Genomic DNA, 288,358 nt, shown 5'->3' on the forward strand with positions numbered 1-288,358 from the left:
TTTGCTGTCCCCTGCCTGTTGATGACGCCTATCCTCATGCCCTGTTTTTCGCCTGTCTGCCTGTCCACCTGCCTGTCTGATCACTTGCCTGCTTAATTCTGTGATTTGTATTCCTCCTATTCAACTCCTGTTTGGAATTGCGGGCAGACTACTCCCCGACTGTTTGCTAGTTAGTGCCCGGGGCACTGAAAAAACTCCTACATACATAAACAATGCAGAGTTTTTGTTGGGTTAGGTCTGACAGCTTATTTTAACTCATTTATCAGTTTTTCCTTCTGTCATATTAAGTTGCTGAGATATAAGATCCTAGTTGTCTTAAATGAATAAGTCTGGCTGCATGTAGTTTGTAGAAAAAAAAAAAAAACATTAATATGCAATAATTCCAAGCATTGACACTTAAAATTAGAAATTCAAATATTATAGAACAAAATAGAATTTACAACGGTATGCCCATAGTTACAAGGTTAAGAGAAAAGTCAGCACTAATCTTCTCCTCATCCTATGTTAGTTAGTTAGTTTAGTTTATTGTTTAGCACATATTACTATATCAATAACTGTGCAAGGAGGGAGACGAAGCCTAGGGCTTGTAAAGAGCTCCACTCCTTCTAACCCCCAATTCCAACCCTTAATGCTGAGTGCCAAGCAGGGAGTCAATGGGTCCCATTTTTACAGTCTTTGGTATGACCCGACCAGGGTTTGATCCCACAACCTTCCAGTCTCAGGGAGGACACTCTAACCACTAGGCCACTGAGCTGGAGTTAGCCAGGAAATGATAGTCCTGACCTATTGGGAGCTGCACACCTTTCACCACTCAATTGTGACTGTACAAACAAATTTCCACATAGATGTTGATGAATCCAATTATAATCAGATTTGAAACATCTTTAGTTCAGCTAATTAGTGGATTAGCTAATCTGTAGGGTAAAATGTGGAGAAAATAACTAGGTGTACTAGTAAAATACTGACTGCAATTTTAAAGTAATTGTATTTTACTTTAATTTTATCTTAATCAGCATAAAAATATAACTCAAGATAATTCACCCCTCCCCCAATTTCTCCTGAGTGCGTTGTGAAAGCATCAACTTTTCAAACTCAATATGAACTACACGAGAAGACCTTGATGACCTTCACTCATTCTTCCCGTATTCACAGGTTGAGACCACTTAAAGTTAGGCCCTTCCTGTGGAATAAAAAGGTTCCGCTTTAATCTCTGATCTATGAGCCCCTTATTGTATTGCGTGGCTATAGAAATTCAAGGGTAATTTCACACATAAAAAACATGTTAATCTGCAATGATAATTGTCCAAATGTAGTCTCAGCATGGCAAAATATCTTTCTTCCCAGCCACCCTTCTCTTTCTGGCCTTGAGATCCACTCTGCCAGGTCTTAGACACCAGAGCGAGGGATGAATCACATTTAATTGTAAACCTTCCTGGCTGTGGCAGAGCTTTAGGGCTGTCTAAGGGACTCCCTTAGACCCTTTTAGGTGGGATAACCTTCAAATAGGGAGTTCATTCCATGAAGTCTAAGAGACTCATGATGGGTTAAGTCCTTTTCCAGAAAGATTATGTGAAAGTATCCAAAGAAATCATGTAATTTGACTGGGCAATATGCAGGTTAACAGAAGTTTATGGAGGAATATGTGACTAGAATTCTCCAAAGATCTAAAAATAGCTTACAAACCATGAAATGGCATTTGCCCCCTTTCCACTGCACAGTACTTAGATGGCATCACTGCCGTAATTCTAATGGTTCTTTTTAATTGAAAAAATAAGGTACTAAGGTTTCTAACTCGGGGATCCAAGCATGTGAAACAAACTACTGGTGCCTGCTTACTGGTTAGTTCAACATCACCAACGGCATGAATCTATATTTACAATGCTGTCCAGCTCTAGAGGTACAGTATTGTATTCCATAGTCTTCAGTTTGCTCTGCTTTTCTGGTTCCTTGTCCCTAACAGTGTCGTCTCAAATTAAATTGTTCTCCTTTCTGCTGTCAACAGCCACGTGCCGGGAGAAAATGATACAAGAAACTATTTTTCTCATCCATTGTCACTGGGTAGGATGTCTCCCGCAATTCAGGATGTCATAGCCTAGTAGCCTGGTACTGTGTAGTGGAAAAGGGAATGCAAACGACCAAATCTGGAATTTTGTTGTTTTAGTTACTTTTTCACAGCAGTCGTTTGATGCTTGTGATTGTAGTAGAAGATCATGCTCAGCAGGCTGGTCGACTACATTTCGGAAGCTGTGCTCCCGGAAACTCAGTGTGGCTTCCGGAAAACTAGATCCATCCATCCATCCATCCATCTTCTTCCGCTTATCCGGGGTCGGGTCGCGGGGGCAGCAGCTTCAGGAGGGACTCCCAGACTTCCCTCTCCCCAGCCACTTCGTCTAGCTCATCCCGGGGGATCCCAAGGCGTTCCCAGGCCAGCTGAGAGACATAGTCTCTCCAGCGCGTCCTGGGTCGTCCCCGGGGTCTCCTACCGGTGGGACATGCCCGGAACACCTCCCCAGGGAGGCGTCCAGGAGGCATCCTGATGAGATGCCCGAGCCACCTCATCTGGCTCCTCTCAACGTGGAGGAGCAGCGACTCTACTCCGAGTCTCTCCCGGATGACCGAACTTCTCACCCTATCTCTAAGGGAGAGCCCGGACATCCTGCGGAGAAAACTCATTTCGGCCGCTTGTATCCGGGATCTCGTTCTTTCGGTCACGACCCATAGCTCGTGACCATAGGTGAGGGTAGGAGCGTAAATCGACCGGTAAATTGAGAGCTTTGCCTTTTGGCTCAGCTCTCTCTTTACCACGACGGACCGGTACAAAGTCCGCATTACTGCCGACGCTGCACCGATCCGCCTGTCGATCTCGCGCTCCATCCTCCCCTCACTCGTGAACAAGACCCCAAGATACTTAAACTCCTCCACTTGGGGCAGGATCTCATCCCCGACCTGGAGAGGGCATTCCACCCTTTTCCGATCGAGGACCATGGACTCGGATTTGGAGGTGCTGACCCTCATCCCGACCGCTTCACACTCGGCTGCGAACCGCTCCAGTGAGAGCTGGAGATCACGGCCTGAAGAAGCCAACAGCACCACGTCGTCTGCAAAAAGCAGAGACGCGATGCTGAGGTCCCCAAACCGGACACCCTCAACGCCTCGGCTGCGCCTAGAAATTCTGTCCATAAAAACTATGAACAGAATCGGTGACAAAGGGCAGCCTTGGCGGAGTCCAACCCTCACTGAGAACGAATCCGACTTACTGCCGGAAATGCGGACCAAACTCTGGCATCGGTGATACAGGGACCGAACCGCCCTTATCAGTTGGCTCGGTACCCCGTACTCCCGAAGCACCCCCCAGAGAACCTCCCGAGGGACACGGTCGAACGCCTTCTCCAAGTCCACAAAACACATGTGGACTGGTTGGGCGAACTCCCATGCACCCTCGAGGATCCTGCTGAGGGTGAAGAGCTGGTCCACTGTTCCACGGCCAGGACGAAAGCCACACTGTTCCTCCTGAATCCGAGGTTCGACCTCCCGACGGACCCTCCTCTCCAGCACCCCTGAATAGACCTTCCCAGGGAGGCTGAGGAGTGTAATTCCCCTGTAATTGGAACACACCCTCCGGTCCCCCTTCTTAAAGAGGGGAACCACCACCCCAGTCTGCCAATCCAGAGGCACTGTCCCCGATGTCCACGCGATGCTGTAGAGACGTGTCAGCCATGACAGCCCCACAACATCCAGAGCCCTTAAGAAATCCGGGCGGATCTCATCCACCCCCGGGGCCTTGCCACCGAGGAGTTTTTTAACTACCTCAGTGACTTCAACCCCAGAGATTGGAGAGTCCGCCTCAGAGTCCCCAGGCCCTGCCTCCACAATGGAGGGCGTGTCGGTGGAATTGAGGAGGTCTTCGAAGTATTCTCTCCACCGACACACGACGTCCCTAGTCGAGGTCAGCAGCACGCCATCTCCACTGTAAACAGTGTTGACGTTGCACTGCTTCCCCCTCCTGAGACGCCGGATGGTGGACCAGAATTTCCTCGAAGCCGTCCGGAAGTCATTTTCCATGGCCTCGCCAAACTCCTCCCACGCCCGGGTTTTTGCCTCAGCAACCGCCGAAGCCGCGTTCCGCTTGGCCATCCGGTACCTGTCAGCTGCCTCGGGAGTCCCGCAGGCCAAAACGGCCCGATAGGACTCCTTCTTCAGCTTGACGGCATCCCTTACCGCCGGTGTCCACCAGCGGGTTCGGGGATTGCCGCCACGACAGGCACCAATGACCTTACGGCCGCAGCTCCGGTCGGCCGCCTCAACAATGGAGGCGCGGAACAAGGTCCACTCGGACTCAATGTCCCCCGCCTCCCCCGGGACCTGGGAAAAGTTCTGCCGGAGGTGGGAGTTGAAGCTCTTCCTGACAGGGGATTCCGCCAGACGTTCCCAGCAGACCCTCACAGAACGTTTGGGTCTGCCATGTCGGACCGGCATCTTCCCCCACCATCGGAGCCAACCCACCACCAGGTGGTGATCAGTTGACAGCTCCGCCCCTCTCTTCGCCCGAGTGTCCAAAACATGCGGCCGCAGATCCGATGACACGACTACAAAGTCGATCATCGAACCGCGGCCTAGGGTGTCCTGGTGCCAAGTGCACACATGGACACCCTTATGTTTGAACATGGTGTTCATTATAGAAAATCCGTGTCGAGCACAGAAGTCCAACAATAGAACACCGCTCGGGTTCAGATCGGGGGGGCCGTTCCTCCCAATCACGCCCTTCCAGGTCTCACTGTCATTGCCCACGTGAGCATTGAAGTCACCCAGTAGAACGATGGAGTCCCCAGAAGGAGCGCTCTCCAGCACCTCCTCCAGGGACTCCAAAAAGGGTGGGTACTCTGAACTGCCGTTTGGTGCATAGACACAAACAACAGTCAGGACCCGTCCCCCCACCCGAAGGCGGAGGGAGGCTACCCTCTCGTTCACCGGGGTGAACCCCAATGTGCAGGCGCCCAGCCGGGGGGCAATAAGTATACCCACACCTGCTCGACGCCTCTCACCGTGGGCAACTCCAGAGTGGAAGAGAGTCCAGCCCCTCTCGAGAGTGCTTGAACCGGAACCCAAACTGTGCGTGGAGGCAAGTCCGACTATATCTAGTCGGAACTTTTCTGCCTCGCACACCAGCTCGGGCTCCTTTCCAGCCAGAGAGGTGACATTCCATGTCCCAAGAGCCAGCTTCTGCAGCCGGGGATCAGACCGCCAAGGTCCCTGCCTTTGGCCGCCGCCCAGCTCACACTGCACCTGACCCCTTTGGCCCCTCCCACAGGTGGTGAGCCCATGGGAAGGGGGACCCACATCTCCTTTTCGGGCTTTGCCCGGCCGGGCCCCATGAAAACTAGATCCACCACAGACAAAACCTTTGTCTTAAAACAGTTAATGGAGAAGAGCAGATAACATCACAAGGACCTTTACATAGCCTTCATCGACGTCAGCAAAGCATTGGACACCATCAACCGTGAGTTGCTATGGAAACACCTCTCCAAACTAGGCGTACCACCCAAGTTTCTATGTATCCTCCAGCAGCTGCATGTTGGAATGCAAGCCAGAGTGCTCACAGGTGGGCTCCAGTCAGAGCCCTTCAAGGTGAATGTTGGGGTAAAGCAGGTCTGTGTCTGGGCTCCAGTGCGCTTTAACATCCTCCTCTCTACCATTACATGCCTCTTCCATCGTGGCATGGGTCATGAAGATGGTGTCCAGGGGCAGTACCACCTAGATGGAAGCCTCTTCAACATCCGACATCTCCAGGCCCACATAAAGACCACAACCTGTCGTATCTATGAGCTTCAGTATGCTGATGACCGCGCTGTATTAGCTCACAGCCCAGACTCTATGCAGCACGGCCTCAACACCACTTCCAGCCTGTACCAATCCTTTAGTTCTGACTCTGGGAACAGACACCAGACCTGTGCCAGACGATCTGAGAGGTCTGGATGGTTCATAAGGGATCAGCAAGTCAGAAATATACTTGGGCCCTACACCATTCAGAGCTTTATAAACCAGTAAAAGTATTTTAAAATTAATTATTATTAAGAAGCCAATGTAAGGACCTCAGAACTGGAGTGATTTATATTTTTTGGGTTTTAGTGAGAACTCGAGAGGCAGCATTTTGAATCAGCTGCAGCTGTCTGATTGACTTTTTAGAAAGGGCTGTAAAAACCTGTTACAATAGTCAAGTCTACTGTAAACAAGAGCATGGACAAGCTTTTCCAACAAGCTGGAGGCCTTCCACATCCGCTGCCTACAGAAAGATACTTGGCCTGACCGTGGTAAGAAAAAACACCAACTCCATCTGCATGGGAGCGCCGGTGGCGGTGGATTGGACACACCATGCCTGACGACCGTCTGCCCCGCCAAGTCCTCAACGTCCAACTGAGAGGTGCGAAGCGCTCTGTTGGGGGGCAAAAGCGGCGCTTTAAGGACTACACCAGGGACCTCTTAAAGCAATCCAACATCAACATTACGCAGCTTGAAACTCTGGCACTCGACAGATCAACCTGGCAGATCACTTGTGCCACTGCAGTTTCAAAAATACATCAAACCAATCAAGACAGACGATCCAAGAGGCGCATTCCACGACAGCTGGTAACCCCCTGGTATCTGGGTTCCCCTGCTCCCTCTGTGAGCGGTTATGGGGCTTAAGTATCGGACTCTACGCCCACGAGAAATGGCACCAGCGACATCATCGCTGACCCCCCCCCTGGAGCAAGCGTCATCATCGAACACGATGGACAGCTAAGAGAAGAGAGTGTGTGCGCGTGTGTGTGTGCATGTTTGCATGCGTGCGTGTGTGTGTTACACAAAGACAACAAAAAATATGGTACATTACACACCTTTTATAAGACTCTTCCAGCAAAGGGTCCAGCCACTTCAGTACGATTGTGTCCAGGATAGTCTTATCTGAACTTGATTTCAAGAGAAAGTCAAGTCAAAGGTTTTCTTTACAATATTTCCAACCTGCCACCATTCACGTAAACGCTGTATTCTGATTGTGAAATATGAATCAGTTGGTTTTTTTTGCAATTTTGCCTCGTACTGCCACTTGCTGTCGACCGAGGGGCCGTTTCTGCAAGGACACTTGTGGGTGAAAACACTCACACACACACACGCACGGACACACTCATGAGCCGTTACGGTCGTTACTGATCCCTTAGGCACTGTGATGTAATTTTCAGTCAACAACAAGTGAAAAAATGGCAGCCTCCTGAAGATATAAACAAGTGTTTTTTCCCGCTTAATTCATATTCCACAAAATTAAATATACAATACAAAACATCTTTCTTTACACTTTACAGAACATATAGTAAATTAATACAAGAACACATCACATAAAACATTGGCAATAATACAATCAGAAAAACTATCCCTACATAATGTATGCCTTGTTTGAAGCAGTTATAGATGAAAGAAGAGAGACTCAAAGTACCAATAGTGTGTTTACACTAAGGGAGGAGACCCCTAATGATGATTAAGAAAAACAGACTTTGTTTTCCCTTGTCCGGACGAGGTTCACTGGAGCCCCCGTCTGGAGCAAGTCCTGGCGGTTGGTGAGAGTCTGGTGGCCGGGCCTGTACCCATGGGGTCCAAACGGGTATAGTCGTGTCAGTTTTCTTGCACTGATAACTGCACTGGCGTATCTCCAACTTCAAGCCTGGCATGCTTTTTCCAAGATTTGTGGCAGTTTATGGGAATTGCAACACATTAATAATGTTGTCCTTTGTGAATGGAACATTGAAATAATATAGATTGCTAAAATAATGCGTACCTCAAATCACTGCTGTGAGTCACTTCAGGGACCATGAAGGTAAAAGCTGAAGAAATATGAATTTTTACCTCCTGCTTTAAACGGCAGGTGCTTGCAGAGGAGAAGCAAAGCTATAGGAGTAAAAAGGTGAGAAGTCTCCCATCATGACAAGAGTGTGGCCATTATCACGCAACAGCAATGGCTATTAAACTGAATTATTTCTGCCACTTCCAGCTGCCAGCTGGAGATAAGAGCTCTTTGGCCCAACCTCTGAACTAGTCAGCGTCTTCTGGCAGCTGTCCTCAGCGCAGAGGCACACTGTGGCTGGGTTGTGGATTGGCAGAATTTAAATTGAATCAAAATACAGTACTTACTGCCTTAGTGCTTGTGACAACAATCGGGGATTAATAATTTTTCCTCCCAATTCACCTTCACATAGACTTTAATTATTGTGAATTCTACACATGGCATTTTATCTTGTGGATATATATCTACCGACCGATCGATCGATCTGTCCATCATTCCATCATCCATCTATCCCACCCTAACCCACAAACCCATCCATTCATCCATCCTCCCCACCCATCCATCCATCATATATCCCACCCATTTGCAAACCCTTGCATCCGTTCATCCATCCATCCATCCATCCATCCATCCATCCATCCATCCATCCATCCATCCATCCATCCATCCATCCATCCATCCATCCATCCATACATACATACATACATACATACATACATACATACATACATACATACATACATACATACATACATACATACATACATACATACATACATACATACATACATACATACATACATACATACATACATACATACATACATACATACATACATACATACATACATACATACATACATACTTAATCTATATGAGCTAACAAAAATTCTCTAATGCTGATCTCTTTTTTCCTCACTTGGGTAGGTTATATGGTAAAATGTTTTTTTGTAAAATAGGGATGAGAATTGTCAAAATCAAATTAAAAAGTAGCCTTTTCTTTTGGTTGTCGGAGTAGTAATGGATGTGTCGTTAAAGTCCAGGTTGACGATATGCTGAAGACTCATTTTGCAACAGCTCAAGTGAAGGCTATACGTAGATTTCCTTTCCAGCCTGCTGAGCTCCAAGGTGAACGAGTGTAACTGCGCAGCATGGAGATAATAATGATAATAAAAATAGTCTAATGATCCTTCGGAGCCACAACACAACCTACATTAAACTTATTCATAGCCTGTCATCAAATACATTTCAAGCCTTATTAAGCACATTCAGTGACTTGTAGCACATACACAGAGACAGTATTACGGTACAAACCTTTGTGGCTTGTCTCAGCTTTATAAACCCTTTTTTACACAGTCTGTGGAAAAATGTTACTTTGCATCATCATTAGATAAAAATATAGTGACTGAAGATGAAAGTGACAGTGTAGGTCCCATGCACTCTAATGACATCCAGAATTGATGTCAGACTGGCAAGTACAAGTTTAACGCAAGAGAAAACTAAGTTCTGAGCCCGTTTTATTTTAATGAACTGTTATTTCACAACAGAGAATTGGAAGTATGCATTGACTGCCAGTCAATGGATAGATCGACTAATACAGTGATCCCTCGTTTATCGCAGGAGATGCGTTTCAGAACCACCCACAATAAACGAACATCTGCGAAGAATAAACGGTATATATATTGTTTAGAAATGTAAATATCGTTGTATTAAAATTTCAAACATAGTGTTTCTCTTTGGCCACTAGAGGACATGGGGGTATTATACGTCAATTAAAAGTATGGTGTAAAAAGTATGCGGAGTTTCCATCTTCCGGATTAACGCACAACGCTAACCCATGGAAAGTGAGTCACGGTTGCGTTGTGGTCCCATACACAATATTAAGGCTGTGTAACACCGTTCTGTGCCTGTATTGTACCTTTTCAGTAAATAAAAGTACAAACGTGATATTGTCAGATGTCCCAACTCCTGCACCGTTTGGTGCTGTTCCCTCGTGCATGGCCAGCTGCCAGCCTCCCGGGCTTGTCCTCAGTCACGTCCGCAGTGACGCACATTGCTCAGAGGCACGCCCCACGCTATCAGCGCTTATTTCCACTGTCCCAACTCCTTCTGCACGGCGGTGCATTTTTCCTTTGTGCGCGGCTGTGTCACGTCTCTCTTCTGCTCTCGCCCCGCTGGTCGGCTAACACACCATCCACACTAGACCTCAGGGGCGTGTGTCGCCAATGCAGAACTATAAAGACACCATGCGCCAGTCAGACCTCGCCGATTTGCCTGATCCGCCTTGTCGTGAGATGCCTGGACTCTTTTTGGGCCGACCTTCTACCTGTCCCCAACTACGAGTTTGTTTGCCCCTGTCTGCCACCTCGACACAAGCTCGTTGACCGGGTCGTCAGTCGCCTTATGTACCTGCTCTGCTGGCATTCCAGCCTCCCTTTTCACTGTTTTCGCATTCCCTAAATAAACAATCCGTGTTGCGCATGATTGTCCTGCCTTGTACGTGACAGGCTGGGTGCCGTGCTTCCCACGCTTCTCCGCAGTGGCGCACATTGCTCAGAGTCATGTCCCGCGCTATCGGCATGAATTTAAACTCCGTTCTCCCGTCACTTATAAACCCACGAAATAGCAAATCTGCAATAGGTGAAGCGCGAAATGGCAAGGGATCATATACCTCATATAATATATGTTCTATTATTACTGCATTACTGTGTTTTACTAATGTATTTGCTACCAAGGTTTAAAATCCTTGATAAAATAGTATTACTTAATTACTCAAGAATTAGAAGGAAGGCAATTGTGTCTGCATCACATGTGGCATTGAATAGGGAAGTGTTCTAGTCATGGTATGGTATGTTTGTTATCTCAATATACAGTGCAAACACCAGCCAATGCATATTTGGCTTCATTACCATTTTTATGATCTCATTATATCATGCAATACATTTGTCTGTAAGTAACGAAATGCACAGTACTTGTATTCTCCGAGTACTGAACCTTGTACTGGATTACTGCACTGAATATTTACTGTCCTCTGAGGCACAATAAGGTACTGTGCATATAGTGTGTCGCATTCATCCACCTCACATGTAGCAGTGGCACCAACCCCCATGAGAAAAGGTGATGAAACATCCCCCACTAAGCAGCTTAAAAGAAAACGTCAGTTTCCATAGGAACCGATCTAAAAGCAATTAGACGTGCTGTGAAAGAAGCTTGATGAGCCATCATTCCGAAATGATCCTCGAAATTCCATCTGGAATGTATTGAAGCCTTTTTGTGACTGTATTTTTTTTTTATTTCGCCTCCGTTTGGCACATGCGTTTCCTCCAACTAGCCCACCCTCTCATCTTCGCCACGGATGCTAGTTTGAAGCACACTTCCTGGTGTGAATTTTGTCCTCACATCACGAGGGCCCTCCTCCTCATCTGATCAGGCTGGTTCTCTAAAGTGAAGACATCGGAGTGCAAGAAATGGAATATTCTTCACTGGCCAACTCAGTCCGATAATCACAACCCAAAAGAGCATGCCTTTCACTTATTGATGAGACGGCAATACAACCAAAACAAGCAGTGCGTTAAGGAGGCTCTCCGTGGAGGCTGCAGCCTCTCCGTGAAGGCAACTCACATTGTAGTGATGACCATTCATTAGCCCCTCTCAGACAGCCTTAAGTAGGGCGCATGCAGAATTTCTTTCAAACTGACTCTGAAGCAGGACTTTGGCTTCTCTCTCATCTAATTAGATGCGTGCGAACATCCGTGCCAGCCTCTAGGATAGTGACTATTGCTTTCAATACAAGGAGCCCTCAACAGCAAGTGTCATGTGTGATATTTTACACTCAGTCGCAGTGCTATCCCTTTTGATACTATAGCAGAAGCATGCAAATTTGCTGGTTGACTCCACAAGTTATCGCTACCTTTCACAGAGGACAGTGGCCTACGAAAAAGACAGTTTTTTGTTGGGAAACCGCTTTTTCGCAAATAGTTATAATAATAATATTACGTCACTGATGGCATAACGGTTTACGTCAGACTTTTATGCAGGCCGTATCAATTGAGTACCCACTCAGAAAAGGTAAGAATGAGTGAGAATTGTTGTCTGACTATACTGTATGTGCACTTTAATTCTAGTCCAGCGTGTAGTCTGCCTTTCAATAGGCTTCAGCAGTTGTGATTGGTCGTTTCTTGATGTATTAATTGCTATGCAGGTGCTATTTCCCTTATACTGTGTTCTTTATGTAACCTTTATTCTGTCATGTAGGGCTAATGTCTCACACTATGTAAGCCTAAAAACAGGCTGACATTTTCCAAGTACTTCTCGAATTGTTCTGTCCAATGAAAAAAATTTAAAAAATGAAGCAGAACTAACAGACAAAGCGGGGCAGAAAAGAAGACGGCTGAGATGGCAATGAGGTGTAGAACCAATCAAATGTAATGACGGGGGACCTTCGGCTTAAGGTTGTAGCCCACGCCCCTTTAAGGCTCATCTGCATAAGGTTCCTGCTGTCCTCATTAACGATTAGTGCAGCGGCAGTAACATTTGACTAGGTGACAGTGTGATAGCACTCCCCCAGCCCGCCATTTCCCATTTGTTCAATCATCACCTTCTGTTTTTAGTTTTTGACCATCCCATCATCCCTCTTTGAATGACATCCCCACACTTTGTGTTGAAAATGCTTTCCAGATATAAAAGGGACTTCTGACATTCTGAAACAGGCCCCTCCTCTCACCAATGGTTCATAAGCAACTACAGCGCCATCATTTGTTGAGAGGTGTTCTAATCTCGTTGAACCACATTCCCCTCCTCAAGCAATAGCACTTCTTACTCAAGCATGGCTACCAAAAAGAGTTAAATACATTACACATAGGTATATTTTGTTATACATGCACTAATAATAATAAAAATAATAATTGTGTGAAGGCGAAGGCCTTCACACATATGTTATTCTACACCATTCTCTATTATTGTGTGAAGGCGAAGGCCTTCACACATTGATATTGTACTTTATTATTAAACAACTTATTCCTCCCACTTTTTTGACATCTAACTACTCCCACATGCTTCAACCCATTCACCTCGTTCAAACTTTCACACGTTCCAAAAATTCATGGCACGCTTGCCAGTATTTTTCGCGTTCATAACATTTACCGTTTTTAAGTAATTAGCAAATTTGTGCCTTTTATTTCCCCATTCATTCTTAATGGCAATGTCAATCCGAGCCAGTTTCCTGTAGTGGGTTCGATTCCCACATTGGGCGTCATTAATTATTTTACTCTTTATTCTTCCCGCTTATCATTTTCAACGCTTATCATTTGTAACTAACATTCGCATTCAACATTCATTACATTAAGCAATTTCCACCACTTTGATTACGTATTCGCATTCAACAAACACATTCATTACATTAACCAATTTCAACCACAACATAGTAAGGGACTCAATTAGCTCGTGGGAAACACAAGTGATTCCAGTACACGAGCATCTTTCCCGAGTGGTATCAAAACCCGCGTCAGTTCGATTCCCACATTGGGCGTCATTATTTATTTTACTCTTTATCCTTCCCGGTTATCATTTTCAACGGTTATCATTTGTAACTTTTGTCATTCGCATTCAACATTCATTACATTAAGCAATTTCCACCACTTTGATAACGCATTCGCATTCAACAAACACATTCATTACATTACCCAAATTCAACCATCACTGACGTAGGATCCTGATTAGCTCAGTTGGAAACACAATGGCTTTGTCAACCTGCGTCAGTTTCCTGTAGTGGGTTCGATTCCCACATTGGGCGTCATAAATTATTTTACTCTTTATTCTTTCCCCTTATCATTTGTACCTTTTTTGTAACATTTGTAACATTTCATTTTTAACGCTTATCATTTGTACCTTTTTGTAACATGTATTTGTAACATTTTCCCATTTATTTCACAATAATTTATTTTCCCTTTCTATTCTTCCCGCTCATCATTTTTAACGCTTAACGTTTGTAAATGAACATCTGCCTTCGCCTTCACACGCAATTTCTTCCGAAATTGCAATTCTAGTTGTGTGAAGGCGAAGGCCTTCACACATATGTTATTCTACACCATTCTCTATTATTATTATTATTCTCTTTTATTCTCCACACTTTTTTGACACGTTTCATCTTCCACATAATTCATCCGATTCACTCCATTCCACTTTTCACGTATTCCAAATATTCACGCGACGAGCGCTTGTATTTTTCTCGTTCCGAAAATTTTCCGATTCCGCAAAATTCCCAAAATTCCGACGAATTTTTCCCCATTCATTCTTAATGGCACATTCGACATTTCACATTTACGTCGTTCCAATTTGAAATTCACATCATTCAGCACATTCTAATCACATTCGGAAGGATTCTCGACATTCCCAAAATTCCCAAATTCGAAAATTTCACGTTTTCACGTTAAAAATTCCGACAAATTTTCACAAAATTTCGTTTTTCACCTCTAACTTCTACATTTTTCAACCGATTCAACTCGTTCCAACTTTCAACTGTTCATCTTTTGCCTACCTATTCCACAACGTCCCACTTACCAAAAACTTCACATCTTTTATTTTGAAATTCAACCAAAATTCTCTAAAATTTCGTTTTTCTACTCTAATTTCTACATTTTTCAACCGATTCAACCCATTCCAACTTTCAACTGTTCATTATTTTTCTACTGATTCCACAACTTCCCACTTACCAAAAGCTTCAAATCTTTTATTTTGAAATTCACACCCAATTCCTTTTCCCTTCTCATTTCTACATTTTTCAACCGATTCAACCCATTCCAACTTTCAACTGTTCATCATTTTTCTACCTATTCCACAACTTCCCACTTACCAAAAACTTCACATCTTTTATTTTGAAATTCACACCCAATTCCTTTTTCCCTTCTCATTTCTACATTTTTCAACCGATTCAACCCATTCCAACTTTCAACTGTTCATCATTTTTCTACCTATTCCACAACTTCCCACTTACCAAAAACTTCACATCTTTTATTTTGAAATTCACACCCAATTTCCTTTTCCCTTCTCATTTCTACATTTTTCAACCGATTCAACCCATTCCAACTTTCAACTGTTCATCATTTTTCTACCTATTCCACAACTTCCCACTTACCAAAAACTTCACATCTTTTATTTTGAAATTCACACCCAATTCACTTTTCCCTTCTCATTTCTACATTTTTCAACCGATTCAACCCATTCCAACTTTCAACTGTTCATCATTTTTCTACCTATTCCACAACTTCCCACTTACCAAAAACTTCACATCTTTTATTTTGAAATTCACACCCAATTCCCTTTTCCCTTCTCATTTCTACATTTTTCAACCGATTCAACCCATTCCAACTTTCAACTGTTCATCATTTTTCGACCTATTCCACAACTTCCCAAAACCTTCACATCTTTTATTTTGAAATTCACACCCAATTCCTTTTTCCCTTCTCATTTCTACATTTTTCAACCGATTCAACCCATTCCAACTTTCAACTGTTCATCATTTTTCGACCTATTCCACAACTTCCCACTTACCAAAAACTTCACATCTTTTATTTTGAAATTCGCCACAAATTCTCCAAATATTCTACATTTCTCAAGTAATTCAACACGTTTCAACATCGTTCGGCAGCATTCCCCGAAGAAGTTATTCATACATTTCGCCTTCACACGCAATTTCTCCAGAAATTGCAAAATTCTAGTTATTATTATTATTCTCTTTTATTCTCCACACTTTTTTGTCCCGCTTCTTCTTCCACAAAATTCATCCGATTCACTCCATTCCACTTTTCACGTATTCCAAATATTCACGACATGAGCGCTTGTATTTTTCTCGTTCCGAAAATGTTCAGATTCCGCAAAATTCCCCAAATTCCGACAAATTTTTCCCCATTCATTCTTAATGGCACATTCGACATTTCACATTTACGTCGTTCCAATTTGAAATTCACATCATTCAGCACATTCTAATCACATTCGGAGGGATTCTCGACATTCCCAAAATTCCCAAATTCAAAAATTTCACGTTTTCACGTTAAAAATTCCGACAAATTTTCACAAAATTTCGTTTTTCAGCTCTAACTTCTACATTTTTCAACCGATTCAACTCGTTCCAACTTTCAACTGTTCATCTTTTGCCTACCTATTCCACAACGTCCCACTTACCAAAAACTTCACATCTTTTATTTTGAAATTCAACCAAAATTCTCTAAAATTTCGTTTTTCTACTCTAATTTCTACATTTTTCAACCGATTCAACCCATTCCAACTTTCAACTGTTCATCATTTTTCTACCTATTCCACAACTTCCCACTTACCAAAAGCTTCACATCTTTTATTTTGAAATTCACACCCAATTCCTTTTCCCTTCTCATTTCTACATTTTTCAACCGATTCAACCCATTCCAACTTTCAACTGTTCATCATTTTTCTACCTATTCCACAACTTCCCACTTACCAAAAACTTCACATCTTTTATTTTGAAATTCACACCCAATTTCCTCTTCCCTTCTCATTTCTACATTTTTCAACCGATTCAACCCATTCCAACTTTCAACTGTTCATTATTTTTCTACCGATTCCACAACTTCCCACTTACCAAAAGCTTCACATCTTTTATTTTGAAATTCACACCCAATTCCTTTTCCCTTCTCATTTCTACATTTTTCAACCGATTCAACCCATTCCAACTTTCAACTGTTCATCATTTTTCTACCTATTCCACAACTTCCCACTTACCAAAAACTTCACGTCTTTTATTTTGAAATTCACACCCAATTTCCTTTTCCCTTCTCATTTCTACATTTTTCAACCGATTCAACCCATTCCAACTTTCAACTGTTCATCATTTTTCTACCTATTCCACAACTTCCCACTTACCAAAAACTTCACATCTTTTATTTTGAAATTCACACCCAATTTCCTTTTCCCTTCTCATTTCTACATTTTTCAACCGATTCAACCCATTCCAACTTTCAACTGTTCATCATTTTTCTACCTATTCCACAACTTCCCACTTACCAAAAACTTCACATCTTTTATTTTGAAATTCACACCCAATTCCCTTTTCCCTTCTCATTTCTACAGTTTTCAACCGATTCAACCCATTCCAACTTTCAACTGTTCATCATTTTTCTACCTATTCCACAACTTCCCACTTACCAAAAACTTCACATCTTTTATTTTGAAATTCACACCCAATTCCCTTTTCCCTTCTCATTTCTACATTTTTCAACCGATTCAACCCATTCCAACTTTCAACTGTTCATCATTTTTCCACCTATTCCACAACTTCCCAAAACCTTCACATCTTTTATTTTGAAATTCACACCCAATTCCTTTTTCCCTTCTCATTTCTACATTTTTCAACCGATTCAACCCATTCCAACTTTCAACTGTTCATCATTTTTCGACCTATTCCACAACTTCCCACTTACCAAAAACTTCACATCTTTTATTTTGAAATTCGCCACAAATTCTCCAAATATTCTACATTTCTCAAGTAATTCAACACGTTTCAACATCGTTCGGCAGCATTCCCCGAAGAAGTTATTCATACATTTCGCCTTCACACGCAATTTCTCCAGAAATTGCAAAATTCTAGTAATAATAATAATAATAATAATAATAATAATAATAATAATAATAATAATAATAATAATAATAATAATAATATTTTGATACTTATGTGACTTGTTTATATCTAATGGCTCTCTTTCATGCAGTGGGAATAAATCGCTCAGTGTGCTGCAGTGACTGGCGGTTCATTTCCGTCACTACTGACGTGTGTTGGGTAGCACCGTGTGCATACTATTAGCTAATTTGCCAAAAATAGAAAAGTTACAATTTGATTCTTAGTGCGGCAATTATGCTCTGTGAGCTGACCAGTGCACACGTGTTTTGCGCAGAGAAGTAAAAGGGTCAAACAACAATCACGTCTTCTGGGACTAATTTCCACAACACAACTCAGAGACCAGGAGATTTGGGGCTCCACCATCCAATAAGGGTTACATTGACTTGGAGCAGGGGTGTTCAACTCATTTTGTCAGGGGCCACATCGTAGTTATGATTTCCCTCATCGGACCATGAAACCAAATAAATGTTGCGTTTGTGAGCAACATGAAATGATGTAGCTTGCCTGAACTAACCCCCAGGCCTTGAGTTTGCCACCAGGAGAATACGTGCTGAGCCAATCAATAGATTTCCTCACATCTTCCTCAGTCTCAAACAGCTTTTTCCAACACCCCTCCTGACTTGTTAAACATCACTGATATTGTCTCATTGTCCCTCACACAAGCCGTTTGTTTTTACATTTCTGCACATGCACTCCGTGATGCTTTTTGCGTTCCTCTGCGGCTTCGTTCTTTCTTTGTTCTTGTATCTCTCTTCAATCCTCCTCTCCTGCCTCCCCATCTATCCGTGACAGATGTTGTTGCTTTGCTGTGTTTGCAGCCTACGCATTATCTGGGCATGAATTCATTTACTGCCATTAGGTGCCTCTCCACAGACCCTGCCCAGAGCTCATATAAAAAAGGGAAGCCACTTAAATGGCATAATTCATAACACTGTGAGCAGCGGTACCGATAGAGCAGTAATGTGCTTTAATGCTGTCAACTATCAGTAGACAGTACGCAAAGTGTGGATGCTCCAGTGTTATCGTTTCCACAGGATGTTCCAGTAAGCACTGCATTTTTGACATCAAAGTATTCCCCCGGCAAAAGTGACATTCTATGGGATTTGGGCTCCAACGCGTGCTCCTGCTGCCTACAAATGCAAATTCCGTCAGTTAGTCATTAGTGTTAAAACCTTTTTATCCAACTTCGCTTGATTCCCTGGCTCACGTTTGACATCAGCATATTTCTGTAGTCACCGATCCAGCTTTCTATTTTATTTACATCCTCTAACGTCCTCCACTCTATCTCATTTCCAGCTGACTTCCCACACTCTGTCCTTCCTCTGCTATTTGATGCTCAGACCAGCAATAAATAGCACAGTGATTTCCTCCAGCTAAGGCATCACAGCTTTGTCATCTCGATTAAGTCTTCATATCAGGACTCACACACAGGTCTACTCATACATATTAATTGGAAATCAAACTAAAGGACCTTGTGAACTCGCTGTTAATTTTGGCAGAGGTGTTAATGGAAAGTCGTTAACCCGCTAATGAACGCCATGGACAGTTAGTTAAATATTATTATGCATACATTGATTCTTAATTTTTTTTTGCAAAATACGTGAGACCTAAAACTTGCAAAGTAGAAATGGATTTGAGAATTCATTGGGAATGTTGAATTGCAAATTAATTAATGTCAACAAAAACCATTTTGTTTTAGTGGCTGGCGTGTGAAACAGTTGAGCCTTGAGTATGTATTTTACTGTAGTGTTGATGTTTTTGTGTTTGTTTTCCAGCAATATTGTTTCCCAAGATATTCTGCCATTCTTTCCGCCATTTTGAGTTTGTATAATTGTGCAGTGTTTGCCTAAAACAAAACAGCACATGCCTTACCCCTTCAGGGAGGAATGAAAACGAAACTGTTAAGATTTGTCCCTGGTTGTCATTGCTTCAAACTGCCTGGGCATTAGTGCACCACACGCAGCTTGGCTTAATGTCTTTTGACTTAACGCTAATGACTAACTCTGCATCTGTCTCCGCAGGGAGAAGAGCAGACGAATACACAGCGACATGTCACGCAAATGCTTATTTGCAGCAATTAAGGCAGCGATTCTCATTTCATCAGTTTTCTTAACGGATTTCTACGAGGAGGTTTCAGGTTCCATATGGTCCATTTCTAAGACATCATGTCCCATTAGAGTAGAGGAGAGAGCTCCTTCCCATCCTCCCATCCCTGTCTCAGCACCTCTCTATTCTTCCTTCAGCCGTCTTCTCGATGTGCTTCAGTGGATAGCTCTTGCATATTTAACGTAGCTGCATCTTCAAAGCTAGGAACTTATTCATTAGCATTTAGAGTGCTAATGAAAGCACACTGTCCTCGCACCCTCGCTGTTTCGTACACCTCCTCTTGACTTGTCTCATCCAACCCTAACAACACCTCTCCCTAAACATCAAACAACCCTCCGTGCTCCCGTTTCGGGTGACCTGTGCACTCAGCACAATTACAGTAAATGAGCGCAGTTGAAACAAAAAGTAACTTGTGGGCAAGGCACCCGAGTTTTCTTACTCTCATTGGCACATCTATTGCCGTCGTTAATAATGAAAGTCGAGTTTCATTATTTACCCTTTTCTGTCTTTTCTTATTGATTTCTTCCCTTTTCCATTGCTCCATTCAGAAGCTAGAAAGAGGGTGTGAGGAGTTCCCCTGGGTTGTAAAGGTATGTTGTTTGTTTTCTATGTGTCTCCTTTCTGCTGTAATCTCATCGGCAGAGCCTCGTGTTTACACGTTCAAAGAATGGACAGGAAGTGGTTGGACGATTGGCAAAATGACAGAAGGCAGTGTTTTCTGGCTCAGTGTGTGAAAGAAGTGAGAAGTGGATGCTGATTCTCACAGTGATGCTAGCCAGATGGCTTTGAGCCTGTGGACTCAACACAATGTCGTTCTAACAAAAAGGATGGTAGAACTTTGTTTCAGGCCCTCAATCAAGTCAAAAGAAATGTAACTATTAGACTCCAAAGCAACTGTAATTGTGACACTTTTCTTTTCTTCTAAAAAATAGTTGGTGTTCTTAAAACTAAAGTATGAAATTTACTACAACTTTTATTTGCATTTTTTCATATGCCAATAATGCTGTTGATATTTTCCAATCAGGCTTTAGGCTCTGATCTTTTTCTTCTTTTCCTTTCGGCTTGTCCCGTAAGGGGCTGCTACAGCGTACCATCCTTTTCCGTTGAAGCATTCTCCTCTCTAACACCAACTGCCCTCATTCTTTCTTCACTACATCGATCAACATTCTCTTAGAACTTGCTCGTTTGCTCTTTCCCAGCAGATCCATTCTCATCAGTCTTTTACTGATATATTCACTATCTCTTATCTGGATGTGTCTAACTCATCTAAATTGCCTTTCTCTAAAATTTTACCCAAAACATCTATCACATTGTGATGAGCTCATTTCTAATCTTATCCACACAGGTGACCTCAACATCTTTCATTTCCACCACCTCCAGCTCTCTTTGGTGTTGTTTCTTTTGTGACACTGTCTCTAATCTGTACATCTGTACTCATCACCGTCCTATCCATCGCTACTGCAAAGAGTAAGGGGCTTAGAGTTGATCCCTGATGGAGTCACACATCCACCTTAACTCATCTGTCACAATGTCACCACAGTAAGATCCCCCCACCCTCGCAATGAAGATGAAAATGGCATTTGCCTGAACATAGATGCTGGCAAAGTCTCAGCGCTGCTTTTGACACAGTTGACCATGTGATCAAATTAAAGAGGGCGGGATTTATGAGTTCAGATTAATACGTGGACTAAATGTCTATGAACCTGTGGGGTTCCACTCGGGTTTGACCTGTGGAGTTCCACTTGGGTTTCAGACACCTCTCGAATTTTTATTATGGAATATTGTGGAATATTTCTTCACTATTAATAGTAGATATAACAGATGGTCACTCACCCTGAATTTATGTGGCAAAAAGATGATATTTGATAATATAATAATGAAATATTATTATAAATATCATCTTTTTGTGACTCAGCAGTCAGGATGGGAAGGCTTACAATCTCAGTGTCAATTGAGCCATTTCCATCCTAAAGGAACAATGGATTGGCTTTTATATGGTTCACTACAGCTCTGTCTTTGCTTTAGATTCTCTGCAGCAACAACTTTCTGTAGTTGCTAGCAGTCTACAGAGATAATTATTCCTAAAAGATGAATTGCCCTCTCGCAGAGATATACAGGCCTTACTGCCTGATTGACAGTAAGTCGAGAAAAAGAGAATTTAGGGGTGGGGGTAATCGTGTGAGGCAGCGGAGGATTGAGGGAATGGACAGACAAGATAGGGGGTGTTGTGGTTGACAAAAAAGCAGGGTCTTGGATGAGAAATAATCTGCAGAGGAGCAGATTGGCTACCCATTTCTTCAAAGTATATCACAAATTCAGCACTCCGGTACACATACACATAAATACTAAAAGTGCAGAAAACCTTTAGCATTTTGTGTGTGTGTGTGTGTGTGTGTGTGCGTGCGTGTGCGTGCGTGTGTGTGTGCGTGCGCGTGCGTGTGTGTGTGTGTGTGTGTGTGTGCGTGCGTGCGTGCGTGCGTGCGTGTGTGTGTCTGGGCGTGTGTTTGGAGGGGGATCTAAATGACTTCAGACCCAGTCTACCTATAGCTGGGATTTTTTCAAATTGTAGATTTTTTGATATTTTCTATGGTTTGTCATGTCATCCACACCTCCCCCATTTCTGAAAAGTCCAGCCACATTGGATATTTGCCAACTTCTCCAGATCCATGATTAGCTGTGGAGGGTTGTAAATGTTGATTTACTTTGGCAAGGGACCAGGCCACGTGTCCTCAGTGTGACTCCAAACAAAGTGAAAACTGCTAGCAATAGTGCTATCAGGACGCCTAATCATTGATATTGTTATTGTTGGTATTGTTCGTTATCGTAAATAAAATTAAATTTTCTAATGAGACCAAATTATGATAGTGGTTATTTGCTATCAACATTTTAAGAAACTGTGGCCTGTAACTGGCTGGCGAACAGTTCAGGATGTAGTCTGCCTTTCGCCGGGATAGGTTTTCAGACCCCCCACCTCCCGTGCCCTTGAACAGGATGAGCAATGTTGAAAATGGATGGATGAATTCAGGAAATTGGCTTTCATTTAGGTTCTGATTGTACCCTAATAAGAAAACTGCTCCTCTGTCATTAGACCTTAGGCCAGGTACACAAATATATCTATTTTTTTCTATCGAAAATGTTTTATTTATTTTTTTATATTTTGAAGACCCACACATAAAAATTGGGTATTTAACAGTTTGGGGGTTATTGCGTGTGGGGTGCTTAGAAAATCTCAACAAAACTCCACACACACAAAGATGCACTTCTACCACCATTCAAGAATCCAGTCCTCGGAAGGAGAGCTCTGGCATGATCACACGTTACTTCACAAATACAAAGACGACCTGGCTCTTCTGGGTATGTGCCAAAGTTTGCCGAGTGTTGGTGAATATGACCAGAGATGCGAGTGTTGTAAGAAGGCAGTGTGGGCAATAAACACACTGACGTTGGATAATACTTCACACACTGACGTTGGATAGTACGAACGTGCTAACTAGTGCGCCACCGTGTCGCCGTCCTATATTTTTCAGCACAGGCTAATTAGCTGTATTCTTTCATGAGTCATTTGACAACAGCATAGCACATGAAAACACTTTGATAGTATAAAAATCGGCAATAATAAGAGAAAAACCCAATTGTGTGTGATACATTTTGTGTTGCGTTATCAAGTTTTGGAGTCAGTCAGTATTTATTCATTTATTTTTGTTTACACAAGAAGTTGAATTATTTCTTCTTTTTCAAGTGTTTTTCTTCACGCAACTATCTTCAATTCTACTTAAGTACAGAATGTCAGTACTGCCACCTCTGTCCTTTTGTCTTTCTTGACTCCCCCTGCCTTTATCATCTCTCTGTCCTCATTTTCAGTGAATTTCCTTGTAAGTATGCAGTCAGTCAAGCAACAACTAAGCTTATTAAAGCTCTTGACTAAATGAGCTCAGCTTTGCAGTGTCTGCAGGAAAGGTTTGTGATGAAATAATGCCATTCTCTCATCAAAATTGATCAACCACAATGATTTCCCAATGGCAAATATTTGATGCATGGTTTCTTTCTTGGAAGTATTAATTCTAATCGCAGAAATGTATATTGTGACGTGAGAACCATGAACTATAACCCTCTGTGTATGTGTGAAGAAAAGCTTTCAAATCCAGTTTCCAGAGTTGTATAGAGGTGTTAAATACTATTTCATGCCATTATTGGGCACAACGCTTCACTCAGTGCTTCTCAGCAATCTGCCACAAATCACCAAAAGTGTAAAGAAGGATTGACAGGTTGGGGTTTATGATAGATTTTTCTTTAACTACCCCTGTAAGCATGTCAGAGCTCATTTGCAGCGGCCCCATTTGCCCCACAAAACTATTTATATGATTGATTATAACTGAGATCCTAGTTTGAGACAGAATTTCCAGACAGCTGTTGTACTAAACTATAAGATAATGAGGCAATAAAACATTAAAATCAACTTACACGATCACAAAAGAGAAATCTCGAGCGGTAATTGAAATATAAATCTGTAGTATGAGAGCATAATGTCATATTTGGGATAGAACTAAATAAATATATACTTGGTGACTTGAAAGTCTTGGTTTGGCTATGTGGCTTGATCAGGATGGGTCAACTACTTCTATTGTAGATCATTACAATATGCACTGATTCAGATATGATCGTGTCGCTTCTAAGCACCAACAAAGCATCCAATAAAATTGCTGTGGAGATATTCTTACATTGGTCACAGCTGCTCGGGAAATCATTTGCCCGGTGTCGAGGTGATATACAGTGTGATATATTAATGAGAATCAAGCATCCACATTGGATTTGTGATTGTAATTAGCAATATTGGTTCTAAGTTTGGGGGTACTTATTCAATGATTCAAGGGTCCTATACAACTGTTGAAATCCCTGTGAAAATAATGGCAAATTTGTCTTGTGCTTGCATGACATGACAGTGGAACCTCTAAAGTCATAAACAATCCATCCCAGGACACTGAGCGACCTCTAGTTTGGTGAGATTTTAACATTAAAAACTGAGTTCATGAAGCAGTTAATGATTCCATGCTGGGTTCCATTTATTTTATGTGGTCTTTAATGGGTTAATAAGGTTCATTATTGTGATTTTATTGTATTGTTACTGATAGAAGTCAGCCATGACAGCTCAATTAACTGCCTGTAAATTGAGGTGATACAAGAGTACCCATAAGAATAATACAGCCGACTGTAAAACATTGACCTCACTGGGATGACAAAAAAATCTCAATCTTCACTCTTAAATAGTTGAAATGATTTTGGCACAATTCACTTCTCTGACACAATGTTACCATAAATTCCCTCTTTGTCATTAATTTTCTGAGTGTGTCGGTATTGTGACGCAATTGATGCAAAAGTTGCTGTCTGGTTGTGTTACCTGATGTCTTCTGTGGGTTCACAGGTATTCACAATATTTCCATTTTCCCGTCGGGGATTAATCATGATGCTGGTCGTTCTAATTTGTTCCCTGAAATTTGACATGTCTGTGCGTGGGGATACTCAATGGTGTGGAACTGCACAAGTATCGACTCTATCAATCAGTATTACCGCGGTAACATTATAAGAGCTTCACTTTCCCTGCTGCTAGTGGAGGGGGAAGGCAATTATACAGGAAGCAGATAAAAGAGAACACCTGAATTGCACTAAAAGGGCAGTGAGGACCAAAACATGTTTATTCCCTCACAATTTAATGTTTCCCGCTTTGTGCTATATGTTGTCTTGATAACTGGCATTAAGCAACTGACTGTGCTTTGTGGATATAAACGCTTTGTGGATATAAACGCTTTCTGTGGGCAAATAATGCTGAAAGGGCCCAACATGGAGGGTGACCATTTGTGAATGATTTGCATACTTAGGGTAATTGCATTGTATAATTCAGATAGCCTTAAAAGTAGTTGCATGCCTTAAATAACCATACCCAAACTTCCAGAAGGATAAATCCAATGACTCAACCCAGCTGCTGTATATTTATAACCCTCTTTCAATAGACTGTGATGGATTTCTACTAGTTTCACTACATAAACTGCAGTGGGAACATAAAGACCTAAACGTTTTTTTTTAACGTCAAGCTGGTTGCTCTCATAGCAGTACTGTACATACATATAATGTGCTTTCCATACATGGATTCAATGCAGGATCTGTAATAAAATATTGACCAGGTGATTTTATTTGGAATTCATTATGTGCTTTTCTCATCACTGTACACAGTATATTTATGATTTTAGTTTAATTACAAACGCTAAACACAATTCATGGCTTAAAGTGTTTCCTCATTAATTATCCTAGAAAATTAGTCTTTGGTATTTGGAAAGATGGCCATAAACTGACACGAGTAAATTTTTAAAGGTAAAATGAATTGGCACCAATTACCAATTTTGCTGTATTGCTGAAGACAGGGTTTAAAAAAAAAAAGAAAGTTTAGAATCATAGACCTTCAAAAATGAGAACCTTGTGTTTTATACCACATGGCAATTGTTAATAATGAAAAATAAAATAAATACAAGCAGCACATTATAAAAGATTAACTGCTCCTTGCTTTGTGCTATAAACTCTCCAAATGCCCAAGACTCTCCATAGTCATCTAATCTTCCTAAACTAGAAGACAGCCATCCTTTCTGGAAAGAACTTCTAAATCAATTATAAGCATGACTAATTACTGTCAATAACCCATGCCAATTAAGGTGTTGAACAGAAATCGGAAATCCACAGAGCTCAGGCCAGTCTGCTTCTTATTGATTTTGTGCTAATGTAGGGCATTTGTCCAAACCTGTTGTACGTCAACAGTGTCTGACAGTGAGGCAACACATGTTCGAGTCTGCAGATAAGGCAAGTAACAAGCTCAAAGTGATTAATCATTGCTTATGGAGTTGGAGTGCCTTCATGCAACTGACAGATACATCATCATCTTTTTCTCCTCTAAAACAATATTTTATAATTACACCAATGTTACCCAAAAGTCAATAAAAGCCCACAAGATGTCCCCAATGCCTCAGTTATGCCTAGAAAGTTTCTCCATTATGGCTATGAACAGAATGGTTAAATAGAGGGTAGCCTTGGAGGAGTCCAACACCAGAAACCAATCCGATCTACTGCCAGCCCCACAACAGCGGGTCAGGTGCCCCATACTCCCGGAGCACCGTCCCCCCACAGCGCTCCCCAAAGCGTGTGGTCGAATGCCTACTCGAAGTCAGCAAAGCATCAGAAATCACAAAGATCACACAGGTGTTGAGATCAGGGCTTGTAGTTTTTTTCTTTCACCAAAATTATCCATTCATACCTTTAAGGACATTGGTACACAAGAGGACCCTTCCCAAGCAATTCGCACAATGTTGGAAGTGTGCACATGTCCAAGGTGTCTTGAATGAATGAAATGAAGAGTTAATAATAAAAAACAACAGATCTGGACCAACCCCCAAATTATTTTTCATTTCATATAGAGGTGTGCATCAAAGTATCACATTCAGGGCAGATTATTTTGCTCACCTCTCCAAGCTGGACACTTTCTTTGGAATTAATAGGAGTTTATAAAAATATTTTTATAATAATAGAAAATAAAAAAAATAAAAATAATAATACTTATTCTTAATTTTTTCTTCTTAATTTGGTACACATTTTGGCCTCATTTACTAATAAATGTGTTCACTGTTCACACTGTGCACCAGTTGAGCATATATATGCAAAACCACCATTTGATTCAGGACATGTGCGTACCAGTCCATTTTGTTCACATGTGCGTATGTTGATAAATAAGAATCCTTTCTAAATGACAGCGCATACACATGCCACACCAATTTCCATAGCCCATGCCCATTTTCCCATCCGTTTGACGCATTTTGGCCAATAAGCGAGGTTAAAAACAAAAGAAAAATCAGTTGTTGCAATCGATCGTAAGGAATAAATACCTATATTACAGCAAACAAGCATTTGTCATCCTACTGGGTGATCAGTGGCCGATTTGGGCGCTGACTCTTTGGTGGTTGTCGTTTATCAACTATACATTTGTGGAAATGTTGTCCGAGGTTTGTAACATGCAGTTACTGCATCCATAGGAAAGGTTTGATGCCTTGGATTGTTCTGAGCGACTTGGATGATTTCCGGGTACAGGGTATGCATATGTAACAGGTGCTCAATTGTCACACACCACCAAGATACATTCAGATACAGAACAGGAGCATAGCCAAGCACTTGAACAAAACCAGGCTAAATATGACAAGTGTCCTGTTCAAGTGTTCATGTTTATTTAGGACAATCGACTCCGTAAATTTTCGATTTTAATAACTGCTGTTAAAATTCTTGTTTATGTAAATGACTGCCGTTTTAATACATTGTGCATCATGGGTGAAATGTGTTTTTTGATGGTTTGTTGGCAGCTGATCCTCCATTAGTTGTGCGTACGCAGCTTCAGCAGAGAATCCCAAACTTCCCTCTCCCTGGCCATTTCTTCCAGCTCTTCTGGCAGGATCCCAAGGTGTTCCCAGGCCAGCCGCAAGACATTGTCTCTCCAGCATATCCTGGGTCATCCCCAGGATCTCCTACTGGTGGGACATGCCCGCAACACCTCACCAGGGATAATAAGATATAATATAATAAAAAAAATATATATAGTAAGATGTGATTAGATGCCCGAGCCGCCTCATCTGGCTCCTCTCAACGCGAAGAAGCAGCAGCTCGACTCGCGGATGATCGAGCTTCTCAACCTATCTCGAAGCGGGGGACTGGACACCCTGCGGAGAAAAGTCATTTTGGCGACTTGAGGGTCATCATTTATAAAAAATAAAATGAAAATCCCGAACTAGACTTCCCATAGAAACTTACTTGAAAAACATTCGACCCTTTCACAACCCTAGCTATAAACCCCTAAACAGCTTAAGATGTAGTAAATGCATGGGTAGTGTGTGTCAAGGCTTTACTCTATATTGTATCATTGTTTCCCTCAGCACCTCCATCTGTTTGTTTTCTTACAATGTGTTTTCTCTATCTGATCTACAGTTTCGTCCTGTGTGGTATACAGTGTGACAGCATGGGTCTAGTGTCTCAATTAAAAGGAATAACATATGTATGTGCAAGTTACTCCCCCTCCTACTAGAGTGGAACCACAGGAAGGATTTTGACAGATTGGCCTCATTATTTGCTTCACACAGACTTCTGTTGAAAACTTCAGACAGACACTATGATCTATGACGAAGATATCGTTTGGTTCTTCCCTTTCTTTCTACCTGAGATATTCTAACATAGAACAAGCAATTGTCAGTATTCTACCTCTGAATAGTTTGCCATAATTATTACTGTTATTCTAAGGGCTATTTGCATTACCCAGGCTTAAAAAAAAAGTGGTTTCATGGTGCTTTGTACACTTGGAAAAAAACAATAGAAAATCAAGATGTTTACATATGCATTAGGCAAGCTTCTTGCACACAAAGAACAAAGCCAAACCCTTATTTTTAGTGCAACTTTGCTACTCCGTCATAATGCGAGAAGCCAGAGTTGAGGTTTTCTACTAATCTAGTTACACTAGATAAGGAATTAAGTACACAATTTTACCATTATTTCTGGTATTTTCATAACTTCATTTGTGTTGTGTAAATAATAAAACCTAAAAGTGATTCTACATAAAGAAAACAATTCAGCATTTTTCTGACAAATGGAGGCATGTCTTACTCTCATTTTCCTTAAGTCCGAATTTAAAATCGAAATATCACCACAGTGCAGCTTGCAGTCAATCCCTTGGGGTGTTGGCTCATGTTTCCCAGATGTATAAAAGCACGAGGGCATGTACCTTTTCTTTTGGAGGTAATTGGCTGTAGCTGTCTGTAAATACATGGTTTAAATAATAACCCCTCCCTTATCAGCAGCTCACCAGTTTTGCTCGCTGCTAAGGGAGGAAGGGAGCATGCAGAGCAAAAGTCAGAATTGTAACATGTAATTTAAAAGAACCAGTTTAAAGAGTGGACTCTTGAAAGATTAAATCCATTTTGCCTGGGAATGACTCCTCCCTCCCAAAGTGTAAAACACATTTATTTGTAATTTGAATGATTCCAGAATTTAAAATCGAAACTATTTTGTTTATCCTGTAGCCATGGGCAAGAGTTCCCCGTTTTTGTGTGTCTTTTAACTGCTCTTTAATCATGCAACTAATTTCAAACCCTGAACCACAAGGACTTTAGAAAGATGCTTAAGTAGTTAACAGTGATTCTCTGTGTATCCAATATCAATTAATTGGCCTGAAAATAATTTCTTACTACAATTGAATGTATATTTGTACATACATTTTTGCCAGTGACACATACTGATAGACAGAATAATTACTAGATAGCAAAACATACAGTTAAACTCTGTATCCACCTGTTGCCATTCTTACGACATAACGCAACCTATTTTTTAGCCCAGCACAAGCCTAGCACAAAGTGCAGTCCAACTGTTCGCAGGGGTGGAGTTTTCTTTCTCTTTGTAATCTCAGAGACAAGCGCAGGTAGAAATGGACATTTGTGCCGTTGTGGGAGTGACTATAGTTGACTTGATTCGTGGTCAATTGACACAACTACTACGTACTCTTTCATGCCCTTTAAAGTCAGTGCAGGAGTGACGTGCATGGTGGGAGCAAAACGGAGTCCGTGCAGGAGATTGGTGCATACAAAATACATTTATAAGGTAGTGCAAGAAGAACTCTACTAGCCGATGATGTAAAATTGGTTGCTTTGACGTGGGCACTTTGGAGACCACCTGCGACCTACCGACAGTGTGTCTGTGACAACACACTCACACAGACACGCAGATTGACCTGGCTGAATTGTGTGAACAGTTGCTTGACCCTTACCAAAATCCAGACAACAACAACAACAAAAAACCCTTTTAACAAGAAGGAGAAGAAAACAGCAGCTGAAACTGGAATTGAAATATTTTGAACTTATAGTTAATTCCATGCCCTATTAAGATCTTGGCATGGAAAAACGTTATTATACCTTCAACTCTTTAAAAGCACAAGCTCCCTTTTAAAGATTGCTATTCGTCAATAGCATTTCAAATTTTGAATTAAACAGTCCCGAAGAAAACAGTGCAACAATGGCTGGAAAGGTTTGCAGGATGAATGTGAATAAATGTGAATGAATAAGACCAAAGAGTTGTTTTTGCATTTTTACCTTCCCTGGGCGTGCACTTTTTTTTTTTTTTTTTTTTGCAGCACGCCAAACGCTGAAGACATTCTCCATCAGTACAACAGCAGAGGACAAGAGAGCATCAGTAGATCGAGGGAGAGCAGTAGAGAGGAAGCTACCTCCTCTCGCCATTTCCATCACCACAACCTTCATCGTCATCATTCTCTCTTTGAATACATGTCGGGGAAGATGATGTTGCGCTAACGAGCAGCAGAAGGAGTGCTGAAAGCACGAGAGGTGTTTTTAAGTTGAATACGCGGAGGAAACGTATGTATGTTTGGATTTCGGCTCTTTTCCCTTCGCCAATGCAAAAGGAAATATGCAGCGAAGCTTCAGCATCCTCTACACCAGTTTACTGGGGATGTGCTTGGCTTCAAGCGCAAGTTTCCCAAGTAACATCAATATAGGTAAGAATGGCGCGCGCGCACTCATCCTGCAAATCCTTTGTCTCCTTGTAAAATGATTGCTCTGCCGCTCTCACCCAGAGTCGGTCTTTTTTTTGTGTGTGTGTAATTTCATAACGATTTGTGTTCGGTGCTCAACAGGAGGATTGTTCCCCACCGAGTCCCATGAATATGAAGTGTTTCGCTTCGCCCTTTCACACCACCAGGACATCCCCAAACTGGTGCCGCAGGTTGATATGGTCAAAATGGGAAATAGTTTTTCCATGACATATGCCTGTGAGTATTAATTCATTGTTGTCCTCCGTTTTGTGGTTTGTTTTCTAAACAATATGTGTAAACCGTAATGGCATTAAGGCTGTATGTTACTCATAACTGTTGCGCGGGGACCCTTTTTCTCAACCTCTTGCTGCGTGAACGCGGTGCGCTTTTTTGCGCTCCGGGTAGGCCAACCTCTGCATAGGAATAGGCATCTATTCTTTATTTACATTTCCTGTCTCAATGCTTTGGAAACCTTTTATCAGCCCCCTCTGATCTTTATTTGGCTCAAACTAAAGTAAAAATAATGCATCAAAGCTAAAGTGGACTAAGAGAAAGAAACACAATATCACAATGTAGGCTGCATGATTGTTTTAAAATGTACCCGTGTATTCTAATATGAATGCAAGAAATATACCAACTTTTCTTTTTGTGACAAAAGAAACATGCTGGGGGAGCTGAAATAATGCCAAATTATTCCCGATGTCATTTTTAACAGTGGCTATGCTATTTTCCTTTGGCTGATAATGTGTCATAATGCCAGTCAGAGAACAAATGCATGCCTCAGAGATACAAAGGAAACGTCACAGTAAATTGTTTCTTCTTTGTTACTCTAAACTTACCCCTCCGTTGTATTCTGACGACAAGATCAAATTCTGTCCCACACTGCAATTGCAGTATCATAAATATTAGCCATCTTTTCATGCATTGGGCAGGCTTATTTAGCTCAGAATGTTACTGTTTGGAAACCATGATCTTACAATTCTCAACCAACTTTAAAGATATTATCTTGACAATGTTTTCTATTGTGGCGGCCGTGGCTCAGGCAATAGAGTGGGTCGTTCAGAAACCGGGGGGGCCGGCAGTTAGAACCCAGCTCCGTCTGAGCCACATGTTGTGTCCTTGGGCAAGAGACTTCACACACCTTGCCTCGGGGACCCTTGGCTAAATCTGGTGCAGTTACAGAAATGTTCATTGATGTACACTGACCTTGTTAAATAGAAAGAAATACAAATATTTAATCTGATGCATATGTGGAATAGCTGTGTCAGCAATGTATACTATGTAACATTACAACATTGCAACAAATTGTAACTGAGGATTTCAGCAACAACAACAAAAAATTGAAACAATGCGCAAAACTATATTTTGAAAGGTTCTTACAAAACGAAAACAATCTTATTCAAGCTGGGCAAAAATCTTTTTTATTTTCTTTTTGGTCTGAATGCATGCTTGCTGGGGCAACGTGATGTAACGGCCAGTATGGAGCTTGTGGAACTGGTGCATGGGTATGTAATTAAAAGTAAACACACAAAACACCCCTTGATTGATGATATTGTTTCCTCTCTGAGTGGAAATGAACGTGAATATGAAGGTCACAAAGGAAGAGGATTACTCCCAAATCAAACTCAGTCATGTTTGTATTGAAGACTAGAGTCAAGTTTTTGACAAGGACACATTATTCAATTCAGTTGTGAGTGCTTTGGAATGCTAAAGTCTGATCTGTCTTGTATTTCATCTGTAGGGTCTGGGTCTCTGCTGCATGTCAGCATTATACGGTACTTACCAAATCCATCAGAGTGGTGGTTTTGTTTTTAGTGTATTGTGTTTCCTGGGGTCACTGATGGTGTACTGGTACATTTGCCTGACGTCTGTTCAGACCACATTGGTTCAGTTCCACTCAGTATAATGGGATTGGTTGTTTGCTTTGTGTGGCACATGTCCAATCCATGGGGTCTGTCTTTTTTGCGATACTCTAGATTCCTGTTGTACCCTGAGAAGTGGTAAATGGTAAGGATATCTAAAATAGATGGATATTTTGTTTGTCTTGTCACACAGAAGTGAGATTAAAGTGGCTGCACTGTTGCTCCACCCTACCATTGCACCATATTGCTGCGGTTGCTATCCCACTGGGTGGTTGCAGATGTGTGTCTAGAACAGACCTAGAGCAGTTTAGTCCTTAAATCCCAAACCACAAAGACCAAAATACAGAGCATTTTAGGGAGGCTTCTTATCACATTGTTTTATCCGTGAGCACGGAACAATAAGTCCTCCTTCCTGCTTCAGTCCTCTGCCAGTCACGTTTAACTTTTTTTTTATGGTGTCACGCCGGAGTCCGTGACTATAGACCTGACCGTGCTAAGTGTGTCACAGAATGCAATATTGCCATCTCTTCCTGCCTTAAGAAGATTTTCTCTGTGAAGCCATGACGACATGTTTGTGTCATAAGCCAGAAGAGAAAAGCACCCTATTCCTGAGTTTCGATTTACTATGCCTAATTAGATGAGCGTGTGTGTTTGCAACTGGATGCCCACTCTGACATCTGTGTAGGATGTCATGAGTGAGTGACAATTCTCTGTGGGAAATTGCCCGGTAGCTCTCATGGCGCATGAGCGTGAAAAGCATTGGGTGAATGAGCCCTTGTGCACAGGGCATGAATAGCGCTCCGGATGAGGGTGATACTCATCAGCTGGCTCTTATGACTCGCCACTTCCTCGAGACGCGATCCCTTCCATTGCATGCTCGCACGCACGCATGCACGCACACACATAAACGCGCACACATGCACAGACACTGGCACCTGCCTTGAAGAACGAGGTCTTGAGAGTGATACCACTATTTGGCAGCTTTTTCATGGGTACTTCTTTGGTATGGTAAAAAGGTCGAGCTTGACAATTTGACTCTCTGCAAAACTGTATGGAGTGAGAGGAACATTAAGCCACTTGCCAAGAATAAAAATTATACATTGGTACATGTTCGTCATTGTTGTCTTTTGTTGAATAAATTACCACATTACATTCATTCAATGCTAATGTGAACATACTAAATTAATCTTACGCAACTGATGTACACATCCCCCTATTAGATGAACATTTACTGTTCGAGACCATACCTTGAGATCACTTGCTGTAAATGTTGGTTGATTTGTGGATTCAGATAATTCAATAATTGATGAGTGTGTAATTCATTATATGCCCTGTGTATTTATCTGGAAATTAACGATGGGAACACTGCTGCCATGTGAGAAGGCAGATTGGAGCTAATTTGGATTTCACTCTGCTTTCACCGAGTCAAAAAGTAGCACCTGTAGTTTCTCAGTCTCATCTTACTGGCAAGGCATCTTGCAAAGATGGCACTTCAGTGGTTCAAAATAACTGCCAGGGTTGCTGCGTGTACATGACAAATATTAGTCACTGTTCCCCACAGTTAGATATCACATTACCATAATCTGCTATTGACTGGGTTTATAATAAGGACAAACTGAGTTGCAAGCTTCAAATCCTCTGCAGGCTCATCCTTTCATGATCGACTTTTCTCTTTGATATCCGTGCGTGTGGGTGTGTGTGCAGATGGGTGTGTGCATGTGCACGTGTGCATGTGTGTGAGGGGGGGATTTACACCAGTCTTCAGCTATTTTAGGTTTTAAGCCCTGCTTTTAAATGACAAAATATACCACCAGGTGCCAAGCTACAGTGCCTTGCGAAAGTATTCGGCCCCCTTGAACCTTTCAACATTTCGCCACATTTCAGGCTTCAAACATAAAGAATCAACAACAAGTGGAACACAATCGTGAAGTGGAACAAAATTGATTGGATAATTTAAACTTTCTTAACAAATAAAAAACTGAAGCCTGAAATGTGGCGAAATGTTGAAAGGTTCAAGGGGGCCGAATACTTTCACAAGGCACTGCATAACTGCGCTATTTAAAACATTCATCTCGCTTCAAGGTTAGTAATGTGACTTTCATTTTATGTCCAGTTCAGTCGTTGTGGAAATAAACCTTTTGTTAAGACTAATGAGTGTTCAGCAAAAAGACATTTTGTGTTGTTGCTGTGACGCAAGTAGCACTGCTTCATTTGGTATCTGAGGCTAATTTGGTAAAGAATCTCTGATGGAGTCATCAATGAGGCCTGCCCAGCTAATCGATACAGAATACGGGGTAGTGGTAACATGGGAAGACACTTATAGGGTATTGTTGCAAGATTGGCTGTATGCTGGTCTTTGTCAAGGAGAAACTGTGCTGGCAGAAGATTAGAGATCATGTCGAAAAGTGGTCAACTGCAGATGAAAATCATGTTAGTGGCACTTAATGTCTTTCAAACACAGAAGTGGCTACTTCTACACAAGATAGTTAGAAGAAAAGCATCCTTACATAAATCACCACCATTCAAAAATTTTATAAATCAAATGTACAGTCATATAAAAAAGCCATAAAAATGCAATATCACTAACAGCATAACATTTTAATAGCACAAGAACAGTAGCGTCGGCATCTATGCCTCTTGATAAAGAGTAATGCTGTAATACAAGGTTGATTTGTCAGAAAAAAGGAGAAGGCTACATAACATCAATGAATTGTTATTTGTGCTACTTGTAAGCAGTGGGGAAATGTTGAGGAAATCAATGCTTCAAATTATATTCTATCAAAGCTGTTTTTATTTTGCTTTATTTAACCTTGATGTATTTCCGTGAGGCAATTGAGAACAGATTCTTATTTAAAATGCCGACCTGGCCAGGAGGCGACAGACAACTGAGTAAAACTAATCAAAATAAAAGTAAATACCAATACATAATGCTCTTGCATTCTCATAGCACATCCTGATTTTTGAGTATTTTGGTGAATTTGTTTGGATGCAAGCAGAGAGATTCTGCCCTCCATCCATGTATGTGTTATTTATCAGTATTGTATTTCATTTTCATTTATAAATATGACAACGGTTGGTATCAAACCCTCTGAAACGGTATAGAAATAATTTTATTGAACACATTATTATTATTATTGTTATTATACTTTTTAAATCATTCCACTGGCAGGTTCCCACCTATGGGAAGGCACATGAACCATCAGTGTGGGGATAGATAAATGATGTCCGACATATTAAATTTGCTAGCGGGTATCGTCATGAGCTCACTCTGAACTTAAGGCAGGTACTCACTTCCCTTGGTTGCTGCCACACCAGACAAAAGCAGTTGAAATGCTCCACTTATGCATGGATTGCTGGGTTTTTTTTCCACGCAGAGATGTCTCTGTGAGAGATGCCATTGTGCCCTATTTAAAGTGAATGAGAGGAGCTGCTATGATCAGCAGCGAATCAAGCGGCTGTGTTCACGCCAACCACGGCACAAGCCAACATTTTTAAAATACATCCTTGCATGCATATGCAAAGTTACAAACATCTTGTTTAACATAGCTGCACGCAGATTAAAGCTTCTTGCAACGCTGGAATTTTAGAGGCCACAACAAACCGTACAGGGTTATCTATTTAGTAAATGCCGCTGCCAGTATGGATGAATGGATGGATGGATGACTGAACCACTGCAGTCGTTGCTCATCAAAAAGCAAAATATCAATTTGAAAGGCTAAGCAGCAATATGATTATGTTAATTTCAACTATCCAACATAACAGCTTTCCAATTGGAACCGCAATGTACAGCTTCAAGCTGCAGTACTGGTTGAGTGCATTTTTTAGTCTGCCACCAAATAATTTCATCCCTGGCACACAAAAAACAACAATAAAAAACAAAACATAGGATTCTTCATAATTGCTATTCATTCACATGATGTCAAAATACTTCTGGTTGGAGATAGAGAGATAGGTAGGTAGGTAGGTAGGTAGGTAGGTAGGTAGGTAGGTAGGTAGGTAGGTAGGTAGGTAGGTAGGTAGGTAGGTAGGTAGGTAGGTAGGTCGGTCGGTCGGTCGGTCGGTCGGTCGGTCGGTCGGTCGGTCGGTCGGTCGGTCGGTCGGTCGGTCGGTCGATACTTTATTGATCCCTGGGGGAAATTCAGTTTACAGAAATTAATGATGTTTTTTTGTGTGGCTCAACAAGCAACTACCTAATTTCTTGTTTATTATCTGAATTGATGCCGACGACTGAATTAAAATCTGAAAGCGTATGTGTAAAGAATTCACGAGTCACACATGCACACAAAAACAATCGCTAACAAGAGATTGGGCAGATGTCTTTAATGTATTATTCAGTTCAACACATTCAAAGCAATCACTCCATGGAACTATGAATTTTAAATATTCAATAATAACCCCTGGAAAAGTAGCTCTATTAACGACTGTTATGCATAATTCTCCTCTAGAGGAAAGGGAAAAAGAAATGATTATCTCACTTCTACCTTCATTTGGGTGTGTTTGTCTATGTCCCCAGTCACCCCCCTCCCACCTTCAGGGGTACATATGTATAGTGTCAGCACTATATGTACTTGAATATGTTGAGAAAAGGGTAAACTGCTTTTTTTCCTTTCGGTCTGGTGACTGTCGTGGGAAAGCCTTGGGGTGATGTAGTACATTTTGTTGCTTGTCTGTCAGTGAGGTGCATCTTCGGCTTAGTTGACTGACATCCACAGTCCTTTCGTTATGAGAGGGATGACTAGGATTTAATATTGAAAAAGACTAGCAGGTCAGTATTCCTACATGACGGTTATTTGTTAAGGGAAAAACAAAGAATTGAGGGAGAAATGAAAAAATAAGATGCTGACAACCATTCTCTCAGGAGTGAAATTCTGGCAGGTGCTGCTTTGATAAATGAGTAGACAACATCGGGGATAGTAAATGGCCCATAGCAATCAATGTAGATCGGCCAAAATAGCTCCCCAAGCAGCAGAGTGATGGAGCGCAGAGCAGGCGGCGAACGCAGATTCTTTCTGTGCGCTGTGTCCACTTGTGTTGGTTTGCACAAGAAAGCCAGAGGAATGAGCACACGGGGCACAACGGCAGGAGGAAAGAAAAGGTTAGGAAAGGAGAAACTACTCCACCTGTCATTGTATTGCCTTTATGGATAACATCATCATCATACAGTGCGAACAAAAAACATTGCAGTGGACAATTGTGTTGCTTCCATGAATTTATACTATGTTGATCCATTAAAGTCAACTCCAGTTAATTCCAGCAGGTTGGACTTAAGCCAAAAAAAATAGTACACTGAGAAAAATGACGTGTTAAATTTACTTTATTTCATTCCATCAAGTGGTTGCACAAAATGAGATTATCTGGATCAAAATATATTTTTAGAGTACTTTTCTATTTGGAAATTTCCTTTTTTTCCGATGCGTTTATTTCCGCAGTTTGGTCACAATTATTAATCAATGCATGTTCTACAATTGATGATCACTTAATAGTCAAATAATCATTTCCCCTTGAAAATGTATTTGATTTATTCCTGTTCAGCCAACATTTGTTCAATCGACTTTTACCAGCTGTACTGATATTTAGATGTAATTGTTAAGTGACTGATGTTGATTAAAAAACATAAATACACAAAACAAAAGAAAATGTTATGCTAAATAATGAGAAAAATTAAGCAAACTTTTCACAACTATCTAATGACTGCATTCTTCTTTAGTTCTTGCCATAACTTGTACGAGCCTTTAATAGCCCTGTTGAAGGCCACAGAATTGAAAGTGAGCAAAATATAACTAGTAATTTAGGAAACACTCTTGTCTCATTGTCTTTCCTCTTTTCAATTTCACGTTCCTTGAACATTCCCGTTGAATTCTGAGATATTTGTGTTCCAACCTTCCACTGGAGCTGATGTCAGCTTCATTGTGATTTCCCCCCATTGTGCGCCAACGCATTCTCAGTACTCATGCTGCTTCTTTGTATTCAAACAGAATCCCCAGTATTTAAAAGAAATCTGTCATCTCCGGAGGTAATGGCAGCTGGGATGTGGAGGTCTGAGCTTGTGATGTGTTGGGCGGGCAATTAGAAAACAATGTGTTCGGGGACGCAGAGTGAGCGCGCCATGATGGCAGCTGTCATGTTTTTGGTAGCAAAGACAGCAGTGAAGTTGTTCCTTTGTCACTGACTGCACATCTCGGGAGCCTTCACATACTCTAATACACAGCAAATTCTACAAGTATATGTATTAAACAGTGTGACACATTGCTGCTGCTTTCGCCGCATAGTGCTGTTCTAACCCACAAAATGCCTTCTCTTGTGGCGCCGTATCAGAGCCGTGCCGTGTCGCCAGATATGAACCAGTTGAGGATTGTATATACATCCCACACACGAATTAGGTGTTACACACATGCAATATAATTTCTCGGCGTGAATTAAACTTCGGTGACTAATAGTGAGCCAGCCCGTAAGCAATACCACATTGTTGTTTGTAAATGCTGAGAGACTGCAACAAAACAAATGCTGAATGCCAAACACAGTGTTTGAAAGACTCCCTCTGTGTGCTATTGCACGGCAGTTTTAAGATAGAACTTTATTGATCCAACAATGGGAACATTTTCTTGTTTCAGCAGCCCAGTATAGGAAATTATTTTGCTAGGTGCGCTGCAACTGTAACCTTGTAAAGCTTGTTGCTTCTTGTACTGTATATAGAGAGCAGTTAAATTTTGGAAACACCCTCTAATTATTATCCATCCATCCATTTTCTGTACCGCTTTGTCCCCACGGGGGTCGCCTACCCCAGCTGTCATCGGGCAGTAGGCGGGGAACACCCTGAACTGTTTGCCAGCCAATCGCAGGGCACACAGAGACCAACAACCATCCGCACTTGGACTCACACCTAGGGGCAATTTGGAGTGCTCAATTGGCCTACTGAGCATGTTTTTGGCATGTGGGAGGAAACCGGAATGCGCAAAGAAAACCCACGAGGACACAGGGTGAACATGCAAACTCCACGCGGGGCGGGCCGGGCCGGAGGTGGAATCGAACCCGCACCCTACTAACTGTGAGGCGGACGTGCTAACCAGTGCGCCATCGTTATATATTGATTCCATATATTAATATTATAGCTTGAAATTCTTGACCTTGTGATGTGTTTGAGATCATTTGAATTTGAATGTGTTTCTAAACCTTTGACTGGTACTGTAAATAGCGTGTAGCTCACCCTAATAGGGACAAATGTAAGAAAATGGATACACCGATGGGAACAACTTCCGGAAATCTGTTAAATATGTTGGATGGAAAACGTTTGATAAAAAATATGTATTTTGAGTTTTGAGAAGGTTGTTATACATATAATACCTATATTTGAAAAACCAAGCGTCACCGTAATTACCTTTGTCTACTCTACTCCACGCTCTTTTCTGAGCACATCTACTCTAGAAAGTGTGGATGCCACATTTTTCTCTAATGCAGGGGCGTCAAACTCTTTTTTTTGTCATGGGCCGCATAGCTATGGTGTCCCTCGGATGACTGTGAAGCCATATATATATACTGTAAATGTATGATCCCCTAACATACAGAACTAATTTATGGGTAACTAATATTGAAATCAGAAGGCCGCCGCGGGTGTCTCATGGTTCGACCGGCCGTTCGGGAAAATCCAGACATTGTAGATTGGAATTTCACGTTAAAATACTTAACACTTTTAAGATACAATGTTCCTGTATTCCACATGATATGTACGGATAAATTGAATACAGTAAGGAACATTCCAGGACACAGTGGTGTAGAGTCATTGTCAGTTAATGTGACAGTGATACTAACTGACAGATACAGATTCTTCAACATAGCAGGCCAGGGGTAGCTACGAGATTTCTCTCATTCCAATTTCCAAATGAATTAGCATGCCGCTTGTGTTGCCTCTCTTCCTGAGCCCCACATTCACCCCCATCACTTCAGGTGTCAAGCAAATTGAAACTGTGAGCGAAATTTTGCCCCCGCACTTACTGACAGAGATGCAGATGGGGAGATAATTGCAAAAGGAGGATTGTTAAGGAGATAATTGGTATTTCCACACGGCGTGATGGGAGATGGTCTCGGCATGGGGTTCTAACCTGCTGGCCGGGTAAGTATTTCTTCAGCAGGTGGCAGGGCTGGGCTGCACACCACGGGAAAAGAGTGAGGAGGAGAGACAATAGCCGAGCAGGGGCGGGTTAGAGAAGAAGGGAGAGAAACACCCGATGCCGAGGCGAGTGTTCTTGCACCCTCGATTACCTGTCTAATGAGGCGATGCGGCGCCGTTGTTTTATTACTTAGAGGAAATGGGAGAAGTCTAGATTTCACCCAGCAATCCCCTTTTCCCACTGCGAGGCCGACATTTGTTTTCTCTGCGGGCTGCAGTCTCGCACATTATCTCCCCTCGCAAGCAATAATACATCAGTTCTGTCCCTCTCCTACCCACCAGCGTCTCACTTCTACTATCGACGTCTCAAGTACTGAGACATTCCTGCGCATTAACTTCCCATCAGCCCTGTTGATACGATGCAATCACACAATCATATCAAGCTGCAAAATTTGGTTGTAATTGATGCTTTCCCAGTATTTTTATATTTTCTTTTATGCGTTCCACCTTACTTTATGTATCTCCATCTTTTGGTCTCCTTTCCCTTTTCCTGCCCACATTTTTGTGATGTGCACGCACACACAGAGAGATCAGGAACAGCAGTGTCATAAACACCGCTTCATTGCTCTTGCATAAGGTGCAAATCTCCCTGGAGCCAGAGGAGCCAAAGCAGTTTATACAGGCGAATAGCAAGCACACCTCCCTCGAGCACAACACTCCAGGGGGCATCTCAAGAGAGTTGGGCAAGGACCAACTCATCAAACTCTTTGGGGGCACAAAAAAAAATCATGATTGGAGTGAAGTTTTTGCCTATGCACAGAGGTGCCATGAATCATTTTCTCAAAAGGACATCCAACCTCACTATGGCACCCAGTCACTGATGAAGACATAACCCTAACCCTATTCATGCAGAACCACGCTGGTGCCGTGTCCCTGTCTCTTGGGTCCCGGTTGTGTGCACACAGGGAGATTGATTGCACCGTGTGAGTCACGCCGGGTTGGAGGGCTCCCTCCCACTCCCTCCCACCCTCAGCCACCCATTACCTGAGGGTTTCTTCACAAGCTGCGTGTGTGAGAGGCCCTGTAAATAAGTTATTGACTTCCTTTGTTAGGCCGCTCATTAATGTATCTTATTATTCGCCACAAGATGGATGGGACCAGAGGCGGTACAACATGCTCTGTTTTGATTACACACATCATTTGACAGTTATCTGCCATGGGTGGCTGAGCGGAGCGCCATTGCGTACGTCTTCCGGTGTCTGGTGTCATATATGTTTATCTCCCCTCAAAGTGCGATGTGGTTGATTGAGTGACCCTTCACCCTTGTGGAGGAAGGAGACAGTGTGTATTACTCACTGATGTGACAGGAGATGCCCTTCCCTTGTCATTGTCTCCCCTTTAACCCTAAAAAAAAAATGAAAACAATATAGCATCGATGTGGCTTCTTCCAGCAATGGACAGATTTTTTAGTTAGGGCACAAATTTATATATGTTGATGATTTTGCACTACCAAAAGTAGTTCATATGAACATGAGCTCTGCCTTTTACAGGAATCCACTTTAAAACAATCTATAATTAATGCAATAACATATTCCACAATGAAATTCAGCAGTGGAAATGTGATTGCTGTAAGCAGTAATGTGAGAGAGGGTGACATTACATGTTTTCCTTCTCAGGTTACTTAGATTTTGTAACTTTTCTGGACTAAAAAGGAAAAATAAGATTGGCCATCTTCAGGCTTGAAAAGGAAGGCTGTGGCGTTGAGGCTGAAAGAATACTAAATCTCTACAGTTCAGTATGACTGTAGTAATGTAGATTTAATGTGTAAGAAGGTTTGCCTTGAATTTAATATACTCATCCTTCTGTGGGCCTTTCTCCATTTTGTCTTGTTTCATTTATTTCACTACACAAAATGCATAGAGAGCAGTGCTGTTGAGCATTCACATCACATGCCCTATTTTGTAGAGTCACCTGGCATGTCAGTCTTCTGTCAAAAGGCCCTGTTAAAAAAAAAAAAATTTGGATGACTGGATCGGAACCTTCCAATCAGTATTTCCTTTCTCCGGATGAACCTGACTTGCTTTGACTTTGAAATTCCCTCGGCTCTTCTGACATTAATGGTGCACATGATAATGGCAGGCAAGTCCTAGGGGAAGAAAATGGTCGCATACATGTTTGAGAAGGCACACTGTAAAACATGTTTGCTGTTTTATGAACATATAGATTGCATGTGCACATGTTTTCACTAAGAATGTATCTGAACATAAATGATCCCTCTCAACTTTACCTAATTTGGTCTAGCTTTATTTAAATGTATTGGTTTCAACAGAAAATACCTTTCAGAGGTATAAGATATTTACCTTTTTTACCTTTTAACTTGAGCATTTTATTTTTTTATTCTAATCCAAGAAGACATAATTTTATTCAGCTAGAGTTAGTTAAAAAAACAAAATTTTCAACATTTTAAGACAATCATTTTAACCTTTTACTTTTGTTGTCAGCAGATAATGTTGCTTATTTATGTTAACTGTAGTTCACTTGCAGGTCCAACATTAGCTTCGGTCTGACTAAACTTGCTGCCTGACCAATGTAACGTATCTCAGTTAACACTAATTCAACGTCACACACGATTACAACTGTAGTTCAATAAGTGGCTACTATCACTACAAGCTAGTAGTAGTAGTTAGCCAACATCAGTTAACGTTATTGTTGGAGCATTATAGCCATTGGTTTAATATTACGTTGTAAAAACCACCACCACACTTAAACATTAAAACGCAATCAGCACTTGTTTGTTTAGTGCAGGGGTGTCAAACTCTTTTTTTTTTGCGGGCCGCATTGTAGTCATAGCTTCTTTCGGAGGGCCATTATGACTGGCAACCCAAATAAATGTATGGGCACCTCATATTATATAAAGTAAAAGCTACAAAAGAAACAGACAAATAACTCATTTTCAAATCAGACGAGTAAAAACTGGTCAAAAACTCAGGGTGTTTTCTGCCCTTAGCCCAGTGTGCAGCACCCTTCGTGACCCTGAGCAGGATAAGCTGTGTTGAAAATGGTTGGATGGATATATCATAAAAAGTGACACAATGGCTGAAACAGAACAGTTGCATTCCTATTCATTTCATTGGGAAAATCCATGTTTCGAGTTACAAATAGGGACACGGAACGAATGAAGTAACCTGAGGTACCACAACATTTTACAGTGTTTGACCTCTTTTTCCAACTGTGTGATATGACACGAATGGCTATTAAGAATTTTAAATTAAGAATATTAAACACATTACTTCACACATGAGAGGCATGTTTGCAAGTGATTTACATGGTTACCTCAAAATTCTTACTTATTTCTTAATCAGAGGTCAATTTGGAACAGGGTGGCTTTCGGGACAGCACGTCAACAGCACGGCTGCCATATTTGTGGATTATGTTGACGCACACTTTTTTGGGAGGTGTCATTACAAGGTTTTGTTTTAATTTCATGTTAGACTGGAAATGAATAGCTTATTTTTAGGCTACTTTTAATGAAGATCATTTCATTTAACTACTCAATATTCACATTTTTATTAATAAAATCAATAGCTCCTAGCAACTATCGTCCATCATGTTTTAAATCAGATGCACTTGGGCTGTCAGTAACATGCCCTCCTTGTGCAGCCGACACAGACACTTCTGTCATTTGATATTTGGCTCATGCTAAGGAGAGGGACAGCTGCATGCCACAGGCAAGACTGAATAGGCAAGAACGTAAATGTGCGAGTTGTTTTTGACACACCCTCCCGTTGTGTCCCTCTAGGATTTAACATTTTCTTTCATGTGGCTTTGGAACTCTCTGGCCTCAGCTGTTGCAAATCCATGTGCTCTACCCCCGTTGGACATGCCGGAAGGTGCTAGAAGTGTAAAGTCTTCATAAAGCTTCACTGCATCTATATGCAGAAGGCTGATGTTTCTGGGGGATGTTTCTTTGAAATGTCAATGAAAATGTGATGCAGCGGAATTTCGAGTCAAATCCTGCATTATTTTGGATATTCTCTCTGGATTTTGTGAAGCCAAGTCACTTTGGCAATTTCACTAATTCTAGCAGAGGAATCCTAATTATGACAAAACACTCAATTTCCACTCCAGCTTTTAAAGTTATTTTTCAGGTTTAATTGCTGCCAGAGAACCTCAGTGCTGCCATGACAGCTAACCGATTAGAAAACATGTTGCTGGGGCACTTTTTGGATTTCCAGACCTCTTTTGTTTTTACATTTGAAGAACATGACTGTGCTTCTCCTGAGCAAGTCATACAAAGATGTAGCAACGTAGCGATGTTTAGGTAGCGGTTTCCTCAACCTGAATAATCCAGGTTTGGTTGTCTCTCTCCCGTCACCGTGTCGAACTGTCCCTGAGCAAGATCTTGAAACTCAAGTTACGATTAATGCTGCCATCAGTAACTACATTCGGGTTATGTGTTACATTGCATTCAGTTTTCCTCTTCAAAAAAATCCCAATTTGACTCTTACGGCCTTGAGTTTGAGGCCACTTCACTCCTATGATTTCCAAGGCACAAATCTCTTATCACTCACAATTTGAAGTTTTGCCTTCCCATTTAATGCCACTTTCGTTGCATATACTCCCCAGTTATTTTTCGGAATGATTCGAGCTTCAGGGTGTTTAAAATTGGAGTTGCTACAATATGTTTTGTGGAATACTCACATCAGATTAGACAACTTCATGCTTCTTACCATCCAGGAGTGGGTGGTCCGTAGCAAACGGCTCCAGCTTTCTCTCGCTGTCTATTTATAGGTGGAAAATAGTTAAAACACACGCTGTAGTGAGGAAAAATGAATCATGTTTCAGGTATTATGCTAATAGGCTGTATTGCAAAGTAACGGCGGCAAACAGGCAGAACATTAAGGCTACCGCAAAAATTGGATCTGGAATGTTATAAGTGCAAATGTATAGAAGTAAAATACATCAGGATGTGCATTTAAAAGCCAGAACATGTGCAAGCCATGAAGAAAGGAATCAGTGTGGCGAGGTGCAAAATGTCTATTTCAGGGCTTGCTTTAAGTAGGGTGAGTCACCAGGCTTTTGCGATACTCGAGGCTGCGTGTGTGTGTGTGTGTGTGTGTGTGTGTGTGTGTGTGTGCGCGCGCGCGCGTGTGTGTATACATGTATTCTCACATGTAGATCCCCTCACCCATGCCTTCGCCCTCTGTCTTCGTCATAGGCAAGAACACGCATTTGCCTGCCTGGTGGGTGCAGGTCTGTGACAGGTTAGGCATTTTGGATACAGGCCATCCTCGCTGCCTTTTCTCCGGCTTCTGGTGGTGAGCTGGCCCTGGTGCAGGGGACAGGCAGCAATATCAATCTGTTCCGGTAAATACTGAGATAAGGGCCACCTATTTTCACAGCAGAACTGGCCCAGACCAAAAACCGCACATGTGAATCTAGCGCGCTACTAATGACGAGACTGCAAATATATATGCGCTACTAGATATTAAGGTGGGAATGAAGTTAGCTTGACGGACAGAAAGTGAGTGAAAGAGAGGTAGAGAAAGTGAGGGATGAAAGCAAATGATAGATGGAAGCCGCCTACTGCTGCCAGTGAAATGTCAGTGGAACCCTGGGGATACATTGATTAACCTCTCTACACCTAATCTGCCTTCAGCTCCTGCAGCTTTCACTGACGGTAAACAGACAGGCTGTTCGAAAACAAATGGTTAGGGTTCCGCTTCCCCAACTGGAGCAACTGCTTTGGATGAATCCAAATATTTTTAGTTTTACTCAAAATAGCTTTTGGTTGTGGCAAAAAGTTCAGTTGCGCGCGGTGAACATGGTCTACCTATTTTCTTGCATTTGTCATTGGATTTAACAGACTGTATCACACAGGTCCTCCGTTTCATCCTCCTGTTTGTGTTTTCTTTTTTGTGTTGTTGTTTACAGATTATCTAACTGTATCGGCAACCACATGCACTTTCCAAGACTCAGTAATGGTGTGTCTATATGACATACACATTTGCCAACTGTATTATACCTTACATTATTTAGTATATTGTATACATTTTAATTGTTTTGAAATATATTTTTTTCTCTTCAAAGGTTTATTCATGCATGTTTTCTTTTCTCCTCTTGCAGTCTGCTCGCAGTTCTCCAAAGGTGTGTACGCCATCATCGGCTTGTATGACAGGAAGACAGTCAACATGCTCATGTCCTTCTGCGGAGCCCTCCATGTCTGCTTTGTTACTCCGTCATTCCCGATTGAGACGGCCAACCAATTTGTCATTCAGCTGAGGCCTGAGGTGCAGGACGCTCTTGTAGGTGTGATCGAATACTATGGATGGAACAAGTTTGTCTACATGTACAGTTCAGACTCCGGTAGGTACTGACTGTGTCTGTCAGTCTGTCTGTCTGTCTGTCAGCCTGTCAGCGTGTCCGTCTGTCAGCGTGTCTGTCTGTCTGTCTATAGATCAAATATGAGTATCTTTGGTAGTTCTCAAAGACATCCTGTGTAAAATGAAAGACGTTTAGTATTTCTACAGGTGCATTGTCCCAGTCTCAAGTGCTTTTTCCTGTTGGAAGTGGGTTGCACTGGACCCATTTAATGATTACGAGAGGCTGTGTATGTTTGTGAGTGGCTGGCGAATAAGCCACTGAGCAAAACGCCACCACCCCTGCCCCCAACACCACCTGTGGCCCAAAATGCACTGGGAATGGTTCCAGCTTACCCACAACACAAATAACACCAGTGGTGTTGAAAGAGGAAGGGTAAATATGGTAAATATGTGTCAGTGTTTTGGTAATAATTGTGAAGACTAACATAAATTCATTGCCCAAATGCGGTAGACAATCAGAGATTTTGAATTTTGTAGGCATCTACAACTTTAATTGTGGTGTGTCGCGTTTTTTTTTAAAGCACCCTTATAGACTGAGGCCACATTCGTCAACTTAGCCTCCATCGTCATGGAGACAGCTATGTATGTGGTGGGTGAATGAGTAAATGCCAGGCCATTCACTTCTGTGTAATTGTCTTTGTACAGTACTGGCCTACAACACTGAAAAGAAAACTGCACAGGCACTGACTGGCAGATAAATCACACAATACAAGCAAAGATTCGGCTTTTCATTGTGTTCACCTCAGCGAGAATTTCTGGTGCTTGAAAATACACAGACAGTACTAGAAAATCCATCTTCATGTTTGCTTATCTTCTGTCCTACAATACAACCATCTCTATCCTTCCCATGTTTTCAGGCCTTCTCCCACATCTTTTGGTGCAATGTGGGGGTTCTGTGTGACCAAAACACAGGTCAAAGACACAGGTCCACGGCATCAGAGGGTTGACAGTTAGCCAGGAAGCTTTGGTGGTTGAAGACGCAGCCCACAGTGTGTTAATGCACTATTTTCTACATATGAGGCTATTTCCCCTTTTTAATTTTTTTCATATCTCAGGTGTCTCCTATGTTCATTAATTATATTACACATAACATCATTCTATTTTATGCTCTGTTTAATGCAAGTGAGCAACTGGGCACCGCACACCACATCCTGCTTGGCCAATGTTAAAAGTTAAAGTCCCAACGATCATCACACACACATCTGGGTGTGGTGAAATTTGTCCTCTGCCTTTAACAAAATTATAACTGCTTATGAAAATTGCACCTTTACACATTAAAAAATCCTATCATTTATTTTGTGCATCAATATCATAAGGCAGGTCCTTGTTTGGAGTCCAAATTTAAGATAAGAGGGAAGCATAATATTATTGCCAGTGATGTCTAATGATTCAAGGATTACTTTTCCCACCCAATCCATAAAGTTTATGAAACTGTAGATTTGTTTACAATATTATCAGGTCAAATCCTCTTGACCCTCTTCCCTCCACCGTGAAGTAAAAAAGAATGTCTCTAACTTTTGGACCACTGTTGTGATGTTTGGTACCCTCTTTATAACGATAGTTGAAAGAAGGGTCGTAACAGTCATTAAATACAACAAAAAGGCTCACTTTAGCAATACTGCAGACACAAGTTGGGAAGATTGTTGTAGATGCCCTATAATTCCTTCATCCTCCACTCACTATGTGTTCATGTTTGTGCTCTGTATGACTACTGGGCCACCCCCGTGTGATTGAGTGCTAGAACTCAGTAGGTGAAAACCTTACCACACGTTGTCTGTTGCTTGGAAACAGCATTGCAGTCATCTTAACCTGCAAGGTTATTTTAAGACTTTAAGATGATAGCTTTGTGAAACTGGTTTGTGTTTGTATTTTGTGACCTTTAATTTGCTTTTTTATGTCCATCCATTCATTTTCTGTACCACTTTGTCCCCACGGGGGGACACCCTGAACCGGTTGCCAGCCAATCGCAGGGCACACAGAGACGAACAACCATCCGCACTCGCACTCACACCTAGGGGCAATTTGGAGTGCTCAATTGGCCTACCAAGCATGTTTTTGGGATGTGAGGGGAAACCGGAGTGCCCGGAGAAAACCCACGCAGGCTCGGTGGAGAACATGCAAACTCCACACAGGGAGGGCCAGAGGTGGAATCGAACCCGCACCCTTCTGACTGTGAGGCGGACGTGCTAACCAGTACACCACCGAGCCGCCAGCTTTGTCACTGTTGTTAATTTTTGTTTGTTTGTGTTGTCCTCAGGACAGAAAATCCAAGTGGCATTAAAAGGCACCGGTTTTGAAATACTGCCAAAAACTATACCTTATTTTCTTTGACAAAAGTTAAGATTTAGGAAAACACATTGGACAGGCTATTAAACCATCATAAAAATATAAATTTCTATCAATGAAATGGTTTCTTGAAGGTTTATGTCCTCTATTCTCAATTGTCTGGCGCCCAAGGCTGCTAGCGGGGCCTAGATTCCATTAAGATATTATTCTCATTTAGGAGACCTTAAAAGGACCATTTTACTTGGGCGTGTTCTACGAGGCCCCCTGTCAGCCTCTTTCTAATTCATTGGGGTGCATCAGCTACTTGTCATCATCGAAAATAAGATGTTCACTGAAAGAAATGTGACCCAAAATGTATGAAGGGGAAAATACAATTACAACCAAAAAGGGAAAAAACTCTTGGACTCTGCAATAGACCAAATATTTTAAAAGACATTAATGTGAATAGGGTTTTATTCACATTAATGTCTTTTAAAATATTTTATTTATTTATTTATTTTATTTATTTGATTTATGTATTTTCCGTTTGCATGATCTGACCTGATAAATGTCAGTGATGATGCAGATATAATGAATGACAAGCTGTATTAATAAAACATAAAAAGCAGTTATGAAAATTAACTTGTACTGTTGCAAGAGAAAAAAGTAACCACTGCTTTTTTCTAGAAACATTTTAGTGTATATTCTAATTATTTCGGAATGAGTTTGTTGTAAAATGTGCGATTTATGATGACTCAAAGACTTAATTGAAGAACAAATTAAAAAAAACTTATGTAGCAAATATATTTTACAATATATTTCATATATAATAGGAGCTATATGATATATTCTTATAATTACACTATCATATATATATATATATATATATATATATATATATATATATATATATATATATATATATATATATATATATATATATATACATACGTATATATTAAGCTGATTTCAAAAGCAGGAGAAAGTAGCCTAAATTACATAAACGTAAACTAAAGAAAATAAACGAAGAAAGGGAGTGGGGGCACATTAGTTGTGTTTTCCTTGGGTCCCAAGTGACGAGTTACGATCCTTCGCTGAGCCACAGACAGGTTCTCACACGAGCGGGGCTTTCTTCCAAATGGGTTTGTGGGGACCTACTGGCACTGCTACGCTCCCTGCTTCCCGAGTCCTGCCGGAGGGTGCGGAAGGGAAAACTAAAGCCCTCAGTTGCGCCGAGTTAACATGTTAGTGTTCAATGATTTCTGTCCCATTTGGCTGCTCTTTGTTTTGCCACATAAATGTTATCCCCTTCTTGGTTTTGCATTTCAAAGGTTTTTCAGTAGGCACAAAACTTTGACTCACAAACTGTGATGTGAAACCACTTGTTTCGAGACCTAGTTTTAACATTTGTATGACAGTAAACAATTGATTCAAATCTAAATCACATGGCAGCTGTCCTTGGTGCTGAAACTTCACTGCGACTATGGGGGGCACAATACCGTTTTTTTCCGTGTATAATGCGCCCCCATGTATAATACGCACGCTAAAAATGGCATGTTGATGCTGTAAAAAAGCCTGTACCCATGTATAATACGCACCCAATTTTCTTTTATTTATTTATATATTTTTTTTTTAAGTCCCAATGATCGTCACACACGCAGGGAGGCAATGGGTCCCATTTTTATAGTCTTTGGTATGGTCTTAACTAGGCTGGATGTATATTTTTTTTTTGGCGTTGATTTCTCCGACTGCCCGTAAAGGCACCACCATGATCAGTGCGGAAATGTGAAAAAGGCGTGCGGACATGTGAAAAAGGCGGCTCTGTATGGGAGAAACATTGAAGAGGAATAAAAACACCCTTGGAAACCAAAACTTGCCCCTCGTCGTGACTCGGAGCCGCAACAAATGTTTCGGATTTGTGTAGGGTACATTGTGACAGCAAACGAGCAGGTGATTGAGGAAGCGTCTGATACGAGAGCATTGCGTTCGTATGGAGCGTGTTTGAAGTGAACAGCAGAGACGAAAGGAAGAAGGCAAAGTGTTGTGAAATAAAATATTACCTGTAATACGCATTTTGTTATTTGCTGATTGAAACTGCTAATTAAACTGGGAATTGAAACTAATAGGAAGAAAACTGAACTCTCGCTCTTTATATAGCTGACGTGTCTTGCGCATCCGTTCTGCGCATCGGATCCATAGTGCGCATGCGCAGTGACACCGCCTCGGTATGACGTCCGGTCCGCGATGGACATTAAAAACCAAACAATATTTGACAATAACACACCATCAAGGATTGCACCACCGCATCAAACGATGTGTCGTCAATTATAAATTTTACTGACTAAGTGTGTTGGGCAGGATGGCTGAATGCGATGCGCGATTGACAACAAACAAGAAGAAAGGTGATTTCAAGTTTTATTTCGAGGGAGATTTGTCATGTCTCGTCCCCAGTTTTGCTATGTGTCTACGTTGCCATAGTTTCTGTTCGCGTCGCCCCTCCCTTCCTGTGTCACCTCAATCAATGTAACGTGTTTTGTATTTAAGTCCTGTCTGCCCCTCGCTCACTGTCGGATCATTACATGTGTTACTGTCATAATGTCTGTTTGGTTTCTGTTCCTGTCTTTGGTAATGTCACCCAGTCTTTTTGTTCCACGTCTTTGTCGGTCAGTCCTGTTGTGGGTTTTGTTGTACCATGATTTTCTTAAAAAATAAAAAATAAATAAAAATTGTACCCATGTATAATGCGCACCCCAGATTTTAGCACAATAAATGAGTTAAATTTCGTGCATTATACACGGAAAAAAACGGTATTTCTCTGGCTAGACGCTCTTGATTTTTCCTTCAAGCCTTGATTTACAACCTCCTACATGATTTTTGGACACATCAGTTTCAGTGCTGAATATGATCATTTAGGAAAAAGCCCCGTTAGGGTTCTCACTCTTTTGGTGTGCAAAATCGCCCCACTGAAACGCATCCCTTCTCGTCTGTGGATTTCACCTCTGGCTGTTCTATTTATTCACTCATATAGTGGTTATTTATGGAGGTTAAACGTCATCCAGCCTTTTGTTTCTTAAAGACTTGGCGTCAAATAAGCAGCATAGATTGCCTGCAGAGCAGTTGGTGTGCATTCAAAAATAGCCAAGGCATCATTTTCCAGAGGTGGTGACTGCATTTTTCATTTTTTCTTTGACAAAGAACGTTGTTGTCGTTGCCATTTTTACGTTTGCTAAAACTGTATTGAATTTCTAAAAAGACAAATATGCGTAGGGGTATGCAAAAACCTTGTCTATAGCACCCCCCAAAACCATTTCTATATTTCAAAATATGTCTTTTTTACTTTTGGTAACAGCTTCCAGTCTCTTGCTACAGTAAAATAATTACATTTGTCCCCTGGAATTTTTGTGGCTTCCAGTTTGAGTGGCTGACTTCCCAGAGAAAAGGAGCAAAAAGCTGTGAGTCCGAGCGTAGTGTGTTTTCTAATCCTCGTTTTATTCCTCTTTTAAAAAGAGTCCTTCTCTCACTGGCTCCACTCGCACTCGCTCCATCTAGTTCCATTGTCCAGGCAACAGTGGATTGTGGCAGCGTCACTTGTAATTGTTACTTGGAGGATGTAAACTGGGTTGTGACGGTGTCTTTGCCCGTGATGCATGGGCTGAGTGTTGGTGTAGAAGTGGTCATTATTTAGGCCAGCACACTTGGAAGTGCCAGTGTGCTGAATGGACTCAACCACTCATTACACTTTATCACTGGACCTTCAGGGGAGGTTCTGATAAATGGGATCGCTTCCTTGCCTTTGTTTCTGTCCTATAACGGTACTACGGGTGGGTTAAGGCATAGGAATTTACCGTATTTTCCGCACTATTAGGCCCACCGGATTATAAGGCGCACCTTCAATGAACGGCCCATTTTAAAACTTTGTCCATATATAAGGCGCATCGGATTATAAGGCGCATAAAATAGAAGCTATACTGCAACAAACTGAAGTTGACTAGGGTTGCGGTATGCATCCACTAGCCAATAACCAGCGAGCCCTCTGTAAACAATCGGGTTTCTCAAACGATCTCCGATAAAATGATCGGAACTGACTAAAGTTCGATCTAACACATTGGTCAAAGTCAAAAGTCAAAGTCTGCTTTATTGTCAACGTCTTCACATGCCGAGACACACAAAGAGATCGAAATTACGTTTTCTCTATCCCACGGTGACAAGACATATTACACAATAGACATACAAGTAAACGACGCAATATAAAAAACAAGAAGGCACAAACAATAAATAATAAGAGTAATAATAAATAATAAATAAACAGATAACACAACAAATAAGAGCCAGTGTGCATACAGACAGTAAAAGTACAGGACGCTACGCAGAACGGGGAAGCGAGTTCAGGATCCTAACAGCCTGGAGTATGAAGCTGTTTGAGAGTCTGTTTGAGGTACTGCTTACCTATGTTTCCCTTCCATATCGATCCGTAGATTTACTCGAAACATTAACGGAGCAGCCTATTTTGAAATGCAGCTATTCGGTGACGCCCCCTGACTACAGTTGCCGTAATGTTGGGGAGCGATGCGACCTTGTAATTTACTAGTCGTACTAAAACGTACTGAAACATTTTGGCAGAGCACTGTGTACAACAGTGCTTCTCAATTATTTTCTGTTACGCCCCCCCCCTAGCAAGAAGAAAACTATTCGCGCCCCCCCTCCCCACCGTGACTATCCTAACTTGTCTTGTAAGTCGTAAAATGTTGCACTGTCGCAAACCTGAGAGAAGTAACAATGAGAGCGCCACTGCCCCCTGCTGTAGTAAACGCGCAATTACACTTTATTCTAGTAGTGCCAAAAAAAAAGCCTGTTCCCCTGGGTCACACGCGCCCCCCCAGGAATAGCACCGCGCCCCCCAAGGGGGGCGCGCCCCACTATTTGAGAAGCACTGGTGTACAACCAGTATGGATCAACAAATTCATCAATTGATCCATATATAAGGCGCTCTGCATTATAAGGCGCACTGTGTTTTTTTTAGTAAAATGTAAGTTTTTAGGTGCGCCTAATAGTGCGGAAAATATAGTACTATTCAGTGTTCTGGCAATGATATGACTTCACAATAATTATGCAACATTCAATATAGTGGAGCAAAAAATCTGCAATTAACCACAATATTTTTGTAGCACAATCTGAGAATACATAATTTATCACAGTAAGCGACGATAAGAATCCATTTGACAGAAACACAAAAAGCAAAAATTAGACACAATACACAAATATTCAAATCTCAAGACTTTCGGGTCTGGCAAGCAATTTGCACATCCAGGACAATGACACAGCCAACATAATCTATAAATAATATACTGTATATTCATAGACGAGGCTGTCTTTAATCTGGTGATGAAGAAAAGGTGCCGGGGAAGAAATGTAACTGAGGTCCCAGCCCTTCTACTTGAATTTCTAAACGGCCTGTATGATATGCTTGTCCGACCTGATCATGGCATAGATAACCCACAGCGGGTCAACTATGTGATAATTTGGGACAATACTATAGTTATCTTACACAAGGGTGCCCAGATGCATGAGTAGTTTTAGGACCACCCACGGTTTTCTGTTCTTTCCCTTCCACCTTATTGTCCCTTCCTCAATCCCATTGAGGAGTTCTTGTCAGATTGGAGGTGGAAGATGTACAGAGCCAGGTCCCACTGCTTCAAGCCATAGAGGAGGCTTGTGGAGATGTCGGTTTTAAAGCCTGTCAGGGCCACTCTAGGTGGTTCTTCCACTGCTGTTTGGACTAGGAGGACATCCCCTGAATGTTTGATGTGACCCTCTGGGCAGACAGAAACCAAAAGCATGATGTCCTATGACTTATGGGGGCAGGGGGGGGCACTCAAAAATGAAATGTTTTGTCTGAAAATGTGTGTGATGTTTTCTGTTTGTCTGGGAGACAAGTGGGCATTGTCATAGATTCAGTGTTTTTCAGTTTTGTTTTCAGTGCTCTGTACATGCTTGGTAGTGTTCAGCCAAAAGCTTGGTTGTGTTTACTCAATGAACGCTATGTGCGTGTTATGTGAAACAATGGCCCTGTTTACCAAATGAAAATACAAGTTTTATTTTGTGAACCCGTAAAGAGATTTGTTGGCAAAGCTTTGTTTTGCAAAGGGATGCCAGGGTTTAGCCATTTGTGTGTGGTGTTAATGAGTTTGGTGTGTGCAGTTTTGAAAAACGTGTTTTAGCAACCGACAAATAACAAACTCATTATGTATCCACAGTAACAGTATGAAAGTATTTACAGCCAAGCATTTCGTATGGAAAAATAAAATCACAAACACTACTTCTGCCATCACTGTGTGTTGTACATACGTATATACGTTGAATGATTTAATGCTTGAGTGCTGAATAGACCACATGCATCAAGGATTGGCATTAAGGATATATCTGACAAATGATAAGTGACAAATGTTGATAATGACAGCTCAAAACCTGTGTAATGTCCCACGGCTCGTTTCTAGACATTAAATGGATCATCCCCCAAGGCCATTCTGATAACAGCTGTGTCTTTACATGACTCTTCTTCCAAATCACTCATTTTTTGTTTGGTCTCCCTACGTCTGTCCAGGGCTCTCTGTGCTCCAGAAGGTTTTGGACACAGCTGCAGAGAGGAACTGGCTGGTGACCTCAGTCAATGTGGAGACCATGACAGAGGCATCATTCTTGAAAGTGTTCCAAGATTTGGACAAGAGAAAGGAGGGGCAGATTATCATCGACTGTGAGACAGAGAGGCTCACTGGCATCCTTAAAAAGGTAAAGCGCTTTTCTCTTTCCAATACAATTACAATCCATTGTGCTTTAATGATCTTAAAACCTCAGATAAATAAAGTCCATCTGTTTAGTTGTTTTCTACTTTTGGACACGTGCGATTCATTTAGCGCAATTAGCTTCCTCAAAGGAGTCACAGGAAAAGTGGTTTTTGTTTACCTGGCTTTGCATGATTTAACAAGATCAAGGGAAGCAGTGATGCTCAACAGAAAATGATGAGCAGGAAATGACAGAATTTGTTTGGCTCTTGTTATGTGCAGTCTCCAAGCATCAATGACAAAAATGATACACAACACAGGTTACGCATTTAGAGCCAGCATCCTTCAAAGTTGCTCAAACAAAAATCATCCAGGAGTCTTAATTGACAGTTCAATAGAAAGACTTTCACACTCACTACCTTCAGAATAAAAATGGCTTGTCATCAAAATAAATGAACTGATTTGTTTAAAATATCCTCATATCTTGAAATAAATTAGCCAATTTGTCAGGACAAGGGTCTCTATTTTTATAATATGCTTAAGCGTGGCGCATCGTCTAACTACGCGGAGGCAGGTTCAACCTGATCTTGGCAACCGATAAGCACTGTCCGGCGGATTTACGAGAGGGAGGACCGTGCCGTTGTGAGAGTGGTCTTACCAGACTTCAAACCTGGCCAGTCAAAGTGTCCTCTTTAAATGTGGCACGCCAGTCGTATACTCAAGTATCATGTGCTTCCTGCTCATTTTTTGTGGCCTCCCGCAATGCTCCCATTTTTTGTTGTGCAGACCGAAATATAGAATACAATCTTCCAGGCAATTCTCTAAGACATTCCTTCTGTTGCACTGGCCAGTCCAGCTTGGCCCGTCAGCCAAATCGTGCTAATATGAAAATCAGGATCTGCCGGCATTTGCTTCATGGTGCAGGTGCGCTGTCAACGAACAGAGAGTTCAATATGTTAATTCAATTTCTTGAGCACCACTTTGATGTTTCAATGGCAAAATGAATGTATAAAAACAAAAGACAATCCTGTCATGTGTTGAAATTGACTGTCAAAAATATTCCGCCTGCCTGAACACTCACAAGTGCGCATTAACATGGTCAAATGTTACATTGTTGACTTCTTGTTTCTTTTTACAACCATGGGTAAGGGCATTTGCTGGCTCTGACTAGCTGTTTCTTCTTTTGTACACCTGCGTGGCTCCGCCAATGCTGTTTTGAAACTGCAGTGCACGACCCATGTCAGGATCCCACTCTGCTAATATCAGCAAGGCGAGCAGTGCTCTGTGTGTCTACTGAGAGAACATGACCCCCAAACAGCGGCTGACTAAAAAACGACGACGCTCTCAGCGACTGAATCAGTACATACCGGTATTTTGTCATTACGTGTGGGCTTTAATTACTTTAACTATGCCACAAAATGCAGACAAATAGTGAAACTACTAAATAACACACAGACACACAAACGTTTTCAGGATGGTACATATATGAGATGCAAAAACACACTTGTACTTGTAAACATATTTTTGCTACAACAACCCATTCACATCCATATCCACACCCACACATACAGTAGAGACTATTTTAGTTGGTCGTGAATGTTATTGATGGCCTGGTCAACAGTTAAAGTTATTGCATCAGTTCTCGTCTTTCAGAAGCCTGGACTGAGAAGTTTTCCACTTAGACAGTCACCATCAATCATCCACATCTGATCCTCGTCTCCATGGTGCCCCAGTTGTGCACCCACAGAGTTTCTGGCACCTGTATGCAGCAGTGCGCACAAATACACACCCGCCTGCCTCTTTCACCCTTTAAACTCCCGTGTTCGTCTCATTCATCTCTTACAGTACACAGATTCTCTTACGATAATGTCACTGGCAGTATACTATGGATGACTTTTCATAGCAGCTAAATGTTAATGTAGTCTCCTTGGAGAACATCCTTGGTGACAGAATTGTTACGAGAAAAATATTGGCCCTTTCTTTTGGGGGGCAGAGTCTGAATGCCATGAATTTGCATGGGTAATTAATGGGCACGCATGTCACAAACATTTGCATGTATGTGTGCGCGTGCGTGTGCATACATGCGTACGTGCGTTTGTGTGTGCATGTGTGTGTGTGTGTGTGTGTCTTCCTCTTACTTTTCCTTGCCCGAGGCTTGACTGTAGGGCCCGCCTTGTGCTGGGGTCACCATTAATAACAAATGCCACCTTCTGCCGTAACCTGCAGCGGTATTACGCACACGCACACACACGTGCACACACACATGCGTACGCACACTAAACATAAAACAAATGCTCACCCCCCTCAAGGGAATATGCTGAGAGAGCAAGAGGAGCAACAATGTGCTCACTAGTTCAACGTAGACACATGAATGAGCTGCTTATCGACTGTAAGAAATATTAATTGGATGGTGCACGACTTTAGACTAGAGCCGTCCGCTCAGGCCTAATTCGTGTGACTTCTCAGAATGCTTTGCTGACGCCAATGAGACTCAGTGGTTGAATCGTAAAACAGTCTCTATTTAGGCACGAGAGTTGCCTTGAGCGCCACAATGACGAGAGGGCAGCCTATTTAAACGTCAAAGTGGGGCCAAGAATACATGTATGAATAAATTGATGTCGGCACTATGCTCCACACCTCTTGATGTGTTACTTCATCTGGCCTGACCCTTGGGGTGGGGCTGACCGGTCAGCAGTAAAGGCGAGTGTCATTATGCTGTGCTGCCATGGCGATGAGAAATGAATGCTACACATTTTTTGTTTTGTTTGTTTGATCATCATGATGTTCCACTGATTGCTATGAATTATTTACGCATCAAATATCAAACGAGAGCTCTCAGTGATAGTAAAATAGATAGTAAAATAGTAAGACTCCACTAAACAATTACACACATTTCACTGTTTCATGATTAAACAAAATAAATTGATTGAATATTCTATGCTGAGAAACTTGATATGGGGGCATGGTTATTTTGTAAGGCAGCCCCTCTGTCACGAGCCGATGGTGGAAATGGAGCAGGGCGACCAAGTGCAGCTTGGATCAGGGTTTATTGGAGAACTCAAAAGGCAAACTGACATGACTTGACAAAACAATAACTTGAGTGACTGACCGGGACGTGAGACAAGCAGGACATGACGACAGCAACAGGAACCAAAACGACATCGCGACACCAACACACAACAGACACGCAATGATCCGACAGGGAGTGACACAGACAGGACTTAAATACAAGACAGGTCACATGGCGCTCACATATATATTTTTGCAAAAAAGAAAGCTCGACATTGTTGTTTTATTTTTATACCAAAACTACATGCACAAATGTATATATCCTTAAAAAATAGATATATTCTTAAGTTGTCATCTTTTCTATATTTATAACAAATATAGTAGTTGTGAAATAATTGTTAAAAATGCATACAGAAATCCCTTTTATCCTTCAATGTATTGTAAGCTACAGTATGTGAGAGGACAGTGTCAAAGAGTAATAAGATCATGTTAATTATCCCTGATAATAATCATACTAAGGTCATTCTGGAAAACAAATAATAAATGTAAATCCAGTGTATCCAGTGTTGTAGGTTGACCTAGTTTCTCATTTTGTGCCATTGCTCTAACTTGTACGGACCCACTTTCTTCCTTGCCTGTCATGAACACTCAACTAGGTATCGAATGCTACTTTGACGGTGGCTCACTCTCACATCTACGCTTGCACAACACATTGTTGTGTCTGGGTCATTTCATCCTTTATTCTTATTTTTCTTTCCTGCAGATTGTTGAGCAAGGCAAGAATGCAAAGAGTTACCACTACATCTTGGCAAACCTGGTAAGCATTCATCTTCCTCTGGTTTTCACAATGAATCTTCTGGAGAAGGGATGTCGGTACATGGACAAGAACCAGTTCGTCCGATTTATATAACCTACTGACCAATCAGACTGCAGTTCACAGCCTTTGACACTAAAAGCAAAGCAAATGGAGCTCCGCCTTTAAATGTCTTTTCAGATCTGTCACTGTTATGAGTCAAATGGACATTGCAAACAATTTAGCCATATTGACACAGTTTGAGCACGATGACAGGTTAGGCAGTCAATGTAGTTTAAGATTAGATCTATTACCTTAATTTGACTACTGCCATTTTTGACATGCCAATTCTCTGCAGATCACCCTACAGCAGTGGTCACCAAACTACGGCCCGCGGGCCGGATACGGCCCACGGGACTGTTTAATCCGGCCCGCCAACCCTGAACAAATTGTATTATTAATTTGTTTTTTGGGTCATTTTGCCTGCAATGACTGCGTTTCCCCAGTAGATGGGGAAGCGCTCGCCTGCGCATTTACTACCGGAAGCCGTGTCAGAAAGCTCGGTGCACACTCACAAGTGAGTGTACGTACTCCGTAGTACGGACATGGCGCACTCGCGCTCTATTTGTATCAGTCCCGAATTTAGAGCGGGGGCTGTGACGACAGCATTCTTGTAATTCGCGCGCTGAGCTTTCAGATGCAGTTTTGCGCTAAAGCCACCCACAAACCTTCCCCTGGAATCCTTCCATTAAAATGAGTCGCCCAAGGAAAAGCAAGGTGGACACAGTGCCAAGAGTTTAAAAGAGAGTGGCCAATTTGGCTCGACGTACGCGACGTGACGTTCAGCCACATGAACGTCAACATCAACCCGTCACAGATCGAGGTAAACGGACCAACACCTCGGATCTCGCCTAAGAATTGCCACAGCAAATTTTACTCCAGACTATGACGCACTAGCAAATTTTAACAAAAAAGACAGCGGTGTCTACAAGCCTACTGGAACCTACAAAAGGATTATAAGGAAGGAACACAAGAACTTTAAGAGACTGCTCATATGTGTCAGAGTGATTCTGCTCTGACAACTGAGCTGAACTTTTATCTGTTAAGATTGTGCATGGCACAACAGAAAGTTAATGTTCCATGGCTTTTTTTTCTATGAAGAACCCAGAGAGAGTTATTTAGTTATTATTTATTTCATTAATAGTGTAATTATTTGTTTCCTGCCTTTTTCCTGTAAAGAACCTGGAAAGGGTTATTAAATAACCGTTATTTGGTTATGTGTGGCTTTCTGGAAAACAACAATTTTTTTAAGATCCCCTACGATCGTCACACTTTTTCTGTTACAAACTGACACCGGCCCCCCATCAGAGAAGGGAAAAGTTATGTGGCCCTCACAGGAAAAGGTTTGGGGACCCCTGCCCTACAGCATTCTTCACATTCACTCAGTGACATGGAAGAGAATAATTGACATTGTAGTAATAACAGCATTAATATGCTGTACCTGGAAAATGTTCTCACCACTGCAGTTATTAGAATGGCTCAATCGTGCTTGTCTACCCCGAATGCAAGAATAACAATCATTTTCAAACACAGGCCATTAAAATGTTTGTGCTACTTTTGTTTCCATTTTCTCGCATTGACAAGAATGAGATAGTCCGACTGGACCAAGTGTACTTGACCGGTGCTCAAGATACTCCTTGAGCACCAAAGTTGGTGAATTGCGTTTCACGAGTCTTTGTGCAAGCTCTTAAATATAAGTTGAACATGTAGTCTACATCAGTGGTCCCCAACCTTTTTTGCGCCACGGACCAGTTACATGTCAGAAATATTTTCACGGACCGACATTTATATAAATAAAAAATACATTTATAATAAATATACAAATACGATGAAATAAAATGATACGACTGACATAAAAACAAGTACAAATGACAAAAATAAAACTCACCATTACGTTGAATTAGTGGGAGCACTGAGTTTGTTTCTCAGAAACGAGCCGGTCCCATCTATACGTAATCGGAGACAATGACACCCAAAGTGATTAAGGTTTGTCTTTTATTGCAGGATGATTGGTCTCCATGTATTGAAGCAGTTTTGAATGCTTCATTGCCTGGTTAGTTAGCCTGTCACCACATATTAGCTTTGCGGGCTCGACTGGGGAAACATGTCACGTGACCGGGACGAGTGTCTTGACCTGAATTATTTGATCGTCGATAATTATTTTTTTTTTCTGTGCGGCTTGACGGCCCAGTACCAAGTGACCCACGGACCGGTACCGGTCCGCGGCCCGATGGTTGGGGACTAGAGATGCACCGATCCGACTTTTTCAGTTTCGATACCAATACCGATGCCGTGGCTTTGCGTATCGGTCGATACCCGATACCGATCCGATATTATGGTTGACTTAACAAGCTACATAACTCTACATGTGGAACAGAAAAGACCAAAGGCAATGGCATCAGGCAGACTACACAGTTCTTTGCTCTAAATTAGGGGTGTCCAAACTAACGGTCCAGTTTTTATTGGCCCGCAGCAAATTCTGAAAACATAATTGAATATGGCCCGCACAAGAAGCTTGAGCTCAGCTTCTCAGTTTCCACACTAGATGGAGCCCGCCACACAAAGCGTTTGACGTCCCATTAACACCCCCCCGGAAGAGAAGCGAACACGCAGCGTTTGACATCCGATTAGCCTCCCCCCCTCCCCCCACCCATTCGGGAGAGAAGCGAACGCGCAGCCTTTGACGTCCCATTAGCAACCCGAAGAGAAGCGAACGCGCAGGGTTTGACGTCCGCTTAGCAACCCGGGGAAGAGAAGCGAACGTTCGCTCCATGTTTGCGTTTGTTTAGAAAACTCTCGTGGCATGCGGCACACGTGCTGCTGACGTATGACGTAGCCCGCGTCCCAATAGATTAAGGAAAGTATCGGCTCACAGATCGGCTGCATTTTCCGATACCCGATCCATCTATTTTGTTGATATCGGGGCCGATATCCGATCCAGATATCGGATCGGTGCATCTCTATTGGGGACCACTGGTCTACATGACAAATACAGAAGCAAATTATTTAGAGCACCTCAATATATTTCCCGGTTTATTAGCAACTTTGTCACAGTAAGGTTTTATTTTACAATCGACCAAAGAGGTTCACTATATAATCTAACAAGTGAGATAAAATGTTAGCTAATGAGCAAGATGCAGCAGCAAACCTCAATGAAATGGCTTGGTTTCTTTTTCTGGTCACATTTGCACAGAAAAACCTCAGACTCATAGCTACCCCGCATTATCACATGCCTGTCTTGCATATCAGCCTGACAGACACTAAATTGGCAATTACCCAAAACAATTACTATACAGACCACAGAAAAGTATACGAACATTCATTAAAGGCACTTAAATCACTGTTCACTCTCGCTATTAAATAATGAATGGCATCTACACGTACTATTGACCGGTCCAGTGACCAATGTTTATATTCAGCCTTTTTTTTTTTTTTTTTTAATCGCGCTAGCCTTGTGACTAAGGCAGACTCGTTCTTCAGTTGTCTATTTTTTCTCCTGAATTTGCTGTTAAAGTGCAGGAAGAAGGACACCTGGCAGCATGCTCATACTTAAGGGAGCAGGTGGTGACATTTGCTTCCATTGAAGCATGAACTGGCTTTCATGTTGTAGTTGTTGCCATGCCAACCTTCACTAGACTCCAAAAAATCATAAAAACAGTAGCACATAAAGCTACTCAGTCATCCAGGTTTCCTGGATTTAAAATAATGATCAATTGTTTATTTATTGTCTGGACTAGAAAGTACCGTATTTTCTGGATTATAAATCTCTCCGGAGTACAAGTCGCACCAGCCATAAAATGCATAATAAAGAGGAAAAAGACATATCTAAGACATTTTCAGCTCCCGAGCTACTTTCGAAATGACCAAGTCACAAAGATCTACCCACTAAAAAAAATAAAATTATATATATATATACGTATGTCATTGTGAAAAAAAAGTCCTACTCCCATTCCCTATGAGAGTGATACTTCTTACTATGGCCGGCTGCCCCACTCATTTTTATACCCTTTCTTAAGTTTAAGAGAAAAAACAGGGTTCTGACAATTGGAGGGAACTCGTGAGCTAGCGTGTTTGTGTTGTGTTGTTAGCGCCGTTGTTTGTACACGCGTCAAGTGCGAAAAAAACAACAACATTTTAATATCACGCGATCGACCAATAGTGGCTTGGCGATCGACCGGTCGATCGCGATCGACGTATTGGGCACCCCTGCACTGGAGTATAGGTCACATTTTTGGGGGTAAGTTCTTGGAAAAAATCCAACACCAAGAAGAGACATCTTGAAAGGCAATTTAAAATAAAAACAGAATAAAGGCAACAACAGGCTGAATTATTGTACGTTATGCGAACATTACGCGACATAAACAACCAACTGAGAACGTGCCTTGGATGTTAACATAACATATTAAGAGTTATTCATATAAGTATAGCATAAATAACATGCTAACAAGTTTACCAAACCATCCGTGTTACTCCAAATCACTAAATCCAATGAAATCCTCCTCCTCTGTGTAACTTTTAAACAACTCTGCTAACTCCAGAGATAGAAGATGCTGCACTTCCTCTTCTACGTCGCTTACGTCAAACACATCGTCAGTTGCCAACACAGACCTAGCACGCCCTCTTGCGGTTTAGTGTGGAAATGACATGTGAAATCATATAATAATGTGTTAATAATTTCACACACAAGTGGCTCTAGATCAGTGGTTCCCAAAGTGGGCGGTGGAAAGATCTGGGGGGGGGGGGGCGGTGAGGAAGAAAGGGGCGGTAGGGGGGCGGCAGTCCGAAGTCGACGTTTGTTTGACTGAAAACAAAAACGACTGAAAATTACTGACCGCGGGGATCTACGACTTCTTCTTAGTGAGATCCAGCCTGATGTTGAGAAGCTTATGTCCCTGCACCAAGCACATCCATCCCATTAATATTAAGTGTGAGACAATGTTACTGGTGGAATGTTTATTTACCATTCTATGTTGCTGAAACAGTTAAAACTGCTAAAAAATAAATTGGTTTACTAAATTGGGGTTTTTTTGTGAAATACACATTTGTGTTTAACCTTTCTCTTTTCAAATTGCAGCATACCAAATATCAAGAAAGAGGTGTTTGTTTCCATATGTGTCTGTGTGTGTGGGGGGGGGGGGGGGGGGGCGCTAGGAATTCACTGGGGAGCCAAGGGGGCGCCAGCCTGCAAAGGTTTGGGAACCATTGCTCTAGATGATAAGTCGCACCCCCGGCCAAACTATGAAAAAAACTGCGACTTATAGTCCAGAAAATACGGTAGTTCCATTTGGCATATGGCCTTTTGACAAAGAGAGCCCAAAGAAACCTTGACGTGAGATTCAACCAAAAAGATCAGAGGGAAAATGGAAAGATTTTCTGTCAATCAGAGTGGCACCGTCTCCTCTCATCAGTCAAAGCTCTTCTCCCTTGGACTTCCCTCTCAATCACAACTCTCTGGTTCTTACTGACTTGCCTTTGTCCCTTTTATAAAAATAGTCTTCTTCACATGATGGGGAGGAAGTAGACGTTGCCTCTATCATTACAGCCAAGTCCATTATGCTCTGACTGAAGAAGACATTGCCTGCTTTTTGTGCATTGTGGCCTGTAAGCTTCGATCTTTTTCAAAAGTTGTTTACTCTGTAAACTCCACTTGGGGACTTGCATTTCTATTTTTTTTTCTCACTACTTTTGTCCCAGAGGAGAGACAGCGAGTCTCTTATACGAGCTTGCGTTTCAAGTGCAAAAGAGGTGCATTTCATTTTCAGGATCCCATTAATATTAAATGACAGAATGAGGTATTGCAATATTCATCCCCTTCTTCTAGTTTTATGTTTTAGCTTTATCAGACAAACAACTAACTTACTCTTTTGCAACATCTTTTCTCACCTCTTTAGTTTATTGATAATAGTTTAGCAAAACAAGGTTAATGTAGGAGAAAACAAAAACAAAATGGTATGAACTGAGATAGTTTGTTCTTTAGTTTTGTGTTGTCAGAATTGTTAGTATAGCTCTTGCGACATTCGATTGTGTAGATGCATCTAATATTGTGGCCGGTGAGCGTCTCTGCCCATGGCTCTCACTCTGCCTGCCTGTCCGCCTCCCCTCACAGGGTTTCCTGGACATTGACCTGACAGACCTCCGGAAGGGTGGAGCGAACATTACCGGCTTCCAGCTGGTCAACAACTCAGAGCCCAGTGTTAGTAGGGTGGTCCAGCAATGGATAGAATTTGACAACAAGGATTCCAAAATACCCAAGACTGGACTCAAAGTAACTGCAATGTTTACCTTTGCTATAATTATCTATAATCATTTTCCTTACATCAGAAGAGTTGTTAGATTAAATTGTGTGAGAGTAAATATGGCATGATAGAGTCAGTCCCATTTCAAAATTTAAAATGCTTCTGTCGTGCAATAAGATTATCTTATTATGGATTTAACCAGCAAACGTAATGAATGAGTGTGAAGCAATTAACTTAGGAAGCAAATGGAAGAATGGATGTGATATTGACCATCTATTTAGGTGATATTCTCACATCAGTCTCCAAAATTGTCTGCCTTTTTTTCTAATTATCTTCCAGTACACTGGAGCATTAACATATGATGGCGTAAAAGTCATGTCAACAGCATTCCAGAATTTGAGGAGACAAAGGATAGACATCTCGCGCAGGGGCAACGCTGGAGAATGCCTTGCCAACCCACCAGCTCCATGGGGTCAAGGCATAGACATCCAAAGAGCCTTGCAGCAGGTCTGCGCACACACAGACAAGCCTTGCATTCAAACACACGAACCTCGAGAGTCATACAGCCGTCCCTGAGTGGCACATGGGCTAACAGCTCCTGAGTTGAGGCTGGCTGAGCAAATTAGGGCTCATTCTGTCATCTAAAGTTCACATGAAGTCGTAGGAAAGTCCCCAGTATCAAAAGTGACATCAAGGCTGGTAAACAATGTCTGCAGGCAATAACACTCAGCTGTGATCATCATGGAAAAAGACATCAGCAATTGAGTTTAGAAATGTAATATTTGGCAATGAAAAAGGAAACAGTGTACTTGCTCTTGCTTGCTTCTTACTCATAAAGACACACACAAGCATGAGCTCTTATCAAGAAATGGAGAAAATTCCTCAAATAAACAACAGACTAAAAATGTCATTTATTTATTTATTTATTTTCTCTGAAAGTCATAATAGACTTGAAACCACATAGAACATATCAGGTAATAGTATGCATGTATGCCGGCAGCCCGAGGCTCCGTCTGCAGAACGGCTGTGCAGAGGCCCATTCTCGCCATCTGCCTTTGGATAGTCTGTGGAATGAAGCTGTTTTCGCTCAATTAACTCCATCATTCCGCCAAGACAAACACTGGACTGTACGTGGACACACGCCCCGCCCCGTCTGTCATTCACCTCCGTAGGGAGGCAAACATTGCCGTCCGGGACATCTGCCATACAGACACTTGTTTTTGTGACATGGAGAAAAATTGTGCTTCTGTCTCCAGTATATATGTTACAGTTTCTTACTTTGTCAATTACTGGCGCTCAAATTTAGGTCCGTATCGATGGACTGACTGGTCATATTCAATTCAACGAGAAAGGTCGCAGAACCAACTACACTGTTAGTGTGATGGAATTGGCTCCATCAGGACCCAAAAAGGTGAGCATTATGTCGGCTGCTTTAATATGCTTGTTTATATTGGATCTGCAATTAGTTCTTCAAGTGTAAAATCCTCAGGATTAATATAGGACCTGGTTTTTAAAAAGTTAAGAAAATAATTCATTCCTTTTACAGGTTGGCTACTGGAATGAAGATGAGAAATATGTGACTACTGCAAGCTTCATGAGAGGCAGCAATGACACCTATGGCCTTCAGAACCGAACTTACATTGTCACAACTATCATCGTGAGTTTGTGGAAAATAGAACCAGGGCATTTACCCGCCCTCCCCAAAAATACATATTCTTACGACCAAGATGATACCTAGCAGACATGTATTTGTGTGAATAATACAGCAAGATTCTGAAAGAGGGCGGCTCGGTGGCGCACTGGGTAGCACGTCCGCCTCACAGTTAGGAGCGTGCGGATTCGATTCCACCTCCGGCCCTCCCTGTGTGAAGTTTCCATGTTCTCCCCAGGCCCACGTGGGTTTTCTCCGGGCACTCTGGTTTCCTCCCACATCCCAAAAACATGCTTGGGTTGGCCGATTGAGCACTCCAAATTGTCCCTAGGTGTGAATGCGAGTGCGGATGGTTGTTTGTCTCTGTGTGCCCTGCGATTGGCTGGCAACCGGTTCAGGGTGTCCCCCGCCTACTGCCCGATGACGGCTGGGATAGGCTCCAGCACCCCCGTAGGGACTAAGCGGTACAGAAAATGGATGGATGGATGGATGGATGGATGGATGGATGGATGGATGGATGGATGGATGGATGGATGGATGGATGGATGGATGGATGGATGGATGGATGGATGGATGGATGGATGGATGGATGGATTCTGAAAGAATCAACTGCTGCGCCTGTGAATACATGGGTTGGAAAAACTGGTGAATGGAAATACTGGACTCTTAAACCACCACCAGTCAAAGAATCTTGCAAAGACTCAAAGTCAAAGTCAGCTTTATTGTCAATCTCTCCACATGTCACAACACACAAAGAGACCGAAATTACGTTTTCTCTATCCCACGGTGACGAGACACATAACACGACAGACATACAAGTACGCGACACAATATAAAAACAAGAAGGCAAAAATTCAAACAATCAATAGTAAGAGTGATGAATAAATAATAAATAAACAGATAACACAATAAATAAGAGGAGCAAAACGGAGCCAGCAAGCATAGCGCAAGAGTAAAAAACATCATAAACAAAAAGGCACAAACAATAAATAATAAGAGTAATAATAAATAATAAATAAACAGATAACACAACAAATAAGAGCCAGTGTGCATACAGTACAGACAGTAAAAGTACAGGACGCTACGCAGAACGGGGGAGCGAGTTCAGGATCCTAACAGCCTGTAGTATGAAGCTGTTTGAGAGTCTGGTGGTGCGGGAGCGCAGGCTTCTGTACCTCTTCCCAGAGGGCAGAAGCTCGAACAAAGAGTGAGCGGGGTGACTCACACCACTCACAATCGTGGTCGCCTTGCGGGTGAGATGGGAGGTGTAAATGTCCTTCAAGGAGGGGAGCGAAGCACCAGCAATCTTACCAGCCGTGTTCACTATGCGCTGCAGGGCCTTCAAGTTGTAGTCAGTGCAGCCGCCACCCCAAACAGCAATACAGCTGGAAAGGACGCTCTCAATGGTGCCGCGGTAAAACGCAGTCATGACGGCCGGAGGAGCGCTCGCTCGCCTGAGTTTCCGCAGGAAGTACAGGCGGCGCTGGGCTTTCTTTGCCAGTGATGCGGTGTTAGTGGACCAGGAGAGATCCTCACTGATGTGCACCCCCAGGAACTTGGCGCTGCTCACTCTCTCCACCACAGCACCGTCGATGGTCAGCGGCAGGTGTTGGGTGTGACCCTTCCGGAAGTCCACAACAATCTCCTTGGTCTTGTCGACGTTCAGCAGGAGGTTGTTGTCCCTGCACCACGTGGTCAGAAGGTCAACCTCCAGCCTGTATTGAGTCTCGTCTCCCTTGGTGATGAGACCCACCAGAGTCGTGTCGTCAGCAAACTTCGCTATACGGTTGTCGCTGTAGGTTGCAGTGCAGTCATGCGTCAGGAGGGTGAAGAGCAGCGGACTGAGCACGCAGCCTTGGGGGGCCCCCGTGCTCAGCGTGATGCTGGCGGAGATCACGCCAACTCAAGCAACTCAACTCAAGCAAGTTCTAGTATCAAGAACTACAACTCTAGATTCTAGAAGGAAGGGTGGGTCCAACGGTACCTAATAGCGTCTGTACAAACTTTCTAGAGTAAAGCATTTGACAAGTCAGATTTTAGATTACGATCCTCTAGTTGAATTCAACTTGTCAGTTTTCAGTGACCTTGTCTGGAAGAGGTAAAGCTGCAGTTGTGTTTCTATACTAGTTTGGATTTGTGAGTAAAGCAGCAAGGTTATCGCTGACATCCCCTTGAAATTTAAGACCATTTCTGAGAACACCTGGTTTAAATAGACATAAATAGAGACACACACAGACAACCTTGGAGATGTAACTTTAGCTTGGCAGTATGTTCTCTGGTTCTGTCTTGTGTGGAAAATTTGATATCAGAGAATACATTTGTTGTCAATAGCTCATTTCCATTTCTCTGTATACTGGCTCTATATATTTTAAGTATGGATTTTTTTTTTATCCCTGGGCATCAGCACATGTATTATTACAAGTCTTGGAATGGATCCAGCCAGAAAACCACACCACAGTTGCCAGGTCACAACAAATTGTGGCTCAGCTTCAGAAAACTTGGGAGACGTGATTGGTTGCGACCTGAGATTTGGCAAGTGATTGCATTTTCGTGGGACAGAAAGAGGCAAAACAGCTGCCTCCTGAGATTGATAAAAACAGGTGGATTTTCCCTGTTTTATTTATATTCCACAAACATCAGAACATTTTATTTCAACTAGTTAGGCTGGACAGAACATATTATTACAAAGAAAATTTTGGGGGTTAACTTCCCCTTTAAGCATGAATGTTGCACGAGCCAAACAAACTCTCTGACAATATCTTCTACCAGTGTCCCCTTCTTTGAGAAGATAAATGGGATATTTGCCTCAAAGCCAAAGAGGACATTAGGTGTTAACATTTATTAGACTGAAGGGTTTGCAGTGCAGAGCTTTTACACCTTCTAACTTTTTTTGCTGGCTGAGCTGTTGCTTGAGGCATTGTGCTTCCACCACCATGCATTCGCAACTTTTGTACCTGACTACAAAACAACTAGTTGCAAGTGCAAACAGGCTGTCAGCGGGAGATCTGAAGGAGGGAAGCAGATTGGCTTTAATTCAACACTAGCACTCAGCATCTTTGAGTTTGGATCGTCTGTCTTGATTGGTTTGGTGCATTTTTGAAGTTGCAGTGGCACAAGTGATCTGCCAGGTTAATCTGTCGAGTGCCAGAGTTTCAAGCTGCGTAGTGTTGATGTGGGATTGCTTTAAGTGGTCCCTGGTGTAGTCCTTAAAGCGCCGCTTTTGCCCCCCAACAGAGCGCTTTGCACCTCTCAATTGGACGTCGAGGACTTGGCGGGGCAGACGGTCGTCAGGCATACGGATGGTGTGTCCAATCCACCGCCACGGCCGCTTCCATGCAGATGAAGTTGGTGTTTTTGAGGATGTCTGTATTGGGGACTCGATCCTCCCAGGACAGGCCAAGGATCCTCCGCAGGCAGCGTATGTGGAAGGCCTCCAGCTTTTTGATGTGTTGACGGTATGGGGTCCATCTCTCCGCTCCAATGAGGAGAGTGGAGAGAGATACCGCGTTGTACACAGCGCGCGATCTTAGTGCTGCCCTTCAGATTACGGTTTTGAAAAAAAGGATGATGAGGCTTTTTTGATGCGTGCGTGCAGTTCAGTATCAAGGGAGCAGCATGAGCACAAAGTGGAGCCAAGGTAAGTGAAGCGATCCACTGTGTTGAGTGGAATGCCATTTATTTGGAAACTGGGGGGTGAGGAGGTAGAGGTAGCGAGTTGGGACATGACTTCAGTTTTTTTAATGTTGACCTGGAGACCAAAGGATTGGTACAGGCAGGAAATGGTGTTCAGGGCGTGCTGCATCAAGTGAGGGGTGTGAGCTAATACAGCGCAGTCATCCGCATACAGAAGCTCATGGATCCGGCAGGTCTTGGTCTTTGTGTAGGCCTGGAGCCGTCGGATGTTGAAGAGGCTTCGATCTAGGCGGTACTCCACCTGGACACCATCTTCATGACCCGTGCCACGATGGAAGAGGCACGTAATGGCGGAGAGGAGGATGTTAAAGAGCACTGGAGCCAAGACACAGCCCTGCTTCACCCCAACATTCACCTTGAAGGGCTCTGACTGGAGCCCACCTATGAGCACTCTGGCTTCCATCCCAACATGCAGCTGCTGGAGGATACTTAGAAATGTGGGTGGTACACCTAGTTTGGAGAGGTGTTTCCAGAGCAACTCACGGTTGATGGTGTCGAATGCTTTGCTGAGGTCGATGAAGGAGGTGATGTTCCCTGCTCTTCTCCATTAACTGTCTTAAGACAAAGACCAGCCTTCTGAGCATGATCTTCGCCAGAACCACGAAGACAGACAGACAGACAGACAGACAGACACACTAATCCTTTTTTCCAAGACCAAGTCCAATCATTGATACTGTCTTCCTCTGCTACCTCACTGACCCCTCTGGTTCATGTGTCACTTTGTTATACTAATTGTTTGATTCTTAATTACACACCGTACCTTCAAAGGAATGCAGCCTAATAAACATGATGTAATGTCATTTAAATAATGTTGCTTCCAATTCTTGCAGAGCGACAAGTACATTTTCATGTCAATAATATTCCTTTCATAAGGATTACTGTGCTGCAAAGAGCCCTCACAGTTTTAATATGAAGCATAATGCTGTCTCTGCTTAAATTAACTAACTGCTTAAATTAATTAACAAATTAACTAACTTAAAATGTCTCGCTATACTGCGCTAATCGACAGCTTGTTCAATATAGTCATATAGCCAAAGACTTTTTGTTTCAGTAAGTTTTAATTATTTCATACACATTTCAGTCATTCCGTCATTTCATTGCTTTTTATGCTGTGTATTTTTAGGAATCACCATATGTGATGCTTAAGAAGAAACATGAGCACCTTGTTGGGAATGATAAGTATGAGGGCTACATTGTCGAGCTGGCTGCAGAGATAGCCAAACATGTTGGCTACCAGTACCAACTGAAGATCGTTTCGGATGGCAAGTATGGCGCCAGAGACGCTGAGACCAAAATGTGGAACGGCATGGTTGGAGAACTTGTGTATGGGGTGAGTGTATTGCTTCGCATGAGGTTCCATCTGTTTCTAAGTCTTATCCGGTAATAAGGGTACAGGCTCCGAGTGTGCTGTGTTGAAAGGAGGAGCTTAACTGATTTTACATACTGTGTAAGTTTTGTTGTTGTTTTTTTTCATTTTTATTTGATTGGATCCACAGCAGTCATGTTTTCGTGGAATGAAAGATGGTTGGTGTGGGTTTCATAACTCAATATTAGCGGTCGTGTATTGAAAATACAATGTAATTCAACCAATGTTGTAATCCATGAACATAAATGTGCATTGCGAATTTTCTCTCCCTCAGAAAGCAGACGTGGCTGTGGCTCCTTTGACCATCACCCTAGTCCGAGAGGAAGTCATCGACTTCTCCAAGCCCTTCATGTCTCTGGGCATCTCTATCATGATCAAGAAACCCACCAAATCCAAACCCGGAGTGTTCTCGTTTCTGGACCCCTTGGCTTACGAGATCTGGATGTGCATAGTGTTTGCTTACATTGGCGTCAGTGTGGTGCTGTTCCTTGTCAGTCGCTTCAGCCCCTATGAGTGGCACGCAGACGACTACGAGGAAGGAGGAGAGCCACAGAGCCCTTCTCAGGTGGCGGGCTCCAACGGTTTGCAGCAGGGCCAAACAACGACCCAAGCAAACTCCAACCAGCAAAGTCCGGAGCAGACCAATGAGTTTGGCATCTTCAACTCCCTTTGGTTCTCACTGGGGGCTTTCATGCAGCAAGGCTGCGATATCTCGCCACGGTAAGACCTCTGTTCCATTTAGATCACTGCATGTCACTCAAACTGATCAACCTGTTATTTGAACTTTTGATTTACTTGAACTCTTTGAAAGACAATAGTGACAGATCCTGATGGGAGTATTGAATGTTCTGTCTGCTCCCATTAGTGCTCTCATACGTAGTGGCAAGAAAGCGTTCTCCAAAGGTCACCAATTAAAAATCTCATTAAGTGTCTGAAATTAAAGACTCTTAGGTCGACATTCTGAGCTTTCCGGAGAGGATTATGCTAGTATTATCACTGTTCGTGTGAGTCTGACCTAGCAGATTGAGGATAGGGCAGAAGCTTCTTGTCTCTTTAAACATTAACACGGATGTGCATTATTTGGAAATACAAAATTAGATATATACATGTCTAATCCTTCTACGACAAATGCCATGCCAATTGCGCTCTAAGGTTTTGATGAGATGGGAAAAACTGATTGACTTGCAGCTTAGCAATTGTTTTTAAAACCTTACAGCACGTACATGACTTCAGGTAACATATGACCTATAAATGCAAATGCCAGACTAGCTATGTATTTTATATGACTTAATTGATAAAAAAAAAAGAGAAATTGACGAGACCTTGGTCTTCGTGCTCGGTGTTTTATTCTCTCGGTGATTCCAGTGAATGCATCAGATGTCACTGCCAAGTATCTTGCAGGTACAATTTTGCCATCCTCTTTCGGTCCCTTTCATTTCTGATTACCGTTTTTTTCCGTGTATAGTGCGCCCCCATGTATAGTACGCACCCCTAAAAATGGCATGCTGATGCTGGAAAAAAGCTTGTACCCATGTATAATACGCACCCAATTTTTATGAATTTTTTTAAAAAAAAAAATTTTTTTTTTTTTTTTTTTTTTTTTAAGTCCCAATGATCGTCACACACGCAGGGAGGCAATGGGTCCCATTTTTATAGTCTTTGGTATGGTCTTAACTAGGCTGGATGTAATTTTTTTTGTTGGCGTTGATTTCTCCAACTGCCCGTAAACGCACCACCGCGCTCCGTGCGCATGGAGCGTGTTTGAAGTGAACAGCAGAGAAGAAAGGAACAAGGCAAAGTGTTGTGAAATAAAATATTACCTGTAATACGGATTTAGGTAGAGAACTGAACTCTCGCTCTTTATATAGCTGACGTGTCTTGCTCATCCGTTCTGCGCATCTGTAATGGCGGCCTCCGTATGATATCCGGTTTGCGTGTGTGCGAGAGCGAGAGAGAGCGAGAGAGAGAGCGCGCGAGAGAACGCTCAACCGTAGCGCGCCGCCGACCGCCCAACTGCACCGGGCTGGTCGATTATTGTGACAGAGCCGTCGCTGAAATTTAGAAGATATTTTTAAAGTCCTGATGTACTTTCTAAAATTTAAGTGGACCTCAGTGCGCACTGCGCAGGGAGCTTAATTTGGTGCGGTCGCGCAACCGCAGCGCGCCGGGCGCTCACTGTCGCATTGCTTAAAGAGCGCCTTTGTGTTTTAGGATGAACAGCAGAGACCAAAGGAACAAGGCAAAGTGTTGTGAAATAAAATATTACCTGTAATACGCATTTTGTTATTTGCTGATTGAAACTGCTAATTAAACTGTGAATTGAAACTAATAGGAAGAAAACAACTCTCGTTCTTTATATAGCTGACGTGTCTTGCGCATCCGTTCTGTGCATTTTATTTCACAACACTTTGCCTTTCTTCTCTGCTGTTCACTTCAAACACGCTCCATGCGACCGCAATGCTCTCGTATCAGACGCTTGCTCGATCACCTGCTCGTTTGCTATCCCGTGCGCGCACGAAGCGCGGTGGTGCGTTTACGGGCAGTCGGAGAAATCAACGCCAACAAAAAAAATTACATCCAGCCTAGTTAAGACCATACCAAAGACTATAAAAATGGGACCCATTGCCTCCCTGCGTGTGTGACGATCATTGGGACTTAAAAAAAAAAAAAAAAAAAAAAAAAAAAAATTAATTTTTTTTTTTTTTTTTTTTTGTACCCATGTATAATGCGCACCCCAGATTTTAGGACAATAAATTAGTTAAATTTTGCGCACTATACACGGAAAAAAACGGTACATGCACACAAACATGTGTCTGATTGTTTCTGACAAAAGCTTACGCTTTTGGAAAGTGTGCGTCATTGATGAAGCATTGTTTAGCAACAAGTATGACATTCATTCATCGGTATTGAGCAGGTGCAGTCGTGTCCAATATAGCAGGGTAGCCGCATACTGCCATGTGTGCTAGAATATCAACACAGTGAATGTTTCACCTCGCTTAGTATTGGCCTGAGGGAATTGCCTTCCCCTTAAACATTTGGGTGACCCAGTTACTTTAGTTAGCATGGCTCTCATTCACACACAGGGGTGAGCGTAAATGGAGCCCCTTAAAGCATGATGAGCCCTCTTGTAAGATTTAAAATCTTATTGTTTTGGTTTTGTCTGTATTTATACAAACTTGAATATTCATTCCTCAAAGCCCTTCCTCAACACCACACACAAGTGCATAATAGGGAAGTGTTAGTTTATTTTCACAGGAGCATTCTCAGTAAGATCTAGTCAAATGTTTCAAGATTTTGTCTTTAATGTTACTTGTCAGCTTTTCACCATAGTGAGGCTACAATTTCATGGATTTTTCCCTTATTTAGGACTATTTTTTTAGGGGGGGGGTTGAAAAAGTATTTTGGTTGTGGTAGCTTGGGTTCAAACCCATTGTTGTCTAATATTATGATAATATTACCGTATTTTCTGGAGCATAAGTCGCACCAGCCATAAAATACACAATAAAGGGGAAAAAACATATATAACTCGCACCTGAGCATAAATCGCATTTTTGGGGGAAATTTATTTGACAAAATCCAACACCAAGAACAAACATTAATAGGCAACAGGCTGAACGGTACGGTATGCTACTGTGACATAAACACATAAAAGAGGAACTGAGACGTAACATATTAAGAGTTATTCAAATAACCATAACATAAATAAGTTTATCGAACCATCTGTCAGTCCAAATCATTAAATCCATCGAAATCTTCGTCCTATGTGTCACTTATAAACAACTCCGCTGACTCCGGAAGTAAATGCGACGCTGACGTCAGACTCGTCGTCAGTTGTGGTTCCAATTATTTCACAGTCCTATATAACTAAACAAACAAAATCCAACACCAAGAACAGACATGAACGAGCAACAACAGGCTAAACGATAGGTATGCTAACGTGACATAAACACAAACAAAGAGCTGAGAACGGGCCTGACGTAACATTCAGAGTTATTAAAAAACTATTACATAAATAACACGTTTATAAAACCATCTGTGTCACTCCAATTCATTAAATCCATCGATCGTCCTTTATGTCAACAATGGGTGCGCGCCGCTGACGGCGCTTGCACTTCAAAATATTCCACAGGCCCATATAACGATAGATAAATTATATATCAAATAACTATTATATAAGCAATAATATTATCAAACCATCTGTGTCAGTCCAAATCATTGAATCCGTCAATCAAATTCCTCGACTTTTGTCAACAACGCTGCGTGTGCGCCCTGACGTCAGCCTCGTCGTTATTTCTTTTTAAATTTTTGAAAATGTATGAAAAAATTCACATATAATTCGCTCCTCAGTATAAGTCGCCCCCCCCCCCACCCGAACTATGAAAAAAACACGATTTATAGTCCGAAAAATGCGGTATATATAAACTAAATATAAATTAAATAACTATAACATAAATAACAAGTTTATCGAACCATCCGTGTCAATCCAAATCGTTTAATCCATCGAAATCTTCATCCACTGTGTCATTTTCAAACAACTCCGCTGACTCCGGAAGTAGATGCGGCGCTGACGTCGGACTCGTCAGTTGCAGTTCCAATTATTCCACAGGCCTAGAGCGCCCTTATGCGGCTTAGTGTGAAATTAACATGTGAAGTGATATACTAGTAAGTAAGTAATATGTTAATGATCAACTAATAATGTGTTAATAATTTCATATACAAGTTGCTCCTGAGTGTAAATCGCACCCCCAGGCAAACTATGAAAAAATCTGCGATAGTCCAGAAAATATGGTGTATATATATTATATAATATTATATAAAAATATTATAATATTATGATGATAATAATATTGGTATATCTAGTTGAATATCTAGGTTTATCTCTACACTGATCTCAGTAAAGTAGACAACCAGGAAAGGAGCTCACTTTCCAGTTGCAGTTTAAATGACCATATGCTTCAAAGTGACAAAATCTACAGAGGATATAAAAAGTCTGAATACCCCAGGCCAAATGCCAGGGTTTGTGTTATGAGAATAAGACCAAGATAAATCATTTCAAAGCCTTTTCCACCATTTATGTGACTTATAACCTCTACAACTCAATTGATTTTTGTGTGTGGATCAGGTGAAGAGGGGCAGTAAAAATAAACAACTCAAATAATCCGGTTGCACAAGTCTGCCCACTCAATACTGCCATGAGGCTGTGTGAAGAATTAGCCATTAATTTTCAAACTCATATTAGATTAGTCAACACACACCTGCTAGCATTAAATTGTCTCCGATAAATCCCAAAGAAGTTCGACTTGTCTTTCGTTTGTTTGTTTATTTATTTATTTATTTATTTATTTATTTATTTATTTATTTATTTATTTATTTATTTATTTATTTATTTATTTTTTTATTTATTTATTTATTTATTTATTTTTTTATTTTTTTATTTTTTTATTTTCACAACGGGCATATTTTGTGCAAACACTGACTGCCATTTCAATTGTTCATAAGTCCTTCAACTTTGTATATTCCTGGAACCTGTTCAATTACTAGTGACGTTTGTTAGTTTTTGTTGGTAGGGAAAAAAAGCTACTTGGTCTCTTTTTTATGTGAAAAAGACTAGCATTTGAACAGGAGTGTGTACACTTTTTATATCTGATGTTGTATGTACGTAATTGAAGTAGGTGCAGTGTTGGAACACTAATATTTCCATCAGACAAATACAAAAGGATAATAGCAAAAGAGGAATACCTTTAAATTTGACATAATCTGAGTCAGTTCTTTCCGTCCCTATACTTTTTATTGTGTGTTATGTCTCGCACAGCCTAAAAAATGAACACATTTAATGTCGGATGTAGGTGCTCGCAAATCACTGATCCTTTAGCTCTAATGGGCAAGGACAGAATGTTCTTTAGGTGCATTGAGCTCAGAGAAAGCTCTTCATTGTTACATATAATCAGAGACTGAAGGCCAATAAACAGTATTGGACATCGTCTCTGTTTTAGATTACTTGGAGATTGCGTTCCTTAATTCCCTTGATATGTGTGTGTGTTGTTATACTGTATGATGAGTGTACTTACACATGCTTGTAGGCATTCGGTGTTACTTAGTCAAACACTAACGTGGTACACGAATGTGTGTGGTTTGTGTGCATGTTTGTTTATTAGACACTCTGCTGCTCCTGCTATTTATTCTCAGTCTACTGTGCTCTTTCTAAATGTCAGCACTGTCACTCAGGCTTCCCATAGGCCGCAGTCCACGCTGTTGGGTCCTCCTTCTGTTTATCTCTGCAGATGGCTTAATGCCCTTCACAAACACACACCTCCACCGATCAGCCATCCCTCCATCCATCCCTCATCCATCTATCATCCATCCATTCATGTCCATTTTTCTGTCTGTCTCTCCAGCCATCTATTTTTCTGTTCTTCCACCAGTTGTGCTTTTTTTTTTTAATGACTCAAGTAGACTTTCATCTGCCCCTCATAGCTGAATCATTTTCTTGTTAACCTGCTCACCTCTGTTTGCCTAGAGAATGACTTTATTATTGTCATGTGGGGATATGTATTTTGCTATGTCAACAAAGTGAGGCTCGGCTGAAAAGCCCGCCTCCACACAGACGATTACCCTCTTTGCCTCTTTTGGCCTGTGTGTTTACGTTACCCTGGTCCCATTAAAGACATTCCAACGTTAACACATAAGTAGATGTTGTAATATACAGTTAGCATACATTGTGTGTGATGTATCCAACATAAAATGCAAGGTCACCGGTGCCATCCCGGAGTTTGCATGTTCTCCCCAGGCCCGCGTGGGTTTTCTCTGGGCACTCCGGTTTCCTCTCACATCCCAAAAACATGCTTGGGAGGCTGATTGAAGACTCCAAATTGTCCCTAGGTGTGAGTGCGAGTGCAAATAGTTGTTTGTCTCTGTGTGCCCTGCGATTGGCTGGCAACCGGTCAGGGTGTTCTCCGCCTACTGCCCGATGACGGCTGGGATAGGCTCCAGCACGCCCGCAACCCCCATGGGGACTAAGCATTTCAGAAAATGGATGGATGTTGTATTCGATCCCCAGTCATTATTTTCCCAATTAATAACAAATGTTTGCACAGATCTTATTTTGGTTATTTGATTCAACAGAAAAAATAATAAATCTGCTTTTGCGAAGGACTACAGAATTCAGAGATTAAATACTGTTGAGAGGCTGAAATCGGAGGGCTTGGACATTTTTAAGTTCATTAGACTAAATGATTACTCAATCACTAATGAATTTGATAAGCAAATATAATTCCATTTTCACAACTCTAGTCATTACAACTGTTCTCACTTTCATTCAGCATATTCTCCCAGAAGGCACTAGCGTGCACAATTGTGTGTGGGATCATGCATGTTTGTCCTGCAAACCTCCCCCCACTAATGAGCTCTGTCACTCACACTCTTGCGTGGCGGTAACGGATGTATCACTAGTAACCTGGGAGGATGGCATATGTGATCCATGAGTTATTTTTGCTGTCATCTCTTGGAACCCTCCTACCACCACAAGGAGGGTAAAATTCACCATTGTCAGTTTCTTCATTCATATTCTTGCAGTAAATTGTAACTTGAACCCAGAATTTTGAACTTTTGTAGAAAAATAATGAGCAATACTATTGCCTTCAAGGATGCACTGAAATCAGCTCAGCTTAATTAGAAAGGGTGACTCCAGCCATAGTCAAGTCCAAATTTTTCAATAATAATATTCGACTACATATGTTATATGTACACCATAATCTTTTTTATTGCCAGTGTGTTTTTAATCATATTTTAGTTTTTTCATGTTAGTTTAAAACACCTTGGAATAACAGGTATTGTAGTTAAACATCACTACTAACTACAAGCGAGTTAATTGTCCATCATGCAGAAACATCCATCCATCCATCCAACTAGCACTTATTCAGGTTTAGGTCGCGGAGGCAGCAGCTTCAGCAGGGAAGTTCCCTCTCCTCAGCCACTTCTTCAACTTCTTCTAGAGGGATCCCAAAACATTCCCAGGCCAGATATCAGTGGATCCTGCCTGTGGAACATGCCTGAAACATGTCACCAGGGAGGCATCCATGGACATCATAATCAGATGCTCAAACCTCCTCATCTGGCTCCTCTCAACATGGAGGAACGGTGGCTTGACTCTTGAGTCCCATGCGGATGACCGAGCCTCTCACCCTATTTCTAAGGGAGAACCCGGACACAAACTCATTTCCACCACTTGTATCCGTGATCTTGACCCACAGCTGGTGAGGGTAGCAATCTAGATCGACAGGTAAAGAGCTTTGCCTTTTGACTCAGCTCCTTCTTCAGCACGGCAGAGCCACAACAGATGCTGCACTGATTGCCCACCTCCATGTTCACTCATGAACAAGACCTCAAAATACTTGCTCATCCACCTTTCTTTGACTGAAAACCAGGTCTCAGATTTGGAGGTGCTGAATTTCTCCCCAACCTCTTTACACTCGGCGACGAACCGCTTCTGTGAGTTGGAGATCACAGCTTGACAAAGCCAACCACCATCTGCAACAAGCAAAGATAAACCAGCTCAGTGGCCTAGTGGTAGAGTGTCCACCCTGAGACTGGAAGGTTGTGGGTTCAAACCCCGGCCGGGTCATACCAAAGACTATAAAAATGGGACCTATTGCCTCCCTGCTTGGCACTCAGCATTAAGGGTTGGAATTGGGGGGTTAGATCACCAAATAATTCCCGAGCGCGGCACCGTTGCTGCTCACTGCTCCACTCTCCCCCAGGCGATGGATTAAAATCACACGGGGATGGGTTAAATCAGGGGTGGGCAAACCTTTTGACTCGCGGGCCGAACTGGGTTCTAAATTTGGACCGGAGGGCCGAACCAGGAGCAGATGGACGTAGGCTTTGTGTGAAGTCATATAAGCGACCTGTAAAAGTCATTGCATAAAAGATTTTGGCCTTTAGTAGGTAGTAAAGCATGGATATTCCAAACAAGTTTTTTGAAAACAAATGCATTTATTAACAGCATTAAAATAATAATAATAATAATTCACTAAAAAACTGCTATCAGTGATTCTCACAAAATACGACACTGTTATTATGAATAACAGTCTTCATCACTTCAGTGCCTGCAGGTCAGATTAATGAAAGATGTTTATCTTATGAGATCACATCAAACGGCAAACATTCTGACCAAATATATCATCTTGAAGAATCGGTGAGAGCATACATCCAAATAAAGTAATCAAAACAGCAACACGGTGAGGGGTATCTGAAAATCAGAGCAGAATTTTAACTCGCAAACACCTGGTAACAGAGGTGAGGAAACGGGAAAAACTTCCTTAAAGTAAGCCTTAAGAACTTTACAGGTTAAGATTACCGTTTTTTTCCGTGTATAGTGCGCCCCCATGTATAGTACGCACCCCTAAAAATGGCATGCTGATGCTGGAAAAAAGCTTGTACCCATGTATAATACGCACCCAATTTTTATGAATTTTTTTTAAAAAAAATTTTAATTTTTTTTTTTTTTTTTTTTTTAAGTCCCAATGATCGTCACACACGCAGGGAGGCAATGGGTCCCATATTTATAGTCTTTGGTATGGTCTTAACTAGGCTGGATGTAATTTTTTTTGTTGGCGTTGATTTCTCCGACTGCCCGTAAACGCACCACCGCGCTCCGTGCGCGCACGGGACAGCAAACGAGCAGGTGATCGAGCAAGCGTCTGATACGAGAGCATTGCGGTCGCATGGAGCGTGTTTGAAGTGAACAGCAGAGAAGAAAGGAACAAGGCAAAGTGTTGTGAAATAAAATATTACCTGTAATACGGATTTAGGTAGAGAACTGAACTCTCGCTCTTTATATAGCTGACGTGTCTTGCGCATCCGTTCTGCGCATCTGTAATGGCGGCCTCCGTATGATATCCCGTTTGCGTGTGTGCGAGAGCGAGAGAGAGCAAGAGAGAGAGCGCGCGAGAGAACGCTCAACCGTAGCGCGCCGCCGACCGCCCAACTGCACCGCGCTGGTTGATTATTGTGACAGAGCCGTCGCTGAAATTTAGAAGATATTTTTAAAGTCCTGATGTACTTTCTAAAATTTAAGTGGACCTCAGTGCGCACTGCGCAGGGAGCTTAATTTGGTGCGGTCGCGCAACCGCAGCGCGCCGGGCGCTCACTGGCGCATTGCTTAAAGAGCGCCTTTGTGTTTTAGGATGAACAGCAGAGACCAAAGGAACAAGGCAAAGTGTTGTGAAATAAAATATTACCTGTAATACGCATTTTGTTATTTGCTGATTGAAACTGCTAATTAAACTGTGAATTGAAACTAATAGGAAGAAAACAACTCTCGCTCTTTATATAGCTGACGTGTCTTGCGCATCCGTTCTGTGCATTTTATTTCACAACACTTTGCCTTTCTTCTCTGCTGTTCACTTCAAACACGCTCCATGCGACCGCAATGCTCTCGTATCAGACGCTTGCTTGATCAACTGCTCGTTTGCTGTCCCGTGCGCGCACGGAGCGCGGTGGTGCGTTTACGGGCAGTCGGAGAAATCAACGCCAACAAAAAAAATTACATCCAGCCTAGTTAAGACCATACCAAAGACTATGAAAATGGGACCCATTGCATCCCTACGTGTGTGACGATCATTGGGACTTAAAAAAAAAAAAAAAAAAAAAAAAAAAAATTAAAAAATTTTTTGTACCCATGTATAATGCGCACCCCAGATTTTAGGACAATAAATTAGTTAAATTTTGCGCACTATACACGGAAAAAAACGGTAGTCACAAACAGGAGGTGCATCAATGTCCTTGAGCATCCTGCATTGTTTGAAAATGAGAATGGTCGCTAGTTTCAATCCCTGCTATGTGTACAAATCATATTCAAAATGCATTTTTTTACAATAAACTTGAGAGCCTCCCGTTCATTTTCAGTGGGAACAGTGTTGTTGGTCTCCCTTTTTTGCTAGAGCGTCATAGTCTGGAGTAAAATTTGTTGTGGCAATTCTTAGGAGAGATCCGAGGTGTTGGTCCGTTTACCTCGATCTGTGACGGGATGATGTTGACGTTCATGTGGCTGAACGTCACGTCGCGTAGGTCGAGCCAAATTGGCCACTCTCTTTTAAACGCTCTGCACTGTGTCCACCTTGCTTTTCCTTGGGCGACTCATTTTAATGGAAGGATTCCAGGGGAAGGTTTGTGGGTGGCTTTAGCGCAAAACTGCATCTGAAAGCTCAGCGCGCGAATTACAAGAATGCTGTCGTCAAAGCCCACGCTCTAAATTCGGGACTGATACGAATAGAGCGAGAGTGCGCCATGTCCGTACTACTGAGTACGTACACGCACTTGTGAGTGTGCACCGAGCTTCCGGTAGTAAATGCGCAGGCGAGCGCTTCGCCATGTACTGGGGAAACGCAGTCATTGCAGGCAAAATGACCCAAAAAAAAAGTTTAATAATACAATTTGTTCAGGGTTGGCGGGCCGGATTAAACGGTGCCGTGGGCCGGATGTGGCCCGCGGGCCGTAGTTTGTCCACCCCTGGGTTAAATGCAGAGGACTAATTTCACCACACCCAGATGTGTGTGTGACGATCATTGGGACTTTAATCTTTTTTTTTAATGAAATACAGAGGCCACCAAACCGAACCCCTCAAGATATGTCCATAAAGGTTATGAACCTAATTGGTTACAAAGGCCAGCATTGGCATAGTCCAACCCTCTCCTGAAACAAATCTGAATTACTGCAGAAAATGCAGACCGAATTCTGACATCACTTGTATAAGGCTCAAACTTCTCTTATCAAAATGTTTGGTACCACGTACTCCCGAAGCACCCCCACACAGAACTCACCAAGGCACACGGTCATACGCCTTCCACAGAACAAATGTAGACTGGTTGGGTGAACTCCCATTCACCCTCGGGGACCCTGCCGAGGCTGTAGAGCTGGTCTACTGTTCCACGGCCGAGACGAAAATTACATTGCTCCTCCTGAATCTGAAATTATACCTCCAAATGGATATTCCTCTCCAGCACCCTATCAGAGAGGCTAAGGAGTGTGATTCCTCTGGAGTTGGAACACACCCTCCAGTCCCCCTTCTTTAAAAGTGGGACCACCGCCCCGGTATGCCAATCCAGAGGCACTGTCCCTGATGTCCAATTGTGCCAAGAATTTGATTTCCTTATCACTCTGCATTCAGATTGCCTTTAATGATGACAAGCCTTGTTTTTCCAGTGATAGAGTTGCTGCTCCACACCATCACACTTCAATCAAGGCCTTGAATTGTCAACACCTGGGGCTACAGCAAGCTTAAAAAAAAAGTCAATAACAGTAGACTGCGTAACAGTAGAAGCCGTGTGAAGATTTGGCCCATTTTAGTATGTCGGTGAAATCTGTGCTCAGTTGGGCTGTGCAACTCAGTGAGATTGTTTGTTTGATTGTTTGGGGATAAACATTTCTATGACAAATGTGTGCGTGTGTGTGTGTGTGTGCGTGTGCGTGTGTGCACGTGTGTGCGCGTGTGTGTGTATCAAACAACTTATTTGTTAGATGTTTTAAATGAACAGAGGGTTTCTAATGATCGGGAAACATTTGCTTCACGAACCAGTTGTATTTTTTTACTCCTCTCAATAGCACTGTTAGTTGAAAGAAAAGGGTTTAGAAAATAGCAAGTCAGTGTGCTTTCACCCCTGCGGTGAACCAAGTGCCATCTAGAGGGCTCAATGAATACAACAACTGGTTCACGAATCATCTTAAAGCTTCACTTTCAAGTCAAGTCAAGTCAAGTTTATTTGTATAGCCTTAAATCACAAGCAGACTCAAAGGGCTTCACATAGACAAAAATTGACAATTGTTCTCAAACCATCCCCTGATGTTAAGCTCCTTTTTTTTTATTACTTTCCCATCCCTAGGTTTTACAGTGTTTTATTCAGGTAAAGCTCTACTTGTTATTTAACTACTAGACTGCTCGATGGGCAGATGTTATACATAACACATGCTTTGTGAAAGGTTTATTATGCCATAAAAATCAGATGCGTTTCATCCATTGGCAGTATAAAAACAAAACAGAATGTTTGAATGGGACTTTGAGCTGAATGATCTCAGAGCTACAATAGCGAATCTCTCGTAAGGCTCATTTGAAAATAACACAATCACGTTTTTTTTGTTGTTGTTTTACGAACACTCCTTCTACATTGACAAAATGAATGCAAACATTCAGATGTGTGTTTACCTGTGAAGCAACACATCCACACTTAATTATGGAAAGTTTAAGTCATGAAATGACTTCCAAACCCCTCTTCCGTGTCACCAACCACCGCCCCCCCACCCCCCACCGCCCATCCTTCCACAGTGTTTGTGCTTGTTTTTTAACAAATGAGTGACTGGCTATTGTTTTTTGTTTTGTTTTTTTAAATATTTTTATTTATATTTATTTCACAATTACAGAATCTATTGTAATGCACTTTTGCCTCATTGAACTGCATATACACAACTTACAATCATGTTTTATCATGGCCATCTTTTCCATGACTTTTGTTTCTCTTCATATATGAAGAAACAATCACAGTTGTAATAAAAGATAAGTGTTGAATGGTTGTTTCACCATTAACGGGTAGCTTTTAACTCTCTTACTTCTCTCTAACAATCTTGCTTCATGTATTAGTACCCAGATTGAGATTTTTTACAATATTCAATATTGTTTTTTCATATTTCACCTGCTGCTGATTTATTTTAAGTTACTAACCCACCAAAATGTTACAGTTATATGAGACAACACTGAGTTATGGTTACTGCCTGGCAGTAAATAGAGAAGCACAAATGATATTTTCATTCAAGTGAATTGATTATCTCAGTCTGCACAACTGTTATCGTTTTTAGTATCATTATAATTAACATTTGAGATCGAGTTACATTTCACCGAGTTGCATAATAGTGGCATTTATGAGTTGCTGTCACAGCGAACTGGGGAGGAATGATTTATTCATACAAAGAGTTCATTTTGGTTCTCAGCGTCACTTGTGTTTTATTTATCTAAAAAAAAAAAAAAACTCATGCACACAACTTGTGATCAAACATGCACGCTCGCTCAGAAACCAGTCCGGCACATAAACCAGGTATACAAACCCCAACGGGATTTCACAAACATGGTGTCCCTTTTGAGATGGATACTATATCTAATCTGCATTTAAAACACATTCACATTCTTGTTTAAGGCAGCACTGGGCTTTGCTGCAATCAACTGTGGTGCCATGTTAATGGCTTATCAGTCAATCATGCATCTGTTAGCCACTGATTTAAGAAGAGGACCTAATGGAAGTTTTCCCACCGTAATGGCAATTCCGTCGGACAGGCGGGAATGCTTGCTCTTATTGGACTTGCAGAGAGCGAGGCAGAAAAATTAGATCACTAAAGACTCTCTCAGCTCAGCTGTGCAGTTTAGAGTGCAGTGTGGGCTACCATGGCAACAGTAAGATGTTCTTCGAAGAGCAGTACGAGCTTTTCTCCCAGTGTATGAAAATGCAATGGTTCAGCTACATTTCTAATTTCTTGATTATTTCATATAGTGAGTGAATTTCATAATGTGTTTCTATGATTTTGATATTTTGTTGTTTTGGCTCTCTCTCTCACTGGGAGTCAAAGACAGCAGCCCTGATGACAAAAAGTTGTACAGCATACATGCACAGCCCATATCTGTCATGTTTCATGCATACAACTGAAGAAAACAAATGCTATTACCATCTTTCGGTGCAGCTGCAGCATGCTGGCAGCAATATTTTCATACTGTTTTTCTAAGCAGTAGCATGCTAATATTGACCTTAGGATGGTAAGAGGGGGGGATATTTATGAAATCATTATTTCTCGTATCAGCTCAAGTTTGTTGATTAGTGTGGTCTTGAAAATAAAAGCTCTGCTTTAGTTGGGATACAATAATTCTAGAAATGCGAGCAGACAAGCAAAATAGCCTGCTCTCTTAACTCTTACTTAATTTCATTACTGTCTCCAATCATTTGTGTACTTTGCCTCTACTACAACAGCTTGTTTATTGGTCTTACATTCCTCAGAGAAACAAAAAGAGAGAAAAACTTCATTAAGTGCAACTTTAACGTCACTTCATTAAGCACTATAAGCATTGTGTGGCACAAACCACTACGCCGTGGCTACGTCTGATGATATTTTGGACCACAGCAAAAGAACACAATTGCGTTTAAATCACACTATGACTTAATATTGTTCTGTTCTAATTTAAAACTCTTTACTTCCTAATATGTTTGTAATATGACTGATTTCTATGCTCTTCCATAAGTTATTAGTCACTGCTTATTACCATATATCTGATGGAAAAGGCTGGCCGGGGCAATTGCGGAATCTCTTCTTGCAGCAGTGGAACACGAACACTATGACAAACACGTATCCAAAGTATGTCTGAAAATCCAAACTACAATTGCCAATTATTAATGAATCCAATTACTTTTCTTTAAAAGTGATCCCCTTGTAGTCTAATGCATTTTCCCAGCCTTCTCTACCACACCTTCATGCACACCAGGAAGGGTTTTTTTTTTCGTCTGGGATCCTGCGTAGCTCCAACATCACTGTCATCTTGATGTCTTCTTCAAAATGGGTCCCTTGACCTTCTTCAGCCTGAGAAAGAAAACAAAACACAGAACGAGTTGGGAGGTTGCTCTACCATGGTGATGTTTGACTCTATGAGGAACTGTCACATACTCAGGTTACTGCGCAAGTCGGTTGTCATGGTGAAGCAGCCATGAGTTGTTCTGCCACAACTCTCACACACTAAATGCAGCAAACGTCACAGGATCTATTTGTAGATATTCTGGTTGATCGTCCGGCCCACACTGACTGATGGTTCGAGTTTTGGTCTCAAATGCATCTTTTGTCACACCGCTCCTGGAACCTCTCTGACATACATACATTGCACCTGCAGGGCTTTTGTTGTTGAAGAAAGTATTCCCATAGTGCTGGACTTCAAGGCGACCACCTATCGTATTTGCATTTCACTGGGTATTGTACAAATGAGGACTTTCTATGGCATGGGGAAAGGATGAAGCTACATAATCCATGTAGATGATAATGGGTGAACCAATTTGGTATGACACGAATCGTACTGGCAGCTGGAGGCCAGAATGCTCCCCTCATACTTTTTTTTAAATTTCTGTTAACATTCCTAATTCACTACTTTTCCAAATGAGTTATCAATTAATCATTCCAGCCTTTGTCATCCACGGCTGTGTTCCCATAAACAGTGCCCAAGCTCTTCCTCCATTACCATTTGTTTTTTACATTAAATTAAATTCAAAAGAGGAAAAAAAGAAAGAGGCGTAACGAATAATTGATTAATCATAGCTGTTACGAGGCTAAGAAATTACAGTCCTACTTGGAGGTGTTCCCTTACAGTAATGAGACAGCTTAATTTTACCAAGGCTCTTAGGGCGCTGCTGCACTAATATTTGATGAGAGCAAGAGAGGCTCCATGGAATGGGCTTGGGAGGAAACAAAAAGGAACAAACAGGTCTGGGTGTGCCAGGTGCTCTTCTCTTTGAGCATGGAGGACTGCTGTCACACGCACACACACAGAATGGAAATAGTGACCTGGTTGTTCTCTCGCAGTGACTTACTTGCAAGCACACTCCAACTGGGACCAAGTGTGTGCACACTTGAATGCCTCAGTGTCTGTGCCAAGGTGTGGACCACAACAAAGCCCTGTCAGCACTCCGGCACATGAGCAAATAAGGAAAGGTGGGCACAGAGGAAATTGTGAGTGGATGCAGGGATGAACATCGGAACGAACAGGATAGAAAAAGGGCAATTGAAGCAAAAGGATTAGACAGCTGTTTACTGGCATCTCCAGAGCCCAGCAGCAGCAGGAGTTTACTTTTAATCTCTGTCATTTCTTCCTCAGACTGTCTGTTTTCCTGTCTGTCTCTCAAGCAAGCCACCCCCTCGTTGGATCTGTTCTCCCACTTGTTTTTGCATTCCCCAAAAGTGATAATCATATTCTGTGCTTTAATCAGCAGAATTTTAGCAGTTCCCCAGACTCTGCCGGTTCATAGGATATACTACCTTTATATTTACCATATGATAGTGTGCGTTTGTGGAAATTGGTATTCCTATAGCATACATTAATTGGCAACAATTTAGGGCAAGCTAATGAGATTAGTGTTGTAGGATGTGGCCTTTTTAAAGAGCATTCAATTTAGTTTGGCACTGTCAGAAAGATATTCATTTATACAAGGGATGTTTACCAGTTTGTTTGTCAGACCAATATTCAAATCGTGAGTGGTCACCGATACCAAGCAGCGATTACCCTGGCAAGCCACACCCACTAAATAAGTGATTCTGGAAACCACCCCATTCACTGCGGCTGCCTCGGCTTCAGTTCAAAACGAACCACCCAATCAAAGTCGGGTATTTTCAGTGAAGTGCGCAACGTCACTCTTTGGTGGCGAGAGTCCATCCTCATTCAAAATGGCACGCGAGAAACAATAATTTGTTCACATCATTCTGCAATAACAGATAATTAAACCTCAACAACTGACGGAAGTGGAAGCATTTTTTTTCAAACGTCGACGTGGATTTTTTTTTTCTTTTATGTTACATCCACTCTGCTGATTGGTTCCTTTGACAGTTTGTTCAAGTTTGCCCCGCCTCAAAAAATGCATTTGATGCGACACCCCAGCAGTGTTGAGCCTGACATGCCAGGCTCAGTCAACATGTTTTAGTACATTTGATACATAATTTTGCCCCAAAAACAGTGAACCTTCATATCTCAATATGGCAATTTTACTAGTACTGGTAATATAAAGCATGTATAGTTGCATAGATTTTAAACAACGTTTTCCAGACTATTCAAGTTAAAACTAATCATTTCCTTAAGGCACACCCAATTAATCACTGCTTTAAACATTGTTATTATTCAAATGTTTTATTTGGCATTTTGCATGTTAGTTTTTATAACAGTAATTTGTTTTATAATCACATGCAAATTGGAAGCAGAAGTACTAGAGACTTTTTTTTGGAAAGAAGTGACAGGAAAAAATTGCGATTGTTTCTCCCCCACATTGAAGTCTCGGAAGCTAAGATGGACATTCCACATACGTATATTTAGACACACTGTGCAGACGGCTCCATATTCTCCACATTTACATTTTTCAAAGCCTCGCCTTAAACTTTATGTCTCCACTGGCTGCACTTTCATCATCTAGTCCTCATCAAAAAAGCATCTGAAATGATCACATTTTACTCTCTCACTCTTTTCCAACTTCATGTGCATACTCATTTTGCCCTGACACAAAGGTGCAATCATGAATCCTCCCTTTAGTTCAGATATGTGTCATTTTCATTGCGCCAGCTCTGTGCCATTGCACTTGATAGATACAACACGTTTTCAAGCGTTGCTGTTCAAAATGCTTGCTTATAGAAAGATGTACTGCAAGGAAATGCAGGGATTTGACTCAGGAGGTTCTGTTGTATTTTGTCCTTGACGACTAAATTTATACTGGTTGAAGGTTTTAGCCACATGAAAAGCAAAGAGCAGTCTACGAATGAAAAACCAGCAAATGTGAAAGAGAGAGGTTGGAAAATGAAATAAGGCCATACCACAGGCATTGGCCCTGGCTAGGGAAAACTGTTTGTAATGCCATACTGCAGGCATTGGCCCTGGCTGGTGAAAACTGTTTGTAATGCCTTGAAGAAGTGATTCACCCCTTGTGGAATAAGTAACAGACTTCAAATGGGTAGATGAAGGAAAACAACAGCCATGATGAGCAGAAGAAACATGTTGAAACGTGTAAGAAAAAATAACTGTTAATGGAATCAGCAACAACCAAAGGGCAGTAGTGAAGGTCATGAATATGAACAGAAGTGCAGACGTAAAGATATAAACTGCACATGGAAAAGGGAAATAGGAAGGCCAGGGATGACATTGCCTTATAAAAAAAAAAAAGGCTCATCAGATGATGGGAGCAGCTCAGTTTTCTACAAAAGAATGTTGTCTGGAAATAAATAAAAATGCAGCCAAACAAATTTCAATTTGATGATGAAAACCTCATCTAGATAATGGTCCAAAACACACTGTCAAAACAATTAAGGTGTTCACTGGGGGGTAGGAAGTGAAAGGTTTTACACTGACTATCCGCACTTAAAACCCATAAAGCATGTATTTTTAAAATTACATAGAATATCAAGGAAAATATAAGTTGTATATCGCTTGACTCTAGTTCAAGTCTATGTGCTTCAATATTTCCTGAAATTTGGAGATTGTTATAATTATTATATTCAAGTTTTTATGTACCTGGAAAGCAAATACAAATGCTGCCTGTTTAACCGTTCCTTTATTTAACACTAACTTTTGACCATCCTATGATGTCATCTCTCTGATCTTAGCTCCCTGTCCGGCCGCATTGTGGGAGGTGTCTGGTGGTTCTTCACCCTCATCATTATCTCATCCTATACTGCCAACTTGGCGGCTTTCCTAACTGTGGAGAGGATGGTGTCCCCTATAGAGAGTGCTGAAGATTTGGCCAAGCAAACGGAGATTGCCTATGGGACACTGGATGCTGGCTCAACTAAAGAGTTTTTCAGGGTAAGAGCTTTAAAACAAAAGAAATCTTCTTTACTACAAAGTGTGAATTTGCGCATAATCTCTTTGCAGGATTTGAACACAGGTGACAATGTTGTCAAAATAATCTCAAATTTAATTGACCCTTTTTCGGTTTAGAAAGAAATGTTGGTGAATGATGCAAAGCACTTCGTCAAGTTGGAAGAACCTGCCAACTGACCTTAATTAGCATTGTCAATACCCATTTCTTACATCTGTGGTTTTCTTATCTTGGTTTTTTTTCGACATGATTTCCACAGCCTTATTAGATGTGGAGGGACCCACGTTGCACAATGTGAAATGGGTGAATTATCAGTTCCCTACATGCGCACAATGTGCCTTGGAATTAAGGTCTTGATTTATGAAAAACTATTTTAAAAAAGTATCTCCCTTAACATTTGCAAAAATAAGATATTTAAATTTGTAGCTACTGTATATTGGTGAATGAGGTTTTCTCTGCGTACTACAACTTCCTCCCTCATTCTGAAAGCATGCATGCTCGGTCAGTTGAAGACTCAAAATTGCCCATAGGTTTAAATATGAATGGTTGTTGGTTATAAGATTTGACCACTGTATCATACCTCTGGCCATATCAACACCCTAAAGACAATAAGCAGCATATAAAATGGTGGGTAGATTGTGTGCGTTGTGTACTCTGCAACTACATTTAGTATGTTGCATGCAACTGTGGTCAAGAAGATTTTCATAAGAAAAGATTCATCGAAGAACATAATGTGCCACGTGTGAATATTCCAAATGACTTTGTATCCTTCCCCAGATTAACATTTGTTTAATCATTTCCATTAGAGATCTAAAATCGCTGTGTTTGAGAAGATGTGGTCCTACATGAAGGCTGCTGACCCATCTGTCTTCGTCAAGACCACAGACGAGGGTGTCATAAGAGTTCGGAAATCCAAGGGAAAGTATGCCTACTTGCTGGAATCCACCATGAATGAGTATATGGAGCAGAGGAAGCCCTGTGACACAATGAAAGTAGGAGGGAATCTGGACTCAAAAGGTTATGGCATTGCCACTCCTAAGGGATCCCCTCTCAGGTAAAACCCGACACTGCAGCAAAGCTGAATAAAAGCTCAGGGAAGCTTTTATTTAAGTTTGTGCATGAGCTAAATCGTGTAATTTTATTCTACCATGATATGCTTTGTTTAGTTTCATTTTTATTGCCTTATTATTATGATTATGCATGTACTGATTAATAGAGCAGTGAAGTTACATGCATTGTTTAAGTATGTTCAGGTCTGTTTGTTTCTTTAAACACACTGTTGTATCTTTAGGAAATAATACACTCAAACTTGTGAGCGCCTGCTTAAATGCAGTTGAGCAATACTATTATTCAGTGAATTACACATGTTTTTCTTATGAGCGGTTCTGGTGGCTTTGGAAATGAATTATCCTCTCAACTTTAGGGCATGTAATGCAACCACACTTAAAAAAATTCACACTAATTTATGGTAAATGTGTCCATCATAAGCCAATGGGCCCTCAAAGCAGGAGGCCAGTGAAGAGAACATTCACGCAGCCACCTGCCTTAAGCCAGGGCTCACACCAGCGAGTGTCGAGTCAACCAAATTGAATATGTGGCCTATTAAGTGTGATAATTGATGTAACTAATGATAATGTATGCTGAATGCTCTTCTGCCATCAATGTCCAAGTGTAGCAGCTGCCATTTTGCATTACATCAACCATTCATGCTTCTGGTGCTGCAGAGAGGGAGAGCTGCAGCCAGTGCTATCTGAAGCCTTTAATCCATAACTAATAAGGCTCATTCATTTTAATGAAAGGAGCCATATAGTGAAATTTCATTCAAAATTGCAAAGCATTCATTTGGGCTTCCACCTTGATTCGCAGCCAAAAGGTCAGATAAAACTGACAAGAAATGCTTGCAGTAGTTCAATCACAGCATCTTTTAAATGAGACTAGAATGGGATTCAATAGTGCCAGTCAAGTGTTGAAATCTTTTTCAAAGTCATAAAGTCATCTACATTGTAGAGTAAATTTGCTGAGGACCTTCAGAAGCTCTCTCCCTATGTGGTGTTTAATCCTTTTGCTTTCAAGGTGCCACAAACAAATTGGTGATACCACACAGAAGCAATTTGTGATTTTTAATTGATGTTTTCAGCACAGTGGACAACAAATACGTTTTTGAAAAACATCAATGCACTGTAGTTTGAAATGCATGCGTCATTTTCTATTAATCTGAAAAACAACACAGATAAACTCTTTGTTTTTCAGGTAAAGAGGAAATAATGACATGCATTCATTTTTTGGAAAGTAGGGACGGGCATATTCAACTAACGTTGATTGCTGTTGATTCATTGTGTCTTGTATCAACCAAGTCCAAGTTTTACTTCGCAGCAACCAGCAGATTTGACCGTTTGATTCCGACTCAACTAGTGGGAACAGTGTATAGAAAGAGAGATTGAAAAAAATAACAATAATAATCGATATTGACTCATTACAAAAATATAATGAAATGCCCATCCCTATTGGAAAGCTATGAAAATATGCTCACATTGTTGCCCAGATGACATAACTCTTGTTTTTGCAGAAGGCGCTGACTGCTTTTGCTGACAATATACATTTTTTAATTTGTCTTGATGTCCTGTCATACATTTTGAATATGTATGATCTCCTGCCACCAACATGCCCGCCAGCCCGTTAATCCCATCCCACCTCCCTAAATGGACATCAGATGGTCTTGAACCTAGTGACCAAACAAACAAACGAATTTCCTGACCATCCGTGTCCATGCACTTTGACTTCTTTCTTTCTGTCCAAGTGCGAGACTGAGAAAGAATTCACGGGTTTTACCAATTCAGAGGCTATTGTGGTTGTATTCCCTACAGATGTTATGTACACTCAGGCTTGCAAATAAAGACTTTCCTACATCCAGTCAGAAAGGAAGACCGATACGAGAAACAAATCTAGCTGCAGTGAGAGCTGCCGTGTCAGTAATTTGATGAAAAATACGGCAGATATTCACAATCATAATCAAAGTCTGATTGCTGATTCTTCTTTTCTATGATTTGTGAGTTAGGAGTGTCTTTGTCTGCTTTCGTCAGCGACAGGAAATACGCTCGCTCACCAGAGGGAGCGTGCAGCCACAAAGGAGATGATTTGAATGAGGAGGATGATGATGGATGTTCAAAACATCATCTGTAGTCTGTCCCATAATTTTCTTCAGTTTTGTTTTCTACAAGTAAAACCCTGACTGTCTTTCTAAGGGCCTGAGTACATTTGGCTTTGCTGATAAATCAGTCGTTGTGAGCTTCAATACACTAGGAGGCGGTTTGGGGTTGAATATCGATCTGGCGGTTACCATAGCGATCCACACGTTGTCGTCACTGAAAGGAAATTGCCATCTGTAGACAGACTTCCGCATCCAAGACATCTCCATTTATAGTGCCTGCTGCGTCTCCCTCTGAGGCCGCTCCTTGGTAAAACCTGACTCGATTGTTCTATGGGCATCCAGCATTTCAGCCCACTGCAGATGTACAATTAACACACATATCTCAAACATGTGCATCTTAAAGCCAGGGCTCCTGCTTCATATCAGTAGCTACATGCAGGAGCTTCAATTAGTAAATAAGTCAATGTTGTCATAATCACCACCACCACATGATTCTTACCTCCTTATTTCTGTCGCCTACAATAGAGTGTTTCCTAATGGCTATCGTTTCATATTATTTTCAAGAAACCCTGTAAACCTGGCAGTGTTAAAACTGAACGAGCAGGGCCTCTTGGACAAATTGAAAAACAAGTGGTGGTACGACAAGGGAGAGTGCGGCAGCGGGGGCGGGGACTCCAAGGTCAGAGCCGGTTTGATAACCCCTGGGGTTAACCGACCACCACCACTGGGTGCGTGGTACTTGTATGGGGAGGGGGGTAACCGGCAAACCCTCACTGCGATACCGTTCCAGCATAAAAACAAGAAAAACTACATGCTGCAACAGTTGTATTTAAAGCAAAATCCAGTTCAAAAACTCTTTGGTCAAAGCATAATCAGCATGAGTGATGGACAAAGGAGGGTGTGCAGTGTGCCGGTTACCCAAAGTGATATAGTAATACACATCTACTGCCTTAGGGAGCAAGCACAACAAGCTAGATGGAGTATTAATGCATATCACTTTGATTCCAAAGTTCCTAATGATGTTTATCCCATCTGTATTTATGTGTGTGGGTGTGCATGTGTGTGATGTGATACTTTCTCCTATCTTTAACCGTAGCGCAGCTCAAGTATTATCGCGTGAATGTATTTTGCTATGTTTCTGAATCAATAACATAAAATAACATGGTATAATATGTTATTTATGTTATTTCTTTGTGGTTGGAAGAATCCCAGTAAACCTAGCGGTGTTGAAACTCAATGAGCAAGCCGTCTTAGACAAACTGAAAAACAAATGGTGGTACGATAAAGGGGAATGTGGCAACAAGGACTCCGGAAGAAAGGTTAGTCTCTATCCTGATTCTGTCTCCTCACAGCACCTCCCAGCACAACCCTGTCCTGATCCTAGCCCAGCCCCAAATCTAGGCCGAGAGGCCTCTGATCAATTGTGCACTCTAGCCGTAGCTTCTACAGTACTGGCCGGGATAAAAGACAATAGTCCTATTTATTTCAATTTCAAATTCTTGATCCTAAAGTAACTTTCTCGATAATTGAAATTAAATTTATGAAAAATTAAAAGGGGGGCTGTCACTCCTTCCAAAATGTAATCTATCAATTACTTCTTTTTTTATTCATGATTTTGGGTAGGGAGCGGGAACGTCCTTAAATTGTTTTCAGCCATGTTAAATATTTGACAAAATGTTATTCTGCACCTGCACAATACAATTTAAATGTATGCTATTAAACACCCCTGATCAATTCTTAAAAGTGTTGCCCAACATAAAGAATTGGATGTTACTTAACTGCTGTACAGGATTCATTAAATAAGGATATTTTATTCTGATTCTATAAAATAAAAAAAGAAAACGTTTTCAGCCATTTGTAATTTTCACAACATTTGAATTATTGCCTTACATCCAGGCACGTACATTATTGGCAATCTGATGGCTTAGGTTTTAAAATAGTTGAAGAAATGTTTGTATAAGTTTCAAATAGTTTTTGTTTTGTGTCAAGATTACTATCCTGTAATTATACTTCTTTAAAAGGAAATGCATGCATTTCAGTTTCTAAAATTGCTCAAAGGTCAAAAGATTAACTGCTGAACAAAATCGTACTTCCACTACTGTCTGTAAACTCAACCCTGAGTCATATCGCATGTGTTTGCACTTTGGTTTCATTCTCCGCGAGAAGCCAGTTCTCTCTATTATTTGACAGGCATTCTTATGAAAAATGCCTCAGAGATTATTTGCCACTATCTTGTATTTCTAAACAGTACTTGTTTATACCCATTTCTTTTTGTTGCTGGGAGACAAATGCGCCAGTTGTGTTTATCCCAAGAAAACAAACCGGCAACCAGCATAGCGTTGAGGCATGAATCTCGTTTATTTTGAGGGTATATAAATGCCCATAAAGATAATTTAATGAGCATAAATGTTGCTTGGCAGCAGGAATTTCACTCTGACAATCATCATGTTGCTGCAGTTTAGTCTGATAACCTGCAGCCTGTCACGCAGTCACAACACATAATTTGACAACAGCCTTCCAATATGAAACTCAACTTCATATAATACTTCATTATGCAGCTCAACATTACTCAGCCATAAAACAGACTTATAGCAAAAAATCAAATCTGTTTGAGTGCTTAAAATTTGTCATTTCACAGATATAGGTATATTACAATAGCACGGGGCAACATTTAATGTGTGGCCTGTGTCATGAAAGAAGTGAAACATAATTACTTCATTTAATTATCGCTGGACAAGTGATCAAACAAAACTCACAATTCGAATTTTACCAATGTGGCTATAGGCATGTTGTACAGCGCAATGGTTGTGGCTCATGTGGCTCTAATATGTCCTCATGAAGTCCAAATCTGCCATCAAATTAACACTTGAGTACATGTGCAGATGGCCTTGTGGTTCTGAGAGTAGTCATTGTCACCTGAATCTACCTAAAAATACCTATAAATTATGGCGTTATCCATTTAAATTGTATCACTGATAAGCCTTGAATATGTTCTTATGGTGATATTTGTTTGGTTTTATGTTTGTATGTGTGTGCGTGTGTGTGTATGCACGGATGTGTGTGTGTGTGTGACTTCCATTGACATCTCTTGATTTGTAAGTCTCATAGTATACATTGATTGCGTCTTTCTGTATCAATAACTGAGGACACTAACGTTGGTCAAAACATTGGGTACACCGTGACCTGCTCTTTAAATGCAAGCTGTTTAGTGTTGCTTTCACCAGTGGCCAACTAATATTGTTTTCCATTGGATCTCAATTGTGCCCCCGATGGAGCTCTTACTGAAGTGTCCCTAATGTTGTGGCCAATGATTATAGTATATGGATGTACAACTATATAGAATTGTATGTCATGTAGTGAAGGCATTTTTGCACTTTGCTGTGTGTGTGTGTGTGTGTGTGTGTGTGTGTGCGTGTGTGTGTGTGTGTGTGCGTGCGTGTGCGTGCGCGTGCGTGTGTACGTGCGTGCGTGTGTGTGTGTGGGTGTGCGTGCCCGTGCGTGTGTACGTGCGTGCGTGCGTGTGTGTGTGTGTGGGTGTGTGGGTGTCTGTGTCTGTGTGGGTGGGAACATCCTCACTCAATCATGAGTGCTTAAATGTGAATGTTGTCTGTTGCTATGCTCCAAAATCCCTGCTCACTGATTGGCTCCCCCATCCTGCCACTCCCTTCAGGACAAGACAAGCGCTCTGAGCCTCAGCAACGTGGCCGGAGTCTTCTACATCTTGATTGGCGGCCTGGGCCTGGCCATGCTTGTGGCGCTGGTGGAGTTCTGCTACAAATCCAGGACGGAGTCACGCCGAATGAAGGTGTCAACCGCACGAGCCGCTGCTGCCTCAGCTGCTCAGGCCTTTCACTGCTCAGCCTTAGACAGTGGTGCTAGCGCCCCCTACACAGAGCTGCAGAGCTACGGCCTGTACGCCAACAACACTGTTAAGATATAAGGGCAGAGCACAGCCACGGGGTAGGAAATGCTGTGATTAAGCCATGATGATGATTATGATGATGATGACATCCGCCTCCTCATCCACCGCCCATCTAACCGTGGCCACAGTAGGGCCTTTCACGGCTTTCACCGCAGCTCAAACGCTCTCCTGTACCTCTCCTTCCTCCTGTCGCTCCCTCACTAAGTTTTCGTGTTACTGATGGCCTGTAGATGTCCTTTAATCACTTAATTCAAAATTGCCCACATACCTGTTTAATTTTAGGACCTAACACAAAGTACTTCCAATCACATGATATATCTCTCGGATAAATTAAGTTTCACATTGACAAAATCAAAGCTTGAACCAGGCTCACTTAAAAGATCACTAAGAAGGCTTTTCACCACTTAATGCACCACACATCACAGAATCAAAAACCTTTGTTGAAAAGAGGAATTTGATCCCTTGAGCGAAATACAATCACTTCACGTGAATAAAGTGTGTGAATAAAGTTTGATTTTGATTCCTGCATAATCCTAAATTTCATATTCCCTCCCCATGCCCTATACATCATTGCAGTCAAATATAACACAAAACTCCGCATTATCTTTTTGCAGAAGACTGTTGAAACATCTCTTACATTACACACACACACCTACACACATGCTGTAGACAGAAGTTGGAGGAAAAGGTATAAAGGCAATTTGAATTACAGTGATGCATCTATCTACTTCTGTCACTCTGAATAAATCTGTCCCCTGTCCCTTCTGCTCTTTTTTCTGACTGTCTTGCAAAGCAGTCCCCATTGTGGTTGAACATTATTTATATGTATACCATAAGGCAGGCCTGTGTTCCATCACTGCTTTAATGTAGAACCTTATTATTGCATTTCATAAGTCTCAAAGTATGAATTTGTTGCTATTAATTTCCCGCTACACAAAAAGTTTCCCTTCACGTAGTTTACAGAACTAGTCATTTGGTCCTGTGATCAATCAACAATCTTTTGACATTCTCTGGCTCACCTTCTCTTTTAATAAGCAGAAAATGCACAACAGGAGGGGGGACCTTTTTGTAGGGTATCTTTTCGATCTACTTTTAATCAGCATGCAAACGGGCACTCGATCAGTATGCTGATGAAATTGCTGAGGAGCTGCCGTGCCTTTATGCTGTCTGACTCAGAACACAACAATGCTGTTCCTATTAGCGTGATTCACGAGTTGCAGCACAGCACTCAGAGGTTGCTCCAGATCATGTGTGCTTTGTTGAAAATTAATCAGCTCCCGAACCGTCGGCAGCCACAAACAGCGTACCTAACCGTTCCGACATGACGTCACCTAATGGAGCAATTATTCCAATGAATGGAGCCTTAGCTTGCTTCTTACCCACACTTTCTTCAACACTTTATTGCCATGGTTTGACTACCAACCCTCCCCACCCCTAAAAAAATCAAATCGACAATACTGAAGCTGAGGTAACCAATAGTGACAATCATAATTGCAGTCTTGCAAGGAGTTGGGCTTAATGAAAGACTGTCATTATACTAGGTTCATGATCGATAAAAGCCCTCTTAGGTTTGTCCAAATTTTGTTACGTCAGTTACAATTGGTTTCTGTAACCAAGTTTATTACTCCAAAAGATCATAAGTTGTGCTTATGGTTCTCACTGAAATGAATGGCAATGCCATTAACCTGTTCCAGCTCCAAAACTTAATTTATACGATTTCTACCCATATGAATATAATACAGCAGCTCGGTGGAGCACTGTTAGAACGTCCGCCTCACAGTTAGGAGGGTGCGATTCTACCTCCAGCCCTCCCTGTGTGGAGTTTGCATGTTCTTCCCATGCCCGCATGGGTGTCCTCCCACATCCCAAAAACATGCTTGGTAGCCCAATTGAGCACTTGAAATTGCCCCTAGGTGTGAGTGCGAATGGTTGTTCGTCTCTGTGTGCCCTGCGATTGGCTGGCAACCAGTTCCCCGTCCGCGACCCCCGTGAGGACAGGCGGTACAGATAATAGATCAATGGATGGATGGATCTTGAGGGAGTGGAACAAGGGAAGGAAGACTATAGCTGATTTTGGGAAACTTGTGTTTTTCTATTGAAAGAATCAAAAAGTCGGATGTCACAGTGTAATTTTAAACGTTAGATCATAATATACTTTGATCATTTTTATCATGTTTGGATTGCATCACTCACAAAATTATATTCTCTGATAAATATAAGACTTATTGTTTAGGCTAACACATTCAAAAAATTTCACAGGCCACTGTGCTACTGGGAATATTAATTGTTGTTTTGTCATCTGCCAGCATCACATTCAGAGAGGCAAAAATCAATAATACACAGATTTTATAATAAGGTCAAAGTGGCAACTGCATCTTTTTTGTTATCTGGTCGTCCAAACATATATGATCATTCTAATCTGCAGTCTGATTGTATTGTGTCCAACAGCAATCCATTAACGACGCAATGCGATGCTCCACCCTGACCAGGATGAGCGGTAACGGGAGCGGAGGAGAAAATGGACGACTCCTCACCCACGACTTCCCCAAGACCATTCAGACACTGCCATGCATGAGCCACACTGCTGGCATAGGGCTGGGTGCCTCAGGAATGTGATCACATGACCGTGGGAAAGGGAGTGGCTACAAGGAGGCAGGGTAGAACAAGAAGAGCACAAGACTTTGATGATCTCCAAAACAAATCGTGGCTGTGTGGTTTGACCCTTCAATTTTCTTGGCTGTGCCCGACCGGAACAAGATTTAACTTACTGCCAAAATGCACTCTTCAAATGTTCGTTACAAGTTACAGACTCAAAAGATTTTTAATATGTGGATATGTTTTGGGGGGAGGGGGCAGAAAAAGACGACAGGATTTGGGCTGCAATAAAGAATCTGGGTGTGTTTTCGCAATTTCTTTTTAGTTGTGTTTCGTTTGTGTTGGGCAAAAAAAAAAAAATCTTAAGTGTGCCACCTGCGTTGTGCCATTGCAGTGGAGTTGTTGACTTTAGTCCGCGTGCAATATTTTCACCTCGATTGCTGACCCTGTACTACCTAGATGCTTTCTGGTGGCTGAGGGTGTCTTTGCACTGATGTGGTGTGGTGATGAAGACAAACACTTGTGACTGCTACAATAATTTCATTTTTGTTTTCTGGACACATGCCTGCACTCTTTCACACTTCAGTGTATATGTCGGGGAGGACCAAGTGTTCTGTGTAGCATAGATTTAAGAATATCGTTTGCACCGATGAGTGGTTGAGGTGATTCATTAATAAAAGCGCTTGCTGCTTCACACAGTTCATGCTCGGGCTACAAAAAAAAGAATGCATTGCTGCTGCACCTCATGTGACACATCATGCCTTGTCTTTGTGCCATAGAACCATTATTTGTACAGACAAAGATTTTCTGGAGACTTACCTCTTGAGAAGGAAAAGGCACAATGGCGCAATATACATAGTGTGACCTTCCACTCTATTCCTCCGCTGTGAGGTTTCCAGTGTGTGCCACTGCTCTATTCAGAATTTTTCTTGAAGAGTAAAGGAATCTACTGGCAAATGTATTCCTGAAATTAGAGATGGAGCGCTGGCTCTTATTCATCTCTGTGGTGCATATGATGGAATTTTCATTGTATTCAGTTTTAATGAATTGGCCAATGATGCTACAGTCCCTTAGAAAAAGTATTCATACCCCTTCAACCTTTTAAACTTTTGTAACCTTACAATCACAAACTTGAATGAATTTTGTTGACATTACCAAAACACAAAGTAGCACATGAATTGTAGTCTAGATGCGCTAAGATGGTAGAGACAAACAAAATATTTACATGGGTAAGGATATACCACAATTTCCAGATTTCCTAACATTTTGAAAAGTAATGTCATTTCCAGGGTGCCTCGGTGACGCACTGGATAGCATGTCCGCCTCACAGTTAGGTGCCGGTTCGATTCCACCTCTGACCCTCCCTGCATGGAGTTTGCATGTTCTCACCGTGCCCGCGTGGGTTTTCTCCGGGCACTCCGGTTTCCTTCCAAATCCCCAAAACATGCTTGGTAGGCCAATTGAGCACTCCAAATTGCCCCTAGGTGCGAGTGCGGACGGTTGTTCATATCTGTGTGTCCTCCGATCGGCTGGCAACCGGTTCAGGGTCTCCCCCGTCTACTGCCCGATGACGCCCGCAACCCCCGTGGGGACAAGCGGTACAGAAAATGGATGGATGTCATTTCCACTCCACTTAACAATTATGTTCTACTTTGTTGGCTGATCATTTACAGTAAATTTTCAATTAAAATGGTGATGTCTGTGATTGTAAAGTAGAAAAAATGTAAATAGTTTCAGGAAGTACAACTATTTTTTTCAAGGCACTGTATTCAAACATAATTTACTGACAGTGATTCCCTAACGACAATACTTCTTTCAAACAATTTACTGAAAATTATAACACATATTCCAAGGCTTTTTTTATAATTTATGTAGATTTTCCGATTCTGTTGAGATTTATTTTCAGAACATTTTGAAATCAAAATAATGAAGTGCTATTGAGCTTTCAAATTAAATTAATACACCTAAATCTCGCTTTTACTCGCTTAGATCCTACGTGACTTTTTGTAACGGTTTGGTAATGGACCCCAATTTTTTCTTGTCATGAATACATTTATTCGGAAAGGAGGAAGTTCGCGAAAGCACCTTATCCACAGTCACTCACCAATAAAACATGCCTTTCTAAAGAAAACTAGGTTTTCTATGCAACACACTTTCGGGGTCAACGCGATTCCCAAATTCTGGAGCCCAAAATCCACCTAAAATCGAGATTTAGGTGTAGACAGTTTTCTTTTTTCTAAGCTCTTGTTAATTAACAACTGTGTTTAGCAATTTGCCATATGAGAGTTTCCAATGAAATCCCAAGTTAAAGATCCTTAAAAATATTTGTTGATGATTTGTTTATGTAAAATCTAACAAATAGTACTACAGTGGGTTTAATTACATTTGAAAGTGAGAGGACATTTTTTTCATTAACCTACAAAAGAACAGAATGTCTTACGAGGATTTGAAAAAAAAGGTTCCAGTGTCAGGTTTTAATTACAGTTGAACGTTTTACAATCACCCTTTCCGTGTTTTATTCATAATAATACAAACCAACGCAATAATAAAAGAATTGTATCGTTTTAGTCGTTGCAATTTAGAAATTGCAATGCATTTAAATATTTTCAATTACATGCCCTCAGCAGTGGAATTTCAAAGCAAGTGAAATCAAAGGCACCGTACATGAAGACATGAAATTACCATCATTGTACATTGTAAAATGTTTACATCTAAAGCTGTGATTTTTATCTGAAGGTAACTAGAAGGTCGTGGCTAGTTGTCTTATTGGATGCCCGCTGTCCCATCATTTACATTACCACCTACCTTATACTATTGCTTCTTCCTCTAAGATGTCTATTGTTTTCTTCCTCCTTTTCTGCTTTACATTCTATGAATACAAATTTAAAAATTAAGATCTCAAATGACTTACTATTAATGATAAATGGGCAATTTACCAAAACCATACATATCAGCACCTATTATGTAAATAGAAACAATTTCCTATCTCAAATGTTTGCTTTGTAATGACACTGTGTACCTGAACTGTGTGCATACTTCCGTCTTATTGTGCTGTTGTATTAATTAGGACACGGCACAGCACTCCTTAGTGGACCTTCACATTCGGAGAGGTTTTATATGACAACAGATTTATAAGAAAGAAAATAAATTTAAAAAAATACACTCAGTGTTTGTATTATAGAGGACAGTTCGGTTGCCAGTGTTTTACACTTCAAATAGTGTAAAAAAAACAAAAAACAAAACAAAAAAAACTTGCCGATGTGGAATAATCTGTTGAAACGTTTAAATCCAGTTTGGGTTTATTTTTTTAATTTGTTGTTGAAGTTTAAGAATGATTTCATGTTTGTATTTTTAAGTGTGCGTAGTTTAATACAATTTGAATATATCCATATTTTTTTTTCCTTTTCACTGTATTTTATTCTTAGAATCTAATTGCTGTTCAGACACAAGAACATTGGGGGTTTTTTGTTCTGTTTTATTTAACTAGGGAAGATGTGACAAAGAATCTAAAAAAGAAAAAAAATATTAAGATGTTTAAAGGAGGGGGTGAGATTGGAGGAGTATTTTTTTCTAGCCAAAGTGTCCAGGAAGAAAGTCATTGTGCTTTTGTAACAGAATAAAGGAATAAACTATGTATATTTGTTCATGGACATTTGTCTTATTTCGAAGATCCTCATAAACTGTTTGACTCCCTCTTTGAGCAAATAGGATATTAGATAATAGCTTCAGAGATGGGTAATGCGCCTGGCTCAGACAAGATGCACTGATCCCAAAAATAATCTGTGACATTTTGTCTGGCATAAAAGTAGAGAGAAAAAAATGCCTGAACCAGCAAAGCAGCTCTGGAAAGAAATGAGCAATGAATTTAATGGTCCTCATCACAGTGATAAAGATGATTGAGTAGAGCCTACATTTAATTTCACTGCACTTTCATATAAATCTACTATTGTAATATTTTTATGTATAAAAACACTAATGGAGATGGGTATCACCACCACTCATCATAATATATTTCATCAAAAGCACTTACTGTATAACACACATCTCGTATCTCAATTATTAAATATACCAGTTTGCATTGGCCCTGTGATTGATGGGTGGCCAGTCCAGGTTGATGTCGCCCAAAGTCAGATGGACTCAGCTGCAGCTCCCTGTGACCCTGAACAAAATAAGCAGTACAAAAAAATAATACTGCGCATGGAAAATTCACAGCGACCACATTTCTTCTACACCTTTGTCATGCTTCCATGAGACATCATATGCACTGAAGTAAGAAAATGTAACGCAATTAGCAAATGAAAATAGATATGTTTTCCTCCCAACAAGTCTCATTCAGGATTCAGGATTTCATTAAAGTATGTGAACCATTTGGAATTACCTGGATAAGCCGGTCTAAAATTGTGTTGTGCAGTGCTAGTTCTATTTTCGACCATGAAAAAAGTAATTTATAGTGCTTGAAGTGAAAAGCAATAGCACCATGCTGCAATAGATTTTTTTTCCAAACACTATACTACACACAAATTACAGGAATACTACAGGATTCATGCATAAATTTGTGATATTAATCAGTACCTAAAATCTGTTAGCAACAATTTAGCACGCAATAATAACAAATTATTAATGTCCTTAATAATTTTTTTTAAACCTCAAATAAAATGTGACGAATCTCTCGTACTCGATCTTAACACACAAAGGGCCCTATTTTTGTGCCCAACCCAAGTCTCAAGCAAATCACTGTCTGTGCACATGGGTGGAATTTTCTTTTGGTGTTTTCCTAGACTCTCACAAGTGGGAGAGAGTGTTTGCACGGTTGTGCACCTTTATGCGATGGAATGTAGCCAACCCCCGGCCGATCGAAGTGGATCTTCTAATTCACTTTAAAATCAGGGTGGATGAGGAGTACAGGGTGCTTGACATGGTGGAAGCTGAAATTGACTCCATGATCCACGTGTGCAGCATTGAGTCACAAGCTTTCTTGTGGTCAATCCAGGCAGCAAATAGGTTGGTGGTACTGTTTTTACAGATTGGGGTGATTTCCCTGCTCTGCTCATCATGTATTGATCCATATGCCTACTCATTTGTCTGCTAGGAGGCCTGATAGGAGCTTCCATGTGGTGCTGAGGCAGATTGGTAGTTTGACAGAGTTTCTCCCTTCTGGGGGTCCTTCATAATGCGTGCTGTTCGACCTTGAGTTCGGTTATTGTGGGTGGATGCACTGATGTTAGCAGCTGCTTCATTTGCACATTTGTGCTGCCAGACGTTCATGGAGATAAGTTCGCTTTTTTAGCTAGTAGGCAATCATGTCGGGCTCTGATGCTGTTCAGCTCCTCATTTTTGACACTCTTCCTTGGATATCTGCCACTGTTAAGACTGCTGGTTCTTGTTCTGGGATCTTTCTGTGCTCTTTTGTAAATAAGCTAGCCAAATAGATACAAACACACACAAAGCTAAATACTCTATTACCTTAATATCATGCACTGCAAACTAACAGTATTGTAATGATTGTTAGTAAAGGCTCTTGTTTCTTCTCGTTTGACAAACTATGACTTGCGAGGTTGTGCTCTCCACACAATGTATGTAGTTGCAAAGAATAGTTTCATAAGTGAACACACACTCACGCACACACAGCTCTAAGTGTGGGACCTCATTCAGTACCATCTTACATCTCATGTCTCTCACATCCACCCCTCAGGCTGTTTCCCTAAGGGGCCTGACGGAAAGGCAGAGGCTAGATGAGTGGATGACAGCGATCACATTTCACTGAGGTGAGAGATGTTCATGTTGAAATACCCTCAGCTGCATTCTAAAGTAATGGAATCTCTGCTGGAACATCTCTGTGTGGAGTTTGCATGAACCCCCCACGCTTGCATAGGTTTTCTCTTGGGATTTCTAGTTTCTCTCACATTCTTAAACTATGCTCCTTAGGTTAATTGAAGACTTTAAACTACCCATAGGAGGCAATGTAATTAGATACATGCCCTGCAATTGACTGGAGACCAGTCCAGGGTGTACCCTGCCGCTCGCCTTTACTCAAATGAAATAATAATTGTTCAATGTTCAAAGCCGTATCTCACTGAGTAGCGAATGCTTGCAATGGCAGTGAACAGTGAATTCGTCAACTTACTGACGTACGTTAAAGGAAATTAAAGGGTCGCCTCTATCTATTTGCAACTTGGTGGATTTTGAATTCTGAATTAATTGTACTTACTATCAAATTACTATTTCCTGGTTGGTGTGTGCCAACCTTTGTCTTCCATCTCAACCACTTTCGCTTTGCATGTCTATAAACTTACCCAACCAGACCCTTGAATAATAATAATAAAACAGGGTCCTCCTCATTGCTCTCCTTTTTCTTACTTTTTTCCTCTTGTCTGGCATGATGATCAATGTGGAGAATGGGAGCAGATATTCACTTGGCAGCGAATGCCACTGCATGCTACGTACGAATGGGTTGTATATGTAGTATATTGAAACTATGGTCACATGGTCTCTAACATTGGCTGTGGGTGCACGTGCATTTATAAATCAAAGGAAAATCAAGTAGCTGAAATGTAAACAATCTAGTTTGGCATTAAGTTAGGTAACCCCTAACCCTAACCCAATATCTACCTTATAGAATTTTGTCACGGTGCGGAGTAGAGAAATGGAGCAGGGCGACCAAGTGCAGCTCGGACCAGGGTTTATTGCAGCAAACTCAAAAGACTCGGCAAACTAACGTGACTAAACAACAAACTAACAAGACTAACAGACCAAAGCGTGCAACAAAAGACAGGAACCAAACAAGCCGTGACCGTGCGACATGCATTGTCCACATCTTACGCACAATGCTCCGACGGGGAGTGACCCGCAAACAGAACTTAAATACATTACAGGTAACGAGAAGCAAGTGCGTGTGGTTACATTATTCAAGGGCACACAGGAAGGAAGGGGCGAGCACACAGACACATAACCAAAACTGGAGACGAGGCATGGCCGAATTTGACATTAATGCTAAACAAATATGTTTGTAATGTTTGCACTACAAAATCAAGCATTTTCAAGGTTTTCAAGCATGATTTTTCGGTTGAATAGATGCATTATCTTTTAATGTTTTATGTCAGGTGTTGACACATATGCCTGTTTTCTGACCTTTTTTCTGCATGTAAGCTGTGCAGCGATGACCTGCACCGGCAAGACACTGGTCGGATTCTAAATGGCTGTAAATGGCCATCCACACAGTGCAAGAGACTTACTCGCTACCAAAGCTGAGGTAGCATAGCCTTAAATACTGCTTCAGCACATACAGGCCTACAGTTCTAGTCTTCACTTCCCCTATTAACTGCTGATATATAACGGTTAACCCAGATATATTGCTCTGTAAATGAAAATGTATTAGGTTATAATGGCTAATTAATTATCCAATTGGAACTTTATAGGTCTCTCCACTGTTTTTGAGGATGACCCTTTTTATAGATGGGTTGTTCGCAAATTTTATTGCTCCTTTTTTTTTTAAATTCATAAATAGAAAAGCTGTTTTGCTGCTTCACTCCCTCTGTTCCCCATCTGTCCATCTTGGTGGTTGGTGGCAGGCAATGCCATGAGGGGAAGATGGATGGAGGTTGTAAACACGGGCTGGAGACAGAAAGAAGGAGAGGGTGAGGGAGAAGAGATGTATGGCAGCCCACATCACCTCAGACAGAATGATAGATGAGGGGATTATAGAGCAGGGCCACTTTCAAGAGTGATCAAAGTTAGAGAGCTTGCTTGCACATAGCAGCCAGACTGGTGGACAGGCCCAATACGCTGATCGGGATACACCCTCGACTTTGGGAAATTCCATTTTTACTGTGGGTAATACCAGTACAATACTGTATATCATTCTGTAGGTTGGGATTGGGGACTGTGGGTGGGCTGCTTTGTCTGCTCCGACAATCGCTCTCTTAAAATCCAATCACATCACAATGGAAACATTTAAACGCCATTGCATAGCCTATTCCTGGAAGCTCAGTGTGCATATTTAGTAGGCACACAAATCAAACCTCCCAAGAGAGGCATATTACCCCAAAATGTTTTCACAGCTGCAACGCCACATTTCTCGAATACATTTATCTACGCACGTCTTCAACAAGAGGGCATCCAGACTTGGATAATACAAACGTATGCATACCTATTTGTGTATGTATTTGATTGAGATTTTGCGAAACAGGCGTGTGTAAAAGTAAAAGCTGACTAATGAATTCTGCCATCGCAAGAGTAATCAGCGAACCCTGAGCTCTGCCTATTGAAGTTTAATAACATTCTGAATGTCAGAACACATGACAGCGGAGAAACATAATGCCCTATCCCTAGAGAGAGAGGCCACAAATCACCCGTTCTTCCTCACCTCGCTCAACTTATCGCTCCATCCTTTCATGTCTCTCTCCTTCCATTAAGTAAACAGAACCAACACACATATTAGCAACAGAAAAGCCTTTCAGATTCGCCAAACTGATTTGAACTGCATTTAAAGAGCTCTTAATAAGGAAGTGTCAGTGTGCCTTGAGGGTTTTTGTCACACCCAGGTTTCCTTGTGTTAAGGACTGCATCTTGTGGTTTGCGCTGTGTAATTGTGCCTGTTTGTGTGACTTGTTTGCCACCAATGTCAATATTAATCACCTCGCCTCACAGAGGCGTAGCCAAGCCGGGGCGAGCCGGGGCAGCGCCCCGGTTAGGACTCCCTGCGCCCCGGTTGAAAAAAATCTAGCTTTTTCGATTCTTCATTTTCATGCGTTTTTTTTTCTTTCGGTCTTGCGCGAATGTGCTTGCGCTATTCTATGTGCGCGATGTTATCCATTCACCATTTGCCTCCCGGACCCGGATGTTGTTTTAGCGATCAGCGAACGGCGTGGGTGATGTTCCATTTTTTTTCCTGTGGCCGTGCGCCCCTACTGCCTCACTTGCCTGAAGTCAGCGCCTTGAAATACCTTCTCTTTGGCTCTCTGTTATACATGCTGAGTTAACAGGGAAGAATTTCATTCAAAACAAATCACAATCACCTTGTGCATGCAGATAGAGATTTCATCTAGAATAAGACGTTTAAACAAGCATGCGATGTGGGGAATTGGAATGTGTCTCCCTCACTTGAGGAGGTCCGCCTACAATCATTTTTTCCATGCTGTTCCAATTCATCTGTATTTGTTATTTTTGCCTAAATGGAACTACAGACCAGCCAATAAGAGCCGTGGGATATGGCATCACATTCAAGTATAAAGCATAACTGCGAGAACATAATGTTTTCTCATTGATCATCCTCATTAACTGATTCAGAGTTGCCATTGTTAAAATGTAATTTGCGTCAAAAACAGAAGGATTGCGACATATTCATTTGCAGTACATACTCTCAGTAATGAGCGTTTTTGCAAAATGTCAACGTCAACCAATACTCTAAAAAGATTAAAGAAAGAATTAAAAAAATATCAGATGATAATTTCTTTCACAATTTGGAAAAGACTTGTAACGAACAAAAGTGAGGTTTTGCAATGGAATCTGATTGGTTGTGAAAAATTTAAAACCTGTTGCTTCTTTAAGGGATGACGTCTTGAAATGTTATTTGCTGATTTCCAAATGCGATTCAGTCGTCACATTATCAAATCAAAGACGGTCACTGAAATGATAGGAATGGCAATATGATAATATCTTGTTACCATGACTTTGCGTTCACGTACTTAATAGCTGCCACGTCATGCATCTCTCGCTGCTTTTTTAATGTTGTCTCCTGTGACCTCACACTATCACATCTTTGACACGTACGCTTCATACTCATCCCATCTTCATGTATTCTTGCAGTCCCTCTCTAATCTGTAAAAAGACCCGTTTATCTTGCAACAAAGAGATGGGAGGAAATGTCATATTTCTGTGGAAGCAATGGACCATCAAACTGGAATGTCAATTAACTTTTTCGTGTCGCTGACGATGGCTAGCTGGAGGAAGGAAGGATCACAGGAGCAGCCGTGGCCTATTGTGTGTGTGTGTGTGTGTGTGTGTGTGTTTTGTCAGACATGCCATTTTTTGATGATTATTCTAATCCCACCAAGGACTTCTCAGGCTAAAATGGCTTGCCTTATCTTCCCACCACAGTCATTCTCTCATTAAAACACAATCACAGGCCACCAACTCCAATAAACCTTCAACTTGCTCTTTGAAAAGGGACAGCGGTATTGGAGGAGGTGGGAGGGCTGGTGAAAAAGCAGATTACAGCAAATCCATCTGCCCATGACGGTATGCAGGAATGCTGTCACTAGTCATTTCTGAAAAGGACTGCATTTGATGACTTTTTAAACCATGTTAATAAACGAGTAACTATTAAATAAAAAGATGCGGAAATTAAATAAGACCTTGAGGAAATTAGAATGTCAGCACTTGATTGTTTTTGGTGGCCTCAACAAATAAATGCCTTTTATGAATTAACAAGTTGAATATGTTGTAGCAAATTCATTTTCCATTATCAAAGTGTCCCAGAAAAGAGACATCGGGAACGGGTTGCCAGGCATTTGCAGGGCACACAAACAGACAACCATTCACACTCACACCTACAGACAATTCCAATCGGCCTATCATGCATGTCTTTGGAAAGTGGGAGGAAACCAAGGGACCCGGAGGAAACCCATGCAGGCACGGGGAGAACATACAAACTCCACACAGGAAGGCCGGAGCCAGAACCCGCAACCTCTGTACTCTTTTTTTTTTTTTTTCTTCACAGGTCACTGCATTGTAATCATCATAAACTTTGACAATGCACAGTAATTTGAACATCGTTTTACTTGATTTGTACTCAATTTCTTTAAATCCATGTTTTAATCCTCCATGGACAAGGCAGAGTTTTGAAATATCCACAGGAGTACACTTGCAAATGATTTTATTCCAGTCCTTTATACCAATTGGTTGGTCTAACACACCAGGAAATCTGCCATATTAACCTCACAAAAAATGATTTTCATATGCTCCTTTGAGCATGTGACTTGCTTTTTTTGTTTGAAGTTATACCACAGTTTACCTTACCCACGTTCATGCATACCAACAGTAGTAAAACCATTCATTTATACCTGCTAAAGTCTATTCTGCTGCTACTCCACTTATTTGCTGAAGTCCCCTTGAATGTAGTCCAATAACAAAATGGATGGTTAGTCCATTTCAATTTGAAAACTTGTTGTCTTTCAAGTGCTCCAAACTTCGTCCAAAGAAAGAGAGAAGGTGGTGAAGGCCCAGTTACACCCAGAATACATGACTTGTTAAAAATACTTGTTAAAACGATGTCAGCTGTTATTGTGTGTGATTCACAGCTCTAAGAGGCCTTTGGTTTTATTCCTAAATTATCCATGCAGTCTCTTTCTTGTCTAATGGGGATTAGGTTAATGTTCATGTCTATTCCTGATAAAGAACCATGAATGCTAAAATCTTTGTTGAATTAGGTTGATAATCTAGAAAGAAATATTCTTAAAATTTGTTGTGATATTAACAATTAATATATGGTATCATATATTTATGTCAGATTCTTATGTGGAGATGTTTGTGAGGGCAAGGACATTACCACTGGATTTAAGGACTTTAATGTGCACTGAGACACACAGAAGGGCCTTCCCTAAAGTTGGATCCGTAGTGTCCTTTTAAGGTGCCTTATTGAAGGGGGGAGGAGTAAGAGGTCTTGTCCAAAGTCATTGATTACTTAATTGATTTGCAGTAGTGCCCATAAAGTGTAAATGGATATTATGATGCTAATAACGTCAGTATTCGACATCAAACAAAAGGTCACGTTTATAAACAATTCAACAGACTCTGTGGCAAAATGTCGAGGATTTTATTGCTATTTTGGATTGTTATTTTTTGGTAGCAGATGTGAATTAGAAAAACGATAGTGCTGTTATAATATATTCTTTAGGCTCTTTCTTGGTAAAATAAAAATCCAGTATTTTTGTAGATAATGTCCATCTTGTAATAACCCTGGGGGAATTGTTTTGACACGTTTAAAACATCTCACATGCATCACTACAATATACAGGACTGTCTCAGAAAATTAGAATATTGTGATAAAGTACTTTATTTTCTTTAATGCAATGGATTCATTACAAATTAACTGAAATATTGCAAGCCTTTTATTATTTTAATATTGCTGATTATGGCATACATCTTAAGAAAACTCAAATATCCTATCTCAAAATATTAGAATATCATGAAAAAGTATACTAGTAGGGTATTCAACTAATCACTTAAATCATCTAATTAACTCCTCAGCTTTGAAAAACACTCAACTTGTTTCAGTAAACAAAATCACAAGTATGGGAAAGACTCCTGTTCTGACTGCTGTCCAGAGGACCATCATTGACACCCTCCATCAGGAGGGCAAGACACAAAAAGAAATTTCTCAAAGAGCAAGCTGTTCACAGACTGCAGTTTCAAAGCACATCCACTAAATGTCTGTTGGAAGGGGGAAATGTGGCAGGAAAATGCCGCACAACCAAGATAGATGACAGCAGCCTTAACAGCATTGTGAAGAAGAGTCGCTTCCAGAATTTGGGGGAGCTTCAAAGACAGTGGACTGAAGCTGGAGTCCAGGTATCAAAAGCCACTGTTCACAGATGTGTCTGGGAAATGGGCTACAATAGCCGTATTCCCATGGTCAAGCCACTTCTGACCTCAAGACAACGGAAGAAGTGTCCGACTTGGGCTATGAAAAAGAAGCACTGGATAGTTGCAGAGTGGTCCAAAGTCCTCTTTTCAGACGAAAGCAAGTTTTGTACTTCATTTGGAAGTCAAGGTGCCCGAGTCTGGAGAAAGGCTGGAGAGGAGCAAAATCCAAGTATATATCTTGATAATAATCTTGAAATGTGAAGTTTCCACAGTCAGTGATGGTTTGGGGAGCCATGTCAGCTGCTGGTGTTGGTCCACTGTATTTCCTCAAGTCCAGAGTAAATGCAGATTTTAGAGCACTACATGCTTCGGTCTGCTGAAAAGCTCTCACTACATGCTTCGGTCTGCTGAAAAGCTCTATGGAGATGATGACTTCATTTTCCAGCACGATCTGGCACCTATCCACAGTGCCAAAACCAGCAGTAAATGGTGTACTGACCATGGCATTACTGTCCTCGATTGGCCTGCCAATTCCCCTGACCTGAACCCCATAGAGAATCTGTGGGGTATTGTGAAGAAGAAGCTGAAGACACCAGACTAAACAATGCAAATGAGCTAAAGGCCGCTATCCATAACACCTCAGCAATGCCACAGCCTGATTGCCTCCATGCCACGCCGCATTGATGCAGTAATCCGTGCAAAAGGATTCCCAACCAAGTACTGAGTGCATTAATGGACATTTTCAAAGATTTTTTTGCTGTTATAAATCTTTTTTTTTACTTGGTCTGAGGAAATATTCTAATATTTTGAGATAGGATATTTGAGTTTTCTTAAGCTGTATGCCATAATCAGCAATATTCAAATAATAAAAGGCTTGCAATATTTCAGTTGATTTGTAATGAATGCAGAATGTATGACATTTTTGTTTTTTTGATTGGATTACAGAAAATAAAGAACTTTATCACAATATTCAAATTTTCTGAGACAGTCCTGTAGTGTACATTATTTAGCAACACACACATCAAGGGACTATTTTGTTTTTATATAAGTCTGATTTCCAAATGAAAGACTGCCAGGTGTGTGTCACCGCAGGCGGTCATGCTATAAACCAGTGAGCCGGTTGCACTACATCGTGTCTCCAGCAATGCCCCACTGCTTCCTGTTTCCCCTTCACTCCATCTCTCAGCGGGCAATCTTGATCCACTACATTTTGTTTTGTTTCGTGTAAATAGGGTAAATACGAACTTGGTTTTTTTTTTATTTTCCCCCACCCTTAATAACAATAATAATGATGATAATAATGTCCTGGATGTCACCTATTTGACTGTGTGAAGGTAAACAGATTTTCACTTCAAATGCAAAGTTGTTTAATTATAAACTCACGCCACATTCAGCATTTGAGGGCCAGGATGTGTTCCTATGACAACAGTGATGCATTTTTTTTCTCTCCTGGTGCAGTGTTGCTCTCTTGCTGTTATATAGAGAGCAGGCTCATATATTTCCGTAGACAGACCCCAGTGAGTTGTGCCATAATTAAATAGAATATTGAATAATTATTCAATACTCTTTTGCTTTTGAGGACCACTATTGAAAGCAATCTCCTGTAATTCTCAATCTGACATTTGCCCAACACAAATCTGCCACCCACAAACTCCATCCCAATTCAAAATATACCCTTGAGCGAGGATTTCTTCATTATTTCTGTCTCAGTGAGCAAAGTCGGCTGTTTAACCGCAGGAATAGAACAAAACACATAGCCCCAAACACATGCAGTCACAGTGAGTTCCCCTTTTGCAATAACTCCTACAAAAAGCCTGTCATCCTTAGTCATACCATACACAAGCAGGGAGTCAGTTCAAGGCGATGGATCAATTTAGTGGAGACAAGCTGTGGCTTTCTGTAATGTAATGAAGGTCTTTGATGTCGATGCCGAACCTCATTGAAGCCAGTCACACGTCTTTGTCATTTGCCTGCTTCCGATGCGGAGGATGTTGGCTGGAAACACTTGTGCTGTACTGCTTTGCTGCTTGTTCATTGATCATGCACATTTACTCACACATTCTCCTGTCACTCTTCCCTTCAGGTTCAAAACCATTTATATTCTTGCTGTGTGAAATTGATGGGCTCTTCCCGTTGGCTATAGAATCTATGAAATGTGGTCATTCCAGCTCAGAAATGGCATCCATAAATATTAGGTACCTTATTGTGTATGATTGACTTGAATTTGTGGCGCAATACTATTTTTTGTAAAGATATAGAGTGCCCCCTGGTGGGAGAAAAGGCTTGAGCACATTTTTGCTACCCTCTCTGAGCAAGTGTTTATAGTGATTAGCTAATAACTCTGGATTCCACTAAAATGTGCAAAAGAAGAAAATTGAGTAGTTCAGTAATAACCAGATTCATATTAAATACTACTGAGAATTTGGGAGAAAGATTAGTTTAAAAGTGGCAAATTTGTCTTGGGCAATTAGGCATATAGGCTTAATCTGTCGTTCTTCAGCTATGCAATATCAAATCAGTCTTTATTCAATGATAGCTGCTGTAATCTAATTTTAATTTCCAGTAACATTAAATGATGTACTGTAATTATATTCCTTTGCTCTTCTCCAGCAGCAGTACTTCACAGTTCTCTCAATAATTGTTTCCATGGTGATGTGTGAGAGGCCTTTTACTCTGCCACGAGCTCTCAAGCAAACGATGCTATGCTGTAGACTGCAAGATTACAGTGCTTCCATTTGGCTTGTCAGAAACAATACACACACCAACCCAAAGAGAAAAGAATGCCACTGAGCTATTTAAAAACTTTATTAATAACATTAAAAACATGACCGTGAGCTGCGTGTGGACCAAGGCGGAAGTAATCTGGGAAGAGGACGCTGGCGCTGATTGTTCGCCGCTTCTCCATCAGAATTAGTTTAGGTTTAGTGTTTTTATTTATTTTTTAGCCATTATTAAAGTTTTGTTTTTAGCTTCTAGTTTTAGTGTGCAGTGCGCCTGGACCGCGGCGAACCTCCACAGAGCCGGCTGCCTACTACGGCGCGCCCACCCCACCACCCCCCGCCAAGGCATCCTGGCTAGCCTAGCCAATGGCTAACACTCAAGTTCAGTGTTCTCCAACCGGCACTATATTAACTTACTCCATCCCCCGCTTGCTGGAGCTGAGTAATCACACCATTCCAGGGTGTGTCTCAGTCATCAAACAACTCGGACTTCTCCGCAGACCACGTTACATCCACAGAAGCACCCGTCGTAACTTTGTTTTCTCCCAATCCGTCCATAACACTGTACCATCCATCTGCTCCTCCTCCGCCCGGCACCCCGTATGTACAACACGTCATCAGATACCTGGCGCACTTGGATCTTATCTTAGCAACCATGCGGGGCTGCAGTACTCCAGGTGGCCTGGGAAACATGGTGCGGCTGACACTCCTACACGGAGCGAACTCCGACACAAGACGGACACCGGGTTGCCAGGAAAACACGGAGTGTAAATTGCTCCAGCACGGAACGGACGACACGGAGTGGCTATCACTCCAACACAGAGTGGATTGCACTGCATGTGGCACAGAAAACGTGGAGTGGATTTCTCTCTACTTCGCCCCCTACCTAAACACACCCCCACAGCCACAATCAAAATGGATCTCCTCAACATCCAAGCACTCACCCGTAAATCATCATTTATTCACGACCTCATCCTGGACAAAGGCCTAGACATAATGTGCCTGACTGAGACCTGGCAACCACCTGATGTCTATCAATCCCTCAATGAAGCCTGTCCCTCTGGTTATAGATACATAACTAAACCTCACAGCACTGGCCGTGGCGGTGGCCTGGCTGTACTCCACCGTCTTGATCTAGAGCTGTCCCCCCTCCCTCTACCTGATCACTCCTCATTCGAATCCCTTGCATTCAAATGTAAACCTCCATATCCCATCACAGTTTTACTTATTTACCGCCCTCCTAAACCAAACTCCTCTTTCATTCCAGAACTACACGATCTACTCACTACCCTCTGTACCTCCACTTCCTCTAATCTAATCATATTGGGTGATGTTAACATCCATGTCGACACAGCCTCCCGCCCCCCCGCCTCTGACCTGTTGCAACTATTGGACTGTTTACACCTCACCCATCATGTAAATGTCCCCACACATGACAAAGGGCATACACTTGACCTTGTCATCTCCTCATCGGCCATAAGCAACCTGCAAGTTCTCGAGGTCGGTGTGTCTGACCACAAACTTATTCAAATGGAACTTCCTTTCCCACGCCCCCACTCCAAACCCAAGCGGCAAATCTCATTCAGAAATTTCAAAGACATCAATCAAGACACTATAGCACAGGACCTTCAGTTTCTCTCCTCCTCCTCTGCAACCTTTACATCAGTCAGCAAGGCAGTGGACCATTACAATAACTCTTTGGCCAAACTTCTAAGTATCCACGCCCCCCAAAAAACCAAAACAGTCACTTTTTCACGCTCAGCCCCCTGGTACACCAGTGAGCTGCGTCTGTTGAAGTCAACTGGGCGCATCCTGGAGCGTCGTCTTAAAGCCTCAGGACTGACCGTGCACAAACAGGCCTACAAAGAACACCAGAAGGCCTACTCAAAAGCCCTTGGGACTGCACGTGCCCAGTTCTATTCCAATATCATAAACAATACCCCTGGAAATTTAAAACAACTCTTTTCAACCATCAACCACTTTCTCAAACCCCATCACACCACTCCAACAGAATCCTCAGAGGTAGTGTCCAATAACTTTATGACCTTTTTTTATCGCTAAGGTTGACAACATCCGCACCCAGCTCCTCTCCTCTTCTGGCCCCACCATTTCACTTCCTCCCCCCTTCCTTCCACCCGGGACAGTCCAGCCTCTCCGCTGCTTCTCCCCTATCTTGCAGTCGGAGGTAGAGGACATCATCAAAAAGATGAAACCCTCTACATGTGCCCTGGACCCTTTCCCCACAGCCCTCATTAAACAACAAACCTCAGCCATTAGTCCCCTAATAACCAATGTCATCAACCTCTCACTCCAGTCTGGCTCTGTACCCCCTGCACTGAAGACTGCCATTATTACCCCCCTGCTCAAAAAACCCTCACTTGACCCGGACAACCTTGCTAACTACAGACCAATATCTAACCTCCCGTTCCTCTCCAAGGTTCTGGAAAAAGTGGTAGCTGCCCAACTTCACACTCATCTTACCCGCAATAACATCGCTGAGAAATTTCAATCCGGGTTTCGCTCTGGCCACAGCACTGAAACAGCACTTGTTAGGGTCACCAACAACCTTCTCATGGCTGCCGATGCAGGCTCCCCGTCACTTCTCATCCTGTTGGATCTGTCCGCTGCATTTGACACTGTCCACCACAATATTCTCCTTAACCAACTTCACTCCACTGGATTCTCTGGCACTGCTCTAACTTGGCTTCAGTCCTACCTCTCAAACCGGACCGAGTACGTTTCCCTGGGGGGGAAAAAATCCGACACTCACACTGTCACCTCCGGTGTCCCCCAGGGATCTGTACTCGGTCCTACCCTTTTCACTCTCTACATACTACCCCTCGGCAATATAATCAGGAAGTTTGGCATCTCATTTCATTGTTATGCGGACGACACCCAGCTATACCTCAAACTTGACCCCCCGCCCTCCATAACCCAGCCTTCTCCATCTCCCTCATCCATCCTCTCCCTGTGTCTGGAGGAGATAAAGGCGTGGATGAATCTCAGCTTCCTGCAAGTTAACAGTGACAAAACCCAAGCCATGTTAATTGGCACTCCCCATCAGATCCATACCTGCCCAATAACAAGCATCTTATTCGCCGGTCTCACTATTCCCCTCTCAGCCACTGTCACCAACCTGGGTGTGAAACTGAACCCTCAACTCAACCTTGAGTCACACATAAAACACATCTGCAAAACCTCCTTCTTCCACCTCAGAAATATCTCCAAACTCCGCCCCACACTTACCCTGACGGATGCTGAGAAACTTGTCCACGCCTTTGTCTCCTCAAGGCTAGGCTATTGTAACGCACTCCTCATCGGGATCCCTAGCAAGAGCCTCCAGAGGCTTCAGTACATTCAAAACAGCGCTGCTAGGATCCTGATGAGGGTGCGGAAAAGCAATCACATCACACCCATCCTCCGTTCTCTGCACTGGCTCCCCATCAAATTCCGAATTGATTATAAGATCGCCCTCCTCACTCACCATTGTATCCTCGGACATGCTCCCCCATACCTCAAAGAACTCCTTGCCCCAAAACCTGCCACCCGAAGCCTCCGCTCATCCAATTCACACCTTCTCCACGTTCCTAAAACCAAGCTCCGCACCATGGGCGACCGGGCCTTCTGCCATACAGCCCCTACACTGTGGAACTCGCTCCCCGACCACCTAAGAGCACCCCAATCCACTGACTCTTTCAAAATTGGATTTAAAACTCACCTCTTTACCTTAGCATTTCCGTAATTTCTCTCATATAATGGTTGTCGTCCAGTTGTTTTAAACTTGTCCTTGTTTTGTTTTGTTTTTTTATCTGCCATGTGGCACTTTGGGATTCCCCCGAATGTAAAGTGCGTTATAAATATAATTTATTATTATTAAAAAAAGTTTGCAAATAGCATAACAGATAAAGATCATTCTCAGAAAATGTTCTTTGGGGTTTGGGGATGGAGGTATACAAATCAGGCAGAAATGGACAAAACTGGCAAGCATTTTCTAGCAAGTGTTACCAAGTCTGTGAGTAAATCATGTCTCTGGAAGGCCTACAAACCATTACATCCACTGTCTCAATTTGCCAGTGTGAAAAAATCCCAATCATATGGGAAGTGCCTTTTGCGGTCTGTGTTTGGATCAATGAATTGTGGTAAAAATATCAAATTGTTTACAAATTGAGTATTGCAGAGCTATTGCAATGTAAAAAGTGAGCCTGCAAGTGTGATTCATAATACAAAAGGAAGTATTTAAGTAATTTTAAGGTAAACTTTAATGATAAAAAACACAAACAAACTCAGTACTTCTATAAATCACCCAATGTATGGCACATTAGAGGTTTGAAAAAAAGTATCATCACACCCAGTTAAGCCTTTTATAAATTCATAAATAACATGCAGCTTTGGCGATCCATGGAATTTAGCACTTAATAAAGTTAAAGTTAAAGTCCCAATGATCGTCACACTCACATCTGGGTGTGGTGAAATTTGTCCTCTGCATTTAACCCATCCCCATGTGATTTTAATCCATCCCCTGGGGGAGAGGGGAGCAGTGAGCAGCAGCGGTGCCGCGCTCGGGAATCAGTTTGTGATCTAACCCCCCAATTCCAACCCTTAATGCTGAGTGCCAAGCAGGGAGGCAATGGGTCCCATTTTTATAGTCGTTGATATGACCCAGCCGGGGTTTGAACCCACAACCTTCCAGACTCAGGGCGGACACGCTACCACTAGGCCACTGAGTCTGCCAACAGGAGACAGCGCGTGAGGCTGGGGGGGCATCACATCTGACACCCGGACCTCCAACACTGGAGCCCCTCAGGGGTGCGTCCTCTCCCCACTGCTCTTCTCTCTCTACTAGACCAACGAGCCATATAATAAATTGTGAAATTGTTAGATGTCACATGGGTCATCATGGGACAATGAAAAGCCAAGAGCCATGGTTGGACAATGGCTGGAGTAAATGGGGAAGCCACCCAACAAAGAAGGGCTCGTCCGGGATTTGAACCCGGGACCCCTCGCACCCTAAGCAAGAATCGTACGCCTAGACCAACGAGCCATGAACTATATTTTGAAATTGTTACATGTCACATGGGTCGTCATGGGACAATGAAAGGCCAAGAGCCATGGTTGGACAATGGCTCGAGTAAATGGGGAAGACACCCAACAAACAAGGAGTTCTTCGGGATTTGAACGGGGGACCTCTCGCACCCTAAGCGAGAATCATACGACTAGACAACGAGCCATATACTAAGTTATGAAATTGTTAGATGTCACATAGGTCGTCATGGGACAATGAAAGCCCAAGAGCCACGGTTGGACCATAGCTCGAGTAAATGGGGAAGACAACCAACAAACAAGCGCTCGACCGGGATTTGAATCCGGGACCTCTCGCACCCTAAGCGAGAATCATTCGAGACCGAGACCTAGACCAACGAGCCATGTACTAAAGTCCTAAATTATTAGTTGTCACATGGATTCTTATGGGACAACGTACAAGAGAAGGTAAGGACGAAGGTTGGACAATGGCTCAAGTAAATGGGGAAGATGGCCACTAAACGAAGGCTCATCCGGGATTTGAACCCGGGACCTCTCACACCCAAAGCGAGAATCATACGACTAGACCAACGAGCCATGTTCAAAATAGTTTAATTAGTAGTTGTCACATGGATTCTTATGGGACAATGTACAAGAGAAGGTAAGGACGAAGGTTGGACAATGGCTCAAGTAAATGGGGAAGATGGCCACTAAACGAGGACTCGTCCGGGATTTGAACCCGGGACCTCTCACACCCGGAGCGAGAATCATACGACTAGACCAACGAGCCATTTACTAAGTTGTGAAATTGTTACGGTAGATGTCACATGGGTCGTCATGGGACAATGAAAGGCCAAGAGCGCCGGTTGGACCATGGCTCGAGTAAATGGGGAAGCCACCCAACAAAGAAGGGCTTGTCCGGGATTTGAAGCCGGGACCTCTCGCACCCTAGGCGAGAATCATACGACTAGAACAACGAGCCACGTACTATATTTTGAAATTCTTACATGTAACATGGGTCGTCATGGGACAATGAAAGGCTAAGAGCCATGGTTGGACAGGGGCTCGAGAAAATGGGGAAGACACCCAACAAACAAGGAGTTCTTTGGGATTTGAACCGGGGACCTCTCGCACCCTAAGCGGGAATCATACGACTAGACCAACGAGCCATATACTAAGTTGTGAAATTGTTAGATGTCACATGGGTCGTCATGGGACAATGGAAGTAAGAGAACCGGTTGGACCATGGCTTGAGTAAATGGGGAAGCCACCCAACAAAGGAGGGCTCGTCCGGGATTTGAACCCGGGACCTCTCGCACCCTAAGCGAGAATCATACGGCTAGACCAACGAGCCATGTACTATATTATGAAATTGTTAAATGTCACAAGGGTCGTTATGGGACAATGAAAGGCCAAGAGCGCCGGTTGGACCATGGCTCGAGTAAATGGGGAAGAAGCCACCCAACAAAGAAAGGTTCGTCCGGGATTTGAACCCGGGACCTCTCGCACCCAAAATGGGAATCATACGCCTAGACCAACGAGCCATGTACTATATTTCGAAATTGTTACATGTCACATGGGTCGTCATGGGACAATGAAAGGCCAAGAGCCATGGTTGGACAATGGCTCGAGTAAATGGCGAAAACACCCAACAAACAAGGAGTTCTTTAGGATTTGAACCGGGGACCTCTCGCACCCTGAGCGGGAATCATACGACTAGACCAACGAGCCACATACTAAGTTGTGAAATTGTTAGATGTCACATGGGTCGTCATGGGACAATGGAAGTAAGAGAACCGGTTGGACCATTGCTTGAGTAAATGGGGAAGCCACCCAACAAAAGAGGGCTCGTCCGGGATATGAACCCGGGACCTCTCGCACCCTAAGCGAGAATCATACGCCTAGACCAACGAGCCATGTACTACAGTACGAAATTGTTAGATGTCATATGGGTCGTCATGGGACAATGAAAGGCCAAGAGCGCCGGTTGGACCATGGCTCGAGTAAATGGGGAAGCCACCCAACAAAGAAGGGCTCGTCCGGGATTTGAACCCGGGACCTCTCGCACCCTAAGCGAGAATCATACGCCTAGACCAACGAGCCATGTACTACAGTACGAAATTGTTAGATGTCATATGGGTCGTCATGGGACAATGAAAGGCCAAGAGCGCCGGTTGGACCATGGCTCGAGTAAATGGGGAAGCCACCCAACAAAGAAGGGCTCGTCCGGGATTTGAACCCGGGACCTCTCGCACCCTAAGCGAGAATCATACGCCTAGACCAACGAGCCATGTACAATATTTTGAAATTGTTACATGTCACATGGGTCGTCATGGGACAATGAAGCCAAGAGCCATGGTTGGACAATGGCTCGAGTAAATGGGGAAGACACACAACAAACAAGTCCTACATTATTAGTTGTCACATGGATTCTTATGGGACAATGTACAAAAGAAGGCAAGGCCGAAGGTTGGACAATGGCTCAAGTAAATTCGGAAGATGGCCAATAAACAAGGAGTTGTCCGGGATTTGAACCAGGGACCTCACGCACCCAAAGCGAGAATCATACGACTAGACCAACGAGCCATGTTCAAAATTGTTAAATTAGTAGTGGTCACATGGGCATCATGAGACAATGTACAGAAACAAAGCCAAGGCCCATGATAGGACAACTATTCGAGTAAATGGGGACAAGCAAGGGCTCGTCCGGGATTTGAACCCGGGACCTCTCGCACCCAAAGTGAGAATCATACTCCTAGACCAACGAGCCACATGCTGAATTGTAAAGCCTCGTTAGTTGTCACATGGGCCATCATGTGCCAATGGACGGTAGAATCATACGACTAGACCAACGAGCCATATAATAAGTTGGGAAATTGTTAGATGTCACATGGGTTGTCATGGGACAATGAAAAGCCAAGAGCCATGGTTGGACAATGGCTCGAGTAAATGGGGAAGACACCCAACAAACAAGAAGTTATTCGGGATTTGAGAATCATACTCCTAGACCAACATGCTGAATTGTAAAGCCTCGTTAGTTGTCACATGGGCCATCATGTGCCAATGGACAAGGTAGAATATTACGCCTAGACCAACGAGCCATGTACTATATTTCGAAATTGTTAGATGTCACATGGGTCGTCATGGGACAATGAAAGGCCAAGAGCACCGGTTGGACCATGGCTCGAGTAAATGGGGAAGCCACCCAACAAAGAAGGGCTCATCCGGGATTTGAACCCAGGACCTCTCGCACCCAAAGCGAGAATCATACTCCTAGACCAACGAGCCACATGCTGATTTAAAAAGCCTCGTTAGTTGTCACATGGGCCATTATGTGCCAATGGACAGTAGAATCATACGACTAGACCAACGAGCCATATAATAAGTTGGGAAATTGTTAGATGTCACATGGGTCGTCATGGGACAATGAAAAGCCAAGAGCCATGGTTGGACAATGGCTCGAGTAAATGGGGAAGACACCCAACAAACAAGGAGTTCTTTGGGATTTGAACCGGGGACCTCTCGCACCCTAAGCGGGAATCATACGACTAGACCAACGAGCCATATACTAAGTTGTGAAATTGTTAGATGTCACATGGGTCGTCATGGGACAATGGAAGTAAGAGAACCGGTTGGACCATGGCTTGAGTAAATGGGGAAGCCACCCAACAAAAGAGGGCTCGTCCGGGATTTGAACCCGGGACCTCTCGCACCCTAAGCGAGAATCATACGCCTAGACCAACGAGCCATGTACTATATTACGAAATTGTTAAATGTCACAAGGGTCGTCATGGGACAATGAAAGTCCAAGAGCGCCGGTTGGACCATGGCTCGAGTAAATGGGGAAGAAGCCACCCAACAAAGAAAGGCTCGTCCGGGATTTGAACCCGGGACCTCTCGCACCCAAAATGAAAATCATACGCCTAGACCAGGGGTGGGCAAACCTTTTGACTCGCGGGCCGAACTGGGTTCTAAATTTGGACCGGAGGGCCGAACCAGGAGCAGATGGACGTAGTGTTTGTGTGAAGTAATATAAGGGACCTGTAAAGGTCATTGTACAAAGGATTTTGGCCTTTAGTAGGTAGTAAAGCATGGATATTCCAAATAAGTTTTTTGAAAACGAATGCATTTATTAACAGCATTAAAAAAAAAAAAAAATCACTAAAAAACTGCTATCAGTGATTTTTTGCTAGTGCGTCATAGTCTGGAGTAAGATTTGTTGTGGCAATTCTTAGGAGAGATCTGAGGTGTTGGTCCGTTTACCTCGATCTGTGACGGGTTGATGTTGATGTTCATGTGGCTGAACGTCACGTCGCGTACGTCGAGCCAAATTGGCCACTCTCTTTTAAACACTTGGCACTGTGTCCACCTTGCTTTTTTCCTTGGGCGACTCATTTTAATGGAAGGATTCCAGGGGAAGGTTTGTGGGTGGCTTTAGCGCAAAACTGCATCTGAAAGCTCAGCGCGCAAATTACAAGAATGCTTTCGTCACGGCCCACGCTCTAAATTTGGGACTGATACAAATAGAGCACGAGTGCGCCATGTCCGTACACGCACTTGTGAGTGTGCACCGAGCTTTCTGACACGGCTTCCGGTAGTAAATGCGCAGGCGAGCGCTTCTCCATCTACTGGGGAAACGCAGTCATTGCAGGCAAAATGACCAAAAAAAAAAGTTTAATAATACAATTTGTTCAGGGTTGGCGGGCCGGATTAAACGGTCCCGTGGGCCGGATGTGGCCCGCGGGCCGTAGTTTGCCCACCCCTGGACTAAACCAACGAGCCATATACTAAGTTGTGAAATTGTTAGATGTCACATGGGTCGTCATAGGACAATGAAAGGCCAAGAGCCATGGTTGGACAATGGCTCGAGTAAATGGGGAAGACACCCAACAAACAAGGAATTCTTCGGAATTTGAACCGGGGACCTCTCGCACTCTAAGCGAGAATCATATGAGACCTAGACCAACGAGCCATGTACTAAAGTCATACATTATTAGTTGTCACATGGATTCTTATGGGACAATGTACAAGAGAAGGCAAGGCCGAAGTTTGGACAATGGCTCAAGTAAATGGTCAAGATGGCCAATTAACCAGGGCTCGTCCGGGATTTGAACCCGGGACCTCTCGCACCCGAAGCGAGAATCATACGACTAGACCAACGAGCCATGTATATATCACGAAATTGTTAGATGTCACATGGGTCGTCATGGGACAGTGAAAGGCCAAGAGTGCCGGTTGGACCATGGCTCGAGTAAATGGGGAAGCCACCCAACAAAGAAGGGCTCGTCCGGGATTTGAACCCGGGACCTCTCGCACCCTAAGCGAGAATCATACGCCTAGACCAACGAGCCATGTACAATATTTTGAAATTGTTACATGTCACATGGGTCGTCATGGGACAATGAAGCCAAGAGCCATGGTTGGACAATGGCTCGAGTAAATGGGGAAGACACACAACAAACAAGTCCTACATTATTAGTTGTCACATGGATTCTTATGGGACAATGTACAAAAGAAGGCAAGGCCGAAGGTTGGACAATGGCTCAAGTAAATTCGGAAGATGGCCAATAAACAAGGAGTTGTCTGGGATTTGAACCAGAGACCTCACGCACCCAAAGCGAGAATCATACGACTAGACCAACGAGCCATGTTCAAAATTGTTAAATTAGTAGTGGTCACATGGGCCTCATGAGACAATGTACAGAAAAAGGGCCAAGGCCCATGATAGGACAACTATTCGAGTAAATGGGGACAAGCAAGGGCTCGTCCGGGATTTGAACCCGGGACCTCTCGCACCCAAAGCGAGAATCATACTCCTAGACCAACGAGCCACATGCTGAATTGTAAAGCCTCGTTAGTTGTCACATGGGCCATCATGTGCCAATGGACGGTAGAATCATACGACTAGACCAACGAGCCATATAATAAGTTGGGAAATTGTTAGATATCACATGGGTTGTCATGGGACAATGAAAAGCCAAGAGCCATGGTTGGACAATGGCTCGAGTAAATGGGGAAGACACCCAACAAACAAGAAGTTATTCGGGATTTGAGAATCATACTCCTAGACCAACATGCTGAATTGTAAAGCCTCGTTAGTTGTCACATGGGCCATCATGTGCCAATGGACAAGGTAGAATATTACGCCTAGACCAACGAGCCATGTACTATATTTCGAAATTGTTAGATGTCACATGGGTCGTCATGGGACAATGAAAGGCCAAGAGCGCCGGTTGGACCATGGCTCGAGTAAATGGGGAAGCCACCCAACAAAGAAGGGCTCATCCGGGATTTGAACCCGGGACCTCTCGCACCCAAAGCGAGAATCATACTCCTAGACCAACGAGCCACATGCTGAATTAAAAAGCCTCGTTAGTTGTCACATGGGCCATTTTGTGCCAATGGACGTCAGAATCATACGACTAGACCAACGAGCCATATAATAAGTTGGGAAATTGTTAGATGTCACATGGGTCGTCATGGGACAATGAAAAGCCAAGAGCCATGGTTGGACAATGGCTCGAGTAAATGGGGAAGACACCCAACAAACACGGAGTTCTTTGGGATTTGAACCCGGGACGTCTCGCACCCTAAGCGGGAATCATACGACTAGACCAACGAGCCATATACTAAGTTGTGAAATTGTTAGATGTCACATGGGTCGTCATGGGACAATGGAAGTATAAGAACCGGTTGGACCATGGCTTGAGTAAATGGGGAAGCCACCCAACAAAAGAGGGCTCGTCCGGGATTTGAACCGGGGACCTCTCGCACCCTAAGCGAGAATCATACGCCTAGACCAACGAGCCATGTACTATATTACGAAATTGTTAAATGTCACAAGGGTCGTCATGGGACAATGAAAGTCCAAGAGCGCCGGTTGGACCATGGCTCGAGTAAATGGGGAAGAAGCCACCCAACAAAGAAAGGCTCGTCCGGGATTTGAACCCGGGACCTCTCGCACCCAAAATGAAAATCACACGCCTAGACCAGGGGTGGGCAAACCTTTTGACTCGCGGGCCGAACTGGGTTCTAAATTTGGACCGGAGGGCCGAACCAGGAGCAGATGGACGTAGTGTTTGTGTGAAGTAATATAAGGGACCTGTAAAGGTCATTGTACAAAAGATTTTGGCCTTTAGTAGGTAGTAAAGCATGGATATTCCAAATAAGTTTTTTGAAAACGAATGCATTTATTAACAGCATTAAAAAAAAAAAAAAATCACTAAAAAACTGCTATCAGTGATTTTTTGCTAGTGCGTCATAGTCTGGAGTAAGATTTGTTGTGGCAATTCTTAGGAGAGATCTGAGGTGTTGGTCCGTTTACCTCGATCTGTGACGGGTTGATGTTGACGTTCATGTGGCTGAACGTCACGTCGCGTACGTCGAGCCAAATTGGCCACTCTCTTTTAAACACTTGGCACTGTGTCCACCTTGCTTTTTTCCTTGGGCGACTCATTTTAATGGAAGGATTCCAGGGGAAGGTTTGTGGGTGGCTTTAGCGCAAAACTGCATCTGAAAGCTCAGCGCGCAAATTACAAGAATGCTTTCGTCACGGCCCACGCTCTAAATTTGGGACTGATACAAATAGAGCACGAGTGCGCCATGTCCGTACACGCACTTGTGAGTGTGCACCGAGCTTTCTGACACGGCTTCCGGTAGTAAATGCGCAGGCGAGCGCTTCTCCATCTACTGGGGAAACGCAGTCATTGCAGGCAAAATGACCAAAAAAAAAAGTTTAATAATACAATTTGTTCAGGGTTGGCGGGCCGGATTAAACGGTCCCGTGGGCCGGATGTGGCCCGCGGGCCGTAGTTTGCCCACCCCTGGACTAGACCAACGAGCCATATACTAAGTTGTGAAATTGTTAGATGTCACATGGGTCGTCATAGGACAATGAAAGGCCAAGAGCCATGGTTGGACAATGGCTCGAGTAAATGGGGAAGACACCCAACAAACAAGGAATTCTTCGGAATTTGAACCGGGGACCTCTCGCACTCTAAGCGAGAATCATATGAGACCTAGACCAACGAGCCATGTACTAAAGTCATACATTATTAGTTGTCACATGGATTCTTATGGGACAATGTACAAGAGAAGGCAAGGCCGAAGGTTGGACAATGGCTCAAGTAAATGGTCAAGATGGCCAATAAACCAGGGCTCGTCCGGGATTTGAACCCGGGACCTCTCGCACCCGAAGCAAGAATCATACGACTAGACCAACGAGCCATGTATATATCACGAAATTGTTAGATGTCACATGGGTCGTCATGGGACAGTGAAAGGCCAAGAGTGCCGGTTGGACCATGGCTCGAGTAAATGGGGAAGCCACCCAACAAAGAAGGACTCGTCCGGGATTTGAACCCGGGACCTCTCGCACCCAAAGCGAGAATCATACTCCTAGACCAACGAGCCACATGCTGAATTGTAAAGCCTCGTTAGTTGTCACATGGGCCATCATGTGCCAATGGACGGTAGAATCATACGACTAGACCAACGAGCCATATAATAAGTTGGGAAATTGTTAGATGTCACATGGGTCGTCATGGGACAATGAAAAACAAAGAGCCATGGTTGGACCATAGCTCGAGTAAATGGGGAAGCCACCCAACAAAGAAGGGCTCGTCCGGGATATGAACCCGGGACCTCTCGCACCCTAAGCGAGAATCATACGCCTAGACCAACGAGCCATGTACTACAGTACGAAATTGTTAGATGTCATATGGGTCGTCATGGGACAATGAAAGGCCAAGAGCGCCGGTTGGACCATGGCTCGAGTAAATGGGGAAGCCACCCAACAAAGAAGGGCTCGTCCGGGATTTGAACCCGGGACCTCTCGCACCCTAAGCGAGAATCATACGCCTAGACCAACGAGCCATGTACTACAGTGCGAAATTGTTAGATGTCATATGGGTCGTCATGGGACAATGAAAGGCCAAGAGCGCCGGTTGGACCATGGCTCGAGTAAATGGGGAAGCCACCCAACAAAGAAGGGCTCGTCCGGGATTTGAACCCGGGACCTCTCGCACCCTAAGCGAGAATCATACGCCTAGACCAACGAGCCATGTACAATATTTTGAAATTGTTACATGTCACATGGGTCGTCATGGGACAATGAAGCCAAGAGCCATGGTTGGACAATGGCTCGAGTAAATGGGGAAGACACACAACAAACAAGTCCTACATTATTAGTTGTCACATGGATTCTTATGGGACAATGTACAAAAGAAGGCAAGGCCGAAGGTTGGACAATGGCTCAAGTAAATTCGGAAGATGGCCAATAAACAAGGAGTTGTCCGGGATTTGAACCAGGGACCTCACGCACCCAAAGCGAGAATTATACGACTAGACCAACGAGCCATGTTCAAAATTGTTAAATTAGTAGTGGTCACATGGGCCTCATGAGACAATGTACAGAAACAAAGCCAAGGCCCATGATAGGACAACTATTCGAGTAAATGGGGACAAGCAAGGGCTCGTCCGGGATTTGAACCCGGGACCTCTCGCACCCAAAGTGAGAATCATACTCCTAGACCAACGAGCCACATGCTGAATTGTAAAGCCTCGTTAGTTGTCACATGGGCCATCATGTGCCAATGGACGGTAGAATCATACGACTAGACCAACGAGCCATATAATAAGTTGGGAAATTGTTAGATGTCACATGGGTTGTCATGGGACAATGAAAAGCCAAGAGCCATGGTTGGACAATGGCTCGAGTAAATGGGGAAGACACCCAACAAACAAGAAGTTATTCGGGATTTGAGAATCATACTCCTAGACCAACATGCTGAATTGTAAAGCCTCGTTAGTTGTCACATGGGCCATCATGTGCCAATGGACAAGGTAGAATATTACGCCTAGACCAACGAGCCATGTACTATATTTCGAAATTGTTAGATGTCACATGGGTCGTCATGGGACAATGAAAGGCCAAGAGCACCGGTTGGACCATGGCTCGAGTAAATGGGGAAGCCACCCAACAAAGAAGGGCTCATCCGGGATTTGAAGCCAGGACCTCTCGCACCCAAAGCGAGAATCATACTCCTAGACCAACGAGCCACATGCTGAATTAAAAAGCCTCGTTAGTTGTCACATGGGCCATTATGTGCCAATGGACAGTAGAATCATACGACTAGACCAACGAGCCATATAATAAGTTGGGAAATTGTTAGATGTCACATGGGTCGTCATGGGACAATGAAAAGCCAAGAGCCATGGTTGGACAATGGCTCGAGTAAATGGGGAAGACACCCAACAAACAAGGAGTTCTTTGGGATTTGAACCGGGGACCTCTCGCACCCTAAGCGGGAATCATACGACTAGACCAACGAGCCATATACTAAGTTGTGAAATTGTTAGATGTCACATGGGTCGTCATGGGACAATGGAAGTAAGAGAACCGGTTGGACCATGGCTTGAGTAAATGGGGAAGCCACCCAACAAAAGAGGGCTCGTCCGGGATTTGAACCCGGGACCTCTCGCACCCTAAGCGAGAATCATACGCCTAGACCAACGAGCCATGTACTATATTACGAAATTGTTAAATGTCACAAGGGTCGTCATGGGACAATGAAAGTCCAAGAGCGCCGGTTGGACCATGGCTCGAGTAAATGGGGAAGAAGCCACCCAACAAAGAAAGGCTCGTCCGGGATTTGAACCCGGGACCTCTCGCACCCAAAATGAAAATCATACGCCTAGACCAGGGGTGGGCAAACCTTTTGACTCGCGGGCCGAACTGGGTTCTAAATTTGGACCGGAGGGCCGAACCAGGAGCAGATGGACGTAGTGTTTGTGTGAAGTAATATAAGGGACCTGTAAAGGTCATTGTACAAAGGATTTTGGCCTTTAGTAGGTAGTAAAGCATGGATATTCCAAATAAGTTTTTTGAAAACGAATGCATTTATTAACAGCATTAAAAAAAAAAAAAAATCACTAAAAAACTGCTATCAGTGATTTTTTGCTAGTGCGTCATAGTCTGGAGTAAGATTTGTTGTGGCAATTCTTAGGAGAGATCTGAGGTGTTGGTCCGTTTACCTCGATCTGTGACGGGTTGATGTTGATGTTCATGTGGCTGAACGTCACGTCGCGTACGTCGAGCCAAATTGGCCACTCTCTTTTAAACACTTGGCACTGTGTCCACCTTGCTTTTTTCCTTGGGCGACTCATTTTAATGGAAGGATTCCAGGGGAAGGTTTGTGGGTGGCTTTAGCGCAAAACTGCATCTGAAAGCTCAGCGCGCAAATTACAAGAATGCTTTCGTCACGGCCCACGCTCTAAATTTGGGACTGATACAAATAGAGCACGAGTGCGCCATGTCCGTACACGCACTTGTGAGTGTGCACCGAGCTTTCTGACACGGCTTCCGGTAGTAAATGCGCAGGCGAGCGCTTCTCCATCTACTGGGGAAACGCAGTCATTGCAGGCAAAATGACCAAAAAAAAAAGTTTAATAATACAATTTGTTCAGGGTTGGCGGGCCGGATTAAACGGTCCCGTGGGCCGGATGTGGCCCGCGGGCCGTAGTTTGCCCACCCCTGGACTAAACCAACGAGCCATATACTAAGTTGTGAAATTGTTAGATGTCACATGGGTCGTCATAGGACAATGAAAGGCCAAGAGCCATGGTTGGACAATGGCTCGAGTAAATGGGGAAGACACCCAACAAACAAGGAATTCTTCGGAATTTGAACCGGGGACCTCTCGCACTCTAAGCGAGAATCATATGAGACCTAGACCAACGAGCCATGTACTAAAGTCATACATTATTAGTTGTCACATGGATTCTTATGGGACAATGTACAAGAGAAGGCAAGGCCGAAGTTTGGACAATGGCTCAAGTAAATGGTCAAGATGGCCAATTAACCAGGGCTCGTCCGGGATTTGAACCCGGGACCTCTCGCACCCGAAGCGAGAATCATACGACTAGACCAACGAGCCATGTATATATCACGAAATTGTTAGATGTCACATGGGTCGTCATGGGACAGTGAAAGGCCAAGAGTGCCGGTTGGACCATGGCTCGAGTAAATGGGGAAGCCACCCAACAAAGAAGGGCTCGTCCGGGATTTGAACCCGGGACCTCTCGCACCCTAAGCGAGAATCATACGCCTAGACCAACGAGCCATGTACAATATTTTGAAATTGTTACATGTCACATGGGTCGTCATGGGACAATGAAGCCAAGAGCCATGGTTGGACAATGGCTCGAGTAAATGGGGAAGACACACAACAAACAAGTCCTACATTATTAGTTGTCACATGGATTCTTATGGGACAATGTACAAAAGAAGGCAAGGCCGAAGGTTGGACAATGGCTCAAGTAAATTCGGAAGATGGCCAATAAACAAGGAGTTGTCCGGGATTTGAACCAGAGACCTCACGCACCCAAAGCGAGAATCATACGACTAGACCAACGAGCCATGTTCAAAATTGTTAAATTAGTAGTGGTCACATGGGCCTCATGAGACAATGTACAGAAAAAGGGCCAAGGCCCATGATAGGACAACTATTCGAGTAAATGGGGACAAGCAAGGGCTCGTCCGGGATTTGAACCCGGGACCTCTCGCACCCAAAGCGAGAATCATACTCCTAGACCAACGAGCCACATGCTGAATTGTAAAGCCTCGTTAGTTGTCACATGGGCCATCATGTGCCAATGGACGGTAGAATCATACGACTAGACCAACGAGCCATATAATAAGTTGGGAAATTGTTAGATATCACATGGGTTGTCATGGGACAATGAAAAGCCAAGAGCCATGGTTGGACAATGGCTCGAGTAAATGGGGAAGACACCCAACAAACAAGAAGTTATTCGGGATTTGAGAATCATACTCCTAGACCAACATGCTGAATTGTAAAGCCTCGTTAGTTGTCACATGGGCCATCATGTGCCAATGGACAAGGTAGAATATTACGCCTAGACCAACGAGCCATGTACTATATTTCGAAATTGTTAGATGTCACATGGGTCGTCATGGGACAATGAAAGGCCAAGAGCGCCGGTTGGACCATGGCTCGAGTAAATGGGGAAGCCACCCAACAAAGAAGGGCTCATCCGGGATTTGAACCCGGGACCTCTCGCACCCAAAGCGAGAATCATACTCCTAGACCAACGAGCCACATGCTGAATTAAAAAGCCTCGTTAGTTGTCACACGGGCCATTATGTGCCAATGGACGTCAGAATCATACGACTAGACCAACGAGCCATATAATAAGTTGGGAAATTGTTAGATGTCACATGGGTCGTCATGGGACAATGAAAAGCCAAGAGCCATGGTTGGACAATGGCTCGAGTAAATGGGGAAGACACCCAACAAACACGGAGTTCTTTGGGATTTGAACCGGGGACCTCTCGCACCCTAAGCGGGAATCATACGACTAGACCAACGAGCCATATACTAAGTTGTGAAATTGTTAGATGTCACATGGGTCGTCATGGGACAATGGAAGTATAAGAACCGGTTGGACCATGGCTTGAGTAAATGGGGAAGCCACCCAACAAAAGAGGGCTCGTCCGGGATTTGAACCGGGGACCTCTCGCACCCTAAGCGAGAATCATACGCCTAGACCAACGAGCCATGTACTATATTACGAAATTGTTAAATGTCACAAGGGTCGTCATGGGACAATGAAAGTCCAAGAGCGCCGGTTGGACCATGGCTCGAGTAAATGGGGAAGAAGCCACCCAACAAAGAAAGGCTCGTCCGGGATTTGAACCCGGGACCTCTCGCACCCAAAATGAAAATCACACGCCTAGACCAGGGGTGGGCAAACCTTTTGACTCGCGGGCCGAACTGGGTTCTAAATTTGGACCGGAGGGCCGAACCAGGAGCAGATGGACGTAGTGTTTGTGTGAAGTAATATAAGGGACCTGTAAAGGTCATTGTACAAAAGATTTTGGCCTTTAGTAGGTAGTAAAGCATGGATATTCCAAATAAGTTTTTTGAAAACGAATGCATTTATTAACAGCATTAAAAAAAAAAAAAAATCACTAAAAAACTGCTATCAGTGATTTTTTGCTAGTGCGTCATAGTCTGGAGTAAGATTTGTTGTGGCAATTCTTAGGAGAGATCTGAGGTGTTGGTCCGTTTACCTCGATCTGTGACGGGTTGATGTTGACGTTCATGTGGCTGAACGTCACGTCGCGTACGTCGAGCCAAATTGGCCACTCTCTTTTAAACACTTGGCACTGTGTCCACCTTGCTTTTTTCCTTGGGCGACTCATTTTAATGGAAGGATTCCAGGGGAAGGTTTGTGGGTGGCTTTAGCGCAAAACTGCATCTGAAAGCTCAGCGCGCAAATTACAAGAATGCTTTCGTCACGGCCCACGCTCTAAATTTGGGACTGATACAAATAGAGCACGAGTGCGCCATGTCCGTACACGCACTTGTGAGTGTGCACCGAGCTTTCTGACACGGCTTCCGGTAGTAAATGCGCAGGCGAGCGCTTCTCCATCTACTGGGGAAACGCAGTCATTGCAGGCAAAATGACCAAAAAAAAAAGTTTAATAATACAATTTGTTCAGGGTTGGCGGGCCGGATTAAACGGTCCCGTGGGCCGGATGTGGCCCGCGGGCCGTAGTTTGCCCACCCCTGGACTAGACCAACGAGCCATATACTAAGTTGTGAAATTGTTAGATGTCACATGGGTCGTCATAGGACAATGAAAGGCCAAGAGCCATGGTTGGACAATGGCTCGAGTAAATGGGGAAGACACCCAACAAACAAGGAATTCTTCGGAATTTGAACCGGGGACCTCTCGCACTCTAAGCGAGAATCATATGAGACCTAGACCAACGAGCCATGTACTAAAGTCATACATTATTAGTTGTCACATGGATTCTTATGGGACAATGTACAAGAGAAGGCAAGGCCGAAGGTTGGACAATGGCTCAAGTAAATGGTCAAGATGGCCAATAAACCAGGGCTCGTCCGGGATTTGAACCCGGGACCTCTCGCACCCGAAGCAAGAATCATACGACTAGACCAACGAGCCATGTATATATCACGAAATTGTTAGATGTCACATGGGTCGTCATGGGACAGTGAAAGGCCAAGAGTGCCGGTTGGACCATGGCTCGAGTAAATGGGGAAGCCACCCAACAAAGAAGGACTCGTCCGGGATTTGAACCCGGGACCTCTCGCACCCAAAGCGAGAATCATACTCCTAGACCAACGAGCCACATGCTGAATTGTAAAGCCTCGTTAGTTGTCACATGGGCCATCATGTGCCAATGGACGGTAGAATCATACGACTAGACCAACGAGCCATATAATAAGTTGGGAAATTGTTAGATGTCACATGGGTCGTCATGGGACAATGAAAAACAAAGAGCCATGGTTGGACCATAGCTCGAGTAAATGGGGAAGCCACCCAACAAAGAAGGGCTCGTCCGGGATATGAACCCGGGACCTCTCGCACCCTAAGCGAGAATCATACGCCTAGACCAACGAGCCATGTACTACAGTACGAAATTGTTAGATGTCATATGGGTCGTCATGGGACAATGAAAGGCCAAGAGCGCCGGTTGGACCATGGCTCGAGTAAATGGGGAAGCCACCCAACAAAGAAGGGCTCGTCCGGGATTTGAACCCGGGACCTCTCGCACCCTAAGCGAGAATCATACGCCTAGACCAACGAGCCATGTACTACAGTACGAAATTGTTAGATGTCATATGGGTCGTCATGGGACAATGAAAGGCCAAGAGCGCCGGTTGGACCATGGCTCGAGTAAATGGGGAAGCCACCCAACAAAGTAGGGCTCGTCCGGGATTTGAACCCGGGACCTCTCGCACCCTAAGCGAGAATCATACGCCTAGACCAACGAGCCATGTACAATATTTTGAAATTGTTACATGTCACATGGGTCGTCATGGGACAATGAAGCCAAGAGCCATGGTTGGACAATGGCTCGAGTAAATGGGGAAGACACACAACAAACAAGTCCTACATTATTAGTTGTCACATGGATTCTTATGGGACAATGTACAAAAGAAGGCAAGGCCGAAGGTTGGACAATGGCTCAAGTAAATTCGGAAGATGGCCAATAAACAAGGAGTTGTCCGGGATTTGAACCAGGGACCTCACGCACCCAAAGCGAGAATCATACGACTAGACCAACGAGCCATGTTCAAAATTGTTAAATTAGTAGTGGTCACATGGGCCTCATGAGACAATGTACAGTGCAAAGCCAAGGCCCATGATAGGACAACTATTCGAGTAAATGGGGACAAGCAAGGGCTCGTCCGGGATTTGAACCCGGGACCTCTCGCACCCAAAGTGAGAATCATACTCCTAGACCAACGAGCCACATGCTGAATTGTAAAGCCTCGTTAGTTGTCACATGGGCCATCATGTGCCAATGGACGGTAGAATCATACGACTAGACCAACGAGCCATATAATAAGTTGGGAAATTGTTAGATGTCACATGGGTTGTCATGGGACAATGAAAAGCCAAGAGCCATGGTTGGACAATGGCTCGAGTAAATGGGGAAGACACCCAACAAACAAGAAGTTATTCGGGATTTGAGAATCATACTCCTAGACCAACATGCTGAATTGTAAAGCCTCGTTAGTTGTCACATGGGCCATCATGTGCCAATGGACAAGGTAGAATATTACGCCTAGACCAACGAGCCATGTACTATATTTCGAAATTGTTAGATGTCACATGGGTCGTCATGGGACAATGAAAGGCCAAGAGCACCGGTTGGACCATGGCTCGAGTAAATGGGGAAGCCACCCAACAAAGAAGGGCTCATCCGGGATTTGAACCCAGGACCTCTCGCACCCAAAGCGAGAATCATACTCCTAGACCAACGAGCCACATGCTGAATTAAAAAGCCTCGTTAGTTGTCACATGGGCCATTATGTGCCAATGGACAGTAGAATCATACGACTAGACCAACGAGCCATATAATAAGATGGGAAATTGTTAGATGTCACATGGGTCGTCATGGGACAATGAAAAGCCAAGAGCCATGGTTGGACAATGGCTCGAGTAAATGGGGAAGACACCCAACAAACAAGGAGTTCTTTGGGATTTGAACCGGGGACCTCTCGCACCCTAAGCGGGAATCATACGACTAGACCAACGAGCCATATACTAAGTTGTGAAATTGTTAGATGTCACATGGGTCGTCATGGGACAATGGAAGTAAGAGAACCGGTTGGACCATGGCTTGAGTAAATGGGGAAGCCACCCAACAAAAGAGGGCTCGTCCGGGATTTGAACCCGGGACCTCTCGCACCCTAAGCGAGAATCATACGCCTAGACCAACGAGCCATGTACTATATTACGAAATTGTTAAATGTCACAAGGGTCGTCATGGGACAATGAAAGTCCAAGAGCGCCGGTTGGACCATGGCTCGAGTAAATGGGGAAGAAGCCACCCAACAAAGAAAGGCTCGTCCGGGATTTGAACCCGGGACCTCTCGCACCCAAAATGAAAATCATACGCCTAGACCAGGGGTGGGCAAACCTTTTGACTCGCGGGCCGAACTGGGTTCTAAATTTGGACCGGAGGGCCGAACCAGGAGCAGATGGACGTAGTGTTTGTGTGAAGTAATATAAGGGACCTGTAAAGGTCATTGTACAAAGGATTTTGGCCTTTAGTAGGTAGTAAAGCATGGATATTCCAAATAAGTTTTTTGAAAACGAATGCATTTATTAACAGCATTAAAAAAAAAAAAAAAATCACTAAAAAACTGCTATCAGTGATTTTTTGCTAGTGCGTCATAGTCTGGAGTAAGATTTGTTGTGGCAATTCTTAGGAGAGATCTGAGGTGTTGGTCCGTTTACCTCGATCTGTGACGGGTTGATGTTGATGTTCATGTGGCTGAACGTCACGTCGCGTACGTCGAGCCAAATTGGCCACTCTCTTTTAAACACTTGGCACTGTGTCCACCTTGCTTTTTTCCTTGGGCGACTCATTTTAATGGAAGGATTCCAGGGGAAGGTTTGTGGGTGGCTTTAGCGCAAAACTGCATCTGAAAGCTCAGCGCGCAAATTACAAGAATGCTTTCGTCACGGCCCACGCTCTAAATTTGGGACTGATACAAATAGAGCACGAGTGCGCCATGTCCGTACACGCACTTGTGAGTGTGCACCGAGCTTTCTGACACGGCTTCCGGTAGTAAATGCGCAGGCGAGCGCTTCTCCATCTACTGGGGAAATGCAGTCATTGCAGGCAAAATGACCAAAAAAAAAAGTTTAATAATACAATTTGTTCAGGGTTGGCGGGCCGGATTAAACGGTCCCGTGGGCCGGATGTGGCCCGCGGGCCGTAGTTTGCCCACCCCTGGACTAAACCAACGAGCCATATACTAAGTTGTGAAATTGTTAGATGTCACATGGGTCGTCATAGGACAATGAAAGGCCAAGAGCCATGGTTGGACAATGGCTCGAGTAAATGGGGAAGACACCCAACAAACAAGGAATTCTTCGGAATTTGAACCGGGGACCTCTCGCACTCTAAGCGAGAATCATATGAGACCTAGACCAACGAGCCATGTACTAAAGTCATACATTATTAGTTGTCACATGGATTCTTATGGGACAATGTACAAGAGAAGGCAAGGCCGAAGTTTGGACAATGGCTCAAGTAAATGGTCAAGATGGCCAATTAACCAGGGCTCGTCCGGGATTTGAACCCGGGACCTCTCGCACCCGAAGCGAGAATCATACGACTAGACCAACGAGCCATGTATATATCACGAAATTGTTAGATGTCACATGGGTCGTCATGGGACAGTGAAAGGCCAAGAGTGCCGGTTGGACCATGGCTCGAGTAAATGGGGAAGCCACCCAACAAAGAAGGGCTCGTCCGGGATTTGAACCCGGGACCTCTCGCACCCTAAGCGAGAATCATACGCCTAGACCAACGAGCCATGTACAATATTTTGAAATTGTTACATGTCACATGGGTCGTCATGGGACAATGAAGCCAAGAGCCATGGTTGGACAATGGCTCGAGTAAATGGGGAAGACACACAACAAACAAGTCCTACATTATTAGTTGTCACATGGATTCTTATGGGACAATGTACAAAAGAAGGCAAGGCCGAAGGTTGGACAATGGCTCAAGTAAATTCGGAAGATGGCCAATAAACAAGGAGTTGTCTGGGATTTGAACCAGGGACCTCGCGCACCCAAAGCGAGAATCATACGAACGAGCCATGTTCAAAATTGTTAAATTACTAGTGGTCACATGGGCCTCATGGGACAATGTACAAAAGAAAGCCAAGGCCCATGATAGGACAACAATTCGAGTAAATGGGGACAAGCAAGGGCTCGTCCAGGATTTGAACCCGGGACCTCTCACACCCCAAAGCGAGAATCATACTCCTAGACCAACGAGCAACATGCTGAACTGTAAAGCCTCGTTAGTTGTCACATGGGCCATCATGTGCCAATGGACGGTAGAATCATACGACTAGACCAACGAGCCATATAATAAGTTGGGAAATTGTTAGATGTCACATGGGTCGTCATGGGACAATGAAAAGCCAAGAGCCATGGTTGGACAATGGCTCGAGTAAATGGGGAAGACACCCAACAAACAAGAAGTTATTCGGGATTTGAGAATCATACTCTTAGACCAACATGCTGAATTGTAAAGCCTCGTTAGTTGTCACATGGGCCATCATGTGCCAATGGACAAGGTAGAATATTACGCCTAGACCAACGAGCCATGTACTATATTTCGAAATTGTTAGATGTCACATGGGTCGTCATGGGACAATGAAAAACAAAGAGCCATGGTTGGACCATAGCTCGAGTAAACGGGGAAGCCACCCAACAAAGAAGATCTCCTCCGGGATTTGAACCCGGGACCTCTCGCACCCAAAGCGAGAATCATACTCCTAGACCAACGAGCCACATGCTGAATTGAAAAGCCTCGTTAGTTGTCACATGGGCCATCGTGTGCCAATGGACGGTAGAATCATACGACTAGACCAACGAGCCATATAATAAGTTGGGAAATTGTTAGATGTCACATGGGTCGTCATGGGACAATGAAAAGCCAAGAGCCATGGTTGGACAATGGCTCGAGTAAATGGGGAAGACACCCAACAAACAAGAAGTTATTCGGGATTTGAGAATCATACTCCTAGACCAACATGCTGAATTGTAAAGCCTCGTTAGTTGTCACATGGGCCATCATGTGCCAATGGACAAGGTAGAATATTACGCCTAGACCAACGAGCCATGTACTATATTTCGAAATTGTTAGATGTCACATGGGTCGTCATGGGACAATGAAAGGCCAAGAGCGCCGGTTGGACCATGGCTCGAGTAAATGGGGAAGCCACCCAACAAAGAAGGGCTTTGAACCCGGGACCTCTCGCGCCCAAAGCGAGAATCATACTCCTAGACCAACGAGCCACATGCTGAATTGTAAAGCCTCGTTAGTTGTCACATGGGCCATCATGTGCCAATGGACGGTAGAATCATACGACTAGACCAACGAGCCATTTACTAAGTTGTGAAATTGTTAGATGTCACATGGGTCGTCATGGGACAATGAAAGTCTAAGAGGCCCGGTTGGACCATGGCTCGAGTAAATGGGGAAGACACCCAACAAAGAAGGACTCCTCCGGGATTTAAACCGAGGACCTCTCGCACCCTAAGCAAGAATCATACGCCTAGACCAACGAGCCATGAACTAAACTTTGAAATTGTTACATGTCACATGGGTCGTCATGGGACAATCAAAGGCCAAGAGCCATGGTTGGACAATGGCTCGAGTAAATGGGGAAGACACCCAACAAACATGGAGTTCTTCGGTTGTACTAGGTTCATCTTGTTTTTTCTTTTTCAATTACTTCTCTGGTTCTTCTATATCAAACAAATTTGTTTTAGGTTCATTTACCTGACATGTTTCAGCTGATAAAGACGCGTCACAAACACATCAGTGACACTCTGATGAAGGCGGAAGATTCCGCCGAAACATGTCAGGTAAATGAACCTAAAACAAATTTGTTTGATATAGAAGAACCAGAGAAGTAATGGAGTTCTTCGGGATTTGAACGGGGGACCTCTCGCACCCTAAGCGAGAATCATACGACTAGACCAACGAGCCATATACTAAGTTATGAAATTGTTAGATGTCACATAAGTCGTCATGGGACAATGAAAGCCCAAGAGCCACGGTTGGACCATAGCTCGAGTAAATGGGGAAGACAACCAACAAACAAGCGCTCGTCCGGGATTTGAATCCGGGACCTCTCGCACCCTAAGCGAGAGTCATACGACTAGACCAGTGCTTCTCAAATAGTGGGGTGGGCCCCCCTGGGGGGGCGTAGTGCGATACCAAGGGGGGCGCGGGAACATGTTTTTCTTTTGGCTGTATTAGATTAAAGGGTAATTACACATCCACTGCAGTAGGTGGGGGTGGCGGTATCACTGGAAGAGTATTTGCTCTACAGCAGCACTTTGAATCTGTTCTGTTACAGACTAAAAAACACTGTTATTAATAAAGTTATTCTTTATTGTAAGTTGATCTTTCTTTTTTATTTATTTTTTGTTTTTCCTGCAATGTTAATAACATGGGGGGGGGCGCAAAATGTTTTCTTCTTCCTAGGGGGGGCGTCACAGGAAATAATTGAGAAGCACTGCTCTACACCAATGATTTCTCCTCAGGTGACTCTCCTGTGAAGCTCCTGAAGTATGCAGACGACACCACTCTCATCGGACTGATCCAGGACGGTGATGAGACTGCGTACAGACAGGAGGTGGAGCGGCTGGTCTACTGGTGCAGTCAAAACCATCTGGAGCTGAACCCGCTCAAGACCGTGGAGATGACAGTGGATTTCAGGGAAGACCCTTCACCACTTTTACCCCTCACTATCCGCAGTAATACTATTCTCTCCACAGACACCTTCAAGTTCCTGGGAACCACAATCTCTCGGGACCTGAAATGGACCGGCCACATAGACTCTGTCCGGAAGAAGGCCCAGCAGAGGCTGTACTTCCTGAGACAGCTCAAGAAGTTCAACCTGCCGCGAGAGCTTCTGAAGACCTTCTACACTGCCATCATCCAGTCTGTCCTCTGCACCTCCATCACTGTCTGGTTTGGATCGGCCTCCAAACAAGACAAGCACAGACTACAACGGACAATCAGAACTGCAGAAAAGATCATTGGAATCAACCTCCCATCTATCCAAGACTTGTACCTGTCCAGGACCAGGAATCGGGCAAGGAACATCTCTACAGACCCTTCTCACCCAGGTTGCAGTCTGTTCGAACTACTCCCCTCCGGACGGCGTTATAGAGCTCGGTACGCCAAAACCAGCAGACACAGAGACAGCTTCTTCCCCCAGGCTGTTGCTCTGATGAACTCACACCACTCACAGAGTCTCAGAGACATTACTGTGCAATAACATGCTGCTCTTCACACCTTTTTGGAATTTGTCTACACTGTTTTTGCCATTATTCACATGTCCTGAATGTTGTTAGTCACCTAAATGTTGAACAGAGGGTGTGTTTTTACCGAAGTCAAATTCCTTGTTTGGCACGCTCAAACATGGCGAATAAAAACTCTTGAATCTTGAATCTTACTTGCTGTCTGAGGGCACAATTTGGGGATCAGATCAGAGCACACTCCTGTTTTTGCCCTGCAGTCCATTTTCTCGGGTCGGGCAAATTGGAAGATCACTCGACTTGGTTAAGCTCAGCCCAGTGCATTTTTTGAAATGGTTCCGGAAAATTCACCTTCACGCTTGAGAAACAACCGCAGCCGCATACAAAGTGCCGCTGTGCAAGTTAAGACGATGCAAAAAGCACTTACACTCACTTACCTTTTCCTCTTTTCTTGCAGACGTAGCCTCTCTTGTTGCCGCACGGGTCGTACTTCCAGTCGCCACTGCCAGTGAGCAAGGTAAGACAATGCCCCCCTTTGGCGTCACCTGGAGGGAGGGAGACAAGATCTAAGTGCTCCTCCGTTCCTCCAAAATGCAGCAGACAACCGTCTCCGACCAACCTTCCCAATGGCGCTTGAACGTGAACGAGGATCCGTCAATCCATTTGCCGTCATCGTCATCGAGTGAGACATTGGCGCCCAACCACAGAGAGGACGCTTGTGCCTGACTAATGAGACCTGCGGATAAAAAAAAGAACATGCAAGAAGAATAGGGGGGCGTTAGCCAAGATGACGAGAAGTCGTATCAACACCAAGCCAGCAATAACTATTATTTCATGTTCTAATGATAACATATGCACACATGGTTTCAAGTGAAATGCGGTGGTCAATGAATAGTTGTTGTTTTTTTGGGGGGGGGAGGGTTTGGTCAATGTGGGACCTGCCAGCTGGCAGGAAGAACACAGGATCCAGACAGACTCGGCTGCTCAATCCATATATTTCTTGGTGTAGAAGTAAAACCTCAAATGATGACAATGATATTGATATGTGTAGCATCAACAAAAGTTCTTGAAACTGCACAACCATTGACTCACATATGCATTATGTCTTACATCTGGTAGATTTCCAAAGGACATGAAAATAGCTACTACCACTGTAGAAATAGACTAATTACACGCCATTCTCTCTCTCTCTGCTCTTTCAATACTCCGAGATCCTTGAAAAAGTTTCACAGAAAAACTCGACAACTTTTTTGAATAAAGAAAAGAAAAAAGTCAATATGGATTTTCAGCGCAACATCAATAGCACTAATGGATCCTATCGAGAGCGTCACACACAAAAGAAAAGGTGATGGGTATTTTCACAGATCTAAAGAAAGCATTTGACGCAATAAATCATGGCATCAGAGTGGACTGGGTGAGGAGCGACTTAATCAACAGGCAGCAATTCATAAAAATTGGAGATCAGACTTTTTGCCCATAACATGTGGAGAACCTCAAGGGTCGGCTGTCCTTGCTCCTAAACACGATCATCGTGCAGTAATGCATCAAAAATAATGAAATGCATTTTGTTTTGCTCGTGATACAAACATCTATTGCCCAGTGGACAATTGACAGCAGCTTATGGAAACAACCACAATTTGAGTGAACCAAAATTTGCATGATTTGCAAAGTACACATATTGAACCTCATTTGGAAGGGAAAATTGACAATCTTATGATGGAAAGAGCTTCTGAAATAGAATTCCTGGGTGTGACTGTTGACAATAAAAATCTGCTGGAAATCACACATGAATCATGTCAAAACAAAAATGTCAAAGGCAATTCGGAAGCATTGCGGACTCCAGATACCGACATCTACTCAGATTGCCATATCTGAACTACCGTGTGGGGAATATGGGGTAACACCGAATAAGTCAAGCAATAAGAAAAAGAACAAGGAGAATAAGAACGACCTTTTCATGATACCAGACAAAACTTTTGTCACTCAGGGATCCTGATCAAACACAAAACAGCTCAAATTATGATGTACACAGCAAGATATGGTGACCTTCTTCCAAGCGGGAGACACTTTTTTAATTTTTTTCTATGGAAAGGCAGGCAGGGTGGCTATCATCTGAGACGGAAACTGAATATTAGGCGTGGAAAAGTCTGCTGAACAGCTATAAAAATGTGTATAACTGTTTGTGGGGTGAAATTGTGCAATGGTCGAGAAAATGAGCACACATAAAAACTGCTCAAAAAAGTGTGTCAAATCTAGTCTCTTAACATGCATGAGAAAAAAGACAAAGTGACTACACACAGGCAAAAAGGAATCTGAAAATGTGTCTACGTCTGTTTTATTGTTCAATGGATTAGGGTGGGAATCTAAAAAGCTCTGCTTCCTCCTACTCCAGCATTCTTTGTTTTTGGGTTGTTGTTTTTTTCCATTTTGGGTGACTTAGATATGGCACTTTAAAGTGCTTTCTTTTCTTATTTACGTGTTTTAAATATGTGCAAAATAAACAGAACTTGTTCATGGCCAATATTTTGATTCACGGCCGCATACCGTGTACAAAGTCCTGCTCGTACAAGTCGGCGATGCTGAGCAGGTTCCCTTGGTGGGCTTGGCAGTGGTCTTGCGCCTCCTGCCAGGTCTTGGTGGCCTGTGGGATGATCAGGTAGCAGAAGTTGCTGGAGGGGTGGTCCAGCCACCAGCCGCATTTGTCAGTCCAGTCTGCGAGCCAGACATAAGACGGCGTTACGCAAAACGGTGCAAGACAGACGGCGCCAGTGCTGGACACCTACCAGGTTCGCCCACCAATGGTGGACGCCCTCCGCCGCGCTTGGCTGCAGAGAAAGGGGGTATAAGCAAATGCGGGACCCGTCCAAAAGGAGCGCTCGGGAGAGACGTTAGCACCTGTTTGGCAGATAACTGACTGCTTCCAGTGGCATGGTAAGTTCAGGTAGATCTGTGCATCAAATATTGTTGCACAGTCACCACCGGAGTAGCTTCTGTCATCGAGATCTTCGTAGTCCTGCGGACGAGATTTTGGATAGCACTTTAAGCGTGTTGCATTTGATCTGGTCGTCTTCCTGTCGCATTTCCTCACTTAAGGGCGTGCCTTCTCTCATTCAAGTTTCACTTTGGTTTGTCGGCTTCACTTTATTGTCAGTCAAAGTAGTATGAACATTGCAATGAAATGAAGCATGTTGTGCCCTCTCTGGCGAGCCAAAGGTCTCATGCGCAATGCAACTAACCCTGAAGACCTACAGACAAACCAGAGGCACCATCCAGGATATTTCCTGGACATCTTAACTGCCTCCTCGCTGTCTCTAAAATCAGAGCGCCAAAAATGTCTCATCGGCTGCCCGATGCCTCAAGACAAAACGGATGCCTGCAAACCGACTTTTGCAAAGGCCTCCAGCAATTCACTTACCAAAGCTGTTCCGTCACTCCACTTGTAGTTGTTGCCCTTCTTCTTGAGTCCCACCCAAAGAAAATGATAACTTTGAAGGTGATCTTGATGAAAGGAGGGAGAACAAGAGCTTCAGGGCAAGAAGAGCTTCAGCCAAGTGACGACTACGCCGGTTCCTCTTGGTGCTTACCAGACAGGAATTGGCCATCTTGCTTAGAGTGGACGCGAGGCAGGTGGGCTCCCCGGGCGAGACAGAACTCCTCAGCATCCTCTTGAGTTTCAAGACTCGGGCCATGAAAATAGCAATGATAGCCATAAAGGATGTTGCCATCGTCGCAGTCAGAAGCTGAGGGCACAAAGAAAAACATTGAGGAGGAAACCATGACCAGATGGTGCAAATAGGCGTGCTGCAACTCACTCTTCACTATAGCAGGACCACTTTTGGGGGAACACGTCGGGCAGTCTGCATAGATAAAGACCCTGTTTGAGCTTTTCTCCTTTCAAAGTCAACCTGATTATAAACATGCAGGCTTACCCAGCGGCCGTTTGCACATGTAGGCTAAGGAGGAAGCGCAGGAGCCAGACCTCCACTTCCCGGGATACTTTTTAGCCTTTTGGTTGACGTAGGCGCAGGACGCGACGTGGGCGCTGTCGGTAGATTAAAAAAAAAGATTATTTTCCAGTTTTTTTTCTTCCAAAAGTGTCCGTCTTCAAAATTGGTTCTAGAACCTCCGCCCGACAACAGCATGCAGAGTTGTGAAGTCTTACCTTTCCAGTTGATTTGGGGCCCAGTTGGTGTGCTTTATTATCTCGCCATCAGACCAGGCCAGCTTCTGGCTCCCGCCTTCAAAGCGACACCAGAGCTCGTCGCATTTCTGGGGGGAAAAAAGAAAACAGTCCCAGTTGTTGCTCCAGAGTCCACTGCCGCTTCCATCTCACCTGGTTGGAGAGTCCCAGCCAGAAGGGGGTGTCCATGCCCATGGTCCCATTCACAAAGTCTTCCTCGGCCGAGGAGGTGATCGAGACCAGGTCGCCGCCCTCAGAGACGCAGTGGTGCCAGGCACCCAGCCAACCGTTGGGGAATTCCATCTTCTTGTAGCAGCTGGTGCCGTACCCGCGCCACCCGGGAGCACACTGGTTGGCTGAGGGCATAATTTGGGGAACAGGCGGACCGATCAGAGCACACCGATGGCATGTTTTTACTCGATGCTCTTCATTGGGCGCATGGCAACCAATTGCACGAGGTGGTTGATTGATTCACTTTTACTTCTTCACAACATCATTGGTCATGAGATTGCACACAACTGCCCCAAAGTTCTGCTATTAAGCTTCAGATGTACAGTGGGGCAAACAAAGGATGTAGTCAGCCACCAATTGCGCAAGTTAAAAGATGCCTGTCATTTTCATCAGAGGTACTATGAGAGACAAAATGAATCGAACTCAAACTCACAGTGTTAGCACTTCATCTTCACCATCAGCGACCCCCACCCACCAGTCACGCACGTGTGGCAAATCCATGACCAATGACGTAAGCCCAAATCAGGTCCTCGCACATTTCACCACTGGGGGGGCTAAAGCACAAGGCAACTCAGCAACTGTAACATTGCAATAGTTGGACCCCGCTCCACTCTTTTTATCTCAGGAAGCCCGTGTCCTTGAATGAATTGACAAAGTACAAAGCCGAGCCAGGCTGGGCTGGGCTGGGCTGAGCAGTGCAGGGGTTTCATGGGGAAGAAGGGCTTTTAATCTGCGGGCTCAATCAGGTAAACCGAATAAGCACGGGCCTCGAATGGACTCTGAGGGGCAAATGCAATATTCAGATGAACACGCACTGAAAATCAGAGTCTCTCGTCAAAGTCCGGCTGAATTTTGCAAAGAATTTCACTGAGAAAAAGAAATGAATTTTTTGAGAGAGAAATTCATTGAGAAAAAGAAATGAATTACTACTAAGTGAATTCTTTGAAAACACATTTAGATGATGCAAATGGAACAGTCACGGCAGAAATATTAGGAACTTTGTCGCAAGTTCTTTTTGTGTGCGATAACAGAACAAAGAGGAGCGTGTGATTATTTTCTGTACAGGAAGTCAACCATATTGTTATCAAGCCTAAGAAATCAGGCATGTGGTGCCCACAAGTTATCTGCTGAGCGCTGACACAATTTTCAATGGGAAAACAATACCAGCCATCTGTTTTCCTGGGGTTTCGATTCAAGCCAAATTTAATCAAGTCGATATTGTCCCGATTGTGAAAGATAAGGCTGACAAAATAAATAGCAAAGACAAATCATCTTTGCTCGTAAGTAGGTCTTGTACAAATAAATCATCAAATGGATTTGTGTTTATTGATATCTCTTTAATGAAGTTTCATGAAGAAATAGTTCTTGTAGAAAGAGCTGAAGAAATTATTATTGTTAAATTATAATGATTATTTATCATTTATAATTTCATTACAATGTATATAATTTTTAATTATTATTAATTATATTTAGATGAAAGAAAACGAGAAATAGCTTTATAATAGAGGCGCTAAGAACTATCTGTTGTATAAAGGGCTGTAAGAAATAATTATTCGTAATATGTTTCAATAATATCAATAATGATTAAATATTAATGCTAAGAAATGGTTTAGTTAGGAAGAGCGCAGGTTCGTCAAGTAGTGCTTTACAAGTTCATGAGAAGTTGAGCAAGTTCGGCAGGAATAGTTCACGGCCAACAAAGACGTTACTTGCTGCATGGTTGTTGTTGTTGCATGATACGTAGATTGGTTGTTTTCGTGTTACTTTGTATCGTTATGTGGCGTGGAGAAATCACGGACGTTTGAAACGTGTTGCTGCTGCCTGCCGTCCGTCGCCCGTCATTCATATTTCTCACATCCACTGCTAGAGGTCTCCCCAGACCACCGAGATGCGCTCGTCCGTCCGTCCGTCTGAGTGAGTGTGCCCTTTGAATGAGCATCGTAGAGACAGGTTGACTTCCTCGAGAGGCCCTTTGTAATTACTTCAAAGTCAACTTGTTCGTATATTCTGACAGAGCAGCAGCCAACATGAACGAAAATGATAAACGCACCTTAAAAAGCCATTTGAACGAACGAGAAAGGAATGGAAAGAACACGATTGGCAACGGTACGAAGGAAGCAATTGCGCTCACTCGAGCAAGAGTGACGTCATCAAAGTTGTACACAGCAACAGCGTCAGAATAATTCAAAAGTTCACAGGAGCTAGTCTTTGTGCTCAGAATTGGATCCATTGCAATCAAGTGTTTTGATCTCAGGCACCGTAATGTTTTGACAAGAGTAGAAGCAGATGCAGTCATGCAAACTCACAGTACAGTACATTTCATCACGTTGTCGACAGCGGTATTGTTTTAGCAACGAACTCTGTAGAACTGACTAAATTGCTTACCTGACACGCATGTCCAATATAGGCCAAGGATGAGAATAGACCTCTCGAGTGCCTCCCACATCTTGTGCAGTCAGGAGAAAAGACGGCCTGTGGATTCCAGTCAGGAAAAAGAAATGATCAGTCGCCTTACTGACAACGGCCTGTGGATTCCAGTCAGGAGAAACAAATGTACGTTTGGTGTGCCTGCTCCAAGCCAGAGGCAGGCCAAGCCCACACGCCAACCACTCACGTAGCACAAAATGTGGGAGTGGCGAGCGCGTGTGATGGATGCACTGTACCCTTTGAGTCCTTTGCTTGTTTGTTCCTTTGATACCTTTGTTTTTTTTTGTTACTTTGTAAATGTTCTGGTGTATGCGTGAACAACAGCAAGAAGCAGTCAACTCATTTAACAGTAAATCGAAATCATGAAATCCAAGTAGGAAAGTGGGAATGAAAGGAGGTGTCATTCAATGTATTCATTTCACAGTAAATCGAAATCATGAAATCCTCGAGTCATACTCAAATTCAAAGTCGTGCGCGACCCACCCGGGATCCATATGAAATGATGCCATGAAGACAATGAGTGTTTGTAATGATATGTGATTGCAGACGATCACCCACAGAGGGCTGTATAGCCTCAAGGGAACTCTGTATGACGGAATGTATGTACAGGGAGTAGAAGAAGAATGTTAGCGGGAGACTACGTGAGGGATTAAAATAAACAAATAGCTGAAGCTAGTATAAAGTTCAACTGAAGCCTTATTTAAGGAGCATAAGAACTTTACATCATTATGTTACCGTTTTTTTCCGTGTATAATGCGCGAAATGTAACTAATTTATTGTCCTAAAATCTGGGGTGCGCATTATACATGGGTACAATTTTTTAAAATGTTTTCTTTTTTTTTCTTTTAAGAAAATCATGGTACAACAAAACCAACAACAGGACTGACCGACAAAGACGTGGAACAAAAAGACAGGGTGACATTACCAAAGACAGGAACAGAAACCAAACAGACATCATGACAGTAACACATGCAATGATCCGACGGTGAGCGAGGGGCAGACAGGACTTAAATACAAAACACGTTACATTGATTGAGGTGACACAGGAAGGGAGGGGCGACGCGAACAGAAACTATGGCAACCTAGACACATAGCAAAACTGGGGACGAGACATGACAAATTTCCCTCGAAATAAAACTTGAAATCACCTTTCTTCTTGTTTGTTGTCAATCGCGCATCGCATTCAGCCATCCTGCCCAACACACTTAGTAAAATTCATAATTGACGACACATCGTTTGATGCGATGGTGCAATCCTTGATGGTGTGTTATTGTCAAATATTGTTTGTTTTTTAATCTCCATCGCGGACCGGACGTCATACCGAGGCAGTATCACTGCGCATGCGCACTATGGATCCGATGCGAATAGTCCTCTTCTCTTCTTGACTGACAATGAATATGATAGTTTAATACAATCAGCAAATAACAAAATGCGTATTACAGGTAATGTTTTATTTCACAACACTTTGCCTTGTTCCTTTCGTCTCTGCTGTTCACTTCAAACACGCTCCATACGACCGCAATGCTTTCGTATCAGACGCTTGCTCGATCACCTGCTCGTTTGCTGTCACAATGTACCCTACACAAATCCGAAACATTTGTTGCGGCTCCGAGTCACGACGAGGGGCAAGTTTTGGTTTCCAAGGGTGTTTTTATTCCTCTTCAACATCTCTCCCATACAGAGCCGCCTTTTTCACGTCCGCACGCCTTTTTCACATGTCCGCACTGTGCCTTTATGGGCAGTCGGAGAAATCAACGCCAACAAAAAAAATTACATCCAGGCTAGTTAAGACCATACCAAAGACTATAAAAATGGGACCCATTGCCTCCCTGCGTGTGTGACGATCATTGGGACTTAAAAAAAATAAAAATAAAAAAAATAAAAAATAAAAATTGGGTGCGTATTATACATGGGTACAGGCTTTTTTTCCAGCATCAACATGCCATTTTTAGAGTGCGTATTATACATGGGGGCGCATTATACAATGAAAAAAACGGTATGTACAACCTGTAAGACTTGCAGAATGCTCATACTCAAAGGCACTCAAAGCAATATTATTTATGGCAGAGGGGCCCCTGCCGAGGTGCTGGAACCCTGGGCCAAAGGTAGGTGTTACTGTAGATTACCACAGTGGGGATTTATCCCTACTTAGACCATGGTCATTTTATTTAGCAGTTTTCCCTCAGTACATAACTCTGAGCACCCGAGATGGAGCTGACATGACCATCTTCAGTGTGGCCCTCCCATCAAAATAAAACAAAAAGGTTTACAGGCAATGAAAACATCCCAAGACTCCTTATTAGATGACAGATGACGCAAACACAGACACGTGCACTTGACTATTCATTAGCAATGCACGCACGAAAATAAAGGCTGCCAAATTCAGTTGCTGGTTCCTTATTCTCCACCACAATGTTCTCAACAACATCAGTTAGCAACGTTGTTTTCTATTGTTAAAAATAACATTGCCTTCAAGTATGTGCACCAAAAATATTGCAACAATCACTAATACGAAATATGTTTTTTTTTAATATATATATATTCAAATGTATAAAACCTGCCATAACACTGGCTGCCATGGATAGAATACAAACAAGAGCTAAACATGAGCATAGGGCAATTAGTCTGCTCTGCAAAGCCAATACCAAGAAATGAACTTGAGGTTCAATGATTAATTGATGGCTAATCAATGATCAATTAATCATTTTTTTATAATTATGATTAATCATTTGGATACGCTTGTAATGTAAAGCTGTTCAAATGCTTGAAATTATAATTACTAGCCGGTTTCTTGTAGTCCTCCGAAATTTGCCTTTTTTCTGACATGAATGAACCAGCAAGTGAATCATAATTAATTTGTGTATTGTTTGCACTGTCGATTTGACAAAATGTGTTTTTTTAATAAAGTGGTGGAAATTAGAACATGCTTTATTTTTTATCCAATACACCGACTAATTGAGAAAATAACCAACAGATTAATTGATTATTAAATTAATTGTTAGTTGCAGCTGCAAAATGAATTTTTCTTTCTATACCTCAGGTTGCATAGTCCTGAAAAAATTACTCATCATGCATGTTATGAATCTCACCGTCATTTCAATTGCAATTTTAAACTTTAATTCATGACATTCAAACTTTATCTGCCTGCTGATGGGACTTTTGTTGGAAAACAGTAAAGAGCGACATCTAGTGCTCATTTACTTCAACATTCAGATGTCTACTTTTGTAGTTTAAACTTCAAATTATTCCTACCCTGGGTAAATTTTGAGTTAATGTTCAGTTTCATTTGCTGAATGGCTATTTCAGCAGGAAACAACACAAGAATGTGTCAAAAGACACACTGCAGGATTCTGTGTTGAAACACTTTGGTTTTTATTCCAAAAAAAAAGTATCTGCCGATTAGCAAAACCCAGCTTTAAAATTCCTCTCAAAATGTTGTCACGAATTGATATTTATGACTTTTATTTACACTTGAGGTGTGATATTACGAGAGCCCCTTTGTAGTTAAGAATAGTTTAGTCCAAAAACTGTGATGCAAGTGAAATCAGTATTTTGTATCGTAATGTAATGTTTAACCCTCAGCCAAATATTTCTCAGGAATTCTACCAGGACACTGTGTTTAGCTCTGAGAAAAGTACTCAAGGATGAGGCGCAGGTGACCAAGCCGGTCTTTGAGGGAAGAGAGGGAGAGGACTGTGGTTTGATAAGCGGGGTCTAATTGGAGGACAGACAGCAGCCACCAGCACCAAGCTGGACCATTGGATGAGGCCTGAAAAATATAAGAAATATATCAGCTGTCGTTTAAAGTTCTATGTCTTTCCGCAGTCCACAGTTAATTATAGGGATATAAGTGAATGTATATTAGCAGGTTGTGTTGATGATAAATTGCTTTCATTGTTTTTCAACTTTCCAAAAATGGTATTGACGGATGTTAGTGCTTATCACACAATTTTAAGTGAACACAACCTTTGTCATCAATTTCGAAAATTCTGAAACTTTAAAAGCATCCAAATCTTATGTCGCCTGTAATCCTGTATTGAGAAACAGTATGAATAATTTGGGAAATTAAAGCTTTTTGTTGATATGTATAATAAATGAAAATGAAAACATAAGATTTTAATACTCACAACACAATAGCTTACAATATTTCTACTTTGTCGTTTTCACATTAATTGAATAATACTGCACTTCAACACAATTATTGGTCTGACAATCCAACTATGGACGCGCTGGAACAAACATGCGGTTTTTGACCGGCCCATTTTGGCAATCACACGAAATTCCTTATGGTCATCTTGCCCCTGAACCCAACAGTATTGACATTATGTTACGGACGTACTGTATATATTTCCATTTATGTCAAAAGCCCCAACCTGAATGTTCTCCTCAGTACTCGGCATGATGCCATACTGCCTATTGATTTGTTCTCTCATGCGGCTTCCCAGGCGCTGATACCAGTCCTGAGCCTGTTGATAGACACTGTCGTGGAGACGCTGCAGGAGTTCCAATTCACTCCCTTCGGCCTGAAGAAAGGTGGAAGTCATTGAATCGATCCAAATACGCTCAACAGATAACAGAAACTTTTAGAGCAAGTCATACCTTCATATCCTCCAGATATTCAATATCAGCAGTGTGGTAACCATCCCTTAGACCTCTTTTTAAGACTTTGAACCTGTTGCTACCCACACTGTCCACATAGGACCGCCCATCAGGGAGTAGCTCGAGGCTAAGGATCTCCAGCATGCAGCCATAGTCCGCAAATCTTGGGAAAAGCAAAGGAGAGATGGCAAATAGAGGAACTATATTACATGATATATCATGAACAAATCATTTAGCAATTGTGTCAACTTGCTGTGACAAAGTGGAAACATGTTTTAGACTTCTAAAAACAAGCAACAAATACATTAGATTAAAGGACCAAAAAGGCGTACAACAAGGTACAATGACAAAAAGTGGATATGCTTTTGGGAAAAAGAACCGTTTCATTCAAGTCCAACGGTATAGCAGGTTCGGGGGTTCTAATCATGGCTCTCTAACTCCTTTGACACTGAGCAAGTTGCAGTGATGGTTCAAAACTGTGGCCAAAATTAGCAGTGGTTATTAGATTTTTGACTGCAAAAGCAAATTAGCTGTCCTCTTGTGACAGATCTGGGTTGGCTTTCCGCCAGCATGAAGCCAAATGGGAATTCAGGGTTGTACAATTCGGACCCAACTGAGCACTGGCACTACCAGCTGTTCCAAAAGAGCACTGGAATCAGATCAATTTAAAAGGAATGACTTGTGCATTTGCACTCCTTGTGCTTGTGTCAGTTTCCTTCCACAGTCCAAAAATAAACTGGTTAATAATCTTAATTGCCCAGTGAAAGACCGGTAGGCGGTTCAGGGTGTGTCCGCCTCTGAAAGATCAGTGAACAAAAGCAGGGAAAAAATGAATTTGCCATTCTATTGTATTGTACTACTTTTTTTTAGCTTACAAGGTACAGGAAGTATCCTCAACAACCATCCATCCATTTTCTGTACCGCTTTGTCCCCTAGGGGGTCGCGGGCGTCCTGGAGCCAGCGATCATCGGGCAGTAGACGGGGGACACCCTGAACCGGTTGCCAGCCGATCGCAGGTCACACAGAGACAAACAAACCACTCGCACTCACAATTTGGAGTGCTCACTCGGCCTACCAAGCATGTTTTTGGGATGTGGGAGGAAACCGGAGTGCCCGGAGAAAACCCACGCGGGCACAGGGAGAACATGCAAACTCCACACAGGTAGGGTCGGAGGTGGAATCGAACTGGCACCCTCCTAACTGTGAGTCGGATGTGCTAACCAGTGCCCCACCGAGCCGCCATTCTCAACAGCCCTTCTATTGAAATGTATATGACACTAAAAGAATTGTTAGATCAAGTCTACATTTTAACAGCTTTTATCACATACATTATGTTAGTGAATGTATGTAATGTTTAGTATGTGCATGGAGTTCAGTTCTCTTGAGACTGAATTTTTTACTCTTTGAATGCCAAGCATTTTCAGAATATCAACCCCCAAAATACCAGCCGGTTTTGAGCATTCTCACTATTTTTTTAAGGCCTACAGAATATTGTACTATGTGTACTATGTCTATATATAAATGGTTAGTATCAAATGAAAGGAAAGAAAAAAAAAAGTATGATTCGACCTTATACCCTTCTTACTTATCATCATTTGAAAATAGCTTAGTTTCACTCAAATCAGCAATCTCAGACAAAATAAGGAGAAATGAGGTTTTTGTGCAAGACACATTTTCTGCACAACTGTGACTTTGACACTAGTATTTTTTGGCTTGGGTTCTCAACAGCCCTTTCCTTCTATAAAACATGAACAAAAACAATGAAAATGTGTTTTGATGGCGCATACATCTAATTACATATTTGATAACGTGCGCAACATTTTCACATCTGACAACCTATTTACAAATGTTGGGCTATTTACAGAGATCTTTGCGTGGGTGCTCAAAATGCATGTGGTGTTTTGCTATTCAAAAGGGATGTATTTGTGCGTCACTGTATCAGAATAGTCGTCAGATGACGACAATTAATCCGGACTGTGGCACAAACACTTGCACACACTACGTGTATGCCCGAGCCGGCGGTGGCTTGTGATGCGGACTTGTCTGTCGCGTACTTACAGTCACCTCCTCTAAATCTGCTCAATTGTAAGCTATTAGAAAAACGATCGCTTCAGTTTTGACATTTTTGCTCACTCTCTACATTACTCACTACATTCTCCATTGTTTTCCCATTTGGGCTGGCCTTACAGTTTACATCACCTCTCTATGAGCCAGCAAGAACAACTCTTGCCAGGAGTCTTATCCACCCATTAATAAAATAGAGTTGACGAGAGTACTCGTCGACGGAATCCTCCGTCAATAATGTCAATGACTTTTGTGGGGAAACAACTGTGGGAGGAACTTCGGCTAAGAGACTTTGGTCAAATGGTCCCATTGATTACCATAAGTTTCGCTTCATGGAGCAGTGTTTTGGAACGATTTTCTATACCGCGTCTTCTAAGCGATTAATCGTTATTGTGTTGAATAATGTCTAGCATGTCTCGGAGCTTGTTGCGCTGCTGGCGGTTGTACTTAACAGCAGAAGACTAATCGGTGACAAACAAGAGCTTGATTTTAAGTCGTTGCCACCAGAGATTCCAGATTCTACACTGCAATAAGGAACACAGACAAATGAGTCTGAGAGTCATTTAAAAAGACCCCCTTGACGTTGACATGTGCTCCTTTTTATTTCATGCACGAAGCACGACAACACTCGCATTGAACTTTGTGCATTTGGCTCCTAACAGATATGTCTGCTTGAAGCTAAATAAATAAGACTGCGTCGACCCTCTTATCAAAAGGCGCCAAACTTTATCACCCCTCAGAGCTTTTCAGATTCATCATGACTGAAGCAATAAAGTTCAGAAACTAGTTAGACATGTGACTGAACCTTTGTCACCCTTCTACACCACTAGAATAGCAGAGAGCAAGAATTGAATGTTTTCTCATAAACTGCAACAATTGGCGTTCCCACATTGTTAAAGTGTCATAGAAAGTGGAATCGCACCAAAGATTCCCAGTAAAAGAAATAAAACGGTGGTTTTGCTATGCCGGAGGTTCCTCACAAATTTCCCACAAGGATCATGGGGCGTAGGACTAAGGTGGATAAACTACCGCTAGAAAATAATTTGTAAAAAATTTTAAAACTAGTAGTCTCAGTTTAACGTATTACTAACGCGATTAATCTAACCCGCTTTTAATGCTAAACATTTTTTTAATCGTGTGATTAAGGCCCATTTTGGCCTGATAAAATTTGCACTCTGTTCACATACTGTTGACGTAGAAAAACTACACCTCACAGGATCTGGCGAGGCCGGAAATAAACATCAAGCACGCTAACTGGTGACACTAGTCAGGGCTTGTTGTGCATCTGTTTTTAGAAATGAAAGCATCATGGGGAGTGATTTGTAAATTCTTTCTTGACAAATCAGAAACAGGTTTAAATTCATAACAAACTTTAAAAATGGTTTGTTTCACTATAGGCTGAGTCCTTGTTTACATTTCATATGCATGTTGTATTTTTTATATTGCCCCAATTTTGAGTTCTTAGACTGGACTGTTGAGGGGCTGTTTGTGTGACTTTTTATACATATTGAATCCAATTCAATAGGTATCAAAATGATCTAAAGATATCTATGGATTTTTTACATTAAATAAAATGTGCAATTAACTCCGAGTTTAAAATGTGATCAATCATAAGTAAATATTTTAATCGCTTGACAGCACGACTTAAAATGTAACTTGTGTTTTAGATTATGATTGTGTTTGGCATACCCTTTTCCATGTTCATAACTGCACATGCCAAACTTCTTTGTTCCTGTCTCCATACAGCGACGCATCATCAGTCTGTATCGCGGCTCAAAGATGTGCAAAGGGCATGGCACACCGGGGTAGGCCACAGTGCAAACAAATATAGGGATGTCCTTTGTGAGGCTGAAGAAGAGAGGATAGATAAAGAGATAGGCAAAAAATAACATCACGAGTGGGGATGGAATTTGATATCAATCCAAAATGCAGATTTCATTTTATGCCACCAACTTTGACAGTTCAGTCATCTCTGCCTCATGTATTTGTTTTCTTTCAGCCAGTTGTGATGGGAAAAGGCATTCCATGATATCCAGAACCACAACTGTGACATTGTATTTCCTATTTTTCAAGTACTGCAAGTAAACAGAGAGAGAGAAGGAGAGTTGTACCAGTGTTTGGGTCTGAATTTCTGTCCAAAAAAATGACAGTGAAATAAAACAGCAATAAATACGGTACACTGTGGTTACCTCTTGTAGCGGCTGCTTGCAGAGAGGACAGCGGAGGTTGTGGTCTAGACTTCTCTCTATGCAGTTTTTACAAAAAGTGTGACCACATGGGGTAGTAACTGGCTCATGAAACAACCTTTAAAATGCACAAATATATGAAATCATTAAAAAAAAACACACACACACACCATCATTCGGGCAGTCCTTCTCAGATAGTGGGACGGGACCCACATTTTTTTTTATTTTGCCATAGAATCAAGTGTAACTCCAAGTGGTAGTGGCACTCTATTTTTGTTTGAATTTCAACAAATTGATGCACTTCAAACCTTTTCAGTTACAGTCTAAACCTAGCTACTAACTAATCTAACTAGGGCTAGCGTTATATATATATATACCGTTTTTTGCCGTGTATAATGCGCGAAATTTAACTAATTTATTGTCCTAAAATCATAATAATTGGCATTATACATGGGCACAATTTTTTTTTTAAATTTATTTATTTATTTATTTTTAAGAAAACCATGGTACAACAAAACCAACAACAGGACTGACCGACAAATGATGCGATTAGGGGTGTTAATCGCGGGTTTTGTCACGATACGATATAATATCGATACAAAGAACTATGATACGATATTTGCCAATATCTTAAAGCCTGCTGCGATTCATTCACGATATATCGCGATATAGTGCTCTACGATTTTTTTTTTTTTAATAAAAAATATAGAACAATATCCTGATTTATAACAATTCATACGCAAAATCAACAAGGTACTGCAAACTCTTTATTTAGGAAATTACAAGAGTATTGCAGTATACAAAGTGCTTATTTTAACACTGAACTTTGATGTCGTGTTTTTTCTTTAAATGGGCGGCGAGATTTGTGCTCCCTGAATATTTGATCACCGCATGGCAGGATTTACAAACTGCACGTGTCTTGTCCGTTGAGCCATCTTTTCTTTGGAATCCAAAGTGCTTCCAAACGAATGACTTGAAGCCTAAAGGGGAGCAAATTTCCTTGTCTTTTTGGACACTAGCCATAGCACCAGCCCAGGAGCCGCGTACTAGTTGTCGACTCCCCTTTCACGTGCCTGCTCTGCTCACAATACAACGCCGCGGCGCGCACTGCTCCCGGAAAGAGGAAGCAAGCAACAATGAACTGGATTTCAAAATAAAGTCGCGTCTAATGTCCGCGGTCAAACACGACGATATAAATCGATGTTTACGTTTACGTTTAGCATCGATGTCAATAAATCATAGAGCATTATATCGTTTAATCGATGTGTATCGATGAATCGTTACACCCCTATTATATATATATTTTTTTTTTGTTTGCTTTACTATTAATAATGCTACAATGTTGCACTGTACTTTCCAAAGTGGCTGTAACAGAAAATATTTGAAAAGCATCTACTACCTACTTAGCAAACAACCATGGAGACCAATATTGTTTGAGGAGAACAAGAGGCTGACCTGATGCAGAGAGGGCACTCAAAGTCTGACACAGTGAGTATGCTCAGAGTTTTATCCATGCAGTGTAAACTGGCACCTGAGAACCATGGAATATATGTATTTTTAGGTGAATTTGAACAAATAGACACAATATCTGAATGATGAATGTGTTGTAACAGAAAACATTGACTTTTGATGAAAAATATGTAAAACCAGAACATCTGTGTCAATTATAGTTTGTCACTGTACCTCTGCCATTCACGTCCTCCTTTCTTGTCATCACTTCCTCATCATTTTCACTGGCAGGCAGGAAGGTGACAGCTTGGCAGAGGCTGAGGCAGCACTCAGTGCTGGTGTCGTGATTCACTTTGGAGCTCTAAAGAAAAAACGTTTTACAACTTGGAAGATTTTAAGCAAACACTTTGCAAGCATTCTTCTCACCCATTTCGGAGCACGCACCTGGCACCTGGCGTCTCTCCTGGCTTTGCCCTCTGCATTGCCATGTGGATAATTGAGGGCCTCGAGGTGTGTTACCTGGGTGCCACTGAGGCTTCGAACGGGGTAAGAAGCCTTCAAGTAATCAGCCAAGACCTGCATGATGCAGGAGACTTCCTCTGGCACTGAAATGCCCTCTGCCTCTAGGATCTGTAATTTTAACCCAAATACTATTACACATACCTAGATTACACATTTGGAACACGACAACACAAGTAAAAGAGTATGATAAAATACAAGACGTACCGAGGCTCCACAACATGATGTATAACAACAAGTAATGTTTGTGTCCGGTCTTAGCTACAAGGAAGGGACTGAATGAAGTTGGTTCAATACTGACAGATCTGATTGAAATACTCAAACAGGTGCATTTGGTAGTTAAAATATGAAGTGTTCAACATTCTGTGGTTTTCTATTTGCTCTATACTTTACACAACATAGTCAGGTGTGGTGTGAACAACCTTCTTGATTTGATTCCTAGCAGGAACAAAGTCGGCTTGAAGTTTGAGGCAATGGTGAAACTGGATGAGGGATTCAGTCTGTTGAGCCATTTCCAACAGTATGTTCCCTTTACGAAAGAAGCCCTGTGTACACAAATGTTCATGATGAGCATCAGAGTACCACTGCCTAAAAAAGTTTTTTCATCAAATTTCCCACAGCCTGGTGAAATCCAGGTCTCCACATGAACATTTTGATTGATAATTTTCTTGCTGCATCTACTTTACCTCAGTCCATAATGGCCGAAGACAGCAGAGGTAGTCAAGGTCCACCAGAGCGTCAGAAAAACGCAGCAGGCCACAGTTTGCTTCAGCCCTGTACAGCTTCAGACTTGGATCTTCTGGGACTAAAGATGAAATGAGTGACAAACGAAAGCAAGGAAAAATGTAATTATGTAAAATTTAATGTATTAATTTGTTTTCCATACATTGTGGTGTGGAACTTGTAGCAATGACATGAGTTGAGTCAAGAGCTAAAGCCATGTGGTGTTGCTTAAATCTTGTCAGCTGAACACATGAGTTTACAAATTTGTTTATAATTCTGAACATGAAACTGAATTTCTAACATTTTACACATGAACTCAAATTGGTATTTTAGATTCAAATATTCTATCTGCAAGCATGATTTGAATCTGCAGTTCAACTCAATAATGAGGTGAGGATATAACAAGTTTGCTTTAACAGGCCAAACAAGTGTTGCCATCTGAAATTTGAAAAAAAGAAATTACACAATGAATTACACAATGAATTGTTATGCATCAGCTAAAAAGCCCAGTAGCAATAAAAGACACTTTGTGCAGTACTGTTAAAACTGTTACTTAAGGGCAAAACTGTTACTTAAGGGCTGCCATACTAGAAATACTGTTGACAGTCCCACCCATACTTTGAAATTAAGCCTACAGTACATTCTGTCTTATGAATGTGAAGTCTCAGGATTACGAAAGTAAAAAAATGCATTACATATGTAGTCACAGGAGTCCAAACCTGTACTGGATACCGGAGCCAAATAGGTGATGATTGTTATTGTTATCATGATTATTAAGACATGTTTAACTAGATTAACAAAAACAGTTCATTTATTGGCATGTTGAGGCCTAACAAGTAGGCAAAAATAATGGGGAAAGTCACCTATTTAGACTTCATCACCGGTGCATAAAAGACAATGATTAAAAATGTGAAAGCCCAAAATGATGGCTGAAAGATGTCAGTGTGTATCGTGACCATTCCACTGTTTTTGGATGGTGTGTTTCTGTTCCAAGTTCATTTTGCACCTCCACCATTTGTCACATTTCATACAATGCAGATATCATAATTCCGACCCCCCAAAATTGTGCATTTTGTAAAATCAAAATTACTGACGCTCATTGTGACCGCTATACCGCAGGATCTTGACAACAGTTGCAGAAGTTGGCTATTATTAGGCCACTTAAATATGGAGCAAGTTTCTTGTACAAATTCGGATTGTATGAAAAAGACAAATACATTGTATTTCATATTTGCAAGGCCTTTTGCAATCAGTAACCAGCAAACAGAAAGGATAACCTGGCGGATTTGGACAGCATTCCGAGCGGGGACGTTGTGATGCACGGATGGGTGCTCGAGTTCAACCTTGCGAAACTCGGGTTAACGTGAAGAAACCAAAAAGTGACACGAAAAGTTAAGTGCTTTTCTATTAGCTTTTTGCATATGGCTTACCTTGCTGTATTCCATCGTTGACGACGCGTAAAGCTTCCTGGTACTGCTTGGCGCGGAGCTTCTCTTGCAAGTGGCACTTAATCTTGGCGTCCTCGGGCCAGCACTTTTCAATGACACGGATGAGCAGAACATTGTTCTTGGCGTCTCTCATGTCCCTCTGTTTTAGCCTCTCTTTACAAGTCGGGCATTTAGACGGAAAGTGGGTCCCCGCGCACCTCCTGCAGAAGGTGTGACCGCAGGCAATGGTCACTGGCTCCCACAACGGGAAGAGGCAGAGTCGGCATTCCAGTAGCTCCATAGTAGGGGTTTTCTGTCAGCACAGTAACCCGCGACGAGAATCGGTATTTCCCTTATAGCCAAGCAAAGACTTTTCCACCTCGACTTTCATTTACTGTATGACTGCAAAGGTGAACGCGTCTCCACTTGAACCCGTTGTTTGGCTAAGATTGAGCCGCTGTTTATCTCTACTGCACACATTTTCGTTGCTTATCTAACGTAATCGTGTTCTGAGACAACTCGTCCCCACGTTAGGATAAAACTACAGCATTTAGCAACCATTACGTGTTTCCCTTTCCACCAGGTAGATTAAAAAAAAAAAATCTGGCTCTTTAGAGTTAGTAGTCGCTTTTCTCGCCGATCCAAACGCAACCAACGACTCGACAAAGCCCAACGGGAATATGTTAAAGATTTTCGTGGGCGCTTCTGTCCGCGGATTGCCCTGTTTTGCTGAATACTATGCACGGGTATATTTCCAGGTTACTGTGTTACACCATTACGTTACGTAAATAAAGACCACGTGACGTAGCAGCGAAGCTGCTGATTGGCTAGGCAGCTTGCCGTCAGCCCTGTTGTGAAACCCTTCGTCGCTGAGTTTCATAACATAACTCGAAGGTAAATTTGTTGGAACACCAAGCACCTCAGGACAAATATGATCACAGTCGCTTGCGCTCTGTCAATTCTGGTAAAAGGCTATTCCTTTTAACTGCTTACATAACGTGATGCGCGCACAATACAGTGGCTGGAATTCCCAAGTCTAGATATCCGCGAGGGGGCGGAGGGACAAACCCAACATCAAAACCTGATTAATAATAATAATACCCAATAGGTTAGGCCTAAGCGTTAATAGTGAAACTACTTCAAGGTCAAGCTTGAAGAAGTTATACAAAACGTTGCAAAAGTTGTTGCGTATCAGGTGGAACTGGTCTTAATGTCAAACTATTACTGTATAAACATGTCAGGAGGAGATTGGGTACACTTACGCAAGTTCAAAAAGTGTAGCAAATATTTCTAATGACTGACAGTGAATTTAAAAAAAAAAACACGAAAAAAAGCTCAAATGATTCCTATCCCAAGTCCTATTGCAGTCGTGTGGTTTATCTTTTCTTTTGTCCGATGGACTGCCAAAAACCCCCACACACACACCATCCCTTCTGAGAATGACGCACGTGTCACTTCACACAACTGCAAACACAACATTTAAAGCAAACTTATGACTTTGGAGAGATGCCCTCTTCCATGATCCACACTGCTCTTCACTGTACTGGGCAGAAATGTGCATGACACATGGGTAAGTGATTTGCTGACACGATTATTGTAAATCAAGCGGCCCTTGTTGGCCACAGGGTTACACAATAGACACACCTCTGTTATGGAACAACGAACACACATGAATTTGATCGATTCGATGCGGTGAGAACCTGAAATCCAATGTTGTGCTATTCATTCACAACCATCACCTCATGTTGCATAGTCCCATATTGTAAAAATCCGTACCAAATTGTGGACGCCGAAAACAATCCTATTTGTTGAATGGCCAGATTACTAATCCATTGAAAAATCACAAGTAGTCTAATTGGCATCTTGATATTGCCACACCTATGAGGCAGATGGATCATCTCTAATATAGATACATCTCCATTAGAATTCTTTGCAGAATAAAAGAGCCCAGACTGCATAAACCATTACCATATTCTGCGTGAAAATGACAGTTAAGACAACATTTCTCTTTTAGCTGAACATATTTTTATTAGATATGGGGGGGGGGGGCCTTGGCCACCTGATTTGTGTTTCATTTTCAGGTTGATTCCTCCCCAGTCCTTCACACATTTGCAAATGCAATGGATAGATTATCGTCTCTCCCGAGGCCACAATACAATACACACAAAGCTTTTAAATAAACTGAACTTAAACCAAATGGGTGATTATAGCACAGTAATAAATTTAAATCATTTTCAGTATTGTGAGAGAATACTACATTTAAATCACTAGATTTAAATCATTTGCAGTATTGTGAGAAAATACTAGGCAATTTTGTCAATGATACTGCACATGGCAGCATCTTTGTCCCACATTTTGCCCTTTTTTATGGCAGGCGTAATCTTGTTCTGGTGACCTGCCGCCAAACAACTTGCAGCCGCTGCTTCCTCTACATCTATGGGTTCTATTTTCAGCCTTGGAGGCAGCACAGAAGGCCCGACACCACTCCCGACAAGCAGAGTCCTTGCTCCATCCCCAGCAATGTCGGTGCCTTCCAACTGCGGTAAGTCATCGGGCAAAGAGGCAAGGCACCCCTGGATCAACTCCACTACCCGCTCCAGGTGCTTTTGGAATCTCTCTGCTGTGTCCAGTCTCTGTCGTTTCTGAACCTCCATCATCACTCGCAAAGTCTCCCGGGCTTGATGTGGCCTATATTCATTGATCAGGTGGTGCATGTGAACAAACAAAAGTTTCAGGTCCTCCAGCTTTTCTTCTCGCTTTATACTGCCAGGGCTCTTGATGAGGATGTCCAGAAGGTCCAGAAAGTTCACCAGGATGGACATATTTAGCTTCTTGAGCTCACGTTTGTGGTCAAATTGCACAGGATGAAGCCTCTCGATGCCTTGGGTCTCTAGAGGCCGAATGATCAGGTCGTCGCACTGAAACTGGTTGCCAAACATCATGTAGCTGTCTCTGATGGGTGGTGGTGGTTTGGGAGCAAAACCCTTGCTGACATTTTCGTCTGTGTACTCTTTGATATACTGCATTGGTGGAGGAGGCAGGGCGCTAACCTGCTGTGGTTCACCCATGATGATGGTCTGCAACAATAATAAGAATGGCTCTTGTAAACAGAAAAGTGGTGTCATGTAGGAAAATAAACATATGATTAAGAGAAATAAAGTAACAACGTCAACCTTGAAGGCAATACCTGCCTTTCACGGCAAGGAAAAGGAAAGCGCATTGGGGCTGATGCCTGTTTATCTTATCTAAGCACACACAGGTTACGGCATTTGTTTGATGGAACAACGCAACATGACGTCATGTTTGATTACACTCACAGGGTTACGGCATTTACTTTGCATTAGTCGGTGAACTCACATTTATTAACAACCAAAAGACAATAACCGTGAGGACCTAGTGAGGCCGAAATGAAAAGCACATGCACTCACTCGCTCGCTGGCTGTCTGTCTGTCTGTCTCACTTGTTCCCAAACTCGCAAGTGAGTGATATGTTTGAGAACTCAGAAATGACTCGATACTTTTAAATTAGACATACTAGTGAATCAAAGCAAAACGTTTGAGATAAATGAAAATTACAGAGCAGAAAATTTAAGGGCTTATTTTAGTTTTCTTCAGCAGTCCCATTTTGTAATCTTACTCCTCTGAATTAACTACCTTTGAAACACAAAAAAGGCTTGATGCCTGAGAAGAGCAAACTATGTTTAGTGTTTCCTTTCGTATTCATAGACAGCTTAATTATTATATTCATGGTAGAATTAGGCATAGTAGTGTATAGTTTGGGGGTTTCAAAGTGCACTAAACATTTTCAGCTAGAAATGTTGAGGCCTTGTAAAGCCAGGAAATATGTACCCTGACTCATGTATAACTAGAATTTTGCAATTTCTGGAGAAATTGCGTGTGAAGGCGAAATGTATGAATAACTTTTTCGGGGAATGCTGCCGAACGATGTTGAAACGTGTTGAATTACTTGAGAAATGTAGAATATTTGGAGAATTTGTGGTGAATTTCAAAATAAAAGATGTGAAGTTTTTGGTAAGTTGTGGAATAGGTAGAAAAATGATGAACAGTTGAAAGTTGGAATGGGTTGAATCGGTTGAAAAATGTAGAAATGAGAAGGGAAAAAGGAATTGGGTGTGAATTTCAAAATAAAAGATGTGAAGGTTTTGGGAAGTTGTGGAATAGGTCGAAAAATGATGAACAGTTGAAAGTTGGAATGGGTTGAATCGGTTGAAAAATGTAGAAATGAGAAGGGAAAAGGGAATTGGGTGTGAATTTCAAAATAAAAGATGTGAAGTTTTTGGTAAGTGGGAAGTTGTGGAATAGGTAGAAAAATGATGAACAGTTGAAAGTTGGAATGGGTTGAATCGGTTGAAAAATGTAGAAATGAGAAGGGAAAAGGGAATTGGGTGTGAATTTCAAAATAAAAGATGTGAAGTTTTTGGTAAGTGGGAAGTTGTGGAATAGGTAGAAAAATGATGAACAGTTGAAAGTTGGAATGGGTTGAATCGGTTGAAAAATGTAGAAATGAGAAGGGAAAAGGGAATTGAGTGTGAATTTCAAAATAAAAGATGTGAAGTTTTTGGTAAGTGGGAAGTTGTGGAATAGGTAGAAAAATGATGAACAGTTGAAAGTTGGAATGGCTTGAATCGGTTGAAAAATGTAGAAATGAGAAGGGAAAAGGGAATTGGGTGTGAATTTCAAAATAAAAGATGTGAAAATTTTTGGTAAGTGGGAAGTTGTGGAATAGGTAGAAAAATGATGAACAGTTGAAAGTTGGAATGGGTTGAATCGGTTGAAAAATGTAGAAATGAGAAGGGAAAAGGGAATTGGGTGTGAATTTCAAAATAAAAGATGTGAAGTTTTTGGTAAGTGGGAAGTTGTGGAATAGGTAGAAAAATGATGAACAGTTGAAAGTTGGAATGGGTTGAATCGGTTGAAAAATGTAGAAATGAGAAGGGAAAAGGGAATTGAGTGTGAATTTCAAAATAAAAGATGTGAAGTTTTTGGTAAGTGGGAAGTTGTGGAATAGGTAGAAAAATGATGAACAGTTGAAAGTTGGAATGGGTTGAATCGGTTGAAAAATGTAGAAATGAGAAGGGAAAAGGGAATTGGGTGTGAATTTCAAAATAAAAGATGTGAAGTTTTTGGTAAGTGGGAAGTTGTGGAATAGGTAGAAAAATGATGAACAGTTGAAAGTTGGAATGGGTTGAATCGGTTGAAAAATGTAGAAATGAGAAGGGAAAAAGGAATTGGGTGTGAATTTCAAAATAAAAGATGTGAAGTATTTGGGAAGTTGTGGAATAGGTAGAAAAATGATGAACAGTAGAAAGTTGGAATGGGTTGAATCGGTTGAAAAATGTAGAAATTAGAGTACAAAAACGGAATTTGAGAGAATTTTGGTTGAATTTCAAAATAAAAGATGTGAAGTTTTTGGTAAGTGGGAAGTTGTGGAATAGGTAGAAAAATGATGAACAGTTGAAAGTTGGAATGGGTTGAATCGGTTGAAAAATGTAGAAATGAGAAGGGAAAAGGAAATTGGGTGTGAATTTCAAAATAAAAGATGTGAAGTTTTTGGTTAGTGGGAAGTTGTGGAATAGGTAGAAAAATGATGAACAGTTGAAAGTTAGAATGGGTTGAATCGGTTGAAAAATGTAGAAATGAGAAGGGAAAAGGAATTGGGTGTGAATTTCAAAATAAAAGATGTGAAGCTTTTGGTAAGTGGGAAGTTGTGGAATCGGTAGAAAAGTAATGAACAGTTGAAAGTTGGAATGGGTTGAATCGGTTGAAAAATGTAGAAATTAGAGTGGAAAAACGAAATTTTAGAGAATTTTGGTTGAATTTCAAAATAAAAGATGTGAAGTTTTTGGGAAGTGGGACGTTGTGGAATAGGTAGGCAAAAGATGAACAGTTGAAAGTTGGAACGAGTTGAATCGGTTGAAAAATGTAGAAGTTAGAGCTGAAAAACGAAATTTTGTGAAAATTTGTCGGAATTTTTAACGTGAAAACGTGAAATTTTTGAATTTGGGAATTTTGGGAATGTCGAGAATCCTTCCGAATGTGATTAGAATGTGCTGAATGATGTGAATTTCAAATTGGAACGACGTAAACGTGAAATGTCGAATGTGCCATTAAGAATGAATGGGGAAAAATTTGTCGGAATTTGGGGAATTTTGCGGAATCGGAAAATGTTCGGAATGAGAAAAATACAAGCCACCCTTTCCTGAATATTTGGAATACGTGAAAAGTGGAATGGAGTGAATCGGGTGAATTTTGTGAAAGAAGAAGCGGGACAAAAAAGTGAGGAGAATAAAATATAATAATAATAATAACTAGAATTTTGCAATTTCTGGAGAAATTGCGTGTGAAGGCGAAATGTATGAATAACTTTTTCGGGGAATGCTGCCGAACGATGTTGAAACGTGTTGAATTACTTGAGAAATGTAGAATATTTGGAGAATTTGTGGTGAATTTCAAAATTGAAAGTTTGGAATATTTGGTAAGTGGGAAGTTGTGGAATAGGTAGGCAGAAGATGAACAGCTGAAAGTTGGAATGGGTTGAATCGGTTGAAAAATGTAGAAATTAGAGTAGAAAAACGAAATTTTGGAGAATTTGGTTGAATTTCGAATTTGGAATTTTTGGTAAGTGGGAAGTTGTGGAATAGGCAGGCAAAAGATGTACAGTTGAAAGTTGGAACGGGTTGAATCAGTTGAAAAATATAGAAGTTAGAGCAAATGTTGAATCCCCATAGAGAATGAATGGGAAAATAAAAAAAGCAATTGCGCCAAAATCTTTCTAAATTTGGAAAAAAAACAAAAAACGGCCTCAAGAGGTTCACTTTTGGGGTAAAAATGTTGAAACGGGTTAAATCGGACAAAAAACGAAAAAGTTAGCAATTGTAGCTATTTGGGGCACTTAGTGTTGAAATAAGGTCACTTCCGGTTTGATTCGGGTCATTTCCGGTCTAATTTGGGTCACTTCCGGTTTATTTGGGTCACTTCCGGTTTAAAACAGGTCACTTCCGGTTTAGCTGAGGTCACTTCTGGTTTATTTGGGGTCACTTCCGGTCTAAAAAGGTCACTTCCGGTTCATTTGTGGTCACTTCCGGTTTGATTTGGGGTCACTTCCGGTTTACCAGAGGTCACTTCCGGTCTATTTGGGGTCACTTCCGGTCTATTTGGGGTCACTTCCGGTTTATTTGGGTCACTTCCGGTTTAATTTGGGTCACTTCCGGTTCGTCTGAGGTCACTTCCGGTTTATTAGGGGTCATTTCCGGTCTAAAAAGGTCACTTCCGGTACATTTGGGGTCACTTCCGGTTTGATTTGGGGTCACTTCCGGTTTACCTGAGGTCACTTCCGGTCTATTTGGGGTCACTTTCGGTTTGATTTGGGGCACTTCCGGTTCATTCTGGGTTCATTGGTGGCACTTCAGGGTCATCCAAGATGGCCGCCACACTGGAATTGGGGGTCAAGGGTTGAATTGTGTAAGCATAGTGGAAGTGGGGGTGAATGGGAGTGAATGTGGTAAGCATAAGATGAATAAAGGGAATAAATGTGGAATGGGTTGAATCGGTCGAAAAATGTAGAAATTAGAGTGGAAAAACGAAATTTTGGAGAATTTGGTTGAATTTCAAATGTGAAAGTTCGGAATTTTTGGTAAGTGGGAAGTTGTGGAATAGGTAGGCAAAAGATGAACAGTTGAAAGTTGGAATGGGTTGAATCGGTTGAAAAATGTAGAAATTAGAGTGGAAAAACTGAATTTTGGAGAATTTTGGTTGAATTTCAAATTTGAAAATTTGGAATTTTTGGTAAGTGGGAAGTTGTGGAATAGGTAGGCAAAAGATGAACAGTTGAAAGTTGGAATGGGTTGAATCGGTTGAAAAATGTAGAAATTAGAGTAGAAAAACAGAATTTGAGAGAATTTTGGTTGAATTTCAAATTTGAAAATTTGGAATTTTTGGTAAGTGGGAAGTTGTGGAATAGGTAGGCAAAAGATGAACAGTTGAAAGTTGGAATGGGTTGAATCGGTTGAAAAATGTAGAAGTTAGAGGTGAAAAACGAAATTTTGTGAAATGTGGAATGTGCCATTAAGAATGGATGGGGAAAAATTTGTCGGAATTTTGGGAATTTTGCGGAATCGGAAAATTTTCGGAATGAGAAAAATACAAGCGCTCATGTCGTGAATATTTGGAATACGTGAAAAGTGGAATGGAGTGAATCGGATGAATTTTGTGGAAGAAGAAGCGGGACAAAAAAGTGGCGGGAATAAAATAGAATAATAATAATAACTAGAATTTTGCAATTTCTGGAGAAATTGCGTGTGAAGGCGAAATGTATGAATAACTTTTTCGGGGAATGCTGCCGAACGATGTTGAAACGTGTTGAATTACTTGAGAGATGTAGAATATTTGGAGAATTTGTGGTGAATTTCAAAATTGAAAGTTTGGAATATTTGGTAAGTGGGAAGTTGTGGAATAGGTAGGCAAAAGATGAACAGTTGAAAGTTGGAATGGGTTGAATCGGTAGAAAAATGTAGAAGTTAGAGTAGAAAAACGAAATTTTGGAGAATTTGGTTGAATTTTAAATTTGGAATTGTTGGTAAGTGGGAAGTTGTGGAATAGGTAGGCAAAAGATGAACAGTTGAAAGTTGGAACGGGTTGAATCAGTTAAAAAATGTAGAAGTTAGAGCAAATGTTGAATCCCCATAGAGAATGAATGGGAAAATAAAAAAAAGCAATTGCGCCAAAATCTTTCTAAATTTGGAACAAAACCAAAAAAAACGGCCTCAGGAGGTTCACTTTTGGGGTAAAAATGTTGAAACGGGTTAAATCGGACAAAAAACGAAGACGTTAGCGCAAATGTAGCTATTTGGGGCACTTAGTGTTGAAATAAGGTCACTTCCGGCTTGATTTGGGTCACTTCCGGTCTACTTGGGGTAACTTCCGGTTTATTTGGGTCACTTCCGGTTTAATTTGGGTCACTTCCGGTTCGTCTGAGGTCACTTCCGGTTTATCAGGGGTCATTTCCGGTCTAAAAAGGTCACTTCCGGTACATTTGGGGTCACTTCCGGTTTGATTTGGGGTCACTTCCGGTTTACCAGAGGTCACTTCCGGTCTATTTGGGGTCACTTCCGGTCTATTTGGGGTCACTTCCGGTTTATATGGGTCACTTCCGGTTTAATTTGGGTCACTTCCGGTTCGTCTGAGGTCACTTCCGGTTTATTAGGGGTCATTTCCGGTCTAAAAAGGTCACTTCCGGTACATTTGGGGTCACTTCCGGTTTGATTTGGGGTCACTTCCGGTTTACCTGAGGTCACTTCCGGTCTATTTGGGGTCACTTTCGGTTTGATTTGGGGCACTTCCGGTTCATTTTGGGTTCATTGGGGGCACTTGAGGGTCAATCCAAGATGGCCGCCACACTGGAATTGGGGGTCAAGGGTTGAATGTGTAAGCGTAGTGGAAGTGGGGGTGAATGGGAGTGAATGTGGGAAGCATAAGGTGAATGCATTTGGAATGGGTTGAATCGGTTGAAAAATGTAGAAATTAGAGCGGAATAACGGAATTTGAGAGAATTTTGGTTGAATTTCAAATTTGAAAATTTGGAATTTTTGGTAAGTGGGAAGTTGTGGAATAGGTAGGCAAAAGATGAACAGTTGAAAGTTGGAATGGGTTGAATCGGTTGAAAAATGTAGAAGTTAGAGGTGAAACACGAAATTTTGTGAAATGTCGAATGTGCCATTAAGAATGGATGGGGAAAAATTTGTCGGAATTTGGGGAATTTTGCGGAATCGGAAAATTTTCGGAATGAGAAAAATACAAGCGCTCATGTCGTGAATATTTGGAATACGTGAAAAGTGGAATGGAGTGAATCGGATGAATTTTGTGGAAGAAGAAGCGGGACAAAAAAGTGGCGGGAATAAAATAGAATAATAATAATAATAAAGTAAATGGAGTAGAATAACATATGTGTGAAGGCCTTCGCCTTCACACAACTAGAATTTTGCAATTTCTGGAGAAATTGCGTGTGAAGGCGAAATGTATGAATAACTTTTTCGGGGAATGCTGCCGAACGATGTTGAAACGTGTTGAATTACTTGAGAAATGTAGAATATTTGGAGAATTTGTGGTGAATTTCAAAATTGAAAGTTTGGAATATTTGGTAAGTGGGAAGTTGTGGAATAGGTAGGCAGAAGATGAACAGCTGAAAGTTGGAATGGGTTGAATCGGTTGAAAAATGTAGAAATTAGAGTAGAAAAACGAAATTTTGGAGAATTTGGTTGAATTTCGAATTTGGAATTTTTGGTAAGTGGGAAGTTGTGGAATAGGCAGGCAAAAGATGTACAGTTGAAAGTTGGAACGGGTTGAATCAGTTGAAAAATATAGAAGTTAGAGCAAATGTTGAATCCCCATAGAGAATGAATGGGAAAATAAAAAAAGCAATTGCGCCAAAATCTTTCTAAATTTGGAAAAAAAACAAAAAACGGCCTCAAGAGGTTCACTTTTGGGGTAAAAATGTTGAAACGGGTTAAATCGGACAAAAAACGAAAAAGTTAGCAATTGTAGCTATTTGGGGCACTTAGTGTTGAAATAAGGTCACTTCCGGTTTGATTCGGGTCATTTCCGGTCTGATTTGGGTCACTTCCGGTTTATTTGGGTCACTTCCGGTTTAAAACAGGTCACTTCCGGTTTAGCTGAGGTCACTTCTGGTTTATTTGGGGTCACTTCCGGTCTAAAAAGGTCACTTCCGGTTCATTTGTGGTCACTTCCGGTTTGATTTGGGGTCACTTCCGGTTTACCAGAGGTCACTTCCGGTCTATTTGGGGTCACTTCCGGTCTATTTGGGGTCACTTCCGGTTTATTTGGGTCACTTCCGGTTTAATTTGGGTCACTTCCGGTTCGTCTGAGGTCACTTCCGGTTTATTAGGGGTCATTTCCGGTCTAAAAAGGTCACTTCCGGTACATTTGGGGTCACTTCCGGTTTGATTTGGGGTCACTTCCGGTTTACCTGAGGTCACTTCCGGTCTATTTGGGGTCACTTTCGGTTTGATTTGGGGCACTTCCGGTTCATTCTGGGTTCATTGGTGGCACTTCAGGGTCATCCAAGATGGCCGCCACACTGGAATTGGGGGTCAAGGGTTGAATTGTGTAAGCATAGTGGAAGTGGGGGTGAATGGGAGTGAATGTGGTAAGCATAAGATGAATAAAGGGAATAAATGTGGAATGGGTTGAATCGGTCGAAAAATGTAGAAATTAGAGTGGAAAAACGAAATTTTGGAGAATTTGGTTGAATTTCAAATGTGAAAGTTCGGAATTTTTGGTAAGTGGGAAGTTGTGGAATAGGTAGGCAAAAGATGAACAGTTGAAAGTTGGAATGGGTTGAATCGGTTGAAAAATGTAGAAATTAGAGTGGAAAAACTGAATTTTGGAGAATTTTGGTTGAATTTCAAATTTGAAAATTTGGAATTTTTGGTAAGTGGGAAGTTGTGGAATAGGTAGGCAAAAGATGAACAGTTGAAAGTTGGAATGGGTTGAATCGGTTGAAAAATGTAGAAATTAGAGTAGAAAAACAGAATTTGAGAGAATTTTGGTTGAATTTCAAATTTGAAAATTTGGAATTTTTGGTAAGTGGGAAGTTGTGGAATAGGTAGGCAAAAGATGAACAGTTGAAAGTTGGAATGGGTTGAATCGGTTGAAAAATGTAGAAGTTAGAGGTGAAAAACGAAATTTTGTGAAATGTGGAATGTGCCATTAAGAATGGATGGGGAAAAATTTGTCGGAATTTTGGGAATTTTGCGGAATCGGAAAATTTTCGGAATGAGAAAAATACAAGCGCTCATGTCGTGAATATTTGGAATACGTGAAAAGTGGAATGGAGTGAATCGGATGAATTTTGTGGAAGAAGAAGCGGGACAAAAAAGTGGCGGGAATAAAATAGAATAATAATAATAATAAAGTAAATGGAGTAGAATAACATATGTGTGAAGGCCTTCGCCTTCACACAATAAAGTAAATGGAGTAGAATAACATATGTGTGAAGGCCTTCGCCTTCACACAATAAAGTGAATGGAGTAGAATAACATAAGTGTGAAGGCCTTCGCCTTCACACAATGAAGATTGATGGAATTACTTGATGGAACACAGAGGATGAATCAGAGAATGGACGTGAAATTAAAGTTGGTCATTTAAGGTACCAATATAGCTCCAATCCAAAATAAGAAAGGCAAAGGGTTGATTTGTTTTCATAAACTATTGTTGTTATTGTATTTTCATAATAATTATAGTATGATTTGAAAATATTTATTCTAAACGTTATTTCTCAAGCATTACGTTTCAGATTTCAACTGAGATAGTAATCTAGCAGGCACTATTTGAGTTTTAGGCAAAGGGTTGATTTGTTTTCATAAACGATTGTTGTCATTGTATTTTCATAATAATCAAAAATATAATTTGGAAATATTTATTCTCAACGTTATTTCTCAATAATTACGTTTCAGCAACAAAACCCTCACCTAAACTGAGATATTGTGATGTAGCAGGCACTATGTGAGTTTTACAGTATGTCATTGAAGGCAACGAAGCCAACAAGCATTTCCTTTGAAACATACCAGACAATGCACGATCCAATGAGACTCAAATTACGCCGAGCAAACGAATTCTTAGTTCATCTATCCAACCGCCAAACTGTTTGAACGTACCGGGGGTTTAAGCAAATACATGCAGCTTAGCTTTTAGCAGCCAAATGCACACGCATTTTTTTTTTCTACAAAACAATGCATGAACAGGAATTTGCGAATAGCTCAAAGGATAGAAGTGATGTGTTTGCGACAGTTGAACTTGCCTTCTCAGCGGCTCTTCGGGTCCGACAATTTTGACGATTTGATAGAACTTTAGAGACAGGCTATTACAACACTTTAGCTACCTTATTCTATTACGGATATAAGAGTGATTGTGTTCCGATTCCATTGGGTGATAAACCCTCGTGATTTCGTTTTGGCGTTTGGATTGGTCAGCCACTCAATGAAGTTCTGAATTCTTCATTGGTTGTTACCATGGACACGTGATTGTACAATGTCTAGTCCCGCCTCTTAAAATAAAAACGCCATAAAAAGAATTCCCATTGATTGCGACAGCAATAAATAACTTGCTATCTATATTTCGAAAGACCTGGCTTTCAGACAGTATAAAGATCTTATACCAAAAATCACAAAAAACATCCATTTAAACTATGTGGCTTCAAAAGTATTTTGCCATATATGGTAGAGTGTTATAAAAAGCAGAAAGTATTTCACGTCTAGTGTATACAGCTTTGTCACTGTTTGTTAGCTCTTAATGTTGCATAGAAATGAATAAGATGGCTTTTGTGGAGAAACAAGCATCATTTAGTTAGGGTAACCGGATTTGGGTTTCTGAAAAGGAGATCACCTTTTTTTTTGTTCATTGGTGTATTATGACACAAATGACATAGTGTCTGTATAGCAATTGCATTTATTGGAGCAAATAACACAAAACAACACTAACAAAAACATATGTACCCTGACATTTGAGAGTCTTTTGGTGTTTGTTTATTCATGATACGATACATGATATATATGATAAAATATATGATATGGTATTATTACCGTATTAGCCCGAATATAAGATGACCTTGATGAAAAACACTCACAAACATATGTACACTGACATTTGAGAGTTTTTTGGTGTTTGTTTATTCATGATACGATACATGATATATATGATAAAATATATGATATGGTATTATTACCGTATTAGCCCGAATATAAGATGACCCTGATGAAAAACACTCGTGAGTCTTCACGGAGGTCTTCAAGGAGGTACCCCCACTCAAGAAATACCAAGGCCGCAAGATGTTTCAGTTCATCCATCTGACCGTCCAGGAATATCTGGCCACTCTGTACGTGATGATGACCCTGTTCCGTGATGATGAGCCTGTTCCAGGACAACAAGGAAGACCTTCCAATGCCTTGCGAGCAGACGCCGCTCGCTCGGGTCCACGAAGCGGCCGTCCACAAAGCCTCAGAGAGTGACGGAAACCTAGACTTGTTCCTCCGCTTGCTGCTGGGTCTCTCCTTGCAGTGCAACCAGGTGGGTGTCCCCAACAGCTTCTACAAAGATGAACTCGACATCGGGCACCACACCTTGGGATTACTCTGTAAAGAAATATGAACATGAAAAAAACGACTAAAATTGTTTTTCCTTGATGTAGTATGTCATGTCAGTCGCACATTTCGAACAGGAACGAGCAGACATTTTTCTTTCCATTTACCAGCGCTAACAGAGCAGTGTTCTTGTGGACCCTCTTTGCACGAGTCACACCACTACGTATATATCGAACGTTGTCATTGCAGGGGTGTCAAACTCGTTTTTTCCGCGGGCCACATTGTAGTCATAGCTTCTTTCGGAGGGCCGTTATGACCCAAATAAATGTATGAGCACCTCATATTATATACAGTAAAAGCTACAAAACAAACTGACAAATAACTCGTTTTCAAATCAGACGAGTAAAAACTCGTCAAATATTTTAAAACAAGATATTAAAAGTGAAGACAATTTCCAATTCTAGTAATGACACACGAATTTGATGCTCAATTTGTCTTCGCGGGCCACATAAAATTATGTGGCGGGCCGTATCTGGCCCCCGGGCCTTGACTTTGACAACTGTAGGGTGTACAACAGAAAAAAATGTCAACATTGAGAGCAGTATTACGCCAACACATTGTAAGCCTTCACTGTTGTCTTTTCTAATCTACAGTACAGATGTCAAAATATTCATACCTCTCCATGGTCTTCTTGGAAACATGCATGTCTTCAAATCAGCCCCTCCCAACACAAGACTGCTTTGCAATCGGTATATAACAAATTCTGAACAGAAGAGTGGAATTGCTTTGGGACAAAATTGAATTGAGGATTTTTTTTCTCGTAAATCAAGCAAAAATAACTGAAAAGTCAATAACTTCGATAGTACTGCAATTAAACCAAACGGAACCCTTCAGGTTCCATTTGTAAGATGTCAATAACCACAACATGCAAAATTTTGACAAACCGACTCCAAGCTTAATCATTCTGTCATTCAGTCTTGCATCCTGTTTGTCATTTATTTCCTTGGACATCATGTCAAAGGTCTCCAGGTCAGTCATGGACAACTGTCCACTGGAGAGTTGAGGCTCCTCAACCCAGGGATTGCCAGAAGGGTGTCCACGATGACCCTCAGAAACTCTGAGAGTAAACAGAAATAGAAATACGTCAAATACTCTCTTAAATTACTGCAGATATGACCTCTTTTTAAATGACTGAATGAATAAATGAAAAAAAGAACTTTTTTACTTTTCCCTGTCATGGGCGTTTTACACTCACTTCCTAGCTGTTGAAGAATTAAACAAATGTTAGTTGCAAGATTTAACAGATTGAACAGCCTTTACTCTCCTGGAAGTTATGTTACGTGCATAATTTTCACCTCACAAAGATATCATTTGGAATGATTGTAATATTCTAACTGCTAAAAAAAAAGTTTATATTAAGAGAAAGAGTCATAAGTCTTATTGCCGATCTTTTTGATGATAAAGATCTTCTCCTCTTTATGAATATAAAGACTTTATGAAAACCAAACCATTTCCAGTTCCGTGTAAGGATTTTTCTTCTGTTTTAAAAGCGTCTCCTACAGTAATAAGTACTTTGATGACATCTTGCTTAAAGGAGATATATCACTTTTTTAGCTTTTGTATACATTTTATTGTGCACTTTGAGTCTCCAAGAATGTAGAAAAATTTAATCTAATCCCTCCAGGTGCTGCAGAGATACTTTTATAATCCGTTTGGGGGATATTTTTTAATCCATTCAATTTTATCCATTCCCTATTATGTATTTTGAACAATTACATCACAGTCTTTGTAGCTGCATTGCCAAACAAAGTAATGGGTGTAGCCAAACTCTGTTGCTAATCTGCCATCTTTATTTCTAGCAGCGAGTGAACAGTGAAGTGAACAGTGATAACACACCATTGTGATACATCATAGACATGGTTAGAAAACGAGTATCAATCGGCTGATGCACACGAGGGGCATCGCAGGCCAGGGAGACGAACCGACAGCGTGAAAATGACAGTCCGGAGTTTAAGTAGGCCGTATACTAAGCAGGAATAGGTGCCGGTGATTGACTTGATTGTGTGAGCATTGCTATAACCGATTGACGTCAAGGAACAGAAGCGGCTGAGTGGCAGGTGACTCAGGCATGTGACACCTTCGGTTGTTGAGAAAATTAAAAGCTTTTAAGTGCGCCGTATCTTCCCGCGATAATTCTTAGGAGTGAAAGTAAACGTAACTGCAGTAGAAAAATGTCAAAACATGTTTTTATTTATTTATTACAATATATCCTTTTGACATAACTCAGTTATGGAAAATGTGAATAGCCTAAAGTGTACTAAATTATAATTTCATGCAGTTAAAGTCCATGTGGGTATGTGCAGTCTGCATCTCTTGGAGTCAGGATGTGGTCTACTAAACTCAACACCCGGAAACTTTGTGGTATTTATTTTTTTTCCTGACAGAGTCTCTCTCAGTGTTTTTAAGATTGTTGTTGATGTTACCATGTTCTCTCGAGTGATACTCGATGGTACGATGATCAAAAAATCGCAGCAAAAGAGAAAAACATCTCCATCCAACTACAAGGAGAGATTTTTTGTGCTGGACACACAGGAATTAAAGTATTCTGAGTGTCGTACTGGGGTAAGTATTTTTTGGAGTAATTATTTGTTTTAAATGTTACCTCTTATCAGTTGAATCATTCCAAGCTCAGGGTCCCCTCCAGACAATGAACTGCAATTCCGATTGTGTTTTGATTGCATAGAGATTGAAGTTATTTTTCGTTCCAGCGAAAACCCATACTGAAAGGTTGCATCAAGTTATGCAGCATTAAGTGTGTGGACATGGTCTTTACCGATCTCCCCATTCCATGTGACTACAAGTACCCCTTCCAGGTATGCTTTGCATTTGTCAAATCATGACTTAAACAGCAAAATGACTTTAAAACCAATGGATTACATCCCATTCTCAAACGCAGGTATTTCATGACAACCATTATCTCTACATTTTTGCACCAGACAATGATTGTCGCCTGAAGTGGGTGCATGCTCTTAAAGAAGGTGAACCGGTTTTACAGGCTTCTAAATCAGGCTTTTAGGCAATACAAATCATCTTGACCTGATTTTATCTATTTTGTTGGTTGCTGACATAGAGACAAAGAATAACAATTTGGTTGAAAAATACCACCCCCAATTTTGGATCGATGGAAAATGGAAATGCTGCCAACAGTCAGAGAAACTGTCAATCGGCTGTCAAGTGTATGATCCAATGGCTTACGGTTTGTATGACCCTTTTCTGTTTTACTGGAGTTACGGGCTAATCTGTGGCTATTCTAATATTATTGACAAATCTTTCATGAAGTTTTGCCAAAACCTTTTACCAATCTGAATGTTGTGAATGTTTAAATATTTAATTCATAAACAATGTGCCAAATGGACTACATTTGTTCATCTGGTGTTTGTTAAACATTTCACAAATTGTTATATAACAAGAAAATGTCATGTTTTGGATTTTTCCACAGGTTCTAAAAAACCATTACCCGAAATCCCAGATTCAGAGGTATCCGTTTCTTACAAATGAAATAATAGATGCTGTTTTTGATGTGACTGAACAATGCAAAAAGAATGACAGCCCCCAAAGTTTCATATTTATCCTTTGTTTTATTTTTGTATTGTTCATTGATTATCATTGATCAGTATTCGGTAATGTATTCCTCACTAAATATAGTGTACCTCAATTTAGTTTTTGTAATTGGGCACACAGTACCTAAATGAAACTCAAAATAACATTGACAATTTTTCTTTCTTAGGTTGAAATGCGTGACACAGTGGATATGGTGGTTATTGCATTGCAGAACTACACACCATTTGGAGACAGAGAATTGGCACTTCAGAAAGACAAGGAATACACACTGATAACCAGCTCCCACCCTCTCTGGTGGATTGTTCGAGATGAAAAGGGGTAAACTAATCTCAATATCATTGCGCCGTTGAGCCCATCGTGCAATTAAGTAATTTCACCTGCAAAATTGACCTTCCTTTTCCCTCCTTATCATCACAGGAACGACGGGTTTGTGCCAAGGACACACATAGCTGAGAAATCAGGGAATGACTTTGAAAGATTTGAGTAAGTTATCATTAAATCCACTGCAAGTGTTGCATGTTAGTACCTGTACTTGTTTATATCAATTGTGCAGGCATGTGTATTTCGGCACTATGTTAAAACTTGTTCTTCTTCATCTGTCTACTCTCAAAGATGGTATAATAAGAACATCGCCAGAAGGGAAGCAGAAGACGTGTTGATCAAAGAGGTAAAAGCAGAAGCATTTATTGATACGGGAATGGTAAACACGCCTGCCTCAGAGTTGAAATATTCTGGGTTTGAAGCTGACCTCAGGCCTGACTGTGTGGCGTTTGCATGATGTCTCTGTGCATGCGTGTGGTTTTCTCCAGTTATTCAGCTTTCTCCTAACTCAATACAATATGATTGTTATGTTAGTTAAAAATTCCAAAGTGTCACATCATTATGAATGTAAATATAAATAATCTGTTTGCAAATGTGTGCGATTGAGTGGTTACCCCACCTCTCGCCCAGTCAGCAGGGATAGATTTCTGCTCATGTGCAGCCATTGTTTGTTACAGTAATTACCTTGTTAATTTACTGAGTGCTTGATTTTAAAAGTAACTATATTAGCTTACTTTTGTAGTGACATCTAGCTTCTGCTGACAACACCATTTCAACAATAAAAATAGACAACTGGTCATTTCAGTATTTTATTGGAAGTGCATTTTGAACAGTAATTTTTAATTCCGAAGTCAGTTGTTCCCAAATATTTTAGAATAAAAACAAAATTAAAATAATTAATAAACCCGCTTTTTGTTATGCAATCTCGTTTACCACAAACAAAATAGCGTGAATAAGCGCTGAGTGGTTCATTCGTAGCGCGCTCCTCTCCCGATCCAGAAGTTGGGTGTTTGATACCATTGTCAGAATGTCATAGTATCCTTGAGGAATACAAGTTGTGTCAGATTCTGCGTTATCAGTAGGTACAGCAAATGACCGTGTGAAGCGCTTTGAGGGCCTTAACAGGGGGGAAAAGCACAACGCAAGTGAAAGACCCTTTAAACTTTTCTTTACTTAAATAGTTGTTTTTATTTTTCTTTTAAAAAAAGCTTCTTAATTTCACTTCACATAAAGACTTATTAGCCTGTTAAAGAGAGGAGCAAGGACTGAGGAACCCAAATGCAGTTGCAAATGCAGAAATGAGAGGAGTCGTCTCTCTTTCCTTCATTGTTTCACAAAACAAATTCTGTGACGTCTTGCCAAGGAAAATTACAAAAATAGTAACGCACAGTTATTGGATAAGTATTACTGTACTTTGATCTGATGACTTGGTCTGGAAATAGTGACCTGTTAAATTATTTGTTACCCAAAAAACATGGCCATATGAAAACACAATACATAATGCATTATTGACATCACTGCACATAACTAGTAAATTGTTATAAGGTTACTGGTGTAAACTGAAGTTAGATGATTTGACACTCTCAACAAGTGTTGCATGTGCAAAATGAACCTGCAACATGACGCTGCAGTGCATTGACACATTCACAACCACAGTGCTGAATTTCCTGCCTTGGAGTTTTGCAAGCATTACTATGTGTTTATCATTTATTACTTGTTGCTTCAGTTCAGACTGACTGTGAAGCAAAAGTAGTTGTGACATAACAATGCCAACTCACAATGATTATATGTGTTATAAGTATTGGATAGACTTGAATTATATCATGTTAATGTTTTCTTGTGTGGTAACTAGGGAAAAGAAGGTGCATTCATGGTTCGAAACTCGAGACAGACAGGTTTCTACATAGTGTCAGTATTCACCAAAGCACTGGGGTAATTTCACCTTCACTGTAAACAGTATAAGCATCATTATGATATCTGTGCACTGTAATACTGTTTGTCTAAATGCAATGGCTCTCTTTAACATATCACCTGCAGATCTAATGGGGAGAAACAACCATGTGTTAAACATTACCAAATCAGGCGGACAGACACAGGAGAGTCTTCTTTTTACTTGGCAGAGAAATATCTGTTTCGCACCATTCCAGAGCTGATCCATTACCACCAACACAATGCCGCAGGTAAGTTTGCGGCAGGTTTTTTTTTCTCACATGCGACTGCCTTAACATGAATTGATGAAATGAACAATTATGCAAAAAGGGGAATGCCTTCCACCAGCAAACCATTTTTCTGAGCCACTACGTGCGGACATAGTGTCCTCTGTAGAAATGGGTAACTGTGTGTGTGTGCGTGCTTGTGTGTGTGTCTGTGTGTGTTTGTGCATGTGTGTATGCGCACGCGTACATGCATATGTTTGTACTTGGCAGGTCTGATCACACGTCTCAGACATCCGGTCACTCAAACAGGTGGCTGCTCCCAGGAAATTGCTGCTCCATTCAAAGGTACAATGCAGGACAATATTATTACCTTATTTTACAGACTATAAGTCGCTCCGGAGTACAAGTCACACCAGCCCTAAAATGCTTAATAAAGAGGAAAAAGACATATACGTATGTATATTGCACTGGAGTACAAGTCACATTTTTGGGGGTAATTAATTTGATATCATCCAACACCAAGAACAGACATATCATCTTGAAAGGCAATTTAAAATAAAAATAGAATCGAGGCAACAACAGGCTGAATAGTTGCTAATGTTACATGACACAAACAATGAACTGAGAACGTGCCTGGCATGTTAAACCATTCGTGTCACTCCAAATCACTAAATCCAATGAAATATTCATTCACTGTGTCACTTTAAAACAACTCCACTAACTCCGGAAATAGAAGATGCGGTGTTTCCTCTTCTGCGTAGCTTACGTCAGACTCATCGTCAGTTGCAGTTCCAATTATTCTACGGCCTCTTGCGGTTTAGTGTGAAAATAACATGTGAAATGATATAATTTAAATTTATAATAATTTCACACATAAGTCGCTTTACAGTATAAATCGCACCCCCGGCCAAACTATTTTAAAAAATGCGAATTATAGTCCGGAAAATACGGTAAATTCTCCACGGCACATGCCAACCACAGAATGTTATATTCGATTAATTGCCTTGTAATCGAGTCAAGTGAATTAAGCACTTCGTCTTTGTAAGGCAGGATGTTTGATAGCGATCATTTACTGAATTTCCCCTCAAGGATCAATAATGTATATACATATCTGTCTATGTATCTATCTACTGGATGTTGTTGAATTATGCAGCCGTACCTACTGGTGTGAATTATTTGTATGGGATAAAGTGTGACACTGTATGTGCTGTCAAAAAGGCCATTGACTGAGTTTGACTGAAATCTCTGCAAAGTGATGGGGCTTGTTTTAAATCAATTCCCACTTGTGCTATATATAAATAGGTTTATTGTCCAAAGTTGTCTATTAAAACAAAAACATACACAGCAGCCCTATGCACAGTAGAAGCATGAAGAACCCTGTATTCTTTTATTTGGTTTGACATGGCTGACAAATTTGAAGTAAAAGGTTAGTGGTGCTGCAAAAAGTAACGTGGCTTTGATTTGTATGAATGGTTCGAAGAGATGAGGTCAAAGTTTGAACTGATCATTTTCTTTTTGAATATTACATCTAATGAGCAAATTGCTTCGGGAACACTCTTCTAATTTAGCAATATTTGAATGTGCTTTACATTGTATCCCTCTATACATTGCACCTGTTGCTCAACAGATGAGTGGGAGGTGGACCCCGAAGAAATTACCTTTGGGCAAGAGTTAGGAAGTGGACAGTTTGGGATGGTGTTGTCGGGACAATGGAGGGACAAGAAGGTGGCCCTGAAAATAATAAGAGAAGATTACATGTCAGATGAGGAATTTAAAGAAGAGGCAAGAGTCATGATGTAAGTGCACGACTTGATTCATTATTAGCTTTGGTCATAATCAACTGAGGCAATGTGCAAATGTGTATGTTCCATTAGGAGATTATACCACTCAAAGCTAGTTCAGCTCTATGGTGTTTGCACCCAGCATTCTCCAATGTGTTTGGTGTTGGAGTTCATGGAAGATGGCTGTCTATCAGACTACCTGCGAGCCAAAAAAGGGTGTTTGTCTCAGAAGACAATGTTGGGGATGTGCCTGGATGTCACTGAAGGGATGGCCTATCTGGAGATGTCTAACTTCATCCACAGAGACCTGGTAAATATCATTAAAACAAATCAATACGTTATAGTGATGCATGTTGAATTTGACTCATTTGTTGCCTTTTCAACTTTAGGCTGCCAGGAACTGCCTAGTTTCAAAGAACAACCTAGTTAAATTGTCAGATTTTGGCATGACCAGGTATGTCACAAGTTGTCTGATGGCAATTTTTTTTAGAACCGTTATTTAACTAGGACATATCTCAATGTGATTAAAAAGCTCCTTTTCAAGCAGCAAATGTAAACATACATTCCAGAAGTTTACAAACAGATTATGAATTTGTCTCAGCAACTCTCAGTTTGGATATAAACATGTTTAAAGTAACTAAGCTAGCTTCCAGCCTATTTGTAACATATTGTGTGCATAAGCAGTAAAAAAATGATTTTTCAGACTAGCTAAGGCACAAATTTATAGAGGTAGTAATCTCAATATTGCCCTAAATAGAAGTGTACTGGCCTCTCTCAATCATCCAACACAGATGTTACAGCAACAAGATGCTTCATTACATAAAAAGAAAAATGCAGCTTGTTTGGAGGAGGAAAAAAAAACAGTTTTAGTCTCAGCTTCTTCACAAGATTTTCTATATGTGGGTTGAATGTGAGCGAGTCATCAATTTAAGACACCTCGTATTTTTTTTATTGTACATGAGAATGGGCACATTTTTAGATTTAGAAAACAGTGCTGCTATGTTTTAACCATCACGGGTGATTCCTACTTTGTATGTTGTAGATATGTTCTTGATGACCAGTACACAAGTTCTTTCTGCTCCAAGTTTCCCATCAAGTGGTCAGCACCAGAGGTTGTCAAATACTGCAAGTTCAGCAGCAAATCCGATGTCTGGTCCTTTGGTATGATTCAACTCTTCATGAATTCATACCCTTTGTATTGTTATATTAACATGTGTTTACTCAGTGTTTCAAACCTTAGTTTCACAATGTTTTCCAAGTAATATGAACTTCTAGTAACATCTTCAAAACTGTGTAGTGCGGTCAGAGTAGGCAGGCGGGGCACTGCCGACCCCACTTCGGACCCCTGCTGGCCATCTTCTGCAAGTGAAAAAAAAAGACTTCAATTATGTTTCATTTTAGTTCTCGGTCCCTGCTTTATACAGATTTTTTTTTTTCAATCCTAATAATTATCAATGCTTAATGTGCTGAATGTGCTTATTTGCTGTTCAAATCCATGGACAGGGAGTGAAGCATTATACGTTCCGTGCCTCCAGTGACCACGCACGTATTCTTTGCCGATTCAGGCAGTGCACTCACGCAAGAGACGTTGCTGTTTGTCTTTTTATCGCCAATGAACAAATACTGCACATGCTGATGTTCAACAGTCTGTCTAATATATTTGATGAATATGTATGATATATTAAGTCACTCTTACAGCCACTCAAAGTGCATGCTGGAGCCCAAAAAGTACTGGGCCGCTTCCACCAAGTGGCAGTGCTGCGCTCCATTGTCGCAAAACGTAGAATAAACCCAAAGATATACATAACTACGAAAGCAAGCCTCAGCTGGTTATGGACATGCAGACCCAGCTGCCATCTTGAACCAGGAACCCCCAGCGAGCGCTTGACCTTCATCATAACAGGTCAAATTCTTTACCGATTTTGGCACCGATTGGTTTGGTAGAAACAGCAGACATACTACAGTTATCATAGCAGGTAATTCTATGATCAGAGCTTTCATAACATATTAAATGGAAGACTAGCAAATATCTTTTCCTATATAAAAAATATTTGTAGAATCAACAACATCGAAGTTGAGCTTATATTAAATGTATTTGTTTTTCTTGTGATCACATGAAGTATCACAGACAGACGAGCGAGGCAACCAAATGCTACGCACTTTCTATTGAGTAATCGGGGATGATCGAGCTTGAGGAGCTCCGGGGGCGAGGCTGAGATGTGGTTGGCAATCGTATGTTCGGTCGGGGCAGGCGTTCGGGAGTAGTCGGTCAGCACACAAAGCAAAGTCGGCAACTGGGAATCAGAGCAGGTAACGGAGCACATGGCACAGGAACGAACGGGTAACATACGGGGATGAACTGACAGGGAAGTGATTGGTGTGTGGTGTTTAAATATCAGTCATCTGATGAGCAAGTGCAGGTGATTGGAGTGATGAGTGGGCGTGGTTGCGACTGACAGTGTGGTGGGAGGTTACCGGCAGAGTGACCGGTGGCAAGGCGTGTGACATGAACGGTGTTAAATTAATTGAAACATAACCAAACCATGAAATCATTCAAGAATTCTATTATGACCTTATTTGACACATACTGTATGTTTTCAATGAAGATTGGCTAATCTGTTTTGGGTTCATATTTTCATATGCAACTACAGGGGAAGTCATGAACCTCACCACACGTCTTTGATTTAAAAAGAAATCTGTTTACACCTTCAGGTGTTCTCATGTGGGAAGTCTACACAGAAGGCCGCCTTCCCTATGAGAACCAATCCAATGGTCAGGTAGTAGACTTCCTGAATGCCGGCATGAGGCTGCTTAAACCACGACTGGCACCAGAGGATGTATATTTGCTTATGGAGTGGTGCTGGAAAGAGGTGGGAGAAAGAATTTGATGCGAAACACTCAAATCTGTTTAGTAAATATCCATCCGTGTTTTTATTCTTAGAAACCAGTGGATCGTCCGTCCTTTGCACTGCTGTTGCAAGATCTTTCCCAACTTTCACAATGTTGAACCACAAGATTTGAATTGCGGATGCCGGACGTTAAAGAAAACTATATTTATTCTATTTATTTTTGTATTATTGGCTAAAGTTTGACATGTTTTATACATATATTGTACTATAAACTGATGCTCCCCACATGTGCCTTAGCCACCCCGTTTGCACTTTAACTGTTTTGTTTCCCTGTAAGTCACATGGACTGTTTTTACATAGATACTGTTATATATTCAAAATGTATGATATAATCTTATGTTTGCCCTTAAATATGTTCAGTATCACCAAAAAAATAAATGACAGTAACTCAACTGTATTTAACCACTGCTGAATACAAAGTGCTGTACATGGAGCGCAATTAAGTCATACAACAAACACATGTAAACCAATCAATAAATAATGAAGATAGTAAAAAAACACAAACACACTAAAACCAAGTCCCAAGCTGAGTCAGAAGCCAAAGAATATAAATTAAAGAGTTTTTAAGTTGGCCATTGAGGGGTCTTAACTAACATATAGCTAGAGGTCCTTCCAAAGTGTGTGACTAGAAACAGAAAAGGGTAAAGCCTTCGGTGACTCCTCTGTATCTCTTATAGCATTTGGTTCGTTGACCTAAGTCAAGTGCATATGGGTGCAAGAGCTCAGAGAGGTCAGGTGGAGTGAAACCATTTAAAGGTTTGAAAAGAAATAACAGAATCTTGTAAAGAAATCCAAAATGCACAGGGAGCAAGTGAAGGGACATCAGAGAAGAGTGATCTGCTCCCTCTTATAAATACCAGTCAAGAAGTGAACAACAGCATTTTGGATCAACTGGAGAGGCTTGATGTTTCAAAGAGCTGTTTAGAAATGAGAGGTTTTACCTAAACCAGCGGCCTAAAATGAAAACAGATGGATCTAACTACAGCACCAATCTGCTGGTCCATTTTAAAATCACTGTCCCGTTTACAATACAATACAATGCAACTTTGTTTATAGTGCGCATTTCACAACAGCACAAACATATCATGGAAAATCTACATTTTTGCTTTTATATTCATTTTATTGTGCACTGGGAGTCTCCAAGATTGTAGAAAAGTGTAATCCATCCCTCCAGGTGTTGCAGAGATACTTTTATGATCTGTTTGGGAGCTATTTTTTACTCAGTTTTCTCCATTTTCTATTACATATTTCTATTACGTCACATCCTTTGGGGAGAGACTACCAAAAAAACGGAATGGGGGTGGCCAAACGGTTTTGCAAATCCGCCATTTTTATTACTACTCTGAGAGTAGTCCAAACAATTCAAGAATGCCGAAGTGGAGATATCAAAATGTTCCGTTGTTGGATGCATCAAGCCACACAACTCATTGCACCGTCCCCTAGCATCACAACCTCAAAGAAGTGCCTGGTAAATTTCATTTCCCAAGCAGTGTTCCCACATCTGTGGGCAAAATTCTGCTTGTTCAAGAACGAGTGTTTCAGAAATATTTCGTCAGTATAGAGAAGGTAAGACTTCGTTTCATTGATGGTTCAGTTCCTTTAATCCATGGAAACGACGGACACACTAAAGCGGTAAGCTTGAGATGACAAAAATAATAAACTGCATTTCATTTTCATATTATTCTATGATGCCCTCGTTTTCAAAGTCAAAGTCTGCTTTATTGTCAATCTCATCATATGTCAAGACACACAAAGACACCGAAATTCCGTTTCCTCTATCCCACGGTGACGAGACATAGTACACGATAGACATACAAATAGACGACACAAAATAAAAACAAGAAGGCACAAACAATAAATAATAAATAATAAATAAATAATATGAGTGATGAATAAGTAATAAACAAATAACACAATAAATAAGAGGAGCAAAACTGAGCCAGTGTGCATACAGTAGACAGTAATAGCATTACGTTAGTCTTTCTGCTGATTTTAGAGCTGTGTGCTCTGTTTTCGCTTCTTGTGGGTGTATTTTAATTAGTTGTATCAGATGGATTGCATCGAAGGTGCTCTATTAGTCTTGGGGAACACAATAATGTGTTGAATTGATACGTTAGCTTCTCGCTAACGCGAGCATTAGCTCACTGGTTAACTTGACTGCAGTGCTTGTTTATAAGACACGTGCATGAATATTGGGAGGGGATTTATGTTGTTACGTATTATGTATGGTATGGACAAGTCTTCTGCCGTTGACATCTTTTAATCAAAAAGTTTACCGTGCAAGTAAACTCTACCTCCGCTAAAAAAATTCAAATATGTCCGACTGGAAAGAGAGGTGCCCATTTTGTGTTATGGAGGGACTGGGGTGTGAAGTAGCTCATTTGTATTTGAAGAGACTGCACCAAAACGACTTGCGCAAGTATAAATGAGGGACCTGTGATGCTATCAAAACAAGGAATTGAAAAAAAAACAGCGGGTTGCCGCCACGACAGGCACCGACCACCATATGGCCACAGCTCCAGTCGGCCGTCTCATCAATGGAGGCATGGAACATGGCCCACTCAGATTCAATGTCCCCTGCCTCCCCTGGGATGAGGGAAAAACTGTCAGACGTGGGAGTTGAAGCTCTTTCTGACAGGGGATTCTACCAGACATTGCCAGCAGGCCCTCACAGTACGTTTGGGTCTGCCAGGTCGGACCGGCATCTTCCTCCACCACCGCAGCAAACCCACTACCAGCTGGTGGGTTTCTCTTCACCTGAGCGTCCAAAACATGCGGCTGCAAATCTGATAACATGACTACAAAGTCGATCATCGGACTGCAGCCTAGGGCGTCAGGTGACCACACTTGTGTTGAACATGGTGTTTATTAAGGACAATCCATGTCGAGCACAGAAGTCCAGTATTAGAACACCGCTCGGGTTCAAAGTCAAAAAGTCAAAGTCTGCTTTATTGTCAACATCTTCACATGCCGAGACACACAAAGAGATCGAAATGACGTTTTCCCTATCCCACGGTGACAAGACATATTACACGATAGACATACAAGTAAACGACGCAATATAAAAAACAAGAAGGCACAAACAATAAATAATAAGAGTAACAATAAATAATAAATAAATAGATAACACAACGAATAAAAGCCAGTGTGCATACAGACAGTAAAAGTACAGGACGCTACGCAGAACGGGGAAGCGAGTTCAGGATCCTGACAGCCTGGAGTATGAAGCTGTTTGAGAGTCTGGTGGTGCGGGAGCGCAGGCTTCTGTACCTCTTCCCAGAGGGCAGAAGCTCGAACAAAGAGTGAGCGGGGTGACTCACATCACTCACAATCGTGGTCGCCTTGCTGGTGAGATGGGAGGTGTAAATGTCCTTCAAGGAGGGGAGCGAAGCACCAATAATCTTACCAGCCGTGTTCACTATGCGCTGCAGGGCCTTCAAGTTGTAGTCAGTGCAGCCGCCACCCCAAACAGCAATACAGCTGGAGAGGACGCTCTCAATGGTGCCGCGGTAAAATGTAGTCATGACGGCCGGAGGGGTGCTCGCTCGCCTGAGTTTCCGCAGGAAGTACAGGCGGCGCTGGGCTTTCTTTGTCAGTGATGTGGTGTTGGTGGACCAGGAGAGATCCTCACTGATGTGCACCCCCAGGAACTTGGCGCTGCTCACTCTCTCCACCACAGCACCGTCGATGGTCAGCGGCAGGTGTTGGGTGTGACCCTTCCGGAAGTCCACAACAATCTCCTTGGTCTTGTCGACGTTCAGCAGGAGGTTGTTGTCCCTGCACCACGTGGTCAGAAGGTCAACCTCCAGCCTGTATTGAGTCTCGTCTCCATTGGTGATGAGACCCACCAGAGTCGTGTCGTCAGCAAACTTCACTATACGGTTGTTGCTGTAGGTTGCAGTGCAGTCATGCGTCAGGAGGGTGAAGAGCAGCGGACTGAGAGCACACAGCCTTGGGGGGCCCCCGTGCTCAGCGTGATGCTGGCGGAGATTTTGTTGCCAACACGTACTACCTGTGGCCTCTGACAGAGGAAGTCCAGTAGCCAGTTGCAGAGGTTCTGATTGGGGGCGGGTGTTCCTCCCAATCCCGCCCTTCCAGGTCTCACTGTCATTGCCCACGAGAGCATTGAAGTTACCCAGCAGAACGATGAAGTCCCCAGAAGGAGCACTCTCCAGCACGTCTTCCATGGACTCCAAAAAAGTGGGTACTATGAGCTGCCGTTTGGTGCATAGACACAAACAAGAGACAGGACCCGTCCCCTTCACCCGAAAGCTCTTGTTCACTGGGGTGAACCCCAATGTGCAGGCGCCCAGCCGTGGGGCCAATTAGTATATCCACACCCTCTCAAGAGGGATTGTACCAGAACCCAAACTGTGTGTGGAGCCAAGTCCGACTATGTCTAGTCAGAACTTTTCTGACTCCCACACTCCTTTCCTGCGAGAGAGGTGACATTCCATGTCCCGAGAGACAGCTTTTGTAGTCGGGGATCGGACCGCCAAGGTCCCCGCCTTTGGCCTATGTTGTCAAAGAGGTAAAACATCACTATAAGTGTGTATCAGTACAGTACAAGAGTATAGACTGGACTGCATTACACATGAGGTGTCCCTATTATTTGGCTTCTCTCAGTTAAATAAGAACCCAAGTATGCAAGTATACCAAAAGAAGAGTACTGTGGGTCATCCGCAGCGGGTGGGGAAAAGCAACCTAACAAAGTCCAAATACTTGGTTAGAGAGAAAAAAGTTATTATTAGCTAATTTTGCATCTTCAGTTAGTCAGTTCACAGCAGTAACCAAAAGCAAAGCAAAGGCTACACATTGTTTTGATGGCATAACATTTGAGCCAACTTTTGCTCTTAATAACAGCAGTGTATTTTCTTCTCAGTACGAGCGCTAAGTAAGTTACCGTATTTTCCGGACTATAAGGCGCACCTAAAAACCTAAAATCTTCTCAAAAGCCGACAGTGCGCCTTATATATGGACTAAATTCCTAAATTCAAACTGGCCCAAAGTATTGTGTCATGAAATCAAGCATAAGTGGCCTGCTGAAGACTATGAATCATGAATCAAAAAGACTATGGATCATTATTTTGTGATTATAAAGTCATTTGTTGTATCTGAAGTTGAAATAAAAAAGATAAAATGGAGAATGATTTGATTTGGATTAAAAATCTGACATGATGCATTAATGGTGCGCCTTATAGTCCGGTGCGCTTTATATAAGGATTAAGTTTTAAAAGGAGCCATTCATTGAAGGTGCGCCTTATAGTCCGGTGCACCTTATAGTCCGGAAAATACGGTACTCTCATTTGTGTACAGAGAAATATTTTCTTAATGTTTCAAAAGTTACTGGTAGTGTACAAGATAGTTGAAAAGAAACCCAACTAAATCTACTTTTAAACATTTCGGTCTAACTTCTACTTCATTGAGGACACTTTAAATATAAGTAACTCCTATTATCTCTCCTCAATTAACTTCCAACAAATCACGGGATTCAAGGATATTTCAAATGTCACATTAGTGTAATTTGTAGTTCAACACGTAGACTTACAATATCTAGAGCAATATCAAAAATTATATTAAATATTATTTGATGCACTTATATTAAAAGATGGATGTTTGCTGTGGACACGAACCATCGAGGAAAGCCGATCACGTTTGACTCATTGTCATCCTGATCATGTCGACGCCAGTGAGACTGTCCCTTTAAGAAACTGCACTTGCAGCCATTTTCTGCTCTTTGTGTGGGGTGGATTAGAGCTGGGGAGGCACTGGGGCAAAAAGATATAGCGCGCATCAGTCTCGTCTCAAGACGTGCTAAAAGGCGGAGAAGAGGTCGGAACGGCGTCGCAGACCGGACTACTGTCCGCCCGCCTTCCTGTATCGTCGGACGGACATGAGATTTGCAGGTATGTGGCCGCCTTGCTACGGATGAAGCGTCTCTCGTAGATGAGCGTGGTTTCGCCTATGATGTGATCTGTGTACTGATGATGGCTGGAGAGTGAGCGAGAAGCTCATTTTTCCGCCTCACTTCCTGCTCACACGGTGCATCATTCTCGGTTTTATTTAGTGCTTACACATAGTAGGTATTATTTAGTGCTTACAGACATTAGTGGGTCGTTGGGCGTTCCTGGCTGATAGACGAGAGGCAGACGGCTCTCTTTTATTATTCCCACACACGGAATTTCCGTTAGCTTCCAGCGGCATCGTAGCTGATGTGAGATGGGTGGGGTGAAGAGAGCGCAGCAAGTGCACGGATGAGTGATGGAGGCCACGCGATTTTTCTCCTTCTCAAATGAAGAGGGGAAACTTCCACTGTGGTATTTAAAATGAAGTCGTCTGATAACCGACTCGCTATTTTGTGTTAGGAGGTTCAACGTGGCTATGAGAGTGAACGAGGTGTCAACATTGGAGAGGCTTCATTGCTCTCACGGTGGCACGCCTGCGGGCTTGTGACTGATGCTCAAATGACATTCAGTTTTCGCCTACTTCTGCTCCACGTCCAAATGAACAATTTCCAATGTAATCACGCGATCGTGCGCACTGCATACTTCCTTATCTCCCACGCCTTCCGCACTATTTTGAATGTGTGATTCAGCCCCTCACCCAAAGCTGTGATGTCACGATTTGTAGTTGACCTCATGCTTTACCAAATATTACTCTCGTCTAGACCGTGAATTTTCCTCCAAAGCGCCATTCCAGCTCTCAAAACACATCATTGGCTACAACTGAATGATCTAATGACACCCAGTGAGTAGTTTCACGCATTGTGCTTTACACCAAATATAAGGCTCTGTTTTGATTGCAACAATTCAAATCTTAGTGGATTGAAAATGTGTTTGATATTGTGGTTGTTTGAGTAGTTGGTATTTGGACAACACTACGTCATCTGATGTGTCTCTATTTTTTGAATTTCTGAATATCACCACATAAACTGGGCAGAATGATCTTTACTGAGAGGTATTCCATGATAAACATTTGTTTCAAATGGCAAGCCTATAATTTTTCGGGACATCAAAGTCAAAGTCTGCTTTATTGTCAATCCCTTCATATGTCAAGACACACAAAGAAACCAAAGGAAGGCACAAACAATAAATAATAAATAAATATGAGTGATGAATAAATAATAAACAAATAACAATAAATAAGAGGAGCAAAACTGAGCCAGTGTGCATACAGCAGACAGTAAGCATCGCGCAAAGTACAGGACGCTATGCAGAAAGGGGGAGAGAGTTCAGGATCCTAACAGCCTGGAGTATGAAGCTGTTGGTGAGTCTGGTGGTGCGGGAGGGCAGGCTCCTGTACCTCTTCCCAGAGGGCAGAAGATCAAACAAAGAGTGAGCGGGGTGACTCACATCACTCACAATTGTGGTCGCCTTACGGGCGAGATGGGAGGTGTAAATGTCTTTCAAGGAGGGGAGTGAAGCACCAATAATCTTACCAGCCGTGTTCACTAACAAACTGGACATGTTAGTGTTCATAGGGTTTTTTCTTAAGATCATCTTCACATTCAATTCTCGAGCAAATATATAGATTGTTTGTTATTACCACAAAATCACGGAGATTCTTTTGTCATGCCTACAGAAAATTTCATCACAATACTTTCTTGATCAAAATGAGACTGTTAGCTCGTTATGCACTCTCATTTAGCTAAAAATATCCAAAAATAAGAAAACAGTCCCTGCGATTTAGTACAGTGCAACATATAATTCATTGTAAGCAATAGTCACCATAATTAAGGTATTACACAGACGATACCCTTTTGGGTAGATGTGTATTCTAATTACAGGGCTCGAAACTAACGATTGCCCGATTGCCCGGGGCAAGTAGCGATGGCAGACGGGCAAGTAGAATTTTTCCTCACTTGCCCGAACTTGCCCTGCCATAATACCATGTTTTCAAGCTGTAAAAAGACGATTTTGTGCATAATTTCTCGCAACTTCTGCCGCTTCTGGTCCGACATTTTGTTTTCTAGGGAGCGGTTAGTTTCTCGTGTAAGTCTGCAATACATTGATAACGGCAAAGCGCTTCGTAATTAAATGCATGCTCCCTCACCCGTCCCTGGCTCTTCTGCGCCTGCGCACCAGCAGAGCTTGTTTCCGGTTGAATTTTGGTACTACAGTAGACTAGTGTGGTTTAATTGCATCAAAAGTTCTACACTGTATTAAAACAGGCTGCAGGCACAATATGATGGAATAAAAACATATGAAGGCAAAACTTATAGTGTTGTCTTTTTTTATTGCAAAAATGTGTCGGGCAAGTAAAAATCCACTCCAAAAAAATTCGGGCAAGTAAAATTTTGTTTCGGGCAAGTAAAATTTTCTCCAACTTGCCCGAGGGCAACTTGGGCAAAAAATAAGCTTCGAGCCCTGAATTATATATTTTTGTTTTTATTGTAGATCTGTTTTGTTTGTGTAATGTAGTCTTCTTAATGGTGTGGCTATGCACAATTTACTAAACAAGCAGTTTCATATTTCTGACAGATAATCTGACATTCTATTCTTGACATTGTGATAATGTAATGCCTCTAGGTGTAAAGAGAACAATGCTTATAGTTATAGTTATATTTGCAGCAAGGTCCACAAGTGGGTACCATGTCTCCTTCACATTTATTGCTTTGGATTTGAATTGTGGGTATTCAGGCTCCCCCTAGCATTCCCGAAACCATGCATATTAAACAGCCATAAGACAGAAAAGACCAAATAAATATCGATGTTTGGTTCTTCTGTTTGTTTGTAATGCTAACCTTAACCCTCCCAACCCTTTGCTTTCTGTGTTACACAGAATAATGAATGTGTTTTCGAACAAGCGTCCATTGTAACTGCTCTAAAATAAAAACATGTCATTGATGGGGTCAGGTCATACTTGCCAATGTCCAATACTGTACACGTCACAGACTTTGCTGGAACGTGTGTTTGGAAATGCTCTGGAGTGGTTTTGTTTGGTGGGGGTGAATCAATGTAACAAAGGCAACCCCCGGGGCAGGGGACTACATTGAGTAGTGTGACCCTTTACTTGACACACTTTCGCTCAGTGTGTGTTGAGTAGTATCAGACTCTAGCCATGGTTCTCTGCAATAGTATAAAATAAATATTCCTTTGCCATAATACTTTGAATTGCACTGTCATAGATTTATTAATTTAATAATCCAGTATGTTTATCTGAGTGATGGAAGTAAATTGTCCATGTTACCTTCTCATTTGTTTCTCACTGTTTGATTGTCACAGGGTCACTTTCTCATGCAAGTTCATTGGTTGATCGTGTCATGAATAGAGCTACCTTAAATTGTAAATCATGGAAGAACTGCTTAGTCACCTGCCATCTGTTATCCACAGACTTCACTGTAGACATCAACGGTATCTGCGCCTATTGGATGTCTGCCATTCATGCCCACACCTATTTGTAATTTTGTCTATTGGAACTGAAATTCGCTAAAAAACTCACCTGAGCCCATTCGGCAATACCATAAGGTGCGAGACGATGGTTCCAAATCCCTTGCCAAAAGGGAATTATTATTTTGAAATAATGTCATAGCATATTAACAGGACATGGATCGCCTAGGGCAGTTGAAGAACAATGATAATGTTTACATGCAGTCAATAACCCTTTTAAAATCAAAATATTGGCAGTATTCATTTTTTATCAAATCCCTGTAAATGCGCACAGAAACCTGAATATGTCCTTAATCATATTTTTAAATTTTTGAATAAGACCCCTGGACCCCTCCTTTCTAAATCAAACATCTCGGTTTGTAAACCCGATCAGGTTACCTCTTCCTAAAATTGGACCAAAAGATTTTGTTACTTTTAGTCAAAGAGGGAAAAAGGTGAATTTCCTTCCCAAATGAAAATTATGCAGCACGTCAAACGTAAATGCAAAGCTGAATAAAATAAAAAGTCCTAATCTCGGGTTTGTCAAGTTTTCAGTTTTGTCAAGTTTTCAGTTTTTAGAACAATCGCAGCGATTGAGTACTATTGCAGGGTTTTATTTTCTGCAGAATGTTTAACAGTGCAAGTAACAATAAATCCATCACACAGATACATGCACGCACACACATACACACCCACAAAGACTACCGCATGACTTTGATCTTTAAATCTTTGTTTATGATGTTCGAAATAAAGATATCAATTAAAAAAAAAAAAAAAGTTGCCTATAATGTTATTCATTAATATGGTTAATACTGACCAAGAAAACCCCTCCAAATCGTATAAAATAGGCCTAGCTCTTCTAAACACCATTGTGAAGAAGAGGGGCCCTTTGCTGTGTAAAGGAGATGAGCACACATGCACACTCTAATATAGGGTAGGAAAGTTTATTCAGCCAACTTAAGCTTTAAAGGCCTGTGTTCACAAATGTGAATAGGCTCAGCAGCTCTGTTAAACGCTAGTCACGTCTACTAAGTTGTACTTTTCCATAAGGACAATAATTACATACCGGTCTTTCTGGGTGATCCAAGTCTATAAAATCAAAATCTTGTATTTGGAACAACTTTGTACATTATCTCTTTGAGGTTGTTTCCGAGTATTGTGTTTTCCGCACCATAAGGCTTCGGGCTGAGGTGCAGACTCGATTTGTGGGGGCTATTTTGTACTTAATCCACGCATAGGGATCACCGCATTATAGGGTGCATGCATGCCATGATTTATGGTGAACAAGAAAAACGTAATGAGAGCGAGACAGTGAGTTTGGTTGTACTTTATTCTACTATTTAATCGTGAACTGTACTGTACTCACATTATTGTTAATCCATATTCATACACAAATCGGTCAAAGTCCTCATCTTCTATATGTGACAGTTGGGCAAGTTCGCCATTACACATGCCAAGTTCCCGCTCGTCATTGTTACGTTCTTTGGCGCCAGCTTCCTACATGTTCTCCCCATCCCTGCGTGGGTTTCCTTCAGTGCTCTGGTTTCTTCATTCCAAAGAAATGCATGGTAGGCTGATTGAGCAGTCGGATTTGCTAGTAGGTGTGAGTGAGTGTGAATGGCTGGCAACCAGTTCAGGTTGTCCCCTTCCTACTGCCTGAAGTACGCTGGGATAGGCTCCAGCTCGCCCGCGAACCTTGGGAGGAAAAAAGGTTTGATGGATGGATGGATGGATTGATGGATGGATGGATGGATGGACGGACGGACAGTCTATATCAGGGTTCACCGATTCTGGTCCTCTGGGTCCGGTGTACAGCATGTTTTCCATGTCTCACTGCTGCAACATGCCTGACTCAAATGATCAGCTTCTGTACACATTGCTGTTTATCTGATCATTTGAATTGAGAATGTAGCACCAGGGAGACATAAGCAGGACACCAGACCCCGAGGGCTGGAATTGGTGAGCTCTGGTCGATATATTATTAATTCATTTGAGTAAATGAAAATGATGAATGAATAAGGTCAACAATGTGATGTTTTGCAGTACCAGTGCACAGGTGGAAACTCAGAGTCTGAGAAGGTCACACCTAATAGTTTATTCTGGCTCATTTATTTTCCACATGCATCTTTACGTTTCTGGCTGTGCATATTAAACCGATTATTGGCCCTGTCAACTTTGTCTGTGGGGTCAGATATACGCACGAATTCCCAGAGACCCATGATGAGCATTAAGAGCTTATGTTGCCGCAGTTGTGCTAGTAGTGATTGGCATGAAAAAAAAGGGCAAAGGCTGCATTTTCTCAAGAGGAACACTACATTCCTAGCAGCATTGAAGATGATGTATTACATTAATTATATATTGCTTCCGGAGTTGGGCATCCTATCAGACGCTCTTGCTGATGAGTGCCCATTATGACGAAGATAGGTGATAGATGGCAAAATTAAAAAATAAATAAATAAATAAATGAATAAATAACAGACTAAGCGCCTACAGAAGTGGGGTTTTGTCTCACTAACCAGGCGGCATGGTAGAGAACTGGTTAGCATATCTGTCTCAAACTTCAGGGGTTGAGGGTTCGATCCCAGCTCTAGACATCCTGTGTGGAGGCTGCATGTTGTCCTCATGCCTGCGTGTGTTTTCTCCGGGTACTCCAGTTTCCTCCCACATTCCAAAAACATGCATGGTAGTTTTGGCCATAGGTATGATTGTGAGCGTCAATGGTCATTTGTCTATGTGTGCCTGCGATTGACTGGCAACCAGTTCAGGGTGAACCCCACCTAGTTCTCAGAGATCGCTAGGATAGGCTCCAGCACGCCTGCAAGCCACGTGAGAAGCTGTTCGGATGGTGAATGAATGAATGAATGAATGAATGAATGAATGAATGAATGAATGAATGAATGAATGAATGAATGAATGAATGAATGAATGAATGAATGTGTAATGGGTGGCGGCACTGTGATATTGCTAATTTTTGTTTATTTTTGTTTCATCATTGATGAATGCCAAATAAAAATCAGTAACAATAATAATTTATAAAAATGAATGGAAACTATTTTACAATAAACTTTCATGCAAAATCCATTTTCGGACGATTAATCGATGTAATGATACACATAATAATGAATTCTAAATTATTCAATAGTGACAGCCTTAGATGGCAATGTGCCTTCTGCTTGCGGTACATCCACAGATTTGCACAATACTTGGTATTAATGCTAACTAAGTTCTGCCTCCACTCGTTCTGCTTTTACGTACTGTCACCACGGGTTCTTTTTCCACACTCTGGTCTCTGCTTTTCTAAGTAGAAGTAGCTTGCTCCACCCCATATAGCTGACTGTGGTCGTCAAGACACCGCAGACAAAACGCATAATATGTCAAGTCACTCTGTAGGATTTTTATTGGCTATTCATCTCATGTTCTCTTTCCGTCTTTCAGACCTGAGTGTGGTGTGAGTGAGGTTTTGTAACCATGACGACCCACGTGACCCTGGAAGATGCCCTATCCAATGTGGACCTGCTGGAGGAACTGCCCCTCCCAGACCAGCAGCCATGCATTGAACCCCCTCCCTCCTCCATTATGTACCAGGTACAACCCCACCCATGCTGTCACCTGACAAGTGTCTCACTCTGCTCACTAATCTCTTCTTCTCCAGGCCAATTTTGATACCAACTTTGAAGATAGGAACGCGTTTGTGACTGGCATCGCTCGTTATATTGAGCAAGCTACAGTCCACTCCAGCATGGTGAGGCCTGCTTTCTATTTTCAAACAGTTCAATGTGACTGGCCTCAATAGTATGGGCATCCGGTTTGTTCTTTCCCCATCTAAAAAGTACAACAAAGCCAAATGTGATGTGCAGCCTCTGCAAATTGATTACAATTTTGATATCACCATGATCACACAATTGAGCCAGGCAAAGTTCCTCTCAACTTCCTCCTCCATGAATGATGTTGTAAGGTGACTAGTGTGACTGGACTTACAAATAGGGGAAGCTGTGCTTTATTCAACTCTATTTCATCGGGAAGTCCCACTTAAGCTGAAGCCAGTCTATTTGAGGATACTAGAGCAAGAGGGACGTGTCTCACCTCACCTCTTTCTGAATGGAAGAATTGTTCCTCTGCTGAAATATTAATAAAGTGCACATTCATTATGGAACAGGTTACTCATCTGAGAGCAATTGTATGTGCGATTCCATGAAGACATTCTATCTTAAACACAAACCTCCACATAGTAAAATGCTAAACAATTAATTGTCAAAATGCTGTGTGCAATTAACAAACGTAAAAAAAAAAAAAAAAAAATTGCTCAAATGTTCTTTCGGTTTGAAAAATGTATGCTGTTTTTTCATTGAAGATGTTCTATCAGTTTATTTTTATTGTATGTTTGGTACTAATGAGGCGGAAAGTAAGCATACTTGACACCATTAGGTAATGACCATAAAGTCATTAGCAATATAAAGTTAGAATTTTTATTTGAATTGGATTATGACAGGAGATGTTGTTCACATGGTTGAACATCATTCACATCATTATTACTTTTTCACTTTGTGCAGAATGAAATGCTGGAAGAAGGACATGAGTATGCAGTGATGCTTTACACTTGGAGAAGCTGCTCTCGAGCTATTCCGCAGGTAACACGCAAACTAATGTTGTTGGTGGACTCATACTTTACTTTCAATTCACAGTACTATAGAATTAAGTATGGTGTTTGTTGTATTGTCATCTTCAACCCACAAGTTCCTCTTTTGATGGGTGGGGGAGAATACCTCTCACACATCAAGAAAACACCCAAAAAATATTCTATAGAACAACACGTGTCAAACTCAAGGATCATTTGATGTGGCCCGCAAAGACAAATTGTGCATCAAATTTGTGTGTCATTACTAAAATTGAAAATTGTCTTCACTTTTAATAATATCTATTTTTTTTAATATTTGACCAGTTTTTACTCATCTGATTTGAAAACGAGTTATTTGTCAGTTTGTTTTGTAGCTTTTACTGTATATAATATGAGGTGCTCATACATTTATTTGGGTTGACAGTCATATTGGCCCTCTGAAAGAAGCTATGACTACAATGCGGCCCGCCCAAAAAATTACTTTGACACCCCTGCTATAGAAGGTGTATTCATATTTTATGGAACCACTTGTCAGCATTCTTTTATTTATCGGAGCAACTTATCATGTACTTCAGCATTAGGTCCTGAATTCACTCCAAATTTGAAATGTCCACAATTAATTTGTAGTTCCATATCAGAATTGCATTGGCAAGATATGTAATGGTGCTCTCTTGTGTTTATTAGGTGAAATGCAACGAACAACCCAACAGGGTTGAGATCTACGAGAAAACAGTGGAAGTGTTGGAGCCAGAAGTTACCAAGCTCATGAAGTTTATGTACTTCCAAGTAAGACATTTTTATGTGATTATTTAAGCATCTGTAAAGACATAAATGGCTAAAGCAAGTACTATTTTATATCAACCAAATATTGCTGCAAATAGTTCTGTGTTATGGTTTTCAATTCCTTTTCCCTTATGTAGCGGAAAGCTATAGAACGTTTCTGTAGCGAAGTGAAGCGTCTCTGCCATGCTGAGAGAAGGAAAGACTTTGTTTCTGAGGCCTATCTGCTCACTCTGGGAAAATTTATCAACATGTTTGCTGTACTGGACGAACTGAAAAACATGAAGTGTAGCGTAAAGAACGATCATTCTGCTTATAAAAGGTACTGTTTCATGGACACATGTAGTAACCTTTCTCTTTATTGCATTTGCTTTTCCAAACGGGAACTGGTTCTTATGTTGGACTCTCTTTGTCTCCAGGGCTGCTCAGTTCCTGAGGAAGATGGCTGACCCTCAGTCCATCCAAGAATCTCAAAATCTTTCAATGTTCTTAGCCAACCACAACAGGATCACTCAGGTTTACCTGTTAATTAATCCTTGGATTATCCCTTCCAAATTGTGTAATTTTACTGGTCCATGTTGTGAAGCCTTGCTGGTATCACCAGCAGGACAACAACAGCGTTCTGGTTTTGCTAAAAAGCTACTGTATTGTTGGTAGAACCAGTACCTACAGTGTATTCCAAAAAATGTCTGAATGTCTAATTATAGATTTACAAACTTTGAACATTCTCTCCTTCCTGTTGTTGTGTGTTTTTGTAGTGCCTGCACCAACAGTTGGAAGTGATTCCAGGTTATGAAGAACTTTTGGCAGATATTGTCAACATCTGTGTAGATTATTATGAGAACAAGATGTATTTGACTCCAAGTGAGAAGCACATGCTTCTCAAGGTACAAACATTTAATGCTTTCTTACCCGATCTTTTACGGTAGTCATGTGCTTCAGCTTGCCTTTTTCCACATTAAAACAACACGTATGTACCTGTCATGTCAGGTGATGGGGTTTGGTCTGTACCTGATGGATGGAAATGTGAGTAATATCTACAAACTAGATGCCAAAAAGAGGATCAACCTTAGCAAGATCGACAAGTTCTTTAAAGTAAGACTTTGACCTTTTCAATGGATCTATGTCCAAAATCAAACCAATCAGAAGAGACTTTTTTTGGTGTTCGTTTAAGCTTCAAGTGGTGCCACTATTTGGAGACATGCAGATAGAGTTGTCCCGCTACATTGAGACAAGTGCTCACTACGAGGAAAACAAGTCCAAGTAAGAAACCAATTAATACCCACTTTCATATAAACGTCTTTCCATCCTTTCTTGAAGCATATGAGCCCTCCCGTGTCTCCCCTTTGTACACAGATGGACGTGCACCCAGAGCAGCATTTCACCACAGTACAACCTATGTGAGCAAATGGTGCAGATCAGAGAGGACCACATTCGCTTCATCTCTGAGCTGGCGCGCTATAGCAACAGCGAAGTGGTGACGGGCTCAGGTCTGGACAGCCAGAAATCAGATGAGGAATACAGAGAGCTTTTTGACCTTTCACTGAGGGGTCTACAGTTGTTGTCCAAGTGGAGTACGCATGTCATGGAAGTTGTGAGTAATACTTGTCAAATTACCAAGGAAAGCTTGCTGACGGGTCGGTCGCACATTAGAGTTGGTAGACCTGCACAATATTTTTGTGATCCAACACAAGAGCCGTATCAGAGAGTTTACCTATGAAGATGATAATCTGGCGTTTTTTTTTGTCTCCTTTTTTTTGGCACCTTACTCAATTACCGGAGAGGATTTTTTTCCCTCTCGTGCAATGAAATTGAAAACAAAAAAACATTTCAGTTTGGGGTATGATGTGTCTACATCACAATTAAAGGGATTCAAAAGTGTTCAAACTTTTATTTGTACCGTATTTGCATGGGTATTCTCAGGGCGCCATGGCTTCTTTCAAAGTTTTAAAACCATACAGTAAATATGCATAATAGGCTGTAAATTGCAAATTGATATGGATGTGAGTATAAATGATTGTTTAGTTTGTACAGTGTGTGATTGACTGATGGCCAGTTCAAGTTGTACCTTGCCTCTTGCCCAAAATCAATTGGGACCACATAACCCATGAAAATAAGTAGACTGATTTGATGTTGTAGTTGTAATTGTACACGAATGAAACATAACATAAATATATGAATATTAACTAAAACATACCCATTCAAACTGAGAATAATACATCTCTTGTATTATAGTAGGATTGTGTAGGTGTACCCGATGAGCTGTATTCTTAAAGTCACCATCATAGTAATCGAACTTTTTTGGCTTTTTCAGTATTCGTGGAAGCTGGTCCATCCCACAGATAAATTTTGTAACAAGGACTGTCCGGGCACAGCAGAGGAGTATGAACGAGCCACACGTTATAATTACACCAGCGAGGAGAAGTTTGCTCTGGTGGAAGTGATTGCCATGATTAAAGGTCTTCAGGTACAACAGACCCCTGGTCTCTTTACACTTTTGAGATGATTTATTCATGCTCGCATTCTGACAAACAAAGCCGCTTTTGTCTATCATCTACATATTTTGATAATGTTCTTGCTGTTACAAGTGTGGTGCTAAACATTCAGTACTCATGCCGATGGCGTTGTGACTATCAGGTCCTGATGGGCCGAATGGAGTCCGTTTTCAATCAGGCTATCAGGAATACCATCTACGCAGCTCTGCAGGACTTTGCCCAAATGACACTTCGAGAGCCTCTGCGCCAAGCTGTGCGCAAGAAGAAGAACGTCCTCATTAGGTACATAACTATCATATGATCAAAAGTACAACCCACCCATTCAATGTATTGTGTGGCTCCATCATCCCATTTTCTTTCTTTCCAGTGTTCTTCAAGCTATTCGTAAAACCGTTTGTGACTGGGAGGGGGCGAGGGAACCTCCAAATGATCCGTGTCTGAGGGGGGAGAAGGACCCTAAAGGAGGTTTTGATATCAAGGTGCCGCGGAGAGCTGTGGGACCTTCTAGCACACAAGTAAGTGTCATTGGAGTTATTACCAGCAAAAGGGACAGACATGACGACACAAATGAGCATCAAGTCAAAATGCTTTGTTGTGTAATTCCTCTCAACTAACGTTTGTTTGCTAATACTGTACACTCATCAGCCACTTCTTTTATTACATTAATGCAAGACAATTAAATTCAACACAGTTTGTTCCCATCATCGGTAATATACTTAGTTTTAATTTTCTTGATGGTTACTGCTGCAGTTGGAGCAAGAGTAGTAGTGTAGTATTGCAATTGCTCTTACAATTAATTGTATAGTACAGTATAGTATGCAATAGAGTTGCTTTTGTAATCAATCTCATTAAACTGTCCAGTGTGTAGTGCATTGTGTGCGGTTTCTTCCTTCTTCAAAGTCCCTCTTTGTGTTCCCTGCAGCTGTACATGGTGCGCACTATGTTGGAGTCATTGATCGCTGACAAGAGTGGCTCTAAAAAGACGCTGCGCAGCAGTCTAGATGGACCCATTGTGGTCGCCATAGAAGACTTTCACAAACAATCCTTCTTCTTCACACACTTGCTCAACTTCAGTGGTGAGGACAACATCTCCTCTTTGAACAAGGCAGTTGGGGTCAGTAGTGGTTTTTAGCACGGACGACACAAGGCAGCATTTTTTTTATGTCACGTGGGGGGTGGCATGAGCAGTGGCTTCAATCCTCAAGCCTGGTGATCATTTCCAAGAGACCCGTTTGTCTCCCGGTAGAGCCTGGCAGCACAGTTCATGGCAGCATCAATTTATTTTTTCTGCGTGTTCTTGGAGTGTTTTCACCAAGTGTAGCAAATCTGAACAGGTTCACCCCACACCAAGTCAAGTTACAAGAGGGACACTAATTCTAACAGCAGCCCTATTAGAATAAATCACCCCACGAGAATAGGTACCCCCTTCCTATTTTAAAACGGTGAACCTTCGACGTCAACTGACTTTTTCTTCCTGGGGATGTTTTCACCAAGTGTAGCAAATTTGAATAGGTTCCTCCCTCCCCAAACACGTTTACAGGGGGTACTAATTGTAACAGCAGCCCTATTACACTAACTCAGTGCTTCTCAAATAGTGGGGCGCGCTAAATGATCAACAAAACATAATTACACTTGTACATTTAAACAAAAATGTGTTATTTTGAAAACATTGCTAGCTATCATGCTAAAGTCAATGGAGGAGCCCATTTAAATGCTAAATGAAAATTAATGAAATAAACGTTCACACACAAAATCTCGATCTCCGAGAAACAGCTCATTTTAATAGAGACTCTATTAATTGAACTCTAACAATTTAACTCTTAGATTTGAATCGTAACTTCATTTGTTCTCATCCTAAGCGTGTAACTCTATCCATGCATGGCACTACACTGCCCCTAAGAGGCCAAAATGCACAGAAACATGTATTTGTTTAAAAAAACAAAAACAATTGCTATTATTCCAGTTTATTCTTATTTTACTTCCTTGCTAATCTATTTAAATATTTGATATTATAGTTATTTAGATTTTGAATTCTATTTAAAGATGAGTTTTCAAAGATTCAAGGTATTTTCTTTTCAAAATTCAAGAATTTTTTCTTTTACTAACACACATTTCCACATGAAATTGTGCGAAATACGATCTCTCAGATCCCAGGTTAGCAAAGTTTTTAAATCACTAATCAATTTCAATCAAAATAGTCAGGATTTTTATTTCTTCCACAATCATCCAGGCCTCAATTAAACACCATTGAGATTTGATATTATAGTTATTTAGATTTTGAATTATATTTAAAGATGAGTTCTCAAAGATTCAAGGAATCTTCTTTTCAAAACTCAAGAATGCAAAGATCCAAGGACTTTTTTTTCTTCTTTTACTAACACACATTTCCACATGAAATTGTGCAAAATACAATCCCCCAGATCCCAGGTTAGCAAAGTTTTTAAATCACTCATCAATCTCAATCAAAATAGTCAGGATTTTTATTTGTTCCACAATCATCCAGGCTTCAATTGAACACCATTGAGATGAACTTGACCCAAGTTTGAGAGTCAGGGCCTCTTGTCTCTGACTTCTGACCTTACAAATGTTCATTTCCGAAAAACAGGCCCCAAAGTGTTGCAGAAAGCCTTCCCAGATAAGTGAAAATGGTCCCCCTAACACACCAAATTTAATATTAAGTTCATTTTGTGTCTAATAGTTGTATGCTTGCGATGCTTTACTAAAGTTAAAAGTTAAAGTCCCAATGATCGTCACACACACACCTGGGTTTTTTTTGTCCTCTGCATTTAACCCATCCCCGTGTGATTTTAATCCATCCCCTGGGGGAGAAGGGAGCAGTGAGCAGCAGCGGTGCCGCGCTCGGGAATCAGTTCGTGATCTAACCCCCCAATTCCAACCTTTAACGCTGAGTGCCAAGCAGGGAGGCAATGGGTCTCATTTTTATAGTCTTTGGTATGACCCGGCTGGGGTTTGAACCCACAACCTTCCAGGCCCAGGGCAGACACTCTACCACTAGGCCACTGAGCTCGTTCTACATAACAGGAGAACTGTAAAAAAAAAAAAATTAGTCAAGTGTATTAATGTGCATTTATTTGACGAAATACTGCACCTCACTTTGTTGTGTTCTTTCAATGTCCAGAGGCCCTGCAGCAGTGTTGTGACTTGTCCCAGCTCTGGTTTAGAGAGTTTTTCCTTGAGCTGACCATGGGTCGCAGAATCCAGTTCCCTATTGAGATGTCCATGCCATGGATTCTCACTGACCACATCCTGGAGACCAAGGAACCGTCAATGATGGAGTGAGTCTGACTTTCTTAACAAATCAAATGGGTTTTGAGCAAAATGGTTTGCATTTAGTGTTTTCTTCATCTGCCTAGATATGTGCTGTATCCACTGGATTTGTACAATGACAGTGGCTACTATGCTCTCACGAAGTTCAAGAAGCAGTTCCTTTACGATGAAATTGAGGCAGAGGTATTAAGGGTTAATTCAATTAAAATGTCATTATTCGATGTCATTATCTTGAAATGTTTTTTTCTTCCTTCACAGGTAAACCTTTGCTTTGATCAGTTTGTCTACAAGTTAGCTGATCAGATATTTGCCTACTACAAAGCAATGGCTGGCAGGTAGGAAGTGTGAATTGGTTTTATTAAGTTTGATGTTGTTGTCGCAATATCTTGTACCTATTTAAGAGGTCCCCCCCCCCTCCCACAGTGTCCTGCTTGATAAACGCTTCCGGGCAGAATGTAAAAACTATGGGGTGATTATACCATACCCTCCTTCAAACCGCTATGAGACATTGCTAAAACAGAGACATGTGCAGGTACTGAAAACAACTCAAGCATATTGTATAACTGGGCAGTGCACATATTTATTTATTTTTACTCTGTTCCTTCTGTGTGCTACAGCTTCTGGGTCGCTCCATTGACCTGAACCGTCTTATCACCCAGAGGATCTCTGCTGCCATGTATAAATCTCTGGATCATGCCATCAGCCGCTTTGAAAGCGAGGATCTCACATCTATTGTGGTAAAGATCACGTACCGTAGCCCAATAAAATAGTTCAGCTTTCAATATAAGTTTTAAACGCAATACTTTGCATCGCACTTGGGGTCAGGAGTTGGAGTGGCTTCTGGAGATCAACAGACTCACTCACCGGCTTCTGTCTAAGCACATGACCTTGGACAGCTTTGATGCCATGTTCCGTGAGGCCAATCATAACGTCTCAGCTCCCTACGGTCGAATTACACTTCATGTTTTTTGGGAGCTCAATTTCGATTTCCTCCCTAATTATTGCTACAACGGATCCACAAACCGGTCTGTCTGTCTTTTCAGATGCACCTTATATAAATAGTGAATTGTTTTAAGCATGTTTTCTTTTCAGATTTGTACGCACAGCCATTCCTTTCACCCAAGAGCCTCAGAGAGACAAGCCAGCCAATGTACAGCCTTACTACCTGTATGGGTCCAAGGTGTGCCACAGTCTGCCACACATTTAATTTTCAAAATGATTTTTCAACTCCTTGGGTTGAAACCGACTGTCACTGTATGTAATTTGCTGGCTGATACTGACTTTCTTTGTCTCCTCTTTTCCTCCTAGCCTCTGAACATTGCCTACTCTCACATATACAGCTCATACAGGAACTTTGTTGGCCCACCTCATTTCAAGACTATTTGTCGTCTTCTTGGTTACCAAGGCATTGCTGTTGTGATGGAGGAGCTGCTAAAGATTGTCAAGAGCTTGGTATTCATCATCATTTTCCACTTGGCCTTCCTAAACATGTCCATTCCACCTATTCTTTATGGAATCTTAACATGACGTGCATCGTCTTTCTGTAGTTACAGGGCACCGTTCTGCAGTATGTAAAAACACTCATCGAAGTTATGCCCAAAATCTGTCGCCTACCCCGCCACGAATATGGCTCCCCAGGTAAGCCTTTGTCCTTTGTTATGACCGTAAATTATCCGCGCTTTACCATCATTAATTTGTATAGAAAACTTCATGTAACAGTGGAACCTTCAAAGTCAAAAGTCCTACAATTTGGAGCTCAACCACAATACTCAGAAAAGAATTATGCATCAAAAGTCAAACAAATTTTGAAGATGTCAAACTAGCATAATTTTTAAAATGTCAGGATTTACAGTATCTTATTTCATTGGGTGGGGTTTGGTTTGGGCGTTGAAGTTGCCACCAATGAAAGTTACCAGATAGGGATAAAGTGTAATAACAGACCAAAAATTGGAAAAGGAAATTATGACATAGGAGTTTGACTCTGTATTCAGCACAATATGACCAGAGGTGTGCAATTTTGCCAAGCCGTCTGGGGTCTGTTTTTGTGTTGCGTGCAAGTCTAGTGTGATGCACAGTCAAAATCTGCGCAGAGGCAAACTAGACTGGGTTTTAGTGTTTTTGCAGATACACACAGCTTGGCACAAATAAAAACGTCCGTTTTGCCTTTTTTTGGCAAGAATGCAGCTGACTAAATTAGCCATCAATCTAAGAGCGCGAGAGAGAGAGAGTGCCAGATGCTGTATTTTACATAACAAAAATAAGTTCTGATATGCTGAAATCCATCCAGGAATTGGAAGCGCACAAAGTATGTTTTAAAAGAACTGCAAGCAGACCTCCATGGCCGGGCGATGTCAAGTTACTCCGGGAGATCATAAATCTGTGAAATGTGCATGTGGAGACCACCATAGCTGTGCTGCAGCTATATCATAAAACTATGATAAAGATGATGATGCTAATGATGATAATAATAATAATGTATACAATTAAGTGATTTTTAGGATGATTCAAAGGGTTATGCTGTTTTCATATTTATGAATGAAAAACAATGACATCCACCACACATGTCAGTGAAGCTCACAAAGCCCCAATCAATTTCAGCAAAATTGTTTTAGGCTGTTTGTGTAATTAGTTGGATGTGGCTCCAGCTAGCGTAAAATCTAGAGGGCGTTTAACCAGCAAATTGTCAGGTTGAAGAAATATTTGCCGATGTCAGAGGAGGCCAAATCCCAAGAAAGCATATTTTACAGCTTCAACAACGGTAATCATATTTTACAGCTTCAACAACGGTATCACTGGAAAGTTATAGGAAGGAGTCAGGCATTTAAACCATAAAACCGTACACCACTTTGCATCCTATTCAAAATGGCCTTCTTGCATGTTGACTAGACCCACAAATTCAGATTACATTTTTGTCAAATGGCATATACCCATGAGAAGGTTTTAATAATCCTTAGATTACGAACGTTCTGACCCAAATTGCTTGTTATCCTCTCATGCTCTGTCGCCATGTGGGTGAACAAATTCCTTTTCGATTCATCCCAGTAGTCTTAGATTATTAGAAGTATAGGTGTATTTTTCCCAAACACATTTGATTTGGTAAAGTGTGGCGAGGAATAATATTTTATAGTTTTGTAATGTCCATCTGATAGAAAGAGTACGGCGAGATTCCCATACTCTTTTCGTTGTAGGGATCTTGGAGTTCTTCCACCATCAACTCAAGGATATTATTGAGTATGCTGAGCTCAAGACAGATGTCTTCCAGAGCTTAAGGGAGGTGGGGAACGCCATCCTCTTCTGCCTGCTCATCGAGCAAGCTCTGGTAAGACTAACTCTATGGCTGACGTGACAGTTTGAGCTGGTATAATAAGAGGCACCAACCTGGACTGTGCATGTCTTATGTCGTTCGTCTGGGAGCCTGAAGTTTTCTGCCTTAATTAAGATATTAATTTTCTCTAAATCACTTATCACAGGCGGTCTTTCAGGCCCCAGTCTGAGTGCTGCAGTGAGTTTAATCTTGAAACTATGATTCTATTTTTCATTGCACGCTGGCATCAACCACAGGTGGTAAGGACATGGGTTTTGTATATTGCTATCTAGATAACTTTGAAATGAGTTGTTTCTTTCTTTTCTTCTCATTTTAGTTTGGCTTGCTGTGTTTCTTTTCTCTGTACTGTTTGCATGACATGATTTATATCCCATCAGGCCTACAAAACATTGTGATCTAAAGAAAGGCAATTAGTGATAAAGCCATAACAAGCTACTGTATAAGAATCCCAATGTGTTTTTCATCCACTGAGGAAAGTGTATCACATTTTGGGAGGGTTGCCTTTGCAGTTGTATGCTTCCATACATTTATTCCGATTCTAGATGCATGTTCTTGTTTGCACATCTGTCTTTCTTTTAAAACTAACCTTTTTAAATGCACATTTGTACATACATTTAACATTCTTAGGTGCATGTGTCTTGCTTTTTATTATTGCACGGCTCTTCCTGTCATGAATGCACAAATAAATTATTTAGCATTCTGCTTCATTTAGTTTAGACAGTTCCATTATTCAATAAGAACAGTTTTGGGAAAACCTTTTTTGCTCTAGAATGACTATGTCCATGTGTACAAAGAAAAGTCCATAATACCGCCTTTTGTCATTGAAAGACTTGAAAGGTCTGTCCTTAACCCCCAAAAAAGACATTTTGCATCAACTAGAACCCGTCTTGTGTGTCTGGCCTTCTCCAATCAACCCAATTCCACATGCTTTCATTTTCACTGCCAAATCAACAGTGATACTGACACCCTTAAAAGTGTATTTTACAAATTTTCTCATTGTTTTAAACTACCAAAACCATACCCAAACATTAGACATTAGATTCCTCAGATGTAGACATTGAATTGACACAGCATACATAGACTGTGGATAGGAAAGTATGGTGAATGAATAAGAATTTAATATCACTTCATGGCTTGCATGCATGCTCTGGAAGGTTGTTTTTATTGTTTGTGTGCTTTCTTTTAAATTACAGTACATTCAAATTGTTTTATCTTGTATACTTTTTTAATATCAGTCACAGGAAGAAGTGTGTGACCTTCTTCATGCTGCCCCCTTCCAAAACATTCTGCCGAGAGTATACATCAAAGGTATTTATGGCTAGAAATTATTCAAACAGAATGGATGAGTCTTTGTTTCTTTTTGAGTGTGTAACACACGTCACATTAATAAATGTTCCTGTGATGTGTAGAGGGAGAGCGTCTGGAAGTGAGGATGAAAAGGCTCGAAGCAAAGTATGCCCCTCTTCACCTTGTGCCTCTGATTGAGAGGCTGGGGACCCCTCAGGTATCTTTAAACTAAAAATATATATATATATATATATATATATATATATATATATATATATATATATATATATATAAATAATAATATATATATATATATGTGTGTGTATATATGTATATATATATATGTGTGTGTGTGTGCGTGCGTGTGCGTGTGTGTGTGTGTGTATACGTATACGTTTATATAATAAAAGTAGACTAAAATAGTCAGAGACAATTCTGACCAAAATAAAAATAGGTATCAAAGGCTCAGACCTTTATTCGACTAAAACATGACTCCATTAAGAAGTGTATGAACATGACCAAAACTAAAATGACAGCAAAGAATAGACTAAAACAGTTTGCCCAAAACACCACTAATGTAATTTCATTGTTTTGTCTTTCTGGTAGCAAATTGCCATTGCACGTGAGGGAGATTTGCTGACCAAAGAGCGCCTGTGCTGCGGCCTTTCCATGTTTGAGGTCATCCTGACCCGCATCCGGAGCTTTTTGCAAGATGGGGTGTGGCGCGGGCCTCCTCCCACCAATGGTGTCATGCATGTCGACGAGTGCATGGAATTCCATCGCCTCTGGAGTGCAATGCAGTTTGTGTATTGCATTCCAGTGGGCACTCATGAGTACACAGCAGAGTGAGTAACGCCAGATTGATGTACGTATGTCAAAATGGAAGGATGTACTGTGGAAGAATTAAAGAACACGTCTCTATTTCAAGACTGACTGCCAATAAGTGAGACAAGACACAAGCGGTCAAAGAAACAAAAACAATATGATGTACCAAGAAAGCATACATAAACCCTACCCTGTAGGCCTGCTGGGTGAGAGGCCTGGTCCTAAGGTCTGCCACAATACCAATTTTTTTCAGACTGATACCACTACGAGTAGTCACTGATAACAAATACCAATAGTAATTTGGAGACCTAAGATAGTTCCAAGCATGATTAAATTAAAGTCCAACGTAGAGTTAATCCAGTTATTCCAAAATTTTTGCAGATTCATGGACAATCAAAATAATCTTAGCTCACTCCTAAGCAGTCTACCCTTCTGCGCTGAGTGCATGATGACTTCCAGGTCAGATACATATATATGAGAGCTGGCCGTTATGACTGGGGTTGCATTGCAAAAAACTTGATGTGTATCCGATATCGGACCACATATGAGACCGACGATGGTTAGATTTTGAAAAAAAAAAAAAAAATCAGAATTAATCTGTTCCGACTGAAAATCAGATACTGGTTGCATGCGGGCAAAAAAAAAATCCAATCTGGATTGCATTTGCTAGCGATTTGAACCAGAACAAAGCCTTAAAAAAATCCAGCGGGACTTTTGTTATGGATCCAAACTGGTTTAATTGTTTGGAGATCAGATTCTGTAGCACTGGTCATGTTCTTACCACCAGGTAAATTTAGGGAGCCTTTTTAAACTGATACCAATACAAGTACTCAATTATGAAATAGTCACAGATACTGATATTAAGGAAAACTCCCGCCAAATACAACAATGACAGATAATATATAATATAGATGTAGCAGTTTTCCTTAAAATTGTATGGAATATATGACAATTTTTCATTCTTCTAACGTCTACTTTGTGGTTCCTATTAGTAAAACGGCCACAAGAGAGCAACCGATACTGGTATCGACCTCTGCTACAAGTACCGATACCTTGAATAAGGCTGGTATTGGCAAGGATACGATACCTAGTATCGGTACGCGCCCATCCCTCATAAAAATATTTATACCAAGTACTATTTCTGAGATATTTCTGAGATTTCTGTGCCTTACCTTACTTGAATCAATGTGCCTGTGGCTTTAGTTAATATTTGTAATACCGTAATTTTCGGACTATAAGTCGCACCGGAGTATAAGTCGCACCAGCCATAAAATGCCCAAAAAAGTGAAAAAAACCATATATATGTTTATATATAAGTCGCTCCTGAGTATAAGTCGCCCCCTCCACCCAAACAATGAAAAAAAAAAACGCGACTTATAGTCCGAAAATCACGGTACTTAACTCCAAACACATACAGTTGCAATTAACCACGGTAAGTCAGACGTGTAGCATTACTTGTGTGTTTTGACGTTTAGGCAGTGCTTTGGGGATGGTCTGAACTGGGCCGGCTGTGCTGTCATTGTTCTGTTGGGACAGCAACGTCGTTTTGATCTCTTTGACTTCTGCTACCACCTGCTCAAAGTCCAAAGACAAGACGGCAAGGATGAGATCATCAAAAATGTGGTGGGTATACTATAACTGTTTCCGAACACACACAAATGAACACATATATTCAGTGTTGAATGTTCATCCCATTGTTGAATAACTGCAATTCATATATTCACTATTGTCTTTTTCACAGCCACTAAAGAAGATGGCAGACCGCATCAGGAAGTACCAGATTCTTAATAATGAAATCTTTGCTATCCTAAACAAGTACATGAAGGCTGTGGAGACAGACAGTTCCACTGTGGAGCATGTTCGCTGTTTCCAGCCTCCTATACACCAATCCCTGGCTACCACTTGTTGAAAACCAACATAAGCATAAAGCATACAATGAAACACACATTCCTGACGGATGTGATGCATTTTTTTTTTGCCAATCTCTGGTCTCCTTCAATTTGGAGTTACTTGAATTTCTCCTCACATTGGCTAAAAGAAATTAAAAGATGAATCATCTCAAACTGAGAATGCTTGCAGTAGTGAAAACTGCGAGACCAGAGGTGGAGGTATATCTTCACATCTTATTTTATTTTAACATACACATGACTCATGCATGCCCTTTCTTATTCTTTCAACTGCATACTAGAATGGATTATGTACGCATATGACAAAATAGTACTTCAGGTCTGTGAATCTGTGAATCACAGAATAAGGTAAATATGATTTTTTTGCTGATTACTCTGATGCTAATCCCTCAAGTTGACAAAATAAATCTGAGCAACAAAACCAGCTGCACTACTTACTACAGATGCTATGGGCTCACATCTGGTGACCAGAATATCTTTTTCTCATTGATGTAATCATCTGGTATGCCTAGACAGTTTTCTCTCTATACATTTACTCCATACATTTACGTAATTTCTTCAATGATTTCCTGACTTTAAAGGGAATGATGTGCTCTGGCTGGTTTCATTTGCTTTTAAGGATTTCACCACCTCCTAACCCCTCTGTTTATCACGATACAATTTTTTAATTCAACGCTAGTCTCAATGTAAATTTTACAGTCGAATTAAGTAAAGTGTTGGGTGTCGTAATTGTTCTTGTTTTACTATGAATAATTTTATTTACACATCATTGGTATACTTGTCTGCTACTGACTGGAAAACTAACTTCTTTTTCGTTCTTTTGCCCGTCGAACAATTTTTATATACTGTTCATGAATACACTGATGGTATTCCTTATTTAGAAAGAAAAAACAATGATGGGTGAACATGTTTTGCTTTTTTCCGGCGTTTTAAACAACAAAAACCTCTCAGTGTATGATGACAGTGCTGTACTAGATAAACCAGTTTGGAGTGTGTGTGTGGCTCACGCTGGTTAGGTAGATGTATGAAATGAAGCAAACATGATACAAAAAGTTACATAGAATAATTTACGCATTTCTTGAATATAGTCGGTAATGATTATTGTTGGCCATTTTTACTTTAGCTTTAGCAGTGCTATCAAGATAAGCTAAATTAGCCCTATTTTTTCACAGGAATCACAAATTACTTATTCAGCAGTAACCCCTACCTTGTGAACTTTTTCTGAATAATTTTTAATTAAGAAATGTTGTTTTGTAACTCTATCTTTTTATTATATTTATTCAACTTTGATTAGTTGTTAATTTGCAGGTTTATCTAGTAAAAAAGGCACAAATGTATCATTGCGAAACCTTAGCATGAAAGTGTAATTTATTGTCATCAATGGCTCCATTTGTGACATGAGGCTTTGTTTAAGTGATTGTACCAGTGACCATGTTTTGAAGTCAAGTATTAAATAAAAATGGAGAAAAGATTATCAAATGTACAACAGTGGTCCTGCATTGGATTAGAAATTATGTTGTATTTCCATGAAATAAAACATTCTTAATTGAAAATTAGTGTCATGCTTGAGTATCTTACCGTATTCTCCGGACTATAAGGCGCACCGGACTATAAGGCGGACTTTCAGTGAATGGCCCGTTTTAAAACTTTGTCCTTATATAAGTCGCACCGGACTATAAGGCGCTCCAATAATGCATCATGTCCGATTTTTAATCCAAATCAAATCATTCTCCATTTTATCTTTTTTATTTCAACTTCAGTCGCAACAAATTATTTTATAATCACAAAATAACTATCCATAGTATTTTTGATTCATGATTCATAGTCTTCAGCCGGCCACTTATGATTGATTTCATGACAATGCTTCGGGCTAGTTTAAATTTAGGAATTTGGTTCCTATATAAGACGCACCGGACTATAGGGCGCACTGCCAGCTTTTGAGAAAATTTTAGGTTTTTAGGTGCGCCTTGTAGTCCGGAAAATACGGTAGTTTGAATTGGGCATTGTGTATCTAGAATGATCAGTTTCAAACTTTCCTTTAATCTTGGCTCACCGTAATTAAAGAGATCATGTTTTGCATTTTAAGGGAATTATTACCGAGGACGAATTACAAACATTATTATAAACATTATAATTATGATCCATGATTATAACATCCATCCATCCATTATCCATACCGCTTGTCTCCATTATCCCGTACTGGTTGTCTCCACGGACAATTATATTATCCATCCATCCATACTTACGTACATCCATCCATACATACCGCTTGTCCCCAGTGGGGTCGGTGGCGTGCTGGAGGCCATCCCAGCAGTCCATCGGGCAGCAGGGTTAGCAGGGACACCCTGAACTGGTTGCCAGCCAATCGCAGGGGACACAAAGACGAACAACCATCCGTACTCACACTCACACCTATGGGCAATTTGGAGTGCTCAATCAGCCTACCATGCATGTTTTAGGAGGGTGCCGGTTTGACTGCACCTCCGACCCTCCCTGTGTGGAGTTTGCATGTTCTCCCCGTGCCCGCGTGGGTTTTCTCCGGGCACTCCGGTTTCCTCCCACATCCCAAATACATGCTTAGTAGGCCGATTGAGCACTTCAAATTGCCCCTAGATGTGAGTGCGGATGGTTGTGAGTCTCTGTGTGCCCTACGATTGGCTGGCAACCGGTTCAGGATGTTCCCCGCCTACTGCCTGATGACTGCTGGGATAGGCTCCAGCACGCCCACGACCCCCTTGGGGACAAGCGGTATAGAAAATGGATAGATCAGTGCTTCTCAAATAGGGGGGGGGGGGGGGCGTGTGACCCTGGGGAACAGGCTTTTTTTTTGGCAGTACTAGAATAAAGTGTAATTGCGAATCTTCACAGCAGGAGGCAGTGGCGCTCTCATTGTTACTTCTGTGACGTTTGCGACAGTGCAACATTTTACGACTTACAAGACAAGTTAGGATAGTCACGGTGGGGAAGGGGGGGCGCGAATAGTTTTCTTCTTGCTATGGGGGGGGGGGGGCGTAACAGAAAATAATTGAGAAGCACTGGGATAGATGGATGATATATTGCATTACATTACATTACATTACATTACATTATATAACTTTAGCTGTATGGTGTTTTAGATGGCCAGTGTTACTTTTGTGGTTGATGTCATCGCTCTGCACAAGGTAAAGAACTGGGGAACATTCATTTGTATCTCTGACGCCATAGCCTGCGTACGTCTTGAGACACTTAACATTCATTGGCCCAACACCCGGAAATGCGTACGTGACGTAAATTTGAAATTTCAGCGCTGAAACGTCGCTAACTGTTTACTGCTGGCATTGTGAGCTGCGCTAAACATTTGGACCACGACTTCGTGAAACACAATCCAAATCTTTAGATTCGTAATGTCTTTCCCGAGAGCTCCTTTGAAACGGTTCAACGAAGCTGTTGGTAAGTAAAATCAAGCAGCGTGTTTGAAATCGGTCAAAGCTAGTATATTACTTGACAATGCGGATTTGCAGCAACATAATGCGCGCAGTATTGTAGAGACGTGACAACGGACGGAGATAAATGTAACCGTTTTGTATATTTTTTTACAATTTCACTGGAGCCAGCTGCATTTGATCTCACAACGACTATAGTTTATACAACTGCATGTTTCTGTATTTTGTAAGTTATTTCAAAAAATGTTTAGGGTGGTGGGTGTGAAAAATGTCCTCCAGATTTGGAATGACTATATATGTATAAAATAAGCACAGTTACACTGAATGTACAGCTGTATTATTACCATAGAAATGTTGTGGACTATGAACATATACTTTTACCCAAGGTTGCGCCCCAGCGCCAGGCATCTATGACATCAAACCTGAAGAACCGAAAGGACCTGCATCCTTTGAAAAATCAGATCGCTTCAAACATGCTAAGGCGGGTTAGTAACAAGTTACTGTGACAGGCACATAAGTGCAACAACATTCCTGTAACATGGTTGTTTTCTTCAGCTGGGTGTTCAGTGCCTCCTTCGTCACCTTCGAGAATTCTACTAATGTCTCCAGTCAGAAGAACAGTATCTGTTGATGGAATGGTAAATTACAGTTGCGTTTAGAATATAGTAAATTATATAGGATGGATTGATTTGAGTCCATCGAACTTATTTGGCATTTTGAATATGTCTTACAGGTTGGGGCGTCAAGTACAAAAAAGAGAGAACATTCCTTGGAAATGAAACAGCATCGGTTATTGGAGAAAGAGGTGCATTTCGAAATAGATAAATATATTTCTGCAATGCAATATCACACAGAGCTGCCAACTGTTACGGATTGTCCATAATTTACGTTATGGTCACAGCATTGATTATTACACATATTAAAAGCTGGTCGCTTTAAAGTTGATGTAACGCAGTTCTGCATATTCATTAGCAGTAGAAGCTACCAAGTCCAACCTTAGCCAAAAGGTAGACTCTTGAGTCGGGCCCAGCCAAATCTGGCTGATTATTCTTTTGGTATCTCATAAAACGTAACAAACATAAAAATTGTCTGAGTGGTGCAGAATGTTCTTGCGTTGTTTGTTCACCAACACTGATTGTGGAAGTGATGCGTTGTGGCTTCCGAATGGACACTTCAGTGACATGTCTCTCTAATTTTTTTCTCATTTTCTCTTTCTCGTGTGTGCCTGAAAACGCGTGCTTCGTTTGTCCAGCTTCTGTTTACGTTGCATTGTGAAGGGTTTAAAGTTGTTTCACCTGCACAATAACCTACCGCCAATTTGCAGCAACAAGTGCAATACCAGAGGTATTTCTAAACTCATTAATAAATTGATTTATTTTTATTTTAGTTTAATAATTTCCTGAAAGTTTAAGCCTTTGGTCACTTTTTTTTTTTTCGTATTTTTCCCCTAAATTTCTATCTGTTTAAAAATTACCCAAATACTAAATGGCAAAGTATTGTAACAGTCAATTGTCATTTCTTTAATTCATATATTTGTGTGGAAGTGACAAAAACAATTTTTATTTTCTTTTTAAATGAATCTGTAAAAAAATCATATCTCAAATCTCAACGAGCCAATACAGCAGTCGCAACGCTCGCAAAAGTTAAAAAAAATTCACACTTCATAGCCATAATATTACGTCCAATAATGCTCATTTACACACTGTGTGCTGACGACACTGCACCGGGTGATGAGTCAATGCCTATTGACATTCTCATTTATCCAAAAAGGACCGCTCCATATCACACGACAATGTTGAGTGACACTAAAATGTATGGAGTCTGGTGGCTGTAGTATGTGCATTGTGCATTTTTCGAATGCCACTCCCAAGTTGATGTCTTAAAAATGTTGTGGTTGACTTATTATTCAAAGCAATAATATAAATTTGTATTTTACTTACATACACACACACACAATGGCCTGCTAATATCTTCTTGACAAAATTGTGAAACTATGAAAATTCAGATAATACTGCAATAAGTGAGTCCCTCAATTATGTTCTTGACAAAAGGCTAAAAATATGGAAATTCAGACAAATTGCCCTGGAAGTTAATTCAATAGGATGGCAGCTACCAGAATTCAGTCACTGCAATTAAAATAATAGAAAAAGAAGGCTATTCTGCAACTCTCAGGAGCTGAGATTTTTTTTTTTGTAGTTGTAGTAATATTGATATCCTTGCAGATCCGCTCACTGGTCCAGCAGAGAGGAGAGCAAGATCGAAGGTTGTTCTCCCTTGAGGAAGATTTAAAAAAGGTGGAGGCCAAACTGTTGGCGGCAATCAGGGAAAAAACCGGTCTCACCGCTAACATCACCACCCTTGAAAGACAGAAAGCAGAACTAAAGAAAGTCAATGACTTTTTAAAAAACAAGGTTTGTTCTGCCTCAAAATTTTCTGTTTAATATGTAATGAAATTATTTTTAAATTAAACTGTCACACCAACAGTACATAATAGGTTATGTTTTAGAGCTCGTTTGCGCCGCTTTAACAGTGAGTATGTTTCCTCCCAGGTTTCAGCTGACACAACGAAAAAGCGGATCAATTCACTTACAATGGAGTTGATGGAAGCCAGGAACAGATTGGACAGCAAAAATAAGGTTACCCACTCCCCTCATTACAACAGTTTACATTACCAGTCATATTACAATAAAACAACAAACTGTTAGATCAAATGTTCAGATGTATATCGACTTTTTCTGAGTGCAGGAGCTAAGTGTTCTACAGCTCAGCTCTGATGGTCAACTCAAAGTGTCAGAAACCGATCTCAGAGCTAGCAAGGACACTGTCAAAGCTTTAACAGAGAGGAATAATGACTTGGGTAAGGACGATAAGCAGCAGATCACCTTGTTCTCCTCCTTTATGTTAATGTTTGGTTTGTCTTCCACAGAGGACCTCCATGAAGTGTTGAAAACCCAAAATGAGGAGTTTGCACAACAGAATGGCAGGTTACATGGTCAGTTAATCCCTAATATAGGCTACAGGCAAGAAATTTGTTTTGAAGCCCATGTACATTTGACACACTTCATAAGATACTTTAAAGTGCGCCTCCGAAGATCCCACATTGAGGTATTAATGGGGAAAGGGAGCAAGATTGTCAAATTTGATACATATCTGGTGTTCCCATTTTTGTGTCTAGTCTTCTAAGTGTCAAAATAATCCCCCTGTTTACTGTCTAATGCTCAGCGCGATGTTAGGAACAAATGACGTCAAGTCATTGACAAGGCTGCCCCTTTCACCCACCACTCGCTATTGAGTGATACGCCATGTCGTTTGCCTATAGAAGGAGATCTGGCCTTTGATTCGACTTTGCAATCGCATTTTAAGTTTGAGCAGAAATAAACTGAATCTGGTATTACAAGTCCTTCTTAAAGGACATTGCAATTTTCAGAAGCACAGAACCAACATAAGATGGGCTGTGTCTGCAATGTGCCCAAAATGTTGTGTAGAATAGGAAATACCTAAACTACCGGACATTCTGGAACAACACTTCGGGAACTAATTTCTCATAATCAAGTCTGTTGTTGAGAAAATGAATATTAAATCGCTGGCCTCTTGATGCAAGCTGAAAGGCTCGCTGAGTACGAGCAGAAATAACTCAATTGCAGTGCTTTATCCCATTGGGCCTTCAAATGGCCTGAGTCATGTACCCAAATGGTTCACGTTCAGCCCACAAAGTAGGTGGCTGAACAGCCAGGAACCACTGCCTTCATAATAGCATCTTAAAATAGACATAGGACTCAGGTCGTTTGTACATTAGATTGTTAAATGAAATCTTTCCAAACCGAGCGTTACTATAGTGTGAATGCATTTTTAATCAAGCTGTTATAATGGATCACATTTGATTGACTAACTTCTTCTTTCCCCCTTCCTTGCAATATGGTATTTTCCTAGCTGAGATTAGGGAACTCCAAGAGGAAATCAAGGGTGTGCAAGGATATCTGGATGCATCAAATGATCAGATTCAGGTGGGTATGAAACAGAAAAGTAGTTCACGGATGTGTCTTGGGCATTATTTAAAAGATTCATTTTCGTAGGATCTCCAATTAAAGCTTAAAGAGACAACACAGCAGGGCAACGTCTTTAACTCAGAGCTGCAGAACATGAAGTAAGTAAATGTGTAAGAGTTCCCTAAAAGGGTGTCAAATCTCGGTCAAAGAAAAAATCACAAATAATGGTTGCATGTTCTGCAGACACCTTGAGCAGGAGCTCGAACAGTGCAGAGCAAAGCTTCAAAGCACAGAAGTTGCTCTGAGGCAAAAAGAAGAGGATCTGCTCAAATGTGAGCTTGACATGCAGGCCTCTCAGGAGGCTTTATCAGAAGTGGAGAGGATGTTGATGAGCCAAACGTTAGAGCTTAAGGAGTCCCAAAAGTCACTGAGTGACTTGGAGACGCAATTGAAGCTCCTCAACCAAGACGTTCAGGACTCTCAAGCCACAGTTGGTCAGCAGGAGGCTGAACTGATATTTCTGCGGGAGGTGCTCCAGAGAACGGAGAGGAAGATGAGTGGAGATGTGGCACATCTTGAAAAGAAGTGTTTGCTTTTGGCAGAGGAGAAAAGTATGCTCACCCACTGATATCGGTAAAACCAACCGTAACAAATTCAACAAAAAGGTTGTTGTTGTTTTTAGACACATTTCAAGAAGAGGGCTTCAGGAGACTGGAGGAGTTGACCACAGAGCTCCAACTGCTGAAGGACACTAACCGAGATGAGGAAGAGAAAAAGATTCAGCTCCAGCACGAGCATGCTTCTCTCACTGAGGAACTGGCAAAAGAAAGGGTCATTCACTTTATTTACTTGCAAGGAATTTCCTTTCCCTTTTTACAATGTCTTCCCTGTCATACTGATGTAATGAAAGCATTTCATCAAGGTCATTCTTTTTTTTTTTCGTTTCTTGCCCTCAGGCTCTGGTAGACTGTCTGACTGTGCTGCTTGAGCAAGAGAGGCAGGAGTCAGAGGAGTGCCGAAATAAGCTGAATGAGGAGTTGGAGGAGGTGCTGGGAGAGCTGGCTCTCATGGAGGAACAGGCACAAAGACGAGGTGAAGCAAGGGAACAGAGCCAGGAGGAAATGAATGCGAATGAGAAAGAACTGAGGGAACACTTTGAGCGGTGAGTTAACATCAAATCTAAATATACGGTCAAAGAACATACAGCGGTACCTTGACTTTAGGTCGTTTAGCGGATCTTTGATTTCTGAGTTGTGAGCTAAAATTTGAAATATGAGCGAGATTCTGCACTCAAATTGATGCTGCCGTGGGGACATTTGACATTTAGAAAATGCCCAATTTGCATGGGCTTATAAGACACCAAACAATCAGACAGCCATGACCATGGTGTAACTGTATTAATTCCCTGTGCCATTCCTCAATTATCAAGGATTAAGGCACTTTGCTGAGGCAACCGCCCGCCACTGTGCGCCGACTTTACGCCTCCATGCTGACCATTAATCCCTGATAATTGTTCACCTCGTTGGGCATTTATCCTGACATACTTTTGTTAATTGGCAGCATAATGGCCTAGAAAAATAGAATGAAATGTTTTTTTACTCAAATGTCACTAACTATCCATCCATCCATTGTCCAAACTGCTTTATCCTCACAGGAATAAATGACAAATCTGTAAATTAGGATCTGCAGAATTTAGAACAACTAAAAGCATCCTGGCTATCCTTCAAGGCGGCTCGCAGAATATGTTTTATGATTATGTAGACAGAAACTACCAAATGAAAGCTTAGACTGTTATTTCATCACCAAAAGTTTGTTTGTTGTGACAATTTCCTTGCTCATTTGCATGATGCTTGCTACGATCAGATTTCCAAAGATCAGCCATGTTCATGAGCTTCCAAATAACATGATACATGGTGGTCCCAATGCTGCCATCTGCTGGTCACAGTCTTTTTAACTTGTACTATTGTCACTTATACTACTATTAGACTATTCTCCTCCCGTTCCGATTGACTACATTTTTACACTGATTAGATGAGATGCAGGGTACGATTCCGGCGTCGGCCTTCCTGCGTGGAGTTTGCATCTTCTCCTTGTGCCTGCCTGGGTTTCCTCAAGGTACTCCGGTTTTCTCCCACATTCCAAAAACATGCGTGCTAGGTGAATTGAGCACTCTAAATTGTCCTTAGGTGTGATTGAGTGTGAATGGTTGTCTGTGTGCCCTGTGATTCCCTGGCAACCAGTTCAGGGTGTCCCCGATGACTGCTGGGATAAGCTCCAGCATGCCAGCAACCCTCGTGGGGATAAAGGATTATAGAAAATGGATGGATGGAATATTTGGCTTAAAACGGCCAAATTACATGTTATGATGTCTAACGTCAGGAAACTAAAATTTTCAACTCAACGTGGGTTTAAATTCTTGAAATTCAGCATATTTGACATTCACCACCGCTGACACTGCTGCTTCAAGCTGAGCAGCACATCTGTTACGCAGGATAAATAACAACATTAGTGTCCCACAGCCTGGCCCATCCTTTCTATCTCCCAATTTCCTTAATGAAGACAAATGATCAGGAAATATTCTTGACACGGTGTAGCTGTGCACACCCTGCAAAGCAAAATGATCCAGAACCGAATGAGTGTTTTCATCATTGATGGAATTATTAGTATAGCTAAGTTAAAATACCTATTCTTAGTTATGAAAACATAAAGGCAACCTATTCATTAGCATGTAACTTGTTTAGTTTCATTAGGGTTGAGAACTATGGCTGAAACCAAGCAGTTTCAACACTTAAATAATCATAGTCTATCCTCTGAGCAGTGACCTGACATTGTTGAAAGAGGAACATTCGGAATTACAAGAGGCCCACTCAACCACGCTGAAGAGAATGGGAGAGATGTCGACAGAGCTGGAATGGTGAGTTGTCAAATCTGTCTTGCTATGAACATTCCATTGCAATGTTCAAAGAGCTTACGGGTATGTTGTATGCTGAAGCACCAAAGATGCCCTGAGGAGCGCAGAGGAAAGCTATCATAAATTGGGGGAGAAGATGGAAAGAGTGACCCAACAGATGAAAGAGGAGATGGACAAAGTGATTCAACAAAAAGATGAGGAGCACCAACTAAGACAGAAGAATTCAGGGTTTGCCTCTTAATTGCATCTGTTAAAAATAATTTGAGCCATTCCTTTTTTTTCTAATTAATTTCACTCTCATCTTAATTTAGAGATTTGCAGGAGGTGCAAGCTCGTCTCACTCAAAAAGTTCAGGAGATGCAGGCCTTGGAGGCCAGCCATGTTGTGAGAATTTCTCAGTTAGAGCAGGAGCTTCAGCAACAGGCAGAAAGCAAGGAAAAAGCATTGAGCCAAGTTGAAGAGCAGAAAGGACAGCATCTTGCTGAGCTTCACTATCAAGAACAAATGGCTAAGAAACAGCTTGAGGAAGTTTGCAGGGAAAAGGTGAACGTAATGGAACAATTGCTACAAGAAAAAGAGGAAAAAACTAAATACCAAACAGAGCTTGAGGCAAAAAGGATGAAACTGGAGGCTGAAATTAAAGACCACCAACAGTTTAGGTCAGAGGTTTTCAGGCTACAGACTGAGCTCAATAGACTAGACGAAGAAAGAAGTCGACTTTTCTCTCAAGTTGAACTCTCAGAACAGTCATTAATAGAGGCAGATACAGAGAAGATGTGGCTTCAAGCTCGCTTGAATGAAATTCAGCTAGAGTGTGTGAACCTTCAGGCGCAAACAGCCCTCACAGAGGAGAAGGTGGAGGTTTTGCAGTGTAAAATGGAAGACCAACAACAAGAGTGGCACGCTCTGCAGCACCAAGTCCAGATGCTGACTCAGGAGAAGGTCACACTGCAGTGGGAGATGGACGAGCAGCAACAGAAACTGCAAAAACAAATAATTGAAGCAGCGAGGTGAACTTTTTTCCTTCTTTAAGCCAGGGGTGTCAAACTCATTTTTTTCGTGGGCCGCATTGTAGTCATAGCTTCTTTCAGATAGGCATTATGACTGTCAACCCAAATAAATGTATGAGCACCTCCATATTATATACAGTAAAAGCTACAAAACAAACTGACAAATAACTCGTTTTCAAATCGGACGAGTAAAAACTGGTCAAACATTAAAAAGAAAAGATATTAAAAGTGAAGACAATTTGCAATTCTAGTAATGACACATGAATTTGGTGCTCAATTTGTCATCGTGGGCCACATAAAATGATGTGGCGGGCTGTATCTGCCCCCCCGGGCCTTGAGTTTGACACCTGGGCTTTAAGGGATGAATACATTTATTTACACCTTGCAAATATCCTTTTCTTCTCTTTCAAAGTTCTACAAGTTCTGAGACAGAACACTGGAGATCACAGTATGAGAAGCTGTTTGCTAAGGTTAAACCCTTCGAGGTCAGTCTCTTCCAAACAGTTGAAACAAACTCTAAATATTATAGGTGCAACAATTAATCAATTTGTCAACAACTAACTGAATTAAACAATAATGATAATTGATAATCAATTAAATGTTGATATACCGTTTATTTGAAATTGTCCAAATCATTTAAATTTCACCTTGTCATTCTCCAAACTTTGTCATCCTCCATGCAAGCAAACCGATTAGTATATAGATGCCGTTCGCCGCCAGTCAGTCCACGCCGTTTCATCTGCTTTGACACACACACACACAGGCACGCCTGCCACCTGATTCCCGTTTGTCTGATCCGCTGTGTAATGAGAGGCCTCCACGATGCGAGCACGCTGACTGGTTCGGCAGTCACTTCACGCACCTGCTCTGTTGGCATCCAGCCTCCATTTTCCTCTTTTCGCGTTCCCTAAATACTCCATGTTGCACATGGTTGTCCTGCCTCGTGTGTGACAGGCTGGCTGCCGCGCTTGTCGGCAGTGCCGCACGTTGCTCAGGCAAGCCCCGCGCTATCAGCGTGTATTTAAACGCCATTCTCCCATCACATAAACCCGCAAAGTAGCGCATTGGCAAAAGGTGAAGCGCGAGGTGGCAAGGGATCACTGTATATTGTTACTGCCGGGATAGGGGCTGTGGCACTTAAGACAGATTGTATTATAGTTGTAATGGGAAAATGGAGCAAAATTAATTGATAAAATGATGCTAATACACTCCCAAAAAATTAGACACTTGATTTCATTAAATATTCTTATTTTGTGGCACCTCCAGGAGCAGTTGAATTACTTTGCTGCTGAACGAGATGCACTCATCAACGAAAATGGAGCAAACCAGGAAGAAATAAACAAGCTTGCAGATGCTTACGCTCGTCTGCTGGGTCACCAGAATCAGAAGCAGAAGATTAAACATGTGATGCAGCTAAAGGATGAGAATTTTAACCTGAAACAGGTAATGCAACTGGGAAGTTGAATTCCAACAACACTTAGACTGCGGTTGGCTTTTGTTCCAGTCAGGGTGCACTACTGCACAATTGATGAAACTATTGCAGGATATTATGAATACACTCAATGTTGCAATGGCGTCAAAATCGATGTACTAGTGTAGAATATTCAGAGATCCACCGTTTCCAGTTCTCAAATGTTTTACATCAAGTCTCACCTACAAAAAGCTCTCAAAGTACCACCATCATGACCAACATTAATACTGTTGGATGCCATGCCCAAGTGTTCCTCAAAAACAAAGCAGAAACCTTTTATTGCAAATTTTTTTAATGTAATATAGTTGCATTCTATTTTGCACTGTTTGAACATTACCATGTCACTTAAGGCAGGGTGAAGGATTGTACATAATTGCATAAAACAAAGTGTAAATATTTTTTCTTTAATACTAACACTTCTGAAGAATAGTTTTTCTTTTCTGACCTATCTATTTAGAAATAATAATAGAGCCATTCATTATTAAAAGGAAGGTAACCCAAGGATGGTTAATTTTTCACTAGCCCAGTTTCTGGATTTTTTGTTAGAAAATGAAAACAAGTTAGCATTTTCTATTTTATTCATTCATGTTGCAGAAATGATGAAACAATTAATGCGTTTAAAAACACCCACTTTTAATAAGGAATAGGGCCAGCCCCCACAACCCCCCCTCTTGGTTGATGACGAAAAGAAGCGGTCACAATTTCCCCATTGGAAATCATTGTAAAGACTATTGCTTAAATTCTACAAAAACAGCTATCAATTGGCACCAAAGTTTACATGGGCACCGAATTGTGAGGCGGACATGCTAACCGTGCCGCGGCGAGTGAGAACTTAAAAGAAGAAAATACAAGGAGAAACCTGGAACTGTGCAGCTGAAGTGCTCTTAAATCAGCCACGTAGAGACTAATCCTTGTGATATGTTGAAATAGTCCTACGTAGAGATATTTTGGTACCTATTGGTAGCTTTGTACATTCTCATAGTCTGTACAATGATTTCCAATGGGGAAATTGTGATCTCTTACTTTCGTGACGTAGTCAGGCTGACGTGTCAAATCAAGCAGACCGTTGCATCTCTTTAGAGGTTTTTCTTTTTCAGGGGTAAATTGTAGTTCTGACATAAATTTTTAATACATTTCTATCACACGAGTGCCAATATTTGTCTCACTTTACCCTCCCTTTGAGGAAATACTGAGTGAGTGTGCCGCAAAGTACCTTTCAAGACAGTGGAATTTGACCGTAGTTGGTCTTCATGCAATGACTTGAAAGACAAAAACCCATCTGAAGTTTTACCTTGCTCTTGCCTTTTCTCTCAATTGCTGTGGGCGTCTCTTTGTAGGAGGTGCTGAAGCTCCGCTCCCAGTTGAGCCGTCAGAAGAGTAATCCAAATCACCTCAAATCAAAACCCCCGGCTCGTGGCAGGTTTGATCCGAGTAAAGCGTTCCAACATAATAAGGAGAACCGGTACACTGAGACTGCAACACCTCTGAAAGAAGGTGAGCAGCCCATGTATTGTCTTGTACTACTTTTACTACAATTATTAACCATAATATGTAATTAATATATAATTCTAAATTCAAACTAAAATAGGATTGATGACTGTTTTTTAAATCTGAATGTTTCCCTTGCAGAAAATCACACAGCAAAGAGATTCAACTAGATGACATCGACGATAATTGAGCTTTGTGTGTGTGTGTGTGTGCGTGTGCGTATGTGTGTGTGTGTGCGTGCGTGCGCGTGCGTGCCCGTACGTTGAGGTTTAAAAATCTTTTTTGGGTATGCTTCTCCACTGTTTCAATAGCATTACAGTTGTATAATCTTTACTACACAGGGATCAGGATAGAGGACTTCTATTTCTCAAAGAAATGCTCAAGATGTGTATTTAGAATGATTAACAGATGGTTATTTTACTAACAATCAAAAGTCTAATGAGCTTTGTTATATTTTTATTCATGTAGGTGAGATAGTTTAGTTTAGGGTATTGGGGTGCATCAATTTCTCTTGTAAATAAAGTCACCTTTCAACACTTCTGAATGTGGCTCATTCAACGTGTTTAAAAAGTTTGGGCCATGTCTGTGGTTGGCCAGCAGAGGGCACTGTAGTAATGCAGTCATATTTTGAAATGGTGATGGAAACCCACGTTTCTGGAACATGCTGTAAAGTCACAAGTCACATCTTGGCAAAGAGGAGCCTCGGGTTATGGGTCATGAAGCTTTATTTCCTGTCGTTCAAACACAGCCAGTACATCACCTAACATGGACGTCAGGACCTTTTTTTCACAAGGGGTTCTATCTGTATGAGGAGTCGGCGGGTCAGTCGCAGTAGCCTTCCAGGTGGTAAATGCTGCATGGCTTATGACAGCATTGCTCCACGATGCCTCTCTTCACCTTGGAATCATTGCCTCTAGATAACTTCCTCCACAGCTGCTGTTCTTGTCTGGCCTCTTTAGACAGGAACCCTTAGAGATGAAGAAAGTTGCTATAAACGAGTCAAGTAGGTCTGCTGTGCCTGTGTGAAACGCAACTTCTTCATACATATGGACTCATCACACTTTGATGGAGCCTTAATAGCTTGGTTAAGTAATCAGATCACTTTGAGAGTGTGATTTGGGGGATATGGTAGCGCTCCAATAAAGTCTATCAAAGCTGTCACGTCTAAACTTGAAAGCATCACAGTATTGTTTGAGGTGCTAACTGTTTGTTTTGTGAGGATGTTTGGTTGACACTGTTGAATTGAGATAGGATAGGCGTGCTTTGCACACGAATGCTGGTCGGGGGGGCATTTTGAAGTGGTTCGTAAATGATGTGCTTCAAGTATCACTAAAAAAGGAGCATTGCTGTGTAAGCAGCGACGGCTGGTCAATAGAGGGTGCTATGGTGCAGTCCTACCACTCAGCTAAATAGACTAAATATGAATGTCTATTTTTAGATTGAAAATAATATGCATAATTAGTCAAATTGGTTTGGTTATTATTGTCTCATGCAACTTGTGGTTTTGGCTAAAAGATGTTTTCTCCATTGACAATGTTTTCTCCATTGTCTAAATGACATCACAGTTGCCATGGCCAATGTGATGTCATTTTCAGTGGACCGCAGGGGACCAAATGGCCCTCCCCAGAGATAGATGAAAACGGGTGCATCTGTATGCTTAACTCATATTCCACAAACACAATATTAGTCATGGCACATGAAAGATTTAGCATTCAAAATAAAATGTTATATGCTTGCTTGGTAAACAAATGATATAATTGAATGTGGTGTACATTTATCATGGATGAGTGGTAGACTGAAGATGCAAAGCCCCTAAGGATTCTCTCCTAACCACCAGATATCAAAGTAAACAATCCACACTTTTTGTTAACACCTCCACAAAAGATGAAGAACGTTTCCACCAATGATTTTGCATGGCCTTACTGAGCAAGTGTTCCAATTCCCTCTTGTGAAGTCGTTTTGGATTGTGGAAAAAGCCCTTCTCTCCACATACGAAATAAAGAGCGTCCACAAGATGGGAGCCACAGAGGTGCTGGGTTGGTACAGGGCCAGCCAGTGGAACAGAAAATACCAACAGAAACAGGATGGACAAAACCCATGATGCCTTGGCCATAGAATGGTGACCTGATGAAAAAAGCACTACTTATGATGAATTCTGCATACTTATAGTCTATTAGATAACCCAGCATTTCCACTTGACTCTTCACTTACACATTACAATGGATACACATTTTAGAAAAATAAAACATCAAGAGGAAATGAAAATAAGCCTAGTTTGTTCTTTTCACACTGCACCTAGCACAGCGCAGCACACCGACTCACACATTCAATGTTTGTGTGCTAAAACAGGGCAGCTGTGTGTTGCAGGGTGAGTGCCGCAAAAACGACAATTCGTATTTGCTTTGGTTAGGTCAGCACATGTATGCTATTAGGACTTGTCATCATGCCAATGGTACACAGAGTCCATTGCTGAGAGTGCAAGTTTTAAATTTCACTTTTGTTTGGGGAGTTTGTGTCAGTTTAAAGAGTAATAGCCAAATAAAAATAGACACATAATTAATTTGCCAGTAGACTATAGCTGCCTGTGACGACTTTCAATCTGAAAAAACATTGAGTAATTAAAGCACAGGAATTTTGGAGTACAACTAAACTAAATGCACTAAAATCATATCAAGCTGCAAGCAGCAATGTTGTCAGATGATGATGTCAGGACCATCAACAATGAGACTAAAGCAAAACATGTTCTGATAAATTCGCTGCAATATGCAAACCTTACTTCTAGAGAGCACAATATATGAGTGAAGTTGGTTCTTAGAGAGGCACAGTATTAACTTCTGTTTTCAAAATACAGAAGACTGAATCAGTGGCAAGTGCATCAAAAGATGGCTGCTCTCTGGCTTCAGCCTTGAGGGGCCTGTTAGTTCATTCATGTGTCCACGCTAATACTTCCACTACTGTGAGTGCCTCAGTAAAATGCTACGTTAATATTCTGTAGATAGAATGAATATATGCCTGTGTGTACTCCCGCCATGCAGCGCTCTCAAGTAGTAAAAGTAAAAGGAAGTAAAAACAAAAAATCGTCCGAATGACTGCTCGGATGTCTCGAAACTGACTGGATTGCTGGGTTGCTCTGTTAACCAGAAATGTAGGGCCACAATGCTGCTGCCAGGCTTCTAACAAGGTTTGTTAATTAAAATAAGAACAAAATTTGCACACAAGACTTCAGTTCCAACCAGCTTGTACCTCCTCTCTGGCTCAGGAAATGGTTGCTGGTCACTGAGCATGTCCAACATGCTTAACATTCTAACCATCCCAGTATGAACCTTTCAGACAGGTCAACCAGTTCAGGATTAACGGCTCTCATCAGAGTGAATATAGTGAGACCATAATAAATAAAGGAAAACACCTGTGTTGGTGTAATAATTGTAGATTCCGTCAGTGTATCCTCAAGGTCAACCCCTACCTTAGTGCTTGGCTGATCTTCCTGTTGGTGCAGAATTGTTATTAGTGTCATTAATTAAATCACATTTGTGATTAATACTCCAGGTTTGAAGTTCAGCTTCTGTTTCAAGGTGAAAACATATTGTGCAGTCATTTGGAAACTACACAGAGCCTTTGCGGAGGTCTTATAATGTACTGCAGATTATTGGCTAGAAAATGAATCATTTTAACAGTAATCTTTAACAATGCACCAGCGCCAGGCGTTACGACATTGGCAATGAGCTCTATCTGGCCCGACGCTCATCCATCCCTGCTGGCAGGATGCCAGGCTCTTGGCAGGGTGGACTGGCTGAATAATAGATCTGCCTGTGCTACTTATTACTTTCATCCTGATTATTATACATGTACATTTTCAAAGTTGAGATCTTGAGGGAATACAGAGAAACATGCTTACCTTTGTTTGAGGCCTCAGTGCAGTGGAGCAGCTGGTAGTTGCAGATGATAATGGGAGCAGACCTATTGGGTTAGTCAGGTACAGAGAACATCTCCACTTGGCAACATTTCCAAGACATAGAGCAAAGTAGTAGCACGTCAAGTTGGCTTGACACTCTGCTCCTCTTATTAACATCGTGGCCAGTGGATATGCTTATCTGCTCTTGAGTGCCACTAAGTCAGTGCTTCTCAAATAGTGGGGCGCGCCCCCCTTGGGGGGCGCCGTGCTATACCTGGGGGGGCGCGTGTGACCCTGGGGAACAGGCTTTTTTTTTGCAGTACTAGAATAAAGTGTAATTGCGCATCTTCCCAGCAGGGGGCAGTGGCGCTCTCATTGTTACTTCTGTGACGTTTGCGACAGTGCAACATTTTACGACTTACAAGACAAGTTAGGATAGTCACGGGGGGGCGCGAATAGTTTTCTTCTTGCTAAGGGGGGGCGCGAATAGTTTTCTTCTTGCTAAGGGGGGGCGTAACAGAAAATAATTGAGAAGCACTGCACTAAGTCATTTACTCAGTATGGCCATACAGCAGAGTTCAGATGAAGTTGAACAGTGAGAAAGCCTCGATGGCAGAGTTCACACGGTGACGGATAAACACCATATGTCACGTTCCGACCACGTAGGGGAATAGATTAAAGGATTTCCTGGCTGGCACGAGTGGTAAAGATATAGTGTGGTTGTGCATAAGACAAAAAAGTTCATTTCTTGTATGTAAGCAGCATCCCCTTTGGCACAAATATGTTCGATATATACTACATTCATATTTAGATGCATACGTTGATTGGGAGGGTTACTTTAAATGTATTCCAATACAGTTACTCTCACCTTATCAATACAACAGCATCAATATCTTGTCTGTGCAATTGTGCACGTAACGACAAATGTGACATTCTAATGTCATGTTTATCACAGTTTGACGAGACTAGTTTCACAACCTAATAAAAAGAAAAATGTTTTATTGCTTCTTTGTCTTTTTAACATTTGACTCGCTGTGAACTCAAATTTCTCTCTATACATTTGAAGACACCCAACAGGAATAAATCAAGTGACCTATATTTACTGTAGTAAACCATAGATAACCACCTTGCATAAAGGACAATTGGAGTCCATTTTAAATCCATTATTAATTATAAAGTATGTCATTGTCAAAGTCGATAACACAAGGACTTTGTACAAGCAAATGTGTCATTCCAAGCAAGACAAATAAATCACAGATTCCATACTCTCCTTTTTCAGTTACATGCATCAGCTCTTCATTATTATATTATTATTTTTTCTTTATATATTATCTATTATTATATGATCTGATGTATTATATTATCTTGAAATTATATTATTTTTTGCAATACAATAATTACTGCATAACCCCCGAATTGCCTTTACATCATCTTTGTCAGTGGTCACAACCCTTGGACCATAGCACCACAAGTTACTTTGTGATACCGCCCTCCTGTAATTTGAATAATTTGCAAAAGAGTTCAAGATGATCACGTTATCTTCACAACAAAGCTGACAACTCACAAATGATTATTTTAGGCGATGATGGTTGATAGAGATATTCATTTTCTAAATGGTCTTTTGCTTCGTCTTCAGGGAACACATTTGCATGATAAGCATTGGCTCGACTGTCCCGGCAAACATAGAATAAAAAATAGTTAACATTAATCCTCCCGCTAAAGCACCAGCCAGTTAGGTTTGTGTCATGGCGCGGGCGATTGTTTTGACCCACATGCAGAACGAACTCAGAGAGACCAAAGTGATCGTTAAGGATTTATTGAGACACGGTCAGTAGTTGAGCCAGGTTCCAAAAATCGCCTTTGCCTTCACACTAATAATGATGTATCCACACCAGATGTAAATTTAATCATTCGTGCCATGATGACTTTGCAAAATAAAACAGGCAACAAGAAAAACATGAATGACATGACATGAATCGGACAAATAAGCCAAACAATTCAGTAGTGGAAGAAAACGTGATCATCTTGGGCACCCTGAGCTTCTTGATACTTCCTGCTTCACTTAACGAGACCGTAAAAAGATCAGGCATTGTAAATGGTCAGTGAAGCAGTTGGTCTATCTGGTGAGTTTATGTACCGTATTTTCCACACTATAAGGCGCACTTAAAAGCCTTTAATTTTCTCAAAGAACGAAGGTGAGCCTTTTAAAAAGGTGTGCCTTTTGTGTGGACCAAATTCCAAAATCTGTAAAGTTGTATTGTGTGGCTGTAGTACAGACCTGATGAACCAATCAGAGGACATTATGTTTTATGTAGATTGGGGCAAAAAAACAATCAGACGACTGTACGTAACGTACAGTACGTACCTCCGTCGCCATTGATAAACAAATATTACCATTTGTGCAAATCTGTAAAGTTGTTTTGTGTGGCTTCCGCCACACAGATACGTAACATACAGGCGTAATATGTAGACCCATTGAACCAATCAGAGGACATTACGTTTTACGTAGATCGGGGCGGTAAACAAATCAGAGGACTCTATGTAACATGTTGAGTACGTAGCTCCGCCGCCATTGGTAAATAAATACTACGTTTGTGCAAATCAAAGAGCATTAGGACCCTCTAGAATGGCACAGACAACGAGACATGCTTACGAGGCACAATTAGAGCTCTCTGGAAAGCCAGGAATCATTGCAGAAGAACAACGGGACAATGACGAGAAGGAATTTGGCATCCTTAATGGCGAACTTGATGGCTTTTAACTTTCGCACTTACTGGCTTTCTTTGTGGCGCCGTTGTGTGGCGTCTCCTGCCAGCCTTATAGGAGCCTATTGATTTGCGCTCATGTCATCTGTGTGTCTTTTATATACCCACTCTGTGGTATGAATACTGCTGGGGCCTGAATTTCCCCACCCTCGGAGATCAATAAAGTTTCAATAAAGTTTCAATCAATCAACTGTCGGCTGTAACTTACCATGAACCAAGTTTGACGCTGCACAGCCAATCACCAACCTAAGGTGATACCAACTCACTGATTGTTTGATATGACTCGAGTTTTATTTCCCTTCTGTCAAAGGGAATGGAACACAAATGGAAGGGTTTCCAGGACAACTATCATGGGAAATCTGATAGTGATGTAGACTGCTCCGTGAGTAGACATTGATCTGTACCCAGTATTATTTTAAATATTCATACAGTGATCACTAGCCAATTCGCGCTTCGCCTTTCGCGGATGCGCTACTTCACGGGTTTGGAAGTGACGGGACAAGCCTGTCACGAAGAGGCAGAACAACCATGTGCAACAATGCGAAAAGAGGGAAAGAACGATAGCATAGCGGGTGCACGAGGCGACCTTCAAGCTGGTCAGCATGCTCGCGTCGTGTGTCATTGAGGCATCTTGTTACACAGTGGATCAGGCAAATGGGAATCAGGTGGAAGGCGTGCGTTTGTCAAGGAAGACAACCAGCCAGACACACATTCCCGTATTGGCGACCCAAGACGAAGTCTAGCTCGGAGGGTGTGTCAGCCGACCAGTAGTACGAGAGTGAAGACAAGACACGGCAGCGCACCGTTTCTACTTTGCGGATCTTTGTTTATCATTGCATCTCCTGCGATAAACGAAGGATCACTGTAATACACTTTGAGATTCATTTTACTATGTATGACAAGCAGTACATATTAAATATGATTGATTGATATGAAATAAATTGTCTCCATTTAAAGATGAAATGCCTCTATCAAATGAGGGGAGGCTGAGTCAGGGGAAGCTGCTGCTACTGCTGCTGCTCATAATAATCCGAGAGCACTCGGGAAAAAAATGGATATCGTTATATTCAGGCTATGAGGACGCTTACTGCACTTGTTTTTCACAGTGACTATACTGTACTCCGTGTGTTTTGTTTTTCTTCTTCTATTAAACAAATAGAGAACAGCTGGACAAGTTTATATCACAGATATGTTTGTTTACATTTAATACAGGCAAAGGGAGGCAGAAAGCATGCGCTGCAGGCACTGAGAAGGAAAATTAGTTTTTTTTTCTTTCTTAAGCAGCGTGACTTCTCTGCTGCCATTCCCTCCACTACACAGGATGAGATTTTTCAAAAGCCAGGTCCCTTCCCTGTGATGAAGACAGAAGTCAGATTTGAAGTTTAGCAAGTAATACGTATACGAAGCCAGCATTGTGCTGCATCAGAACCAATGGCAATACATATCTGGGGGAAGGAACTAGACTTTTGTCATTAGTGAATAATAATTTTATTTCCAACATGGAGGGGCGCGGAGTCCTGACAGCAGGCTGTGTGAGGACACGCACTGCACCGACATGAGAGAAGAGAGGGGGCTGATTAACGTGTGTTTCTATCAGCGGATTTTTCACTTCTAAAAGTTTGATCCGAGGGGGCACCACATCTGTTTGAGAGGGCGTTGCCCCCTTTTGCCCCTGCGTAGAGCCGGCACTGGTATGGGCTACACAACAAACTGATGAATAACTAGTTTTGAAATCAGAGACTAGTAAAAATTGTTGAAATATTTTAAAAAAGTGAATGCTAATAAAAATTGTTAGCAATATCTCTATTTTTTAAAGTGAAGACGATTTGTACTCAATGCACAATTTGGCTACGCGGGCCATAGAAAAAGATGTGGCAGGCTGTATTTGGCCCCCGGGCCTTGAGTTTGACACCTATGGTCGAAACAATGGATGGATGCAATCTCTACAGAACTTGCAGAGACCAGATCAGATTAACTTGGACAAATAAAGCAAAGCACATTCCACATAATGACAAGCACATTATTATAATCTACATTGCATGAGACTATTTTGATGACCATCAGTAGAATTCTCCCCTTTGCACGTAAGTAAAGGCTTGAAGGGAAAAAAAAGCTATCTGGCACTATGGCACTGCACTTTAAGAAGGTGTTAAATGCGGAGCCAGGAAAGGTCAAACTCTGGCACTCTTTGAAGCAGCTTCCCTGGGGGAGAGCAGCAGTGCATCGCCAACTGTGAACAACAGCCTCATCCTCCTTGCCCCAGTCATAGCGGCGGCTTCAAACACGCACATCAAAAAGCTGCGTTTTCTCCCTCAGATGACCCAGACACGAGGCAGAGGCAAAGTTGGGAAGAAAGTCGGGTGGGTCCCTGAGGTGGAAGTTGTGTAACTTGTCTTCTCTTCTTGTGCATTAAAAGGGAGTGAGAAGTTCAGCTTTGTGAGATTTTTTAATCAGCTTTTACAGTGCTTCTTTATTTTTGCCGCAATTATCCATGACACTCCCGAGGAAGGAAAGTGAAAAGCCTTTGAACAGGAGAAAAAAAAGAATCATTGACTGACGTGGCACTCAACAGAAACAGCTTGGATCACTACATTTTTATTGGAATGATTGAACCATAAGAGGAAATAAGAAGTAATTAAAGATATCAGCTCTAGGAGCTGGATTGGCTTCATAAAGATTCAACCTCAATCAATGTCATTAAAACAACTTCATCAAAAACTGGGCAAAATTGAAGAAGGCAAGGGCAAAGAGTTTGGGATTCTGGCGGGTCAAATGTCCCGTCTTATGCAAACGTTGTCCCATGCATGTGTGGGCGTAGAAGCAAAAGACAGCTTGGCTGCGTCTGTCTGTTCCAGACATTGCCCTTTGTGTGAGTCATGGCCTGCTGCTTTCTATCCATGACAGTGTCACAAAGTTTCACAAAGCACCTGTGTGTGTCCGCGTGTGATTGTGAATGAGTGGGAGAAGGCTGCCAAGGCTTTGTGCTCTCCTCTCCTGCCAGTGACAGTCACTAATGCAGCACTAACCTCTGCCATGACCCACTTTGTACACAACCTCGAATAGGACCCTTGCAGAGCACATGCACAAAAACAGCCCATACACATCCACACACAACTATCAGTAATGAGCAGCATGAAACTTGATAAAATCATATTTTCCAAAGAAATTCTACACACTAACTGGGTGATGTGTGTACAGATATGACTTTGACAGGTTAGGTCGCAGAGCAGAGCTTGGAGAGAGCACACTTTGACAGCTGAGAAAATGAATCCATGCTAAAAATGTGACCAGCTCCCCAGAGGAAGCAGGGACATGGTTGAATGACAGAGGTGAGGTGAATTTTATAAGGCCTGAAAATAGGACTGCTGCATCACAACAAAAAGAAGCAGGTTGAGCTTTTGTTTTGAGCCTTCTATCAGACCTTTCCTTTGACTTCACCTGGTGTTATTTCTATAAGATTGACAGGTGATCAATAAAGGGTGTCCTGTCTTGCACCGATAGTCAGTTGGGAGGACGGAGCCAACAAATTTGCACACAGCCTGTTTGATTTAGGTCCGTAAAAGCTGAAATAAAACAAAATAAACACAATGTGTCTCTCATACATGAGGTTAACATTAAACTAAACAGGAATACGCTCTATGCATTGTTAGTGTGGTAAATTATAGCTGCAAACTATTCTAATGCAATATCTACATACTTGGTGTATAAAGGCCTATTTCCAGCAACCATCCCTCCAGTGTTCTGAAGGGCCATTGTGTTTGCTAATTGTGTTAAAAGGTTAATGGATGATAAGAAAACCATTGAAGACCCTTGTGCAATTATGTTAGTTTTCATGGAATACACTTAATTGCTTGGGTGACCCCAAACCTTTAAACGGTAGTGTATATTGTCACTTGTGAAGCATATGCGGTCTTTAGAGGTGGTTTGAGTGAAGAAATTATGAATCATCCTTAACATTGAAGCAGTTGGCAATAGAACACTGAAGAATAAGGACTCAGTATTTTACATTACATTTACTTCTTTAAAGGCGAAGTGTATCTCAAATATGTTAGTGGTAAGTACCGTATTTTCCACACCATAAGGCGCTTCAGGTTAAAAGGCGCAGATTTAAATGCGGGGGCTCTTCTGGACTTAATCCACACATAGAGCGCACCGCATTATAGGGTGCGTGCATGCCATGGTTCATGGTAAACAAAAATAACGTCCCGGGAGCAAGACAGTGAGTTCGGTTAGGGCATGTCATGACTTACGGTAAAAAAAAAAAAAAAGTTAGTCAAAGTCCTCATCTTCTGTATCCCAATTAAACAGTTGGGCAAGTTCGCTATTAAACATGCTATGTTCCCTCTCATTATTGTCTCGTCGTCACCTTGCTCCTCGGCAGTAATCCTGTCTTTTCAGAAAGCTGTTTTTTTGTGCCTCGTGAGCACGTCTCTTTGTCGATGCCGTTTTAGAGGTTCTTAATGCAATTTCCTTTGGACAATCCGATAGTATTTATTCATCAATGGCGACGAAGGTGTGTACTCTACGTAGGACGAACAGTTCTCTGATTGGTTTACCACCCTGGTCTATGTATTTTACGTACAACGTAATGTTCTCTGATTGGTTCATCGGGTCAACATATTAGGTCTACATATTGGACTCACACTAAACACGGCAGCCACACAACATTTACAGAGTTTGGAATTCGGTCCACATAAAAGGCGCACCTTGGATTTTTGAGAAAATTAAAGGCTTTTAAGTGCGCCTTATGGCGCAAGAAATATGGTAGTTGGAAAGGACAGGGATCTTTAGTGCTTTTGTCTTCTACTGAATTATTATTCGCCTATGATTGACACCTTTTGCATAGGAATATGAAGGACAAGCACCACACTTTCATTTTAGGTGGAAGTTTCATTTCATTTTGTCCACCTTCAAGGTTATCTTTTCATCAGTGAGTGTTTGTCTGCCCATCTTGGATTTGTGAAATACTAACTTGAAATGGTTTATTATGTGGCCATTGTATCACCCTGAACCTTCAGAGGTTTGAACCTCAGCTCTGAACCTTCTGTGTAGGGTTAACCTGTTCCTTAATTTTCCTAAATTATACATGTTAGGTTCAAGTAAAGACAACCAGTCCAGGGCAATGGTGAATCCTAAAATTACAAATATAAAGAGAAGACTCAAAGTCATAGTAGGTGTTTTTCATTAATCACAATCCAATTTATTATTGTTGTTCTGCTTCACAAACTAGTTTGTACTCCCCTGAACAACAAAGTGTTTGTGACGCTTTATTAGGAGCAGTGTTAACCATTAATGCCTGCAGATGCTTTTTGTCCACAATTGACGAAAATGAAAGTAGACATCAGTTTTTTTGGTGATTTCCCTTTAAGGTACAAAAAGCATGAGGAGAAAAAGAGGCAAGTGTTGAATTAAACAGAAGGCTAAATGTTTGTGAAACAAAATAAGAAATTAATTTATTAGGGTAGAACTTGATCTAATAATGCAATACTACATGGACCTATCCACTCGAAGTTTTACGGTATAAAAGAGAAGGCGGTAATATGCGAGGAATGCAGATTTTCTTCTTTACTGACTCTTTGGGTCCCCTGCGACTGATGTGGAAACAGTGGAGGGCACAATTCACAGTTTGCCTCACAGTTCAGAGGTACAGGGTTTGATTTTGCCTTCGGCCTTCCTATAAGGAGTTTGCACGTTCTCCCTGTGCCTGCTTGAGTTTTCTTCGGGTACGCCGGTTTCCTCCCACGTTCCAAAGACATGCATGGTAGGCCAATTGACCTCTCCATATTGTCTGTAGGTGTGATTGTGAGTATGAATGCCGTTTGACTCTGCCCGGACCTTTTCTCCTTGCAATTGGCAAGCATCAATGGAACGCCAAGTCGGACGGCACAGCACAGCACGCTGCGTGCGGCACTGCCAACCCTGTTAGAAAAATGTTCAAGTCAACCAGGGATCTCAAACTGGGTGGAAAAATGGGTAGACTTTCCCACGGTGCCTAGTGATGAGAGATTGCATATCCAATAGAGGAGGTGCTGCGAGAGTGAGTTCACAGTTGTGCAGCATGGAGAAAATGCAGGGAAACGTTTCAAATATGGTGTCCCACAATATGTGTAAAAATACTTTAAAAAAGTAGACAAACCAAAAATGGCTGGCTTTAGTTATTAGTTAAGAGACACAATCTCCAGTACAAAAAGCCTACTGTTGACAATTTAAAAATGTTTCAGCCTTACGTGTGCAAAAAACAATTCATGATAAGGCAAACAGTGAGTATGATTTAATGTAGCAAAGCTGAGTGTTCGCAGGGGCAATCCCTCTGATAGAGCTAACTGATTTATCACTTTGACTGGCCACAATAGACACTGTAATGGGCTTTGTTCATATTTTCATTTTATGAATCACGGTGAAGGAGGTCATGGTGGCCATTAAGGGGATTAATGGTACGTGTTGGGTAAAGAAGATGCAATAAAGACTGAAAAGTTAATGCTGCCATATGAGGACTGCTATCCTGGTTGAGTGGGAGGGGCCACTGGCAACTCATAGACATAATTCAACCAGGTAATGGCGTCTCACTGGGAACGAGATGGATAACACTTGGCAGCGTTATTGGGTGTGTCGCAGCATGCTGGCACATTTACGCAAGTTATTTATGCTCCTTAATGAAGGACATAATGAAAATTGGACACAACGATAAATATGAAAAGAGAAAGCATAATGTGGAGAGATAATCTTTGATGCAATTAAGGTGTCGTACACATGCAGTGTGAGCCTGGCCTCTCTGACTTCCTCCCTTTCCTTTCACGAAGGTTGTATTTTATTCCAAAGCAGCGCATTTAATCAGCCCAGCGGGTGTCAGTGTAAATCCACAAGTGTTGCACAAAGAGGTTGGCATTTTGAATATGTTAATGTAAAAGCAATGAAGTCTCTGGTTGATCTATCAATGACGATATTGACAGATATTTCTGCAGCAGATTGTTGCAGTATTTCATTTTTGTCAGCGCTTTAGATATGTGACTCCATGAGAAATGTTGGCACAGCAGTATTTGCAATTGTATTAGAGCAATACTTTGCAGCAGTATTCCCATATAAACTGTATCAGAGCAACACTTATTGTAATTATGGTCTTTGGCATTTTTTTAGGGTCTTTTATAAGGTTATAATCAAAGTAAACGAGGTTCACAAGTTTTTCAAGCTAGATGTCACTCGAACATTTTTTATCTAGAGAGCTAAAACTCGAGATACAGCCGTTAGATGGTGCCAGCAAACGCTGCTCAACTCACTTTACAACAAGCAAGTGAGCAATTTAAAAAAAAAAAGTTGATGTCACGGTCTTAGTTTATTTGGTTTTGATTTAAATTTTGGTTTGTGTTCCTTTTGTTCATTGTCATGTTTTCCTTGTGTTCCTCATCTTCAATGTCTCGTCAAAGTCTCGTCAAGTAATTGTTTCATCCTCTTCTTGTTAGCCCCACCCTTTGTGTCTTCCAATCAGCTCCCTCAGCCACTTGTGTCTTGTCCAGGTATTTCTTGTTTTCGCATCAATATGTTTGTATGTAGTTCCTGCCTTTCTCTTCCGTCTTTGGTGTCATCCATCATTTGTCCTATGTGCCATGTCTTGTGCTCTGCTCTGCTTTCTTCTGCCCTCCACTGCTCTGCACTTTGTGCAGCCTCTGTCCAAATTCTGTCCCTCACAATAACCAATAAGCACTCAGTAATCAATCGCGTTTCTCAAACTATCTCCTATAAAAGTGGTCGGAACCGACTAAAGTTCGATCAAACACATTGGTACTGCTTACTTATGTTTACCTTCTATTTCGATCCGTAAATTTACTTGAAACATTAACGCAGCAGCCTATTTTGAAATGAAAGAGTGATGTCCCCTGACCACGGTTGCCGTAATGCTGGGAAGCGAGGCGACCTTGTAATTTACTAGTCGTACTAAAACGTACTGAAACATTTTGGCAGAGCGATGTGTACAACTAGTATAGATCAACAAATTCACCACTTGATCCATATAGGCACTCTGCATTATAAAGTGCACTGTGTTTTTTTTTTAGGAAATCTTAAGTTTATAAGTGTGCCTAATAGTGTGGAAAAACACGGTAATCTCATCCCTGCTTCCTTGCTTCCCTGCACTTGGGTTTTTATTCCATGTTACCTGACAGTTTTAGCTATATTGCCACAACCAGTTGTTGTTTAATGTCAAACTGAACATAAAACAATGATTTACATGTGCATGTAAAACTACTACACAATTTTGACTAGAGAATATTGGCTAGTGTATTGCTAATACACAATACAACTTGCTATAGATGGGATAACAAATAGCAAAATTCGACACTAGGAAAATGAGCTATAATGTAAATGTTGGGAACAATAAAAGCAAGCTTAGAGTCCATATAAACGGAGAAATGCACATGTGCAGACTGTAAAGTGTCATACCATGATTGAAGAAGGGAAGAGAAAACTGGATAAGGATGTGAGATAAAAAAAATGGAGACAGATGAACAAGCGCGTCAAGGGCCTGGAAATGACCGTGTGGACCCAATCCTGACAAACTGCCATTGTTGAGATTTCTGTCAGCTTCTGCAACCATTATCTCCTCGCCTTATTCTTGGACTCCTTTATTTTTTCCAGCCACTTCACTCCATCTGGTAGCTGCTAATGGAAAATGTCAATATGGGGTCAAAACAGGTGTCAAAGAAAATGAAAAGAGGGATGGTAAACATTTTTTTTCACCGAGTTTGTAACAGTCACTCCATTATGGAGCATATATGTATGTGCAAACCTCACAACAATTGGTAATATCTTGAAACATGAGAGCATGTTGTGAATGACAAGAAAATGAATATGTTCTAGTATTGACATGTGGATTAATTCATCTGAAATATTCTGTACATTAGGACTCATTATTTCGTACACAGTTTGATTTGAACAATTCGGCATACAAATAAATGTTTAGATGAAACACCTCTTAGTCAGACACAACTGCAACCACAATTGTAGTACATACAAATTGTTTAATCAGCAACACTGTGTATATGTTCAACAGCCAGTTTCATGACAAACTACTATGAATGCTTTCGCAATGTCAATGAATATGCATGGGATATTGTGTGAAATAATTTTGCGTTGTGGGACATTACTTCTGTCTTTCACATTGAATGTCTTTAACAATCATTTGAATCCTTTATACAGAGCTTTCCTCACATGCATTGAATCTCAGTAAAATCAGGGTCAACACACGCCCGCACGCACGCACGCACGCACGCACGCACACACACACAATCCACCTGTTTTTTTTAGTTCAGGGGTCAGCCGTTTTGACACTTGCTGTCGACTGAAATTGACATCACATTTGCCAGGCCTCAAGTCACAGCCAATCACGAGTCAAGAGTTTTCTGAAGCTGAGCCGTGATTGGTTGTCACCTGAGAACTGGCAACTGTGATGTCATTGTCAGTCAACAGCAAGTCGTAAAATGGCCGTTCCTGAGATGATAAAGACGGGTGAATCTATTTCATATTCCACAAATGTAATTGACTCAGAGTGCTGTGTTTAGACAATATATTATAAAGACATTTTGGGAATTAACTTTCACTTAAGTGTACTTGTTACATTCACACTTCTCAGATTTCAGTAAGATGCTGATGCGGAATTCTCTGACATAATAATGTTATTAAGATTTCAGAACAAAACACAGATTTACAAAATTAAGAGCGACACATTAGGTCATAGCTTAATGGTAAAATAAATAACATGACATCACCATAACAAATGTTCAACCTGGAATAGACTTTTCTCATAAATTACCACATAATATAATTTGAGAAAAATAAATTACCACATACTATAAACTGAGTGTGTAAAGCAATCGACCCCCTGTTGCTCCCCAATTTCTACCCAGTTTCAGTGTCCTTGAGTTAAAAGAAATTTAGAAAAACATTTTGTCCTTGCTCAGCTAGAGAGATTGAACAAACATCCATCCAGTTAATGACTTTGACAGTGACTGTTCAGGTTGTGCCTATTCTTTGACTTTGTTGTGTTCAAAGTTGTACCTTGCCTGCTATTTCTTATCATACTGAGCTTATATGGTAGGGGCTTCTACATGAGTGCAAAAAAAGCTGGTGTCGAAATTTCAGTGACAAACATTCATTTTGCACGTGTGATATTGTCTCAAAGTGTGCTTCAAACATTTTCTTTTAGTCATTGCATTTTGATTGTCACATTCAATGTCAGCCTTTATGCTCATACACAAGGTGTTACAAAATAGCATCCAATTTGTTGAAGAGCTCACAGATACACAGATAAACACTTCTACGCACACAGACTCCAGCTTCACAAAAATGTCTGGTCTGTATTAGCATTTGCCGGCGCACTGAGACTAGCTTAATGTTCTTAAATATTGAAAGAACTATCCAGTGTTCCCTATCCACTATTGTACCTGATGACTATGAAAAATAAATGATAAACTTATCATACGTTAATTGGTAGCAGTGTCATTTAGCGACTTTTAAGTCCTCAAAGGTCCCTAAAGGATGTTGCCACCATCAAGAGAGCCAAATGCAACTTCACTTGCTGAGTCAATGTTGTCTTTATTGTAGTTCAGTGGTACAAAACAAGGGAACACACAAGTACAACATATTGATAAATTGATAAAAGGCACTATTTATTTTTTATTTTTATCATGGGCATGTCTAGCCCATTTTTAGCATTGCCGAAGCACCCCAAAGGTAAATCCAAGCCCTCAAAACATTTCAAAGAACTTTAGATTTCATCTAAGTATTGTTTTCAATAAGTTAACGATGTGGTAAAACAACACAAAACTTGGTAGCGATGTTATGTTTTATCAACAAAAATACAGTACTCAGTCGAGCACAAGCATGCAATATTCCATTCACATGGATGAGTTAGTGAGTAGCCCTACCTTACCTAAAGATAGATATGCGGCAGATTTCATAACTTATACCAGTCAATATCAATACTTTATTGTCATCTATGTGTTTTTGACACCGTACAGCTTCATGAATGAAACTAGTCTACTCTCTGGAACCATGACGCTTTTGCATCACCTTCATGGCACAGAAAAACATAATCTTATATCTTGAAATCATCAAAAAGTCTGCTTTTTGCATTTTTTCTTCATTTATGTGTGACTAATACATGCATTTTAATGACAACATCTAGGCATATTAAGGAGGTGGGTGAATGTGCACGAGGTGGTGCTTATCCACAATAGGATCATTTGCCTTAGTCAGAGGTTTTCTGAGTATCATTCTAGTTTGTGTCCTATTATGTGTTTGCTTTTTAAGTTTGACCCATAATGCCGAATGATAAATCAAATATCAAAACTACATAAAGAAGATGCTGGAACTGATGTCCAATACAACTCTGGTCGACAGTGAGGTCAGACATAAACTCAGCGAGGCGCTAGGGGATCCATTAAAGCACTTTTCTTCAATCAAGAGACAGTGACTGCAGAACTCAGTTTGGACATTTCTTCGCATAGTTCTTGCACACAGTTGCACACAGAAAGATTTTGCCAGATGCGGTCTCCTTTAATTGAACGATTGTGTGGAGTGGCTTGGGTAGGAGACAGAATATGACAGAAAATATAGGTTGTAACCGCTCATACCTATTAATTGTGAGACAAGAGATGAGAGTGAAGACAGTAGCAATCATTCACACAGATTTCCTGCAGTAATTACACTGTTTGCAGATGTGTGCAAGTGTCATCATGTAAGGTGTGTTTGTAATGTTACAGGATGTTTTACATGAAAACAACAGGCTTTAGTAGGTAGGTAGAACTCTCCAGTGCTTTCTCTGATAGGATGCCATCTTTTAAACTACAATTTTATACGGAAGTTAGTTTACTCCTACACAATCTTAATTGGGTCAAGGTTGTCTCTACGTGTGAATTCAAAAGTTGATTCTTTATTTTTTGCTGTGGAAGTGAACGTGAAAAGTGTCTTATATGCCCTGCAGTTGACTGACACACTGATCAAGAAAACTGCGTAGAAAGTGAAAGCCTCAGTATTAAATATAAAATATATAGTATTTGTATATATCAGTAAGGGCTACTCATGCATACTCATCAAAGACGAAAACTGCAGTTTAATTTGCTGACGCACACGTCTAAAAGAAGCTCTTTGCTTTTACGACTGCTGCAGCAGGGCTATTCGATTACAAATTCAGTTGGGCCGAATTTTCAAATCAGGAAATGTAGCCGGGCCATATACATTAGGCCCCCAGTAAACAGCTGATAATAAATAATTATGAGCACTGCTAGCCACGCTTCAAAACAACACTGTCAGCAATGTGGATAGGCTACGTGAGTGTTCTATTCACTGTATCAAACACTGTAGGAATTTTTGCAAACCGAGATCCCCTCTGCATCTCTTGAAAGCAATTCAGTTCCGGTAGGCTGAACCACAGGCTGGGCTTGTCGGAGGTTTGTTCTGGGGTTTGAGCTATATAGGCCACACCAGATGCCGAAGAGAAACTATGCTTGTGGAGAGGCTTTGTGCAGGATGTTACTCATCTTGTTGAACGCACAACACCGACACACTGAACGCAAGAGTGAATCCACGATATAAAGTGAATTTAACGCTGAAACAAAATTGTGTTGTAGAACAGTCGCCGTGAGTGATGGCAATTGGTATAAGGAAATATCCGAAGGGCTGCTGGTAGTTCATCTTAATTCCGTAAGCAATAGAGGTAAAAATAATATATTCTATTGGGACGCAAAAACAACAACCAACTCATCGAAAATGTTGAGAGTTAGGACCAGAGCAATGACACAGTTTTAATTAATATGAATAAATATTATATAGTTTTGATTTCAATGTGTAAAGTTTGCATTATTGCATTTGTCATTTAGGACTAGTAGAACTGGAAATTTCATGCAGCATAACTATATTTTAGAGGCTTAAGAATAAATGGGCATTTGACAAAATTGTAAGTAGAATGATCATGTTTGTTACCTGCATGCTTGTCCTTTTCGATCCTTACTTGCCTGAAGTTTGGATCCTGCAGAATGTCAGAAATGTTAGCACTTGCCGCTTGTTTGTGGGTCTTGCTTTCTGTTCTGAATTAGTTTGGTGATATGCATTGATAATAAGATGCTCATTTCAAGATCCCTACTTTTCTTTTCAAAAATTTCTGCAACAGTTCTATTAAAGTAAAGACGATTAAAGTATTAAAGACGATCATGCTCAGCTTTTGAACTTTGGATCTGATTGGAGTTTGCCTCTGATGAGCATATAACCACAGAATTGTAATGTAAAATAATTCATTATTCTGCTGCTTTTTTTTTTTTTAACCAAGTGTGTCCATAGGTTTTATGGACAGAGTGATATAGATATGCGTATATATAGTATTGCTTAAGCACAAATTTCAGAAAACAGATAAAAAAACACGACAACCATGCTGATGTATGGCCATGTGGATTGACGCGATGTAAATAAAATGGTGTCGATCAGACGAGATGCATGTTCACACCATTTATTTTTAACAATTGTTTAGGAGCTCTTAGTGGGATTTCAATCACTGCTTTGCAAGAGTTTAACCGCTCTCTCACAACCACGCACATAAAGGAGTGTGATGCAATTTTTGCTCAGCAACATCTCAAACTTCTTTGATGATAGCCAGTGGAAAAGCTGAAGTAGAGTGGGTAGATGCATTGAGTGTTTTGGTCACCTCTGGGCAACAATATGAGACAGGACATTTATACACCCCTTACTTACCAGAGCCTCCAGCCAGAGGAAATGGAGGGTACGCACTTGTCATCATTCAAAGGAGAAGGTTGTGTCTCCCCACAGGGAAGCGAGACGATTATTACTATAAGTTTACGACAAGGAGAATGTGCTCCAAGTTTATCTATTCTCACAGCAGGCAAGGCTGAAAAGTCATTGGCGGCCAGTCAGTCCTTGACTTTGGGATTTAACGCCTTAATCTGTTTTACTTTCTGAATATAGAAAGTTTATACTGCTTGAACCCACACGAAGTTCAATTACCTTGAAGTCCAATAACGCTGGTCAACAGCAAATTTTAATTAGAAATAGCTTCATGTGGTTCGACATATATTTCTGACTTTGATTTCTATTATTATTATTATTATTATTATTATTATTATTATTATTATTATTATTATTATTATTATTATTATTATTATTATTATTATTATTATTATTATTATTATTATTATTATTATTATTATTATTATACCGGGGAAACACACACAAGCAAATTAAGACAGAGCTTTTCCAACAAACATTGGAACTTGGAACTCGAGACGGTGAGGGAGAAGTGTCAAGCACTTACCCACTGATATCCACTGTGTAGGTGATCAAATGAAATGGACTTCATCACATGGAGAGCACAAGATTTGAGTAAGAATTGGATACAAAAATTGATTGAGGTTCTCAGCTTCAAACCTGTCACAGTGATATAAGATGGAAAATGCTGAAATGTGGGTCATGATGAAACTAATTTATAATGTGTGTCTTTGATCATTAAGTCCAACTAAGATGGTCTGATGGGCCATTTCATCTCCAAGGCTATATGTCTCCCAAAAAAAACATGAAAAGCAGAAAATGGAGGTTTGCTAGCCACTACATACCATACACTTATTTTATGCAGTCTTTACCTAAAATAACATTACATAATTACATAATATTGCATAATAAAACATTGAAGTAAGATGATCAACTTTGCAGTTAATCAAGTGAAAATTAACTGCTTCTATTAAGTGTTACCGTTTTTTTCCATGTATAATGCGCAAAATTTAACTAATTTATTGTCCTAAAATCTGGGGTGCGCATTATACATGGGTACAAAACACATACGAACACAATGCTCTCGTATCAGACGCTTGCTCGATCACCTGCTCGTTTGCTGTCACAATGTACCCTACACAAATCCGAAACATTTCTTCGCTATCGAGTTTGCTAGCGCATGCGCAGTGATACTGACCGGCAGAATAACATCCGGTTGTTCCCAAAGATGATCTTTTTTCTGAAATAATTTTACATTTACGGACTTAAGTAGGAGTCAGGATTTGGGTGCGTATTATACATGGCTACAGGCTTTTTTTCCAGCATCAACATGCCATTTTTAGGGTGCGTATTATACATGGGGGCGCATTATACATGGAAAAAAACGGTATTAAGATAGTGCCAAATGAACAGATGCCAAGACCGGGGATAAACTTAATATATCTATCGGGTGTGAGAGCATTATGATGACACACACATGTAAACATCCAAAAGGCTCTGAGGATTTGGAGGTAATCACATTATTGTTGTTGATAAAGATGCATGACGTGTTGGTGAAGTTTCCCCTCAACCAGCTTCGAGTAAAAATATTTGTCTTTTTAAAAAAGTGAATTTATCTTACAAGTAAGCGGGGCTGTATTTAATCAATGTCTTGTAATTTCAGGTCATTTTAATATCAGACTTTGGAAATTAATCTTGGGTGATGGATTAATAAGTGCACATAACTTTGTTGGTCTAGTTTGCAGAGGAGAACCTGGGATTGTTGTTAAGTGTTTTTCCTCTTTAAAAAAATAAATAAAATCATGTATCATCTTCACGCTCAAGCAGACAAATTCAAGATGATGTATTAGATCTGCTCTATAGTCATTGACTTGGGGTTAAATTTTTCTGTTGCGAATTTGGTTAATTTATTGAGCAAGGAGATGAAAGACAGAGCATCTCCTTCCAACAGTCTCCATGCGCACCATCCTATTGCTGACTCTCATTACATATACATATGTATATTCTTCTGTTGTGCAATTTGGTGGCTTCCAGTTATAGTTCACAATGATTCACGTCTTTCTAGACAATAGATGCTATGTGAGTTGCAATGGAGAGAATGAAATAAAAAAAAACGATTTTTTTTTAATCACTATTATTTGGAAGAGAACAATGAGGTTCACTGGTAAAGGAAAGCTGCTTTTAAAAATGCAAGAATAACATTCAAGCAGTCAGGCAGACAGAAACTAAGTTGATTTTGCCAGTGCAGTGAAAATAAGAACACTATGTAAAAGGTTAACCTGAACAGTGTGATTCAGTTAAAATAAATATTTTCTTCACTCTTCCAGCAGATTGTTTTATACTGTCGCTTGCTGTCAATTGATTAAGCAAGACCAACAACAGGACGTATGGCACATAAATCATACACTCACCTTGAGAGCTGCTTGAGGAAAAAAAATCCATCTCTATTAAACCTGTGAATTATACTTTTCATCGCCAGCTTGCAGTGAAATCCTGCAGTGAACATATGCTCATCTCCCATAATCGGCACAACAGCTGAATTAGTGGTCGTCTCTTTTAACCGGAAAACACAATATGACAGTGTTTGGCAAGGCCTGTTGTCTCCTCCTAAATAACGCGGCGATGATGTCAAAGCCTGCTAGCGGGTCAGACCCAGCAGCAGTAGGTGGTAGTGTTGCTCTTCTTACACGTCTTCTGAAATCTTTTTGCTCCTTGCCCAGTTCCACCCACTTCTTTGGTTTATGCAGACTTTAGTGTGTTGGCTCTTGTTTGCTCTGGCCCTCCACCCTTTTTTTCAGACAGATTACTCGATGGATAACCAGATACCTATTAATGTGCGTGACTGTTGGAATCGATACGTCTTGTGACTCTTGGCCAATAATGACATGAAGGAATGTTTCTTATCTTATTGGGAGGATTATAGTCCTAAACAGTCAAGAGAAAACCATTTTAGATCTTATAACTGCGCAACAACAAATACAGTAATGATTTATATGGATGGATTCTCTGAAACATTTACTCTTTCAATGAAGGTTTCTTTGCTGTCTATGATGATCAAGAGAGCCAAGTGGGCACAACTATACTTCTGCATTCAATAATGGTGCTAATATACTGAAAAATAATACTCAGTTTTTAATTTGAGTACACAGCCAGTTGTTGTTTAAAAAATGATAATATTTGTGTGTATTATGTCAATCCGGTTGGCAGTGATTTACGATAAAACATCTGTTTCTCATTTTGAAAGTGATATGACCCTAACCCTGTCCAACATATTTCTGAAATTATTTTGACAAATTTCTTGATTCGGTTGCTTAATCACATTACTGAAAGGCAACGCGCCAAACTCAAACCAAGCATTTAGCAATAAATAAATGAATAAATAAATAGATTTGGGTTTGGTGAACAAACTTTGAATACTCAATTTAATTTGACTTAATTTTACTTAATTTATTCCATAATCTTTAAATGTGTTTTGAATGGGATTGGACTCGAATGAATAGTTTACATGCTTAAAATGGAACATTGAATAGTAGGTGCACTACTACTGGGAGAAGGACAAGGAAAATCTCACTTTACTTAATGAATCAATCGTGCTTCCAGTTAAAGAAATTAATTACATTACTAAATAGCTCTGATTAAAAAGACAAATAAGTAATACACTTGGTAATTTTCCGGGTTAGAACGTGAATGAGAAACTCAATGAAACATTCATTAATTAGTGAGAACAATTGCGACTATTCAAAGACTGCAATGAGTGTTAGTGATTAGAACTTGAAGTGACAAAGTTTTCTTTCATGTCTATAATAATTAAGTAAGTTTTATTAATGGTCAATATTAATATTATTCGCGATTTTGTTCATCAAGAGAAGATGGTGGTTATAGAATAGAAAAACCTCACAAAGATGCCAATTTTTCTATGAACACATTTGTAAAGGCCATCTAAAATAATTACCTTTTGTCTTCTAATATCAGATTTAAAATGTCTTGCCACATTGCTTGTCCCCAATTTAGCACATTTCTTAAAAATAAAAACATAAAACAAGGGATTGTAGCTGTAATCACATCAAGTTACTTTAAATCCAACTGCATGATTCTCTTTTCATTGTCTGAAATTTAATCCTAATTTGGAAATGAGAGATCAGAGAAAATAATTTAAATTGGATGGCTGGTAATCCTGATAGGCCTTGGGCAAGAAACTGACTGATTTTAAACATCCGCAAGGGACAGCTTGATCACTTTGGACCGGTGTCAAATTGAAAATCTGCGATTTTTGTTTCACATTTTCCTCATTGCGAGCTAAACATGCATCATGCATGGAGAATGACATGGGTCTTTATAACTTGCTGTACATGTAGTAGAACATGCGACTCACACTCTGTAACTGTTTGGATTTTGGATGAGATCGGTTCTGCGGGCTGGATTGAAAGGTCGTTGGGGTTGCAGTCACCCAGCAATTGGAATCCGGTCTTGCTGCAACTCTAATTAGTTACAGCTAGGAACGCAAGACATCATCGGAAATACATGCACGCGCTGAATCTCTCGCCATGAACAAAGGGATATTGCTGGATTTCTTTAAGCTATGCTGAAATAACACTGTAATTGTGCATGGAGATAAAGATCTTTTTTTTTTGTCCAAATGTTAAAGTCGCCTTTTCGACCAAGCAAGTGAGGACGTTATCACATTATTATTGTGCAGATTTAAACATTATTATTTATACTGGTTCATACTCCTATTACAATAAATGTTAAATTTGTTAAATTATATCTGGCCAGCACGTCAGCCTCATACTGCAGAGGTTGCGGATTCCATTCCGACTCCTGTGTGGAGTTTGCATCTTGTCCTTGTGGCTGTGTGGGTCTTCTCTGGGCACTCTGATCTCAAGAAAGTAGGCACAAGAAAGAATGTTTCATCTAAAAAGCTGAAGCTCGTTAATTTTAAATGTCATAAAATGAACCACATTCGTGAAGGCATCAACATCAGAATCCACAAGAGAATCATAAGAAGCTCTACAAGAATTGAAACTCATATAAGTTAGAGACAAATTTACCCTTCAAGAATGGTCTGACTAGATGTAGGTCACAAGTCTTCTCATCGCTAGTGTGATTAACAGATGCCTCTTGAATAAGTCTGATCCTCCATCTCTGGGTCTGACTTTTGAGTTTGTCATCACTGGAGGACTTCTCTGAGTATCCCCTTTACTCATCCAACAAGTTGTTTTTGTCATTCTACCATTGTAAAGCACTTTGTAACATTGTTAAAAACATTAACATTGAGGAGGCTTTTCAAACAAAAATAGTGTTCATACATATTCAGCCTTCACTGTTAATTTACCGCACCAGGCCAATGTTGTAAATTTGCAACATCCCAGAATGCATTGGATATCAAGATTTTGCAAAACCGAAAGTCCGAATTGTATACTGTCGGATTTCCTCAATAGGGAGTGCGAACGTGAATTGAGTAATTTGGTGCATAGACAATTGGTATTAGTTTATGCTGCAGAGTGTCACTGGCACCCTCCCCATTGAGGAAATAAAACAATACTACTACCTGATAGGATAAAGCTTCCCAAATATCAGATTGTTCCTGTGACTAAAAGTTGATTTGAGCTTGAGAGGGAGCTATAAACACTTGGCATCTTTGTTTCTCACCCTCACAGCTATCGCTGTTTACCACGTTCCTATCTAATGGCTCATGTACATAAGAAAAAGTGGCCTAATTAGATGTATAGTAACCCAACGCTGCCAAATCTTGGTAGAAAAAGGAGTTGTGTGAAAATGCTGGTAATCCTAGTGTTAAGGAGGTGATGGGTGCCCAGGATTCTATTTTAGAATCCTCCCAAACGCCCACCAAGCACTCTCATTTTAGACTGCTTTGACTTACAGCGAAGCACGTCTAAAGTACGAAGCACAATGCTGAGCCATCTCGTGTACCGGAACATTTTTATGGCCGATCGCAATCTTGTATTTTCAGACAAAGAAAACAATTTTAATTGTCCTACAAGGGCCAAAAAAAGGCTGTTGTGTGCATATTTTAAATTGGGCTCTGGTGTTTAAGCCAATATGGGAGCTGAGATTGTCTGCAGAGAGGGCACCCAGAGGCTTCCAGGGCAGTGTTTGCAAAGAGTTGGAGCAGCGAGAGAAAGCCAAATGAGGAACTTGCAAGTTTCAGTGTATGCATACATAACAGGATGACTCTCAATTAGAACATGATGAGTAAAACTGTGCTGACCTAAAAATGGAAGTCAGACGCTTGGATCATCATTTGGTGTAAAATATTTCGATCTTTGACAACCCCCAGATGAAGACAGACTGACTAAATATATCTGATTGTGAATAATTGACTAGAACATGATGACCAATATGAATATGTTAACCTTGAGTTGAGCACTTTTCCCACTGTGCTGACTTGGCAAAAAATACTTACTTGACTTCAATAATGCTAAGTTGCCAAACTCATCCTGATGCAAAGTACTGTACCGTAACAAAGGTTTGGGGTCACTTGGAAATGGCTTTAATTTTAAAATAAAATCTTATTTTTTATATTTACATGTCATACTCTATTTTTCAATGAGGATGACATTAAACTAATCAGGAATACACTCTATAAATTGTTAATGTGGTAAATGACTATTCAAGCTTGTGCGATTATGTTAGTTTTCATGGAATACACTAAATTGCCTGGATGACCCCAAACTTTTGAACGGTCTTGTACATATTTTCCTCATTGATTAGGGTGCAAATCCTCCACTGAAGGCATACAGGATCTAAGTATTCATGGGGGCATGCGGGTGTCTCTACATGTTAATAATGCTCAGACTATAATGAGGATTTACAGATTCAAATCACAATCCACATATTTGAAAGCCATCAATATACTGGATCTTGAGCTCTACAGTTTCCACTTCATCTCTGACACGAGCTGACCTTTTGACCTCAACAAGGAAGCTTTGAAGTTATCACTGCTCCCAACACATAATGACAAGATTTTTGCCCGACCTTTGGCGTCTAAATGCATAAAGCTGTGGTTTACGAGAAATCCAATGTTGGAATAACATCTTGCCAGAAATGCCCATGACCTCCAATGATTGTCGCAAACGGGGTTCTGATTGGCGCTCCAAAGGGATATTTTGACTCACTCTGAGTTTGTCAAAGTACCAAAATCATATCTGACCTAATATCGACTGCTTTAAATGAACGATAAATGGATGACTTCCTATTCCAGACTTTAATGTTGACCGGTCAAAGTTTTGTTGAAAGCTTATTTTTGCTTTAAGCTTCCAGCTATAAATTGAGTTTTAGAGCACTTGTGTATATTTTTACTAGGAGACACATATTTGGAAAATAAGTGAGTTTTCATCCATATTCAAGACTCCACTAAAGGCTATTTCTTTGTCAGAAGATTGATAAAACCACCTCCTGCTGCTTAAACATGAATCATTTTATTAAAATTTTACATTGGCAATTTACAGGATATCCGTCATTATTTTGGGAAAGTGGAGCAGCTGTGTTATGAACGATGCACTGGAATGTTGTTGGAAAATTGCTTTGTGGTCTATGAAGTGTGTAACTTTACAACTAATTTCCACTGAGAATATCTTTGTACTATTAGGTGGGCGATCAAGGGCAAATTCCACCGTTAATGTGCTTAATAAATTCTCAATACAATAGGAATATAAACGCCAGTCTATTTTGCTCAACCATTGTCTCTAGTATATTTATGCGGTACATGTTTATTTAGAGGAAAGCTGGCTTAGCTTTTTGCAATACTTTTCACATTTACTTCAAGCTTGTTATAGGCAATGAACTTTTATGTTTTAACATTTAAAGGAACATCCAAACAAGGTTTTGGTCGACAGTATTTTTCCGCTGTACATTCCAAAAACTGCTTTGGTTGAGCGGACCCCCTAAATGGGGTTAGATCTTGTTTAAAGCAGCAATTTGTGATGAATAATTGGTTTGTAGCTTTGAGAGTGCGTTTATTGAAATGTTTGGATCGAATAGTGCCTCGGGGGTGTTTACCTGTGAAGGCCCCCTACCCTCCTTTTCTTCCGCTCACCATCCACTACCTCCCTCTGTCTCTCTAATCAGTCCAATAAAGGATATCCTCTGCAGTCCCAAGCCAATGCGGTGCAACAAAGAATTAACCAGTCCGCACATGCACACGCATGCATTGTCTGCTGCGAGAGACATGTACATGTGCAGTGTTTTGTGATGGGAGAAAACGGTGGATGTAGCATTTATGTACATGAGCAGCGCTTTATGACATCTTTCCACTACTAAATTAATATAACTGGAAGATACCATAAAGATGAAAAGTTGATTCCATTGCATTTACTATTCTAGCAATGTTGTCTGCAGAATGTTTGCTCATCTGCAAATGGCAACCGAGGTACCGGGTCAGAAACATTAGCGTTTAGTGTTGTCGACGTCAGGCATGTTTCATTTACACTGAACAGGAAGTTACACCACTCAAGCTGTTTGCCAAACTAAAAAGCTTCTGATTTTGTAATCTCTTAGTAGCACTTAGACGTTTCCAAACTGCACACATGTAGGGCCAGAGTTGGAATCAAACCCGCACCCTCTGAACTGTGAGGCGGACGTGCTAACCAGTGGTCCACCGTTGCACCACCTAAATCGTAACAGCAATTAAAAATACATGCACTCTTGTCTTCAACAGCTGGTTGAAAAACCTCATCTAAGCATTTAATTTGCATTAAGGGTTAAGTATACATGAGAAATTGTATTAAATGAACAATTCCTAAATCTCTTCCTTCACCTTATCCTCAGGTGTACAAAATATGCAATAAAAACTAATTACCATTTCATCAAGTCATAATTGATATTAACGCAAAATAACAATGATGCATCCAAAGCTCTAATGTGAATATTCCTGGTAAATTCACTCACCCTTACACTTTATTCGCAGAACCACCTTGTGTATTACTGTCTGGCACTCCTTTGTTTCCCTCATGCTTCTGAATGTAAAACAGTTGTATTCCACCTTTCTCCCAACCTTGACAGCCATGGCATGTCTGTTTAAATCAGACTCTTTTATGACCTGGCACCATATCCAGACAGCAGACTGAATTAAATGATGTGCTGTTTTATAAACTGGAGAGGAATTGCAGCAACATGCAGCATGTTGTCCCATGGATGGCTCAAGATTTACAGTTGATGGATTTATTAAAACAAAGTCACCCACCTATGTTGAGGCGCGGCAGCTCAACTCCGGGTCCCATCTCCGATGACTGAGCTTCTCACCTTTTGAATGACTTTGCACCTTCCCAATTAAAGGATCATCCAGCGCTAGAACCAATCAACCAAGCTTGGGCTCCAACCCAGTTATGAACCAAGCCACTCAAAAAGCCACTGAAGAAACACTGGCTTGGAAGAGCTTAAGGCAAACAGCTGCTCGACCCTTAACAAAAGCTACAGAAAATCTCTTTAACAAAAAGTAAGAGGGAACAAACAGCAGATAGACCTGTCAAGCTTACACTGGAAGAAAAGTAACAGATGAGCGCTAAGAAGGTAAAATGAAAATTAAACTTGCAAAAAAAAATTGTTTTAGTTAGTGCACAGTGGCATCTTTTCTACCATTTTATTTGCATAAGTATTCATAGGTTAGTAGGTAGTGCGTTTTAGGTCTGACACTACAAAATCACAGCATTTCTGTTTAAATGAAAAGGTTCAATATCTTTGGCCTTTTCATAATTGTACATTTCACCCCAAAGTATGTTCCAATTGGCTCACAGGGTCACTTGCATCATTTCATTCCCTGTTTGAGATTGTGGCATGCATTTTCTATCTGTTTTGCACGGGAATTTTCAATGTCATTCATGGGTGAACACTTGAAACTGACTTGGATGACACAGTAAACACCCTAGGAAAAACAAAGATCCACATTAGAGACAAAAATGTTAGTTGTCTCGGGTCTCGCCTACTGATAGCAGGAGGTGGCTGCCCTACGAATGAACATTGAGAAGTTGGATGTTTGAGCCCAAGAACCATTTAGTAACTAAAATGGGGAAGAACTAATTAGCCCACACGCTCATCTTAGATCTCAAGATAGTTTTTCATTAATGGGTTTACCTCACATCCGACAGGGCATGAGTTGTTTTAAATAACCTCCACATCATCAAGGCACACTCCAAGGTGCCATTTGCGGTACCAACAGAGACAAGCTGGTTCCCATTGGCAGCTGGGATTAAGGAACAAAGTAAATCACAGGATTAGTCTTGTAAGGTAAATGGGCTGGGGTCGTGAAAGCAACCATTTGGATTTTCCTTTGTCCTTAGGCTGTCTTTCCATCTTCTTTATGTACTTTCTTGACACCCTGTTGGGATCGGCCAGAGAGTGATATCTTGTTTGGATTCTGACAGCACCACTCGGAGAGCAAAATGAAAAGCGATGGTGATAACATGGACACTCACACATTCACATACACCTCCTGCCGGCCTGTCCACCCCACACTGTTTGTGGGCAATTCAGGTCTGGCAATTTAGGGTCAAATTAAAGTAGAAGGACTGAGATTGGGACATGAGGCAAAAAAGGGAGAGAAGAGGGAGAAAAAAACAGCCACTGGAGTGATTGGTGAAATAGTGGGGGGCAGATGTAATTTTCACCAAATGATGGGGAAGTGATGTCATTTTGAGGGTGCAATGTGGATGTTTGAGTGTTTGTGTGCATGTTTGAACAATAGAGATACCAAAGTGATATTATGATGCAGGGTGGTTTAGACATCAACCTAGAGACACAAAACATTTTATTTAGACATTAGAAAAAGATGATGCAACTTTTCATCATGCATTTCATCAAAATCAAAGCACTTTGCGTTTAGTGGAGTCATGCATTGATTTTTGCTGTTTTTTCTTCTGCTATTTATCTGACTGTATTGCAGGACACTTCATTTTAAGTGTTCTACATTTTAATGAATGAATGAATATATGAATGAATGAATGCATTCATTTATTAATTCATTCATTAATGAGTGGGGGTGATTAGTGCGGGTCTGTGGCCTGTCTCAGCTCAGGTGGGTTGTTGGTCATTGGCATTATTGTTATATTAATGAAGTGGTTGTTAAAGGCTTCCGCAACTTTTACATTTTCTGTGGCCACCATTCCACCAATATTGACGTGGATTGATGTTGTAAATGATACTTTGCCGGTTTGTTTGTCAATTGCTGTCTCCTTTTGTTTCCCATATAAGTTGAAAGAAATTGTTTTTCTGGGTGTGCCTTAACAGTCTAGTGTTTTTTTTTTTTTGTAATTCTTAAAAATTTGTCTACCAGTATTATTCTTGCATTTTGGGAATATTTCTAGTGCGGTGTCTCTTTGTTTCATAATTGTTGATAATGCATCGTTATACCATGGCAGCTTTTTTATGTTACGTTTGGGTGCGCTCGTATGCGCATGACACATCACAAGTTTAGAAATGGTTGTGAGAACAGTGTTGCTGGTCTCATTGCAATCACAGTATTCTATGTCTGCCCATTTTGCATTTTTAATATCTTCATCAATTTCTGGCAGAGCACTGTTTGGGACAAAATATTTTCTAGTGGTGTTCTGCATGGTGTTTTCAAATCGTGTTTTGGATCGTTTTCTGTTAACTAGTGTTAGATTGTGGTCTGATCGACCTGTAATTAGGTTATATGTTTTTATAATTCGATCGAATTTGTTGGTGAAGACAAGGTCAATCAATATCTGGGTGGGCTTAGTAATTCGTAAAGTAAAAAGTAAGTAATTATTAAGGAGTTCGTAAAAAAATGGGCTTTTTGATCATTTGTGTGAGGCCTAGTTTAGTAGATGCATTGTTTTAGTTTACTATGTTTTGGTTTTGAAAAAGTCTACCATTCATTTTCTTAATGAGATGGGACAGTCGGATATGGGAGGTTCCCTTTTCAATTGGTGGTCGGTAGTGGGTTAGAATATTAATGTTCATGTTGTGTGAGAGTTTTACATTCAATAGTGCGTTGGGGTAGATTGATTGACATACAGATCAAGGTGTCACGTATAAATAATAGCCCCCCCCCCCCCCCCCTGGAGTTGCAGTCTTTTCTGAAGATGTTAAAACCTGGGATTGAGACCAATTCGGATGATTCACTCCTTGGTGATAAAAGACAAGGCCTAAAATGTTGGTATCTTAAGTGAGTAAGCTTCTAAAAGTAGTTGTTGAACTAGACAACCTGATATGTGAGGCAGGACAATATTAATGATGCATGACAGTCTGTCTGGGCTGTCTTGGTAGACAATTAGTGTGACAGATACTTAAATTAAATAATATGAGGACATATTCTGCAGGAGATGCATTCCTCCTGCCTAAGCTGATAGCAATTTATGAGGTATCATGGATCTTTTCAGATCAGAATAAGGGGATACATTAAATGTTTACGTCTTGATAATTGAATGTTTTAGTGGCAGTTTTCTGAAAGTAAAACAAGGACTTTTGTTTTTAATTAAACTTTGATTACAAACTTTGACAGTGTTATGTGTAAAGTCACAATGACAAACCGGTTTTGCAAACTTACAAAGTCATCTAGATACACAGTGTGTTAGAACACATTGTGGCTAAGAATGGTTGTGTAAATGGGTGCATGTGAGACTTTGTAAAGCGCTTTGAACACGTCAATGTCGATAAAAGCACTATATAAAGTGCACTCTGTGTCAGGAATGAGTTGAGCCAGGGCGACCAAATGCAGCTTGAACCAGGATTTATTGAAGGGAAAGGGAGTGGGAAGGGAGAGGTCGGGAAACGAAGACACAAACGGGATAGAGACTCACGGCCAGCAAACAGACAGAAGTCCACTTGGACACTTGGACAAGGATAAAATTCTGACCGTGAGCCTCCAGACTGACCGAGGAAAACCGAACGACAGGAACAGGAACACTGGGCGCGGACAGGGACGTATCACAACAGTAGACACCGACCGGGAGAAATACACGGGCAAGGCTTAAATACACAGGGTAACAAGAGGAACCAGGTGACAGACATTATGGTAACGAAAGGGGTGTGGCCGAGGGAAGTGCAGGCAGCACGTGCTCTGGCACGGGCGTGACAGTACCCCCCTCCACAAGGGACGGCTCCCGACGTCCCCAAAAAAACAAACCCCCACGTGGCGAGCGGGGGGGATGCGCACCAGTCCAAACAACCCCACTGGTCTGTGGCAAAGTCCGAACCAGCAGCAGCAAAGTCTTACCCACACATAGCGGCAACTCGGGGAAACAGAACCGCATTCGGCGACAACTCGGGGAAACAGAACCGCATTCGGCGGCAACTCGGGGAAACAGAACCGCATTCGGCGGCAACTCGGGGAAACAGAACCGCATTCGGCGGCAACTCGGGGAAACAGAACCGCATTCGGCGGCATTCGGGGAGTCTATGCCGCAATCGGCGGCATTCGGGGAGGCGGAGTAGTGCGCAGCGGCCGGAGTCGAGCATGTTTCCTTCCTAGACGTGGGGTCGGGTGATGATCGCAGGTTCGGGCGCTGCTGGCACAAGGATCAACGGCGGCCGTGGGTCCAGCGTCGCGGGGTTGAGAACCGATGGCGGCCACGAGTCCGATGGCGCTGGCCCGAAGTACAGCGACCGCCGCGGATCCGGCGACAGCTGCGGATCCGGCGGTGCAAAGGTGGATCTCAATGGCTCACGTGCATCCAGCGTCGCTGGAGCAAAGTCCGATGGCGGCCGTGAGTCTGGCGTCGCAGATAGGAGCTGGTGGTGGAGTTGGTCCAAGCGCTGGCCGCTGTGATGGTCGGTGTCTTCTGTCAGGAATGAATTGAGCCAGGGCGACCAAATGCCACTTGAACCAGGATTTATTGAAGGGAAAGGGAGTTGGAAGGGAGTCAGGTTGGGAAACGAAGACACAAACGGGATAGAGGCTCACGGCCAGCAAACAGACAGAAGTCCACTTGGATACTTGGACAAGGATAAAATTCTGACCGCGAGCCTCCAGACAGACCGAGGAAAACCGAACGACAGGAACAGGAACACTGGGCGCGGACAGGGACGGATCACAACAGTAGACACCGACAGGGAGAAATACACGGGCAGGGCTTAAATACACAGGGTAACAAGAGGAACCAGGTGACAGACATTATGGTAACGAAAGGGGTGTGGCTGAGGGAAGTGCAGGCAGCACGTGCTCTGGCACGGGCGTGACACTCTGTTGTTTAACATTCCTATGCTGTTAATTAAATAAATACAAGCATGACACACTGACACTCAACAAAAAAACAGCGAGGCAGCCAAAGGTGAACCACAAAATAGCGAGGGAACACGGTACTCTATGTTTTGTGTGACTGAGCAAAATGGCTGAGATTCAGCCCACCAAATTCGGCAATAATCTTTTTGGTGCCTTTTTTTGTGATTTGCTTGCTGAAAATGTCACTCTTTGCCTTATGACCTTCCCCTTTTAACCCAAACCATGTGCTTCCAAATATAAGCACCAACCAGTTTGTAAGGGATTGGACAGTACAGCCAAGTGCGTAGCGATAGAGACTTTATTGCGGGCGGGGGGTAAGGTGGGAGTAGCTGGAGCTGGCGCTGGATCGGCGGTCAGGCTGGGAAGAACAAGCTGTTCTGCGGTATCTTCGATTCTTCAAGGACGTCAGTTTGTCGTGGACCGGAGAACAAAGCAATATCACGGGACAGACGGAGACTCGGGTCTGCGCTGGCGGCGTTGATATAGCACTGTCCATGAGCCTGTGGCAGGTGGCGGCTATTCCGCTGATAGGGGGTGTGGTCCTGTCACAGGTGGCGCCGGTTCGCGACAGAACCCCCCCCACAAGGGACGGCTCCCGACGTCCCCAGAGCACTAAAACACAAAAAAGACCAGAAGGCAGAGGAAGGCAACCCCCCGGACGACCAGTCCTCCGACGAAACGTCCGACGCAGGGTCGATGGATGCGGGGGCAGAAGACTCCGGCACCGGCGGACAAGGCCGTCCCGGGCCCTTACCCCTGGGCCCCTTGACCGTCCTCGGCCGCCCGCGCCGGGGGCCCGGTTGGTCCGGGTGACAGCAATGGAACTCCGTGATGAGCGAACGGTCGAGGATCCAGCCGCGGTGGGCGTCGTCATAGCCCTCCCAATCCACCAGGTATTGGAAGCCACGACCGCGCCGTCGCGATCGGAGCAGGGAGCGGACGGCGTAAGCCGGGCCCCCATCGATGAGCTGGGGCGGCGGCGGCTGCGGCGGAACGGGCGCCAATGCGCTCTCAAAGAAGGGCCGCACACGGGACACGTGGAACGTGGGGTGTACCTTCATGGACTCAGGAAGGAGGAGACTGACGGCGGACGGGCTGATCACCTTCTGGATGGGAAACGGTCCAACAAAGCGCGGCGCCAGCTTGCGGGATCCCGTTCGCTGCGGCAAATCCTGCGTCGAGAGCCACACCCGCTGGCCCACTCTGTACTCCGGAGCCGGCGACCGGCGCTTGTTCGCCTGGCGGGCGTAGCCTGAAACAGAGCGGAGAAGAGCGGTCTGGGCCCTCGCCCAGGCACGACGACAACGGCGGACACAAGCCTGGGCCGACGGGCACGCCGTGTCACGTTCCTGGTGGACGAACAAGGGTGGCTGGTACCCGAAGACGCAGTGGAAGGGCGACAGTCCCGTAGCCGAGCTGGGGAGGGAATTGTGGGCGTACTCCACCCAAGGAAGCTGTTGGACCCACCCACGCTGGTCCCCGGCGGCCATGCATCGAAGGGACCTGCCCAGCTCCTTGGTTCAGACGCTCCGCTTGACCATTGGACTGAGGGTGAAACCCCGACGAGAGGCTGGCCGTAGCGCCGAGGAGTCGGCAGAACTCCGCCCAAAAGGTGGAAGCGAACTGCGGGCCACGGTCCGACACGATGTCCTGTGGGAGGCCGTGGTGACGAAACACCTCCCGCACCATGATGGACGCAGTCTGCTTCGCGGACGGAAGCTTAGGCAGAGGAATGAAGTGCGTCATCTTGCTGAACCGGTCCACCACCGTGAGGACCACCGTGTTCCCCTCCGAGGGGGGAAGGCCCGTGACAAAGTCGATAGACAGGTGAGACCAGGGACGCCGGGGAACCGGCAAGGGTTGGAGCAGCCCGGCTGGAGGACGAGTAGAGGTCTTACAGCGGTTACATATTGAGCAGGCTCTGACGTAATCGCTGGTGTCCACTTGCAAGGTGGGCCACCAGAAACGCTGTGCCGCCACGTACCTCATGCGCGCAGCTCCGGGATGACAGGCCAGGCATGAGTCGTGTGCCCATTGTAGCACGGACGAGCGCAGACCCCGTCCCTCCTCCCCGCCAGGAAACGAACGCGACAGAGCGTCCGCCTTCGCGTTGCGGGAACCCGGCCTGTAGGAGAGAGAGAGAGAACTCAAACCGGTCAAAGAACAGAGCCCACCGTGCTTGCCTCACGTTCACGCTGGACTCGTGCCTGTAACGTGAGCGTACTGGGAGAGCCTGTGCTGGTCGAGCTCACGCGGATCCCCCGACGCCGCGTGAGCTCCGCCCCTTTAACAGGCACACCGACACTCGATGACCCCCCTCCCAGATCCATGGGCTCGGCGGGTGGTGCGGTTGGCGGGTTTCGCAGGGACCTCCGCTCCCGATCGTGCCGCCGCGTCCGGATCCGCCGGTCTACTCGGCCCGCCAAGTCCATCGCGTCATTCAGGGTTCGCGGCCGATCGCGGGAAACTAGCTCGTCCTTCACGTACTCAGCGAGACCGTTGAGGAATGTGCTGACGAGCGCGGGCTCGTTCCACCCGCTGCTGCCGGCCAGGGTCTGGAACTTGAGGGCGTAATCTGCGACCGATTGGCTACCTTGACGCAGGGTCGCCAGTTCCTTGGTCGAACAGGCAGAGCAATTCCCCCGCGAATGCGTCGAACGTGTCACAAGCCGGGGCCCCCCTCTCGTATTCGGCCAGCCCCCACAGCCGCGCCTTGTCCGTGAGGTGGGTTAGGGCGAACCCGACTTTGGCAGCCTCCGATGCAAACGTGACGGGCTGGAGACCAAACATTATACGGCAGTTAGTCACGAACGCCCTCACGTGTTTGGGATCTCCGCTGAATTTTTCGATGTTGCCGAGGCGGGGCTCCGGAACGTCCACGAGCCTCCTGGCCTCGGTCGACGGGCGGGGGTGCCGTGACAGCCGGGGGCGCAGCCACCGACAAACTCTGGAGGGCTTGGGCCATCCCCTGCTGCTGTTGCCGTTGGCCCACCTCGATCAGATTCCGAATGTCGGCGGATAGGCTGCTAATGGCGGTCTCGGCTCGCTCCAGTCGGGCGAATGCCGTCTCTTCGTTCGCTGGCTGCATAGCGTTGGTCCGTCTGTACTGTAAGGGATTGGACAGTCCAGCCAAGTGCGTAGCGATAGAGACTTTATTGCGGTAAGGTGGGAGTAGCTGGAGCTGGCGCTGGATCGGCGATCAGGCTGGGAAGAACAAGCTGTTCTGCGGTATCTTCGATTCTTCAAGGACGTCAGTTTGTCGTGGACCGGAGAGCAAAGCAATATCACGGGACAGACGGACACTCGGGTCTGCGCTGGCGGCGTTGATATAGCGCTGTCAATGAGCCTGTGGCAGGTGGCGGCAATTCCGCTTATAGGGGGGCGTGGTCCTGTCACAGGTGGCGCCGGTACGTGACACAGTTATCTTGCTTTGAATAAATAACAAAAGGATACCATTCTTACACAGTGACATATAGAATAAAGAAACTGATTCGACCTTGAAAGCCACAGCCTGGTTTACATTAATAAGAAATATTAATTGCATGTTTTAAGTGGGTGCTTGCTTGTTTGTAATATGCCATTTATTCTGTCATTTATTTAAAAATGTGAAAATGTCACTCTGTATAAAAGCTTTGTTGCCCTTTTCAACTCCATCATTGTCCAACTTTTAATCAAAGTCAGAAGCAGAGGCGAATGTCACATTTAATTGCTTCATCTACAGTAAAACAGAGCAAAGCCAAAGTAAAGCCAATTACACCGTGTGGTCACAACAAACAGCAGGATAGGTGCTCATATTTAACCCCCCACTCCACCTTTATGCACACATTCAGTGGATATGATGTTTTATAGGCATGAAAACTTCAATTGATCCTGTTATTCAAGATTCAAGATTCAAGAGTTTTTTATTCGCCATGTTTGAGCGTGCCAAACAAGGAATTTGACTTCGGTAGAAACACACCCTCTGTTCAACATTTAGGTGACTAACAACATTCAGGACATGTGAATAATGCAAAAACAGTGTAGACAAATTCAAGAAGGTGTGAGGAGCAGGATGTTATTGCACAGTAATGTCTCTGAGACTCTGAGTGGTGTGAGTTCATCAGAGCAACAGCCTGGGGGAAGAAGCTGTCTCTGTGTCTGCTGGTTTTGGCGTACCGAGCTCTATAACGCCGTCCGGAGGGGAGTAGTTCAAACAGACTGCAACCCGGGTGAGAAGGGTCTGTAGAGATGTTCCTTGCCCGATTCCTGGTCCTGGACAGGTACAAGTCTTGGATAGATGGGAGGTTGATTCCAATGATCTTTTCTGCAGTTCTGATTGTCCGTTGTAGTCTGTGCTTGTCTTGTTTGGAGGCCGATCCAAACCAGACAGTGATGGAGGTGCAGAGGACAGACTGGATGATGGCAGTGTAGAAGGTCTTCAGAAGCTCTCGCGGCAGGTTGAACTTCTTGAGCTGTCTCAGGAAGTACAGCCTCTGCTGGGCCTTCTTCCGGACAGAGTCTATGTGGCCGGTCCATTTCAGGTCCCGAGAGATTGTGGTTCCCAGGAACTTGAAGGTGTCTGTGGAAAGAATAGTATTACTGCGGATAGTGAGGGGTAAAAGTGGTGAAGGGTCTCGCCTGAAATCCACTGTCATCTCCACGGTCTTGAGCGGGTTCAGCTCCAGATGGTTTTGACTGCACCAGTGGACCAGCCGCTCCACCTCCTGTCTGTACGCAGTCTCATCACCGTCCTGGATCAGTCCGATGAGAGTGGTGTCGTCTGCATACTTCAGGAGCTTCACACGAGAGTCACCTGAGGAGAAATCATTGGTGTAGAGGGAGAAGAGCAGTGGGGAGAGGACGCACCCCTGAGGGGCTCCAGTGTTGGTGGTCCGGGTGTCAGATGTGATGCCCCCCAGCCTCACACGCTGTCTCCTGTTGGTCAGGAAGCTGGTGATCCACTGACAGGTGGAGGCAGGCACCGCAAGCTGGATGAGCTTCTGTTGGAGGATGTCAGGGGCGATGGTGTTGAACGCCGAGCTGAAGTCCACGAACAGGATCCTGGCGTACGTTCCTGGGGTGTCCAGGTGGTGCAGGATGTAGTGCAGTCCCATGTTGACCGCATCATCCACTGACCTGTTTGCCCGGTAGGCAAACTGGAGGGGGTCAAGCAGGGGGCCCGTGACCTCCTTCAGGTGGTTCAGCACTAGCCTCTCGAACGATTTCATGACCACAGATGTCAGTGCGACGGGTCTATAGTCATTCAGACCTGTGATGGCGGGCTTCTTGGCTACTGGAACGATGGGCAATTTCTGGTCAGGTAGGGTATAGCATGCAAATCTGTGGTCCCCAACCCTTTCTTCACTGTGAGCTGCTTCATACAAGAAATCCTCTGTATCCATAGATACTTATTTCAAGTGGGTCTTCTAGTATTGTCTGTCTAATGCACCTTTCTATTTTTTCTTGGGCATAGTCTCTTCTGTTGAATGCTCACAACGCCCTCTCCTCCATTGCAAAGAAAGTTTCCAAATACATATGTCTGTTTCGTTTACATGGGCCATGATGTACACTAGTTCTCAGCTGGGATTTGTTGCTGCCCGCTGCCACAACAGTGCTATCAAAAATTGATGGATGATAGATGGATGAACAAAACAATGTCGAAAAAATTTCTTGGTCTGGGTCAATAAATTATAACAAGCAATAAGTTATAACACCACTGGGAAGGCAAACACTGTAGTTGAAGGCAATGTAGGTGTTCTAAAGTACTAATGGCTGATCAACGGAATGATCTAATTGTCAAATGTTTCAATGCATACTGTCGGTCGAGCCCATATTAAATCAGTCATTGCGACCTCGCAAAGATTGTGTATTTGCTCCGAGTTAATTCATCATGCATCGGTTGACTCCTCGATTGACCTGTTTTCCCTTGTAAATCCCAGCAGGGCTTTTAATTTCTTGATGGAAGGTTACCTCCAAGTATAAAACACAACTACTTTATAGAACACCTGTGGGGAATACTTTACAAGCTGATTGGCTGGCTGTGTGATTTTATCATGTATTTGCAAGAGTGACATATGATGAAAGAAGCATACAAGACCAGGATTATAATAGTTTGAAAATGTTCATATACTTTTTTATAGTCAGTTAAATTGTATCACTTTTCAGAGTGAGTTTTCAAAAAGACCTAGTTTACAGTACACCTAAATCTCGATTTTATTTTATTCCCAGAAATTGGGAATCGCGTTAACCCCGAAAGCTCATTGTATAGAAAGTCTTGTTTTTTTAGAAAGCCATGTTTTTAGACAGCCATAGAGGTCCTTTGTTAAGTTATTTTTTTATTAAAAGGGAAGCAATACACAGATGACAAAACCAGGTAGATTGAGAAAGTAATTTTGATGCCATGTGAATTGGATGGAAGAGAGAATAAAGCAGCCATTTATTCTACTACTGTGTCCAGCCACACTCTTTGACTTGTGAGTGATTGTGTGGATGAGGTGCTTCCAGGAACGTCCTCCTTTCCCAATCAAAAACAATCCTAACTATCCGTAACACTGTAATAAAGCATTCATAAAGATCAAACAACCTGACTTCTTAAGTCTTTAAATTGCTCACGGAAATTCATCGAATCACTAGGGGTAATGTTTACGCGCTAGTCATTTAGCTTTGTACGGTCCTTATATCATCCATTTAGAACACTAGTTGAAAATGTATTAATGACAAAAAGAAATTTGGAGTCCATGATCAAACCGCGTTAGACGAAAACTTGCGTAGGACTGAAATGAGAAAATTGAGGTTTAAGTGTAGTTTCAATATACATTTTATTTGTTTATTTTTTAATATATATGGAGTATTTGTCGAGTGCAGGATTTTTTTTAAAAAAAGGTCTCGGAATATTGTGTAATAAAGTAAACTATCCGTTTTATATATTTCCCAAACGACAACTTGACTTCTATACGCCATACAGCAAGACAGAAGAAATGAATACATTTAAAATGAACCCCGAATTCTTGTGTGTGATATTAATTGACAAAGATGAAAACAAAGGACATTTTTGCTCTAAATATAGTTGCTTATAGATTGTTTATCAACATAAAATATAGGTTATTTTTTAAAAAGCACTGATGTTATTTCGTTCATGAAAATGATTGTTCAATTTTAGTTTTTGTCATTTTGTTAACTATAATAACCTTGCTCTAAAGCCCTGAGAACTTGCATACCAGCGGCAGTTGGCATATTACGCTAGTTTGTAACACAAACAAAATGCACAAGAAGTTGTGAGTTACTTTGAGCTGATTTTAATGGCACATTATGTTCAGCCATAATTGTTGTGATACGTATGTGATGATTCTGCAGTAATTCCAAAGGTGCCATTAGGTTTGGCCATAATTAGTTGTTAAAATGATGAGTCAACAACAGTTGTCCAATGTTAATACTCAATTAACACTTGGTTTTAAGAGATACTAAAACTTTGCCCATTTGCATACATTTTGCATAGCTACACAAGTAGCAGATTTGACTTGCAGATTTAGTGATAAATCTCTTTCCAAGGGAAGACATTTATTCTTTTGGGGGCTCTTGAGATTCTGCAGGCGGCGAATTTTCATTCTCTTGGCTGTATTCACTTGCACGCATCCCTTTGAATCAGACTTTGCGGTTTTATCACTTTAACTAATGCAGGAATGAGTAAAACACAAATTGTCGCTCATGTAGGCAAGCATACGTGAGTGTGTTTAAAGACTCGCATGTGTCCACCACGTGTGACTCGCTGACTTGGTTTCTCGTGCTGTTCTTCTGCCTCTGCTGAGGAGGCACTTTCATCTGAGGTCACTACCTGACAATGCCCAAACACACACTCTCACAGTCACAAGTGCATGGTTGTACTTGATTTTGTTGCTGCTTTAGAAAGTCCATCTCCGTGGTGACATTTACCTGGTCACCAGAAAATGGTGCTTTTTCACATCATAACATATCATAACTTATGGATGGGGCAGTCCTAGTGACACTGTATATACAGTAGATGCTGTGGGCTGCATTATATGGGTAGTGGTGTGGGTATATTGATTAAAAAAAAAGCAAAAAAAACTTGATGTACTCTGGGTGCGGTAAATGCCTGTAAACACAGCACTAATACCCTCTACTTGAGCTGTGACAGCACTGCTATTAAAGTATTGGATTTTGTTTACTTGCACCCATGGCACTGCTGTTATCTTGTTTGCACTTAGTCTTGAACTGCTCTATTTCGGGGGTTTTTGAACAAACTTTTGAGATCTCCTGAGGGGCCGACTCCACTTTCTCTTAAAAAGTAACACTCCAGAATAATAGGGGGAATCAATATGCTAGCTCTGCAATTGCAAAATACACACAAGGAAACCCTGTATACACCTGTGTTATGTCTCTATAGACAGCAGAGTTTTACTGCATGGTAATACTTGGAAGGATTTTAAACAGGCTGCGATGCAGATCCTGTACCTTTTTTTTCCCTCCGCATATTGATTTCCTATATTCATCGTAGTCAGAAAAAAAATTACTTCATTCCTAGTTGACTCTTTTACCGTTTTGACACTAGACTCACAATCTATCTACACACAGTATCCTTTGGCTGGGGACCAGTTGAAATAAAGCACGGTAATAAGTAAATAGGATGAGCGAGAAAAAAAAACTTGAAAAATCGGAATGCAACCTCGTCCCATTAGAAATTGGTTGTCAAGAAGGACGGACATGATCGTGATCAAAATCGAATCTTAACTAGAACCCAACTCAAGTATAAATTCAGACTCTTCAGTGTTCAAATATTCATACATACCGCTGGCGTATGAATAATTGCAGGCTTAACTGCTGTAGCTACAATATGACTAAGAGTTCTGTGAAAACTAGAAATAGTTTTTACAAAAAAGACTTCATCAAAATGGATGCAGAAGTTCAGTTTTATTCATTAAAACTCACTGACAGTCATCAAATTGACTTAAAGGCAAGGCAGCTTTAACACATGAAGACATTTGCATTGCAGATAACACAAATACAAACCCAATTCTGATGAAGTTGGGACATTCCATTAAACAGATAAAAACCGAAAACGACTTCTATTGAATTGAATGCACAACATTATATAAATACATAGTATTTCATGAAACTAATAAACCAAATTTTTTTTTTAGCAAATAATATCAGGAACTTAGAATCTTATGGTTGGACAGAGACCACGTTGTTGTACCACCTTTTCTTTTACCACAACTTGTTGAAGCTTTGTAGGTCAATTTCAGACTCCTTCTTGCTTGTTCAACAATCTGGGATCTCTGTTGTCGTATTTTACGCTTCATAATGCACCACACATATTCAATGAGAAACAGGTCTGGCCTGCAGGCAGGCCAGTCTGGTATCACTCTTTTACTTCAAAGCCACACATGCAGAGTGTGTGGTTTAGCATTGTCTTACTGAAATAAGCAGGGGCAACCATGAAAAACACCTTCCATGGACGGCAGCATATGTTTTCCCCAAACCTGCATGCCTACAACCCTCGTGAGGATAAACGGTTCAGAAAATGGATGGATGTACCTCTCAGCATAAATGGTACCATCATAGATGCTGGCTTCTGAACTTTATTTGGCTGATAAAAATCTAGAAGAACCTTTTCCTTTTCGACTGGTAGAACTCAACGTCCATGACTTTCCAACGGTTTGAAATGTAGATTGGACTCGTCAAACCACAGACAATTTTGAAGTTGCTCTTAGGGATGTAGCACCAAAGGTTGGTTTTTCGACGTATTCCTGAGCCCATGTGCTGATTTGCTTTACACGTTGATGCTGAGGAATCAAAGGCTGCGGGTATTTAGTGTTGAGTGTTGGCCTTAAATGCAAATGATTTCTCCAGATTCTCTGTATATGTGTTGTACGTAACTAACAGGAAAAACCACAAGCAATGATGGGGCAAGGTTCATCTCTTTTTGAACAAGTGCGGGAGAAAATAGTCACACAATTTAACACTTTAAAGACAATGTTCCTCAACGTACTATTGCAAGGAATTTAGGGATTTTATCATTTACGATCCACAATATCATCAAAAGTTAAATTCCCATGCTTTGAAATAATCACGTCCTCGTTCCAATAAACCAAACGACATTCGTGTGAAAATTGTTAGCGTGGGACATCATTCAGTCACAGAGACGACCGCACAGTTGAAGAGTAATTTTGAATGTCTTTATCTAACGTTACATGCACTGTTTGGTTTATGTAAAATAGTTTTTTGTGTGTGTTTTTTGATCACTCGTTAACCTATAAGAGTTTTTCAAATGTTGAAAAGGAATTGGTTTATTATTCTCCTTGATGTCTTCTTACTTTGTAAATCACGTATATTGTTAATGCACACTCAAGATTCACGGGTAATTTCCATTGTAGGGCAACTGTTTTGGGGATTCTTGAGACATTTACTATATTGTGTGGATCCTCATCCTGCTATGAGAGACAAGGCTGGATTAGAATACACTGGATTACCCCCCTTTTCATTCATGTTACTCCATGTGTATTGCTTCGGATAAGAAAGGGATACACCCAGGTAGAATGTTTGCTAATGCACGCTTGAGGGAGTGCAGGGAGACTTCTTCTGTGTCTTTTCTACTCAGCAGTTCCCAAGCTTCATGCAAAAACTTTATTATAGTCCAACACAAAAGATAAATCCTCTCTGTCAGCATAATTCACTGCTTTGCCAGGAAAATAACCCTTGAGCCACTATACACTATACAAAGCAGAACGTTATTGGATTTAACTGGTATCCCCTGGTGTTAGTGACATCACACTTATCATATTTGAAAATGTAGCTCAGAAATTGACTTAGGTCCTTGATGATATTAGGCGAGTATCTTTTTTATTAACCAATAATGTTCTGTCGGGTGCTGACTATATTACACAGCGAAACCTTTGTTAGTGTCGTACAACGTGAACTATTTATTTTTACAGAAGAATGTGATGGAATGGTAAATACACTGACCCACCTGAGCCAAGGTCATACAAAAATTTAACTAGAAAAATGCCAATTTGTTGAATTTTCCGTTAATCACTCGACGTTCGTGTCATGATTTGACCAACCCGTAGGCGATTCTATGCAGCAACATTTTATTGTGTGCCAAGATGAGGCCTATCAGAAATCTTAATTATCCCATATTATGCTGCAATTTATCAAACATTCTGTAAGTCACTTGAGTGACACTCAATCCCACATTATTCTGCCATTTCTTTATGTACCAGTCAAAGCTATTTACAAAATTCAGTGTCTTTCTCAAGGACACTTTGACATTGTTAGAAAGATTGAGATTTAAACACACAATCTTCAGGTGGAGAGATAACCACTTTACCATTGAGCCATGCATGGCATTGAAAGGTGAGATGGGAGCTGATTGGTCGACACAGGAAATCGGGTAAGGCTGACGAGGCCAGAGGAATATTCATGCAAGTTTGTTATGTGAAAACTTGAAGGAGGTTTAACCTCTTGAGATAAATGACTTGCTTCAAAGAGTGGCAGTGCATGAGAAATTCTGATCACCACAGTAACAGACTCTTCAGACAGAACTTCAATCACCACAGTAACAGACTGGCTTGCACGTTTTGTATGTTAAATCCTCACTTTCTCTCCTCCCACCTGAGCCAAACATGCCTTGTCCTTTTCTGAGCCATACCCACTGATATTGAAGCAAAACTAAAAAAGGATATCCTGGCATTTACAGATCTATTTCTGATCAAACACTATTGCTTTTCATCAAACATTGGAAGTAGCAGAAAAATATCTCCAAAGGATTGGATTGTTGTGATGTGGAAAACATTTATCCTAACTCATATTATTTTCATTAAATTATGATAAATTCACTGCTTCTTAGGATGTGGCCAGTTTAATTCAGGGGTAGAAAATGTACACAGGGCTGCTCTGTTATTCTATCTGGCCTGTTGACCAATTATATGAGCGATGGGCTACTGGCAGCCTGCGGGCAGCATGCAGTCTGCACACTCCAGCAGGAAGAATTTCTTCTTCTGCTGCTGCTGCTTCTTTTTCTTCTATGCTGCTGGAGCCAAATAAGTAGCATCAGAAGATCTACTGTGATAAATGTAAATTCCTTCAGAATTCATTCCCGTCAAGACATCGTCAATATGTTGATACTTTTGTTTCCTGACTTTTGTTAAAGGAACACAATAGACTAGATAAAAGCTCCTTTTCCACTTTTCAATTTCCAATTTTTATACCAAAAAGGGAGACAACTTGTTGCCATTGAATGAAGACAGCAACCATGCCACCAAGCAGACAGAGGTGGAAAGGTCCTTGTCTGAAACCTTTGTGTGAATATCTTGAAACTGCATGACATTAGTTTGCCAAAATCAAATGTTTTCTCCTGATGATCACACACAACTTAACATTAATAAAAGCATGTGAAAGTTACAGATGCATTTGAGAATCTAAAAATGCAAAAATCACACATATTTGTGAATCTGAAAAACGTGTTACCCGGAGATATGTTTGTGTGAGTTACTTTGAGACAAATCTCTGCCCTTACTCTTGTACAGTATGTTATCCATTGTTCTTTCTCTCTCTTAGTATCTTATGTCTTTAAAAGTGTTTGTATTGTTTCAAAACTGTGTTAAACCACTGCATTCTCATTGTTTTTCAAGTGCATACACTGAAAACAACTTATCTTTTGATACTTTACATCAAGCAGGTAATGTAAAAAAACACGGAAAAGTCAAACTCGTAAAAATAATTATAAAAATTAAATTATATATATGTATGTGTATAGTAAAAATTATTATAAAACTTAAATTATATCCAGCCATCCATTTTCTGAACCGCTTAGTCCCCACGGGGGTCGCGGGAGTGCTGGAGCCTATCCTAGCTGTCATCGGGTAGTAGGCGGGGGACACCTTGAACCGGTTGCCAGCCGATCGCAGGGCACACAGAGACAAACAACCATCCACACTCGCACTCGGACCTAGAGACAATTTGGAGTCTTCAATCAGCCTACCAAGCATGTTTTTGGGATGTGGGAGGAAACCGGAGTGCCCGGAGAAAACCCACGCGGGCCCGGGGAGAACATGCAAACTCCACACAGGGAGGGCCGGAGGTGGAATCGAACCCGCACCCTACTAACTGCGAGGCGGACGTGCTACCCAGTGCGTCACAGAGCCACCCTTAAATTATATATGTATATATATGTATATTATTATAATTAAATTTAGAAGAAACCATCTTGTTTTTTTCCCCACGTTTCCAGGAACACAATTTGTTTATTTCAAAATTTCTCAACATCAATATTTTTACATTTTTAAGAGAGGAAGAGAAAATGTCCTTTTAATGCAATAGTAGATGATTTTGAAGCATGCACAATACTTTAATACTTTAATATTTCTGCTTATTTCTTTGCTATATTTTGTAAGATATGTAGTTGTATAGCAAGGACTATAGCATTTATATTCATTGCTTCTTTTCTACAGTTTCATTTACGATACTGGAGTGGTTTTATTTCGTTCAGAACAAGTGAGCGAAAAGAAATAGGTAAGAAAAATCTTGGAGAGATGAAGCAATGTAACATTTGTCAAACCTGCCCACCCCCAAATAATGGTAGATATTCTTATGCAGAGGCAAAGAATGTGAAACAGGGACACATGCAATGAACAGTAGGGAACAGTAATTGAAGCACAGAATTATTGATTTAGTCCAGGGAGCATATCACTGAGGGAGGCATTTAGACCAAAATGCACTTACTATGCTAATAGCAGTCATGGTGCAATTACTATGTTTCTCTCGCAGAGTTCTGTGTTTTTTTCCCCCCTACGCATCTTTCCATGTCCGCCTCCTTAATGACTTCTTTCCACGCACAAACAATTATTCTTTTCAACTGTCCCACTTTTCATCATGTTCTGTCTTTACCCTTTGTCTCACTGCCCTGGAGCCATCATCCCTCAGAGCCTCTGTGCCACTTGGAGTCTCAAATAATTCCCTCTAGACTATTGAGAGCATCTAAATGAACTTGCATGTGGGCTGACTATTTTGGTGTCAGTTGAGTCAGGTATGTCTGGCTGGACTTTGGTCCAAAGGCCACATCAGGTGTTTCATGAGGCTTCACAGAGACTGGATAGAAGTGCAGCGACGTCACTTTTCCAAGATGAGTCCCAGGCCTCCTCAGCACTCCCCCTCAGCCTCACAGTCTCTGGGGATCTGCGTAGATAAGGATTTGAACATCTCCGGATGCCACTTTGCATAAATGTTTAATGGCAGAGAAAACATTAGCATCAGTAATTAAAGCAGTAATTCAAGCCTTGACGCCATCAACGGGCCAGCACCTTCCACGCTGGAATAACTCCGGCGCAAGACCGTAATTAGCTTTGCTTTGATTGGACTGCAGTCAGAGAACATATTTGCGTGAGCACGCGTGTGTTCATGTGTGTGTGTATGCGTGTGACAATGACAACATTTGCCTCCACATTACAGAACTTTGTGTTTACCTACTTTCTGTGTGGGGCACTTGGCAAACAGCTCATGCTTGCTCTTGTTCACAATTGATCCACCGCTCCCTTGATGGTTGAACCCAAGATTGATTGGGAGCAAGGATGTGTACTCACGCCTAGTGTACATCATGCATGTAAGGCAGATGCCACTGACATTGCACTGGACAGTGTCAAAAATTGCATAGAGGAGGTCAAATATTGTCTCTGACTTCTCGCAGGACGCATGATGTTCTACCTCATCATCGGTGTTTTGTGAGTTTTGCCTCACCCATTACTTTCCTTTAGATTGTACATCCTAACCTTTATAACTGCCTGAGACCGCTGAGACATTGCCCTGCAATTGTTTTCATTAGAGTGCCATGTTAGCAGTACAGGGGCTGACCTTTGAGAAGGAGTGATCTGTTTTTGTTTTTTTTCTACTGTCACCAAAAATCGTTTGGAGTGCAGGGAGGTCAGGCAGGCTCGTATCTTGCGTTTAATGGCTCCTTAAAGAAAACCCCTGGGATGATTATAGACACACATCCAGACACGCACAAAATACAAGGGTGTCTGTAACTCACCAAGACTTTGCTCTCGTCACTCCTTTTGCTTGTATTTTGTTTCCCATTTTCCTTTTTTTTTCCAGCACAATTTCATGCATTACTCAGTATAACTACTCCAGCATGACTCTCAAGCCTCTTTTACACAGAGTCAACACTTTGATTATCATCCATAGCATCCATTTACTAAACTTTCGTCGTGGATCGGCGGGAGCCAATCCTCTGGATGGGTTGGTTGCCAGTCAATAGCACACAGAAGACAAACATGTCTTTACACTCACAAAGTAACCACACAAACTCCACACAAGAAGGCTGGAGTCAAGATTGAAATCCCCATCCTTAGAACTGTGAGACAGAAGTGCTGACCACTAGGCTACCGTACTTCCATCACTATCGTTCAGGATAATGTGTCCTGCAAGTGATGATCTATCTTGTATCGATGAAGTTCTGCTCGCTGTGGTTGATGAGAAGATTTCTTTATATTGCAGTATCATATCATACATGTAATCCAATCATCAAAACGTTGCACTGCATCCACCATATTTGCGTCCCATTTTACGAGCGTCATTCTGACACCTTTTCAACTCTGCAGGTCAGTGAGGCTCTATAAAAGGAAAATCTGATTCTTCTAATCGAGAAAACAAACATAAGCATGGGGAGAACATGCAAACTTCTCAAAGTCCTTCTCAAGGCAGACCATCACTGCTGCTGCGTGTTCTTTCTGGTTCATGAGGGACGGAGAACCTTGTCAAGTGGCAAAATAATACTACAGTCAGTCAAAATACCGTTTTTTTCCGTGTATAGTGCGCAAAATTTAACGAATTTATTGTCCTAAAATCTGGGGTGCGCATTATACATGGGTACAAAAAAAATTTTAAATTTTTTTTTAAAATTTTTTTTTTTTTTTTTTTTTTTTTTTTAGAAAACAAAACCAACAACAGGACTGACCGACAAAGTCGTGGAACAAAAAGACAGGGTGACATTACCAAAGACAGGAACAGAAAGCAAACAGACATCATGACAGTAACACATGCAATGATCCGACGGTGAGCGAGGGGCAGACAGGACTTAAATACAAAACACGTTACATCGATTGAGGTGACACAGGAAGAGAGGGGCGACGCGAACAGAAACTATGGCAACCTAGACACATAGCAAAACTGGGGACGAGACGTGACAAATGTCCCTCGAAATGAAACTTGAAATCACCAAGTTTTTGTTTCCAAGGGTGTTTTTATTCCTCTTCAACGTCTCTCCCATACAGAGCCGCCTTTTTCACGTCCGCACGCCTCTTTCCCGTGCGCGCACGGAGCGCGGTGGTGCGTTTATGGGCAGTCGGAGAAATCAACGCCAACAAAAAAAATTACATCCAGCCTAGTTAAGACCATACCAAAGGCTATAAAAATGGGACCCATTGCCTCCCTGCGTGTGTGACGATCATTGGGACTTTAAAAAAAAAAATAAAAAATTCATAAAAAAAAAATTCATAAAAATTGGGTGCGTATTATACATGGGTACAGGCTTTTTTCCAGCATCAGCATGCCATTTTTAGGGTGCGTATTATACATGGGGGCGCACTATACACGGAAAAAAACGGTAAGTGTTATCACCTATCCACCTCACGCCCAGCCTCCCTGAGTTTAACTGCTTGAGTCCATCTCCTATGAGAGTTATAGACTTAAACATATAGGAACACCAGTGGTTGTATCTTAAAAGAGAAAACATTGCAATGCAACTTCCTACTAACGTAGCTGGGAAAGAGTCCTTATTTGCCGTCTGGTGAATCTTCTCCGGTGGTTTATCTTAACACAACCACAAAGTAGGACGCATGTATAGTCCTTACCCGATAGACTACCTTTCACATGTTGCGGCACCCTACTGCTTCTCTATATGCTCATAGAGTTCCTGTGCAGTTTAATTAAGTGGATTGAATTAAAATCAACACTGGGGTGTTTTATGGCCAGCTGGATTCGTACACAAGTACACACATTGCTCTGCTGCCTTGCACAGTCCTATCCATCCCAGCTGACAGGTTGTTAATTGCAATGGGCTTAACTGGAAGTTGTGGTGTAATTGCATCAGAGTTTTCATTTATCCAGGTCTCTTATTTTATTTTCCCCGCAGTGTATTGCAAATCACCATTAATTGTTTGACCGTGTCACAACAAGGTGAGGAGCAGGCTTGATGTCTGTTCTACCTGGTTCCAGGTGACCTCAGACAACCTGTTAGTCAAGGAGTTTGAGGTTACGAGACAACAAAACCTAAAATCGCTAAAATAGGCTGCTAATACTTGCGAATATAGGAAATTATAAATAAAATCTATATACCGCAAAAAGCTTCGCTAGTCGGCTTCGAGGTTGACTCCATCTTCCAATCACTTGTCACCCTTGCTTACGTTGACCTCCCACGCACTTGAAAGTTACAGAACTAATGAACTCAACACAACTGCAGTCTTGAAACAGCATTCAATGATTATTTTGCGCACCACCACAGAGAGCCCTGCACACCATCAGTGGTAGGCATACCACACACAATTTTTTTAAACAAATCGTTCGGAAGAACAGTTCAGTTCAGACAAAAGAACTGCTGTACTTGAATGCAGCTAAATAAATATATAAGAGGACACACTCAGATATCAGATTTCAAATAATAAGTCCTCCCTTTTTTTTCCCAGACCTCGTTGTCAAAGTAACTACATGAATGTACACACCTTTTCATCAGCATGAGCCTAAACATTGTTGTAAATGCAGCACAAGTTACTTATCTTAGTGTGTCAACACATTATTTTAATGTATACATCAGCAAAATCCTGGGTGTGAAAGGCTGGGGAATAAGATGCATCCGTCAAAGTAATCCAAATGTTCAGCTTGATACTGCTGAACCATTCCTTGCTAACCCATCCACACCCTTTCACACAAACACTCACTCATCTAAATTCATCCATTCATCAATCACCTTGACACGATTGCTCCTCTTGTTACTTTTAAGTTCTTATCCATCAGTTATGAGTAAATTGGCAATTACAGTCAAGTGCTGATCCAGCCAGCAGACAGAATTATGGCATGGTGCATTACTGCTAATTGCTATTAAAGTTTTTCCTTTTCCCCTAGAGCACGTGGAGCAAGTGGGGAGTAATGGATACTTCTAGTAAGGTGCATCATTGGAATGGTTCACATGATCTCATGGTTTTTAATACCATCCTGGATAATTTTCATGCAGGCCAACGTATGCTGAAGTATTGGTGTTTTTTACCGTGCGCTCTTTACCTGGAGTTTGCATGCAGTGACTCTGCTGTTCTTGCTTTTTATAATCCCGACCCTTCTCTATACCAAAGGGCTGTCCGATTCCGGTCCCCAGGCTCCAGCGCCTTGCATGTTTCATACTATGTGTCCTTGCTGCAACACACCTGACTCCTGATTCCAATGATCAGAATCGTTATCCAGCTTCTGCAGGCCTTTTTTTTTTTTTTTCTTTTCAAGAAGTTTTGCTATGAATGGGAGGTTTGGAACTGGCCTATAATTATTGAGACAGTCCAGGCCAAGATTTCAAATAGGTATTTAGGATTGTTTTTATTGAGATTCATGACGCGAAAAATAACGACTTTTTAACATGCAGGGCGCTGAACCCTGTGAACTGGAATTGTGGTCTCTGTTTTCCAAGTTTCTCTCCTTCAACACATCCGAATCAAATGATCAGGATGATTATCAGGCTTATTCAGAGGTTACTGGTGAGGTGATCATTTTAATCAAGTATGTTGGATGAGGGAAACATTAAACATGCTGGATAGTAGCCCTCGAGGACTGGAGTTAGGCATCCCTGCTCTATACCCTTGGTTGGATGAGGCGTCAGTCACAGCATTTTGCATCTTTACAATGAATCTTCATTAATGAACCTGCAAAATGAAAAGTGGCTGTATTTGTGGAGTACCAGACTGACATCTGGAAAAAACAGAATACAAGTAAATACAACTACAGTAATTTTCGGACTATAAGTCGCTCCGGAGTATAAGTCGCACCAGCCATAAAATGCCCAAAAATGTGGAAAAAAACATATATAAGTCGCTCGGGAGTATAAGTCGCATTTTGGGGGGCAATTTATTCGACAAAATCCAACACCAAGAACAGACATGAATTTTTTACCTTCCAAGGGAATTTACCGCGATTCTGCTAGTCGCGGTTTACATCCCGCCTTCCAACATCGAAGGCGACAGGGTCGCGGCTCTTAGTGAACTGTACCAGGCTGTCAGTGAACAAGAGACAGCGCACCCTGACGGTTTCACCATCTTCGCTGGGGATTTTAATCATGCTAACCTGAAGTCTGTTTTTCCGAGGCTTCACCAGCATGTTAATTTTCCTACGCGTGGCGACAGCTTCCTGGACCGGGTCTACTCTTCGCATAAAGGAGCTTTCAAAGCCGCCCCCCTCCCCCATCTTGGACTTTCTGACCATATCACTGTTATGCTTTTGCCCGCATACAGACAAATGGTGAGAGCGTCCAGGCCGGTTCGCAAGCAGGTACGGGTGTGGCCTGAGGGTGCCTCTGATGCACTGCGTGACTGCTTTGGCTCTACTGACTGGGACATGTTTAGGAGGGCTGCCACTTGCGACGATCGGACAGACATTGAGGAGTATACTGACTCTGTTTCCTCCTACATCAGGAAGTGTATTGATGATGTGACTCTCTCAAAATCCATCGTCACTCGGGCTAACCGGAAGCCATGGCTGACAGGGGCTGTCTTCAGGCTGCTGAGGGCCGGGGACAAAGCCTTTAGAGCAGGGGATGAGGCTGGCTTGAGGACTGCGAGGGCCGACCTGTCCCGGGGCATCAAAGAAGCAAAGAGGGCGTTCTCGTGCAAAATTACCGCCCACTTCAAGGACAGCAGGGACGCACGGAGCCTTTGGCAGGGCATTCAGACCATCACGGATTACAAGCCCGCGCCGCAGAGCTGTGAAGGCGACGTCCGTCTGCTCAATGACCTCAACCGCTTCTTTGCTCGCTTCGACGCTCAGAACAGCACTTGCCCGCTGAAGGCCACTCCCCCTTCACACGAGCTGCCCCTGTGCCTCTCCGCCGACAGCGTGAGGAGGGCGCTTGCCGCCATCAACATCCGTAAGGCGGCGGGCCCTGACAACATCCCGGGTCGGGCGCTGAAGGACTGCGCTGGTGAGCTGACGGATGTCTTCACGGACATCTTTAACACTTCCCTGCAGCAGGCCATCGTCCCGTCGTGTTTCAAAGCTGCCACCATCGTACCTGTGCCGAAGAAACCCGCTCCGTCCTGCTTCAATGACTACCGCCCCGTGGCACTTACGCCCATCATCATGAAGTGCTTTGAGCGGCTTGTCATGGAGCACATCCGATCCGTTCTCCCGCCCACCATTGACCCCTTCCAGTTTGCGTACCGAGCCAAGCGGTCTTCGGAGGATGCCATCTGCTCTGCCCTCCACTCGGCCCTCACCCACCTGGAGAGGAGGGACTCGTATGTGAGATTGCTGTTTGTGGACTTCAGTTCTGCCTTCAACACCATTGTGCCAAAACGCCTCATCAGCAAACTTGACGCGCTGGGCCTCAGTACCTACCTCTGCAACTGGCTACTGGACTTCCTCTGTCAGAGGCCACAGGTAGTACGTGTTGGCGACAAAATCTCCGCCAGCATCACGCTGAGCACGGGGGCCCCCCAAGGCTGCGTGCTCAGTCCGCTGCTCTTCACCCTCCTGACGCATGACTGCACTGCAACCTACAGCGACAACCGTATCATGAAGTTTGCTGACGACACGACTCTGGTGGGTCTCATCACCAAGGGAGACGAGACTCAATACAGGCTGGAGGTTGACCTTCTGACCACGTGGTGCAGGGACAACAACCTCCTGCTGAACGTCGACAAGACCAAGGAGATTGTTGTGGACTTCCGGAAGGGTCACACCCAACACCTGCCGCTGACCATCGACGGTGCTGTGGTGGAGCGGGTGAGCAGCGCCAAGTTCCTGGGGGTGCACATCAGTGAGGATCTCTCCTGGTCCACCAACACCGCATCACTGGCAAAGAAAGCCCAGCGCCGCCTGTACTTCCTGCGGAAACTCAGGCGAGCGAGCGCTCCTCCGGCCGTCATGACTGCATTTTACCGCGGCACCATTGAGAGCGTCCTCTCCAGCTGTATTGCTGTTTGGGGTGGCGGCTGCACTGACTACAACTTGAAGGCCCTGCAGCGCATAGTGAACACTGCTGGTAAGATTGCTGGTGCTTCGCTCCCCTCCTTGAAGGACATTTACACCTCCCATCTCACCCGCAAGGCGACCACGATTGTGAGTGATGCGAGTCACCCCGCTCACTCTTTGTTCGAGCTTCTGCCCTCTGGGAAGAGGTACAGAAGCCTGCGCTCCCGCACCTCCAGACTCTCAAACAGCTTCATACTCCAGGCTGTTAGGATCCTGAACTCGCTCCCCCGTTCTGCGTAGCGTCCTGTACTTTTACTGTCTGAACTGTCTGAATGCACACTGGCTCTTATTATTTATTATTTGTTATTACTCTTATTTATTGTTTGTGCCTT

The 288,358-nt window shown here is 41.8% G+C and overlaps 8 protein-coding genes, 2 long non-coding RNA genes and 30 other non-coding genes across 43 annotated transcripts; 5 read left to right on the forward strand and 35 right to left on the reverse strand.

Annotated features, from left to right (window-relative positions):
• The first annotated feature begins 30,798 nt into the window (after positions 1 to 30,798).
• gria1a (glutamate receptor, ionotropic, AMPA 1a) lies at positions 30,799 to 105,940 on the forward strand. 2 transcript variants are annotated; one of them, XM_061285179.1, is made up of 16 exons: positions 30,799 to 31,137; positions 31,276 to 31,410; positions 47,266 to 47,505; positions 56,389 to 56,573; positions 60,339 to 60,392; positions 66,535 to 66,693; positions 67,004 to 67,171; positions 67,971 to 68,075; positions 68,211 to 68,321; positions 73,132 to 73,338; positions 73,649 to 74,094; positions 92,743 to 92,941; positions 93,764 to 94,011; positions 96,670 to 96,784; positions 99,776 to 99,910; positions 102,476 to 105,940. In XM_061285179.1, the coding sequence occupies exons 1-16, from the start codon at positions 31,050 to 31,052 to the stop codon at positions 102,641 to 102,643; spliced, it is 2,763 nt and encodes a 920-aa protein (XP_061141163.1). In that variant the 5' UTR covers positions 30,799 to 31,049; the 3' UTR covers positions 102,644 to 105,940. The 2 variants fall into 2 exon arrangements, with proteins under 2 accessions (XP_061141163.1, XP_061141173.1); XM_061285189.1 differs by lacking the exon at positions 96,670 to 96,784 and adding an exon at positions 97,310 to 97,424.
• Positions 105,941 to 105,994: 54 nt separating this feature from the next.
• Positions 105,995 to 152,236, reverse strand: LOC133158191 (C-type mannose receptor 2-like). Its single transcript, XM_061285202.1, has 13 exons — positions 152,108 to 152,236; positions 149,645 to 149,847; positions 149,474 to 149,580; positions 149,241 to 149,353; positions 149,124 to 149,168; positions 148,896 to 149,051; positions 148,727 to 148,809; positions 148,207 to 148,324; positions 148,095 to 148,136; positions 147,856 to 148,023; positions 145,931 to 146,047; positions 145,749 to 145,856; positions 105,995 to 106,781 (listed from the first exon to the last, which is right to left on the reverse strand). Exons 1-13 carry the CDS (start codon positions 152,166 to 152,168, stop codon positions 106,750 to 106,752), a joined length of 1,353 nt encoding a protein of 450 aa, XP_061141186.1. The 5' UTR covers positions 152,169 to 152,236; the 3' UTR covers positions 105,995 to 106,749.
• On the reverse strand, positions 123,469 to 123,540 carry trnap-ugg (transfer RNA proline (anticodon UGG)). Its single transcript has one exon. It is a non-coding gene; the product is annotated as a tRNA-Pro (tRNA).
• trnap-agg (transfer RNA proline (anticodon AGG)) lies at positions 124,226 to 124,297 on the reverse strand. The gene has a single exon. It is a non-coding gene; the product is annotated as a tRNA-Pro (tRNA).
• trnap-agg (transfer RNA proline (anticodon AGG)) lies at positions 124,975 to 125,046 on the reverse strand. The gene has a single exon. It is a non-coding gene; the product is annotated as a tRNA-Pro (tRNA).
• Positions 125,162 to 125,233, reverse strand: trnap-agg (transfer RNA proline (anticodon AGG)). The gene has a single exon. It is a non-coding gene; the product is annotated as a tRNA-Pro (tRNA).
• Positions 125,642 to 125,713, reverse strand: trnap-ugg (transfer RNA proline (anticodon UGG)). Its single transcript has one exon. It is a non-coding gene; the product is annotated as a tRNA-Pro (tRNA).
• On the reverse strand, positions 126,160 to 126,231 carry trnap-ugg (transfer RNA proline (anticodon UGG)). Its single transcript has one exon. It is a non-coding gene; the product is annotated as a tRNA-Pro (tRNA).
• trnap-agg (transfer RNA proline (anticodon AGG)) lies at positions 126,620 to 126,691 on the reverse strand. The gene has a single exon. It is a non-coding gene; the product is annotated as a tRNA-Pro (tRNA).
• Positions 128,037 to 128,108, reverse strand: trnap-cgg (transfer RNA proline (anticodon CGG)). Its single transcript has one exon. It is a non-coding gene; the product is annotated as a tRNA-Pro (tRNA).
• On the reverse strand, positions 128,223 to 128,294 carry trnap-agg (transfer RNA proline (anticodon AGG)). Its single transcript has one exon. It is a non-coding gene; the product is annotated as a tRNA-Pro (tRNA).
• Positions 128,703 to 128,774, reverse strand: trnap-ugg (transfer RNA proline (anticodon UGG)). The gene has a single exon. It is a non-coding gene; the product is annotated as a tRNA-Pro (tRNA).
• trnap-ugg (transfer RNA proline (anticodon UGG)) lies at positions 129,221 to 129,292 on the reverse strand. The gene has a single exon. It is a non-coding gene; the product is annotated as a tRNA-Pro (tRNA).
• On the reverse strand, positions 131,098 to 131,169 carry trnap-cgg (transfer RNA proline (anticodon CGG)). Its single transcript has one exon. It is a non-coding gene; the product is annotated as a tRNA-Pro (tRNA).
• trnap-ugg (transfer RNA proline (anticodon UGG)) lies at positions 131,284 to 131,355 on the reverse strand. Its single transcript has one exon. It is a non-coding gene; the product is annotated as a tRNA-Pro (tRNA).
• trnap-agg (transfer RNA proline (anticodon AGG)) lies at positions 131,746 to 131,817 on the reverse strand. The gene has a single exon. It is a non-coding gene; the product is annotated as a tRNA-Pro (tRNA).
• trnap-agg (transfer RNA proline (anticodon AGG)) lies at positions 131,933 to 132,004 on the reverse strand. The gene has a single exon. It is a non-coding gene; the product is annotated as a tRNA-Pro (tRNA).
• On the reverse strand, positions 132,413 to 132,484 carry trnap-ugg (transfer RNA proline (anticodon UGG)). Its single transcript has one exon. It is a non-coding gene; the product is annotated as a tRNA-Pro (tRNA).
• On the reverse strand, positions 133,391 to 133,462 carry trnap-agg (transfer RNA proline (anticodon AGG)). Its single transcript has one exon. It is a non-coding gene; the product is annotated as a tRNA-Pro (tRNA).
• On the reverse strand, positions 134,808 to 134,879 carry trnap-cgg (transfer RNA proline (anticodon CGG)). Its single transcript has one exon. It is a non-coding gene; the product is annotated as a tRNA-Pro (tRNA).
• Positions 134,994 to 135,065, reverse strand: trnap-agg (transfer RNA proline (anticodon AGG)). Its single transcript has one exon. It is a non-coding gene; the product is annotated as a tRNA-Pro (tRNA).
• On the reverse strand, positions 135,474 to 135,545 carry trnap-ugg (transfer RNA proline (anticodon UGG)). Its single transcript has one exon. It is a non-coding gene; the product is annotated as a tRNA-Pro (tRNA).
• On the reverse strand, positions 135,992 to 136,063 carry trnap-ugg (transfer RNA proline (anticodon UGG)). The gene has a single exon. It is a non-coding gene; the product is annotated as a tRNA-Pro (tRNA).
• On the reverse strand, positions 137,869 to 137,940 carry trnap-cgg (transfer RNA proline (anticodon CGG)). Its single transcript has one exon. It is a non-coding gene; the product is annotated as a tRNA-Pro (tRNA).
• Positions 138,055 to 138,126, reverse strand: trnap-ugg (transfer RNA proline (anticodon UGG)). The gene has a single exon. It is a non-coding gene; the product is annotated as a tRNA-Pro (tRNA).
• Positions 138,517 to 138,588, reverse strand: trnap-agg (transfer RNA proline (anticodon AGG)). The gene has a single exon. It is a non-coding gene; the product is annotated as a tRNA-Pro (tRNA).
• Positions 138,704 to 138,775, reverse strand: trnap-agg (transfer RNA proline (anticodon AGG)). Its single transcript has one exon. It is a non-coding gene; the product is annotated as a tRNA-Pro (tRNA).
• trnap-ugg (transfer RNA proline (anticodon UGG)) lies at positions 139,183 to 139,254 on the reverse strand. Its single transcript has one exon. It is a non-coding gene; the product is annotated as a tRNA-Pro (tRNA).
• On the reverse strand, positions 139,701 to 139,772 carry trnap-ugg (transfer RNA proline (anticodon UGG)). The gene has a single exon. It is a non-coding gene; the product is annotated as a tRNA-Pro (tRNA).
• On the reverse strand, positions 140,161 to 140,232 carry trnap-agg (transfer RNA proline (anticodon AGG)). Its single transcript has one exon. It is a non-coding gene; the product is annotated as a tRNA-Pro (tRNA).
• trnap-cgg (transfer RNA proline (anticodon CGG)) lies at positions 141,579 to 141,650 on the reverse strand. The gene has a single exon. It is a non-coding gene; the product is annotated as a tRNA-Pro (tRNA).
• On the reverse strand, positions 141,765 to 141,836 carry trnap-agg (transfer RNA proline (anticodon AGG)). Its single transcript has one exon. It is a non-coding gene; the product is annotated as a tRNA-Pro (tRNA).
• Positions 145,580 to 146,587, forward strand: LOC133158199 (uncharacterized). The gene is made up of 2 exons (XR_009715156.1): positions 145,580 to 145,828; positions 145,909 to 146,587. It is a non-coding gene; the product is annotated as an uncharacterized LOC133158199 (long non-coding RNA).
• Positions 152,237 to 153,779: 1,543 nt separating the features above from the next.
• On the reverse strand, positions 153,780 to 165,911 carry lonrf4 (LON peptidase N-terminal domain and ring finger 4). Of its 2 annotated transcripts, none has more exons than XM_061277418.1 (12): positions 165,120 to 165,911; positions 163,653 to 163,771; positions 163,389 to 163,511; positions 162,874 to 163,077; positions 162,682 to 162,808; positions 162,454 to 162,529; positions 161,002 to 161,116; positions 160,766 to 160,887; positions 160,502 to 160,660; positions 156,749 to 156,911; positions 156,523 to 156,672; positions 153,780 to 155,918 (listed from the first exon to the last, which is right to left on the reverse strand). In XM_061277418.1, the coding sequence occupies exons 1-12, from the start codon at positions 165,415 to 165,417 to the stop codon at positions 155,769 to 155,771; spliced, it is 1,806 nt and encodes a 601-aa protein (XP_061133402.1). In that variant the 5' UTR covers positions 165,418 to 165,911; the 3' UTR covers positions 153,780 to 155,768. The 2 variants fall into 2 exon arrangements, with proteins under 2 accessions (XP_061133402.1, XP_061133486.1); XM_061277502.1 differs by having other exon boundaries at positions 162,892 to 163,077; positions 165,120 to 165,910.
• A 1,207-nt stretch (positions 165,912 to 167,118) lies between these two features.
• med7 (mediator complex subunit 7) lies at positions 167,119 to 178,111 on the reverse strand. The gene is made up of 2 exons (XM_061277567.1): positions 177,951 to 178,111; positions 167,119 to 168,193 (listed from the first exon to the last, which is right to left on the reverse strand). Exon 2 carries the CDS (start codon positions 168,182 to 168,184, stop codon positions 167,420 to 167,422), a length of 765 nt encoding a protein of 254 aa, XP_061133551.1. The 5' UTR covers positions 168,185 to 168,193; positions 177,951 to 178,111; the 3' UTR covers positions 167,119 to 167,419.
• Positions 178,112 to 178,657: 546 nt separating this feature from the next.
• LOC133153514 (uncharacterized) lies at positions 178,658 to 182,027 on the reverse strand. The gene is made up of 3 exons (XR_009714340.1): positions 181,892 to 182,027; positions 179,906 to 180,346; positions 178,658 to 179,280 (listed from the first exon to the last, which is right to left on the reverse strand). It is a non-coding gene; the product is annotated as an uncharacterized LOC133153514 (long non-coding RNA).
• On the forward strand, positions 180,830 to 190,414 carry itk (IL2 inducible T cell kinase). Its single transcript, XM_061277302.1, has 17 exons — positions 180,830 to 181,851; positions 181,998 to 182,102; positions 182,186 to 182,267; positions 182,360 to 182,485; positions 182,729 to 182,766; positions 183,017 to 183,168; positions 183,268 to 183,333; positions 183,463 to 183,517; positions 185,024 to 185,103; positions 185,209 to 185,351; positions 185,598 to 185,672; positions 186,955 to 187,123; positions 187,202 to 187,418; positions 187,498 to 187,562; positions 188,151 to 188,269; positions 189,821 to 189,978; positions 190,050 to 190,414. The coding sequence occupies exons 1-17, from the start codon at positions 181,585 to 181,587 to the stop codon at positions 190,113 to 190,115; spliced, it is 1,983 nt and encodes a 660-aa protein (XP_061133286.1). The 5' UTR covers positions 180,830 to 181,584; the 3' UTR covers positions 190,116 to 190,414.
• A 5,334-nt stretch (positions 190,415 to 195,748) lies between these two features.
• Positions 195,749 to 219,460, forward strand: cyfip2 (cytoplasmic FMR1 interacting protein 2). 2 transcript variants are annotated; one of them, XM_061283999.1, is made up of 30 exons: positions 195,749 to 195,923; positions 202,821 to 202,970; positions 203,038 to 203,127; positions 203,936 to 204,013; positions 204,685 to 204,786; positions 204,921 to 205,102; positions 205,200 to 205,296; positions 205,539 to 205,667; positions 205,771 to 205,875; positions 205,955 to 206,043; positions 206,137 to 206,374; positions 207,095 to 207,247; positions 207,418 to 207,557; positions 207,643 to 207,790; positions 208,198 to 208,351; positions 210,415 to 210,571; positions 210,650 to 210,746; positions 210,822 to 210,898; positions 210,987 to 211,095; positions 211,181 to 211,300; positions 211,389 to 211,588; positions 211,656 to 211,743; positions 211,872 to 212,015; positions 212,111 to 212,201; positions 213,752 to 213,882; positions 215,124 to 215,196; positions 215,298 to 215,392; positions 215,782 to 216,020; positions 217,476 to 217,623; positions 217,742 to 219,460. In XM_061283999.1, exons 2-30 carry the CDS (start codon positions 202,854 to 202,856, stop codon positions 217,907 to 217,909), a joined length of 3,759 nt encoding a protein of 1,252 aa, XP_061139983.1. In that variant the 5' UTR covers positions 195,749 to 195,923; positions 202,821 to 202,853; the 3' UTR covers positions 217,910 to 219,460. The 2 variants fall into 2 exon arrangements, with proteins under 2 accessions (XP_061139983.1, XP_061139992.1); XM_061284008.1 differs by lacking the exons at positions 215,124 to 215,196; positions 215,298 to 215,392; positions 215,782 to 216,020; positions 217,476 to 217,623; positions 217,742 to 219,460 and adding an exon at positions 214,034 to 214,127.
• A 1,713-nt stretch (positions 219,461 to 221,173) lies between these two features.
• On the forward strand, positions 221,174 to 232,731 carry hmmr (hyaluronan-mediated motility receptor (RHAMM)). The gene is made up of 20 exons (XM_061286166.1): positions 221,174 to 221,336; positions 221,716 to 221,814; positions 221,885 to 221,967; positions 222,063 to 222,134; positions 223,552 to 223,740; positions 223,879 to 223,965; positions 224,075 to 224,186; positions 224,256 to 224,321; positions 225,260 to 225,333; positions 225,403 to 225,473; positions 225,559 to 225,926; positions 225,998 to 226,146; positions 226,272 to 226,477; positions 228,134 to 228,229; positions 228,308 to 228,454; positions 228,538 to 229,236; positions 229,649 to 229,721; positions 230,503 to 230,679; positions 232,045 to 232,201; positions 232,337 to 232,731. The coding sequence occupies exons 1-20, from the start codon at positions 221,291 to 221,293 to the stop codon at positions 232,363 to 232,365; spliced, it is 3,000 nt and encodes a 999-aa protein (XP_061142150.1). The 5' UTR covers positions 221,174 to 221,290; the 3' UTR covers positions 232,366 to 232,731.
• Positions 232,645 to 236,304, reverse strand: LOC133158901 (insulin-like). Its single transcript, XM_061286167.1, has 2 exons — positions 234,119 to 236,304; positions 232,645 to 233,163 (listed from the first exon to the last, which is right to left on the reverse strand). Exons 1-2 carry the CDS (start codon positions 234,306 to 234,308, stop codon positions 233,018 to 233,020), a joined length of 336 nt encoding a protein of 111 aa, XP_061142151.1. The 5' UTR covers positions 234,309 to 236,304; the 3' UTR covers positions 232,645 to 233,017.
• Positions 236,305 to 288,358: the final 52,054 nt, after the last annotated feature.

This window comes from Syngnathus typhle, linkage group LG1 (genome assembly GCF_033458585.1).
Source record: "Syngnathus typhle isolate RoL2023-S1 ecotype Sweden linkage group LG1, RoL_Styp_1.0, whole genome shotgun sequence".
In the NCBI taxonomy this organism is placed as follows: domain Eukaryota; kingdom Metazoa; phylum Chordata; class Actinopteri; order Syngnathiformes; family Syngnathidae; genus Syngnathus; species Syngnathus typhle.

Bases quoted from the DNA above. Each gene is read 5' to 3' on its own strand.
- cyfip2 (XM_061283999.1), top strand. From the start codon at position 202,854: ATGACGACCCACGTGACCCTGGAAGATGCCCTATCCAATGTGGACCTG. The intron at 215,393-215,781 runs GTATCTTTAAAC...TCTTTCTGGTAG, and splicing joins AGAGGCTGGGGACCCCTCAG to CAAATTGCCATTGCACGTGA. The intron at 217,624-217,741 runs GTGGGTATACTA...TCTTTTTCACAG, and splicing joins ATGAGATCATCAAAAATGTG to CCACTAAAGAAGATGGCAGA.
- itk (XM_061277302.1), top strand. From the start codon at position 181,585: ATGTGCAGTCTGCATCTCTTGGAGTCAGGATGTGGTCTACTAAACTCA. The intron at 181,852-181,997 runs GTAAGTATTTTT...TTTTCGTTCCAG, and splicing joins ATTCTGAGTGTCGTACTGGG to CGAAAACCCATACTGAAAGG. The intron at 183,169-183,267 runs GTAAACTAATCT...TTATCATCACAG, and splicing joins ATTGTTCGAGATGAAAAGGG to GAACGACGGGTTTGTGCCAA.
- hmmr (XM_061286166.1), top strand. From the start codon at position 221,291: ATGTCTTTCCCGAGAGCTCCTTTGAAACGGTTCAACGAAGCTGTTG. The intron at 222,135-223,551 runs GTGCATTTCGAA...ATATCCTTGCAG, and splicing joins ATCGGTTATTGGAGAAAGAG to ATCCGCTCACTGGTCCAGCA. The intron at 224,187-224,255 runs GTAAGGACGATA...TGTCTTCCACAG, and splicing joins AGAGAGGAATAATGACTTGG to AGGACCTCCATGAAGTGTTG.
- LOC133158191 (XM_061285202.1), bottom strand. From the start codon at position 152,168: ATGTGGGAGGCACTCGAGAGGTCTATTCTCATCCTTGGCCTATATTGG. The intron at 148,137-148,206 runs GTGCTAACGTCT...CTTTCTCTGCAG, and splicing joins GTCAGTTATCTGCCAAACAG to CCAAGCGCGGCGGAGGGCGT. The intron at 145,857-145,930 runs GTTGGTCGGAGA...CCCTCCCTCCAG, and splicing joins GTTCAAGCGCCATTGGGAAG to GTGACGCCAAAGGGGGGCAT.
- lonrf4 (XM_061277418.1), bottom strand. From the start codon at position 165,417: ATGGAGCTACTGGAATGCCGACTCTGCCTCTTCCCGTTGTGGGAGCCA. The intron at 163,772-165,119 runs GTAAGCCATATG...TTTCATCTTTAG, and splicing joins CAACGATGGAATACAGCAAG to TCCCAGAAGATCCAAGTCTG. The intron at 162,530-162,681 runs GTACAGTGACAA...CATGGTTCTCAG, and splicing joins GGAGGACGTGAATGGCAGAG to GTGCCAGTTTACACTGCATG.
- LOC133158901 (XM_061286167.1), bottom strand. From the start codon at position 234,308: ATGGCCAAGGCATCATGGGTTTTGTCCATCCTGTTTCTGTTGGTATTT. The intron at 233,164-234,118 runs GTAAGGCCATGC...TTCATCTCTAAG, and splicing joins GGAATTGGAACACTTGCTCA to GGTTCCTGTCTAAAGAGGCC.
- med7 (XM_061277567.1), bottom strand. From the start codon at position 168,184: ATGGGTGAACCACAGCAGGTTAGCGCCCTGCCTCCTCCACCAATGCAG.
- gria1a (XM_061285179.1), top strand. From the start codon at position 31,050: ATGCAGCGAAGCTTCAGCATCCTCTACACCAGTTTACTGGGGATGTGC. The intron at 67,172-67,970 runs GTCTGCGCACAC...GCTCAAATTTAG, and splicing joins TCCAAAGAGCCTTGCAGCAG to GTCCGTATCGATGGACTGAC. The intron at 68,076-68,210 runs GTGAGCATTATG...TTCCTTTTACAG, and splicing joins CTCCATCAGGACCCAAAAAG to GTTGGCTACTGGAATGAAGA.